Below are 261346 nucleotides of genomic sequence, written 5' to 3' on the forward strand. Positions count from 1 at the left end.
AGTTTATGTTAATGCTCTTCATATTCTTCATTTCCTGCAATTCCATCTTCCCCCTTAGTGTGTCTGTTGTCAGCATGTGCCAGAGCCTCTGCTCACTGCTCGCTCCTGGAGAAGCTTAGAAACAATCCCGAAGCAGCACTTTTGTAGGGCCTGTAGTGTCGTGGGCTGTGCTGCCAGAGAGGCAGCAGCTTAGCTAGCGTACGCTCACAGATGCCGGTCCCACACTGGCTCTCTCATAGTCGTGGACTATGGAACTAAAGGGAGCAGAGACACGTTGGCTTGTGCTCCACAAACAGAGCAGGAAAAAGATCAATGTCTGTCAAGTGGGAAAGGATGAGAGCAAGAGAGAGAAAAAGGATGGGTTCAGGCTCCTAGGAGACAGTTCCCTTATACTATGACTCAATTAAAGAAGCCTCTGAAAAGGTCTGTGGGTGCCTCTCCTTTAATTAGTGGTGTCTTAAACCACAGAATTTTTGGCTTGCTAATTTGTGCTCTGGAGGCCAGCAGCAGTGGGAGTCTGAGTGGGTGAACAGGCCGGGTGTATGTAGAGGTGTAAGCTAGCCAGGTGAGAACAGAAGCTCTCCGGCGCCTTCTGTAGGTGAAATGAGAGAACTGAAGGGTGCGTCCTACCTGCTGCCAGGTATAATTTGCCTGCACTTCAGAGGAGTCTCATGAAGTGCCCAGCGGCACCGTCTGGAATTTCCCTGTGTCCCACTAACCGGGCTGTGTAGCTGCAGATGTGTGCGAGGGTGAGAATTCCTGGCGCTTGTTCAGAGGGAAGCTGAACCACTCTGAGCTGGAAGCTGGGCCCAACAAGGCAAGTAGGAAGAGTGGTGATTTCTTGTGGAGTCCGAGTTTGCCTCTGGCAAACGACGCTCTGATTAAGCACCTTGGACTTCATCGGCCAACCGGACGGGACCTGGCAGTGGGAGCTGAGCTGAGGAGGGAAGTGGTAGCAGCAAACTGGAGGGGAACGGTCCACGGGTTGCTGCGGGCCAGAGAAGACCAGATGGAGCCAGTATCAGCAGGCTGGAGCCCATCCCCCTCTGCTCCTGGGGATACTTGCCCGAGGTGGGATTGGATGGAGTGGTGGGGGAGGGCTCCCGCTGGCAGTCAGCGCATTGGCGGGGCCCAGCCAGCTGGCTGGGTTGTTTCTTTCTTTTTCCCAAACCAAACTGGCGGTGTCCAGAGTCCTTTGGCCCCAGGAGCACTCTCCCCCAGCGCAGCAGGGTGCTTCAAAGTTAATTCCTAGAGCGGCAGTGTGAATGGGGTTCCAGATGGGGCCAAAGGCCTCACTGCAGCAGGGACCCCAGACATCCTGTTGAACCTGTCCCTTGCTGCTATTGAAGGTCACTTAGCACGACCTGAGCAGTGAGGAGGAAGCTGCAGAAAGGGGTCCTGGAGGCAGCCAAACACCTTACTTTGTTTCTATTTTAAACGCATTAAAGCAGCCAGCATGTTCTCTGGCTGCTGAACAATTAAATTACACACCCGACTGGGCGGCCACTCAGCACGGCTTTGACACAGTCAAGGTCCAGCGAGCCGAGGAAGCAGCGCTGGCGATGCAGGCTGAGCAGAACTAGAGATGGGGTCTCTCCCCTGAGGAGGGCCAGGGACATGGCGAGGTTGGTTAGAGATTAAAACATATTTTCCAGAAGTCATTTCCTACTGGCATTAGACAAGCAGCCCTTGCCTGTGCTGATCAGGCCGGCATCTGGGCTGAAGGGTGAGCCTGGGAGTCATTTTTAAATGGATATTTTTGACGCCTCTGTAAGAATTCCTTACCATTCTGAGTGCCACTGGGACACAAGCAAACGACGTTGCAGCACATGACAATACCAAGTAAAGTCACTTGTAGCTTGACTGACTGGCCTTAGCATCAACATATTCTCTAGGAATTAAGTCAGGGCAGTTCTCTGGCCCGTGTCCTAGGGGAGGGCAGATTAGCTGGTCACAGTGGTCCCTTCTGGCTAATCTGAGACTCTCTGAACACGCCTGGTAGGACTTGCTCTGCCCTGGCAAAGTGGAGATTTGGGTCTGTGTGTGTCTGACTGGGGAAGCTCATGATTTTATAGACCTGCTTGTAGTGATCTGGCTCGAGTCACTGCTGCTTTTGACTGGCTTTGGGCGGTGGAACCCAGGCATAGGACCTCTGGCAGCAGCAGGTCTGTGTGGAGGAGGATACAGTGGCACTGCCAGTTGTTTGGTGGGGCCCATTGGTGCCTCCCAGGCCATGAGTCAAATCTACCCTCCCCGGGTAGAGGCCTCTGTGAAGACAGCAGTCCAAGCATTCCCTGCCCTCTGCAGAGGGAAAGCCCCCAGAGATGCAGCTGCCCCCATTGGCACAGGGAATGCCAGGTGCAAGATACCAATAGAGGCAGACTATGGGAAGCATGGAGGTGCTTAGCAGGTAGGATCTCAGCTGGGTTAGATGTGCACAAGGAGGAAGGATGGAGAACTGTGGCATTGAGGAACACCAAGAGGAGCTGGAAAAACCAAAGTGAAATGTGTGTGGAGCCTAGACGCCTGCTGTCGGGCCCCTCCCTTGACAAGATGAGCGGGGATCAGGCTAAGAAACAGCCAATGATTCTGATCAGTGGCTCCATAATGGAGAACCAGGCAGGAAATATGAGGAGGAGGAGGAGGAGGAAGCTTATCTTGGAGGATGCTGGGAAATTCATGCTTATTATAGATCATGTGGAAACAACTCATTCCCCGCCCCCAATGAAGGGAGTTTTAGTACAATCAATAATAGCTGCAGGGGAAGTAAAGACAGGATTGGCAAGTGCCAAAGGATGGCTGATACTGGAGAACAATCGGTGGCTGTAGTGATGGTACAGACATGTAGGTGCTCTGGATTCACGGAGTGAAGTGTGTCTGCTGTTCAGAGTGGACAGTCACTGTTTATGCAGAAGGGTTATGCTCAGAGCCTGCAGGGCTAACTGGGTGGGCTGTAAACCAGACAGGAAAAGGGCATTAAAGATCATAGAATATCAAGGTTGGAAGGGACCTCAGGAGGTCATCTAGTCCAACCCCCTGCTCAGAGCAAGACCAATCCCCAGACAGATTTTTACCCCAGTTCCCTAAATGGCCCCCTTGAGGGCTGAACTCACAACCCTGGGTTTAGCAGGCCAATGCACAAACCATTGAGCTATCCCTCCCCGCTCTGATCATGTTTAGATCAGATAATCCAGCATACTAAACATACCAACATACCAGCTGAGACTCAAGATGACATCACTCTGCAACAAATTCAATAAATAATAAGAACAGGTGTGTCAGTGGATTTAGGCGCATGTACACAAATGACAGGAGTGTGGGAAGCAAACAAGAGCTAGAAGTGGATCTAAAGGACAGCGACCCTCCCTCTGGGCATGAAACCTGGGTGTGGGGAGAGCAGGGGCATGGAAACAGAGGCAGAGGAGTGAGACTTTCCTTCCAAAGTATCTGCTAAGCCAGCGGATGGTAATGAAATGCTTTTGATAATGATACAAGGGATTCGGCACCGAGGAGGAATTCCAGACAGCATCTGCACCAGGTCTGACAGAGTAAGAGAACCACAGGAGACGTGTTCTCCTGGGGGACTAGCTGTGCTAACAGTTGGGCATGTGCCATCAAGAGGTTCTTAGGATCCATGGAGGGCTGCATTCTGATCCAGAAAGAGGAAGAAGCCACCTTGCCCTTTCCTCCTCACAGTGAGAAGGGGAGAGGACAGAAGACGGTTCCCACCACTCACTCACCGATACTGTAAAAGCAGCAAAGAATCCTGTGGCACCTTATAGACTAACAGACGTTTTGCAGCATGAGCTTTCGTGGGTGAATCCCCACTTCGTCGGATGCAAGTCAATACCGCAATACCGATACTGGTGCTCAATGCAGTAAGGAATTATTACACAGAATGCCACCGTACATGGATGTTGGGTTTCAGGAGGGAAAATTGGGGGGAATTAAAAAAATCCCATTAAGAAGGAAAAAATCAGGACAGATAGGAGACCAGCGCACCTCGGCCTGTGTGTCGCTGTGTCTGAATGCCACTTCCTGTGACTGGTTCAGACTGGGAGCTTGTTGGAGTGGGAACATATTTTCTTCCATGTTTGTGCAGTGCCACTCGGACAGCGCTGGTCTATGAATTCACCAACCCCCCAAGGAGGGCTTGGGTATGAGCACAGCTGAGTACAATGAAAACTGCCCCAAAGACCCCAAACAAAAGCAGTGTATGGAGTTCCCATACAGAGGAGAGGTGCCTCAGGGTCACAGCAGCTCTGGCTTAATGCTTTCCTTAGTCATCAGGAAGAGGGAGTAGGATGCACAAGAATTAATCTTGCAGATGATGCTAACCTGGGAGTAGTGCACACCAGTGAGGATGGAGAGAGAATAGGAAAAATGAGGGAATGAGAATCCAGAGCATGTGGGGAAGGGTGGTTTGGGAAACAAGCCCTAACTGCTGCCTTGTTTAGGACCCAAGACTGCAGTCCCCAAGTGCAGGAGTGCCTTACATCAAGGGCTGGATTCTGGGCTCTGCTAAAGCCACCTTGACTCACATAAAGGAGTTTACACCAGCGCTGACCCTGCACAGCTCTAGCTTTCTCCAAGGGTGGGCAGGGAGCCCTGACTGGCTCACTTGGATGCCGTGGAGAAGTGGAACCTTTGGATTAGGGTGCTGCATAGCTATAGAAGGTAACATTCATGGTGGGCAGTCACCGCTCTCCAATAGGAGTGTCCATGCTGCAGGGTCAGCTCACCTACAGCCTGTGTGAACATCAAACCAGGCTCTTGACTCTCTCATAGTGCTGGGAACGGGCCCACGGTAATACTCACTTCCGTGTACGCATTCCACATGCTCCTGCCCGTAGTATCCGAGCGCCTCACAAACACCCAGGGGCTTCCCAAGGGCTGCTGAGAACTGGGGGTCTTGGGCCATTGACGTGGCCTGAGGTCACTCACCCAACTGCTGTGGCATGTGAGTTTGTTTTCAAGTGCTGCTAGCAAGCCAGGGTGTAAAGCTGTCACAGCTCCCTATACCCCCGCCAGGCTGGTGCCCGTTCAGGTATTAGCAGGTTTGCCTTTTCAGCACTTTCTTGGCTCGGGGATGAACATCCATTCTGTGCAAGTTTCACCCATTGCTGGATATTTCATTATTTGCTCAAAACCTGCGGAGAATGTTGTACTACAAAGGGCCATTTCCATCTCAGTCTCTTTCAGTCTGCCTCCGAGACAGCGGCTTTGCTGCAGCAGGATCTCTTAGGCAGGGCTGGCAGCAGAGGAGGAATGAATGAACTGTCTGCTCTCCTGTGCTGATGAATGTCACCATCATCTCTATAGTCGAGCCAGGCAGCATTGCAACAGATTTCATCTTTGCCTCCCTCTCTTCGCTTCCTCTCCATCACTCTTGCCCTTCATTTTAGGGTGAGAGGCTCCCGGAAAACGTTCTCCTTATCGCTGTGAGAACCTGCCATTAGTACGTCTCCTTGCTCGGCGATCTGTCGCTGCCCTCTTGCCACTGAAGGGTGCATCAAAGGCCAATCCATCACTTGGCAGAGCCAGAGCGCGGGGCGGCTCCTCCCCAGGGCCAAAGGGCACAGGAGCTGCGGTGACACGTTTAAAAAGTGATCGCGCTGGTTCGGAGCGGATTAATCAAGGCCAGGACCCTCCCGGCTGGAGCTGCTGTCCGCCCCGGTGCCAGGCTCGCTTGGCACAGACTGCGGCTAAAGCGCACGTGGGGAGATCAGCTGGGGAGCCTGGCATGGGGCTGGGCCAAAGAGGAAGCAGCGGCTCTGCAGGGCAGGGGGTTCCCGTGTGTGCACAGGGAACGGGGCTGCCGCCCTGGCCTCGCTCATTGAGATGCAAATGCCCGTGTGCCCGGGAGGCTCCTCGCCTCGTGCGCAAAGCAGGCGCGGTCTCCAAGCGTGCCCGGGGCGCCAAGCCCCTAGTGCACCCCCGGGGTGTGTGGGATACCCCGGCCCCAGGGGGGGGCAGAGGCAGAACCGCCCCTACCCTGCAGCTCACGCCCCCTGCCCGGCTCCCGAGGCTCCTGCCTTGCCCCTGCGCGCTGGGGGGCTGGTCACACCACCCCGGAGCAGGCTCCGGGGTTGGTGCGCGGTCCTGCGGCGAGGAGAACAGCCCCCCCCTCCCCGCCCCGGCCCTGCAGGCGGAGCCCCCGCCCCTCCCCGCGCGCCGCTCCTGCCCGGCAGGTCGGTGTCTCTTTAAGGCGGCGGGGGAGGGCTCAGCCTGACAATGGGCCGGGGCAGCCGAGTTGGAGCAAGTTCCCGGCGCGGGCTGAGCGGCTGCGCCTCTGCGGTGGATTATCGCTGGGAGCCCCCGGGAGCAGCGGATCCTGGTGCGGGAACGGGGCTGGCAGCGAAAGAATGAAATACTCCCCGGCCCCCACCCCCTCCCCCCGGAGTCCCCCCCCCCTCCAGTGCGCACCGCCCCCTCCCGCTCGACCCCTGGGACCGATCAGCAGCCCCCGGGCTCCAGGTCCTTTCCCCCCCCGCCAGTGCGCCCCCCCCCACGCGCGCCCCGCTGCTGGGTCTCCCGTGCGCCCTTCTTGCCGCCCGGCTCCCGGCGCTGTCTGCGCCCCGCCCGGATCAACGGGGCTGAGGATTTCCCGGCTCGGCTCGGCTCGGCTCGCCCTGCCCCTCGGGCTGTGGCCCTGGAAGGACGGGGCCATGCGGCGGCGGCTGCTCTTGCTGCGGAGCCTCCTGTGCCTGGTGCCGGCCCTGGTGGGACCAACTTTCGGTAAGACCCCGCCGGAGCGGCTCGTGCGCCCTGGGTCTGGGGAGGGGCCCGCCGGGTGCAGCTCCCCGGCCCGGGCTGAGCACCCCTCAGGCCGCCCTGGGGCTGGGCACCTCTCCCGCACCCTGAACGCCGCACCCAAAGGTGCCCTGAGTCGGGCTGGTGTCGGCTCCCGGCTGCGCCTCCGGTCTGCGGGCTCCGGGCCCGGCGGGAGGGAAGCCGAGAGCTGCCGCCAGCCTAGTCCCTCTGCTCCGGGCAGCGGCTGCAGCGAGTGGGACCCCCCACCTCGTGTGCGAGCTGAGTGGGCACAAGCCCTGTGCAGCTGCTCGGTTCCCTGCGGACCGAACCTGGTTCTTGCCTGGCGCCCATCACCGTCTTCTCTGAGCCTGGGCCAGGCTGGATGGGGCCCTGTGCGCAGCACCCGGTGAGCCTGTCAATGCTCAGCTTGTGCAGGTGGGGAAACTGAGTCATGGGGCAATGAAGTGACTTGTCTCAGGTCACGCTGTGGGTCAGTGGCAGTAGAACCAGCTCCCCCCAAGTCCCACCTGCGAGGCCGCCCGTCTGCCCCCGGGGAGCTGGCTGTTGTGGCTCTGTCCCTCCCTTGGCCATTGGTACTGAGCACCTTTCCTCCGCTTGGGCTGCTGGCTGTAAAATCACCAAGAGGCGGGAGGGTTTGGCTGGTGCGGTGCCATGGGCAATGTGCCCTGCCCCCAGGCAGTCCTGTGCTTCTTTGCTGGCAAGGAGGGAGGGTTGCCAGCACAGGGCACCATTCTGCCAGCACTGCCCTAGGGCTGGGTCCTGGTGTGATAAAGGCTCATGTAGGGTGTGGGTCATGGGAGGAGGCCTGGAGTGGTGGAGTCAAGGGAACTCTCTTCTCCTGCTCCCCCACCCCCCGAAATCCGAGCCATTGACATTGAAATGTCCCCACACCAAGCCCTTGATTTGTTGCCTTTTTTACTGACTTTACCATCACTGGATCATAACCAACCTATTTCCAGTGTCAGCGGCTGCGCTGGCCTTGTCAGTTCTCAGGCTGGAAAAGACTCTGGCTGCCCTCAGCAGTACAGAGGACAGTAGTTCTCCCACTGGCTGCATCTTACCAACAGTGTCACTGCAGCTTGAGTGGCAGCAGCAGCGGGGCTCTGCGGCATTTCTAGGGGGATGTGTGAACTCAGGAGCCAGGAGGTCCCCTTTACACTGTATCTGCAAGTCCCTCAAGGGGAGCGTGTCTCCTTTTAAAAGAGATGGTACTGAGAGCAAAAGTGACTGAATCCATCCACTAGAGGAAGTAACAAGATCAGTGCCTCCTAGAGCTCATCAGCCAGAAAAGCCCAATTAGTCAAAACGAAAACGTCTGGGTTTTGCCAAAGCTTCCTCAGGTCCGGGATGGAGTTTCGGACAGATAGGTAGACGGACCCGCACCCCAGAATAGCCAGGAGTCCAGCCGTTGTGACACTCGCCTGAGCTGAGTTTGCCCAGTTCAGAGCAGGGACTTGATCCTGAGTCTCCTACAGCCGAGCTGAGTGTCCTGACCATTGGGCTAGAGTCTGTCTCTCTGGCTCAATGAATATTTCATTATTTATACCGAGTCGGGGGAAGGGGAGAAATACAAGTTCAGCTTCCTGCTCTGACATGGCCTGTTTTTTGTTCCAACGAAGAAGGAAAACAAATGCTGAAACCTCAACATTTTTTGCAAAACATAATTATTGTTTTCTGGCCAGCCCTAGCTCCAACCCTGTCATTTCCGGGAGCTAGTGCTCCACCAGCATCAGAGGCAAGTCTGAAATGTAGTGCTTGAAACAAAGCTGGAAACCAGGTCATTATTCCAACCAGGGCCAGTCGTTTACCATAAATAGAGGAACATGCAAGGGAGAGGGGATCTGGGGGGATGATGACATTGAGTGACATGTAGTCTAGGCAGGATTCCTCTGCCACCATCCTCCCCATCCCCCACTCCCCACAAGACCCTCAACAATTAAAATGATTTCAGCACGGAGTTAGTTTACGCTCCAGATGTTGCTCTCACTAGTATCAGTGCTTCTATTCTGTGTATGACGAGCCCGAGAGGAGCACTGTTAATCTTGAAGGATAACTTTCTCTCTATCAAAAAGACCTGATGAATTCGCTCTAGCAGCACTGGCATTCAGAGAACAAGCAGTGACTCTCTGGTACAGCTGTATGTATGTGAGCAAACATTCAGGAGTTTGCAGTAGTTCATTAATGTTTGTGTGCAGGAAGCGATCCAAATAGATGGTGCAATGACCAGCGCAGAGTCTGTAGGCAAACCTGTTAGAATGAGCTAGCATGCATGTTTATAAAGTCACATCTTAATGTGATGGAACTGGTACATCTTCCTCTGCAACTTCTAGGCTGCTGTATTGTTTGTAAGAGTTTTTGCATGTTTTTTAGATAAGATATAGGGGAAGATGGGGCTCTCACAACAACAAACATCATGCAGGGAGGTTGTTTGTGAGCATCAGGACACAAGAGTGTCATTCATTATAAATGCTGCCAGTTCTCAATAATCGTTTCTTTCCAAACCAGTCTCCTTTGGAAATCACAGTCCATCCCTTGGCCTCCGAGGTTATTCACTGAGTTACATCTCTGGGTTTGATTGTCCTTGCAGCTCGTTGTATTTATGTATTGATGTCTTCAAAAATACCCCAAGGGAATCTGGTGCTGATGAAAGTGCAGCCTGCAAGCTCTGCCCCAGGTAATTTGTGTAGGCAAGTGCTGTGCAGATCCCCTTATGCATTGCCAGTGCACCTCAGTCCTGACCTGTAGCACCCCCCATTGATCTAGACATAGACAACTCTTGCCATGGGCTAGCTGGGCTGGATTATGCAATAGATTTGGGATGTGGATTATAGGAGTCTTGGATGAGATGATCAAACTTCTGCTCCTAACCACCTCCAGGATCTGATCTTGAGCTTTCTAGCAGTGAACCATTGGGGCCAGATTCTTTCAGAGGAGCTCAGTGCATTGGGGGCAGGTTGGGGGCTGAGCTCTGAAAATCTGACCCTGTGGGCACTAACCCTTGCTGTCCTGCCCAGTACACCCCTCCTAGAGGAGCTGGTTTCTTGTTGTTTGTAAATATGACTGCATTGGGATTGGGATAGCCCTGTAACGTTGCAGCTGTTGGTTGAAGAGACTGTCTTCTGTTGGATGCTGGTAGGTTTGGGTGAGGCCACCTACCATACCAGGGAAAGAGAGCAGATACAGTTGGTGCTGAGTTAGTTCATTATGTACTTATTCCATGGAATATCAGGGTTGGAAGGGACCTCAGGAGGTCATCTAGTCCCACCCTCTGCTCAAAGCAGGACCAATCCCCAGACAGATTTTTGTCCTAGATTCCTAAGTGGCCCCCTCAAGGATTGAACTCATAACTTTGGGTTTAGCAGGCCAATGCTCAAACCACTGAGCTATCCCTTCCCAGTCAAGACAGGTGCTGTGTTAATGAAACTCAGTCATTCTAAGGTCCCAGGTTGCTTTGCAAACTACGTAGGAATCTCTTCACTCCCTCAGAAATGCAGCCATCTGCTGCGCTTTCAAGTCGCCAAGCCACGCTCCGGGACTTTCCTCACACTGGAGCAGTGTCCACACAGGACATTACTGCACAGCAAGCTGATGCGCTGTAGATTCACACACCTGACTTGCCATGTAGACAAGCCCGAAGCACCCTGGCCAAATTCTAACTTGGGTAGTTACAGTCCTCTTTAAACTAGAACAGGAAATGAAGGAGAATCCTGTAGCCAGGGGAAATTTAAGGTGGCAGATTTGGCTGGGATGCCAAGGTTAATGCTGCTACTCTTATGGCATGGCCTAGCTAAGACCACATCATTTTGATGTCTGGCTTACGTCTAAATCAGACTACTCCCCACCCCAGGAGCACAGGGTCTCCGAGTCCCGGGCTCGGCACCGAGCAGGGCTTTCACCATAGCAAAGACCACATCTTAAGAGAGCTCACCACACCTCTCCCATATCAGCCCTTTGTCACCTAGATCAAATCGCTTATGGGGAAGGTCATATCGGGAAAGCGACTGTGTCTTGTGCTGACTTTAAAGCGCTGAGTGTTTTGTCCTTTTTGGAGTGAAAACATTCTTTTTGCTCTTCATTTCTTCTCCTTTAATCTGCAGCAGAAGCCCATGCTAAGGGCAGTGGGGCTGGCTCGTCCGTGTTTTCAGTTGCTTTCACAGGCCTTTTAATTGCAGTGAAAAGCTTGGACAGCTGTAGAAGTCAAAGAGCCAGGACCATGTTACCAGCCAGCTTCCCAGGGACCATCAACAATTACTCCATGGATCGATGTGGTCTGTGAATAACAATTGAGGCGTTGCTTGTATAAAGCAATAATAGAAACCCCTGATTCTTTCGCTTCAAATCTACAAAGATCCACACACACACACACTCCCATCCCGTTTGGAAGATCCAGAGAGAAACCTGGGGTGTATCTGGATGTTTTACATCTCAGCGGTGCTGGGTTGTCCTGGCTCTGCAGTTTACGATGGTGGCAGATTAACCTTGGTGAGATGACGGGGAGGAATGATGTGGCAGCCCTGAATTTCTCTTTAATCACTCGCCAATACTTTTGGGTCGCTTTCCGAGGCTGACGGGGGGGACTCCAGGATGGCTGCTGGCTGGGAGACAGGAAGATCCCCCCTGTATGTGGTTTATTGGGGTGGTGCCCAAGGCAGTAGAGGCTGAGACCTAGTCACTGATGTTCTTGGCACCCTTTTTTTTCTGGATAGTGCTCACACTCTGCGCTCGTTCTCCTCTGCTCTGACAGCTGGAGTCCAGGCTCTGTCGGGGGATTGATTGGTACCAAACAAGAAATGACAGTCGGCAGAGGCTGCAAGTTGTCTGGTCTTTTTTTTTAATGTCGCCCTTAATTAATTTAAAATCTTTTAGAGGCTGAACCCTGATTTCTAGAGTGTTGACGTCCGATCCCTAAGTGTTTGAGAGTCATTTGTAATGTGCCTTGTGACTCTTCAGGAAGAAAAGCTGGTAAGAAGCACCAGCTGTGGGAGACTGCTCATGTGACAGCAGGAGCCAAACAGTGGCTTTGATGTCGCTCCAGAAGGAAGAAATACGCACTGCTCAGGACAACAGCTTTTCGCTGGGCTCGGGCCTGTCTGATGGGGACACACGTGGGGTGTGCTCGGTGAGGAAGCTGATTGCATGAATGGCTGGTTCTTTTTGTGCATCATCGCGCCGTTCAGCGCAGCCCACGCGGCAGCGCTCTTTGTGTCTGACCCCTTCGGGCACGTCCACGTGGAGCTGTGTCTGTGCTGCTGCATGCTGGGACTCCCGTGCATCACCCATAGTGCTCAGCCCCGCTGCATGCTGGGATGCGGCCGTACTGAATCCATAGGAGCCAGCTATGTTGCCGGGAGTGTGGAGGCTTTGGAGAGATTTCAGACTGCCAGGCCCTGTACTCTGGGACGGAGCTGGGGCTGGTTTGCGGCGCTCTCTGCAGCTGGGCAGTAATGGGGCGTCCCAGTGGCCTGTGGTGGCTGGCATGGGTAGGAAAGCGCTCAGCATGGCTCTCGGCTTCTGAGGGCAGGTGAGGCCGGCTAGGGCCTCAGGCCCCGGCTCCTGGAATCAGGATCCCAGTGGAGTCGCTGCTTAAAAACAAAGTTTCCAGCCTTCAGGGCTGTGACGAAAGGCTTGAGAAGGAGCCCTGTGTTACCGAGGTAGTTTGTCCGTGAAGCCTGTGAGGATAGCTCTGAGTGGTAAAGAGTCCTGTGGCACCTTATAGACTAACAGATGTATTGAATACCCACTTCGTCGGATGCATGACGTGGTGTGACCTGCCTCATTCCTCTCTGAGGGTGCTGGCTCTGAGCCCTGAACCCCTGATGGCCCAGCCAACCCCCAGCAGAGGGCTCCCCGGTCCTGTCTTCGGGTGACTTTAGGCTGGGTTTAGATAACTCAACCCCTTCTCCTAGTCAGGGCAAACCCTGGTGTGGCAGGAGGGGAAGGGTGCAGCCCCTCCCAGCAGAGCCCTCCCAGCAGCTGGGATGTAAGTATTGGGGATACACCTCCTGCCTCTCTGTGCAGGGGAGGAGGCGTCTGCTGCCACTCCTGGGGAATAAGTAGGCTCTGTGCAGCTGCCCTTGCTTCTGTGGGAGGCGACCCCCCCCACCACACACTGCTGCTTCTGGTGGGGCCAGCGTGGTGTCCCCACAGTTATTGTCTACAGCCCCACTTCGGGGGGACCCACGCCCGCCATGCTGCCAGCGGCTCCAGCAAGCAGCACAGCTGGGTCGGAGCAGAGCACTGGTTCCCTAACACTTGACACTATCAAAACTCTCTCACTCAGCCACACCTACTGTCCTGCCCCAGTCCAGCCGCAGCTGGTGTGAGTCGGCCCAGCAGGAGCTTCAGGATGGCACTTCGGTGCCTACGGAGGGTCACTGAGCCTGGCCTGGGAGCACAGGCTCAGGGGTTTGGGGCATTCCCACAGACCCAAGGGAATATTTCTGCAGTGTCCTGAAGGGGGAACTGAGGAGGATCGGGCAAAGCAGGTATCTAGGCTGTGTCTGAGCTGAAGCATTGCAGAGGACAGCTCTCCCCGCTGTGGAATGTCCCACCACAGAGTCCATTAAACCTTCTCCTCGGTTCTAGAGGCTGGGAGCTGCCAGAGCCTTGTCTGCACTGGGGCTCTCACTGCCCCCATCACCGCTGGGGGACCCCTGTAGAGGCACTGCCTTGGGCCTCGCCTGTGCCGGTCACTGACAGTGCCTCGGCACCCTGTGCCACTGAGCTCATGTTGAGCCCCATTTGCCCTGGCTAACGCTCTCAGTTGGACTGTGGTGCTGGGCACCAATTCAGCTGTGCCCCTCACTGGCGACCGCAGCTGGGAATGGGCAGCTCCCTTCCCCCAAGAACACTCCTCCCCTCCTGGGGCAGGGCTAGGAAAGTGCTTTTAAAATAAAGGGACTGTTCCTTTGGCCAGAGGTGCTGGGTGACCTGGAGCTGTAACCGGGTCCGGGCGTGGCTCTGGTCTGAGGGACACCACTAGGCAGAGCAGAGAAGTTACCTAGTGCCAGTTCCCCCTGCCTGGCGCCTGCGCCTGCTCCCACAGTTCAGGATTGGGCCCCACCCTTAAGCTGCTTTCTAAACCGCCAGCTTCCCTTGTGGTGTAAAAACTGCGGAGGGGATAACCCAGCCCTCCTATTGAGAGTGGCCTTATCTGTGTTCTCCAGGGAGTAGGGCCCAGATCCCCTCAGCAGCGAGTTGCCTTCTTCCCATGCTAAGAGTTTGCTCTGCTGCCTGTACGACGCCTGCGCGGCTGACAGCAAAGGTGCAGGGGCGGTGTTAGAAATAAATTGAATTGGTCATAAACCCAGGGTTGCGAGTTCAATCCTTGAGGGGGCCATTTAGGGATCTGGGGCAAAAATCTGTCTGGGGATTGGTCCTGCTTTGAGCAGGGGGTTGGACTAGATGACCTCCTGAGGTCCCTTCCAACCCTGACATTCTGGGATAAATCACCCAGTCTGTCCACACTATGTCATGCCAGTCCCAAAACAACTGCAAGTGGAGCCCGGTCAGCTCCCTCCTCTGCTGAGCAGGGGATGCTGGGGGTGGGGGAGCTGGGTAGGGCCATCTCCTCCTTGTTCTCTGGGAACACCCGTTTTGTCTGCCCTTAGTTGTTGGGGGAGGGGGGTGCTCTATTGTGAAGCCCATTCTATTTCCGCTGCCCTAATCAGGGAGGGTGAATTTGCAACTGAATTCCCAGGCTCTGTTAGGGACAGTAAAAGGGGCGGGGGGAGGGGGGTGTAAGGGGGTAGGTTGACTTTTTTTCAAGAGGAAAGCAGCATTGTTGTGGGGTCGCGCATTCTTTGGCCGTTGGGATCAAGACAGATTAGCTGGTTTAGGGGCTTTTTTGAGACATGGCTATAGCAACAGCTGCAGTCAGGATCAGAATGTGCGAGGGCTCCAGGACCCTGAATGCCGAAGCACCAAACAAGTTGAAATTTACATGGGGAGCAACAATGGGGGTCAGCTAATGAGTAACCAAGGGCGTCCCTCTCAGATGCGACTGTTTCCTTCGAGGACTCCACGGGGAGAGCTGGGGCTGCAGAGGTGGCGAGGGCCAGGGTGGAGTTTGTTAGCTTTAAAGTCAATGCAGGTGCTCTCGGGGATGCAGGCACAAGCTGGCTGGGATCTGAGCTCTGTGTTGCAAAGTCCTTCCCGGGCCTGAAGGGTTAATACGCTGGAGTCCTCTTGATTTCATTTTCATAAACATCTGCTAAAAGTAGGCGATTTAGCTTTCCCGTTCCTAGGGGATTTACGGGGCAGGAGTCAGATCTCTGGGGAGGTTTATTCTCATCCCGGGATTAACCATCTCCAGAGTTCTGATAGCTTTGCCCATGTGACGTACTTAGCAACCAGCTGTGGTTAACGGGCTGGGCAGAGGTTCTTTAATCCAAAGCGTTTCATCCCAAAGGGCTGTGGGTGTTGCTGGGGGAGTGTGCAGGAGTAGAGCCCCTGGGATGCGCCATCCTGCCTGAAATCCCCGGGTGCTGCTGGGTGGGGATTGCAGGGCTCCGGCAGGAGCCATGCTTGTTCCACAAGGCCAGCGTGGGCGCTCGCCAGCATGGGCTCACTCTTAGAAGAGCTCTCCGTGCCAGAGTGCCACTCGCTGCCAAGCTGGCCCGTGGGCAGGCCCTCTGGGAACCTGCAGCCAGACCCCCTGAGGCTGGCACGACACAGGCTCAGCTGGTGTGGGGATCCCCACAGAAAACCCAGGTGTGCAAATTGCCCGGAGCTGCATCAAGTGCCCTTGCTGAGACCTTCTCCTCAGTCACTGCTCTACCCAGGAGCAGCAGGCGTGTTGGGTAGAACAGCAGCGCCCCCGCCCCACATGCTCCACAAGTACCAGGAGCCTGATTCTACCTCTCCCAGTCTGGCGGCCGGCCGGCCGGTGGGTGGGTGTCCCTAGGGCAGGCACTCCCATTAGGAGGTGAAGACCCTGCTGGTCGCAGTGCTGGCCTGGAGGATGAGAGGGGCTGAGCAATATTCTCTCTGTCCCCTCGGCCCTCTGGGCGTGTGCTGCAAGCAGTTTGTATTTCTCTCCTCCTCTGTCCAGCACTGACCTTCCCCTCCCAAGCTCTGGCTCTTCCTGTGGGGTGGCCTTTCCCCTTCCACTGGCGGCTGTGGGGCTGAGCTGGTGCTGAGGACACTGTCCCATGCTCTCCTGAGTCTGGGTTCCTTCCCACGCGGGGCTGCCTGGAGACCACCTCAGCCCTGTCAGGCCTGCCTTAGCACCATTTCTGCAGCTACGCCCTCGCCTCCCACAATCCCCTCCCCTTGCGTCAGCTCAGGGATGGGCCCTGGCTGCTCCTGCCGAAGATCCCTTCCCTCTGAGCTGGCACTGGTCCCAATGCCGCTTTGTGGTGGTACAATGACACCGTCAGCCATTCAATGCCCCCTAAATTCAGATGTAAATCCTAGGCCCTAACCACCTGTGGCCACTGGAGTGCACCTATCACTTTTCATCAGCTGGGGCTGCTAACTCTGGTGCCCAGCTAATTCCACTGTGCCTCCTTCAGTTCCTCTTGTGCTTTCCCTTGGACGCAGGGGTGCTCAGTGCCTGCCCTAAAATGGTTTCCAAATCTAAAATAAATGCTAGCTGCACATTGTCAGAGGGCTGCAGCAGAAGGCTGGACACACCCTACAAAGGAGAGGAGGACAGTAAGTCTGTCAGCACTGTTGAAGGGAAGGCATACTGTGTGCGTGGCCAAGTGGATTGCATGGTTCCTGAAAGGTGCTGACTTCGAATGTTTGTGACATCAAGTTACTCAACCAGTTTCCTTCAAACTTGGCTTCTTTTGTAGATTCGTTGAGGCCATCAAGCCAATGAAGTTAAGAGCTTTTTTTTTTCTTTTCTTTTTTTAACCCTGTTAATGGTTTAAGCAGGCCTCGGGGCTCGTGGTATGCACAGTAAACTCAGATGAGTAGAAGACTTTCCCTGGCGAGTGGGGACCTAAACCATTGCCTTCTTCAAGACTTCATTCGCTCTTCAATGAAAGCTCAGGTTTCTGTCGCTGGGGATTGGGGTGAGAGCTGATGCAGTGCCGCCTTCCAAGTCTGCAGACAGATCGCGCCGCTGCTGCTGCTTGCTGATCTGGCAAATGGCAGCTGGGTGAGATTAGCAAGACTCGAGTCAGTTCTGCTGCTCCTGTGTTGGACCCTGTGGGCAGCCAGGAAGCTGGATAAGGCCATGAGCAGCAGCAGAGAGGCAGATGTTGAGCTCTCAATGGAGGAGAAGGGCACAAATAGGGGGATTAGAATGGCGGAGCCCCTCCCTCCTGTTCCATTTCCAGAGTGGCAGCAGCTGGAAGGCCCCAGGGGAAAGGCTGTCCATTGCAGGAGCCCGAGGGAAGGTGGGCATTGGATTTCGGAGATCCACCCGCCGGAGAGTGCAATGGAAATGTTGGATAGTCCGTGCGCAGGGCTCAGAGACCGCACCTGGCAGGAGCCCCAGCACCTCCCTCCCAACAGCTGGGCTTTCGTCCTTGAGCATTGCCTTGGCCCTTGCTGTTGGGAGGGCATGTCCGGTGAGCCCTTCAAGCCTTGGAAGTCCACAGGACTTGGACCATATTCCGCCTCTGCCTCCGGCTGATGAGCGCCGAGGGGTACGGCCATGCTGCAGCTGGAGTGAGCCTCCCACAATCCCCTCCCCTTGCTTCAGCTCAGGGATGGGCCCTGGCTGCTCCTGCCGAAGATCCCTTCCCTCTGAGCTGGCACTGGTCCCAATGCCGCTTTGTGGTGGTACAATGGCGCCGTCAGCCACCCAGTGCCCCCTAAATTCAGATGTAAATCCTAGGCCCTAACCACCTGTAGCCACTGGAGTGCACATGTCACTTTTCATCAGCCGGGGCTGCTAACTCTGGTGCCCAGCTAATTCCACTGTGCCTCCCTCAGTTCCTCTTGTGCTTTCCCTTGGACGCAGGGGTGCTCGGTGCCTGCCCTAAAATGGTTTCCGAATCTAAAATAAATGCTAGCTGCACATTGTCAGAGGGCTGCAGCAGAAGGCTGGACGCACCCTACAAAGGAGAGGAGGACAGTAAGTCTGTCAGCACTGTTTTGAACTAGCTGGGCTGAGCTAGTGGCTGCACCGGTGGAGGCTTGGGCTGGCTTGGGTGGCCACACTCTCTTTATAGCCCAGCTGGAGCGAGTCTGTCCACCCCGGCTGGGAGGCTTGCTCCAGCTGCAGTGTGGACGTTCCCTGTGTGGCCTGCAAGCCCAGAGATCACCGGGGCTGCTGATGGGCACCGGCTGGAAACTAGGCCTTGTTGGTTGTAGAACTGGGGACTCTGGGTTCCCCACCTTTCTAAAACAACCCCGGTTACAGTAGCAGTGGGAGACCTGGGAGTTCAGGGCAGGGTTTTGTGCCAAGCCTGCTCCCCAGTTTACATTCATCCCCGTGTGCTGCAGCTCAGCGCTCTCAGCTTCCCTACATGTGCATTTAAGGCTGGAGAAGGAACAGAGCTCTCCATGGAACGTGTGCTCACGTATCGTCGTTTGTGTCTGCGCTAATACGGATGCGGTGAGATGATGGCGTTAAAGGCTGGATATGCTCCACAGTCTCCTCTCCCGCTGCTGGGCAGAACCACTGAACCTAGTGTCTATGTCTTTGGATCCCATGTGGAGGAGAATGGGGGTCTGAAGGGATGATGCTGCAGACCTTGCAGTCTGGTAGAACAACTAGTATGTGGCCCTGCCAGGGTGAAGGGTTGGCTGCATCTTGGGTTCAGGATAATAATCCATTGATCAAGTCACCAGAGATTCGTTTGTGTCCTTCGGGGCAGCTCTCAGATAGAGAAGGCCCAGGAAATGGATAAATCAGCTCGTTCGCTGGGGTATGCGGAAGCCTGGGAAGCTAGTGGGGCCTCGCTGTAACCTGGGGCTGTTACTAAAACCCTGATTCCTGCAGCAGTCCGGCCCCCAGTGCTTGTTCTCTTCTGGCTCTGTTCACCCAGTCGGATGCAAAGACTCCAGGTGACGCAGGAGGATGCGTGCTCTGGTGTCAGCTGGTTCTGCTGTCGGAGTAGCCCAGGCGAATCCCGTAACTCGGCAGAGCTGACATTCCTTGCCGTTGCTTTGAGATGACGACGTCTGAGAGTTCACGCAGATGCTGCCAAAGGGAAAACCTCCAGACAGGCTGTTTTTGTGCTAGTGATTCTGAGCTGCTGGCAGAGTTCATTAGCGGAGCGAAAGGTTGGCTGGAGGAGGGGCACTGTGATAGCCTCCTACTTGGGATGCTAATTGGACAGTCACAGAGTGCAAGCCGCTGGCTCCAGCAGCAAGCCCTGCTTGGAGCAGGCCTGCCTCCCTTGCTGTAGCTGCGTGTGTTTGAAACTGCGTCGTTCCGTTAATGAGAACTTTGCTTCTGTGTGGCTCTCTGTTCCCAGCAACGGCAGCAGTTTAATCACTATCAAACTTTGCAAACTATGGCAGGTACGTTTATAGCCTTCTGGGATCCTAACGGCTCCCACATGTGGCTAATTAGAAACCTGTTCTGCTCCCCCACTTTGACACTGCTTGTGTAGGACCGTGCGGTGTCTACGTGGCTGCTTTGCAAATGTGCCCTCAGCTTCCTGTCTCCAGGTGAGACTCACTAAGAGACGGCAGCGTGGAGCCCAGGTGCTACATGAGGGAGCATGGCCTTTCTGGTAAGGTGTCGGACTGGGACCCAGAATACCTGGTATCAATGCCTGGCTCTGCCACAGACTCTCTGTGGGACCCTGGTCAAGTCACCAAGTCTCTGTGTCTTAGCACCCGTCCGGCTGGGAAGAGCCAGCCTTCCTTTCTCCCACCCTTTGTCTTGTCTATTTAGATCACCAGCAAGTTGGAGCAGGGCTCGGCTCTTGCTCTGTCTGTGCAGTGCCAGGCCCAATGATCCCCTGCTGGCAGCTGGAGCCTAGATGCTGCTGTAATATGGTGTCTGGTCTGAGGGAAGAGTGCTGCTAGCAGAGCGTCACTGGCCCCTGCGCTCAGCAGCTGCAGTTGCTGCCCCGAGTCGGGGGTTTCCGGGGTGATGTTCACGCTGGCTGTAGGTGTGTGAAAGGGGGAACGTCACTTCTTCCGCCCGGTGATGGACCCTCCTCCCTGGCATTCCGTGAACTCTAAGGCAAAGTAAAGGATCCAGGTGATCCTGAACTCCTGGGGGGCACGAGATTATAAACAGCTGCCAAGACGGCGATGCCCCTGCTGGAACATGGCTTCTCTTTGCAAACGTAGTAACCACTGAAAGGGCTGGAGCAGCGAAATAGCCAATTACATCCTCACCAAAGCTCCAGAGAAGCACGTTGGAGTCTCCATCCTGGGTTCTCTGCTGTCCCAGCCACCCAGCTGCTGGCGCCTTTCGTAGCTGGGGCGTCCCGAGTCTGTCGGACAGGAGCAGGAGTGCTGGGGCTGGGCCTTGAAATGGCACCCTGGAGAGTCCTGACTCCTCTTTGTAATTGAAGGGTCTCTAACCTTCACCCGGGCAGTCCTCTGGGCATAGGAGGAGGGTGTATCATACAGAGACCCCCACAAAAAGGGGTCAGAGGGCTGGGATTAGAAACCCCGAGCTCCCTGGGAGGACTCCAGGACACATGGGGGCATCCCTTCAACTCCTTAGCACTTGTGGGCAATTCATCAGCTGTCTGCAGAGCTCACACATGGCTGTTAAGTTCTGGGCCCGCCATGGGACAGGGTATGCAAATGACTTAGTTTGAGCTAACTGGGCTATTTGGATAGCCACAGCCCTCCCTCAGCCTGCGGGGGGTGGGGGGCGAAGGAGTATGGCTGGGGGGTGCCCGTCTGACAGCCCTCTGGGCACCCCACAGACCCAGCCCTGCCAGCCGGCTTCACCCCTATTGGGGGATACTGGGGTAACGGGTGACTCTCTCTCCATGGTTCAGGCAGCTCTTGGCCTCTGCTTGCTAACTGGCCCACTCAGCAAAGCGTGATGAGGAGTTTGTGACATGGGAGCTGGGCCTCATCTCATCTCAGGGCCACCCAGCATTGGTCAGATGGGAACAGGGCGGATTTGATTTAAATCAAGTCAGGAAGACTCGATGTAATCATGGCTTTCTACATAAAAGTGCATTCTTGTTGGTTGTTATATCCCTTAATACATATTCTTCACAACTCAGAGACAGATGTAGGTTTCATTTTTAGAAGGTACACACTATACATTTTTTAAGTGATGTATTTTGAAAACTTTTCAGATGAGTTTTACAGCGATCTCAGAAAATGACTGATTGTCTGGTTATTTCACTTACCAAAGGTAATTGAAGCAGATAGTTCACCTCCCAATGACTTCATAAATATCTCCAATTCAACAGGTTAATCATTAATATGTGGAGGATTTTCTTGCCAGGCTGTATTAGGAGGAGAACATCACCAGACAGACACTTAAATTGTGTATTTAACTAAAACAGCAACGTTATGTATTCTGGATTTTTTTCTTCAACAGCAAACATATAATATTTTAACAAAACAAGCACCTGAGTTTTTGAATTTAGTAAAACATTCAAGTTTTTTTTTAAATCGGGTTTGTTTTTGTTAAAATTATTTTTAACTAAAATAGTTAAATGAAATAGTAAAAAAAAAAATTAAATTGACTATGTCAGCCAGGTCAACATGAGAAACTTAAAATATTGGCTTCTGCAGCTAACTTAGTCACCTTCACCTTCATTTTCCGGTTTGTTCATAATCTGGAAAAGAAAAACAAGCTTTCCTGCTTTTTCAGGTCCCAAACGATTTTGTCAGTTTGGAATGAATTAGTCCAAAGGAAGAAAATATTCTTTCTACACCGGCAGAAGCAGCTACTGCTGTTAAAAGTGAGATTATCACTTCAACAGTCTCTGAATCCAAGTGCTTAAGTGACTTCCACCAGTTCACTAGTGTGACTTGCTTTAAAACATCAGCTGCAAACCTATATTTCTTGAATGGTTCTTATTCCCAAACTGGGTCTCTCTTATGGCCTGCTGCCATTATAGATTTTCCCTTCCAGTGAGAGAATGGAATGGTAGATCTCAAATCAATGAAGGCTGCACTCAGAAAGACCTCAAGACTTCTGGAATATGCTGCCCAAACAGTTTCAATTTTGTTTCTACTGCCTGTCCCTCCCTTCTCACATTTATCTCCAGACTTCTTCTCCTTGTCCAGATCTATTCTGTCCCCAACGATCTTCTGTTCATTGAACTTTTTGAAACTTTGCACTTTGAGAGAGGTAAGGGATTGACTCTGTGTACACAAATTTGCAGCAGGACAATAGGGTTGAGGTCTGTTATTTCTCACCTCTGTTTATTTATTTATTTATTTATTTATTTAAAACATTTTTGCTGTTTACAAGCATGTTATTTCTGGAGACACAAATCCACAGTTGGAGAACTGCAAAACTAAACATCTCTGATGGTATCTTCTAGACTGAGCACTGAGTCCCATTGGGTAGATAGAAAGATTAACCTAAATAATCTATACAGAAGCCCCTGGAACCCCATAAAATTGGGTCCCTAATCCATGAACTATTGGAACTCATTTACAAAACTTTTCTTAAACATGACATGACTATATTGTCTCATACTATAGAATTAGAATTTATAATCCCTATTCCATGATGAGATATCTTTGAGCTATAATGTATCTTAATTAAAACTATCTTAAGATAGATTTTTCCCTCAAAAAGCATTTTATCAAAAAAAATCTGATTTAAATATTATGTTTTTTAAAAGAAAATTGTTGATTTTTATCCATCCTGGATGGGAACAGTGTCTAATCCTGGCTGGGCTGGATTCAAACTGGTGACCTGCAGGGTCCCTCCATAGCACATTAGCAGGGCCCCGAGGCAGCCGGTGTGTACGGGAAGCCCCAGTGGGAGAGCTGGGGTGGGGACACAGTTGTATTCGGGGGCAGGAGCCGTGCCCTCAAGGCTTTGTCCTGGGCACCCCGGGGTCACAAGTCAGCTGGCCCATTCCTGGCACACTGCCGCTCCATGGCCCAGCTGTGCTTATTGATGCTGGCAGTGAGGGGTTTTTTTTGGCCCACTGCGTCTGCCTGTTAACCGCGCTCAGCTCCCAGCGGTGGTGGTGCCACCACGAAGCCCTAATCCGGCTGCGTCTCTTTGGACGCAGCTGCTGAGCCTCTAATCACTCTTGGGGAGGAAAGGGAGGTGCTCTGTAATTCTCCCTCTCGCCAACGGGTTGAGCCCGGATTTGCTGGGGGTTTCCAGCAGCACTCGGTCGCCCCATGAAGCAGGGAGGTTGCTCTTTGGGCTGCTGTTCCAGTATCAGTGGCAGCGTGAAGATGTCTCTGGGAGCCCTGCAGAGGGGGTTCGTGATAACCGCATAGCCCGCGCCGTGCAGTGCCTCCTGCAGGCAGACGGGGGCACTGGGTTCGCAGGAGGGCTTTGCGGGGGGGTTACGGGAAATCCAAACTAGAAGCCAGAAGGAAATTCCCTTTCCGAGCAGGACAGGCTGAACTGCAGCTCCCAGGAGTGAATGACCCTCCCAGCCAGCCTCGGAGCTGCCGGTCCGGGATTGCCAGGGCGCAGGAGAGGAGCAGGCTGTGATCCGGGGCCCAGGAGGATCCAGAGCGGGGTCGGGTGCGAGGGCTGTGGGGCGGGGCATGGGAGCGGCTGTGATTGCTCTAGCTGGCAGCCTGGTCTCTCTGCTGCTGATGGGAACGGCCCAGGGGGGAGCCGGGCACTGGCCTGCATGTGTCGGTGGGCAGGTGATGCCCCCTTGCTGTGTACAGTCTGGGCTGGGACCGAGTATGTTGCTGCCCTTGGATCATTCCACTCCCCCAAACACACTTTCAGGGGGAGGGGACAGTGGCTGGGCTGGAGCCGCACTCATAGTGGGGGGAGGGCATCATTCAAGGGGCAGACTTCCCCCGAAGCTGCATGGCCAGGCCAGGGCTGTGCTGCTGCAGCAGGTCCTGGGGGAGAGGGGAGCTGCTTGGGGGGCGAGGACACTGCCAGGCTGGTGCGTCTCAGAGGCATTCCTCCAGAATGAGCGCTCAAGGCCTGACGCCAGCCTGTCTGGAGTGTGGTCTCACCCCCAAGTGAGCAATAAACAAACCAAGCTAAGCTCAGCCCTTCTCCCCATGCTCCTCCCTCAGGTCTGCTCAGCCCACACCCTAGGTCCCCTCTCCACAGGGATCTAACACCACCTCTGCGATATCTGGGAGGGGTATTGAGTCAACAGAACTCACGGGCTGGGGTGCTGCGGGCAAATACTGCTGACTTGTTAGAGTCTGGCTGGGGGAGGGAATGGCACCCTGAATTTAATTAGCCAAACCTTCTGTCTTGCTCACGAGAAGTGTCGTCCAGTTGAGCATAACACAGGGATGGGCAAACTACAGCCCATGGGACCATCCTGCCCGGCCCCTGAGCTCCTGGTCTGGGAGGCTTGCCCCCGGCCCCTCCCTTGCTGTCCCCCCTCCCCCGCAGCCTCAGCTTGCTCGCTCCGCCGCTGGCGCAATGCCGGGGCTGTGAGCTCCTGGGGCAGCGCAGCTGCAGAGCCCAGCCTGACCTGGTGCTCTGTGCTGCATGGTGGCATGGCTGGCTCCAGCCGGGCAGTGCAGCTGTAGCGCCGCCAGCCACCGGTGCTCCAGGCAGCGCAGTAAGGGGGCAGGGAGCGGGGGGGTTGGATAGAGGGCAGGGGAGTTTGGGGTGGTGGTTGGGGTGTGGATGATGGTTGGGGGGGAAGAATGGGTTGAATGGGGGCAGGGGTTCTGGGGGGCAGTCAGGAAGGAGGGGGATTGGATGGGGTGGCAGGGGGCAGTCAGGGTCAGGGGTTCCAGGGGCCATCAGAGGACAGGGAGAAGGGGTGTTTTGATGAGGCAGGGGTCCTGGGGGGGCCGTCAGGAATGAGAGGAGGCATTGGATGGGGCAGTAAGGGTCCGGGGGCAGTCAGGGAACAGAGGTCCCAGAGGGGCCGTCAGGGAACGGGGGGGGTTAGATGGGGCAGGAGTCCTGGGGCCGGGGAGGGCATATAGGAGGTGGGGGCCAGACCACGACTCCCTCCCCTAACTGGCCCTTCATACAATTTACGAAACCTGATGCGGCCCTCAGGTCAAAAAGTTTGCCCGCCCCTGGTGTAACAGCTCACCCCTGGTGTAACAGCTCGGGAGCTCGGCCAGTTGAGGAAAAAGCTTTTCTGCACAACGGAATCTGGAAGCGCTCACTTCGGGAAACACCTCCCTACCAGCGCAGGCTCCTGTAAAGGCCTCCGAAAACACAGCTGCTCACTGCAATCCGTGCCGCTGGGACACGGTACCGCTTGCTGTTCCCCCCGATTCGGCGTGTATTTAAGGAAGCTGCTCCCTTTAACGCTGTGAAATTTGAGGCAGCATGCTGTTGAGATGATTTTGGTGGGCTACAGTAAGCTTAGGCCTTAATGTGGGTTGTCGTCATTTCAAGTTGGAATCAGTTTATTTTTCAGCTCCCTGCCCGCCGGGTTGGTATGACTCGGGAGCTCTGCTAGCAGCCTCCAGCGGTCACTGGTGCTTGGCACTGTGCGTCTGGCCCCTCGGTGCCCAGGGCCTTGCTGTGCTGGAGAAGGAAGGGTCCCAGTGCATGGCGGGTGGGAGAGCCCGGACAGGGTGGGGCGAGGCTGAGCGTGGGAGCAGGCAGAGGAGAGGTTCTGGAGGAAGGTGCTGCGTGAGTTGTGGAGCCCGGCGGCTGCAGTATTGGGCGGGACGGCTGTTCCAAGCAGGCAGCGGTGAAGGTAGGCTCAGTGCACGAGTGGGGCTGTGCCTGGCGGGAGGCACCCGCCCTTCTGGCCTGGCCCAGAGCAGGGACAAGCCGGCCCCATGACCTCACGGAGAAAAAATGCTTTAAGTAAATATTTAGCCTTGGCCCTGCCGTGGTGCAGGGGGATGGGGATGGGGATGGGGGGGGATTGTTTCCTGTATTCCCAGCTGGAGGGCCACGTCCGGCATCTGACCCACTGAGGGAGGCGGGAGCAGCGGGGAGCATCTGCTCTCGGCAGCTGGGAGCCCTCTCTGACGCTGTCAGCCTGGCCCCACAGTGCAGAGCTTGGCGAGGGGCTGGGGACTGGCTCACGTGCCGAGGAGATTGGGCCGGCTGAAGCCAGGTGCGGTGTGTCTGAGAGAGGGAGCAGGAAGGGAGGGGCCCAGGTGTTCTCATGGAGACTGGCTCGTTTGTCCCCCCGGCCAAACCTCTGTGCCTGGCACTGCAGGAGGATTCACAGCATCTGGCGAACGTGGGCCGCTGGAAGCAGACAGGCTACGGAAGAGGCTAGTGCAGCATTCCGAGCCAGCCCTGATGGCATGGGCCAGCCCCGCACAGCTGCTGTGGGAGCTGGCAGTGCCTGGGGCGGTCTGGTCCGTGCTCAGTGGGGACTGTGAGATCTGACAGTCCTGCAGGGCTGATGCGGTGTTATGTGCTCTTGCTTCTGAACACGCCAAGCTCTGGGGCTCTGACCGCCTTCTCCTGGAGGGGATGCTGCAGCCTGATGCATCTCGCTTTCAGGGCGTTTTTTCCAGTGTCTTAGCGCAAACTGTGTTACCCCCAACTCTTACCCAGCTGATCCTTCTGCCTTTGGGATTAGCACTGCTCCAATCCTGTGGGTTCCCACCGTGTGCCCGCGATGCCCTAGCTGTCTGTCTGCTATGCTGGCTTCCCATTGTACCTGCTTCTCCTGCCCACTGACTGCGGGTCCGATTCGTTCCCCAGAGGCATTGGTTGCACTGGTTTCTAATCTCTCCCGTCCCTGTGCTACTTCATCCATCTCGCAAGTTTCCACCGCTCCTCCCACTTCAACTCTTGTCTTTTGCTCATTCCACAACTAATAGACTACGAAGAACCCACCTAGGCGCTGGGCTGTGGGGGGGAGGTGTGCCACGTCAAAGGAGCTACTGCCTCCAGCTGGGATCAGACCGATGTTTGCTCCCCTCCCTGTCTGTGAAACACAGTGCGCCCGACCGCTGCTCCCCGCAGGACCCCGTAGGCCCTCCCTGCAGTTTTCACTCCATGTCCCAGTCCAGGCCTGCTTGAATTAATTTGTCCAGGGTGATGTGCACTGCAACAGCACATGCTTGGCTAATGTATCCCACATGCAGCCGCTTCACGGCAGAATTGTGACGTTCCCGACTCCGTCTGGCAGAAGCTGTTCTTCTCAAAGGCCTCAGATCCGCATCTGCTTCCTATTTCCTGGCCCTCCTGTCTCTCTCCCCGGGTTTGCTCTGGTCTGTTATTAGTAGCAGAAGTTAGAGGCAATTGTCAGGATTGTGCTGCTCCAGGGTTTGAAAACTGGACCACCCTACTGAGCCACGCACCTCCCGGCTGTCTGATGTTTCCGCAGGGGCCGTGTGTCTGGGAGCTTGTGAACAGGCTCCTTGTCGGGCAGGAGAAGTGGCAACAAAGACGCTTGAGCTTGAAGCAGAAAATCCGTATTAAAGTCTGAGGCTTTGGGCTGGAAGGCTGGTTCTCGGCTATTTCCAAAGCTGGGCTGGGGCCAGTGCAGAAGCAGCCTGCGGGGCTCCGAATCTGCACCCCAGGGCTCCACATCGGCTGTACTCAGTGAAACCGAAAGCTGCCTTGTGTAGCTGCTGGCCCTGCAGTCTCTGCCAGGCTCGGAGAGTCACGCTGGGTGCTCTCGTCCTCGCGTGTTCTCCCCACCGCTATGAGGCTTTGCAGGCTGGATGCTGCCCTAGGGGATCTCCGTGCCTCCAGCCATCATAGCAGAGGGCATAATTCTGAGCCCATGGGCCCCACCGGGATGGAGCGTAATTCATCCTGCGGCTCCCTTCCTGCTGGCGAGGATGCTGGAGAAGGAAAAAGCCCAGCGTGACTCTCGGATGCCCGGCTGAGTCTGCAGGGCTGGTGGCTAGAAACATGCCTGTTTCCCTGCTCCCAGATCCAATGTGTGAAGCCAAAAACCTTAGGAGCCAGCAGTGCTATTGCTAGAGAAAGTTCCTGAGTGAATACGTCACTAGGGAAACCCCACTGCTTTCCCGGCTTGTTCCACTCGCCTCCGAACATTCCCTCCTTCTGGGATGTCCCGTGAAGGGGGTTAGCGCCCACACTGTATTAGGGCTCTGTTTATAAAGGGTTAATGCGTGGCTGAGAGATCTTTCCAAGCACAGAGGTGAGCGGTAGGATGTGCTCTAGGTATAAGCAGCCTGTTGGAGTCTCACAATTGATGAACCGTTTATTAAAACATCCATAAATAGTTTATTAACCTGGGGTATCTGGGCCCTCCGCTGGCAGCGTGCCCTCGTCAATTACAGCATTAATGTACAGCACCAGCTCTGCCCTTCCCCAGGGGCCCAGCTCACTAGCCCGGGGCCTGGCTTTAAGGCTGGATCTTGCCCAGCACCGAGCACGTTGGCACTCAATCGACGTGGTGTATTTTGTGTGTTGTGAGAGGCGGGTACCGTGCTCCTGGGGGAGCCGCGTGACGCGCAGGTGGAGGGACACACTACCCGTGGATGGGCTGGTTGAGTAAACATATGGTGAACTGGTGTGGATGATGGCTTGGCACAGATGCAGACGCCAGCTTCTCCTTCCAGCCCGGGACTGTAGGAAAGCTATTTGCCATGAGAGACGCAGAGCCCAGTCCCACCCCGTGGGCGTCCCTGGGGCTGGGTGGTTGGCAAGCTCCTTGGCTGCCGTTCGCCGGTGAGACGCCAGCGCAGCTGGGAGGCGCTGGCAGGCCCCCAGGGGCGAGGCAGTCAGTGGCTGTGGGTTTCTCAGCCTTTTTGTTTCCAAGCAGATCCTGGGGATGCTTTTCAGGCTGGTGTGGGTCCTGGTGGAAGGATGTGAGATTTGGGAGGGGGAGGGGCTGCAGGAGCAGAGGAAATAAAACGGGGGGTGGGGAGAGGAGCAGGAAGGAAGGGGACGTCACAGGCGCGGGGGTGGGGAGCAGAGGGGAGAGTGAGGAACTGGTGACTGAGCTGGCTCGTGGGAGGCCTGGATTTCATTTTCTTCTCTGCCACTGACCTGCTGTGACCTTGGGCAAGTCCCTTCCCGGCCCTCCAACTTTGTCTGACTTGTCTAGTTAGGGTGGGATTTTCCGAAGTCCCTGAGTCACTTGGAGCCTGTGGATCAATGGGACCTGTTCTGAGGAGCCTGGGAGCTCCTGGAACTCTGACCTTGGACCAGAAGGGACTGTCTGTCATTGTCTGTGCAGCCCCCAGCACCGGGGGGCCCGCTGGACATTCCCGTAGTGCGCAGAATTAGCAATAAAAACGAGGGGGGGCAGGTTCTCTGGCGTTAACGCCGAGTTGAGTGTTGGAATTTGGGCAGGTCAGCAGAACGCGGATTGCTGGGTTTAAGGTGATTGAATGCCTCACCCCTGCCCTGATCTCCCAGGCAGAGGGTCTAAGACTTCCCTGGCGTGAGGTGGCCAGTCTGTAGCCAAGATGGGAACTGACAGCTCACTGCTGGGTGAGTCCAGGTCAGACGTGCTCCATCCATGGGTCATTACCACAAACTGGGCTGGGGCTCTGGCTCTGAGTTCCTCTGGATTCTGTCCTCCCGGTGCATCCTCACCAGGGGCAGGCTCTGCTCTCAATTACATCTCGGCTATCTCCCTGTCTTCAGTGGGGCTCGGGGGGGTGGGGGGCTGAGGGCAGAACTGGGCTCAGCAACGGGAGCTGAGTTAACAGCTCACCTAAGGGTTCTCAGGGCTGAACGGATCCAGCTTGCGATGGTGTGTCCCCGGGAGGTCCGCGCCGGAGTGCGACCCCTCGTGCTGAGCTCTGTGCAGCTGCTGGGGATGACGCAGGCCTTGCCAAGGAGCTGGCAGTCTGGGCTGCGCACGCCCACCTAGCAAGGGGCAGGGTAAGGGCTAGATCTAAAACATGCCCATGGTGTGTGTGTGTGTGTGTGTGAAGACAGACACGTACGTTTGCCGTGCCCTACCATGCTTTAGCCAGCTGATGATTGGGTGGGCTCGAGGAGGACTCTGCAGGGCTACCAGGAGGAAGAATCAGAGCGGTGCCCCTGTGGCCGCAGAAGCAGCTCTGAGACACAAGCAGCAGGCTGGCTGGGCTGGGCTGGTGTCCCAGGGAGAGCAGCATGCACTTTCGGGCCAAAGGAAGGAACAGACTGAACCATCTCACCACAAGGGGCCCATGAGTGGGGAGGGAGCAGGGCTTGGTGTGAATGGATCAGGGGTGGGGGGATGCTGAAGAGGGGACGAGCCAGAGATCCTCAGCTGACATCTCTGGCAGGGACCCAGTGGGGCTCCAGGTGGCGGCTGTTCCTACAGCCCGACTGGGGACCAGGCTGCCTACGGACTCTGGCGACGTCTCCAGCCAGCCAATTGTTTCTGAGCTGGGGCCCTGCCGTGGGAGTCCCTGAGTGGGAGCCTGGTGTCGACAGGGCCGGGGGCCCTCGGATGTTGTGAGGCTTTTAAACGGACTCATTTACCAACAAACTTTCTGAGAGAGCCCCTTTAAACAGCCCATCCCAGATCGTGTCCACAGAACTCCTTCACTGCTCAGCAGGGATCTTGGCTCCTAGTGAGGGGTGATTAGATGAGGCAGAAACTGGCTAGACAGGGCAGACAGTGCCCCAGTTCCACGCCCGCCGCTTCCTAATGCCCAGCGCGAGCAAAGCAGATGAGTCGAGAGGTGTCGATCTCTCACCAGTACAGCCCTGTGACCCATGGCTGGGGTTCCTGGGCATTACCCCAATGCAAGAAGAGCAGGTGCAGGCTTTGCAGACAGCAACGTGGCTGGTTGTGTTAGGTGGTTGATGTCCCTTTAAAAACACCCTGGCTAGGGATGTAGCTTGTTTAGGGTCAGCGAAGCCCTTCTGGCGCTGGCGCTGGAATCCCTGGGTCAGGCCAGGGATGCAGGCAGGCCGTTGGTGATGCTTGTGATGAGCAGGAGGGAGGTGGAGGGAATGGGGTGTTAAAAGGTGTCTGCCCTAAGTCCTCCCCCTCAGTGAATCTCCACGCGCTCCTTGCTAGCGCTGCACTTCCGGTGGGTGCGGGGACCAGAGCTGTTCACTATGTCAGCCTCGGGTGGCTGGGAAGGAAGGAAGTGGCCGCAGAATCAGCTGGTGATGCTGTGCTGTGCAATGCTCTGTCTAAGGTGCTGAAAATGTCTTGGCGTAGGCTCATAACCACCGACTAACAGGGTTAGTACAGTCTGGAGTGCCCCTCGGACTCTCCTACTCCAGTCGCACAGCTGTCTGGTGAACGGGGCACACCCCACACAGCGAGACACCAGCGTGTTACATGCCATGTCACATGGCGCCACGTGTCACAAAGGGGACCCAACAGACATCCTGTCGCTTACGTGCGTGGGCAGCACTCCGCACAGGGAGGGATCCCGGAGAACCGCACCGATCCGCCCCCTGCGGTGCCTTAGCCAGCTGCCCTGATACCTCACACGGCAAACGGCTTCAGTGCCTTTGTACCAGCTCCTGCGAGTGGGTATGTTTGGCCGACAACGTCTCAGCAGGAAGGCCTGGCTAGTGGTATAGATACCAGAAGTAAGGGCCAGCCTGAGGCAGGGGGAGGGGCACCGAGATCTCCGGCGAGGTGGGCAGAAAAGGTTTTGTAAAATTATGGTTTTGTTTGAAAAGGCATTTTCTTGTGGGGGTTTGGTTGATCATTACCGCAGGCCTGCTAGGTTTTCCCGTGTGCTGAGCTGTACTGCCTGTCACACACTGTCATCAGCCCGGCAGCGCTGAGCTTGCTGGGTAATTATGCCTTGATAGTAATCAGAGGTTAACTTTCAATAAGAACAATCATTTCTCCTTTGTGGGGACATGAGGAGACCACGTGGGGCCAGCAGGAGCGGCCGAAGCATCCTAAAAGTGGGGGGAGCATAGCTCCCTGCCCCCCCCCTTCCAGCACCCCCTGGATCCCAGCATCTCTCATCACTCTGCAGATGTCCCCTAAGGGACCTTTCAGGTGGTGAGGGGCAGCTCACTCGCCGTGAGTCTGACATCCGCTAGCTGCCCCAGTGCAGACTTGTAGCAAGACTGGTGGCGTGTGAACTCCCCTCCCCTACTGCCTCCCCGCCCACCCCACCGCACTCTCCATGGGCCATTTGCTTCTTGCTTATTTGCTGATTTCATGATACAGACACTTGCCCCAAAGAAGCTGGACTGAGACCTCAATTCATTGAGATTGGTCCACTGATCAGCTTAGACGTGACAACGGAGTTCCCTCTCCCCTGAGCTGGCTGTGATGTTCTCAGTGCTCCGACTGCAATGGCCAGGTGCAGGGAGCAGTAGGGATGCCCCATCCTAACCGGCGTCCGGACTTTGCTGGCACTGACGTGCCACAGGCTGAGGGTGCAGTCTCCAGGGCAGGTTGCAGGCATGAGCCGGAGACTGGAAGCAGCCTGGAGCGGTCGAGAGCTTTCCCCATGAATCCTATCAGGGAAGCGAATAAAATCCTCCTGTCTGAGCATGTCCGAACCAGCCAGCTTGCTAGGCTCTTCCTGGGAGCTCGGGCAGTGTGGTTCTCCGCTGCCATGGAGCAAGCGGGGCAAGATGGCTGAGCAGGCTGTGAACCTTGAGGGGCCACTCGCTTGGCCTAGCCCGGTGTGTTGGGCCCATAAGAGTCAGCCGTTGCCCTGCGGGCTGGGGGAGCCTGTATTCCAGCCTGGCTGAGCTGGGGTGTCGGAGGAGTACGATGCAGTGAGAGCTGGAGCTGTCGAATGAAGTGCTCATCTGCAAGCTGCTTGTGCGTGCGACTTCCCGGACCCTCTCTTGTAATGCCCCCGGGGGGTTGCCCGGAGCTCAGCAGATGACTGGTGTGACGATTGCCGTGCTAAGAAAGGCCTCCTGGTGTAAAGGGTTTGAGGCTCCCGCTCTGCCCTCAACAGGGCAGGACGCTGTAGGGCAGCCAGCTCAGTGACGGTATTTGGGACACTGAGTTCCTGGGGTGACTCCTCCGGGCACACCTGTGCTGTGGTGCTGTTTCCCATGCTGGGTGCAAGACAGGGCTAAATATAGATCCAGAGCCACCAGCTGCAGAGAGCCTACTTCCACCAGGGCTCCAGGTAGCCACCCAAGGACTTATCAATACTGGTCAGCTCTTCCAGCCCCTTCCCAGAATCCCTGTGCACTGGCCCCGCCTGCCTTGGGGTTCCCCTTCTGCCCCCCCTCCCCAAGCTGAGAACTTGGCTTCAGTGAGACTGTAGGTCAGAAAGTGAAACGAACGATAAAAGGAACAAAGAGCTCCCCAGGTCCTGGGCCCCAGGATTCCAGCGTGCAGAGAGGCCATCGGGAAATGGTCCAGAACCCCTGGGAACCTGAGCCTCTCTCTCAGGTGTTTAGTGTTCTTGGCACGGCCTGGGTAGACTCCTGGAGTCCCAGCCCCTTGTGATGGGATCCCCCGGGATACAGCCTGAAACTGGGATACTGCTGTGCCCCCTTAACTCTCCAGCCTGGGCTGGCTCTCACGATGCTTTGCTAGTGACAAGCAGCGAACCCCTCCAGGCGCTGTTATCACTCAGTACAGCAGCATGGGGAGCCCCACACCCAGCTAGCTCGCATGAATGCTCCCAGAGCCACCCATGAATCACGCACAGAAAGGCACCAGCCAAATCCCCCCCAGCTCCACAGCCTTACACCCCAGAGCGGTACTACCGTCTTGCCCTGGTCAGAAGCCTGACCAGTGTAAGTTTATTACCCAGTCCGCCCCTCCCTCAATGTGGAGAGGACAATGCACCAGCCTTTGTAAACTGAGCTGAGATTACCCAAGATCTTCAACCAAAACACACTGTTTTAGGTAAAATAGAAACCAAATTTTTAACCACAGAAAGATCGATTTAAGTGATTATAAGTGGTAGGTATGAAAGGTTAGAGAGCGTTACCAAAGAAAATAAAAGGTAAGCACACAGTCTAAATCTTAACCCTTATTACACTACGCAGCATTTGGATCAAGCAGTTTTCTCTCCCACTGGATGTTACAGTTCTTAATACTCAGGCTTCTCCCGTAAGCCTGGGACCAGTCCCCTCAGCTGAAGTCTTTGTCTTCCCAGCATTCTTGTTGCTTCCAGCATTGGTGGGGGGAGGAGAAAGGGCCAGTGGCATCATGCCACGGCCTTATTTTATACCCTCAGTCCATGTGCCTGGAAAATACTAGCCCAGACGTGTGCTGGTGGGCTTTGCAGAGTCACAGGTTGGAGCTATCCCCCGGCTTGGTCTGCAACTGAGTCCGAGTTGAGCAGTTCCCATTGCCTGATGCTTATGCCACTGTCATTGAATTGTAAATCCCTTGATTATGACTCCACTGCTGATTAATTATCATTGAACACCCTCCTGGGAGTGGTTCATCTCCTTTGTACGGCACTAGCAAATTACCACATATTTCAGTAACACTGGCAACATACATACTTGGGCAGAGCAATGGGTGTCAGCAGATCCTGACTTTTCATAAGATATTTTACATGGTATGCTTTGTATGAAATAAACATAATTGTCTGACAGGGTGAATATTGGTGTTCCAGGGGGCTGCTTTGAGGTACAGAGTGCCACATCCCCTACTCCAGCCATGTGGCCGCACAGCCCTGTGCGCTCAGAACTGCGGAGGGCCATTGTCTCCATTCCCAACGGCGTGGCTGTTAATCCCCTTGGGAGCTCTGCCCTTCCCAGCTGGAGCCCTCGCCCTGATCTCTGCTCTCTCTTCTGCCTCTCAGGCTCCCGCCCTCGGCTCGAAGACTTTTCTCCAAGGATAGTCGAGCACCCCTCCGACCTCATCGTTTCCAAGGGGGAGCCGGCGACGCTGAACTGCAAGGCGGAGGGGCGCCCCACCCCGATAATCGAATGGTACAAGGATGGGGAGCGGGTGGAGACGGACAAGGAGGACCCACGATCCCATCGCATGCTGCTGCCTAGTGGCTCCCTCTTCTTCCTGCGCATCGTCCACGGCAGGAGGAGCAAGCCCGACGAGGGCGTGTACGTGTGCGTGGCCAGGAACTACCTGGGCGAGGCTGTGAGCCGGAACGCGTCGCTGGAGGTGGCCAGTGAGTGGGGTTCTGGGCACACTCTCAGGGGGTTAACACATGTGATGCTTTGCTGGGTCTGCACCGTGCAGAGGGCCCGGGCTGTGGAAAGTCGTGTTCTGGGCTCCAGGGCAGAAATCATTTGTTTCGCGGTGCAAGCGCTGGGAGCTAGGGGGAAAAAGCGGGCATGCAGCGTGCTCAGGGGAGGAGGCAGAGCAGAGGTGGAGGTGAGTTGGGCGGGGGAGTAGGGATCTGCCGGTGGGTGCTGAGCACCCACCAATTTTTCCCCATGACCCGGAGCTCCCACGGAGTCGGCACCTATGACTTATGCAACAGACCAAAACAATAAAAGAATCAGACAGAGACCACACAGATAAACAATAGAAAAGTAGGGACCACAAAGGCCAAACAATAGAAGTAGATTTCACAAATACAACTGTTGATAAGTGGTTCCTTGCCAGGCAGAATGCTGTCAAACAAAGTTTTCTTTAAATGCCTTAAGATCTGTTTCTTTATCGTGACGGTGGGTACTCTTAGGACAGGAGTGCCTTCCTAAAAGCCCGATAATACACTGGTTTGGTGCAATTTAGATGGAACGTGAGGATGTGACTCTCTGCACCTTAGCTCACGGCTGCTGTTTTCACTGCAGAAAAAGGCCTCAGACCTGATGTGGGGGTGAGCATCCTGCAGGAACCTGCCTATCTCACATGCACAGCTCCCTCCCTGCCCTACTCTCTGCCTCTGGAAAGCAGAGGATGCTTCCTCCCTGGGCATCCTGAGTGCAGATATCCAAGGGGCTCTTCTCCACTACAGTCCTGCAGCCTCATCAGTCCTTGTGCCTGCTTGGGACAAAGCTTAACCCCATCCCTGCCACAACCCAAGTGGGGCCCCTTCGCCATGTCACCTCATTACCCCGTTCCCGAGATCTGCACTGGTGCTAGTTCAGGGGTGGCTCCAGGCACCAGTATGCCAAGCGCGTGCCTGGGGCAGCAAGCCATGGGGGGCGCTCTGCCGGTCGCTGCGAGGGCGGCAGGCAGGCTGACTTTGGCGGCTTGCCTGCGGAGGGTCCGCTGGTCCCACGGCTTCGGCGGACCTCCCACAGGCGTGCCGACGAATCCGCGGGACCGGGGACCTCCCACAGGCAAGCTGCCGAAGGCAGCCTGCCTGCCGTGCTTGGGGCAGCAAAATACCTAGAGCCGCCCCTGTGCTAGGTAGAGCCCTCTGTGTTCCATGGGATAGGCTGCAGAATCCATTCCTCGCCAAGGGGCCAGGTTCCATTTTGCATTATAAAAACATCTGTTCCTAGCCTTTGTGGCTGTTCACACTTGATTCCAGACAGGATGTGAACTGATGCAGTGCTGTCTGCCTGAGTCTGCAGCCAGCCTGAAACAATAGCTTTCAGAGAGCTGTGACTGCCCTATTCATTTCAGTGGGACGTTAACGCTGAAACCTGAAGGGAGTCGTTTCAGTGTCGTTCAGCTCCAGTATTTCTCCTACTGTCTCAAGATGTCCTCTCCCCAGCGGCCTGACCCTCCACGGCTCCCTGCCGCTGGCGCCTGCCGTGCCTCTGTGTGTTGCGCACACCAGCTCTGCCGCGTGTTACAAACTGACCGTGGGGGTGGGGGCTGCATAAAGCAAACAGAACGAGGTATCAAAGCAATAACAGCGGCTGCTAAGCTGACTGATTCGCGTTCCGTTCTGTAGAACCCGCCAGTTCAAACTTCAACGAAGCAGGTACAGACTCTCCCGCCAGAGCAGAGCCCAGGGGCCTTGCCCTGGGAACTGTGGGATAAGCAGGGCTTTGGTGAGCGCGAACTATAAGATAGGCAATGGCAGCTGACAGCACCTGGAAGCTAAAAGGACCTTGCCGGCTTGAAAAGTCGTCAGTTTCAAGAAGTGAGCTGAATGTGGTTTCAGAGCTGCGCCTGCCCTGAGACCCCCACACTCCTCTGGCTTTAACAGTCCCATTGACTGTGTTGATCTCGCTCACACATGGGGGTAACTGACAATTAACCACACACAGGGGCGAGGCCTGTGCCTCCTCTGACAGGTCTAGTGTGCTGGTGCTGGCACGGCCGACCTGCTTTGTGGGTCCCGCTCGAAGCTGGGCGCGCTGCACAACTGGAACACGGTCACAGATCACACTGGAGTCTGTCGGTCTCTTGGCCGCTGGGGTGCTGGTGCTGCTTGGTGACCTGAGAGCTGCTGGGGTGGGTTACTGATCTGCTTGCTCTTCCCTCATCGCTCTAAGAGCTGCAGATCTGACATGCTGCTCCTAATTGGCAGAGGCAGCCTCTGCTCTTTAGCCTCGGTTAGGGGAAGGGTTTATCCTGGTTAGATTCCTTTGTGCTCCTGAGCTGTCAGCGTATGACCAGCCCAGTCCATCAGTCACCCGCTCCTGATGTGGGGTCTTTGCACATGCCTTCAGGATTAGCCTCCGAGAATTCCCCCAGCCCGATAATGGGCCAGAGCCTTGGGAATATCTCTGTCCCCAGGCACCCAGGTATGCGCTCCCCTTTGGCTGGAAGCACCAACCCTACAGAGAGAGGGACTCCTATCTGCGATCAGATTCTTTACTCTGGCCTATCTGCAGCTGTTCCTTTGTGCTCCTGACTCCGAGGTGAACAAACACTCCTGATTAGTCAGCTTTGTCCACAGCCGTCAATGGCAGACTGCATTCCAGGCAGGCTGGGATGTGTCTTTTCTAGCTCTCTGAGGGGATTCTGGGCTCCTCCAGCCAAAGAGACCCTGGCTGTATTTATCTGCCCTGACCTCCCACCCAGTCTCCTCTGTGCTGTTCCTTGGTGCCCTGACCCCATTGTCTTCCCTAATGGCTCGACAGAGACAAAGATCTGCAAATAAACAGTGCAAACCCCAGCCCGGGACGGTGGCACAAGATGAATGGCCGTGTTACCTGTGACAAGGCCTTGTAAAGTCACCCGCCGCATAGGAAATGAAATGTCATTTCTGCTAAGCCCTTGAGTCGCTGACATTACAGGCTGGGACCCGGCATTAGCAGAGCTCAGGAGCAGACAGGGCTGATAGGAACCCAGGTGATTTGTGGCTGGGCTGATAAATCGCCGTCTAAATAAAGCTATCAAAGGAGCGTGCTGCAGCCAGGGTCATTGTTCAAAATGCAGCCATCAGATAAGGGAGATCTATAAAAGGCTCTCGAGAAGCAAGCGCACTGGGTTGAGTTAGTACAAGGCGAGCAAGGACTTGCGTGCAGCAGCTTTGGCGCCTTGGAGGTGCTTGGGTTTGCTCCCAGCAGTAGAACCCGAATCCTTTGGAACGTGGAAGCGTCCAATAAATAAACGAAACGGACACTGAGGCAGATGAGGCTGCGATTCCTCCAGCTGCCCCTCAGAGCGGGGCACATGCCCCAGCCCTGAGCCCGTTAGAGCTTTACAAACCAGCTAATAAGATAATAAGAGAGAAAATCTAATGCCACTATATAAATCCCCGGTACGCCCATAGCTTGAATACCGGGTGCCGTTCTCGTCACCCCGTCTCAAAAAGGATATATTAGAATTGGAAAAGGTGCAGAGAAGGGCAACAAAAATGATTAGGGATATGGAACAGCTTCCATATGGGGAGAGATTAAAAAGACTGAGACTGTTCATCTTGGAAAAGAGGCGACTAAGGAGGGATATGATCCAGGGCTGTAAAATCCTGGCTGGTGTGACGAAAGTAAATAAGGAAGTTTTGTTTATCCCTTCCCATAACACAAGAACTAGGGGGCACCAACTGAGGTTTAAAACAAACACAAGGAAGTATTTCTTCACACAATGCCCAGGCAACCTGTGGAACTCATTGCCAGGGGACGTTCTGAAGGCCAGAAGTATAACAGGATTCAAAGAAGAATTTGATGAGTTCATGGGTGATAGGTCCATTAATGGCTATTAGCCAGGATAGTCAGGGACACAGCCCCATGCTCTGGGTGTCCCTACGCCTCTGACTGGCAGGAGCTGGGACTGGATGACTGGGGATGGATCCGTTGGAAGCACCTGGCACTGGGCTAGGTGGATTCTAATGTTCTTAATATGGGCATGATGCAGCATTGCTCCGCCACTCCCCACCCCCTCCAAGGCAGCGGTGCCTCTCTCTCCTGGCTGGCTGCCTGCAGGGCAGGGCATGCTCTCTCCTGGCTGTGTGGGCCTGAGCTGTTCTCTTTGCAGGATACAGGTGGGGGGGTTCCCGATGTCCCTCATCTACCACATGCTCCTCTGGGGAGCTGAGCCGAGAACCATGGACCTTCTGCTCCAAAAGCAAGGCCCCTGCTGCCCGCGTGAGCTGTGGGAGAGTCCCTGTTTTCACTAGTGCATGTTGACTGGTCTCCTGGAGTGCAGCGAACGCAGCAGCCCCGGAGTTACAAAGTGCTGGATCGAACAGTCCTGCCCGAAGGCTGGAGAGGCCTGGCTTTCATGTTCAGGGGAGTCCTGCCATGCCCTGAGCCTGCTGCAGCTGCTCCTGGCAGGGAAGGGGGAATAGACCGGCCCTCTCGAGGTAATTGGCTCCAAGCGCGTTAGGCCAGTAAAAGCGAAGAGGAAAGGAGCTGCTGGGGGTGTTGTGGGGGGGAGGGGAGGGGAGGGGAGGAGCGTGTGGGTGGCCAGATGAAGAGAGAGCTGGAAATCTGGGCCCGGCTAGTATCCCAAATGAGCAGTTGGGACTAGGGTGGGGGTTCTTAGCTCAGGCCTTCAGTGCACCGGCCCCTGGCTTCCCAGGCAGTGCTAGCCCCCACCTGCCAGTACTGATGCAGCCAGGTGGGGCAAGCTCAGCGAGCACCTCTGACCTTACGGCCTTTGTCTGGTGCCAGAAGCTCACCGGGTTAGATTTGGGGCTGGGGGGAAGGGAAGCCGGGAAGGGCTGTGTGTGACTGAGGACACGCTGACAGCTCCAGGCAGAGCTGCCCAGGCAGCGGCTCGGAACAGCAGCCGGCCATCTCCAAACGGGAATTATTTATTGATTTTTGTGTCACGTCTCAGTCCATTACCCAGACAGGAGGCGTTTATGTAATTTGGAGAGGGGGCAGCTGCGGGGCAAACAGAATAGCAGCAGCTCCCCCCCCCCGCCCCCGGCCGGGGCTGCCCCGGGAGAGGAGGGAGCTGGGGGACAGGAGCAGTCTCGGGGGGGGCTGGGGGGAGCCGTGACTCGGTGCCGACAGCCCGTCAGGGCGTTGGCGCTGGCGCTGGAAGCAGCGGCTGGAACCTTGCACGGACAGGCTAATTTTAGAAATCCCTAATGGATTTCAGATGTTCCGACCTTGTGATTTTGAAATTGGGGGCTGTGGAGCTGGCTGAAGATAACAACAAACCAGTGCTGCAAACGCCCCGGAGCGCTCTGTCTGCCCCTGGCGCAGTCACAGACAGGGCTCTGGCAGGAATTACTGTCTAGCGCGGCCACTTACCAAGCCTTGTAATCAGGCGGCCGCCTCGCTGACAAGCTATTCTCCCACTTGGCCAGCAGTTTCGCTTCCCAGTGCTTACAGGACCTCCCAGTGGTAAAGTGCAGCCGCTCCAGGAGGGGCGAGTGGAGGAGAGCATGTTATTAGAGCTCTTCCTTGAAGGGCTTTCAAACCAGGGGGAATGGGAAGAGAGCGGCTTAGCTGGGGCCTGCGCTAGGAAATGAGCGCTGGCTACCAGGGGGAAGGAATTAAGTCATTTCCTAAGTAACGGGAGCCCTTTGGGTGACCCTCTTAGCCTCCCGTCCGCAGGCAGAATGTGCTTGGGCAGATTAGACGCTTTGTGTTTGAAACGTGAAAGGGTCACTTGGGTTCCGAGTTAGAAACTCGGAAAAACTCCTTTCCCTCGTGGCCACAGATCGTGGTTGTTACTGAGAGAGGGGCAGCCGTGGCTTGCTGATTTTCGCCTGTTACATTTGGGCCAGAGAGGTCCGGTCTCACTCTTCTCTTGCACGTTCCAGCCGAGGATGAGAAATGGTGGGGCTGTTATTTGCATTACAAATTTCCACTGCTTGATAAATCCACCCTCTCCCCTGGCTCCGAACCACCAAAGTTGTTGTGTGCGCGCTCCGGTTTGGGGTGGTGCCGCTCCTGCTAGCCAACGGGAAAATCATTTGCATAGAGTTAATCAGCGTTTCCAATGGTGGGTGAAATTGATTGTGCTGCAGCCATGCAGTCCCATTCTCCTCTAAAGAGGCTCAAAGATGTGTTGATCTGGTGCCTGCATTGATTGCCACAAAGGCTTGATCCCATGTGAACTCTTCCGGCACAGGTCCGCACAATGGCTGGGCTCCCAAAGGCTGCTTTCTAGCTGAAATCTTTTCAGGGTCAGTGTAATGTGCCCCAGAGGTTGCAGACGCTCCTGTTAGCTCAGAGGCACCCACCTGGAGACGTAAGCCGTTCCCAGTGCCCGGTGGATTTGATGCACCGAGCTATAAGTGATTTGGTGGTGGGCATTTGCAGCCATTGATTATAAAGTAAATCTGAGTAGAAGACCAGGTCCTCTCTACCCTGGAAGACTCTCTGGCTGAGCAGAGAGCTGGTGGGGTTAGAACATTGGAACCTGCAGGAGAGGGGAAGGAATTTATTCAGGTTGTGTGCAACTCTTCTTGTTCTTAACGCCTCTGCAATGCTTGTCTTAGCTCAGGGCTAAGCACGCCCCCTCTGCACCTGCACTGAGCTGCACCGGGTGAGCGCGACTCATATTTCGTTCAATCTGTTTAAAGTTGCCCCGTTAGTTAAACTGGTGCAACTGTCTCCTGTCGGCGAGGCCTGAGCAAGCCCGGAGTTTCGCCAGCACCCGCGGGGAGAGCAGGCATCGTGTTCTGAGAGTTTCTAAGGCAGTAAGACGAGCAAAATGAATGTAAAGGAGGAATCAGGAGTAGAACTGGCCATTGTGATGGATCTCAGGGTACCCAGAACTCTGAGTCGCCTTGTTATCCCCCTGCCTCCAGCGTGAGGGAGTTTTGTCTGTGGTGACTGGGTGTCCGCTCCCTGGTAGCGCCAGCCTTTCAGCACTCCTGAGGGTTCAAAAAAGAACTAGAGAAGTTCATAGAGGATAGGTCTATCAATGGCTATTAGACAGGATGGGCAGGGATGGTGTCCCTAGCCTCTGTTTGCCAGAAGCTGGGAATGGGCGGCAGGGGATGGATCACTTGATGATTACCTGCTCTGTTCATTCCCTCTGGGGCATCTGGCATTGGCCACTGTCGGAAGACAGGATACTGGGCTGGATGGACCTTTGGTCTGACCTAGTCTGGCCGTTCTTATGTTCTCCTCTGGGCTGTGCCAGTCCTGACTTCACCTTGCAGTTAGCAATAGGTGCACCCCAGTCGCCAACTCCCCTTGAAGCACGCCCCTGTGATATCCAGCCCCTGACACTGACTACTCAGAGAAATCCCAGAGCCTCTGCCCCCAAAGGTGCAGGGACCTCAGTTAAACCACAGCTCCTGTATAACGCATGGCACTGGTACTGAAACAAACAAAGGGTTAGTTAAGGAAGGACAGAGATTCTACTAGAAACAAGAGCGTGATGGAAGCAAATGGCTGCAATACAAAACAAAATAATAAAACACGAACTAGGGCCGACGCTTATTAATGATTCCCTCTTCTAGCTGATAGAATGGGTTCCCCGCACCCCCAAAGCTCAGTCTGTTGCAGAGCTGGCTGGCTTCATGGGAACCAGGATCTGGTCTTCCATGAAACATGCCCCGCTCCACAAGCTGTCTCCTCAGCGAATGGACCCACTCGATGTTACGCTGAAACAGTCTTTTTCTGTGTCCACAGTCAGGCGACCCCCATCTGGTACCATGTCCCTTCTTCACCTCCAAGTGGTTTTGGTTGTTTGCAGTTGTCTGTGATGGTTTTCCATTGACTGTCCTGGAATGGGGCAGCGGTGGAGAACTGAGCCTAGCATACCATCACCAGCTGACAGGGAGGGGTGGCAGCTCCTGCCTGCATACAGGCCGTCCCCTAGTGATATCACTGCCTGCTGATGCCCCTTAGCTTTAAGCCCATAAGAGTATAAACCTCGATATAGATACATTATTCCTTAAGGGTCACCCATGCACACATCCTGCCATGGTTATGAACATCCGAAAGTTCAATAACCTCAACTTTCGGTAGAGATCTTCCATGTTGTCCTTTATGGACGAATCCCCTGCAAGCCATGTATTTGATGTAGTGAATTTGTCAGGTCTGAGACAAGAGTTGTTTGCAAAGACCAGGGAACCCTTTGTCAAGGGGCCTGTTTGTCACAGTTGGAAACTTGGTTTAGTCAGAAAATGCTGGTTCACGGGAGCAAAATGTTTTGCTGATTCTGTGGCAGATTCAGCAAAACTTTCACTGAAACGCCTGCCCAGGATCCAGCAAAGAGCATCCACCAGTGCCCTGCCATGGAGTGGGGAGCGTAGGAGTGATAGGCCCAGCTCCCAGTGGCCTCAGTGAGGCTGTCCTGGGGCCATGCAGACTTCCCTAGCTGAGGGACCCCAGGCTTCCAGACTCCCAGGCCAGCTGTCTGCCTGCTTGGGCTGCCCCGGAACAGCAGGCCCTGGAGCCAGTCTCAGGACTTCCAAGCTGGCCGGGACCCCAGGCGCCCCGAGAGCCCAGGCTGTGGGCGCTGACAGGCTCCCTTCACAGCTGCTGAGTGCCACAGACATTCTTGTCAGTTTCACAGCTCCTGTTCAGACAAGAATGTGGGTTTCACACACTTCCTTTTGGGAATACTGTATTTCCCTGTTTCCAGAACAAAACACGGACACTTCTCCTAACTGAATCCCCCCCGGTGTTGGCCAGCTATAGATACAACTTCCAGGCTTTTGTTCTCCAGCATACAGAAGCCTAAAACAGTACACACCCATTTCTCCACTTTGCAGGGCGCATCACGGTCCCAGGAAACGGCCGCTGCAGACATGCCTCAGACCTCGCTTTTAGGGATCTGAGCACTTCTCATCTGGGCTCAGCTTCTTAGAAATGCCTTTGAAGAGCTTGGGAGTTTGGTGTCACACCAGAGATGCAGCAGCACCATGGTGCTGGCCTCTGGCCACCTGGCAGCAGGCTGAGATGCTGTCTTGGGGGGTGCTCTCTGTTCCGGCAGTGAAGGAGAGCAGTAGCTGGTACTGAAAGCCACATGTGCGTGTGGGGACTGCATGCTGAGCACCCCTATATGCAGTGCTAGGTGATTTCCAGTAAGTAAACAGATAAAGGACAAGAAAAGGCCATGGGGGCAGGGGCCTGGGGATTGTGGGGAGGCTTTGGCAGACTAGCAGTCCCTGATTGTTCTTGCAGCGCTAGCCTGTCTCAGCGCTAACGATTGCCTCTCAAGGGGAAGCTTGCTCAGGTTCTGCCCAACACCCCCAATCCTGCCAGCCTGTTCACATGGCTGCCCCCACCCGAGGTGTGGACGGGGTTTGAATTAAAGGAGCATTTCACTATCTTGCACGTGTGTGTGTGGGGGGGGAGAGACGAGGGGGGGAGGGGAATGAAGAGAACTGACTCAAGCCATTTCTCCTTTTGAATCACACAAATGGGAAGCACATTCTGCTTTTCTCACTTCAAATATTTCTCTAGCGGTGCTTTTTTTTTTTTTTTGGTTCCCTAAAAAACATCCTTAGGCTGCTGAATGTTAAAACGTGCAGCCAGGTTTGCAGCAAAAAGGCGGCGAAGGGCAGTCGTTGTGAGGGGGAAATGAAAAGCAGCGGAGACAAAGCAGTTTGATTTTGCTTGTATGCACATTAGGAAACATCTTCGCTGAGTTGGGATTTGGGCAGCCGCTGCTGGCACAGTGGAATTGTCTGTGAGAATGACCCACTCAGCAGTGAGTGGTGGTGGACTATGGGGGAGGAGTGTATTTTTAAAAAAATAAAATCTGGATTTTTTTTTTTTTTTTGGGCATACTGTTGACCTTACAATGTGGCCTTTGTTCCTGGTGTTGTGCTGTGCTTGGTTTTGGAAAACAAACAAAAATCTGTTGTGTGGAAGCAAACTGGAGCTGGCCAAATTTTTTCAAATGAAAAGGGGTTTTTTTTTGTTTTTGTTTTTAAATTTCAAAAATGAAATTTTTCACCAAAAAAACCATTTGTGAACATGTTTTGTGCCTTTCACAATTAAAAAAACACATTAGCGAACAGACAATTGAAAAGTTTTGTTCACCAAAAATCTGGTTTTAGGTCAACCAAAACATTAATAGTCATTTTGAATGAAAAATATCAGCGGTAAACCTGCCTGAACCCCAGCAATTGGGTCTGTTTTGACCCTTTCTGAACAAAAATAACGTAGGAACAGGGCCGGCTTTAGCAAGTGCGGGGCCCAATTCGAACAGTTTCGACGGGGCCCCGGCAGGGATGACTTAAAAAAACCAACCAAACAAAAAACCAAATACCACACACACGTAAAAAAACACGTGAGGCTTGTACTCACCGGGCGGTGCTCCGAGTCTTCGGCGGCACTTCAGCGGTGGGTCCTTCACTCGCTCCAGGTCTTTGGCGGCACTGAAGGACCCGCTGCTGAAGTTCCGCTGAAGACCCGGAGAGAGTGAAGGACCCGCCGCCGAAGACCCGAAGCGCCGCCAGGTGAGTAAAAATTAAAAAGGCGCCTCCAGCCAGGGAAGGGATTCTCACTGGGCGCGGGGCCCTCTTAGGTGTGGGGCCCTATTTGAGGGAATTGGTAGAATAGGCCTAAAGCCGGCCCTGCGTAGGAAACTTTTGCAAAACTAGTTTTTCGGGCTGGCTCTCTTGGGAAGAGATTGTTGTATTCTCACTTAGCCCTTGGCAGCAGGCTCTGGGACATTTTCAGAACTGTTTGTTTCTCTGCAAGTTCTGTCTGGCTATTTCTAAGCTGCTGGCAGGAATGTTGAGTGCTCTGGACTAAAAGTTTATGGGGTGGGAAGAAAACCACCTTTTTTTGAGAGCAGAGAGGGGAGCATCCCTCGCCCTCCTGCCAGAAAAAAAAAGCAAGGAGCAGCAGGAGAGCAATGGCACTGCACAAGCTCCCAGAGTCGGTGAGCAGGAAATTCTTGCCTCATCCAGGGTATCTTACACCATTGCCCAGAGGCATCAGCTATCCGATCATGTGTGAGGATTTCCATCAGAGAACTACAGCTCTCTGCACAAATACATGAAATCTGCATGTGCGTGACATGTCCTTCCTGTGAGGAGAATCAAAGGGGAGCGAATCTTGGAGGCAGCTACCACACAGTATCTTTCCTATCTCTGTGCCTATGGCTGATGTCTGTTAATTCACTGGGGCGACTGCTGCTGGAATCTGTGCCTGGTTCTGCTGCCCGGTTCTGCTACCCACAGTTCAAGAAGGATGTTGATAAATGGGAGGAGGTCAGAGAAAAGCGACAAGAATGGTTAAAGGGTTAGAATACCTGCCTTAGAGTGATATGCTCAAAGACCTTGATAGGTTTAAATTAACAAAGAGAAGGTTTGACTTTAGATCTTGACTTTAGCAAAGCTTTTGATACGGTCTCCCACAGTATTCTTGCCAGCAAGTTAAAGTAGTATGGGCTGGATGAATGGACTAGAAGGTGGATAAAAAGCTGGCTAGATTGTCAGGCTCAACAGGTAGTGATCAATGGCTCCATGTCTAGTTGGCAGCCGGTATCAAGTGGAGTGCCCCAAGGGTCGGTCCTGGGGCCGGTTTTGTTGAATATCTTTATTAATGATCTGGATGATGGGATGGATTGTACCCTCAGCAAGTTCGTGGATGACACTAAGCTGGGGGGAGAGAGGGTAGGGATAGGATACAGAGGGACCTAGACAAATTAGAGGATTGGACCAAAAGAAATCTGATGAGGTTCAACAAGGACAAGTGCAGAGTCCTGCATTTAGGATGGAATAATCCCATGCACCGCTACAAACTGGGGACCGACCGGCTAAGCAGCAATTCTGCAGAAAAGGACCTGGGGATTACAGTGGATGAGAAGCAGGATATGACTTAGCAGTGTGCCCTTTTTGCCAAGAAGACCAATGGCATATTGGCCTGCATTTGTAGGACCATTGCCAGCAGATCAAGGGAAGTGATTATTTCTTTCTATTCGGCACTGGTGAGGCCACACCTGGAGTATTGCGTCCAGTTTTGGTCCCCCCACTACAGAAGGGACGTGGACAAATTGGAGACTCCAGCGGAGGGCAGCGAAAACGGTTAGGGGTCTGGAGCAGATGACTTACAAGGAGACGCTGAGGAAACGGAGGTTGTTTAGTCTGCAGAAGAGAAGAGTGAGGAGTGATTTGAGAGCAGCCTTCAGCTACCTGAATGTGGGTTCCAAAGAAGATGGAGCTTGGCTGTTCCCAGTGGTGGCGGATGACAGAACAAGAAGCAATGCTCTCAAGTTGCAGTGGGGGAGGTCTAGGTTGGATATTAGGAAACACTATTTCACTAGGAGGATGGTGAAGCATTGGAATGGGTTACCTAGGGAGGTGGTGGAATCTCCATCTGTAGAGCTTTTTAAGGCCCGGCTTGACAAAACCCTGGGTGGGATAATTTAGTTGGTGTTGGTCCTGCTTTGAGCAGGGGGTGGACTAGATGACCTCCTGAGGTCTCTTCCAACCCTGAGATTCTATGATTCTATGACTTGATCACAGCCTATAGAAGGGGTGAGCAAACTTTTTGGCCTGGGGGCCACATCTGGGTATGGAACTTGTATGGCGGGCCATGAATGCTCACGCAATTGGGGGTTGGGGTGCAGCTGGGGTGTGTGTGTGCAGGCTCTGGGGTGGGGCCAGAAATGAGGAGTTCAGGGTGTGGGAAGGGGCTGGGGCAGGGGGTTGGAGTAGGCTCTGGGCTGAGGGGTTTGGGGTGCGGGAGGGGTATCAGGGCTGGAGCAGGGGGTTGGCCCGCAAGAGGAGGTCTGGGGTGCAGGCTCCGGGCGGCGCTTCCCTTAAGCAGCTCCCAGAAGCAGTGGCATGTCCCCTCCTCGGCTCCTATGTGGAGGTGCGGCCAGGTGGCTTGGCATGCTGCCCCGTCTGCAGGCACCACTTCTGCAGCTCCCATTGGCCACAGTTCCTGACCAATGGGAGCTGCAGAGCTGGTGCTTGGGGCAGGGATAGCGTAAGGAGCCCCCTGGCTGCCCCTACGCATAGGAGCCGGAGTGAGGACATGCCACTGCTTCTGGGAGCCACACAGAGTCATGGCATGGACCCTGCTCCCCGGCCAGAGCTCAAGGTCTGAATTAAAAGGACTGATGGGCCGGATGCAGCCCATAGTTTGCTCACCCCTGGGCTAAATGAACACAATGATCCCTTCTGGCCTTGGAATCTGACTTTATGAGTGTGACTGGCTCTTACGAAAGCCACACTACAGTAAGGAGGAGAGACAGTCCCTGCGGGAGCCAGGCTGCAGAACCTGCGGGGAAAGTTATCCCTGTCTGAGAGTGGTGGTTGTCAGTGCAAAGGAAGGAGGGCGAAGCAACAGAACAGTGAATGGTCAGCCGTGAGAGTGAGCAGTGGGGACAGACTGAGCCCAGGGGCTGGGGAGATGCACCAGGAACATCTGTTTCCTTTTTAAAAGGAGCTTAAAATAGCAGCTATCAAAGCCCATGTCTCATGCTCCAGTGGGGGTTACACAGAGATGCCAGGGAGGAGCATTGAGTGATGCCCAGGCGCTGGAAAACCCAGGCATCCCACCTGGAACAGCAGCCCCTGCTCTCCTGGCAGATCCCTGGCCACAGGAAAATGCCCAGTGAAAGGCGGCCCGCGAAGGGAATACAAGGCTGGCGCCTTTTTCTGCTCCTCTCCGATGTCGGCGACGGCCTGCTTTTCTTAGGAGCGGTTTGGAATTTGGGAACCTTGGGCAGAGCACCAGCCGGTAACGAGCCACGCTGAGCCTAGGAGATCCTGGCCGGGATTCTAGCTCCACAGACACCGGTAGCACCCGGGCGAGATGTTAAACATCCCTGCGTAGCAACAGCCGCAGCCTCACTGAGTGCAGAGCACCCCAGGGCACCCTGCAGCTGCGCTGCTTGGAATGGGTGCCGTTCTCCTGGCTCCCAGCGCCCCGGCTGACGAGGTGTGTCCAGCCATGCCCTTGCTGGAGCAAACCTCTAGCCATCCTGCCGCTAGAGTGCGGTATATGCCATGCCCAGGGCTGGCTCCAGGCACCAGCTGAGGAAGCAGGTGCTTGGGGCAGCCAATACAAAGGGACGGCACATCCGGGTCTTCAGCGGGAATTCGGCGGCGGGTCCCTCAGTCCCTCTCTTCTTCTTTGAGCTGCCGCCAAAGTGCTGCCGAAGAGGAAGAGAGGGAGTGAAGGACCCGCCGCCGAACTGCTACTGAAGAACGGAGCTGCGCGCTTGAGCTGCTGCTGAAGTGCCACCGATTGGCTTTTTTTTTGCCGCTTGGGGCGGCAGAAAACCTGCAGCCGGCCCTGGCCATGCCCAGCAACTGCTTCTCCACATGCACTAACGCCACCTCTCCCCGTGTGCGTGCAGCAGGCTCTGCTCACCCTGCACATGCTGCCATTTGGTGCAGGCCCCGGGCATGGCCCGTTTCTCTTCTTTACATTTTCCTGTTTTGTGTTTTTTAAATAAAAGAATCCCCCTTCCCCTGTCATGTTGAGGGGCACTGTTAAGCATGGAAGCATAGAATATCAGGGTTGGAAGGGACCTCAGGAGGTCATCTAGTCCAACCCCCTGCTCAAAGCAGGACTAATCCCCAAACATAATCTTACTCCCGTTCCCTAAATGGCCTCCTCAAGGATTGAACTCACAACCCTGGGTTTAGTAGGCCAATGCTCAAACAAACAAACAAACAAACAAACAAACAAACGCACGCCCAAGGAGACACTGCAGCTAAGGTCCAATGTTCAGCACGAAGCCAGATCTCTGATGTGCCTTCCTGGCCTGTCAGGCTGGGCGGGGCACTGCACCCTGGCACTGGGGGAGATTAGGATCTGCTAAAACCTTAACAGGTGCCTACTTTACCCACTGAGTGCCTTTAACTGGCTGCCTTCACGGCTTGCCCAGGGCCTGTGAGCAACCAGCCTTCCAGGGCTCCACACCCAGTTCGCTTTCCATGAACTCCACGAAGGCTGCAGGGATTTTCCTCAGGCTTCCCACCAGAGCTGGGCCCCGGGCCTGGAGCCAGCAGCAGAAGCTCTAGAGCCAAGGTGCAGAGTGAGCCAGAGCCATGAGCATGTGGAGACAGGTTCGAATGGGAGGCCCAGCACATGGGTGGGAAAAGCCTGGCGTGGCCCATCTGTTCTGCAGGGCCTACACCACGTTCTGCTGCCTGGCTGGTGCTTTGCTCAAGGCTGCTAAGTGTCCTGGGGCTTGGGAAGTAACTTGGGAGGTTACTTCCGAGCCCGCTACGCCTTGCCGTGTGGGATCACCCCACAAGGCCCAGCATAAACAGTCCCTTCCCTGGCTACACATCTGGGCACTGCCCGCAATATCTCAGCCCTCCAGGTCCCTGTCCTGCACAAGCTAGACACAAATTTAGCTCTTCCTCCTAAACCAGCCCTTCCAGGACCTGCTGCTGCTTTCCTGTGGTTCTCACTCTGCTCTGCACTCCCCCCGGTTGGTCAGTATTCCCCGTGCAGTCATGCCAGGGCCACCTGCACCAGGTGTCCCCTCCCTGCCAGTCATCTGCTACCCAAGAGCACCTTGGTCTTTAATGCACTTGTGCAAACTCCCCAAACCTGCTTTTGCACTCGGTCTCTCTGTTGGCCATTCCCGTTCCCTCTGCCATAGGATCAGCTCTCTTCCCCCCGCCAACCCCATTCACACCTGGGAGGTGCCTGACTCATAGAACTACATGTAAATGCAAGCCTTTTTCCTGCTGTTTTCCACACTGGGAGCCTTGGTTCATGGTGATGGAATCCTGCCCGGTCAGGTAGGACAAGGATCTGCTGAAGGGGGAAGGTGGAGCCTGGCAGCTTGGTGGGCCATGAGGGTTTATTACAGGGTTCTTGGCAGCTGCCTCTTCCGTCCCCCCCCGCCCCCACTGCAGCAGGGCTCCAGGCTGCACTTGCGTTAAAGGGAATGGCAGATTGGCTCGGAAGTGAGGCTCTGGTCCATGTGGGCTCAGGAAATGCAACCATGCATTGCAGTCACGGTGGATGCCTGGTGGAAAGAAAGCAGGTGCAATGCAGACGCCTGCCTTTAGGGGGCTGCTCTGTGCCCGGCTGTGTGGGTGTGAGGCTGCAGCTGGCTCTGCCCCTCCCTGCCTAGACCTGATGCCCATTCATGGCTGGCCTGGAGTGGGCAGGGCAGGGGTGCAGGCAGCCATTCTCCTCCCTTTAGAGGTGACAGTGGGGCTCTGGGGGGGTGTGGGCAGGTCACTGCGTGGCTTAGTGGGCAGCTGTTGGAATGAGACTCCTGTGCCCCACTCCTGGATTTCCCCGTCTGGGGCTGGCAAAGGCTGTGGGGGAAGTTTCCTTTACTAGTCTCACCTGCTCACCACTCTCCATCTCACCTGTCTGGCTGAAATACACCAGGTCTGTCTGCTCTCCGGCCACATGGAGGGGTTTTATTGGCAAGTTTGGAGAAGCCTCCTGGGCCGTCGCTGAGCTTGGGGAGGGTGGGAAAATGACCCTTCCCCGTGTCAAAATGATTCAAGCTGTTGCATTGTATTGTGCTTGGCGTGACTCAACAGTGGCTCAAGTGTGAGGCATGAAACTTGGCAGGGGACAAGTTCCCGGGGCCGCTTAGGGCACTGCCGTGTTCTCAGCCGGGGCTGTAAATCAAGTGAGGAGTGTCTGAATGGAGCAGGGTGGCAGGCCCTGCACTCTGTGCCTGAGCTGGGGGCTTAACTCCATGCACCCAGCCCAGCAGCTACTCAAGTGCCTCCTCCCCGAGCCCCTCTTGATCTGCCACAACTCCTGGTTATAGAATCTGGCCTCTGCCTGATTGAAACCATCCTCCCCCAGCAATCGCTGCTGCTCTCACTAAGGAGAGATGCTACCTCTCCTACTGCTCTGAAACAGTGGCCCCCGTCCTGCCCCATCTACTCCACTGAGTACAATGTGACGCAGTTATTGACATGTTCCAGACCGAGGGCCAACACCTCTCCAGTTCCTTCTTACTGCCCTGTGGCCTGAGTCGGACTCCCTGTGTCCAAAGATTTCTCCAGCTTTCATCTTTGGCCTCTAAATACGTTTGTAAATAGTCACATTACCGTAGTGAGTTTTTACTGTAGTTAGTATAAGTCATTTTTCTCCCCATGCAGGGACTCCATCCCTGCAGTCTGGGACTATGCCCGGAGTCCTGGGTTTCAGGAGCTGTCTCCTGCTCTCACTCCTTTTCCGCAAGGGCCGAGCATCAACGCTGTCACTACTGTTTGGGTGAGACGCATGTTGCTGCAAAGTGCAGTGTCTGTCGCTCTTTTCGGCTGCAAACTTGCAGTGCTTATGAGCTTAGATTAAGAAAAGAACTTATGGAGCATGCTCTGAGGCCTCTCTCTGATTTGGGCCAAGGAGACCCCCGGCACGTCAGCCCCATCAGACGAGCAGCTCTCCGCCAAGCACAAGCCCCTCACTCTGATCTGCCAGGAGAGGGTTAAAGACAGGACAGAGCTCCCAGCTGGCCCAGACCATTTTGGTTCACGGAGCTCCTGAGGATGTCAATCCGTTCTATCAGGATTCGCCCCATCCCGGGTCTCCTTACTGTGGAAGGCAGCAGAGTCAGATGCCCAAGTCCAGAGCCACTCCAGCTCATGGCCTGGTGTTTGGATGAGCATCAGAACTAGAACACTCATACTCAGCACCTGTCTGAGCTATTCTTACTCGGAGTAGGAAAGACTCAGCTAGAATCTGCTACCCAGCTAAGGGGAGATGCTTCTCAGCCAGGGCTAGGATAAGCTGCTGTCTCCACATTCTGCAGATATCCCAGTCATTTTAGAGCCCCTCCTGTTTATACAGAACTCGGGAGTTTCCATTAGCTCACTGCAGGTCCATCGTGCAGCGATCGGTGCCTTCCTTCCTCCAGTAGATGGACGTTCCATCTTTCCTCACCTTACAACAGCGAGGTTTAGGAAAGGCCTGGTTAGGGCCTTTCCACCAGTCGTCAAACCTACAGCGCAATGGGACCTCAGTCTCATCCTATCACCACTCACTGGGCCACCATTTGAACCCTTGGCAACAGACTCCAGGTCCCACCTGTCTAGGGAGGTCAGGTTCTTAGTGGCTATTACCTCAGCCGGAAAGGTGGGCGAGATGGGAGCCCTCATGACACTCACCATGTACTTCACAAGGGAAAGCTCTTTTCATTTGCCTTCTGAATTCCTCCCCCATGCCAGCCAAGCTATCCACTTTCCTGTTCTCCTCCCCAAGCCTCTGCCTCTGGTGAGGAGAGGAAGCGTCCTTCCTTGGATGTCAGGCGTGCCTGGGCGTTCTACCTGCAGAGAACCAAATCTCTCCAAGGCTATTTCTTGCCACAGCTGAGAGGTCGTGGGACGAGCTATCCGCTCAGGGGATCTCTGAATGGATTGCTGGGCATATCACCCATGCCACCAGTTAGTGCGTATCCCTCCCACTAACGGGGTAAGGGCACCCTCCACTAGAGGACCCCTGAAGGACCATCGCTGGACATATGCAGGGCGGTGGCCTCGCGTCCCAGTCACACACTCATCAAACACTACCTGCTAGTCAAGCCTCCGCTGCGGACGCAGCACTGGGAACTGCCATATTTCCAGCATCATCCTTGCCAGCATCTTCACCGCCCTCCAGTCTGAACACTGCGTGTCCGTCACCCATGGGTGGAATACACACCCAGAGAGGAAACAGAGTAACTGGAGATTCTCTGTGGTGCGCGGTTCCTATCTGTGTTCCTCTACCTACTTTCTATTTCTCTGTTTCACATCCGGTTGGATTGCAGTGAGGAGGAACTGGAGAGGCGTTGGCCTGCATGGCCTCTCACGCCCGCGGTCTGGAGTGCGAGGTGAAGTACTGTGCATGTGCGAGCCAGCAGACACCACTGGAGCCTCCGCACTCGGGTGCGTGGAGCACAGATAGGGCCCACACCCCTCGAAGCACTTCCAGGTACACAGCCCCCCAGGAGTTGTTGGCCTGCTATCAAAGGGGCTGAGCAACTGTGCTTCTTACTGGCTTCCCTGGAGTTTACAAGGGTTCAGCCAAAATGGTGTGACAGGCTGGAACTGTGTTTGCTTTTTTTAAACTTGGGGGTCGCCCACTTTCTCATTCCAGTTCATTGAACAGCCCGGGGGCTTCTTGCCCCCTCCATGGCTCCCTGCGTGCCACCCTCCCCTCTCCCCCCAACCCTGCCATACCAGCTGTGACAGACTGGTAATGTCCTGACTGAATGTACTGGCTGGAGTTAGGGTTAACACCTTTGGGGTGCGTTGTATTGGAAATGCAAATGTTTATGTGCTAGTGTGTGGAACTTCTTTAGCAGTTAGACAAGATCACTGGAATCTCTGGAAGTTAGGGTCTTTTTGGAGCAGTGTGTGGGAGGTGGATTTCCTTGGAAATACCTTGAGGTGAGAGGAATGCAAAAGGATGCCCTCCAAAGCAACCTTTGGAAGAGACGCCCTGGGGAGAGAGACCCTTTGTGTATGAACTCCCGGCAACTCCAGGTCAAAGACCCCGGATCAGTGTAAAAGGGTGGACTGCCTGTGTCATGGGTGTGCTTGTTCTGAGCTGAAGCGGTGGTGAACTGGTCGCCCCAAGGGCTTGCCTAGGGTGCGGGTCTGTGTGGGTGAGAAGGGTTTATCCTGCAAGAATCCAGGTTGGGGTTGGGGTGAGCGCTGGTAAGCTGATCAGCATGCCTGCAGGTTCCTTTAGTGCTGGTAATATGTTTTCTCTGTAATGCTGTTATCCTAAGAATAAGTAGGCCTGCCGAGAAAGAGCTGTGCAGTGACTTATATCCGTAGCCTCTGTTATCAGTCTCTGCAGGGAAGTCAAGCGGGTCTGTGCCGGGAAGCAGGCAGGGAACTGTACAGCCTGGGGATTTCCCAGTCGGAAGGGAGAGACGCGCGTCTGCCCCCGGAAAGGCGCTGGCTGGGGAGCTGAGAGTGGGTGCCCTTGCTGTACATGGAGAGGCAATATAAGTGCCTTGCTTTGCTCAGACCATAAGTCGCCATGGGTGTGACCATTAGGTTGCTGGAAGGGAAGGGTGGCCTTGTGGTTAAGGCAGGGGCTGGGAGTCAGGAGATTGGGGGTCTCCATCCAGTTCTGCCCAACTCCTGGGCACGCTTCCTCTGTGAAATGCCGGTTCCCTCCCAGCGGGGTGCGATGGAAATCAGCTCCACAGTCTGGAAACACCCCCTTGAGCACACCTGCGTTTCCCTTTCGAGGGTCGCATGGTATTCCTCAAATGATGCAGGGAGCAGTTTGCTTTGGCCGCAAGTGCAGCGTCGTGTAGCGCATTTGTCATACCCTGCTGTGCACGCGTGCAGGAATCTTCTGTACGCTGCAGGAACCTGACTTAAATGAGTGTGTCGCCTCTACTGTTGTGTGACCACGGTGACTTTCCATGCTGTGCACAGAGAGACCCCTCATTCATTAGATTGCTCTCCACACGTTCGTTAGAGAAATACCCCCGGAGCTTGGCAGCTCGTGTGGTTTCCCTAGGAATATTCTGCCATTGGTCATCCTTTAGTTACCTCCGGGGTCTAACCCCAGAATCTCTCCCAAAGGCTGAGCTTTAACGTCCCCGAGGACTGGATGCTCTTTCTTTAGAGCCTGGAAAATCATTTCTTTTACTTTCCATTTCAAAACCTGTCTCAGGTCCAACTGCTAGGGAGGCGACGCTGGACCTCTGCTCTGGGCATGCCTCGAAAAAGGAACCAAAATCCTGTGTGTAGGTACCTAAAGAAAAGTGGCCTGCATTTCTGAGCTCCTGAGCTCCCCCAGCTGCACTCTGGCTTGGGGAAGGAGTGCCGGAGCTCGGTCAGTCGCGCCAGTAATAGTGACACTGGGTTAGCTGAACAGTAGTTAGTTGAAATTGGCGAGCACGCCGTGCATAGGCGCCTACTCCATGGGTGCTCCGGGGCTGGAGCACCCACGGGGAAAAATTCGTGGGTGCTCTGCACCCACTGGCAGCTCCCAGCCCTGCTCCCCAACCCAGTTCACCTCTGCCTCCGTTCCCTCTCTGCCTCCTTCTCCTCCCCTGAGCGAGCTGCTGCGTCCTGCTTCTCCCCCTCCCTCCCAGTGCTTGCGCCGTGAAACAGCTGTTTTGCACAGCAAGCCTGGGAGGGAGAGGGGAGGCGGGGGAACATGGCATGCTTGGGAGGAGGCGGGGCTGGGGTGGGGATTTGGGGAAGGGTCCAATAGGAACAGGGAGGGGTGGAGTTAGGGCAGGGACTTTAGGGCAGGGGTGGAGTCGGGGCAGAGGCGCGATCACTCACCGGCGCAGAAAAGAGTTGGCGTCTGTGATGCTGTGAGCCCTGATGCTGCCAGGCCTGAGGGCTGGGTGTTTGCTATTCCAGCCCAACCTGGCGACTCAGGTTGCTGTTTGCATGGCTGGAAATCACTCAGGGATGGAAAAGACTCACCGCTACCATGAGGCAGGCCCTTTGCTGGAGCAGGTTTGTTCCATACTCTCTGTGTTTCAGGATTTAATTCCGGCTCCTTCTAACTGGCCAAGGCCCAGGGGTTCCACCTTTCCCTCTGAGATGCTGCTGAGCACCTCAGAACTCCCGCCCTGTGCAACTCATTCCTGACATTTGCCCAAATGCAGGGTCCCTTGATTTAATCTCATTTTCCATCATGTGGAGCCCCCTTTTCCAATTTAACTGTTTGCCGTGGGTAAGGGTCACACCCTCCCTGTCTTCCGAATGGCTAGGCAGCAGTTCTGCAGAAAAGGACCTAGGGGTTACAGTGGACGAGAAGCTGGATATGAGTCAACAGTGTGCCCTTGTTGCCAAGAAGGCTAACGGCATTTTGGGCTGTATAAGTAGGGGGCACTGCCAGCAGATCAAGGGACGTGATCATTCCTCTCTATTCGACATTGGTGAGGCCTCATCTGGAGTACACAACACAACAAGAAGGATGTGGAAAAATTAGAAAAAGTCCAGCAGAGGGCAACAAAAATGCTTAGGGGGCTGGAGCACATGACTTATGAGGAGAGGCTGAAGGAACTGGGCTTGTTTAGTCTGCAGAAGAGACGAATGAGGGGGGATTTGATAGCTGCTTTCAACTATCTGAAGGGGGGTTCCAAAGAGGATGGATCTAGACTGTTCTCAATGGTACCAGATGACAGAACAAGATGTAATCGTCTCAAGTCGCAGTGAGGGAGGTTTAGGTTGGATATTAGGAAAAAACTTTTTCACTAGAAGGGTGATGAAGCACTGGAATGGGTTCCCTAGGGAGGTGGTGGAATCTCCATCCTTAGAGGTTTTTAAGGCCGAACTTGACAAAGCCCTGGCTGGGATGATTTAGTTGGGGATTGGTCCTGCTTTGAGCAGGGGGTTGGACTAGATGACCTCCTGAGGTCCCTTCCCACCCTGAGATTCTATGATTCCTGGGTGTTTCCCCCAGTACACGCGGCCTGGGGCCCTTGTGTAGCCAAGCAGCACATACTTAACTCTGCTAATTTCTCCTCTTGGACCAATCCCTCCAGCCCTTTGATGAGTTGTGTGAAACCTACCCGGGAACATCTCCATCTCCTTCCCTCCTCAGGAGGAGCCGAGAGTGGACACCACTGTGCTGTGCTGGTTGGAGCTCTGGTTCAGTGCAGGTCTGCCCTGGGCACGCTGGAAAGGCAGCACTGCTGTTGGGGGGGGGGGGAGGGAACATGCTTTGTTAGCAGGTGCTGCTGGAGGCAGGGACGGGGTTAATGAATAGCTTCCAGCTGGGCTTTTGCTCATCCCAGATTAGCGCCATGCAGAGGGCAGGGCTCGCTGGCTGCCATGGTACAGCTGCTGCTGGAGCTGAGCTGCCAGCCCCAGGGAGCTAAGGAATGTGCCCCTCCTCTTTCGCTAGGCACCCCTGGCTGCAGCATCTGCCTTGGGATGCTTCCGGTGCCGCCATGTGCAGCACTGCATGAGGCAGCCTGGCTATGCTCTTGGCAGGGACACACACCATGCAGATGCCTCCCCAGGGGCCTGGCCCATGCGCCCGGGCAGCAAGGGGCCTGACTCTGCTCTCCCCACTTCTCACACGCAAACTGAGGCTTTTGCTCCTGGCTCCCCGTCAGCCTGCCCAGGTGTGGGCTAGGAGTGGCTGTTCCACGGAGCCCCGGCCTCCTGCGCTACCACCCACTGGGAGCCGCTGGGGAGCCAGTGCTCACCACCAGGCAGTGCTGCCTGCGGGAACAGCCCCCGGGTCGGGCTGCCCTGCAGCTCTGGTGTAGTCGGCTGGGAGGAAACAAGCCCCTGCTAATGCCCACAAGAGCTGCAGGTTTTAAGCCTCCCTCTTTTCTTTGCAGTGTCTATAAATGCAGTGGCGAAGCCCATGGGCTTACCATGCCCGTCTGCTTTGCTGCTGGGATCTTCCTGGATGAGATTAGCTGCAGAGCTCGGCACTGTTAACTAACTCCCTAAGGAGTAATTAGAAGTGTCTCCCCCTCCCCCCAGCTGGGATCCCACCAAGCTCTCCTGCTGGAGGGCTCCTCTCTCCAGGAGGGGCACGGGGAGCTGGGGAGGGTGGGGCCGTGCTGCCAACACAGGGCAGTAACGTGACTGGCCGGTGCTTCGAAGCATGGCTGAAGTCCAGTATTGGTGTGATTAACTATAAGCCAGCGCTGGGAGCAGCCGCAATCACTACAGCTAAGAGGAGACTGGTGGGTAAAAGCCTCTGAGCCGTGGAGCAATCCTGAGCCAGAAGGGCAGTGCCGCCAAAGCCCAGCCACGCAGCGCTTGGATCCGGCTCCCACACCCTGGCCAGCCACGGGTGCCTCTGCAGGCAGCTGGGATGTAAGAATGGGAGAGGGAGGGAGAATGGCCTGATCCTAGGAAGGGGGAAGAGGGGGAATGAGCCCCAGGGACTGATTGAGCGGGTCTGTTTTAGCCTCTGCTGCGCAGCTGGGTTCTGAGCCTGCCATGGCTTTGCTGGGCCGGGCCAGCCCTCTGCCTCGTGCCTGGGATTCGAGATGCTGGCTGCCATGGTAACTGATCATTCCCCGAGCCAGTGTGATGTCAGGAGGCCGTGAAACGCATCCTGCACCAGGGGATAAGCTGAGCTGTAAGGAAGGGGCTAAGGAGACCTTCCTCTGAAGCGTCGGTGCTACCACTGTCGGCAGGAGCATGGGCTAGACAGACGGGGGGTCTGGTCTGTCTGGCAGGCCGAGGGAGGCTCTGGTCTGGCACTTCCTAGGTTCTGTCCTGAAGGATCCAAAGCTTAAATCGATACCGAATGTAGCCGCTGTCTGAGCGCGACTCAGGACATAGTGTGTTCTGAGAATTTCCTTAGTTCTCCTTCTAAACATCTCTTTGCTGAGCCAGTTCTCTGCTCCACCCACCAGGGCTTTGATCTTGACACCGGGAAACTCCAGTGAAAGGGAAGATCTACCCAACCCAGCCAAGGAATCCACCCTATTCCTTTGCAGTCTCTAAACCAATTCTTTCCTTGGATTTCAGTGCCTGCCGGGTGACTGAGCTAAGCACTGCCTGCCGGACTCCTTGCTGGCTGGAGCATTTAAGTGTTTACAGTCCAGCCAGCCAGGGAATTGTGGTGTCCTCTGTCTCCTTCCTTCTCAGAGGGCCTGGGCCCCTTTCTCCTGCTCTCCCAATCTCCTTGTGCCAGGGCTGCAGCTGGCAGTGAAATGGCAGTGTCTGTGCAGTGCTGACGCTGGAAGGCCTGCCCCCGGCCCTGCGTGTCTGGAGCCTGGGGCCTTCTGGTGTTGCCTGGAACTTTCTGAGGCGCCAAAAAAACAATTGAAAAATTAGCCCTTGTCCTCTCCCACCGGCCCTGCGGTGACTAGTCCTCACTGAGACCAGCGCGATAAACCTGGCTGGGAAACAGGAATTCCTGCAAAGCATATATTGGAGCACAAAGAGGGAAGAGTCAGTTAGAGCACTGGAGTTAGAAGAGGGAAAATTCTTACCTGGCCCAGCAACCTAGGGGTTACCTAGGGAGGTGATGGAATCTCCTTCCTTACAGGTTTTAAGGTCAGGCTTGATAAAGTCCTGACTGGGATGGTTTAGTTGGGGATTGGTCCTGCTTTGAGCAGGGGGTTGGACTAGATGACTCCTGAGGTCCCTTCCAACCCTGAGATTCTATGATTCTAACCCTCAAATGTCCCTTAAAATCTCTGCTCTAGCAGGGGAGCTCTGGGATTTCTCTCTAGTGAAGGGACACGGAGTGGGGCAGAAAGCGAGAGCTGGCTGGTTCCCTCACTTCTCTGGTTCTATGCTGCTGTAACTCTTTGCCTCCATGGAGCTGTGTGGCACAGCAGTGGAGTAACGGGGCCTCAGGCCTCATCATCACTTAACGATTGTGTCCCCGTGCCATGGTGTGAGGAACGTTTGCTGCATGAGCGCTAGGCGTTGAGTGGGATGGAGGGGCTCATGAGCCTGTCTCCCTGCACCTGCCTTTATTGCTCTCTATGGGAGGGGCAGGGTGGCAGCGGTCACACCAGCCCCTCAGGCTCCCCAGCCACAAGCCTCTCCCACTGCCAGCCAGCTGGAACGAACAGAAGGACCATTTGCTTGGCTTGGAAAGTGAGCTCTGGGGGTTGTTTCTGTTGGGGGTGACGGGCAGTTCCCACTGCAAGCAGGGGAAGCTGTCATCTCACATCTGCGGGGCGGGAGGGCTGGGGACCCTTCTCCCCCGAACCACTCATTCAGCTGCAGGGCACGTTCCAGCAAGGCCCCAAGGTGGGAGTTGAGAGAGATGCAGCGCAGTGATTAAGCCCAGGGATGTCTGAAGGGTTGGGACAGGAGCCAGGGCGGTGGGGCCGCTGGAGGGTGTGCCTGGCTCTCAGGAGGGAGAGCTGGCCTGCAGGTCTCACACTGAGCATGTGCCTACGGACCCCAGCATTGGGGCAGTGGCTGGATTTCTCCTAGGATCCCGGCTGGGCATTCCCCAGCTCACAGCAGGAAGGCTGGGGTGTGTGGAAAGGCATCCCGTGGCATCGGGCAGCCCTTCCAGCATGTGAAGGGAGCCGGGAACACACAGCATGCAGTGCTGCTCTCCTCAGCTCCTGCTGCCTCCAGGCAGGAACGTACTGGCCAGCAGAGCATTTCCAGGCTGCTTTCTTTCTGGGTTGGGTTTCTGCCCCCCGCTGAGCAGCACTTAAGCCTGTGGTGCCAGGAAGCGACACGTGTCAGACAGCAGGCATGCTGCTGCCAACCTGGGCAGGGCATGGTGCCAGATGGCAGCGCCGGCTGCATTCCTAGCCAGGCCCGAGAACATCCATCACTGCAAATGGCATCTGTCCTGCGGGTAGTGCGCTCCCTCCCCAAATCAAACCTCGCCACCCCCACCGCCCTTCCTTTGCGCTCTTCCCTCGGGGCACAGCAGGCGCTGCTGGGCTGAAGGGGAGCAGCTGGCCTGGGTGGCATGCTGCAGAGCAGATCATGTGATCCCCTGGAGTCCTGCTTGCCAGCTCTCATGCACCAAGTCGCGGTGCATAGGAAGATACAAATCCCGGCTTCGAGGGGCTGTCAGCCCCTGCCAGGCTGCTGGGATGCGGCAAAGGAGGCCTGCTGCTCTCCCTCTGCTCCCCCCATGGAAGGAGCTCTTAGCAGATCAGGGTGGAACTTATCCTTTTCTCTCCACCACTGACGTTGTTAGTACCCAAACCACCGGGCCGACCCCAGGAGATTGCTGGGCAGCCAGCAGGATGGTCCCGGAGACGAGCACACAATGCTGCGGAGCAGGGCAGGGCCCGGCCAGGGACGTTCCTATTCAGAGGTCAGGCCATTCACATAACTGTGGGGTTTGTCAATGGCTAGCGGAGAAGAAAGCACATTCCACAGCCTGGCTCCTGCTGGGAGCAGCCCTGCCACAAGGAGCTGGCTCCTTTTCACAGCCGCCTGCCTGGGCCCTTGTCCTTTTGAACAAACTAAGGGAGCCCAAGGGCTGGCATGTCTTCGCAGCACCCCTGCCACTGGCAGGGGGATGTTTTCATCCAGGGCCGCGCAGAAAGGGCTCTGTAATGTTTAAAACCCTCGTGTGCCAGGGCCGCTGGAGTCTCTGGCTGCCCATCGTGAGCTGCTCCCAGTCCAGGGGTGTGTGTGTGTAGGGGGAGGGGGGAATACAGTCCCATCGGTGCCTGCTGCATGCCCGACACTCTGCAACTCTCTCCTTCCAGAGATGGTTCACACCCCAATTCCCGTCCTTGCGCGTCCAAACCGGCGGAACCCCTCCCTTCAGCATTAGCCAGCCAGATTGGATCCTGCCCTTTTAACCTCTCCAGGGGGGTCGCAGGGTCATTTTGTAGAAGCTGAATTCCCCTGACTGCTCCTGGGGTGCAGCCTGGCCCGCTGGCTCCAGCTCTCACATTCCTGAGCTAGGCGCGCTGGGGAGAGTCGCCCGGCTGGCTCTGCAGGAGGGGCAGCAGCTTGCTTCATCCTTCTCCAAGCCCCCATCTATTAACAGGGCTATGCAGGTGCCTGCGACATGAGGGGGGGTTTCCCTGGGCTTCGGGATGCAGCTCCCCTGGCCTCCTGCATAGCTGTGAGTTCTCCCACAAAGCAGGTCCCCACCTCTCCCCTCCAGCCACTCTCCCTCTGGCTGCAAACTCTGCTTCTTAAACTGCAAAAAGTGACTCACACTTCCCCTTTCATTGCCACTAACCGAAACTGAAGCACTGCAGGCAGGGCGAGCTCCACGCGATGTGCGTAGCTGCTCCATAAAATCAGGGGTCACTCTGCCTAGCGAGTGAGTGGTGGAACGGGCTAACGTGCACTCTGCAGCTTCCCGCACAGACCTGCCGCCCACTGCTCCGCTTGGCTAGCCATCGCCCCTCACTCCTGACCCGCTGCACTCGCTGCTCCCAGCCCTGAGCCCTCACCCACCTCCCTGCCGATTCTGCCTGCAGCCCTGGGCTCCCCACTGTGTCTCCGTCCCTCTCTGCTGCTCTGCTCCTGGGCTGGTAGGGAGCAGTGCCACGGGGCTCGGCTAGCTTTGTGTGAGCTGGACTCATGGCTGTTGCATGGTGTAAATCCCAGCCCTGCAGATGGGCCACCCTGGCTAGGCCAAATACGCTGTACCCACTCGGCCTCCCCTTTGCAGATCAAGGACACGAACAGCCAGCACGTTTCCACTGAACGGGAAGTGCTGTCTGTGTGGCATGTGCTCTGCAGCCCGGGCCTGGGCCGAGGGGCCAGTGTTTGCTGATCCAGGTATTGCATCTGCTCCGCGGCTCAGGCGCTTGGGAACCTGTTCCCTGCACCCCTCCACTGAGCGGCGATGGCGTAAAGGGGCTTGTGTCGGCTCTGCAGGCGGAGGGGAAGGGCTCTGCGCCCATGCAACCCTTTGCCTCAAGGAGACCAGCTGCTAGTGCAGCAGGCTCCTCTCCTCCCGCCTCTCGCTGGAGCCCTTGGCAGGAGGGAGGCGTGAGGGGCACAGTGGGGGCGTGGAGGGAGCAGGGGGAGCTGGAGACAGACAAACGAGTCGGCTCTCCCCCTCCCCGCACGCCCAGCCCCGCCCCATCCCTGCTCCGTCGGCTCAGCCCATCTCCTGCTCTGGATCCCCTCCATTTGCTCCCTCACTCTGCAGTCTGGAGCCCTCTCGGCCGCAGGTGCAAGGCGCTGCTGGGGGCCCTGCAGGCCGGGACAAGCACCGGGCAGGTCTCATCGCCTTGTGCCCAGCGCGGGGGCGGCCAGCGTCGTGCGGCCTTCTCCTCCCGTGTTCCCGGCAGTCCCAACGGTCTGGCTTTGGTTTGTCGGTGACATTGCGGAAATGGGGCCTGCAGCCGGGACAGCTTCTGGCTCAGCTGTGTGTCTGGGGGCCCCAGGGAGGAGGAGGTGTGTGGGGGGGACCAGCTCAGAGTCCACACCTGCAATGCTGTTGTTCTGGCAGCAGGCAGTGGGCATTCTCATCCCCCCTGGCTAAGGGGGGCACAGGGCAGGTGACAGAGCCAGACCAGAGCCCACGAGTGCTCAGCCTCCCTCGGCCTGCCAGACAGACCAGACCCACCATCAGTCTCCGGGGCATCATGTGCTCTGGCCAGGGAGCAATTCAGAGCTGGTTGGGCTGCCAGGGGATCAGGCTGGCATGGGAGGGCAGGGTCAGGGAAGTGCCACCCCTCGCTGCCCACCTGCTTAGTGCTTGGAAAGGGAATGGCCCCTCCAATCAGCCCTGACTTCCGTGGGTCGCTGCCCTGTGCTGTGCCAAGCACAGGCATCCACCCTCCCACCGCACAGCACAACCTCGTAGTTGTGGGGCTCTGGCTGTAGTCGCTGAGGAGCTGCAGGGAGGCAGGTATTTGGGATGCAGGCCCCAGTCCCTCTGCAGGGCCTGGCAGGGGAAGCCATGGGTTCCATGGGACCGTAACAGGCTGGGCCCCACAGCTGTCTCCAGCTCCCAGCATGTCCCCTCCTTCAACTGTGCAGCCTGGCAGGAGCCTGGGAGCTGAGGGGCCCCGCATGGAGGGCGGGGAGAGCAGGTTCTGCCCCTGGAGCAGAGAGCGCTCCCAGCAGGGCATGAGTCACCACCAGCTGAGAGCATGGACCTGGGCACGGCCCGCCCGGACCCTGCAGTGCGATGGGCCAGGGCTCATCGTTTCAGAGGCAGTGGAAGGGTGAGGGACCGAGAGAAACTTGCACACGGGGATGTGCCACACCACGGGGACCCGCGCAAGCACCCAGCAGTCTCCCTAGCTGGTGGGGACCGTCCCGTCCCGTCCCCCTCCAGGTGAGGCCTCTCTATTGTTGGAGCCGCTGTGGTTTTTGGCAGTGGGCACGGCCCAGTCGTGCTCAGCCCCGTTGGCTCGCCAGGAAGCGCCGCTAGCGCAGACACAGGATGTGAGCGGAGCTGCTGCTCACTCGCGCTCCCCGCCCCCGGGGCCAGCCCGTCCGCTTGTCCTCCGGTGTGTCAGCTCTGAAGGAATGCCACTGTTTGTGTGCGACTCCTTGATGGCTGGGCTGCTAATTAAAGGGCTACTTCCCTCAAGGAAGTGAGCTGAGTGGCTGTCTTGGCCTGAGCGCGCCCGGGGTCCCCGGGGGCGTGGGGCCATCTGCTGCCGCTCGCGCTAACGAAGGCCTGTTCCTGTAACAGTGGGACGTATTGATTGGAATGTAATAGTCACACATCAGCCGACCTTTGTCTGACAGGCCACCTTCTGCCTGCCCCGAGCAGAAACCCAACTGCAACGTGGGCCGGGCCGTTGTGGGGCCAGGGCTGCAGGCTCTGCAGTGGGGCCCGTGTCGCTGTGCTGAGGGAGCACTGCCCTTCTAGGGGGCTGGGCTGGCCTGGGACAGGCCCGTGCTGCGGCCGGTGCCCTGCAGGGAGAGCTCAGAGGCGGCATACAGTGCCCTGTTCTATCCAGAGGAGCTGCCTGCATCGCCTGTGTCACAGCGGGCGGGAGCCCAAGTCCTGGATTAGGGCCATGTTATGCTACAGCCTCCTGGCCTGAGGGCAAGACAGGGAAAGTCCCTGATCCTGCTGTGCTGTTAAAATGGCTAGAAAGTTACAACTTGGAGCCGGCCAGAGTTCTGCGCCCCAGGCCCTCTAGCCGCAGCCCCGGCTGCTGGCTCTGCAGACCCCGTGTGAGGAAGTGGGAATGTTCTTGCTGTGTTATGTGAATGCTGAGTGGGGAGCATTGACCTGGGAAGGTTGCAGGGGAGTTGGGCTGGGATGACCTGCCTTGGGGAAGGGAGCACACCTGAGCCTGTAACCTGAGAACCCAGGAGGGGGGTTGGAGGCCAGGTGACACCTCTGCCCCTAAACTGGACAAAGGATGCAAAGACTGGGGGAGGAGCCGGGGGGAGGCTGAGTGAGAGGCTGGGGGGAGTTTTCAGTTTTGAAGCTGGCTGGGAAATGGAGAGGGACGCCCCCACGGGGCTTGGGCTTCCCAACGGAGCTGTGGCTTCCGTGGGACCCCCAGGCGGACCTAACTAAAGGTGATCCTGTTTGTACCGTCAAGCTCTGTTTTAGAGCGTGTTCCTGTCTAAATAAACCTCTGTTTTACTGGCTGGCTGAGAGTCACGTCTGACTGCAAAGTGGCGGGGGGGCAGGACCCTCTGGCTTCCCCAGGACCCTGCCTGGGCGGATTCACTGTGGGAAACGCACGGAGGGGCAAAGGATGCCGAATGCTCCAAGGAGAGACCCAGGAGGTGAAGCCATGGGAGCTTCTTGCCCTGAAGACAGTCTGCTCCAAGGGAGAGGAGGCTCCCCAAAGTCCTGCCTGGCTTTGTGGGGAGCAGTTCCAGAGCATCGCCCGGGGACTCCGTGACACCCCTCCCCACAGACTCACTGCTCTCTGGCCAGTTGGGAGCTGCAGCTCCTAGCACCAGCCAGCTGGCATGCTGCTTGCAGTCTGCTGGCAGCCTGCAGCACCCTCACTCCCCCAAGCTTCCCCATCTGATCAGCTGAGGGCACAGCCGGGACCCCAGCCTGGATGGCAGGGCTGATGCCTCCAGTGCTCCCGGCACCCTGTTGGGTTCCCGGCCAACCTGAGCTGCAGCCCGGCTCCTCCCATCCTAGGAAGCTGCCAGCATGGCTCCTAGCCCCTTTAATGATCCAGCTGCACGTCAGCAGATCGTGGGGAGGACACATGGCCATGGACAGATAAGAGGGGTGCAAGCCCACGCGCTGGGGAGTCAGCAGCACTAGGCCTAGGGGAGAGCTCAGGGGAGGGGTGTCAGAAAGAACAAGGAACAGTCCAGGGGAGGGGAGCAGTGACAGGCCACATGGCCATTTCCCTTGGGTCCCAGGTCCTGCCTGTATCGGGAGCCACTAGCACTCAGTAGAGTTAGTGTGATGAGTTGAGCAGGGCTTTGCTGGGCAGGGCAGCAGCTGTGCTCCCAGACTGCACTGCGCTTTGGGAACGTGGTGACCTGCAGTCGTGTCCCGAGAGCCGCACAGCAGATCCAGTGGGTGGATGCACAGGGTGTGGGAGAATACAGGAGGAATGTAATGGGGGAGGCGCTGTCTGGGGTGGATCCCCCGAATCCAGGAGGGGGCAGTCTGGGAGGGGAATGTTGGAGGGCACATTGTGATTTGGGAGGTGCCCGCAGAGTATGGCCGGGCCCACGATCCAGGAGGTGCATGTGGAGTGCAATAGGGGGTGCTGCTGTCTGGAAGGCAGGTGAAAACAGGGAGAGCAGTGGGAGGGGCCACTTGGTTGTAGGGCTTGGCTGCGTGGCAAGTTACACCGGCATAATTACCCAGCTCGTTGAACTGCTCTAGTTCCGCCTGTCTAACCCCCGGCTGGGTGCTCTGATCAGCTTGTTCCAGTTCATCCCCAGATTCCAAGACCAGAAGGGACCTTTGTGATCCAGAGCAGATAATTCCCGGAGCAGAGCTTTTAGAAAAAACAGCCAGTCTTGATTTAAATATTTCCCATGGCGGAGAATCCATCACAATCCTCGGGAAATTGTTCCAGTGGTTAATGACTCTCACTGTCAAAAAGGCGCAGCTTATTTCGTGTCTGAATGTGTCCAGCCATTGGATCACGTTAGACCTTTCTCTGCTAGACTGAAGAGCCCATTAGTAAATATTTGTTCTCCATGCAGGTACCTATAGACTGTGATCACATCAGCCCTTCACCTTCTCTTTGTTAAGCTAAACAGACTGAGCTCTTTGAATCTCTCACTATTAGGCAGGTTTTCTAATCCTTTGTCATTCTGGTGGCTTTTCTCTGACCCCTCTCCAATTTATCAATATCCTTCTTAAACTGTGGACACAGGATTCCAGCAGTGGTTGCACCAATGCCAAATACAGAGGTAAAATAACCTCTCTATTCCTACTCAAGATTATGCATCCCAGGATCGCATTCGGCCTTTTGGCCACATTGGGAGCTCACATTGGGCTGATTATCCACCACAACCCCCAATCTTTTTCAGAGTCACTGACAGCTTAAACAACGTCCAAAGTGCCACAAATAAACCAAAGGAAGGCCTCTTTGACTGCACTGGTTGCTCTTGCAGCTGCAGATAGGGTGATCTTACACCCTGGCCCCCTCCCTGCTGTCCTGTATCAATCTCTTCCAGCCCAGAGCCCCTGGCTGCAGTCAGGGATGTGCTGCAGCTGGATAGATGTCTGCGTTCTCCCCTGGCCAGGCACTGCACAGCTGGAGCTAATGCAGCGCTTTCTGCATTTGGATTGGCCGCTCCTTACAGGAGCCTTTGGGGAAGCGGGTCTCTGCAAACCATGGAGATGCAGAGAGGAGTAGGAGCAGGATGGAATGAGCAGGAGATCTGGGGGTGAATAAGCAGTGGCGCGGTGCCTTCTGCTGCCGAGCAGGGAGGAGGTGCCCCAAGCCTGGGATATTTAACACCAAGCTGACCCAGCTGGGCTCCTTAACCCTGCAGGCCTGAGACTTGCCAGTGGGCAGATGCGGAGGCAGATTTGTCCCAGGGCGTTGATAGGAATTTGAACACTGTTTTTCATTGGTTTATCCATACTGGGCTCGGTGCTGCTAGCGGGGTGACTGAATGAGCATTCAGGATGAGTCTTGTCCAGGGAGCCTGCTCCGTCCCCTCCATCCTTTCCAAGCCCGGATTGGGGCCTGGGGATGGGATCTTGGAAAGATTTAGTCCACCCATCGGAAGGCAGCTGGTTGTTTTAATCAATTCTAATTGGCCATTCTGGAGAGGGATTAAACCACATTTTTTTGTATTTAGCAGGGAAAGCCCAGGGGAGAGGGGGCCAGAGGTCAGACTCATAACCCACCAGGGTCTGCAAGGCATTGTGGGTAATGGCAGAGCCCATAAGGACTGTGCCTAATACATTTTGGATGAGGAGAGCTGAGCCGGGAATGGAGCTGTACCACGTGCGGTGCTGTACCAGGCATGACAGTGCCATGGTGCTGCTCAGCACTCGCTCGCCTGTAGCTCTTCCTGTGTGTCTGAGTAACCCCCGTGCCCTGGGCCCTGCGGTACACAGCACCTCTGTGTAAGCGCTTGTCTGTACCCTGCGGGAGCGGGCAGGCATGCCAAGGACTCAGCTGGAGCTGCCAGCCTTGGGTGACCCGAACAAGGGAAAGGAAAAGACCCAAGGGCCTCACACTCCCACTGTCAACACAGTCCCACTTTCCACCATGCCGGGGCAGGTGGGAGATCCATGCTAAGGTGGCAGGGTCCTGGCTCTCCAGGGGGCCGTGTCTGAAGGTGCCAAAGGGCCCTCACCAGTGACTGCTGCCTTTGCAGTGGGAATCTAAGGGCATGTTCAGTGCAGGGGTTTCAACAGGGTCCCTGGCCATTGCTACGCCAGGTTAGCCTGGGTGGTAGGACTGAGGAAGGTTGCTGGTGATGAGGAGATTCTGCTCAGCACGGGTTCAGCTGGCCGCCTGGGCACTGAGGGGGAAGAGGGCTCCACTCCCTAGGAGCTGGTGCCTGTTGTTTTGCCATCTGGGCGTGCAGGGAGGTTAGAGCTACACCGGGGGGTGAGGAAAGAATTCGGACCTGTTGTGTTGGTGATTCACAGCCAACCCTTATATCCCTACGGCCTGTCCTGGGGCTGGAGCCTGGCCTCGGGAATTCACAGCCCGTCGCCTCCTGTCCGGCCCAAAACCTCACAGTCTATGGGGCCGCAAAGGGACCCGCAGCCAGTGCAGAACACAGGCCCTGCCCAGCCACGCCGAGCCCTGACCCCTGCCCTCCGCTCACCCGCAGGGACTCTGAAAAGCCAGCCTGAAGGCAAAATTTCAGCCTTTGTCTTCCAGGCCCTCAGCAACCCCAGGCTTTGGCGCCTACAAGGTGCCTGAGGCGCCGGGCCTTTGGCCACTTCTCAGGCTGAAAGGAATGACCCTGAAGCTCATCTGGGTCAGGGACGGGACAAACTCGAGCCAGTCCAAAGGTGGATTGTATGATCCAGGACCGCAGGGACATCAACCCTGCTGCTTTTCGGTCAGAGTCCTGGGGCCCGTTCACCCGGCCTGCGCTAAGCAGAGCACTGGCATAGCCTTTAAAGAGAAGCCCCTTGAGAAGAGAATGGCAGTTATTAGCCACGTGGCTTTGTGCATGGCTGGAAGGCGCTCGCACCCCCGGTGGCGGGACCAGGATAGACAGAGAACACTACAGCTCAGTCCACAGACCGCGGCAGGCGGGTTTGTAACCCACCAGAGCCCATGCTGTGTGCGTCCAGCAGCAGCCCTGGTCTGCGGAGCAGCAGCGCTCAGCACAGGCCTGCGCATGCTGCCAAGAGAAACCCTCCCCTCGTTAGCAGAGCCTGTTTCACCGGGAGGTTAATTTGTAACCAGCAGGAGCCAGACCCTCCATTGTTACTAACTCTATCTGTGAGGCCTGCATCCAAGAATGCGTGTCCCTGGTGCCTTTTGCATGGATCCGTCCCCTTTTCTAACCAGGTCTTTGCACCTGCTCATGTGAAGGCTTGTTTGTCACTCTGTCCCCAAGGAAGTGCTACGGTTGGGTGGTTTAATAACCCCCAGGTGACTGCTGGAGCCCAGTGGCATTTGCCAACAATACTGGGTGCACAGGAGCGCCGGTCCGACCCTCTTGTTCCTGGCTGTGTCTGGGAAGACAGCGCAGCTCACCTTATTTTACATATACTTTACTCCAGTGCGGGACATGTGCTGGGATGATGCTACATTGGCGTCTCTGCCGCTGAGTGTCGGAAGGGCTCTGGGGGCCCTGGCTGCTCTTTGAGGCAGAGAGGTCCAAGGCGCAGCAGGCAGCTTTACAAGCCTCGCTCTACATGAGGAGAATGGGCGTCTCTCCCCTAGCCCCAGAGCGAGGGCAGAAGGGCTGGCTGGGGGCACCCCGCTGCCCTGGCGATAGGCTCAGAACAACCCATCCCAGGCAGGGTTTATCCAGCAGTGAATGGGGTGGCAGCTGGTGCTTTGATGACTCTCTCTGGGCATGGTGGCATCTGGGCCTGTGCTACATACCAAAGACAAGCAAGGCATCCCAATGGCCCAGGGCCGCCCAGAGGATTCAGGGGGCCTGGGGTCCCTGCCGCCGAATTGCCGCTGAAGACCCACCCCGGGACCTGCTGCTGAAGTGCCGGAAGGACCCCCCGCCACAGGTCTTCGGGGCACTTCGGCGGCGGGTCCCAGAGCAGAAGGACCCCCCACCACCAAATTGCCGATGACGACTCGGAGCGGAAGAAGCTCCGGGGGCCCGGGCCCCGCGAGAGTTTTCCAGGGCCCCCGGAGTGACTGAAGGACCCCACTCCAGGGGCCCCAAAAATTCTTGTGGGGGCCCCTGCAGGGCCCGGGGCCGGGGGCAAATTGCCCTTTTTGCCCCCCCCCCTGGGCAGCCCTGCAAAGGCTGCCCAGGTCAGTGCAGCCTGCCCCCTACCCCTCCCTGCCCCAAGCACAGATCTCTGGGTGCCTATCTGCATGCCTGGTAGGCTGGTAAGTTCACTCTCTGGCTAGCACCTTCTGTGCTTAGGGGCACACACCAGGGGCTGTCAGCAGAAGCCCCTCGTCTGGGCTGAGCTGAGTCCATAGTGCCTGAGGGGGGAGGGAAGGGGGAGCTCCTGAAGGCAGGTGGGCTCCCAACACAGAAAGCTTCAGACCTGCCCCTTGAATGGCTGGCATGAAGCTGGTGCCATGCAAGGAATCCCCAGGCTGCTGCAGTCCCTGCTGGAGCCGCCTTCCAGGGCAGCCCATGGGAGCCCCCGCTGAGTGCTGCACTAGGCCAGTCTGCAGGGCAGATGGAACGAGCCCCACCAGCCCTCACTGCTGCCTGGGAATCCAACAGCTGGAACCTCCTTGGCACGGGCATGGCACACCCGACTGACAGACGGAGCAGTCACAACCGCTGCCAGTCTGCCAAATTGCTTCCCCACCCACCCCCATGATCACCCGTCCTGTGCGGAGCAGCCTCCCGCCAGACCCTTCCCTAGGCCTCGGCTAAGTGACTGGGACAGCAAGGCCGTAGGAGCAGCCCCCAGCACCTTGGAGGGACAGCTCTGCTCAGCCGCCCTGTGCTGCACAGTCACCTCTGCTTGGCTGGGCCAGGGCAAAAACTGCCAGTGACAGCTGCTGAGGGCTGTGTGTTTCGGGGCGATTGGCCTCGTGCGTGTCTGCAGGGAGAGCAAAGTGCAGTGGACACCAGGGCCGCCCAGAGGATTCAGGGGACCCGGGGCAAAGCAGGGCAGCTGCGGCGCTTGTACTCACCCGGAGACGGTACGGGTCTTTGACGGCATTTCGGCAGCGGGGGGCCCTTCAGTTGCTCTGTGTCTTCGGCAGCACTGAAGGGCCCCCCACCGCCGAAATGCTGCCAAAGACCTGGAGCGACTGAAGGGCCCCCTGCCGCCGAAGACCCAGACCCCTGCCGGGCCAGGGCTCGCAGGGGCCCTGCGGGGCCTGGGGAAAATTGCTCTACTTTCGCCTCCCTCTGGGTGGCCCTGGTGGACACGGTGACCAGCGCAGAGGCCTTGGGGAGTGGGTTCTGGTCTGGCCTCTGGGTGGGAGCAGGCAAGGCAGCCCCTGAGAACGCACAGCAGCCCCTCGTGTCGAAGGGTGAAATCCCAGCACGTTTGGCTGGGGGCCTGGGGAAAAGTGCGTCCTTGAAAAGTCCCATAGCAGAAACAGCCATTCCCATCAGCCCTGTTGAGCACTCATGGGACAGGGTGTGATCCCTGCCTGGAGCTGGGGCCGTGCTCTCCCTAGCAAACTGGAGCCCAGCCTACTCAGGGCCTGGATAGCTCTGCTCACTCCATCCATGTTGACCAGCTGCCACATCGTGCGGAGAGGCATTGTGCTAGGGGGTCATAACCCCCCCAGAGCACTTTCATAGGAAAACACCCATCACCACTGGCGTCCTGGCTGCCTCTGTTGTGTGCTTCATTTCTGCCTCTGTGTAATCCCCCCTGTGCTTTCTGCCGGATATAGTGCTCCTAGCTCTCTGCTGTGTAGCGATGCTGTGCGCTGGTAAACAGCTGCTGCGTGGCACCCTAGAGGTGGCTGCATTTCAGGCTGCTGCGTGGCACCCTAGAGGTGGCTGATGTGCTAGCCCTGGCAATGAAAGGTGTAAGACTCTGGCAAACGTGGATTGCTACCAATCCCTGCCCGTGGTGGAAAGCTGATTGGAGCCCAGGGATTCAGAGTTCCCATTCCTCACTCCTTTCCCTGGAGTTCACGCCAGCCCTCCCCGCCCCCATTAATCTCAGGGTCCCTTTCGCTCCGCAGCGGTTGTGCCGTCTGCGGGCGAGCGATGCTGCTGAGCGTGTGTGATTGGAATAATTCCGGGCAGTAGGCGCCCCCCTCCCCCCGCTCCGACGTGGGACAGAAGGAATTATTGACTGAAAGGTCAAGTGGCCGCTCCGTCAGGATCTCACAATTCAATTACACAAGGGCAGATTGAACCCAACGAGCGACCCGGCCATGCTGCGCTGAGCCGGCCTCCCCTCTCCTGGGGGATGCTCAGGGAAGCTCCCTGCCCAAGCAGCACAGGACACGCAGCTGCCTGCACCTGCCCACGAACGCTGTCCCCTTCTCTCCAGTGGCAAGATGCCTTCAATTTGCACAGCCAATTAAGCAACTCATGCTAATGACACCCGGACCTCATTAAGAAAGATGATTAGCATGTTGCATAATGATCCCCATTACGGAGGGAGCCTTCCTCCCAGCACCCTGCAATTATGGAGAAAAACAGGATTGTGTAGCGTTTAGTTCTGCTAATCAGGGAAAATTGAACTCTGAACAAAGGCCAGCCCTGGCCTGGCCCCTCCTATCTGAGCAGCCCCCCCGCCTAGCCCCCTGGCAGGCGCTCTGCGGTGATACTGAAGGACTTCACAGGCAAACAGGTTTGGGCTGGCTCCGTTTCTGCCTGGGGAGGCTCCAAGGAGCAGGGAGGGAGTGGAGTTGGTGACAGGGCCGCCCAGAGGATTCCGGGGGCCCGGGGTCTTCGGCGGCGGGGGGCCCCGCTTCAGCGGTAAGTCAGTGGCAGGGGGTCATAGAATCATAGAATCTCAGGGTTGGAAAGGACCTCAGGAGGTCAACCCCCTGCTCAAAGCAGGACCAAACCCAACTAAATCATCCCAGCCAGGGCTTTGTCAAGCCTGACCTTAAAAACCTCTAAGGAAGGAGATTCCACCACCACCCTAGGTAACCCATTCCAGTTCTTCACCACCCTACTAGTGAAAAAGTTTTTCCTAATGTCCAACCTAAACCTCCCCCTCTGCAACTTGAGACCATTACTCCTTGTTCTGTCATCTTCTACCACTGAGAACAGTCTAGATCCATCCTCTTTGGAACCCCCTTTCAGGTAGTTGAAAGCAGCTATCAAATCCCCCCTCATTCTTCTCTTCTGCAGGCTAAACAATCCCAGTTCCCTCAGCCTCTCCTCATAAGTCATGTGCTCCAGCCCCCTAATCATTTTTGTTGCCCTCCGCTGGACTCTCTCCAATGTATCCACATCCTTCTTGTAGTGTGGGGTCCAAAACTGGACACAGTACTCCAGATGAGGCCTCACCAGTGCTGAATAGAGGGGAATGATCACATCCCTCGATCTGCTGGAAATGCCTCTACTTATACAACCCAAAATGCCATTAGCCTTCTTGGCAACAAGGGCACACTGTTGACTCATATTCAGCTTTTCGTCCACCGTAACCCCTAGGTCCTTCCGTTCCGGGATCCGCCGCCAAAGTGCCCCAAAGACCCACGGCGGGGACCGTGGGAATTACCGCCAAAGCGGGACCCGCTGCCGAAGTGCAGCCCCCACCGCGGGTCTTCCGGGCACTTCGGCGGCAGGTCCGGGAATGGAAGGACCACCCCCCCCCCCGCCGCCGAATTACCGCCGAAGACCCGGCTGCACTCCGGCGGCGGGTCCCGCTTCGGCTGTAATTCAGTGGCGGGGGGGGGGGGTCCTTCTATCCCGGAGAGGAAGGACCCCCCGCCAGCGAAGACCAGGAGCGAAGAAACTCCGGGGGCCCGGGCCCTGCGAGAGTTTTCCGGGGCACCCAGAGCGAGTGAAAGACCCCGCTCCAGGGGCCCCAAAAAACTCTCATGGGGGCCCCTGCAGGGCCCGGGGCCTGGGGCAAATTGCCCCACTTGCCCCCCCCTCTGGGTGGCCCTGGTTGGTGATGTAGCAGGTGACATCTTCCCTCGCCAGGGCTGCCCTGGTGCTTTATGAGGTCTATGCTGCCCAGCGCGTTTACAATGAGGGCCCTGACAAAGGTGACATCTACACTTCCAGCAGGAGGGGCCGTTCCCAGCTCGCCACCACACACCTGTCATCACTGTGCTGGAGCTGGCATGCTAAACAGAGCATGTGGCCATGGCAGCGAGTGGCCGGAGGGGCCAGCCGCCCCACATGCTTACCTGTTGCTATGCTCTGCTTTTAGCACACTAGCTCCCTCCAAGTGAGTGCAAGTGTCTCCTTGAGCTGGGAATTACACCCCCAGCTCACAGTGGGGACTGTCCCCAAAACGTGTCCCTGAAAGCTCCCGGGGGGCTGTCTGCAGAGCCCAGGTGTTACTGCCAGGGACCTGGCTGCATTGGAACGCAGGGATCCGGGTTCTGCCCCTCCCTGAGGGGGTTGGGAAGCTCCCGTGTTGCTCCTGCTGTCATTTGACCTGTGCATGGGATGTGTGTGGTGGCCATGTGGACCTCATCTATCCTGGGAAGATGCCTGGTGCTAGGTCATAGAATATGAGGGTTGGAAGGGACCTCAGGAGGTCATCTAGTCCAACCCCCTGCTCAAAGCAGGACCAATCCCCAACTAAATCATCCCAGCCTGGGCTTTGTCAAGCTGGGCCTTAAAAACCTCTAAGGAAGGAGATTCCACCAGCTCCCTAGGTAACCTAGGTCCTGTCCATGTCCCTCGCTCACTTCTCCTCCTCGACAGTGGCCTTTGCCTTTGCAAGCCCAGATCTTCTCCTCTCCCAACAGACCATCTCCTCTCGCTGCCTCCTGTGCTGAGCCTGAGCTGGGTGCCTCCCGGCCGGTGGCTGGGGGAGCCCGACAGTCCTGCTTCTCTGTCATGTTCTGCAAATTCTGCCGCAGTCTTTGATGCATTAAGCACAGGGAGCGTTGGCATTAATCATCTCTGAGGGGCTCTCTCCCTCGCTGACAGCGTGGTGACACAGCCCTGGAGAGGGGCTGGAATTCGGTGTAATGAACAATTAGAAGCTGACTGGGAAGGCTGAACTGTCATAAAGCAACTGTGTTTATTGCTTTGAAGCTGAATAATTCAGCTGGCGCTCACTGCGGCACAAATGGCAGCAGAGCTCTCAGGGAGGCAGCTTGTGAGGACACGGCACGCAGAACAAGTGCTCTAACATGTTCCTGAGGCTCGCGGTGCCTGGCAGTGCCCTACATGGTGAGAGGCAGCCACAGGCTGGCTGGGAGTTTGATCCGAGACAATGCAGGGAGTGGGAGGGTGAAGGTGGAGAATGTGCCGCTGCTTTTCCTTGCCCTGGCACTGGGATGAGAAGCAAAAGAGGAGGAGGAGTCAGTGTGTATCCACACCCTTCGTGCATGCACGTGCCCACGGGAATGTCACACTAACCCATCCCCATCCAGAACTTGCTTATCTACATGAGGCCATCCAGCCCTGAGTGATTCCTGCTGTTAGTAGGAGACTGGGGATTTCTTCCAGTTTGATTAAAATAAGCGGATTTCCTCCCAATTATCCCTTGAATTTTTCAGTTACTAAGTGGGCTTGCTGGAGATGATGGACCCAGCTGTGCACATGTCTGGAGCTGTGTGTGGGGAGGCAATGGGCCAGGTTTTGCGTGTTTGGCGCTGCATGTGAACATAAGAACGTCTATACTGGGTCAGACCAAAGGTCAGATACTAGCCCAGTATCCTGTCTTCTGACAGTAGCCAATGCCGGGTGCCCCAGAGGGAATGAACAGAACAGGTAATCATCAAGAGATTCATCCTCTGTCACCCATTCCCAGCTTCTGGCAAACAGAGGCTAGGGACACCATCCCCGTCCATCTTGGCTAATGGCCATTGATGGTCCTATCCTCCATGAATTTATCTAGCTCTTTTTTGAACCCTGTTATACCCTTGGCCTTCACAGCATCTTCTGGCAAGGAGTTCCACAGGTTGACTGTGTGTGGTGTGAAGAAATACTTCCTTTTGTTTATTTTAAATCTGCCGCCTATCAATTTCATTTGGTGACCCCTAGTTCTTGTGTTAGAAGGAGTCAATAACACTTCCTTATTTACTTTCTCCACACCAGTCATGATTTTATAGACTTTGATCATATGCCCCCTTAGTTGTCTCTTGTCCAAGCTGAAAAGTCCCAGTCTTATTAATCTCTCCTCATATGGCAGCTGTTCCATACCCCTAATCATTTTTGTTGCCCTTTTCTGAACCTTTTCCAATTCCAATATATCTTTCTTGAGACGAGGCGACCACGTTTGCACGCAGTATTCAAGATGTGGATGTACCGTGGATTTACATAGAAGCAATATGATATTTTCTGTTTTATTATCCATCCATTTCTTAAATGATGCCCAACATTCTGTTCGCTTTTTTTGCGCAGCACACTGAGTGGATGATTTCAGAGAACTGTCCACAATAACTCCAAGATCTCTTTCTTGAGTGGTAACAGCTAATTTAGACCCCCTCATTGTGTATGTACAGTTGGGATTATGTTTTCCAATGTGCATTACTTTGCATTTCTCAACATTGAATTTCATCTGCCATTTTGTTGCCCAGTCACCCAGTTTTGAGAGATCCTTTTGTAGCTCTTCGCAGTCTGCCTGGGACTTAACTATCTTGAGTAGTTTTGTATCATCTGCAAATTTTGCCACCTCACTGTTTACCCCCTTTTTCCAGATCATTTATGAATATGTTGAATAGGACGGGGCCCAGTACGGACCCTTAGGGGACACCACTAGTTACCTCTCTCCAGTCTGAAAAACTGACCATTTATTCTTACCCTTTGTTTTCGATCTTTCTGATGGGGAAGCAAAGGGAAGCCACAACAGTGGTCATGTGACCCTCCCCAGCAGTACGTTTCAGGTGCCCAGAATAGCCGGCAGAGAGGTAAATCACTGTGAGGCAGGACTAGGGAAGACCCGGCTGGTAGCCCCCACCCTGTGCCGAGTTCAGCTGTTAGTCCAGGCTGGACTGGGGAGGATGGGACTTCCTCTTTCCCTGCACGGCATCCTGGGCCAGGTCAGACCCACCCCCAGATTTCTCCCCCAGCTGCAGGAAGCTCTTCAAACTCCTCCCCCCGCGCTTCCTGCACTCATCAATCCTCAGCTGCAGGGGGAGGGATCCCTGTGCAGAGAGCTGCTCCCCCATCCATCCAACCCACCACCTCATACCCAGGACGTTCCACTGAGCCTCACTCCTCTGCACTCAGAAGCCCCGTCCAATGAGCCCCACTTCCCCCACACCTGGACCATCCTGACAAGGCGCCTGCACCCAGATCCCCACCCCACCAAACCCCAACCAGTTGCACCTGGATACCCACCCCACTAAGCCCCACTCCCCCAGCATCTGGACCCCCCCACCGAGCCCCCCACACCCAGACCCCGCTGCTTTGAGCTCTGTCCCCCCACACTGAGCCCCAACCACTTTCACCTGGACCCCCCTGCAGAGACGCATTACCATTGCACCCAGAACCCCCCATCAAGCTCCTGTGCATCCAGATCCCCTCCGCACCCGGATCCCCCGCTGAGCTCCCTATGTAACTCCCACACCTCCTGGGTGTGGTGTTCTGGCCCATGGGGGTGGGGGGGGGGGAGAGAGAGAGAGAGATGACTGGGGTCTGTCAGCGTTACACCCACACACAGAACCCTCTCAACCCACACCTGGATCCCCCATACTAAGCCCCTCCACACTTGGATCCTGCCTTACTGAGCCTTCCTCCCACACCTGGCACGGAGGGGTAGGACCCTGGGGTGTTTCTGGGGCAGGCCTTGTCCTTGCGCTGTGTCAGGGTTGGGTGCAGCCTTATCGCTGAGTCCATGTCTCAGTGTGGGGAGCTGCACAGTGATCTTCCACCTGTGTGTGGCCTGTGCTCCCCACTGCCATGCTGGAGCCTCCACATTTATTTGACAAATAAAATTTGCAGAATTTTAAAATATTGTGTGCAGAATTTTATTTTTTTTTGGCACAGAATGCCCTCAGGAGTAACAGTTTCAGACCATTATCTCTTACTCCAGGGGGTCCCATAGGCAGAGACGTGTCTTGGGGCCTTCTTTTGTTTGTGTAAATCCTCCCGCCTGCACCTGGTCCTGACAGTAAAAGTAGATGTCTCCACAGATGTCCCCTTTTCTTAGTGTTGATGGAGTGAGCCCGGAGACCTGCCTCACCTCAGGCGACAAGTTTCACTTCCACAGTTTTGAAACCCAATTTTTGACATTTTACATCGCTGACGCTATTTCCCGTACAAACATCTTGCAGTAATCATGACCCTCAGCTAGTTCTTTGCCTTCAGTGAGACATTGAGAAGCTGGTCGGATTCAGGGGTAATATCATAGACCCATAGGGTTAAAAGGGACCGCAAGGGTCATCTAGTCTAACCCCCTGCCAAGCTGCAGGATTTGTCGTGTCTAACCTATCCAAGCAGACGGTCATCCAGCCTCCTTTTGACAACCTCCAGTGAAGGAGCTTCCATGACCCCCTAGGTGTCTGTTCCATTGTCCTACTCTGCTTACAGTTAGGGAGTTTTTCCTGAGACGTTATAGTTTGGATATACCTGCCTTGGCATGTCTGGGGGTAACTCCGAGGGCAGTGACTGTGTGGGGACTGTGGGGTCTCTGGCTTTTGGGAAGGGCAGTCAGATGGAGACTGGCAGGGACAATACCCAGCCTCGCTCTCCCTCCTAGCCCTGCCAATATCTCCTGCCACCCCCACTGTTGAGCTGTGCCCCATCTCGGGCTGGGAAGAGGGCAGTCCGGCGTGTGCAGATTCGGGGCCCTCAGCCCAGTGGGAGACAGCGAAAAGCACCATTTTGCTCTGGGCTTGGTCCTGTAGCCCCAGGGGATGTGTGGAGCTGGTGGGTGGGTAGCTGCAGAGCTGGGAGTACAGCTGAAGGCTTCCTGCCCCCCGCTGCACTCCCACAGCTCTTGTCCACAGGAGGTTAGAGAGCAGCATGCCCCCATGAGAGGGGCTTGTAGAAGTCCCATATCAGAGGGCTCTGTGTAGCTGGCATGAGGTGTGCAGTGTCCGAAACAGATCCCCTCCTTGGGAGCAGGAAACATGGGCGGTGGGTGAGCACGGCGCAGGGCCACAAAGGCGATTAATGGATCCACGGGACGAGGCCCCAGAAGACACTGACAACGCTGGTAGTCTCTGGCCTCCAGAGAAGCTGCTGAGAGGCAGCCTGGTTGGAGTGTCTGCACTAGAGGAGGGTGTTGGGTAATGAAGCGTGAAGCTGTTTGAGGTCAGTGGAGCTGGGAGGGGGTGTCTCTCAGAGGAGTTGGGGGAGGGAGTGGGGCTGGCTCCAGGTAGCATTAACGTGGGTTTCACAGGTTCAAGGGTTCTCAGACAGAAGGTGACTCCCTGGCAGGACAGAGGGATGAGGATGGGTGGGGATGTTGGAACGTGTGCCTGAGGGTGCCTCTGTTTTGGCACAAGAACTATAAAAGCCTATAGGGCGGTGATGGCAGGGCTGGCATCGGACAGTGGCCAGCTCTTGGCTGGGTGTAGCTGTGATGTGGCAAGGAGTCACCCAGATGGGCCGTTTCTCTTTCCTCAGCGCTAGCCAGGGCTCATGACTCTCCGTGACTGATCTGAGCCCAGCCAGGGGAAGCCACAAATCCATCACTGAAGCAGCCTGCGGGGGAGTCAGGGGGTAAGGAGACAGACTCAATTTAACACTTCATTAAGGACACAGCAGCCATTGATCTAGATTATCAGGGTTACTGCCAGCTAATTGCATCTTTCTGTATTTATTCATTATAGTAGGAGAAAGGAGAGCAGGGCTCAGCCCTTCTGCTATATTTAGAAAAGCTCCAGCAGAGAAATAATTACTGAGGAGAACCTCCACTGGAGCTGGGCGAGCCATTGCCACTTTCCTCTGAGCAAGGGGCCTCCCCTCCCGGGCAGGGACTCCGCCCTTGCTCCCCTGCCTACCGCGGCCCGTGAGGTTAGACCCCGTGCAGCTGGGGATGTGCTAGTTGCAGTTAGGGTTAGTGGAGAATGCTCAGTCGTCCGAAGAGCAGATGGACCCTTTGTTTTGCGCCCTTGCTGTGTTCCTGGGTGTGAGACTCTTGGAAAGCAGCCAGCCTGGAAACGCTCCTGGATTAGGTACATAAATACTTAATAAGCAATATACCCATGTTTTATTGCTCATTACTGGCAGGATTATTTGAGTGTATTACCCTTGAATACAAATATTTATGGTGTATTACTCCCACGAAGTTAAATGGCTTATTGAGAAGCTGTTCACATCTGGAAAGTGCTGCGTCTCCATTCAGCCACCAGGAGCTTCAAGGAACCTGGCAACATTGCATTCCCTTGGCACCCTGGGGCTCACCTCAGCAAGTTTGCAGATGATATTAAGCTGGGGGAGTGGTAGATACGCTGGAGAGTAAGGATAGGGTTCAGAGGGACCTAGACAAATTGGAGAATTGGGCCAAAAGACATCTGATGAGGTTCAACAAGGACAAGTGCAGAGTCCTGCACTTAGGATGGAAGAATCCCATGCACCGCTACAGGCTGGGGACTGACTGACTGGCTAAGCAGCAGTTCTGCAGAAAAGGACCTGGGGATTACAGTGGACAAGAAGCTGGATATGAGTCAGCAGTGTGCCCTTGTTGCCAAGAAGGCTAACGCCATATTGGGCTGCATTAGTAGGAGCATTGCCAGCAGATTGAGGGAAGTGATTATTCCCCTCTATTTGGCGCTGGTGAGGCCACACCTGGAGTATTGCATCCAGTTTTGGTCCCCCCACTACAGAAGGGATGTGGACAAATTGGAGAGAGTCCAGCAAATGGCAACAAAAATGATTAGGGGGCTGGGGCACATGACTTATGAGGAGAGGCTGAGGGAACTGGGGTTATTTGTCTGCAGAAGAGAAGAGTGAGAGAGGATTTAATAGCAGCCTTCAGCTACCTGAAGGGGGGTTCCAAAGAGGATGGAGCTTGGCTGTTCTCAGTGGTACCAGGTGGCAGAGTAATGGTCTCAAGTTGCAGTGGGGGAGGTCTAGGTTGGATATTAGGAAACACTATTTCACTAGGAGGGTGGTGAAGCACTGCAATGGGTTACCTAGGGAGGTGGTGGAATCTCCATCCTGAGAGGTTTTTAAGGCCCAGCTTGACAAAGCTCTGACTGGGATGATTTAGTGGGGGTTGGTCCTGCTTTGAGCAGGGGGTTGGACTAGATGACCTCCTGAGGTCCCTTCCAACCCTGAGATTCTATGATCCATCAGAGGGGATGCAGAGAGGAATTCTGCATGGCTTGGACAATCGCCCTGGCCCTGGCAGAAACTGACCTCGCCTCTGTGCTTGGCTGGGTTTGCCCTGAGAGCCGGGGTTGGACATGCCTATCCTTTGCCTATCAGCACCACACCCATCTGACTGGCACGGAGAATCCCTTAGAAAACCAAAGAGCCTGGCGCTTGAGGGAACCCACATCTGGATGTAGCTCATGAGCATTCGGGTTCCACAGCTGCAGTGAGACCCTGGGAATGCCACTGTCAGACATGCCCAGGCCTCCCCGTTTACAGGGGAGTTACACAGGGTGGGAAGGGACCTGCTGCATCCTCGAGTCCACACCCTGCTACCACAGGCAGCCCTGACATCCAATCCTGGTCATGAACTGACCCAGCTCCAGCTGAAGCCCAGCCACCTTTTTCGCCGCCGCTGCTCCTTTTGGGAGGCAGTTCCAGAACCTCTCTCCTCTGGCGGCGAGAAACCAGCTTCTAATTTCCAGCCTAGATTATTCCTGGCCAGTTTATCCCCATTAGTTCTTGTGCCCTTTCACGTCCATTAGCTCTTCTCCGTCTCTGGTGTGTCCCCGCCTGCCCCATGTCTTCACCCAGAGCAATCCGATCCCTTTGCAGCCTGCATTTGCTAAGCTAACCCAGCCCCACTCTTTCAGTCTCCTCGTGCAGGATCGGTTCCCCATTCACAGAGCACCCAAAGAGCCTTCCCTGCTATGCTCCCTTTGGATTCCAGCTGGGTCTGCAGGGCCCCTTTGCACACCCGAGTAGTTACCAGGGCTTTTTCTGGGCCCTTTATAAGTTGGCTCCCACTGCCTGAAATGTCAGGGTTTGATGACACCCAGGGCCTGTCCTGCTTGGGTCAGAGGCCCTGATACCGATGGATGGCCTTGTGCTTTATACATCACACACTCATCATGTCAAGGAGAGTCTCAGCCTCCCAGTCAGTATTCCACTGTCCAGGAGGCCAGTTTGCATTGTCCCAGGCAGGGGGAGCTAAGGGCAGTGCCCCGTTCTGCCCTGCTTTGCTGGGAAAGCCCCATTGCTCCCCTGCCCTGGGGGGAACTCTGAAAGGGTGTGACCATGCCACACCTCTGCAAATGGCCAGGACTTGTTGTGGGCTCCTCTCCCACCCCGTGCAGCCGACAGGCATCCAGTTCTCCTGTGAATTCCCCCCGCCCCCATCCTCATGTGCCCCAAGGTAGCATCCCACGCCACAGAGCTGTGATGCTGCATCCCCGGGGGGCATTGGCCCCAGAGTCACAGCCTGGTGACAGGCCAATGAGGGCTGCTGGCGTCTGGGAGTCACGCGTCCTGGTGCGGAGCCCCTGGTTGGCCCAGGGCATACAAGACCCCTGTGCGTGCGCATTCATCTGCCGTCTGGTCTGTGTGGTAGCTGCTGGGCACCCTCGCAGAGTCTACCCCCGGGCTGTGCAGGCCCAGCACATCCATGCAGGTCAGGGTCTCCCCATCCCACAGATGTCCTGTACCCAGGGGACACGGTGTCAGGGAGTGGAGGAGGAGCCAAGGCCACCTTCGCTTCATTCAGAAAAAACAGCCATGGTACGCTCAAGCCTTGCCGGGGGCTTGGGGGAGGCCTGAGAACCCTTCACCCCAGGCCAATGAACCTGGCTAGTGGGCTGGCTGCAGGGACCTCCGCTCTGCTCCCCCGAGCTCTGGTTCTCCCTGTACAGAGCAGCTGGTCTGTGGGCTCCGGGTCCCGCTCTAGCCATGGCGCAGGGCCCAGACTCTCAGCTCGGGGAGCACGGGGCCAGCCTGAGTCTGGGGGTGTCACCACGGGAGACGCAGCCCCTTGGCCACAGCGGAAGCTCAGGAGGTGCCAGGGCCTGCCCCAGCAGCCACCAGTACAAAGAAAGCTGAAGTGGCTTCAGACACCCACCGTCCATTGGACCCACCGCGAATGGAGCTCCGGGGCATTGGCCTACCCAGACTAGCCCCCTCGTTGGTCGAGCTTTGTATGAAAATCCCAACGGTGCCCCCAGCTGAGTCTCCGGGGGCCAATGGCTGGATGCGCTGGGGTGATGCTTTGTCCCCCAGCTCCCTGGGGCCTCCCCTCTGGCTGTGGCCTCCCTGTGGTGTCCTTTGTGCCTCCTGCTGCTCTGAGTGCTAACCGGCTACTGCACGAGTCCCCAGGGTGAGCGGCCGGCTTGTAAATGCAGCGAATGAATTGTTGTTCTTGCTGCAGTGGCAGCGCAGGTGCGTTTGACAAGCAAAGGAGCAGTAAACGGCCCCACAGCCAGTTGTGCATTAAAGGCCTGACACTTTTCCGTAACGGTTATAAAACGCTGGGTTATTCTGGCCAGCGCTGGGTGATTGGAGAGCTGCCTGGAGCAGGAGAACGAGTGCTGCTGCAGCACAGTAATTGGTGGATTCTCTGTAACTGGGAGTCTTTAAATCATGATTTGAGGATGTCAGTAACTCAGCCAGAGGTGAGGGGTCTATTCCAGCAGTGGGCGGGCGAGGCTCTGTGGCCTGCGATGTGCAGGAGGTCAGAGATAATTCAGAGATGCTGGGGGGTGGGCAGGAGGCAGGGCAGCAGCAGGAGGGCTGGGGCACATGGAGGACTCTCCTGCCTTGTCTGCAATGGCAAGTTCTGTGTGTTGAGCAGGAGCAGTGACCTGGGGGAGCTCTGAGTCACTGGAGCTCTGGCTGGAGCCTCTGGTCGGGGGCACAGCGGGGACGAGCTGGGGTTTCTGACGGCTTTGGAGTGAGTGAGAGTCCTGGAGAATAGCCACTGCACTGCACTGCACTCCTTCCCACCCCCTAGCAGCCTTCAACTACCTGAAGGGGGGGGGGGTCCAAAGAGGATGGAGCTCGGCTGTTCTCAGTGGTGGCAGATGACAGAACAAGGAGAATGGTCTCAAGCTGCAGTGGGGGAGGTCTAGGTTGGATATTAGGAAACACTATTTCACTAGGAGGGTGGTGAAGCACTGGAATGGGTTCCCTAGGGAGGTGGTGGAATCTCCTTCCTTAGAGGTTTTTAAGGTCAGGCTTGACAAAGCCCTGGCTGGGATGATTTAGTTGGGGTTGGTCCTGCTTTGAGCAGGGGGATGGACTAGATGACCTCCTGAGGTCTCTTCCAACCCTAATATTCTATGATTTTATGATTCTAACAGCCCCCATCCCAAAGTGTACCTGAGGCTTCAGGCAGGCAGAGCGTCCCCAGCTTGCTCTGGGCACTTGTGTGGGGGGGTGCTTCCCTCCAGACCCGGTGGGGATCAGCCCTCACTCACAACAGGACATTTCCTGCCCCTCCTGACTCCTGTGGAAGGCTCCAGTCCTGGGAACCTAGCCGTGGGATTTGATTCCCCCTCTTGTGGCGTTCGCTGCCCGGCTGGCTCTGCCTTGTATGAGGAGACTGCCCCTGCTTGCCGCAGGTCACACACGCAGATTTGGGCATGCTGGCAAAGCGAGCCAGGCCGCGCCTCCTGCTGGGATTGGGCTTGGGGTTGGACACACCGGCCACGGGGACATGGCTCCCTGCAGGGCTGTCTTCACACTGGGCTCTCTGCTCCCACGGGCACTGGCTGGTGACAGGACAGCGAGGCAGGTGGAGAGGAGGGTGGGGGAGGCAGAGCATCCATGGCCATGGTTGTTTCTGGAGGGTACCTGCAGCTTTCTGCCTCTTTGCTGCCCGTGTGGCACCTTGCCCGGGAGCCTTGGCTCACGTGCTTGCCGTTCCATTTGCAGTTCTGCGCGATGACTTCCGGCAGGCCCCCAGTGACGTGGTGGTGGCGGCAGGCGAGCCGGCCGTGATGGAGTGCATACCGCCCCGGGGGCACCCCGAGCCCACCATCTCCTGGAAGAAGAACAGCATCCGCATCAGCGATAAAGACGAGCGCATCACGGTGAGGCCTCGCCCATCCCACGGGGCCGGGCGGGGAGGGGGCGAGCAGCGGGATTGGGTGTTTGCGGGGAGGGATAGCTCAGTGGTTTGAGTATTGGCCTGCTAAACCCATGGTTGTGAGTTCAATCCTTGAGGGGGCCTCTTAGGGATCTGGGGTAAAAAACTGTCTGGAGATTAGTCCTGCTTTGAGCAGGGGATTGGACTAGATGACCTCCTGAGGTCCCTTCCAACCCAGGTATTCTATGATTCTATGATCTGTCCCAAGGTGTAGACGGCGTAGGGCATGCTGGGGGAATATGTCCTGGAGGGTGTTGGGGTAGCGTGCAGCGAGGGGGCTATGGGAACATCTGTCCTGTGGGGTGGGGGAACTAATGGTGGTGTCTGTCCCATGGGAGCAGGGTGGAATGCAGGGAAGGGGCCGTGGGAACGTCTGTCCTGCAGGGTGCAGGAGCTAATGTAGGTGTGTCTGTGCCACGGGGGCGGGGGTGGCATGCAGGGAGGGGTCCGTGGGAGCATCTGTCCTGCGGGGTGACATGGGGACAGCGTGTGACTCAGCTACTCTGAGCTCCTCCTCTTTGGTGCAGATCCGGGGGGGGAAGCTGATGATGTCCAACACCAGGAAGAGCGACGCTGGCATGTACGTCTGTGTGGCTACCAACATGGTGGGGGAGCGGGACAGCGAGCCGGCCGAGCTGGTGGTGTTTGGTGCGTAGTACCTGGGGCCGGGGTGGGGCGGGGCTGGCCAGGGTGGGTGGCTGGGTGTCACGGAGCTCGGCTCCATGGCTGTTCCCCTGCACAGCACCAAGCCTGGCTGCTGAGCTAAGCGCTTCGAGACGTGCCCCGTAACCAAGGCACCGGAGCTGAGTGGCCAGGCATCAGGCTGGGAATACCCAGACTACATCTCAGCAGCCTTTCCCCCTAGGTGCAAGCCGGTCTGGCTGGGTCTGGCCCAGTGTGCGGCCCCCAATGGCAGCTTCCCTGCTGCTGCAAGCTGGGACTGAAGGCTGCGCTCCGCCCCAGAAGTGGCTGCATGGCGGCCATGCTGTCTGTACGTGGTTAGGGCCACCCGGGGTGCCAGACGTTATTAATCAAACACCCTAAACTCACAAACAGGATCTATGTGGGAACATTTGCAAGCTGCCCCCAGGAATCTCCAGCCCAGAGCAGCACCACTGAGTCACTCCCTCTCCATCGTCAGTCACGCCAAGGAGCCTTCTGTGTTTCCATTGCTGGAGGGGACTGAATGGCCATTAACGACCATCCCCTTCTCCAGGCCCTGATTGCCTCCTGCAGATCCCAGCCAGAACCCACCAGCCAGCTAGATCCAGGGACTTGGCTTCTGCAAATAGCAGCCCTGGCCCCAGCAGCCTGATGTAGCTCAGAGCTCGGGACTATTCGAGATCCCATCCCTGCTTGGCCCTTTCCTAGCCCTGCCATTCTCTGCTACTCGCCTAGTCCCAAACAGGCTCCTGGTCCCAGATCCGCAAAGGTACTTAGGTGCCTAACTCCCATGGATTTCAGGGGAGCCCAGGAGAGCAGCCCTGCCTGGGAACCCTGTGCCTCGGGAGGCAGAGGTGCCGTGCTGGGAGCTGGAAATGGTTTACTGCTCTGGCCAAAGAAGCCATAAATGAGGCAAGGTGTTTTTCTGAGCAGCCCTGGCTGGAGCCCGAGTGGGAAACCAGTTCCTGCCTATGTTGTTGCCAGTCTTGGGTGCTGAGATGTTTCTCCCTCTTCCTTCCATTGCTCCATCCCATCCGCTGGGTGGAAGGCGGTGGGACCTCTCTGTGTCGGCCGGGCTGGCCAGGCCACAGCCCTGCACATTGCTAGCACAGCAGCATCCCACGCGATTTCCACGCGCTGATTTCTGCAGCTCTAGAGCTGCTGGTTGGCAGCTGTGAACTGGACAGGCAGCTGCATAATGGGGACTAATAACCCTGCGGCCCCAGCCAGTTCCTACAGGGCAAGTGGGTGGGGCTACAGAGGCCAAACTCCGTGGGCAGGGCTGGACCACGCCGGCTGGGTACGTACTGGGAGACGTGGGCACCAACTTCTCCTGGTGCCAGTGGGTGCTCGACCCCCTCTCTGCCCCCGGCCTTGCCCCAGCTCCGCCCCTGACCCGCCCCCATTCCAACTCCTTCCCCAAATCCCCGCCCCAACTCCGCCCCTGACCCGCCCCCATTCCAACTCCTTCCCCAAAGTCCCCGCCCCAACTCCGCCCTCTCCCTGCCCCTATTGGACTCCTTCCCCAAATCCCCGCCCTAGCCCCTCCTCTTCCCCATCTCCTCTCCTGAGCGCTCCGCATTCCCGCTCCTCTCCCCTCCCTCCCACAGCTTGTTATGCTGCGAAACAGCTGTTTCATGGTGGCAAGCTCTGGGAGGAGAAGCAGGGACGTGGCGTGCTCAGGGGAGGAGGCGGAGGTGAGCTGGGGCGGGGCGGAGAGCTTGGCTGCCGGTGGATAGAGCACCCACCAATTTTTCCCTGTGGGTGCTCCAGCCCCGGAGCACTCACGGAGTCGGCGCCTATGCCGGGAGGCAGAGCCTGATGGAGGAGGCGCTTGTCCTCTCATTGCTAGACCCACTGTGTGACTAGAGCCCTCTGAGCTCCAGGCCCATCAGCCTTCCAGCAGCCACTGGGGGGGCAGAGCCCCCAGGAGCAGGGGGTGAGGCTGCATGAGCCCCCAGGAGGAGGGAGTGAGGCTGCGTGAGCCCCCAGGGAGCAGGGGGTGAGGCTGCGTGAGCCCCCAGGGAGCAGGAGGTGAGGCTGCGTGTGCCCCCAGGGAGCAGGGGGTGAGGCTGCGTGTGCCCCCAGGGGGCAGGGGGTGAGGCTGCGTGTGCCCCCAGGGAGCAGGGGGTGAGGCTGCGTGAGCCCCCAGGGAGCAGGGGGTGAGGCTGCGGGTGCCCCAGGGGCAGGGGTGAGGCTGCGTGTGCCCCCAGGAGCAGGGGTGAGGCTGCGTGAGCCCCCAGGGGGCAGGGGGTGAGGCTGCGTGAGCCCCCAGGGAGCAGGGGGTGAGGCTGCGTGCGCCCCCAGGGAGCAGGGGGTGAGGCTGCGTGTGCCCCCAGGGAGCAGGGGGTGAGGCTGCGTGAGCCCCCAGGGAGCAGGGGGTGAGGCTGCGTGAGCCCCCAGGGAGCAGGGGGTGAGGCTGCGTGAGCCCCCAGGGAGCAGGGGGTGAGGCTGCGTGCGCCCCCAGGGAGCAGGGGGTGAGGCTGCGTGTGCCCCAGGGAGCAGGAGTGAGGTTGCGTGTGCCCCCAGGAAGCAGGAGTGAGGTTGCGTGAGCCCCCAGGGAGCAGGGGGTGAGGCTGCGTGAGCCCCCAGGGAGCAGGGGGTGAGGCTGCATGAGCCCCCAGGGAGCAGGAGTGAGGCTGCGTGTGCCCGTCTGACCAGCAGAAGGAGGCTCCGATCCCATGGGGCCGGCTTCTCCGACATTTTCTGTGTGCATCCTCTGAGTCTGGCACCACTGCCCGTGCAGGGGTCGGAGGCTGCGGGGCGGCAGCTCTGTGGGGTCTCTGCGCTTGGTGTGGGCCGTATGGCTCCTGCGTTCAGTCCTGACGCTGCCTTGCTGGCCTGTCTTGGCAGAGCGCCCCACGTTCATCCGCAGGCCCATCAACCAGGTGGTGCTCGCTGACGACAGTGTGGATTTCCACTGTGAGGTGCAGGGGGACCCAGTGCCGACATCCCGCTGGCGCAAGGAGGAAGGGGAGCTGCCGCGGGGCAGGTAAGAGATGAGAGGCGAGGCCCTTTCCTGGGATGGGGTGCAGCAGGAATGTTCCAGGCCAGGCAGGGCTGGGCTGCCTGTGCGCTCCCGGCTTGCTCCACGCACACAGCTGCACAGGAGAGCTAGGGCTGAGATGCTAAACGACGTAGCTAAACCAGTTCTGCGTTGTGTGTGGACACCCCAGGGCTGCTCTGCATGAGACATGCACCAGGTGAACACAAGGGTGACTTTAACCCGGGTGGATACGTGGGTTCCGGTCTGAGCAGCTTATTCTAGTTTAGTGAACCCTGTTCCTACCCAGAATCAGAGCGTCCACGCAGGGTCTGACAGCTTTCTCACCAGACAAGCCTGGACTGCCTGGCTCATGAGGGGTTCGCTTGCCCCGTTAGAGCCGTTCAGTCTGACTCCTGGAGTGAATGTGGTCCCAGGACAGGACTCATAGTGGAAATCCCCACCTACCCAGAGAGGATTGCTAGCCCCCAACACCCTCCCGCTTACCTAGATGGGTCTGGAGGCATGAAGCTGGGCCCTGACCAAGGAAATGCCAGGCAGCATTTCTCCCCCAGGGTGGGCCGGGTGGGAATGGTCTCCGGGTGCAACACTGGCACCAACGTGGCACTGGCACCCTGGGCACCGGTGCTGGCGCCAGGCCGGGCTCTCACAGCATTTGTTTCTGTCAATCCCAGGGCAGAGATCCAGAATGACAACACCTTGCGGATCAGCCGGGTCAGCGCTGAGGACGAGGGCACCTACACTTGCGTGGCAGAGAACAGCGTGGGCAAGTCGGAGGCCTCCGGCTCGCTCAGCGTCCATGGTAAGGGGTCGCTCAGGGGGCCAGGCAGTGATGGGGGCTGCTGGTGGTGGGACATACGGAGTCGAGGAGGAGATGAGCAGCCCCGTTTTCTCAGCACCCAGGAATGGGGAGATCCCAGCCCAGGGCCCGAGTGCTCCTCAGAGGCGGCTGACACTAGTCGGGCACTTAGCGCGGCCGGGGTGTTAGATGTGAATCATTTCCAGTGCTAGGGGCTGGCGGGATGGAGGGAGATGGGCCAGGGTCCCTTGCTGAGCCAGACCAGTCTCGGTCGATCCCCTCTGGTTACAATTCAGCACCAGCAACTGGGCCCAGCTAGCCACAGCCTTGGTACCGACTGGCTGGGCCGAGGTTAGTCCCTGGGAAGGCGATTCAGCCTGGCCATGTAGGCAGGCCCCCTCCTCGCACGATCCGTCTGTTCCATGCTGCTGGCACACAGCAGGCTCAGTCACTGGGAGGCCGAGTGGGCCCGGCACTCGGCAGAGCCGAACGCGGTGGCACAGATTCACTCTGCTTCTCGGCCCCTCGTGCGTACTGTCACCGTAACGCTCCCCCGGCTTCGCTGGACCCTGCTCATCTCACGCCTGTTTCTCTGTGTTCTCTGTTCCAGTGAGCCCATTCCGTGAGTATCCATTTCATCTCATACCCTGGGGCATGCGGGGCGGGGCGGGGCCGGGCTGTGCATGTGACATTCCTGTGGGCTCATGAGGCCATAGTGGGAGACGATCTATGCAGGAGGCTCTGTGCCCGCTCTCCACAGGCTGCGGCGCTCTGCCAGCTGCCTGTGTTCGAGCATCGGCGAGCACGCTAAAACCTCCCGGCGGGGACACCCAACCCTGGCTCCCAGCAATGGGCCTGGCTGGCCTACAAGGGCTTTTCCAGCTCTCCTTTCTGGGAGAAGAGGGAATTCAGAGCAGCCTGCAGTGGGAACCCAGCTGGCCTTCAACTGGCTGCAGAGCATTTGGCTAGTGAATCTGATCAGGTCTCTCCCACCATGGACACCTCCCTCCCTCCCTCTCTCTCTCTCTCTCAGCTGAAAAGCCACTGGGTTCCAGCATGGAGCTTGGGAGTTAATTAACACTAGCCCACTCTGTGGCCCTGTGATTGCCCTCTGGCCACAGAACCGCTGTGCAGTGTTCGAATCCGCAGTGTCCCTCCCCCGTCTCCAGCATGTGGACGAGCCACGTGTCAGCCCCATGGAATAGCGACTATCTGGAGTGCATTAAGTCAGAGCCACAGGACACCCCCCCGCCCCCATCGCTCACATTACAGCAGTAACTAGGCCTGGCCCTGCGGCTGATGCAGCCAGAGGGTGCTGGGAGCAGGCTCTGGGCAGGGTGCGGTTGGCTTCAGCCCGTCAGGTGTGTATTGGGGCAGCCCTTGACAAAATGGCTTTCCTTGTAGTGGCGAAAATGAGGGCACGACGGTGAGCTAGTGATGGGGCCAATGCAGAGCCTGGCTCCCTTTGCTCAGCCCGCTGGGCAGCCCCCAACTCCAGTCAGTTTCCTGCCTCTGATCTGCCCCCTCCGATCTGCCCGTGCCCATTATCAGCAGCGCCCGTTCAGGGCTTCCTGGGGCACCCACGTCATTCGGCCTCGTTTCCTCCTGGCCTTTGAAGTGGAGCAGGAGCAGAACATGGGGGTGGATTTCCTGAATCAGTCTCCACCGGCCCTGCTCCAGGCGGGCGCCTGGCCCCTTTGAAGCCCGGGGGGGAGGGGTACTTTGTGAAGAGGCTTCTCCGGCACCGCTGCTGCTGCCCCCTCCCTTCCAGCCACGGCCATTGAGATGTGATTGTGGAGCAGGTGGTTGCACAGACACAGGCTGTTGCTGGGAGAGGTCACAGGTCGCAGGATTTGAATCCAAGCACTGGGCAGAGCCAGCTGAGCTCCCTTTCCAATGAGCCTCCCACAAGAGCATACAAGGTGCATCCCACTGCTCTGGACCAGGGGCAGCCTGCCCTCCAGGCAAAGGGGAGGGGGCAGCATTGGCTTCCTCAGGGCTTGGTTACGCCTCCAGCTGCAGATCTGCTTCCCAAGCCAAGCCGGGCCTGCGGGTTCCTGGCACGTGCCACCTCCCTGTCCTGTGTGGGGATGGCTCTGGGAACTCGGCTCTGGGGACTTACTGCACTAAACAGACTTTGTGATGGGAGCCAGAGCCTCAGCTGGTGTAAGTGAGCAGAGCCATTGGTGCAGAGCACTGGGCCCTGCTCTGGATTTGCCCCGGTCTGGGCCGCACAACCCCTGGTCCGTCCCACATGCAGATCAATAACAATTAAACAGCCCCAGGTTTTTCTTTTCCTGCCATGGAAATTCAGCTGGGGAGAGCTAGCAGCTTTGTGGGGGGGGGTCGCATTAGCATGGGGGTACCTAGCAATCCATAACTTCATCAAAGCGGTGCCTGCAGGGATCAGCCTGACAATGGCACACCTGAAGCTCTATGTGATAGCGCCCGGTGCCCCATAAAGACTTTACAGCTCTGCATTGTCTCCCTGCTCCTGGAGGGAGGGGGAAGGGGCGGGCAGAGGGGAGATAAGACGGGCAATTAGCATTTGTAAAACCTGATGTCATTTGTCTTCCATTGAGAGGAAAGAAAAGGCTTTGAACAGCCAGCGGTGGATGGGGGAGGGTTAGTTATTTATGGGACGGGGGCTGATTTAGGAGACTTTGCTCCTTTTCTTCTCTGTCCCTCCTCCCTCTTCCTCCTTCCATCTCCAAATCCTGCTCTGAGAGCCCGGAGGTTATCAGGAGGCACATCAATGCACCTTCCCCTGAGCGTTATGGCTCTATTCAGGAGAGTCCCACCACCAGCCTTGCCTGGCTCCCTCTTATCTCTCCCCTTGTAAATACCTCGCTGGGGGCGGCTGGTTTAGAATTGTCCCCTCTAGGAAGCAGGTGTGCCAGCCAGAGAAGAGTATAAGTCCCCTGTGCTACTGCAGGCCACATGCACCACACCGAGTCACACCGCTTCCTTCACGGGACACAGGCGGGCACCCAGGGCTCCGCGCTAGTCTGCTCAGGGAGATCCCCGGCTCCTGTAGTCCTGCAGACCGCTGCAAGCCCGGAAAAACCCAAGCACTGCCACTCACAGCTGTGGTTTCACTTCCACCGCCCACCGGTCGGTCTCTCCCCCGCCCGCACGGCGCACCCCACTCGGCTGCTGAGGCGCTGGGTCCTGACTGCCGGGAAGGCCAAGCGGGTGCTGGACGCTGCGCATTTGGAGTGGACAGTTGTGTTAAGGGGGCTGTGGTGGATGGTTGCTAACAAAGGGAATGGCTCAGTATCCAGCTGGAGCCAGCTAGTGAGTATCTATTGCTTCTCACGGGTGCCAGGAGCTGGGACAATATTTTATTTGGGGAGCGGGCTAGGTTGTAGAGTAGCTACTTTCTCAAACAGATTCCTTTGGGGCTGGTGTTTTCCATGCTCAGTCTCAGCCAATGTCCCCCTAATTTTTTACATCCAGGTGCAGAATGTATTTTTTTATGCACACCAATATGGAGGTGATGTGTGGTGGGGGTGGGGCCGAGGGTTCGGGTACAGGAGGGGCTCAGGGGTTGGTGGGGGTGGGGTTAGGGCTCTGGCTGGGGCTGAGGGCTCTGGGGTTGGGCCCGGGATGAGGGGGTTGGTGTGTGGGACGGGGCTCAGAGCTGGGGCAGAGGGTTGGAGTGCAGGAGGTGAGGGCTCCAGCTAGGGGTGAAGGCTCTGGGGTTGGGCCGGGGATGAGGGGGTTGGGGTGTGGGAGGGGGCTCAGAGCTGGGGCAGAGGGTTGGAGTGCAGGAGGTGAGGGCTCCAGCTAGGGGTGAAGGCTCTGGGGTAGGGGCAGGGATAAGGGGTTTGGGGTGCAGGCTGCCCTGGGGCTGCGACAGAGAGAGAGGACTCCCCCCAGCCCTCTATCACTGCAGCAGCCCAGGGCCGGGGGAGAGGCGCCTCACCCTGTCTGCGTGGCCCTTGATAGCCTGCTGCATTGCTGTGCGGCTTTGAGGGAACTTATGTCTCAGCCCAAGGCGGGAGAGGGGTGTCTCTGTCTCTCTGTCTGTCTGTGTGTGCACTAGAAATGTCAGAGGGCCAGATTCTGATCCTCTGCTCATCAGTAGAGGTACTATGGAGATGAGGCTGCTACAAAAACCTCCATTGAGTAGCACCTTATTCCACAACTGACCTTGCTGATCTCACACCCGGGAGGTCGCTTTGGGGCAAGGTGCCACTCAGCTGAGCGAGGGTGTCAGAATCTGGCTGAGTGTAGAGTCCAAATACTGGGCTGATCTTGGCCAAGGCTCTGGCGGTTCAAATGGGGCAGCTTTGCCCGTGGGTTGGGGTATTCTGCATCCCCCCAGTGTTTTTAACCTCGAGTTAGTCAGATTATTGACCAGGATGCTCAGCGAGATGTTCAAGGATTTAAATCCAGAATGTCCCACTAGCCAGGCTGGGGGCTCCCAGCACAGACATAAGCTTTCACGGACCTGGGACCTACGAGGAGGATTTCACAACAGGAAAAAAGAATTGTTCCCAGTGTTAGCGACGTTCTTCCTGTGCAGAACGTGGCTCGCAGAGCCAGAGCTGGGATTAGTGCAGGGTGCCCTGGGCTGGGCTGTTTCCCTTTAGGGGACGGGTCTAGTCGCAGGCCTGTTCTTGCTTCTTCCTGATGGAAGACATGGAGTTCTGGGTTTTTTCCCCTACAAATATGAGAAAAGTCAAGTCTGCCCTGGCTGGAGAGGTCTGTCTAGAGAATGTTTACTGGGAGCTCTTGCAGCTGAATGGAAGGGGAAATGATGTGGAACCATTAGCACAGGCTTCCTTTATCCAGACTGTTAATTAGACATTGGAGTTAAATGTGTTACCGTAAAAACCCTACATCCAAAGGGTTTTACAGTCTGAGTAGGAAACCAGCCCCTCTGTTCCGCTTCCACTCTCTTGATTAACGTGCTGCTGCCTTTCATAGCGTCTGCCTTTTGTGCAGCTCTGTGTGTGATGTTTCTTATGGATGAAAGTGTTGCCAGTTCTCCCACTCTGCCCCAAGCAGCAGCAGGGGGCGGGACACGGAGCTATTGAACACGTGGAAGCTATGGTTGGGGTTGGTGAGGCCTGGGGGGGTTGGTGGTTCGCTAAGTGAGTGGATGGGTGCTGGGGACGTAGGAGGATGAGTGGATGCTGAAGGGAGTCACTGGGTGTCTGGGGTCAATGGGTACTGGGGTATCTTGGGGGCAGCTCGGGGCTGGCTGTTCTGGAGACTTGGCAGGAGGTAACTGGGAAAGCTGGTTGGCACCAGTACTAGCCTCCCTCCCTCTTCTGCTGCCCTCTCTCCTTCCTGCTCCTTCCCTACTGGGACCCAGCCTCGGGAACAGGAGTAGAGGCAAAGGAGCTGCCTGGCTGCCTCCAGAACAGGGCCACGGCAGCCGGCAGGTGCTATCACCGGCGTCCCCTGCAGCCTGGGCACTGTGAGGTCCCAGCAGGGCTGCAGGGAGGCGTGGCAGGGCTGCCCGTGCACAAGGGCCGAGCAAGATGCCACACTCGGCAACGCTGCCCGTTTAGCCTGTTCTCTGGGCCCAGGCAGACAGTGCTAGTGTCAGAGAAAAGAAGGAAGAAAATGCGGCCCCTTCTGGCCTTCGCTGTGGGTGACAGAGAAAGAATGAGCTCCCAGTCCCACTGGGCAGCCTCTGCCAATGCACCCTGCAGCTCTGGGCCTCTCTCCAGGGACCCGGCAGCACTCCTGCTCTGTCAGAGGAACGGAAGGCGGGGGGCTGCGGTATCTTTGTGGCTGTTCTCCTCTGTAAACAGCCCATCGGACGCCCCGGCACCTGGGAGAAGGCCCAGGGCTTCCCAGCTGTGCTGGATTCCCCAAGCTCAGGCTGCCATGTTACCACAGAATCATAGAAACGTCAGGACCCTTGAGAGGTCATCGAGTCCCACCCCCTTTGCTGAGGTAGGACCAAGTAACCCTAGACCATCCCTGATGGGAGTTTGCCAACCTGATCTTAAAAACTTCCAGTGCTGGGGATTCCACACCCTCCCTTGGAAGCCTGTTCCAGAGCTTAACTACCCTGAGAGTTAGAAAGTTTTTCCTGATATCTAACCTAAATCTGCCTTGCTGCAGACTAAGCCCATTGCTTCTTGTCCTGCCTTCAGTGGCCATGGAGAACAATTGATCACTGTCCTCTTATAACAGCCTTAACCGCTACGAAGGCTCTCAGTCTTCTTTTCTCAAGACTAAACACACCCAGTTTTTTTAACTCCTAGGTCAGGTTTTCCTCCTAGGTCAGATTTTTTAAACCTTTGATAATTTTTGTTGCTCTCCTCTGGACTCTCTCCAGTTTGTCCACATCTTTCCAAAGTGTGGCACCCAGAACTGGACACAGTGCTCCAGCCGAGGCCTCACCAGTGCCAAGTAGAACAGGACAATTACCTCTTGGGTCTTACATGCAACGCTCCTGCTAATACACCCCAGAGTATTGCCTTTTTCACAACTGCATCTCGTTGTCTCACATTCAATTTGTGATCCACTATAACCCCCAGATCCTCTCCAGCAGCACTGCCACCTAGCCAGTTATTCCCCATTATGTAGCTGTGTGTTTGATTTTCCTTCCTAGGTGATGTACTTTGCTCTTCTCTTTATTGAATTTCATCTTGTTGAATTCAGACCAGTTTTCCAATTTGGCCAGGTCGTTTTGAATTCAAATCCTGTGCCCCCAAGTGCTGGCACCCCCTCTCAGTGTAGTGTCATCTGAGAGAGTCCCCCTCTCTGTTAGCCAAGTCATGAACGAGAACATTGACTAGTACCGGACCCAGGACTGATCCCTGTGGGACTTCATTAGAAATCCTCCCAGTTTGGGAGCGGACCATGGATAACTACTGTTTGAGGGCGGTTTCTCAACCTGATGTGCCCCCACCTTGCAGTAAATTCCTCTAGAGCACTGCCCTAGTTTGCTGATGAGACTGTCACGCGGGACTGTGTCAAAAGCTTTACTAAAATCACGCTCTATCTCATCTCTGGCTCCCCCGCAGCCCCCAGGCCAGTGACCCTGCCACAGAAGGGAATGAGGTTGGTTTGGCATGGTTTGCTGCGCCTCCCTTGTGCTTGCTGCCCCGGCGTTAGCTTAGGCCTGACATGCAGCATGGCAGAGCCCCAGTCTCCAGGAAGGGCACTGGCTCCGGTGTCACTACCCCTGCATAGATGCTGTGTCCTGATACGGTACCATAGGCACCAACTCCGTGGGTGCTCCGGGGCTGGAGCACCCACAGGGAAAAATTAGTGGATGCTCAGCACCCGCCAGCAGCCAAGCTCCCCTCACCCCCCGCCCCATCTCACCTCCTTCCTGCCCCGTGCGCTGTGTCTCTGCTCCTCCGTCTACCTCCTAGTGCTTCCCGCCCAGCTGCCGCCAAACAGCTGTTTGGCAGCGTTAGCATGCTCCGGGAGGGAGGGGGAGGAGGTGGGGAGGAGGCGGAGACCGGGCAGGGATTTTGGTAAGCAGTTGGAATAGGGGTAGGGAGGGGGTGGAATCGGGGTGGGGACTTTGGGGAAGGGGTTGGAATGGGAGTGGGGCAGACATGGGAAGGGGCAGGCCAGGGGCGGGGCCTCATGAAAGGAGTGGGTTGGAGGCGGGACTGGGGGCAGAGGTGGGGTCGAGCACCCATGGGGAAGTTGGCACCTATGTCTGGTACCCCATTAGGCTGCGCCCTGCAAGCCCAGCTCTGTCCCAGTGCAGCATGTCAGCATTAGGGGTTTGTTCTGCGGTCCCTGTAGCCACACAGCTGTGTGCTGTGAGCTCCCTTGCTGCAGACAGGCCCAGCGCGCCAGTTCCTGGTCAGCTGCCTGGAGGCTCAGAGAAATGTACAGACCTCTGGGCTATGGAAATATGTTCTGCTAGCCAATGCAGCGTCCCCTCCCCACCTCCTGGGGGAGCATTTCTGCAAAAAAGCCCCAGGCGCCCCGAGCCCCAGCGCCTGGCGACCCCCTGCTGTTGGGCAAAACCCCTTCTAAAGTTTTGCAACCCGTGTCTATTTGTTTCTCTTTCTTTTCACCCGTTCTCAGTTCCGCCCCAATTAGTGACGCGCCCTCGGGACCAGATTGTAGCTCAGGGCCGCACCGTGACCTTTCACTGTGAGACCAAAGGAAACCCGCCACCGGCTGTGTTCTGGCAGAAGGAGGGCAGCCAGGTAGGTTCTGCATGCCCCCCTCCCCTGAGCGTGTACCAATGCCTACCCATGCCCGTGTCCCACGCCCCTGCCTGGGGTGCTCTGTTCTCCCAAAGCCAGATTGCGAAGCTCTGGCTGCCTAGCCCAGGACTCGGAGCCCATCGGGAGGCTGTGACCTGCCCTCCAGCCTCAGCGGGTGTATTCACATCCGGGGTCCCTGGCCAGTGTGATCACAGTCCCCAGCAGTGCTCCCAGGGCACAAACCTGGTCCCGTCCCACCCGGAGCCAGGAGGGACCCAGTCCCTGGGGTTGAGACAGCATCTAGGCCTCTCTGGACAAGCAGCTGGCTGATTCTGCACTTGTGAGCTGGGCGGCTAGGGCCCGTGGGGACGTCTAGGCTGCAGCGGGGAGGCGTCAGCCCCAGGGAGGGTAGACTCATGTCAGCTCAACGCCCAGCTAGCGCTAAGAAGAGCCGCCCGATGCCTTGGTGTGAGCTCAGCAGCTCACCTGAGCCACTGCGGGTACAACAACATTCACGCTGCTGGAGCTGAGTGAGCGCGAGCTGGGAATCCCGCTGTCCTTGGCGAGCGAGTGTCTGCGTGGCAGGGAGCAGGGCACCCTGCGCTGTGGCGAAGTCAGCAGGAAGCCAGGGAAGGAACATCCTCTGCTGGGCACTACACGTGCGAGGCCTGGCTGAGTCAGTCAGGCAGTGACTCCCCTCCGTTGCCTCCCCTGAGGCTCCTCTGCCCGCCAGCCTGCTGCCTGTCCCCTGCGGGCTGCCCTGGGATCCAGCCCTTGGGCTGTGTCAAGCCCAGTTCATTCTGGCTTGGATTCGGGGAGCTCTCCCAGGCATGGTCCTGCTGCCCAGTTCCAACCAGGTCATCCTCACTGCTGAGACGCCTCCGTGCCCAGCCCCGCTCCTAGGCCCTGGCTTTGGGTGGCTCCCAGCACGGGCCCACTTGGTCCATCCCTGGAGCTTTGCTCAGCTGTTTAAGTGGCCCTGGCAGTGGGGCTCACCCCGCAGCGAATCACCCCCAGCTGCCCTGCTGCCTGGAGCGGTGCCGTGGCCGTGCCAGGGCTATGCTGGGGGTGGCTGAGGCTCCTGCAGGCGGGCGAGGCACTGGCGAGACCCACTGCAGGAGTCAAGAGGCCAGCGGTATTGCCCCGAGAGGGTGAGGCATGAGGAAGGCAGCCCCTGGGGTGAGGGGGGGAGGCAGCACTTTGCCTATGGAGGGGGAGGGGTGATGGGTGGGGAAGGGAGGTCAGTGAGTACAAGGCGGGGGGTACAGCAGGGCCAAGGGGGCCCAGCCCAACAGTGTATCTAGCTCTCCTCCTCTGCCAGACGCTGCCCCCTCATGCCATGGGCCTCTGGCCTCAGCCTGGGGGCCAGCTGTTTTCTGCTGCCCCCTCAGGGTGCTGTGTCTTCCTCCGAGTCAGGTCTTCTCCACCCGACTCAGCTTCCCTGCACCCACCCGGGCTCCCAGGCTCCAGCTTGTCCCCACTGCCCCCCACACCCACCCGGGCTCCCAGGCCCCAGCTTGTCCCCACTGCTCCCCACACCGCCCTGGGCTCCCAGGCCCCAGCTTGTCCCCACTGCCCCCCACACCCACCCGGGCTCCCAGGCTCCAGCTTGTCCCCACTACCCCCACACCCACCCGGGCTCCCAGGCCCCAGCTTGTCCCCACTGCCCCCACACCCCTGGACTCCCAGGCCCCAGCTTGTCCCCACTGCCCCCCCCCCCCACCCGGGCTCCCAGGCCCCAGCTTGTCCCCCACTGCCCCCACACCCACCCGGGCTCCCAGGCTCCAGCTTGTCCCCACTGCCCCCCACACCCCCCTGGGCTCCCAGGCCCCAGCTTGTCCCCACTGCCCCCCACACCCACCCGGGCTCCCAGGCCCCAGCTTGTCCCATTACCCCCACACCCACCCGGGCTCCCAGGCCCCAGCTTGTCCCCACTGCCCCCACACCCCCTGGGCTCCCAGGCCCCAGCTTGTCCCCACTGCCCCCACACACCCGGGCTCCCAGGCCCCAGCTTGTCCCCACTGCCCCCACACCCCTGGGCTCCCAGGCCCCAGCTTGTCCCCACTGCCCCCACACCCCTGGGCTCCCAGGCTCCAGCTTGTCCCCACTGCCCCCCACACCCACCCAGGCTCCTAGGCCCCAGCGTGTCCCCACTGCCCCCCACACCCACCCAGGCTCCTAGGCCCCAGCTTGTCCCCACTGCCCCCCACACCACCCTGGGCTCCCAGGCTCCAGCTTGTCCCCACTGCCCCCCACACCCACCCAGGCTCCTAGGCCCCAGCTTGTCCCCACTGCCCCCCACACCCACCCAGGCTCCCAGGCCCCAGCTTGTCCCCACTGCCCCCCACACTCCCCTGGGCTCCCAGGCCCCAGCTTGTCCCCCACTGCCCCCACACCCACCCGGGCTCCCAGGCACCAGCTTGTCCCCACTGCCCCCACACCCACCCGGGCTCCCAGGCTCCAGCTTGTCCCCACTGCCCCCCACACCCCCCTGGGCTCCCAGGCCCCAGCTCAGCTCCCAGCTTGACTCTGTCCTGGCTCCCTCCCCCAGACCCTGGCTCAGTTGAACACTGACCCACCCCCACTCCCTGCCTGGGCCCTGGCTCAGTTCAGCCCCCTGGGTTCCCCTCCCCAGGCTCCCCCAGCTAAGGAACTTGCTGCCCTGCAGTGCACGTTTCTACAGTGACTGTGCTCTGCTGCCCTGCCGGGGCCCTTGCCTGCGAGTGCAGGGCTCCCCCCTTGCCCGCTGGCCATGCAGAGCCGAGGGAACCGTACCGCATGCGTGAGAGCAGTCTCGGCTGGAGCGCGCCGGGAGGGGCTCGGTGTGCAGGGACCCAGGAACCTGACACCAGGGCCAGTGAGCACCGAACCCCGCTGGGAACAACCATAGGAATGAACCAAGCCCCGGAGACAGGGCAGTGCCTTGGCCCGGGAGTATCGGAGCCCAGGCTGGAGAGGCAAAGAGATCGGAGCTCAGGGACTGAAACAGGGGAATGCTCTGCTCCCTGGGGTCCCGCAACAGCTTCTGGCCAGTGGAGCAGGACGACTCCGTTCTGCTCGGCAGGGCCTTGCCGGGGTCTGCAAGCAGATTCCAGTGTGTGCTCGGCTTTCCTCGGTCAGAACCGCCGGGTGAGCTGCGTGCATGCCTGCCACGTGCTGTCTGCCAGCCTGGCACCCAGGGGCCTGCATGACACCACAGGCTACACGGCTCAGACGGGCAAGGCAGTGTGTTTGCTTTTCTGTGCCTAGCGCACCAGCTGCCAGATCTCCAAAGAGCCGCACCTGCCTGGCAGCTGCTCTTTCCATCTCATCCCTTCTGTTTTGCTCCATCGTCTGTTGTCCATTTCCTTTGGCTCCTCTGGCATGTTTGCAGCAGAGGCCCAGAACTGCCCCCAGGGCCTGGCGAGGCCAGGAGTGCTGCGCTGTGACGTAGCCTCTCTCTGCCCACATGCTCGGTAGGAGGAGAGGAGGCGTCAGACAGGGATTGTGGCACACCAGGGCCTTCTGCTGTACACAGCTCCCTCCTCACCCAGGAACAGAAACCCTGAGGGAGGGTGGGGTGCAGGCATCCCCATCCTCCAGCAGCCATTCTCCTTGGGGAATGCTTCCCTTGTTAAGGGGGAAGCACCACAAACGCGAGCTCCAGGTGCTTTCCAGATGGAGTGGGCCTGGCTGTACGCTCTGACAGCTAGCGGGAGAGGCCTGGCCGCGCGCTCCGAGGGCTGGCGGGAGAGGCCTGGCCGTGCGCTCCGAGGGCTGGCGGGAGAGGCCTGGCCGTGCGCTCCGAGGGCTGGCGGGAGAGGCCTGGCCGTGCGCTCCGAGGGCTGGCGGGAGAGGCCTGGCTCCGCGCTCGGAGAGCTGGCGGGAGAGGCCTGGCCGCGCGCTCCGAGGGCTGGCGGGAGAGGCCTGGCTGCGCGCTCCGAGGGCTGGCGGGAGAGGCCTGGCCGCGCGCTCCGAGGGCTGGCGGGAGAGGCCTGGCCGCGCGCTCCGAGGGCTGGCGGGAGAGGCCTGGCTCGCGCCGAGAGCTGGCGGGAGAGGCCTGGCCGCGCGCTCCGAGGGCTGGCGGGAGAGGCCTGGCCGTGCGCTCCGAGGGCTGGCGGGAGAGGCCTGGCCGCGCGCTCCGAGGGCTGGCGGGAGAGGCCTGGCCGCGCGCTCCGAGGGCTGGCGGGAGAGGCCTGGCCGCGCGCTCCTAGGGTTGGCAGTGGCTTTGTAGGACTGTTATTCATGTTCAGTGAGATTGAAGGTGAATCTGGGAGCCTGAAACTCCCCTGAAAAGCTCCCATAGCCCAGGCTGGCCCCTTGCTGCCCTTTTCAGGGCATGAGACTGTGCCGGGTCCTCTGTCTGTCTATGCACTGGTGCAGGGGGCTCTGCCTGATGTCATGAACAGCCCCTCCACCTGCCCTGCATAGCGTCTGGGGAGGGCTGGCCTCAGTGGTGTTTCCTGAATTTGGCTGGCCCTAGGTGGGGCACTACCAAAATCAGCCCAGCCGCTCCCTGCAGAGGCCCTGTACACCCCATGCCTCTGGGCCGCCCTCGGCTCTCACTAAGTGTAGAGTCTGGGGCTCTCCCCTTGTGTCTGCCCTGCAGATCCTGCTGTTCCCCAGCCAGCCCCCTCAGCCCATGGGCCGCTTCTCCGTGTCCCCGAGTGGCGAGATGACCATCACGGAGGTGCAGACAGCAGATTCCGGGTACTACATGTGCCAGGCCATCAGCGTGGCGGGGAGCATCCTGGCCAAAGCCCTGCTGGAGGTGGAGGATGGTGAGTACTTGTGAGTGTAAAGGCTCCAGTAAGGCCCTTCATGGTCAGGGAGAGCCCTTGGTGTGGTCCCCAGGCCAAGCACTGCGGAGTGGGGCCGGGGGCACAACCCCCTGTAATGCACAGGCCCCGCAGCAGGCTAAGTGCCCTGTAGGAGCTTGGAGTCGTGTGGTCAGCGTATTGCAGAGCTGAGGGGCTCTGGGCCTCGGAGCTCAGGGTGGAGCTGGCTCTAGGGGAGAAGTGGGGGGAGCTTGACATCTCCGTCCATGAGCGCTGGAACGTTTGCTGAGTTCCCAGGGTGCTGGAGAGGGAACGGCAGAGCGCAGGGGTGAGCCTGGCAAGGGGGCTCTGCCAGGGGGCACCAGTGGGCTTTGTTCATTCAGGCTGTCAGCTGGTTAGGTCCGGTAGTGCTCCCTCTGAGTCTGGGCGAGGTGCCATTCGAACCCCGCCCCTCTGTCCGGGCGGCAGGTTCTGGACCGTTGGAGCTGAATCCCCTCCGCCTTGCTGAGCTGGGGGCAGGGGCCAGCCTGATTGCTGAGCCCCTTGGAGCATGCCCCCTTACCCGCAGCACGCTCCCGTCGTGGCCCCTTGCTTGGGGTCGCAGGGCTGTGTTTCAGCAGCTGGTTAGTTTAGCCTGCAGGTTGCATTTTCAGAGGCTCAAGGCTTTGAGGTGTTTCCCACCAGGGAGGAGAGCTCTAAACCTCCCAGCTGCCCAGGTACACACAGGGACTGTGCCAGCAGGGCCCTGGGGTGTGAACCACAGATACCCAGAACAGTGGAGTGCCCAGGATCCTAACCAGCTATGGCCGTTGGGACAGCAGCCTGCCTGGCGCCCTGAGCAGGGAATGAGCGAGGGGCGGTGAAGGGGTAGGTTGGGGGAGGAAGGGTCTGGTGCAGGGCACAGGAAAAAGGCAGGGGAAGATCTGTGGGGGCAATATGGGGAGGGGTGAGAGAGGAGCATGGAAGAAGTGGCTTATTGCTGGATTTCGGGTGGCTGCAGCTCTTTCGGCCGGAGACGAACATGGCTGCTCCGCTCCCGGCATGGCCAGAGCCGACCGCACCCCCGCTACACCAACAGAAGAATGCTTCTGTCATTCAGGGAGGTGGTGTTCCTACACCAACGGGAAAACCCCTTCCATTGGCGTGGGCTGCATCTGTACGACGGGCTTCTGCCGGCAGAGCTCCGGCACCCCAGCCACAGTGGTATGGTGCCTGTAGCTCTACCCTTGGAGAGGGAGCTCCTGCAGCGGCTGGGTCAGCGGTTCAGGCTCCCCAGGTTTGCAGTGGTCACCCCTCACTCCGCCCATCTCCAGTGGGAACACAGCTGTCAGCTCACGAAGGCTTGCTGGGGCCCTGACACCACACCCCAGCTGGGTGTGCAGCAAGGTTTGGCGGCTCTGCCCTGGTTGCTTGCAATGGGGTTTGGTAGGGCGCAGACCAGCCCTGCTCAGGCCCCCAGCTGGTTCCCTTGTGGAACTGCAAAGAGCCCGGGAATGTGTGAGCAGCGAGGACGGGAGCGGAGCTGCTGCCCCTGCCTGGGAGCTGCAGCCCGGTCTTTGCCAGTGGAATTTGTTCCTCTGAAGTTTTCTGGCATTGTCTCTGAACTCTCCTGCTGTGAATTTCATTTGTCTGAGTTTCCTTGGCATTAGCCAGGACCCGGGAGGTGTAATAGGAACCACGGCTTCGAGCAAATCCTTAGCGGAGAGGCTCTCCTCTTACTGCAAATAAAATCCTTGCCTCTCTCTAAGGGGTTTCTTGTTAAAAGGCAGCTGAACAGGCAGGCTTCCTTCCCACCTTTGTGGAGCCTGTCTCCCCACTGCTGCCCCTTCCTGCAGGCATCCTGCACTTTGTCCAAACAAACTGTTCTCCCGTGAAACGCTGTCAGGTGCCAAGGCCCGTGTTAAAGGGCTGGGCCCTGCCAGTGTGTGCAATAATGCCTTGGACTGAGAGCGCTGAAAGGATGGGGCCATATCATAGAATCATAGAATCTCAGGGTTGGAAGGGGCCTCAGGAGGTCATCTAGTCCAACCCCCTGCTCAAAGCAGGACCAAACCCAACTAAATCATCCCAGCCAGGGCTTTGTCAAGCCTGACCTTAAAAACCTCTAAGGAAGGAGATTCCACCACCTCCCTGGGTAACCCATTCCAGTTCTTCACCACCCTACTAGTGAAAAAGTTTTTCCTAATGTCCAACCTAAACCTCCCCCTCTGCAACTTGAGACCATTGCTTCTTGTTCTGTCATCTTCTACCACTGAGAACAGTCTAGATCCATCCTCTTTGGAACCCCCTTTCAGGTAGTCGAAAGCAGCTATCAAATCCCCCCTCATTCTTCTCTTCTGCAGACTAAACAATCCCAGTTCCCTCAGCTCTTTGCCTTCCTCTCTGCGCAGCCCAGACGGCGTCCTGCTTTGTCAGTTCCTGTGTGAGTTCCCTTGGCAATCCGCAGGCGTTAGCACCGCGCTGCGTCGGTTGTTACAGACGGCGCAGGGGCCGGGTTACAGGCGGGGACTGAAAAGAATTCTGTTAGTGCTGTTCGCTCGTTTGGTTTGTTTAGTTAAACCTGCATTGGGGGACCAATCCGTGAAGGGCAGCGAGTGTCACTTTGAAACCTCATTGGCGGGAGCCCAGCTTGGAAATGCCGACGGAGGGCTGTGCTCTCCAAAGGCCATGCTGACAGCACAGCATGCCAAGGTGCGAGCAGTGCTGCGCTCAATGCCGGCTGCCTCAGGGCTTCACCTCACCGTGTGCACAAGGTATTGCTCGGTATGGATCTGAAAACTCATCCTTTGCAGGAGATGGGGTGGGGGGATGCAGTTATACCAGCACAATTGTGCTTGCCACCAGCCAGGAGGGAGACAGACAGCCCAGCACCATTTCCTGAACCCAGCTCTGCACTGTGGCGGCATGGGCCCAGCGTGTGCAGAGACCATGCACCAGCCCACAGCCAGGCCTCAACCCTGAGCTGGAGCAGCCATCTGTAGATATGAGAGGGCAGCCACCCCCATGGCACGTTACGCCTCTGGCGTCTGCTGGGGCTGCCAGCGTGGAAACCAGCTTCTCCCCTTTGTGCTTCCCACCAGACTCCTTGCACGCAGGCCAGTGAGCGCCCAGCAGATGGTACCTACTAGAGGAAAAGCCTTTGTGTTCCCTTATTTCTCCCCTGATCTGGGCAGCACGGGAGTTCCATCCCTGCACTCCCTGGTGATTTGGGTTTTCTGGTAACACCTGATCCATCAGCCCAGCTGACAAGGGCGAGGTGATTAATGGCAACTGTTGGACAAAGAGAGTTGTAACCTAGAATCCTAATTCCGCAGCACAGATGGCTTCCTGCAGCGAGAGGGTGGCTAGACAGCACAGCACTCCACAGTGGCAGATGAGCCGGCCCTGGCCTTTATGTGACACTTCATGTGTCTGTATCTTGCGGAGCGCCTGGTCCGACCAGGGGCCTGTTAACAAGAGTCACAATCCAGAACCGGGAGCCAGGCCTCTGCCAGATGAGAACACAATGCCAGGGCAGGAGGCAGCTGTGGCCTGTAGCATCCTGCTTGTTGTGCCCACGTCACCAGTGATGCTGTCAGGCACTTTGCCTGCTGCGCGGGAGGCCAGGGAAACACCTGGCCGCCCCCCTTGCGGTGAGCCGCCCCCTTTGCGAGTGCTGAGTGTGGCGCCTGCCTGCTGCCAGCTGATTTCTGTCTGAGCCAGCTCCTTTACCTTGGCTGGGGTTTGTTCTCCTTCTCCCTTGCTGATTGTTACGGGCAACTTCAATTCTGTGTGAACTCTCCGGGGCTCTTTGTCCAGCCACTGCTTCCCAGTCAATGGAGAGTAATTAGGGTCATAAATAATAGGCGGATCCTGCAGTCTCCTGGGCTGCTGAGCTGAACGTCTTTAGGGTGCTGGCTCAGGTGGAAGCTTGTCTGTACATGGTTGGGGTAGTTAGGGTGGGGCTGGGTCAACGTTAATGCTGTGGAGGGTGCCCCTTATGGGCGTCACCATGGTGACACTCGCAGCAGAGTGAGGGGAGAATAGGCCTGACTGTACTCTGCACCCACCCAGCCCACTTCAAAGTCAGCCACTGAGGAACCCCAGGGGATCATAGGAGAAGGTTGCAGTTCATCTCTGACTCTGACAGCACCTGGTCCTCCTTGCCCTGTTCTCACCGTGATGCTTATAGTGACTGTGGCCCTACACGGGCTTCCCACTGCCCCAAGGGACCTACCTCGCTCACGCCCAAACCACCTCCCTCTCCCATGTTTGCAGCGTGTGCTCCGATAGCGGTGATTCGTGCAGAGAGAGGGGCAGGGACACAGCTGGCAGGGTAGCATCAGTGTCGCAGCACCGTGAGTTCTTGGAACAATAATAGAGGGGAAAGGTGGCTCAGTAGCTAGCCTGGGCCATGCGAGAGCTGGGGCTAGTTCCCTGCCCTGCCACTGATTTGCTGCGTTACCTTGGGCAAGTGCCTTAGTCTCTCTGTGTCAATGGTCCTCTGCAAAACGGGGGGATAGCGCTTCCCTGCCTCCCAGGGGTGATGTGAGCTCACCGACTGTGAGTGCCCAGGTACAACAGGGATGGGGGTAGTTAAGGACCAGGTGTACAATCCCTGTCACAGGTTGGGTACCTGAAATTTGAAGCAGGGCCGCCCAGAGGCTTCCGGGGGCCTGGGGTCTTCGGCGGTGGGGGGCCCTTCCGTTCGGGACCGCTGCGAAGTGCCCAGCCAGCGGCAGGGGCCGCGCCACGCCGAGCGGGACCCGGCCAAAGTGCAGCCGGTCTTCAGTGCGGGTCTTCGGGGCACTTCGGCAGCGGGTCCCGGAATGGAAGGGCCCCCCGCCGCCGAATTACCGCCAAAGACCCAGCTGCACTTCAGCAGCAGGTCCCGCTTGGGCGGTAATTCACCGGCGGGGGGTCCTTCCGCCCCAGAGCGGAAGGAACCTCCACCGGTGAAGACCGGGAGCGGAAGAAGCTCTGGGGGCCCGGGACCCACGAGTTTTCCGGGGCCCCTGGAGTGAGTGAAGGACCCCGCTCCAAGGGCCCCAAAAAACTCTCATGGCGGTCCCTGCGGGGCCCGGGGCCTGGGGCACATTGCTCCTCTGCCCCCCCCCCCGGGCGGCCCTGATTTGAAGCATCTGTAATGGCTAGTCATGCCTAAAACCACATCCGTGTGGGTGTGGGGCGGTGGGTGCTGGGGACCCTTTGAGAATGAGGGGCGCAGTGTTCTGCGGGCTGTGGCACAAAGCATGGCGTTGGGAAGGTCGCTACACACACAGCATGCCTGACACTGACCCACAAAGGCAAAGACGTGGGGAGCTGAGCCCCTCTCAGTGCATCCCCCGTCCCCCATACACCACAACCCACAACCTTGGCTCTGCCCCGAAGGGATGGCACCCACCAAGCACTGCACTGCCTCATCCCCACGGCCAGACAAGCCCCACCCCCTTCCCCACACTGCCCCTCCCTGCTCTATCCAGGGTGGAGGCTGGGTGTGTTTCGAGCCACCCCCCAACCTGCACGAGATCCTTCCAGGCTCACAATCCTACCTTATCTACACAAACAGGGGCCTCCCCCACCCCATCCGCTGGGCTGGGGAATACCAGGCTACCTGCCCTCCCCTATCAAACCCAGCCTCCCCCACCCAGTCTTCAGCCCCCTCCCATCTGCCCTCCCATTCTCCCCACTGTCTCCTTGCCCTTCCGTTTATCTCAGTCTCCCTCTGCTTCTCGTACTCACCTGCCCCCTCTGTCTCCCTTTACCACCACCCCCGATACCTGTAGTGTCCCTCCCTGGTCCCCACTTTCCCCCAGCGCCCCGGTGACTTGGATCCCCCTCCCCTCCCAGTGTGCCCAGCATCAGGGCTGCCATCAGCACTCAGGGCAGCTTGGCTGTAGAGCAGGGCTCTTCTGTGTGGCCCGCCAAGCTCCCCGCGCCGCCCCGCTGCCGACCTCCAGGCCAGGGGTGGGCAAACTGCAGCCCGCGGGATTGCCCCCCCCCCCCATGATGCCGCGAGCCCCGCCCCGCGCCCGGAGGCCGCTGGCAGCACGTCCTTCGCCAGAGGGGCGGGAGGAGGCAGAGGGCTCCTGCGCCTCGCTACCGCCGCCCCCCACAGCTCCCATTGGCCGGGAACAGGGAACTGCGGCCAATGGGAGCTTTGTGGGCGGTACCTGGAGGAGCAGCGGCAGAGCCCCGTGCCCACCCCTGCTCCCCCAGGGGCTGTGGTTCCAGCTGCTTCCTGGAGTGGCGCGGTGCAGGACCAGGAGCTTGCCCTGGCCCCGATGGGCACCGCTGCCACCCCGGAGCTGCTCTAGGTAAGCGGCGCTGGGCTGGAGCTCACACCCTGCACCCTCCTGCACCCCAACTCCCTGCCGTGAGCCCCCTGCTGCACCCCACATCCATCCTGCACCCTCACTCCCTGCCCTGAGCCCCCTGCCGCATCCCTTCTGCACCCAACTCCCTGCCCTGAGCCCCCTGCCGCATCCCTTCTGCACCCAACTCCCTGCCCTGAGCCCCCTGCCACACCCCACATCCATCCTGCACCCCGACTCCCTGCCCTGAGCCCCCTGCTGCATCCCTTCTGCACCCAACTCCCTGCCCTGAGCCCCTTGCTGCGTCCCGCACCCCTCCTGCACTCCCTGCCCTGAGCCCCTTGCTGCGCCCTGCACCGCAACTCCCTGCCGAACCCTTCACCCCTCTTGTACCCCACACATCAACTCCCTGCCCTGAGCCCCCTGCCACACCCTGCACACCTGCACCTCAACTCCCTGCCCTGAGCCCCTGCCACACCCTGCACCCCTTCTGCACCCCCTGGTGACAGGGAAGGGGCAGCGTTGGGGTGGGGACTTTGGGGAAGGGGGTGGAAAGGGGCAGGGAAGAGGTGGGGCAGGGGCGGGGCCTCATGGAAGGGGTGGAGTGGGGGCAGGACCGGGGGCAGTGAGGGTGGGGGTGTCAGTGATGCAGCCCTTGGGCCAATGCACTAGACCTCATGTGGCCCTTGTGGTCATTTGAGTATGAGACCCTGCTTTAGAGGCAGTGGCCAGTTTTACTAGGGGCTGCCTGAATAGCATCCTGCCCATGCTGTAAGGAAATGTGTGACATTGCCCAGGGTACAATCTGGACAGATGGACAGTTGTCTCCCCTGAAATCTCCAACCTGGGGTGCCTTTAACAGTGCTTCGCTGTAAGAGCTACCACTCCTGGCCTGCTCACACACAGCCTCTAGCATGTAAATCACTCCCAGCTGAATTGTACGAGTGTTACAGCTAATCACGCATGAATTACATTACAGGGCGACCCCAGCAAAGTCCCACCCCCAGCAAAGTGCCCCCTGAAACGTGTCTTGTACTGCCCAGCTCTTTCCGTTACTCGTCTGGAGGGTCCCAAACACTTCAATCCAAGCACACACTGGTTTAGATAAAACAATAAAACAAGTTTATTAACTGCAGGAAGATTTTAAGTGATCACAAGTAATGAGGCATGAAAATCAGAGTTGGCAGGTAAAACACAAACTAAAACTAAAACACAAAAAGATAAAACACAAACTAATACCTAATTTAGCGAGCTAAATGAATTCAAAGCAAAGGCTTTTCTCGCCACCTGCTCTTTACAGTCTTTACTGGCTGAAAGCCTCCTGGCCAGGACCTGTCCCCAGTTCAGTGTTTCCTTAGGCATTGATACTGCCAGGAGCAGAAAGGAATGGAGGAGAAAGGTAGTTTGTGTAGTGTGTCCTCTATTCTTATACCTTTCTCTCCTCTTTGAGGATTATCTCCAGCAGGGGTATAGGCGACAGCTAGTCTGTCACACGGGAACCCCCGACCCAAAATGTAAATGTCTCGTTCACACCCTTCTTCTTGCCAAACAATGGCCATTTACACAGCTTGATTTTGTTGGCACCTGGCTGAGATGTTGACTAGTCTTTTGTTTTTGAGGAACTGGTCTGAGGCTGTTTTTCTAAACTTGGGACGTGTCTCAGCAATGTCATACAGTAGAATTTTATAATTTTACATACAATGTCGCCACACGTATTTTACCTAGACAATAATGCTCAGCAGATTATGAGTTTCCAAATGATACCTCACAAGGCATACTTTGCACAAAATGTATCAGAGTTTTGTAAAAAGGCTGAGCATAGGCGTACGAACTGTCACAAAATGTCCCATTGTGATTGAGGGCAGCCTGTGGTCTTAATCTCACTGAGAACAATGGGTGATGATCACCATTCTGCAAAAGGGCCGTTCCTTGTGAGCGTCTGCCAAGGAGATGATTCTCCAGCCCTGGCTGTAGGAGCACGGCATAAAAACCTTCACGGGAGAGAAGAGAAGAAATGTTATGACGCATAATAGTAAACTGGCCCTTAGTCCTACGTGACTTTTTTCTAACACTGTCCCTTGCCCCAGATTACTCCACGTTCACCTCTCTGCCAACTCCATGGAGCTGAACAACGGCTTGTAAAAGATGATCTGTTGACAAAACCTGTTCTGGGCCATCAACCTCAGACCAATTTCAGACCCTTCCTATTAAACATTTATGGAAAGAAACCGAGCACGACTCGTACGGAGACTCCAAAGGGCGACAAGTACCATGGGAGGCGTTTCACGCCCAAAGGCCACCCCAGGTCCTTGTGCTCCAGTTCCCAACTCAGCCTTGTCACTAGACTACGAGATTAGGGCAGAATGGTGTTAATTTTCCTCTCATCCCCTATCTCTTTGGCCCCGTTACCCACTGAGAGGCCTGTGGACTCCCCAGCACCCGTCCTCCCTCTTCCGTGTGGATTGCCAAGTTGTTCGGTGGATGATAACGTGCCAGCTTACAGGAACAGTGACGCTTTATAAGGCAGACAGAGCACAGAGGGGGAAGCAGCTGTGTTCCATCACTGCCTCTTTTGTCCTATTCTGGGATATGATTTTCTGGTGCATGTCTGTGCAGTTGATGTGAAATGAGCTGGCATGTCTGCCAGCAGAGGCTCTGGCAGTCACCATCGTGGCCCAGAACACTGATTTATGCCCCCAAAGCCACGTTTCCCAAATTAGGATTAACACTCTCAAAACCCCCAGAGTTTAGAAAGTGGCCCCATGTGGCTGGCCGCCATTTTAGCTGAGCTGTTTGCTGATGTCCTTGTAATGCCAGCCAGGCCAGTGGCTGAGGCGCTGAATACTGGTTGCCAGCCAGTATGCAAATTGGAGGCCGTCAGCCAGCCGCTGAGCGACGATGACATGTGAGCCACCCGCCTCAGTCTTGTTTAAAAATTAGCATAGATCCTGATTAGAACAACAACAGCCGCATTTCTGGTGCAGCTGGCGCCTGCCAGACAGAACTGGAGTCGAGTTGTTTAGCTCCTGGGGGGCGTTGTCAGCTTCTGCATAAAACAAGCCACGTCACAGAAAACCTCCCAGCATTAGGGCTGCAAAAGCAAATTCCCTGTTTTGCCCCAGCCCCAGCAGTTGCTGTTTCATTGTTGCAATGAGCATTCTCACCCACTCCTAACAGCAACTCAGAGCCATGGGGTGCAAGCCCTGTTCACATCTGTCATGTCCCTGTACCAGATGTGGACAGGTCACAGAGCTCGCTTCTACACCTCAGCTGTGTTCAGCATCTAGGGTGACCAGATGTCCCAATTTTATAGGGACAGTCCCGATTTTGGGGTCTTTTTCTTATATAGGCTCCTATTACCCCCCACCCCCTGTCCTGATTTTTCACATTTGCTGTCTGGTCACCCTATCAGCATCAGATCCTTTAATGCTGTGCCAGGATTACTGTATAATACAGTGTAGCATTCCACTACATCTCCCCCTTTAAGTTCTTCTCCGTGCCTACCATTTACAATATTTACATGATCATGCTGTCTCTGAAGCTCAGTATGTTTCAGTTTGTTAAGGATCTCTGAATCGTACTGGGTTTTTTAATTACAGGAGCCAAACACGTAACAACTTGGTCAGCTGGCTGTCCGGTAGTTACAACAGCTGGCTGTGGTCAGTTTGGAATTCTTGAGTCATCTTCTTGTTTTGTGTCCGCCAGCTGTAGAGTTTGCTCTGTGGATTGTTCTGTCTGAGGAACAAACTGTAGATGTCAGCAGTTTCTGTTGAACTCTCCACTGTCGGTCTCAATCACTTATGATCTGGGCAATGAATTATTTTTCTTCATGACAGCTGGGTGTCCTTTTTCTCCATCTGGTTTGACATAAACACGGTCACCAGGTTCTAGACCTGGCAGTTCGCTGAGTGATGACTGTTGTAAAAGTGTTCATGGGCTTTTTGCTTTTTATCCAATTTGGCTTCATGCCTGGCCACTGTGGAAACAGATTATTTTCCAAAGTTGGAACAGTACTTCTGAGTTGTCTTCCCATCAGGAGTTGTGCTGGACTATATCCAGTAGATGCTATTGGAAGAAGAAGAGCAAGGAGTGGATCTTTCTGCTGTGGATCTTTCTGCTGTGGGATTTTCTTGGTTGCCTGTACAGCTCTCCATTCACTACTAGTAATATGATCTATATCGTATTTCCTTCTGAATGACATAAATTCTGCTGCAGTGAATCGTGATCCATTGTCCATCAGTTGTTCTCTAATACAGAAGTGAGCAAAAGTGCACTTCAGTTTCTCAATAACACGGTGACATGTTATGACTTTCAAGTACATTATTTCTATATAACTGAAAAGTCCACAACGACCAGGTAATGATGTCCCCTGAATCTGCATAAATCTGCCGCTAGTCTCTTCAAAGATCTGGCTGGTACCGGTGTTCGTATACTGTATGGTCCAGCATTGTCTCTCAAACTGATTTTTACTGGATCTCCATTCAAAAGGCCAATATCATCAAATTCTCAATCAAGTTCTTCCACCTTTCTTGCTAGGCCCATCATGGCTGCCACACTGCGGCCGAAAAGGTTGTTGGTCTGTCGTCCGATCGTCACATACACTCTGAATGAAAGCTTTTGTCTTTGTAAGTTGTTTCTGTGGTGAACTGGCCCATGCAGTTCAGAATACCTCCAGGGCTAGTCAAAGCAGTGTCAGGTGACTTGAGTTCCCTTCTGAGATGACTGTGATGTCTGCTCCTGAGTCAATTTTAAAGTCAATAGTCTTGCTGTCAATATTTAGTTTCACTCTCCAGACAGGATTTGTGTCATCACAAGTGAGAGATCCCAGAAACAAAGGCTCTGAATTGTGTGTAATATGAGTCAACTCCCTGACTGCTTTGGTGCGGCAAACAGCTCCAAAATGTCCATATTTTATACATTTATTACACTGCACACCTCTGGCTGCACATGCATCGTCTCTTGGGATATGACTTTTTCCACATCTTATGCACGTAGTTTGTCCCTACACCCAGCCTGGGAGTTCTCTACGTGACTTTGAACACTCAGGTGTCTTGTTTACAGCTTCTAAGCTAGTTTTAGGTTTTTATGTTAATGAAATGGTTGCCTCAGGTCTCACCAAACAGGCCTCCCTTTGCCCCTCATGCTGGCCTGCCCCACAAGATACGGTGCCCACAGGCCTCTCTGCGCCCTGGCTACTGGCAGCCACGTTGTGGGGCAGCACTGCCAGCCCAAAGCCAGCCCGTTCTGACAGCTTGACAAGAGTCCTGCAAGGGCTGGCGACTAATAACCTCCCTCTCTGCTGCCCGTGCTGCCCCTTGGGCCTTCCCGTTACCGACAACAGATGTGCTCTGGTGTGGAGGACATCACACCAGATGTCCACCACACCAGAAACAGGCCACAAATGCCTGTTTCTAACTGACCCACAGCCTGCTGAGTGAGCGGTGACCCTGCCCTCCAGCCAACTCTTGCACTCCTGGGCTGCCTTGGGCCCACAGGCACGGGGTATGTCCTGCGTCTCGCGCATGGTGTGTGAGTGTAAATGACGACACTGGAACCAGGTGCTGGGTTCCCGTCTCTGTCTGTGCCAGCTCTTCCTGTCCTGCATGCTCCAGGCCAGATGGGGCCTGCCACTCCGCCCCAGATCCCCTGTTAGCTGTGGTTCCCCACTGGTCACTTTCCCAGCATAGGAGGGGCCAAGGAGATGAATCCGCCTCCCACTCTGTTCCCCAATCTCTGCACTCTGGGTCTCCATGGCCTGGCACTCACCATCTAGCTATCTGCGTTGTGTGCTTGCTCTCTGGCTCCCAGCAGTGACTGCTGGCACAACATGCTCCCCCATCTCCTGGGGCTGGCACATTGCTGGCACGGCTCTCCAACCTTAGCTGCCCCATGCCCTCCCCTGCAGCCCAGTCAGCACAGCCTGAGCTCCAAGGCCTGTACGTCCACCACAAATGCCTGTTTCTAATTGGCCCCCTGATTTATGGGTCACAGACAGGCCAGCAAAGGAAGGTGAGCACGGAGCTGTCAGCAGGGTGCAGCACTGGGGGTGCATGCGGAGCGATGCTCAGAGCTGCCCACAGTCTGTGGAGCAGTAGCACAGGGAGATGGGGCACCAGGGGTCAGCTGTGCCCAATGCCCTGTTCAGAGGAAGCCTGGTGTTCCAGAGAGCGGAGCGTCAGGTGCCTAGTGCCATCTAAGGAGAGCCCTTGGGAGGGGCCGGGGGGGAGGAGGTGTCGCTGTGCTGCCCATGGGGTGGGCCTCGGGGGAGAGGATGTCACAGTGCTGCCCACGGGAGGGGCCTCAGTGGGAGGGGGTGTTGCAGTGCTGCCAACGGGAGGGGCCTCAGTGGAAGCTCCCTTGTGCTGGGAGGGGCAGGTCTGTGTGGGACGAGTTTGGGGCTGCTTGGGGAGTCTCCCATTGCCATCCCAGAGGCAGGGTCTCTGGGGGGCTGGGCTGGGTGGGCTTCTTATTGCAGCAACCCTGCCACCAAACGGACACTCCTGGGCCCATGGGGGAGCCGCAGCAGACAGCGCAAGGATCAAATGGGCCTGAATCTCAGCCCTCTCCCAGCGGGCCAGGCTGGCTCCTCGGGGCCAGGTGGGCACCATGACCGGGTGAGGGGCATGGAGCTTGCTCACTGCTGCCTATGTGGCACCTGCTGAGGAGCTGCCCAGAGGCCTCTGCGCTGTCATGGTGGGGCCGGCTAACCTGGGGGGCGGGGCGTGGTACTGGACGTGGTCCCTCAATATCAGGACTGGGTATTTTTTGCCCTCGACGCAGGCCAGGAGAGCCGCTAACACCTACTCTGGGCTGTTTCCTTAAGTGACATCCGACCGCATCCCACCAATCATCCGCCGAGGCCCCGCCAATCAGACGCTGGCCGTGGATGCTACAGCCCAGCTGCAATGTCACGTGACCGGGAACCCGCTGCCGAGCATCCAGTGGCTGAAAGACGGGCAGCAGGTTGTGGGCAGGGACCCCAGGGTCAGCCTGTTAGACAACGGGACTCTGCAGGTCACCAACGTGCAGGTAAGCTGCTGCCGCCCCCCCACACCCCCCAGAACTGCGCCTGAAGCCCCGCAGCATGCACCAACTGGGCAAGGGCTGCGGGAGTCTCGGAGGGGCCCTCCTGTGAGTCAGCCTTTGCCGAGCCCCAGCTTTGTTACCTGGGGTTGAGTCCATAGCTGGGGTAGAAATCACAGAGCCCCTAAAGCTATCGCTGCTGTTCTGACTCTGCTCGCGCGGCGTCTCTTTGGCAAGTTTGAGACCCATTGGCACACATGCATTTGCAATCTGCCACTTTACTGGGCCTTTCAGTGTTGTCCTGTTGATGCTCCAGTTGGAACTGAGGCATGTTGCAAGTACTCTGGCTTATTTAATTTGCTGCGTGCATTGGTCCACCTGGCACAGTACAGCTTTCCTGGCTGCGTTCTGCGTTAAATTGACTCCCCCTTCTTGGTAATACCGCCGTGCACTTATTCATAGAGGTGCCCTATCAGGTCTCACGGGGCATGTCCCTGAATCCCTGCGTGGCCACAAAGTGCTTTATCCTCATAGCCCGCATGGCAGCTGAAGCACAGAGGTGGAGGGCCAGATTTGTAAAGGTATTCAGGGACCAGGCGAGGCAGATTGAAATCAGTGGGAGTTAGGCGCTTTTGAAAATCCCACTAGGCACCTAAATACCTTTACAAATCCGGCCCTAAGTGCTTGAGGCCATGCAGTCTCTAGAGTAGAGCAGGGACTTGGGTGCAGGTCTCCTAAGTCGTGCGCGAGCACCCAAACCGCTGGCCCAGCCGGCCTCGCCAATGCAAGCCACCAGGAGAGAAAGGAACGAGTGTAACGGACAGGAGCTGGGGGCTGGGCCGGTACAAAGAGCCCTGACACCAAGGGCCAGGGGCTTCCCGTGTGGGGATGCCAAGGGGGGTGAGCGGAGGACATATTACCAGGTGCTTGGCTGGAAGGGAAGGGGCTGCAGGAATCAAGGCAGCAGCAGCACAGGCAGTGTTAGCAGCAGGAGCCGGAGCATGGGTTAGCATGTCCCCCACCCAGATGCTGCGCCAGGGGAGCCAAGCATCTCCCCGGACTCTCCCCATTGCCCTGACAGCCTGGCTCCGACACAGACAGGGGAGCGGGGGGATAATGGTGACAGGCTGGGGCTGGGGGCTGGGCAATGAGCCCATCCAGTCTTCTCCCCACACCTCCAAAAGCCCCTGGGATCCCCTCCCAAATTGACCCTGACGGCCACTGCATCCCACTGGCTTTTCCAGGCTCCCCTGGTCCCACCGGGCCCCGCTTGTGTGAGGTGCGAGGGACGGGTGTGGAGCTGGAGTGGGCAAGGGCTCTGGATGGGCAGGGAAATCCTGCCGCAGTGCCAGTGCCGCTGCCCCGGGCAGAGGATGCTCTGGGAGGGAGGAGCCCCAGGGCTGAGCTGGGCCAGGGAGAGTCGTTAGCAAAGCAGAGGGCAGGGTTGGAGCTGAGCCTAGTGCAGGAAGCCAGCGTGATGCCAGGACTCAGGAGGCTGCTGACTGTGGCTGGGGGCCAGCCAGGCTCTCGCTCCCTGCAGGGATGGGTTTGCTAGGTTGGTCTCTCGTGGTATGGGCTTATGGGACCCGATTCCCGATTGCCCTGCCCTTGTGCTCCGCGGGCGTGAAATGCTGCTGCTCCCGTTGGGCAGCATTTCACACCCGTGCGCTAGTGTCCATGGCTGCCCAAGGGCAGGCACGGGGAAAGCAGGCCCTTTGCTCACCACCGCTATGGAGGGTCACGTTTATGGCTAGGGACTGAGTACCTTGGCATGCTGTGAGCTTACTCCTGGCTTGTTAGTTACACTCAGCCTCGGCGTCACTGTTTGAACTGAATCAGGGTCGCGACCCGTCACTGCACTGGCCCATAGCGGGCGGGAGGAGATGGAAGCTGCTTTACTGGAAGAGGAAGACACATTGATTTCCTCACCTGTCTTGCCAGACTGCCACGCTCCTCAGTCAGGTGGATCGGCCAGGGCTCTGTTGTTCACAGCACTGGTTCCACCTGTGAAATACCCCAGGAGAGAGTCAGGTGGAGGCGGAGGGGTCCCCAAACTGGCTAAGCTGGCAGGAGCAGGCAGAGCAACACAGGGCATGCACCTTCAGCAGATCCAGGGAGCAGGATCCCTGAGCCCGCCCTGCGCAGGAAAGTCCAGCCAGTGTCTGGGGCCAGCGGCACTGGGCTGACCCCTGGGAGCACACTCATTCTGCTAGAGGAGTGACTTCTACTGCTCCTCGAGCAAGAGAAACTAACCCCCGAGCCCTGTTCTGCCGGGCTGGCCAGTGTAACTACAGTCATCCCAGAAACATCACAGTAAAGGGGTCTTCTTCCAGGATCGCTGATTCTCCTCCCTGTGCTGGAACAGCAGCAATGGGACGGAGCACCCTTCTCCCCTGAGAACTGTACACACCTGGGGATGGAGGAGAGGCTGCTACCACCTTTGCTCTCCCAGTACAGTTACGCAGGTGCGGTATTTGTGTGCAAAGGCCTACGTTTGGGAAGGTGTTTTGGTGTTGCTTAGCACTGCAAAGTGCTATAAGAGCCCAAATCCCATTGACTTTCAATGAGACTTACAATCCGAAATGGGCTGCGCTCTGAAATTAGGTCAGTATAAACCCACCCCCCTGAGCAACCCAGTTAAACCATCCTGGGCCCTGGAGTCAACCCAGCTAGGGCCTCTCTGCTGCCGCGTTTGATGTGCACACAAGCCCTAAGTCATTTTGAAAATGAGACTACACCTAAAACTTTGGTCGACCCAGCTACAAGAGTTTTGTTCCCTGAGCACCACAAGTAGGTAGCCCTCACCTCAGTGCTTCCATTGATTTACCTGCATCGATAGAACAACCTCTTCCATCGATGTAGGAAGGATCTACAGCCCAGCGCTGCAGCGCATCCCTGTTAAGTGCAGAGCCACAGCATGTAGCGCAGACATGCCCTCAGGCTCCTAAGTCACTTAGGCCTTGTAACGCGAAGCTGAGCAATGCTTAACCACGTCTCAAAATCTGGCCCCCAGGCCTAACTCAGTCCTAGTTGATTTAAACGAACCCAGGGATAGACGTCCACCTAACCTTGCACCAGGGCAGGGCCTGGAGTCGGTGCAGTGCCTGGTACCCTGGGGCCCTGCTCACCTGACGGTAATGGGGCATTCGGCCATGATAACAGCCGTGCGCAGGACTGCATACGCTGGAAATCACATCGGCACTGAAGGTGGTGCTGCTCTCCTGTGGAGACAAGGCCTCACTCAGCTGTGGGGGTTTGGCCCTAGGGATGGCACTTCCTCTGAGTGGCAGTGGGCTGGGCGGGGGGAAAGGGAGAGCGGTGCTTTTTTTCCATGTGTGTGTGCGAATTCCGCAGCAGTAGAGGCTTAAAGTGTGTGTGCACCTGTGGGGGTGGGGGGTGCACAGAAGCACACGTGTGTGAGCGTGTACACCTGTGTGTCCATGCATGCACCCATGGTTTCTTTTTAAAGAGCAGATTTGGTGGGGGGGGGTGTGGAGGAGAACGAAGAGCCCCGAGCTCCCTTGGGAACAGCAGCTCTCTGCAGGGAGTGCAGGCTGGCTGGTTCCAGGCACTAAATGCCATTTGGGACTGGGCCTCATCCCAAAGAACGCCCTGCTCCCCATGGGCGCTGAGTCCCCCGGCTGTGCACCACCTCCTGATGTAGCCACAATGTGCTGCCACGCCCTCCCTCCCCCACCCCCACCTGTCTGTTAACCACACCTGTTGCAGCCTTCCCTACATTCAGATGGGGGAGGGCAGGGCCTGGAGTCGGTGCAGTGCCTGGTACCATGGGGCCCTGCTCACCTGTCGGTAATGGGGCATTCGGCCATGATAACAGCAGTGAGCAGGCCGGCTCCTGTCTCTGGGAGGCGGGTGTCAGGCGCTGGGCGGGCACGGCTGGGTGCAGTAGGAGCTGCGTTCCACCCCCTGGCTTGGAGGCAGACTAGGCGCGTCTGCAGCCTGGCGCGGCAGAGTCAGACGCGGCGCCGGGGTAAAGTGGAGGTTATTCATAAATTACTTATCAAAACACACAGCTCACGCTAAACAGTGCTTTAAAAATTGATGGCAGGCGTCAGCGGGGAGCGAACTATTTCACATTCGCTTTGGGCCGCCGTCGTGTGCGAGTCAGGAGGTTAATGCATCTGCCGGCTCCCGGCACACCTAATAGCATCGGTGGATAGCAGTTGTGGCTCTGTGCCCAGGAAGCAATGAGAGCTGTCAGGCGGCTAGCAGGGCTAGCATGAGTTAATGGTCCCCGGGGACGGCCACCTCCTCAGGCCATGCTGCTTCGTGGGGAAAAGTGGGGCAGCTCGTGCCACACGGACAGCCCCACCTGACGGGCGTGTTAAAGTGTTCCCTCCGTTCCCCTCTCTGCATGCTGCCCTCCTGTCCCCCAGGCCTGCTGCCTCCCTGGCCAGGGCTCCCCCGACCCTCTCTGCACAGCCTGTCTGCAGCGCTGCCCCAGCCAGGGACATCCCACCCTCTGCCCTGCTCAGAGGACATTGCCCCAGGCCTTGCTCTGCCAGTGGAGCTCCCCATACCCTGCAGCCCTCACCTCCCAGCTCCAGCAATGTGGAGTGTGCATGGCAGCACCATGCGGTGGCATCCCGGTGAGCGCGGTGCCAGGGGATCACTGCGGATAGCAGGCTGGGCTGTGGAGCTCTCTCGTGCCAGGCCCTGGCACCTCCGGCAGGCAGGCATTCCCTGAAGCTCAGGCTGAGAAGTCCCTGGACACTGATGGGCCATTTCTTGTCACTGGGATCTCGGAATGGCACAGCACTGTGGGAAGGGCCGTGGGGGCGGCTCAGAGACAGGCTCACTCCATCACTGCGCTCAGCCCCGTGCCATCCCAGGGAGCCTGCGGCTCTGACTTTCCCTGCCCAGCTCTCAGCCATGATCCATGAGCTGAACGCACAGGCATCGCTCCCCAGACCCCTCTCGCTGACCCCCTGCGTTATACACCCTGGCAGCCCTCTGCCCCTCCCATTCCAGACTGCCCCTTGCGGAGCAGTGCAGGAGGGGCAGCAATGCCCAGACACGCAGGCCAGCTGCCATCCTGGAGCTGCTCCCATCTGAGCAGAAACCCGGCCAGGACCAGGCTCTGTTACATAGCTTGGGGTGGCTGTTGCAGTTTCGTCTCTCCCAAGGAAACATCCAGCCAGCTGCCGATCCAGCCTGTGGAAACTCAGCTCCTCTCATGGAGAGCCAGATGTGTTCCCCAGAGAACTCCTCCCCAGGCCGCAGCCTGGCTGGTCCCGAGGGCATGGCGGGGGGAGCAATCCCGGCGCTACAAAGGGATCCCCAGAACAGAGCCTCGTGCACAGCACCCTCTGGGTGTGCAGACAGTGTCCCATTCCCCCCAGCTCATCCCCCCAGGGACTCACCCATGGCAGCTGCACGACTCACTGGCTCCCCTTGGTGTGCGCAGGTGACGGACTCCGGACTGTACGTCTGTGTCGCTACCAGCTCGACGGGGGAGACAACATGGAGTGGGGCCCTGGCAGTGCAAGGTCAGTAACGGACCGGTTCAGCTGGGCCCTGCAATGTAGGGGCAGGTCGGGGGGCTGGGAGCAGGGAGTGGGTGCAAGTGGCCCAGACACACACAGTAGCTGTGCACCAACCAATTTTTCCCCATGGGTGCTCCAGCCTCAGAGCACCCATGGAGTCAGCGCCTATGGTTCAGATGGCTGTAAAGTCCCCTCCACTGCAGGAAGCTCCTCGCTGCATGGGGATGGAGTGCTGGTGAGCCACGCTGCACTGGCAGGCCTGGAATCTGACATCCCTCGCCCGCAAAATGGGCACAGCACAAGCAGTGGCCCTGTGTCTCTCCCCTGCCGTGCCCTCCTTGGCCTCATCTGCCAGAGGTAGCAGTTGTGGCAGCCCAGCTCAGCTCGCGGGTGGTGGAGTTGGCAGTGCCAACACGGGCCGAGTTTGCAGCAGGGCCCGTGCACGGAAGGGCTCTGAATTTGCCGGCCGGAACCAAGTCTGGGAGCTGGAGTCAGGTCTGGAAGCACACGCCCCTGGGCTGGAATCGGTGCCTCCCCGGAGCTCACTGTCAGTCTGTCAAACTGTCCTTCTCTAGAGACTGGGGCTGACCTCCAGGTGCAGCTCTCCGAGCCAGGCCACCTCCCCGGGCCCCCCTCAGTGCCGCTGGTCACCGATGTCACCAAGAACAGCGTGACCCTGGTCTGGAAGCCGAGCCCCCAGAGAGGGGGCGCTGCAGCCACCACGTACATCATCGAAGCATTCAGGTAACGCCTCACGCGCTGCTGCCCAGGGCGCCCACCAGAGAGGCCCCAAAAAACAAAAACCTGGGGGGCCCAGAGAGGGCCTGCTTTGGGATGGGGGAGGGGGGCCAGGCTGGGAACACAAACCCAGCCCGAGTGCTCCTGGGCTCCCCGCCCGATCCTATCCCACCCCCCATCTCTCGCTGGCCTGCTGGACTCTGGAATCGCCCTCACATGGCGAGCCCTGGCTCTGCTGCTGGCCCCCTGTGCCGGGCCAGGCCCGGGCACTGCCCAGCCCTGCCCGGTGCTCAGGGAGGTGGCAGATGACCTGGCTGTGGCTCACCCCTCTCCCCATGCCCCATTGCAGCCAGTCCGCAGGCAGCACCTGGCAGACCGTGGCCGATAACGTGCGGGTGGAGAAGCACACGGTGAGCGGCCTGAACCCCAACACCATCTACCTCTTCCTCATCCGCGCCGCCAACGCCTATGGGCTGAGCGACCCCAGCCCCGTCTCGGAGCCGGTGCGCACGCAAGGTGAGGCAGCCCGGGCACAGGGCAGAGCACGGGCCGGGGGTGGCTCAGCAGAAGGCAGGCATGGGCAGAGCCAAGGGGTTCTCCTGGGGGGATGGGCAGGGCCCAGGGGTCTCAGTCGGGGGGTGGGCGAGGTCAGAGAGGAGGGCAATGGACGGGGTTGGGCTGGGAGTGCTCAGCAGCAGGGGGCTGGGCTCAGTTGGGGTCTCGCAGGCCTAGCCATGGAGCAGGGCAGGGGCTGGATGGCAGGACACCCGACGGCTGCCGAGTGTCATGGCCTGTCCTGATGCCCCCGCCTACCCCATCAACACCTGCACTGGGCTTTGGGGCCAGATGTCTCCCCTAGGCCCGCCCTGCGGGCTCTGCTCCAGCAGCACAGGGCAATGGGGTGTGTCCAGGCAGCCGAGAGGTGGGAGCTGGCTCTTGCCATTGGTACAGCGGCCCCCGCAGAGGGCAGGGGCTCCTGGCCGTCCCTGCAGGCTCCCTGGGCAGTCGAGCTTAGTGGGCACCTGGAGACAGTTATGTTCCCAGCCCAGTGGCTAGCTTGTGGGGCACCTGTGCCCGATCCTGGGTCTCTGTCCTGTGCCCTGACCAGTGGGGTGACACCGCGCCCACGCTGGGTTTGTTGGCAGACGTCAGCCCCACCAGGCAGGGTGTGGATCACCGGCAGGTGCAGCGCGAGCTCGGCCAGGTCGTGGTGCAGCTGCAGGAGCCCGTCATCCTCACCTCGACCACCATCCAGGTGTCCTGGACGGTGAGTACCGGCTCCGGCTTGGCCCGGGGGTGGGGAGGTGGAGGCGGGCATGGAAGTGTAGAGAGAGCCGGGTGGGCGTGCCAGGGCATTGTGGATGGTGCGTTGCTGGGGGTGGCATAGAGGGGCAGGGGGCAGGGGCAGCAGGGGGCCTGGAGGGGCAGGGGCGGTGCAGCGGGCATGGGGAGGCTAGTGGGGGGCATGGGTGGAGGTGTGTCAGTAGGGAGGGAGGGGGGCAGTGCAGTAGGTGGGGTGGGGGCTGCACAGCATGCGGAGCAGCCTGGTTCCAGCTCTCCAGAGGCTGGGGGCCATGTTGGAGCCACGGGCGAGCGCTCCCCAATGCTGTCCCGTGGCTTGGCCCCCTCCTCCCCAGGTGAATCGCCAGGCCCAGTTCATCCAGGGCTACCGGGTGCTGTACCGCCCGCGGGGCGGCGCCTGGCTGGTGCAGGACGTGCCGGCGCCGGCCCAGCGCAGCGCCGTGCTGCTGGAGCTGCACAAGGGCCAGGAGTACGAGCTCAAGCTCCGCCCCTACTTCGACGAGTTCCAGGGCATGGACAGCGAGGTGCTGGTGGTGCGCACGCCTGAGGAAGGTCAGTGCGGGGGGTGGCAGCCCCAGCGCAGGGCCGGCATCTCCCCAGGCAGCTGCCGTGCCGTGGGCCAGCGCCGGAGCCGTCTGCAGGGCCTCGGGCTCCCTGGTGTCCTCGGGCAGAGGAGCCCGGCGCTGAGCAGAGGGGGAGGGCAGGCTGGGGGGTCCGGCGCTGCTGAGGGGAGGAGTGTGACGCGCATCTGGGCAGAACGCCGACCTGCCTGCCCCATGGACGGGCTGTCCCATAATGCCGACCTCGGCTGACCTGACAGCTCCCCAGGCCGTGGGCTGTGGCTGCCTACTGCCCGTCATGGAGCCAGCGGCCATGCTCCGGGACGGGCTCCCTCCCCGGCCTCTGCCGACAGGGTGTTGGCTTATCAGAGCCGTGGCCGAGCAGCTACCGCCTGGGCTGGGAGCAGGGCTTGCTGTCCCCCCTGGTGTGCTGGCTCCCTGGGGCTGGGCCAGGTCCAGGGGCCCCAGGAGGCTCTCGGGGCCAGGCCTGGTGCTCACGGTTGGCCGGTCCCCTTGGCGCCAGTGCCCAGCTCAGCGCACAGGGGGCAGCCCCCCCTCAGTGCTTAGCACTAAACCCTCTTTCCTCCCTCCCAGCCCCCAGTGCCCCCCCTCAGGCGGTTTCCGTGGTAACAGTGGGCAACAGCACCAGCATCAGCGTGTCGTGGGAGCCGCCCCCCGCCGGCGAGCAGAACGGCATCATCCAGGATTACCGGGTAAGGTGGTAATGCAGGGGGCAGGCACCAAGTGAATCCAATGTGCCGGTCACAGGTGCTGCCGGGAGGGTTCGCCCCCGCTGGCACGAGTCACCAAGTCCCCGCACTGCCTGCAGGCTCTGGCAGGGCCGATGCCAGGCACCTGGGGGTGGGGGCCGCTGCTCCGTGTCGTCCCCGAAGCCCCGGGTAACCAGAGTCTTCTCCCTGGCAGATCTGGTGCCTGGGGAACGAGAGCCGCTTCCACATCAACAGGAGCGTGGAGGGCACGGTGCACTCAACAGTGCTGCAGGGGCTGGTGCCCGGGGTGCTGTACCGCACCGAGGTGGCCGCTGTCACCAGTGCCGGCATCGGAGTGAGGAGCGCGCCCGTCACCATCCAGATCAGTGAGTGCGCCCGGCAGAGCGGGCACGTGGCGGCTCTCGCCCCAGGGCCTCCCTTTGCCCCCCTCCCTGCCCAGGCTTTGCACGTCTCTCACCCGTGGAGTCGCTGCAGCGCTGTGCTGAGCTGGGCACTGCCCGTGCGCGGTGAGGGGCAGCGAGGCACTGGAGTGAGGGTGAGACGACTCCGTCTGGACACGCTGCCGGGGCGCTGGGTTGCTTGCAGCTCAGCAGACTGCAGGCAGGGCAGGCAGGGAGGGGAAGTCTCTGCCGTGGGTGTCAGGGCTCAGTGCCTGCTAGGGTCAGAGGGATGCTGACTGCCGGGATGCTGGGGTGTGTGTGACATGGCACCGGTGGCGTTCACGGGGTTGCAGCAGAGTGGCATGAAGGGGTACATGTGCCAGCTGCCCTCCTCTGCCCTACAGGCAGATGAGTCCTGCAGCCCCAGCGGGCCATGCAGACGCCCTCTGACTGCCTTGCCTTTGCCACCTGTACCCACCGCAGAGCCTGCCCTGGACCAGGGCTCGGTGCCCATCAGCAGTGGGGAGAACGTGAGCCTGGCCGAGCAGATCACAGATGTGGTGAAACAGCCGGCCTTCATCGCGGGCATTGGCGGGGCCTGCTGGGTCATCCTGATGTGCTTCAGCCTCTGGATCTACTGGCGCCGCAAGAAGAGGAAGGAGCTGAGCCATTACACGGGTGAGGGGCCAGCTCCCCTCCACCCCCACCCCAACCCCCATCGACATGCACCAGGGACCACCCTCACCCCAGTGCGTCAGGGACCAACCCCATCCCAACCCCCACCCCAGTGCACCAGGGACCGCCCCCATCCCAGCCCACACCACCATGTACCAGGGACCGCCCCACCCCAGTGCACCAGGGACCACCCCCACCCCAGTGCACCAGGGACCACCCCCATCCCAACCCACACCATCATGCACCACGGTCTGCCCCGACCCCAACCCACACTACCACGCACCAGGGACCGCCCACACCGTCACGCACCAGGTTCTGCCCCCACCCCAGTGCACCAGGGACCACCCCTACCACAACCCTCCACCACCACGCACCAGGGACCAATCCCGCTCCAGTGTGCCGGGGACAGCCCCCACCCAATCCCTACTCCACTGGCCCCAGGCTACGCAGGCTCTGCCCTCTGGGCCTCGTACGCCCCGCACTCTCTGCAGGACAGCAAGTAGCACCTTGCAACCCCTGAGCCCTCCTGCGCCTCCCTGGAGCATCCAGCCCCTGTCCCCGGCTCTCTCAGTGTGCCCAATCCACTGCTCCCAAAGGTACAGTGCACCCAGCTCACCTGTTCCCCTCCACTCACCGCCCTGCTTCACGCTCACCCGGTTACATAGCAAATGAAGTCCGAGCACGTACTCGAGAGCCTCGGCACTCTCCCGTCTCATGCAGCAGTGGTTCTCAGCCTGTACTCTACGGGGCCTGGGGGGCCTGCACACTGTCTGTGGGGGCCGCGAAAGACAGACTGAAAAGTGATGGAACAGAATTCAATTATATACAGACAATTGGCTTCCAAAGGGGTCTGCAAAGGAGAACCACAGTCATACAGTACTGCTCGGCCGTGCTTCCCAGCCAGGCCGGCTGCGCCCCTCGGCCAGGAGAGCACGGCGGTCAGTGAAGGATCCAGGGGCCTCTTGGTACCCTGAGTACATCAGACCAACCTGTTGGCCCGGTGCTGACTGTCCATTTTTGGAGTGGAACGCCCGGTCGGAAAGGGACCTGGTGGCTCCGGTCGGCACCACTGACAAGGCTGTTAAAAGTCCAGTCAGCGGTGAAGTGGGGGCCCAGGGCTAAGGCAGCTCTGCATGGCTCCCAGAAGCGGCCACCAGGACCCTGCATCCCCCACATCCCAACCCCCAGCCCTGAGCCCCCTCCTGCCCCCTGAATCCCTCATTTCTGGCCCCACCCAGAGCCTGCACCCCCAGCCCAGAGCCCGTACCCCCCCACCCCTGCACTCCAAACTGGAGCCCTCTCCCACACCCCAAACCACTCAGCCCCACCCCAGAGCCCTCCTGCACCCCAACCCCCTGCCCCACCCTGGTGAAAATGAGTCAGGGTGGGGGAGAGCGAGTGACAGAGGGAGGGGGGATGGAGTGAGTGGGGGCAGGGCCTCGGAGAAACGGCGGGGCCGGGACGGGGCCTCAGGGAAGGGGTGTTTGGTTTTATGCCATTAGAAAGTTGGCAACCCTAAGTATGGAACTGAGGGGGGCAGTACCCAGCGACCGGGCGGAGACAAGCATCTGCTACCACCCCCTGAACGAGCTGCCCCCTCCTGGTGACCGGCCTTAACTCCCCGTCCTAGGAGCAGGCTTCTCCCTAGATATATGACTTCTGCAGCGTTCTCTGTGGGTCCATCTCGCAGAGCTTGTGGCGACCCAGGGGGCTAGTGGCCCTCGGCTGAGACCTCACAAGCCACCCTTTGGTGAACCCTTACGCAGATATCTGCCATGGGGATCCCTGTGCCCGCTGCCCGTTGGCTCCCAGGGGTCCCGGGGTCACAATGGTGGTGGGGGAGGGCGGAGTAGGGCTCCCCAGCGTGGCTGCTAGCACCAGACAGCTGGGATGGAGGCAGCTCCAGGGGAACAAGGCTGGGACCCAATGAGTCACCCACCCCCTGTCAATACAATGTCCCAGGCTGTGGGCTGGGGTCTGACGGGGCTGAGGTGTGCCATGCTCCCGTGAATGCCCCTGTGCTGCCCTGTGCCTGGCCCCAGCTCCCACCCCCTGCCCTGCCGCTCGCTCCCCGGCTGTGCCCTGGCATTCTGCTGCGACTGATCGTCTCCCCTCCTCTCTTGCAGCCTCCTTTGCCTACACGCCAGCAGGTAAGGCCCTTCCCTCGCCCCAGCCACGGGGCTCCCCGGGAACGTGTCGGGGCCCCTTGACCCAGCTGGAGTTACAGAGATTATCTAGAGTCCCATTTCCCTGAACGCAGGAGGCGGCGAGCAGCAGGAGCCGAGCCTGCTGTCACCTGCACCCAAAGAGCTTTCCTCTGCTCGGCTTTCTCGCTGCTGCCGTCTCTGCCATGTCTCTCACCCCCTTCACCCAGTGGTGCCCGGCCGAGCCCTGTCCACATAGGTCAGAGCCCGGCCCGGCCTTGGAGCTGTCTTGGTCCTGGCCTGTGACATGGGCCTGTGTTTGGGGGGGGCGGGGTTCGGGCTGCTGGACTGCGGGAGCTGCCTGCTTACCACAGCCTTGTCACCGTGCTCTGCAAAGACAGCTGGGCCCGACCACCCGACCCCCAGCAGCCGGGTCTCACCCGACCCCCAGCAGCCGGATCCCACCCGACCCCCAGCAGCCTGGTCCCACCCGACCCCCAGCAGCCTGGTCCCACCCGACCCCCAGCAGCCGGATCCCACCTGACTCCCAGCAGCCAGATCCCACCCGACCCCCAGCAGCCAGGTCCCACCCGACCCCCAGCAGCCTGGTCCCACCCGACCCCCAGCCAGATCCCACCCGACCCCCAGCAGCCGGGTCCCACCCCACCCCAGCAGCGGATCCCACCTGACCCCCAGCAGCCTGGTCCCACCCGACCCCAGCAGCCAGATCCCACCCGACCCCAGCAGCCTGGTCCCACCGACCCCAGCAGCCAGATCCCACCCGACCCCCACGAGCCGGGTCCCACGCGTCCCCCAGCAGCCTGCTCCCACCCGACCCCCAGCAGCCAGGTCCCACCCGACCCCCAGCAGCCTGGTCCCACCCGACCCCCAGCAGCCGGGTCCCACCCGACCCCCAGCAGCCGAGTCTCACTGCAGCGTCTCTGTCTCTTTCAGTCTCATTCCCGCATGCAGAGGGGCCGGCCCGCGGCAACAGCAGGTGAGTGCAGAGACCCCCCCCCACCCCACACTCCGCAGCTGCTGGGGAAACCCTCCAGCGGTGCTACCCAGCATGCAGTGCACCTAGCCCCAGCCCTTCCCTCTCTCCCTGCAGACCGGGCATGCTGGCCATGGCCACCAGCGCCTCCAACTACCCCTGGCTGGCGGACTCGTGGCCCGCCCCCAACCTGCTGCGCAATGGGAATGCCAAGGAGCCTGGCACGGGCTGCTGCACGGGGATCCACGATGCCACGGAGAGATATTACAATGGTACTGGTGGGGCATGGGGAGCTGCGGGTGGCCAGGCCCTGGCAGGGGGCTGGGCTTAGAGCAGTCAGGAGAGAGGCCAGGACTGTGGGAGCTGGGCGGGTGAAGGAGCCGACCTGAGTCCCTCTCTGGGGGCCCAAGCCGGCTTCGCTGTCGCTGGCTCTGGGGAGCAGCTGGGCCGAGCCCCTGGAGAGGGGCAGGAGAAGCAGCCCAAGGCAGCTGGGCCAATGCTGGCCACTCTGGGCCAGCAATAGCTCGGAGCCCACGTGGCGGGCGGGGTAGGAGCCAAATGGCCCCAAAGGCGGCTGAGCTGTCCCCATCGCGAGGTGTCCTGTGTCTGTGACTTGCCCCGCAGAGGCCGGGATTTCCAACTACCTCGCCCAGACGGAGAAGTTTGGGGCGGGCGCGTCGGACGGGCCCATTTACAGCACCATTGACCCTGCCAGCGACGAGCTGAGGACCTTCAACGGGGCCTTCTCGCAGCACACCACGCCTTACGCCAGCACGCCCCTGGTGCCGTACGGGGTGCCCAGCCTGCCCTCCCCTGACGCGGAGGAGAGCCCGCGGAGCCCCCAGCCTGGCCCCTCCGGCAGCCAGTACGCGCTGCCGGAGCGCAGCAGGGCTGAGCAGGGTAGGGACGCCGGGTGGGAACCGCTGGGGATGGCAGCTGGGCAGGCAGTGGGCCCCGGGGACGTGGGGTGGGGCCCCGTGACCTGGTGCCAGGCACAGAGTTCTCTTCCGGCAGCTGGGCCCAGTCGCCCTCAGGGCATGGGAGCCACATTCCGCTGCCAGGAGCGCCCCAAGGACAGCGCAGAGTGTCTCCAAAGGGGATCGGCTGGACCCTGGGCCCAGCCCATGGCCTCAGCAGCCGCTGTGGAGCCCCCTCCCTGCAGGTGAGCCCCTGTGACGCAGGAGACAGGGGGCTCGCTGTGGGGCTGCCCCACTCCCTGTGTCAGAAACGCCTGTCTGGCTCCGGTCTCTCTAGTGGCGAAAATCGGCAAAGCAAAGTCGATGGGGAAGCCGGTGAAAACGCCCTCTCTGAACTGGATGGAGCTGCTGCCCCCTCCGCCTCCGGCCAGCGAGCTGAGCCAGTACACCGAGGAGGAGGAGGAGGACGAAGAGGAGGAGGAGGAGGAGCTGGCTGCCAGGTGAGCACAGTTACCACTCTCTCTGTCCTAGCAGGGACGGTGCCAGCAATGCCATGGGCAGGATCTCGATGCCCTTGGCAACACAGAGTCTGCACCAGTGGCTGCCAGGGCCAGGCAAACATCGCCACCGGCACCAGGCTGCCCCAGCCCTGCTAGAGACGCCGCAGGGAGCTGGGAGGGTCCAGGCAGACCTTTGGCATTGCCAGCCTGCCCTGGACTCGCCCAGGCCCGCCTGGGTCAGGTCAGAGGCTCGGTCAGGAGAGTCTGTGGCAAAGGCTGATTACAGCTGTAGCCGTGGGGCACCTACCACTTCAGCCTGGCTTTGCCCCAGCCCAGGATGGCAACGTGTACTACTGGGGGGCTCAGGGCGCCCTCACATCAGCCCTATCAGAGCCTCAGCCATGGGCTCCGGGCAGCACAGTGGGTGTCACCCCTGCCGCGGCCTCTCCAGAGCGAGGCTTGAGCCATGGCCTACACACGGGAGCTGGGCCAGGTGGCCGTGTAGAGCTGGGTAGGGTGGGAGGCGCGGCGGGCGGGGCGGGGCAGGGCAGGGAGATGTGGGAGGCATGTGGGGCAGGGAGGCACATGGGGAGGCATGTAGGGCTGAGCAGGGAGCTGCATGGGGCTGGGCAGGGCGAGGGAGGCACCTGGGGCCGGGCAGGGAGGAGCGTGGGATGGGTGGGGAGGCGCAGGGGACAGGCGTGGCGTATGCAGCTGGCTGGGGTGAGAGAGGCACATGGGATCGGGCAGAGAGACCTGTGGGGTCGGGCGGGGAGACACATGGAGCCAGACGGGGAGGTGCGTGGGATGGGTGAGGAGGCCTGTGGAGCTGGGAGGGGAGGCGGGTGGGCCGGGTGGGGAGACACGTGGAGCCGGACAGGGAGGAATGGGGGCCGGGCGGGGAGGCCTGTGGAGCTAGGCAGGATGAGGGAGGCCCGCGGGGCTGGGGGGGTGGCTGTGAGAGCCAGAGGCGCCATCCAGGCCTGTGGTGCCCAGCAGGGTCTAACATCCCCCCGCTTGCAGCATGGACGCAGAGGAATGGTGCCCCCCGCTGCCCGAACGCACCTACCTGATGGAGAACGTCCAGGAGGAACAGTGCCCCCTGCCCCCGCCCCGCGGCGACATCGCCTCACCTGCCCACTCCTACGGGCAGCAGTCCACGGCCACGCTGACGCCCTCACCGCGCGATGAGATGAGAGCTGCCGAGGACATCCCCAGGCTGCATCACTTCGAGATCCCCCACCTGCCCCGGTAGGAGGCATCCCCGCCCCTGGGGCTCAGGCTCCGGGAACTTCCCCGAATCCTTCGCGGGAGAGAGAAGCTGTGCGGATGGAGTGCCAGCCTGGGTCGCGCCAGCTTCCCCGCTCAGCGCTGCCTGTGCCCCTCAGTCCCGACCTGCCGCCCCCTGATAGCCCAGCCCTGGGCTCCCCCCACACACGGCAGAACAGAAGAATGGCCAGACTGGGTCAGACCAATGGTCCGTCCAGCCCAGTGTCCTGTCTCCTGACAGCAGCCAGGGACAGGTGCTTCAGAGGGCAATTATAGTCCAGTCCCAGCTCCACAGGCAGAGTTAGGGACACCCAGAGCATGGGGTTACTGCCCTGACCAGAGGCGCCAACTTCCCCTCTACCCGCTGGGTGCTTGACTCCCACCCGCCCTTGGCCCACCTCTTCCCGCCCCTGCACCGCCCTCACCCCACCCCCATTCCACCCCTTCCCCAAAGTCCCCGCCCCACCCTGCCTCCTTCCCGCCCCCATTCCACCCCTTCGCCAATGCCCCCACCCCTTCTCCGCCTCCTCCCCTGAATGTGCCGCATCCCCACTCCTCCTTCTCCCTCCCGGACATTCCTAAGCGCCGCCAAACAGCTGTTAGGCGGCGGTGGGGTTGCGGGAAGTGCTAGGAGGGAGGGATAGGAGCGGGGAGGCAGCGCACTTGGGAGGGGGGGAGGAGGCGAGGCAGGGGCGGGGGGTGAGGAGAGCTTGGCTGCCGGTGGGTGCCGAGCACCCACTAATTTTTCCATGTGGGTGCTCCAACCCCAGAGCACCCACGGTGTCAGGGCCTATGGCTCTGACCCTCTTGGCTAACAGCCATAGTCAGACCTATCCTCCATAAACTTAGCTCATTCTTTTTGGAACCCCATTATAATTTGGCCCTCACAACATCCCCCGTGGGCAGCAGGTGGAGCCACCCTTTGGGGAGGCTAGCCCCAGCTCAGCCCCTTCTGCCCACGCCCCCCCCGCAGCCAGAGCCCCAAGAACCCCGCTCCTGCCCAGAGGAGGCCTGTGCACCCACCCCTCAGCCAGATCAGTTCCAGGCCACCTGGCGCCCCGAGGGACCCCCCCACACACACACACACCTGCTCGGAGGTGCCCCAAGACTCCCCCGCCACCCCCCATGGCCTGAGGAGTCCCAGGCCAGCTCCACCCCCCGGTCCCAAGCTGCATCTCTGTGGTCCATCTCTCTGCTATGCCCCATGCAGGTTCCGGGGCGGCTGAGGAGGCAGCATTTGTTACTCAGCTTCCTGGGTTCCTCCGTAATCTCCCTTGACTCCCCAGGCCTATTATACCCGCCGCCCATGACATCCCCTGGCAAGGAGTTCCACAGGTTGACAGTGCGTTGTATGAAGAAGGGCTTCATTGTGTTTGTTTTAAACCTGCTGCCTATCAATTGCATTGGGTGACACCTGGTGCTTGTGTTCTGTGAAGGGGTAAATAACACTTCCTTAGTCACTTTCTCAATCCCGACCCGCAGCCCCCTGCTACCCCAGCCCCTGCTCCCCCAGCTCCACTGTATCCTGACCTGCAGTGTCCACACTTACCCTCGCCTGGGACAGGGCTGTGCTATGCTGTGCTGTGGCTTTAGACTGGGGAGCAGAGCTGAAGCTGAAGGGGCTCAGAGCGGTCCTGCGGCATGGCCCTTGTGCAGCCAGTGGAGATGGGTTGCTGGCTCTTGGTCCAGAGCAGAGTTGTGTGCACCCCTGAGGGGGCCGAGAGGCTGGGTTCTCCTCTCAGCAGGCCCCATTGGCAGGGGGCAGCTGTAGCAATGGCTGGTGTTTGCAGGTCTGCCCGGGTGCGGTGGGTGGGTGCCAGGAGCCCTGCCCCTGGCTCCTGGAGCCGCCCGCTCCCAGGCAGTGGGTGGGTTAACTGGGCTGTCCTTGCTGTTTTCCAGGCGATTACCGAATGGCTCGGGGGCCTTGCCCAGGGCCCCGAGCCCGCCCCTGACTCAGTCCGACCCAAATCTCAATGCCCTCGCGGACGGGGCCGATGGCCACACACCCAGACACGGGCACAGGCGCAACCTGAGTCAGACCCCAGCGCACAGTGCTGAGAACGTCAGTTCCCCGAGCCCAGGTGAGTGCAGCCCAGCCCCCGACGCTCCCGCAGCAGCACCTGTGCCCGGCCGGAGGGACCGATACCCCCTCTCCCGCCATGGTCAGCCCCTGCCAGGCCTGGTGCCTCTGCGGGTGCCAGGGTGGGATCGGGCGCTCCGGCTGCGGAGAGCCTGCCCAGAGCTGGGGGAGCAGCGAGCTGGGCGCTACGGGCACATGCTGTGGGGTGCGGGCGAGGCCCGAGCGCTCAGCCAGCAGCGCCCGTGGGAGGAGATGGGCGATGGAGGCATGTCGGGGACTCACGCTGCCTTTGCCGACAGGTAACGCCCATCCCGCCCCCGGTGACGGGTCCCTGCCCCCGGCACAGAAAACGAGAACGAAGAAAAAGGCCAAGTCCAGCCACTACCGCCGGGAGAAGAAACAGGGAGGTGAGTGTGGGCGCGGCATGTGGCAGCGCCAGCGGCTCCTTCTTCTGGCAGCGAACGCCCCGGCAGCCCAGCCAGTGAGGGAGCTGCTAGCTGTGACGCCCGCGGCAATGGCAGCCGGGCAGCACCGCTCCTGGCTCTTCTGTCTGCCGGGGAGCCGATGGCCCCATTGGTGTAACCCCCGTGTCAGGGCCCGCTCCCAAGTCACACCAACCCCCCATCAGGGGCTCTGCTGGGAGGGGCACAGCCTGATTGGCCCACTGACACAATTCCCTCTGCTTCTCACACAGATCTGCCACCGCCCCCACTGCCACCGCCCAGCGAGGACCCCGGGGCCTCTGCTCAGCCCCCGGCGCCACCACCGGCCTGCGGCGCCTCCTCTCTGGAGAGGGACGTGAGCAGTGCCGGCGCCGCAGAGCGGAGAGCCGGCCATCGGACCGCGCTGGGCCAGCACCAGCACCGAGACGGTAACGCCAGCCACCGCCCGACCTCACCGGGGGCGTCCCAGCTCGCTCTCGCTGGGCTGGGGGCTGGTTCCCAGAGTGCTCTGGGTCCCCCTGTGCAGCACCCACCCGAAACCAGCCACCCTCGGGCACGGACAGGCATGTGCCTGGTGTGATTCCATTGCACAGCACCCTGCTAGCCATACACGGAGCCCGACCCTCCCGATGTCTAGCCCCACAGCTGGCTCCTGGGAGGGCCCACGTGGCCCCGGGGCCGGGCTGCGGGGTGGGGCGCACGTGGTGGCAATGCAGTTCCATGGCAGGGCACTGCGGGTCTCCGAGGTGCCCTGCAGCCAGACTCCAGAGGAGGCCGTGGGCATCCTGGCCCCTGCCCAGGAGCTGTGGGCACTGGGTACATTAAAGATCAAACGCCAAGGGGAGGCAGGGCTTAGCCACGAGTGCCTGAGCTGCATCTGAGCCTGAGCGGCTCCGTGGGCCCATCCCCTGCCATGTGCTGCAGGGGGCTCCCTGCAGGGCCCCGTCCCGACAGGCGCATCCGCTGCGCGTGTTGGGCAGGGGGTGCGGGAGGCAGCGCCAGCCCTACCCACGCGCCTGCCCCTTCCCTTGCAGCGGAGGAGATCGCCCCGTACAGCAGGCCCAACTTCCTCTCCAGAGGCCAGGTGTCAAGCAACTGCTCCACGACCGGCAGCTCCTCCTCCAGGGGCTCGACGGGGTCCCGGGGCCACGGCTCCGGCCGCAGCAGGACAGCCGGGGACCGGAGTGAGGTGAGCCAAGGCGCGTGACTTGGGGGGCCTGCCACGCACTGGGGAACAGGATGAGGTGGCACCGGGCAGCGAGCTGCAGGGACAGTGTCTTGCAGCGTGGCAGAGGCAGGGCAGGACACGGGGCCCCCCTGGGGTGGGGCTGCTCTGTGGGGTGCCAAGCGTGGGCTGGATGGGGCTGGCTCCCTTTCCCTGCACTGCAAACTGCACCGGGGCTGGTCTGCTGTCCTGGAGCTCCCGCCGGTGCGGGAGGGCGTTTGCTAAGAGGGGCAGGGAGGGCTCAGAACAGGCTGCCTTGGCACCCAGGGGCCTGGCCTGGCCAGGGGAGTCTCCTGGCAAGCCAGACCCGTTTGGGGGCTTTAACCTTGCCCTGGGGGAGGGAGAAGCCCCATCCACATGGGCCCTGCTATGCTGCGGGGAGCCCCGGGAGGGGCCCGCTGGCTCGGAGACGGCTGGGTGGTGCTGTGGTGGGCTGGGCATGGCGGGGGGCATTCCCAATGGATCCCACCTCAGGGCAGCAGCCCCAAAGGAGTCCTGGGGAGGGGAATGCCACGCCGGGGCAGGGGAGGATGGCCCCACAGAAAGAGCCAGCTTGGATCCCCCCCGGCCATGACTGCCAGCGACAGGCGGGGCTGCTGTGGCATTTCCCCATGGCCAGTGGGCATCGCCCCAGGAGCTAGCGAGCTCTGGGGCTGGGGCCCGTGCTCTCTGCAGCCAGGGGCGGGGCAGAGGGGCCCGGCCAAGCCGTGCTGCAGCTGGCCCGTGCCCACGATGGCCTTAGCCCCTCCCAGGTCCAGGTCCGGTCCCGGGTCCCAGCCCTGCTGACCATTTTCTCTCTTTGCAGGAGAAGAGATGAAGCCAGCGCCCCTGGCTGAGTGAGCGGAGGCAGGCTGAGAGCAGGGCTCTGCCCTGAGATCTGGGCTTTGGTTTGGTTTAATTGACGACACTGTGACTGGAGCCGGGCGGCCCAGTCCCTTGTAAATAGGTGGGGTTGGGAGCGGCAGGCCAGGGCCCAGGCAGGCGGCGGGTGAGGCCTGCATGGGCCCGGTCAGTACCAAGCCGGCAGTTGTGCCAAGGAAGGTTTGCGCCCAGCAGGGCAGGGGCAGGCAGCTGGGGCAGGAGCGCCCCCCAGCCTGGCGCAGAGAGCAGCCCACCCGCACGGCACGCGTTGCCCGTGGGGCACTGCCAGCCCAGCCAGCCCCTCGGGTGGGCAGGGCTGTTTTTTGGTAGCTAATGAACCCTTTTGTAAAACCACCAATAAAGCTGTTTGTTACCCTGGATGGAGCGACGGGCTTTGCTTATGTGGGGGGGGCAGGGGAGGGCTGGGCCCTGGGTGATGGGTGGCAGCAGGGGCTGCCCTGGGGAGGGGGAGGGCATGTCTTCGGCCTCAGAATATTCCCTAAACGTGCTCAATGCCACACTGCCCGGCTGGCACCCGCTGCTGTGCGGGGCGGGCTCCTCGCCTGCACCGTTAGCCAAAGCTCAGATTATCGCAAGTGAAAACGTAGCAACCATCTCGCCTGTTCCCCACCTGGTGCCATTTACCCGCTGGCCCCTGCCCAGGGTGGCCCCGGGTTCGTTCTGTGTCTCGTCCGTGGCACTGCCGGGCTCCGGCCCCCGCCCCAGCTGAGCGAGGGGTCACTTCAAACCCGCGTCACCAGCAGGCAGGGACAGCGATCAATGGGGCTGGCAAAAGCTTTTTATAAACCCTAAACTGGGGCTTGGCCTGGGGGCCGGATGCAGTACTCAGCGAAGGGGGGAGGGACAGCCCAGCATGGCACTCAGCACCATGGCAGCGCACTAAGGGCTGGGCCTGCTGTGCGGGCATGGGGGGCGGGAGGACTTGGAGCTGAGCAGGCGGGGCACTTGGGGCACTGTGAGATGCCATGTCTGCCAACACGCTGCCTGTGCCCGCCTGTGCCTGTGCCCAAGCCTGACCTCCCACACATCTATGCCCAGCCCACTGTGAATCTGGGCACAAGCTCACCGGAGCAGGAGACGTGCTACTGCTCTGGGACGGGCCTTGTTCCCCTCTCCCCAGCCCGTGCGCGTATCCGCTGCACCGTGCTGAGCGCAGCCCTGGCCGTGTCAGCTGAGCCTGCTCGGGGCACGACTAGGGCGCATGGGGGTCAGAGTGCTAGTGTCCCGGCTACACGTGTGTCTGGCGAGTGCAGCTGCCCCAGGAGGTGGCAGCAGGTCACAGCTTGGCAAGTGCTGAGCCGAGGGGTCTCTGTGTCTCCCTTCACTGCTGGGACAGCTGTACCTCTGCCCATGGGGCCAGCATGCCATCCACTGGCAGTGCCGGGCCGTAGGGCCAGTGCAGGGGGGAGCTGCAGATGCAGTGTTTGCAGGCACCAGAACATGTCACTTCACTGCTGGGACAGCTGTACCTCTGCCCGTGGGGCCAGCAAGCCATCCGCTGGCAGTGCCGGGCCGTAGGGCCAGTGCAGGGGGGAGCTGCAGATGCAGTGTTTGCAGGCACCAGAACATGTCCTGGAGTCCTGGCAAGCCACTTACAGCTGCGCCGGGGACGTTCAGTGCAGGGGGGGAGCTGCAGGCGCAGTGTTTGCAGGCACCAGAACATGTCCTGGAGTCCTGGCAAGCCACTTACAGCTGCGCCGGGGACGTTCAGTGCAGGGGGGGAGCTGCAGGCGCAGTGTTTGCAGGCACCAGAACACGTCCTGGAGTCCTGGCAAGCCACTTACAGCTGCGCCGGGGACGTTCAGTGCAGGTGGGAGCTGCAGACGCAGTGTTTGCAGGCACCAGAACATGTCCTGGAGTCCTGGCAAGCCACTAAAGCTGCGCCGGGGACGTTCAGTGCAGGGGGGAGCTGCAGGCGCAGTGTTTGCAGGCACCAGAACACGTCCTGGAGTCCTGGCAAGCCGGGGATGTTGGGAAGCTGAGGTGGCTGGTGCTGAGCTCCTGCAGCGCTCCCTCCCTCAGCGGCCCGTGAGCGGGGAGAGCGGGGCTGACGGTGTAGAAGTCCCCAGCGCTCCCAGCAGCATCTGGGCGAAGGTCCCAGGCTAGGGGGCACCGCTGCACTCAGCTCTCGGCTGCTGGTGCTGCTGTGCTCAGACTCAGATCCCTGGCTGGGAGTTGTGCCCAGGCCTCCTAGGAGCAGCAGGGCTGTGGGTCACCTCCCATCACACCCCCTCCCCCCGGTTACCTCCCTCCCTGCCCCCCCCCAGGAATGGGGGGGGCAGCAGCAGAGTGAACGTCACCTCCCAAGTCCCACATGCAGCCCGGCCTGTGTGCAAATCCATCCTGCTGCTCTGGGGGGTGAGGGGCATAAACAGGAATCGCAAATAGGAGCCGAGAGGGTAGCTTACCTCTGTATTTGGCATTGGTGGGACTGTGCTGTGTCCAGTTCTGGAGGATGTGGATAAATTAGAAGGGTCAGGGAAGAGCCACTAGAATGATTAAAGGATGAGAAAACTCGCCTGGGGGCATTCTGCATGAAAAAATCCTGTGCCCAAACATTACAAATTCTGTGCACGGTATTTTAAAATTCTGCAAAATTCTACAAATTTTATTTGTCAAAACAACACTACATAATCCCACCGGTTTCATTTATTTTCATAATTTATTTCAAAGTACCTGTCAGCAAGTATGTAACAATACAGCCACACGCAAAATTTCCCCCAGAAGTAGAGAGTTAAAGAAACCCCCATGACAACCCAGTGCCTGTTTCTCTGCCCCCTTCCCCACTTCCCCAGAGCCCAGCTGGGGGGGGGGCAGAAACCCACAATCCCCCCCCCAGTCCAGCCATTGCCCCCCCCCAGCCAAGCACCCAAACCCCCTCTTCCCCAGAACCCAGCCGGGACCCTCCAGCCCAGATACCTGCACCTGCACCCTCACTCCCCGAGCCCAGCTGTGCCCCCCAGCCCAGACACCCCCTGACCCCCCAAGCCCAGGGATTCAAAGGGAGAGGCTTGCAATTGCATGGAGTTTCCTGCATACCTCCCTCAGGGCATGCTGGGAACTGCAGCTGGCAGGAGCCCTCTAGCCCCCCCCAGTATCTTCTATGTGCGAGCTGGGTTCTGCTGGGTCCAGTGGCCCCTAGTGGTGGCCAGCAGCACTGCAGCCCATTTCTGTGGGAGGGGGGGCGGAAAGGAAATTCTGCACGCACGGTGATTTCTGCAAAATTCTGCATTGCGCAGTGGTGCAGAATTCCCCCAGAAGTAAGTGATGGACTCAAAGTTATGACCCTGTTAAGCTAATTAGTGATGACCATCCCGATGTGCAGAAAGAATAGCAAATATGGCAGGCGACCAGCTTGGCTTAACAGAGAAATCTTTGGTGAGCTTAAATACAAAAAGGAAGCTTACAAGAAGTGGAAACTTGGACAGATGACATGGGAGGAGTATAAAAATATTGCTTGAGTATGCAGGGGTGTAATCAGGAAGGCCAAAGCACAATTGGAATTGCCGCTAGCAAGGGATGTGAAGGGTAACAAGAAGGGTTTCTACAGGTATGTTAGCAACAAGGTGGTCAGGGAAAGTGTGAGACCCTTACTGAATGAGGGAGGCAACCTAGTGACAGAGGATGTGGAAAAAGCTGAAGTACTCAATGCTTTTTTTGCCTCAATCTTCACAGACAAGGTCAACTCCCAGACTGTATGGGGCGGAGGTGAGCAGCCCTCAGTGGTGAAAGAACAGGTTAAGGACTATTTAGAAAAGCTGGACGTGCACAAGTCCATGGGGCCAGATGCGCTGCATCCGAGGGTACTGAGGGAGTTGGCTGATGTGATTGCAGAGCCATTGACCTTTATCTTTGAAAACTATGGTGATTGGGGGAGGTCCCGGATGACTGGAAAAAGGCTAATGTAGTGCCCATCTTTAAAAAAGGGAAGGAGGAGAATCTGGGGAACTGCAGCCCAGTCAGCCTCTCCTCAGTCCCTGGAAAAATCAAGGAATCAATTTTGAAGCATTTGGAGGAGAGGAAGGTGATCAGAACCAGTCAACATGGATTCACCAAGGGCAAGTCATGCCTGACCAGCCTGATTGCCTTCTATGATGAGAAAACTGGCTCTGTGGATATGGGGAAAGCAGTGGATGTGATATATCATGACTTTAGCAAAGCTTTTGATATGGTTTCCCACAGTATTCTTGCCAGCAAGAAAGCTGGCTAGATCATCAGGCTCAATGGGTAGTGATCAATGGCTCGATGTCTAGTTGGCAGCCGGTATCAAGCGGGAGTGCCCCAAGGGTCGGTCCTGGGGCTGGTTTCGTTCAACATCTTCATTAATGATCTGGATGATAGGATGGACTGCACCATCAGCAAGTTCATGGATGAGATTAAGCTGGGGGGAGAGGTAAATACACTGGAGGGTAGGGATAAGGTCCAGAGTGACCTAGATGGATTGGGCCAAAAGAAATCTGATGAGGTTCAACAAGGGCAAGTGCAGAGTCCTGCACTTAGGATGGAAGAATCCCATGTACTGCTACAGACTAGGGACCGACTGGCTAAGCAGCAGTTCTGCAAAAAAGGACCTGGGGATTTGTGACGATGCGGTTCTGGTGGGACCCAACTGAGAGTGCCAAATCAGGACCAATTGCTTAAACAGGGCAGTCACAGCCCTAGGCTGGGGTTTTTCCACCTCTAAGGCAAACCAAACCAGCCAGACAAAAGGGACTTCGGTCTCACCCCACTGGCTAACCACAAGTCACACAAGCAATTTCCTTAGACACTCCAGTCTTCCAGTATCACCACCAGTGCACTCGTCCTGGGGATGAATGGTTATGAAAACCAACACCCCAATAAAAGAAAAAGGTTCTCTCGATCCCAAAGGACCAAGCCCCAGACCCAGGTCAATATACACATCAGATCTTACCCACAAATCACGCTGTTGCCAATCCTTTAGAATCTAAAATCTAAAGGTTTATTTACAAAGGGAAAAAGGTAGAGATGAGAGGTAGAATTGGTTGAATGGAATCAATTACATACAGTAATGGCAAAGTTCTTAGTTCAGGCTTGCAGCGGTGATGGAGTAAACTGCAGGTTCAAATCAAGTCTCTGGAGTACATCCCCCGCTGGGATGGGTGCTCAGTCCTTTGTGCAGAGCTTCAGCTTGTAGCAAAGTCCCTCCAGAGGTAAGAAGCAGGGTTGAAGACCAGATGGAGATGATGCATCAGCCTTATATAGGCTTTTCCAGGTGTAAGAAGCTCTTTGTTCTTACTGTGGAAAATCACAGCAAAATGGAGTCTGCAGTCACATGGACAAGTCTCTGCATACCTTGCTGAGTCACAAGACGTGTCTGCCTTCTCTCCATGGGTCAATTGTGTAGCTGATGGTCCTTAATGGGCCATCAAGCAGGCTAAGCAGAGCTAACACCAGCTTGTCTGGGATGCTTCCCTCAGAAGCACAGCACCAACTTGAAATACAGACAGCATAGAGCCAACATTCATAACTTCAACTAAAATGATACAAACATACAGACAGCATAATTATAACCAGCAACCCATAATCTGGTCTTAGACACCTTAGATGACCCCCTTTATCTAAGATTTGGTGCCACTACAGGACCTTGGTTGCAACCCATGTTCTATATGGTCCCCATTTATATCAATAACGTCACAGGATTACAGTGGACGAGAAGCTGGATATGAATCAGCAGTGGGCCCTTGTTGCCAAGAAGGCTAACGGCATATTGGACTGCATTAGTAGGAGCGTTGCCAGCAGACCATGGGAAGTGATTATTTCCCTCTATTCAGCACTGGTGAGGCCACATCTGGAGTATTGCGTGCAGTTTTGGGCCGCCCACTACAGAAAGTACCTGGCGACGCGACCTTCAGGTTGATAAAAAAAAATGGGGACCCCTGGAACCAGCTAGGAGGGCCCAGGATGATGAAGAGACTATGGATCTGTGGTTGCATACCATACCCCGGGGGGTGGGGCATGATGAAAATGATGACTACAGAAAGTATGTGGACAAATTGAAGAGAGGCCAGCGGAGGGCAACTAAAATGATTAGGGGGCTGGGGCACATGACTTATGAGTAGAGGCTGAGGGAACTGGACTTATTTAATCTGCAAAAGAGAAGAGTGAGAGGGGATTTGATAGCAGCCTTCAACTACCTGAAGGGAGGTTCCAAAGAGGATGGAGCTTGGCTGTTCTCAGTGGTGGCAGATGACAGAACAAGGAGCAATGGTCTCAAGTTGCCATGGGGGAGGTCTAGGTTGGATATTAGGAGACACTATTTCACTAGGAGGGCGGTGAAGCACTGGAATGGGTCACCCAGGGAGGTGGTGGAATCTCCATCCTTAGAAGTTTTTAAGGTCAGGCTTGACAAAGCCCTGGCTGGGATGATTTAGTTGGGGATTGGTCCTGCTTTGAGCAGGGGGTGGGACTAGATGACCTCCTGAGGTCTCTTCCAACCCTGATATTATATGATTCTATGATTTGATCACAGCCTATAAGTACCTATATGGGGAACAAATATTGACTAAGAGGCTCTTCAATGTAGCCGGGAAAGGTCTAACTTGGTCCATGGCTGGAAGTTGAAGCTAGACTAAGTCAGACTAGAAATAAGGGGTACATTTTTGACAGTGAGTAATTTCCCAAGGGTCGTGGTAGATTCTCCATCACAGGCAATGTTTAAAGCCACATTGGCTGTTAATCCAACAGCTCTGCTCTAGGCATTATTATGGGGCAGGTCTTTGACCTGTGCTATGCAGGAGGCCAGACTAGATGGTCACAATGGTCCATTCTGGCCTTGGACTCTATGACGTTCTGCCTGGCTGCCCCGTGCCAGGTAGTGAGTCTGGCTCTGCAGTCCAAGAAGGGGAATTGTAAACTCACAGGACTAGTGCAGTCCCCTGCACTCGTGACAGGACTAAGTATTATCTAGACCATCCCTGACAGGTGTTTGTCTAACCTGCTCTTAAAACTCTCCAATGATGGAGATTCCACAACCTCCCTAGGCAATTTATTCCAGTGCTTAACCACGCTGACAGAAAGTTTTTCCTAATGTCCTAAACCTCCCTTGCTGCAACTGAAGCCCATTGCTTCTTGTCCTGTCCTCAGAGGTTAAAGAGAACAATTTTTCTCTGTCCTCCTTGTAACAACCTTGTATGTACTTGGAAACTGTTATCATGTCCCCTCTCAGTCTTCTCTTCTCCAGACTAAACAAACCCACTTCTTTCAATCGTCCCTCACAGGTCATGTTTTCTAGACCTTTCATCATTTTTGTTGCTCTTCTCTGGACTTTCTCCAATTTGTCCACATCCTTCCTGAAATGTGGCACCCAGAACTGGACACAATACTCCAGCTGAGGCCTAATCTGCACAGAATAGAGCAGAAGAATGACTTCTCGTGTCTTGCTTACAACACTCCTGTTAATACATCCCGGAATGATGTTCAGTTTTTTTGCAACGTCGTTACACTGTTGACTCATATTTCGCTTGAGTTCCACTATGACCCCCAGATCCCTTTCTGCAGTAACCCTTCCTAGGCAATTTCCCATTTTGTATGTGTGCAACTGATTGTTCCTTCCTAAGTGAAGTACTTTGCATTTGTCCTTATTGAATTTCATCTGATTTACTTCAGACCATTTCTCCAGTTTGTCCAGATCATATTGAATTTTAATCTTATCCCCTAAGGCACTTGCACCCCCTCCCAGCGTGGTATTGTCCGCAGATGTTGTCAGTGTGCTCGCTGATGCACCGGTGCCCTCCTCACTGAGGCATCACCGCTCCCGGAGGATGTGCTCGCACTCCAGCGCCCAGCCCATCGATCGCCCCGGAGCAGCACGATTGAGTCTCACACGGGCAGGGCTGTTCGAGTGACTCGGGAGGTGAAGTGAAGTTCACTGAGCGCTGGCACACCCAGCGGGGCAGGCGGTGGGGGCTGGGCGAGGGGCCGCGGCTCAGGCCAGGCCTGCCAGTGGTCTGGCTGTGCTGGAACCACAGAGTGAGCACCGACAGGCCAGGCCGGCCTCACGCCTGAGCTCCCACCCTGAGCAGCAGCCTCCTTGCAATGAACGGTGCCCACGAGTGCTGGGGCTCAGCTCCGCTCCATGTCCTGCACCGAGGGGGGGCCCAGCCGCCTCCCTCCCCGGTTCCTTCTCCTTCTGCATCAGTTCTAACCATCTGGGCTGGACAGCACAACTGGCACCGCCAGCCCTTCTGCCCTGCAGCCCCCGGCCCCACAGGGGCTCAAAGCACAGCCGGCGGCAGACACGGTCTCCCCGCTCAGCCCCCTGCTGCTCCTCACCAGCTGCCCAGACCTGAGCCGGGCCCAGCTCCGTGACAGTCCCGGGGCTTGTGCTCCCTACGCCGTACAGCACCCGGCACGTGAGAGGCCAGAGCACAGAGACCCCAACAACCACCCCACCTGCATGGCCCCTCGCCCCCCATCCGCCCAGCAGCCGGCCTTGGGGGGCCAGCTGTGTCCAGGCAAGAAGGCATGTCAGCCTGTGTCTCCCTCACAGAGCCTCCATCCCCTGCTTGCCTCCTCGCCTGGCCAGCCCCTGGAGGTTGTGTCCCCCATGTTGCCGCCTGTGTGGCTCTTTGGGTGGCAGTTTATATATATCCTCCCCCCCATGCAACAGCTGCGGTTCTCTGTCTGTTTGGGACCTTGCCCCACACCCACCCACCCACCCACCCACACACACACCCACACACACACACGGCTCAGTCACTGGGTTTCCCCTTGAACACAGTCACCCTTCAGCATAGCGGCTGTGGAGAAAGCGTTGGCATTACTGCTGTCTGCTGCCCCAGCGTCTGCAGGCCAGGCAGGGCTCCACAATAGCAACCCAACTGTGGCCAGACACGTTCCCAGTCGTCACAGCAGGGCCAGGCTGGGCACCGCATGCTCAGCGTGGGAGAGCCGGGTGGGGTTAAGATTTGGGGTTACGACGGCTAAGTGCCGGTGGGTGCCGACATGGCGGGAGGCAGTAGACTATGTTTATTGTGGCCAGCGGGTGGGTTTAAAGGTGCCCTGCAAAGAACCCAGCTGGGGCTGGTTCTGCCTCACCACTGCCGGCTAAAGTCTGGTTTGTGTTTTCAGAACAGTTTGGTTTTTTTCTGGAGGAGTGTCCGGGTGCCAGGGCCAGTCCTGCCTTGCTCAGGCTGTGGCCTGCGCAGTTACTGGTATGTGAGTTAACGAAGTCCAGTGTCTTTGGAGCAGAGTGACAATCCCCCAGCCACTCGCAGACCATCAGGAATAACAAGGGAGAGGAGACCTAATGGGCAAACTAGGAGAAGTCCCTCTTTTCTCCCCCACCCATGGGTGCTTTGTGCCCAGCACAGCAGCCAGCGGCCTGGATGCCACCCACCTGATCTACCAGATGGGTGAGTTCTGTCCTGGCATGGCAGGGAAATGCCACCCACCTGATCTACCATCTGCCTTCTGCATTGGGGCTTTACCACTCAGAAAGACGCCGGTTGGGGCTTTGCGTGCAAGTGAGCATACCATGCTACCATGTTGGTGTTCGCACCCCAGCGCGCGCCCATGAATAGCCATGTCTGACTGGCGCTGGGGATGGATGGGTGGCATTTCCCTGCCATGGCAGGGCAGAACTCACCCATCTGGGCATGGCTAACCCAGCCCTGCCAGTTGCACTGCACTGAAGGGAAGATTTCCCAGCCCAGCGAGACTCCTCAGCCCATCAGTAAGTGCCCACCAGACTCCCCACTATTTTCTCTCTAGGACATAAAATAAACCAGCACAAAATTCCCTGCCCAGCTGTGTCGTCTCCAGAGGGGCATTGCCAACACTTGGCAGCAGACTCCACGGGCCCACTGGCTCTGGAGAAGCCCTGCAGTCCCAGGAGGAGCTGCTGGCTCCTGAATGGAGTTGACGTGTTTTCCTGCCTGGCCTGCAGACGCTAAACTCAGCATCCCCAGCCCCACCCACCCCAGGTGCAGGGAGATGTTTGCGGCCTAGAGGGAAAGGGTCTGAATGATTGAGCACAAAGGCTGATGATTAGGTGCCCTGTTGAGAGCCCTGTTCACAGCCCAGCCGGAAGCCTGCCAGGAGCGCCGATAACCCCGCCAGCCCTGGCTCTCCGCCCGCCCACTGCACGCACATGGCAAAGGCAGAGGCTGTCACTCACGGGGCGGCTGGGCTGGCCCTGCATGGAGCCTGCCTGACCTCCGCAGGACCTGGTTACCCTGAGGTGACGTGTATGGGTTCCTGTACGGCAGTGCGTGGATTTCCCCAGGCAGCCAGGCTGGGGCGGGTAGTCAGGTCCCTGGAGATGCTGCCGGGCTTGGGACCGTGCGTGCGACTCTCCCAGCAGCAGGGCAGATGTGCAGAGGCCTGGCTGTGGCTGCAGGTCCCCTGGCTCCAGGTCTCTCTGCTCACCCAATGCCGATCTCTGCTCATCCCAGCCCAGGGCGTCGGGGAGGCAGAGCCAGGAGGCCCCCAGCACCGGTGCTGTGAGCCAGGCTGCCTGCACCGGACCTGGGGAGCCGGCCGAGCTGTGCTCCAGAGACCTGCACACACAGGTGATGGCCACGCTGGGGCCTCATCTGCCCTGCACAGGGGCAAGCCCCCAGCCCAGCGCTTTGACGTGCGGCTCAGGTTGCAGCTCAGCCTCTTGGCCCCCCCTCCCCCCCCACCCAAGCCACCCCATCCAGGTGCTGGCCACAGCTGTTTAGAGTGCTAGCCCGAGGCTCTTGAGCTGGGCTGGGAGGTGTGCTCCAAAATGCTGTGTAGACATCACCCTAGAGCCCCAGCTCCATGCCCAACCCCCTGATGCAGGGTCCAGGCCCCCTGGCCCAGACACCCATTGCCCAGCCCCCAGGAGCAGAGCACTCGCTAGGGCAATGCCGAGGGGAACGTGCCTCGCGGCCCGACCTGGAGCCGTGCTGCTGCAGAGCGGGGATGAGCCGCACGGCCCCAGTCGTGGGGAGGTGTTGGCAGAGGCCTGGCCCACAGCCCAGCTCCTGGGGCAGTTACATGTGCCTGGTTTCAGGGTCACAGCAACTCGTGCTCAAGGCTGAGGCATGTGGGACAATGTGCGCTGTAACCCGTCCTGCAGGGCTGCCCTGGGGGGAGGGGGGGGCAAGTGGGGCAATTGGCCCCAGACCCCGCAGGGGCCCCCACGAGAATACAGTATTCTATAGTATTGCAACTATTTTTATGGAAGGGGCCCCCAAAATTGCTTTGCCCCAGGCCCCCTGAAGCCTCTGGGTGGCCCTGCCATCCTGAGCATGGCTGCTAGGCAGTGACAAGGCCAGGGGACTGGAGACGCCAGAGCAATGCCCCACCTGCCCTGGGTGGTGTGCCTCGGGGAGGTGGGGACACGGGCCGCAGGCTGCCCTTGGGCACTCCAGCCCCCTATCCAGGGTAGGTGGATGGTCTGGGGCTCCCCACAGCAGCCTGGGTGCAGGAGGGCAGCAGGCAGCTGCAGCCGGGCGGGGTGGCCGCCTTTCCAAACACCTCCACTGCATGCTGGCCTGCTGGACCAAGGCGATTTAACTACTAGAGGGGACTCTCACAGCACTGAGCACCCGCAGCCGGGGGTGCTGGGCTGGGACACCCCCAGAGCCCCTGCTTTAGTGCACGTTGCAGTGACTGCGGCGGAGGGGCCCACCACACGCAGAGCCCCATGGAGTACAGGCTCCCTGCACGCTGGCCAGACAGGAGCCGAGGGCAGCCATGCCAGCGGGCGTGAACTGATTGCCAGAGACGCGAGTGCTGAGGCAAATGAAGCCCCCCGCAGGCTCTTCGATAGCACTCGCAGCTGTCAGGCGTTTGTTTCCAGCCGCCTTTCATTGCAGCGCGAGGCCCAGGCAGTGGAGGGCTCCTGGGGCACTAACACACACGCCCCGTGGGTGCGGCCCCCATGGCTCGCCGGGCCCTGTGCAGCAGGTGATTCAGTGGCCAGCAGCTCGCTGGAGAAGCTCTCTTTATTTACAGGAATAAGGCCCCAGCACTGGGCAATCAGGCAGGTTAGGAAAACGCCTCACAACAGCCATGAGAGGAAATATTAAACGCTCCCAGGCTAGCGCCCCGCAGAGCTGAGCAAACCCGAACAGGCAATTGCCAAACAACCCCCAGCTTCGAGTGTGGTGATCCCAGCTGGGTGGCCAGGGCCGCCGGGCTCCCAGCTCCATCCTGGGCAGCAAATGCAGCTGCAGGGGACTCTAAACTCAGGGGTTCCCTGTATGCCCCAGGAAAAGCCCACGATGGCGGGTGCCCCAGACAGCGTCAGAGCAGAGATCGGCCCTGAAGCCAATAGCAGGAATCCTGGCTTGGCCCCCTACATGGAGCGCCAGCCTGTGAGTGGGGCAGTGGGTGGCGTCCTGCCAGGGACCGGGCACTCGAGAGAAAAGGAGGCAACGTTTGCTGGAAAGAGACGCCTGTGCCAAGCCCCATGGCCAGGCCATGTTGGGGGGGGGGGGGCTCCTCTTCTGCACGCAGCTGGTGTGGAGCCCGGTGAGGCCTCTGTGCTGCCCCATCTGCCTGGCCCTTCCCATCTCACGTGCTGAATGTTCCCCCTCAGCGTGTGGGGCAGCCTGGGGAATCCCTTTCCCACGGGATCGCAGCCCATTTGGGGGAAGCGTCAAAGGCCTTTCATCAGGGATTCTGTTGCCGGGCGTGTCTAGCGGGCACTGGGGGCGGGCACAGTAATAGCCAAGCGCTCGCCCCCAGGCCCATGGTGCCCGGAGAGTCTCTCTGGGCTTTGGGCATTACAGACGTTGCGCCCGCCTGGCATAGAACGTGCTCGGCTTTCTACGCCTGGACTCCTGTCGCCCCCACGTCCACGGGCTGCAGCACGACCCTGGTCTTCTCGCCTCTCCTGGGAATGGCAGAGCTGTTTGGCATGGGACTGTGGGCAGCGGGGCAGGGGGTCTGGCACTCGCCCATCGTCCCTGCAGTGGGGCTGCTGGACTCTGACATGCAGGCACCTGGAAAGGAATCACCTTTTACTAACAGCAGCAGCTGAGCAGGCTCAGAGCGTGACTCTGCTGTCCATGGACAGGACAGGCCTGGCATGGTTTGATCCAGCGTGGCTACTTCTGAGGCCAGGCCGGCACGAGAAGGGACAAGGTGCCAGTGAGCACTCAGAGGAAGAGACTGGCTTCTTCCCTGCAGCTGCCCTCACAGCCATCCCCCAGCGAGGCTGCGGCGGGGGAAGCCGGCTGCCCTGCAGCCGGCGCCCGTCTCTAGCCGAGCGTCTCACCTGCTCACCGAGGCATGCGGGTGTGCGAGGCTGGACAGGCCTGAGATGGCCAGCTAGCGCATTGGCACTCAATGGGGAACCTGGAGGCGCTGGGCAGTGAGGGCTGCACATGCTGGCCCAGCTCCCTGAGCCCCTCCCTGCTCGCAGATGCCCAGTGGGACCCAGGCGGCGATGCCGCACACACCGCAGCTACAGGGAGGCCAGCAGCATGCTCGTTGGGTGGCAGGAGAGCTGGCTCGAACTGTGATGGCCCTGGGGTAGGAGGGGCAGTGCCATGCTGTGGGGAGGCTGGAGCTTAGCCCAGGATCTGGGCAGGGCTGCATGGGATGGCAGTGCTGTTGTAATAATAGAGAGAGACCCACCACCTGAAAGAAGGAGGGGGGGGCGGTGTGCAGCCCAGGTGCCAGGGTGCCAGTTCATGCCAAGGTCCCCATGGCTCTACTAGACACTGACAGACCCAGGGCTGGAATCGCTGTAGCCCACAGGGGGGTTAATACTGGTCAAATAGGTATGAGGATGATAAGGACGTGTTTAGTGGTTGGCCTCTAGTGAATGCCTGGGAGATGCCACCTGCATTGATCTGTGTTCCATACTATTGCAGTGGCTGGAGGGTGAGCCTCTCTGAATCGCCACTAATTAGTGTGAGGAGCTGCTCTTCTGCAGAAATTGTTACACCCTCTCTTGAAGGAGGAGACCCAGCAATACCTCTGGTGGGCTCCTGCAACTGGAAACTCCTATATCCAGAGTGAGAAACTAAACGCTCTCCTGTCCTGCTCTCCTCCCTGTGAAGATGAGTCACGCGAGTGGACTCCTCCATCAGCTGAGTTTGCAGCTGAGACCACATGGTCGGAGGGGAATAAAACCCCCAGACAAAAGGAACTAGGTATCTGTGCTGCTTGGATTTGGGCGTGGGGGAGAGGAAGGAGTTTCCTAGGCATAAGCAAGGGATCCCCAGTGCTCAGCCTGGGTTAGCCCTAAAGGACAATAGAGCTCGCTGATTATAGCCACCTCTGTTACCCTTTGAAAGCTAAGACTGTACCTCATTGGTGTGTGTCTCTATTCACTTGCTTTACCCTTGTAAATAACTCTAGTTTTCTTCTCCTAGGTGTGACGTTATTGATATAAATGGGGACCATATAGAACATGGGTTGCAACCAAGGTCCTGTAGTGGCACCAAATCCTAAGTAAACTAAGACCAGGTTCTGGGTTGCTGGTTATGATTATGCTGTCTGTATGTCTGTGTATCATTTAGTAGTTGAAGTTATAAGTATTGGCTCTGTACTGTCTGTATTTTGTATTATGCGGCCCATTAAGGGCCATCAGCTACAATTGACCCATGGAGAGAAGGCAGACACGCCTAGACTCAGCAAAGTATGAGACAAAGAGATTCTTACACCTGGAAAAGTCTATATAAGGCTGATGCATCATCTCCATCTTGTCTTCAATCCTGCTTCTGACCTCTGGAGGACTTTGCTACAAACTGAAGCTTTACAGGGGGGACTGACGACCATCCGGTGGGGATGTATTCCAGAGACTCAATTTGAACCTGCAGTTTACTCCATCACTGCTGCAAGCCTGAACTAAGAACTTTGCCATTACTGTATGTAATTGATTCCATTTAACCAATTCTACCTCTCATCTCTACCTTTTCCCTTTGTAAATAAAACCTTTAGATTTTAGATTCTAAAGGATTGGCAACGTGATTTGTGGGTAAGATCTGATGTGTATATTGACCTGGGTCTGGGGCTTGGTCCTTTGGGATCGAGAGAACCTTTTCCTTTTATTGGGGTGTTGGTTTTCATAACCATTTATCCCCAGGACGAGTGCACTGGTGGTGATGCTGGGAGACTGGAGTGTCTAAGGAAATTGCTTGTGTGACTTGTGGTTAGCCAGTGGGGTGAGACCAAAGTCCTTTTTTTTTTTGGGCTGGGGTTTGGTTTGAGGTGGGTGGAAACTCCAGCCTAATTGGTCCTGATTTGGCACTCTCAGTTGGGTCCCGCCAGAATCGCTCTGTCACACTAGGTAATAAAGCTTCATGTAGTTTATTAGAGGATTGGCCACAAGCGTTGTCCTTGGTGAGACCTAACATGCAACTGACCTGGGGCAAGTGACTGGTCCCTGGGGACTGGGGGTACCTGACTACTGCTGTGATTCTTGGTCTTAAGGGTCACCTGTCAGGGAGATATGCGCCCGTGGGTGGCAAGCCGGCGCAGAGCACCCTGGGGCTGGCAGGGCTCCGTGTTCAGGCTGTCAGAGTGCCGGTGCAGTTTGCACTAGGGGCAGTTGGTTGGGTCAGGGGTTTGTGCCCAGGTTTTTATCACGCTGCCCTGAGGGTGGCACTCGCACTTGGGAGCGCTATGGAGCAGAGGGTGTTTGGCAGCAGGAAGGGGCTGGGGCACTTATCCAAGGAGTTGCCAGAGGGGGCTGTTTGGGGATTTTGCCTGCTCCCGGTCCCGGGCTGGGTGGGGAACTCTCCTCCCTTTCCTAGCCGCTGGGTAGGAGCGGGCTCCAGGACTCTCCCTTTGATTGTTCTGCCTCCCCTCCTGGGGCGTCTCCCAGTGGGTTTTTCTCGGTGCTCCCTAGGAGCCTTGGCGGTTCCCAGGCCCTGCTCTAGGGGTGAGCGGAGGCTGCTCCTGTGTCTGGCCTGGCTGGCACCTCGCCTAGGCACCGTGTGTCACAGGGAACGCCACAGAGGACAGGATTCTGTTCCAGCCCCAGCGTGGCAGCAAGGCCTGGAGCCAGGGCTCTGGGACCCTGCCAGGAGGGAGGGGCCCAGAGCTCAGGCTGCAGCCCACACCTGAACCTCTACACCCCAATGAAACAGCCCCACAGCCCGAGTCAGCTGGCAGGGGCCAGCCGCAGGGTCTAGGGGTAGACGTGCCCTGAAGGTCCCGGGGATGCTGAGGGCTCTGGCTGATCTCCTAGCGGGGGAGGAGGCAGTGCTGCGATGCCAGAGCAGGCCGGCCCGCCAGCGTCCCAGTCACCGTGTGCCAGGCAGCACCAGCACTAACACTTGCCGTTTGGCCCAGCGAGGGGCCGGGTCCCATTCAGTGCTGCCTTCCCCTCCGGCTTCTCAGCGGCAGGTGTCCCCTCGGGCCTCTGGGAGTACTTGGCCTCCATGTCCTCCAGCCAGCCGGTGCTCCACTCCCAGGTGGGAAGGGGAAGGGGCTCTGCTCCAGCCCACGCCGCGCCCTCCCAGCGCTCGGGACGGGGAAGGAACCTATCCAGCGGGGAGGCGGGCGGCGAGAAGTCTGTGGGAAAGAGCAACCCCGAGTTACGCTGCGAGGCTCACGGAGGGGCTGGGTGAGAGTCAGGGACCCCCGGGCTGGCCTGATGGTAAGGCAGCCCTGCGGCAGGAGCAGCAGAAGGGCAGTGTGGCTGCCGCAGCACAGGGCAAAGGGCCAGGCCATTCCCATGCCAGTGTTCGGCAGGTGGAGCAGAGCTCGGAGCCCACTCCAGGGGCTGCCAGGGCACGTGCGTCTCAGAGCAGGGGTGGGCGTGACCCTGACGTCCGGCCACTGAATGGGGACAGGCCTGACCTCGGTGCTCAGGTGGCTCCCCCCAGCCCAGGGCAGGTGGCCTCTCGCCGCTAGTTGAGAAGTGGTGCTAGGATGCTGGAATCATTGCCACATCGCTGGCACCGCACAGGGCCGGTGTCCTATCCACGGCGCTGGAACCACCAGCTGGCACCTCAGGCAGCCAGGCCCCTCTGCAGACACAGGCCTCTCCTCAGAGCCTGCTCCCTTTGCAGCTTCCTGCAGGGCTCCTGGGCTGCAGCAGCCTCCTGCCCCCTGGCTCCCATCCTGGGGCCAGCTCTGGCCCTTCCCCTCACAGGCACAGTGTAGGTGCGTGCCGGGCACACCGCGGAGCTAGGCTGGGAGTGACGCATAGGGCTGGCACTGCAGCGGGCGCTGGCGGGAGGAGGAGCTGCGCCTTGGGCCAATGAAGCTGTTTCAGCTGGACAAGGTCCAAGCAGCCCGGAGAGGAGCTAACCCAGCTGGGTCCCGCTGGGCCCTTCAGGAAAGGCAGCGCCTGGAGCACTGTTGCCTGCGGACGGGGTGTGAGTTGTGTAAACGTGGGCGCCATAGGGCATGGCTGAGCTCAGCGCATCAAATACCCTGCATAGCTCCAGGGCCTCAGTGAGGGGCACGTGGGTCCCCGAGAGCCCCCTGCCCTGGGTGAGGGGCACGCGGGTCCCCGAGAGCCCCCCGCCCTGGGTGAGGGGCTGGACATAGCTGGGAGCAGTTCTGGGCCCAGTAACTAACAGACTCATGTGGCTCCCCAAAGAGCTAAGGGGGCCACAGGCCCGTCTGGCTCTCTAGCCGGCTCTGCCCAGGCGGTTCGTCAGCGATTCTGGGCAGGATGCACCCAGACCGCGCGGCTCGTTTCCTGTTGGTCTCTCGCCTGCTCCCAGTGCTGTCAGTTTGGGTTAACGGTGGCTCTGGGGGACTTGGAGTGACAGCGGATTTACTGAAGCCCAGACCCCGAGCAGCAGGCGCAATGCCTGAGGCTGCAGTGTGCAGAGAGTGGGGCTCTGGCCTGGCCTGATCCCCCCATCCGGGGCCCCTCTGCGGGGCCGGCGGGCAGCGCATGGGCACAGCTGGGTTCTGCTAGTGTAACGCCGACAGACCCTGGTCGTCAGCGGGCAGGAGTGAACTGGGCACCCCTGGAGCTTAGTGCATGAGCCTCTGCTGCATGAACTAAAAGCCAACTGGCTGTGAGCTACGGCTGTAGAACACTCATTTCTCTCTCTCTCTAAGTGGTCTTGGTGCCACTAGATGAGACAGAGCCGCCCCCCAGGAGGTGTGTGGGTTACACTAGCAGTGGGTTCCTACATGAGCAGCTCTTCGGCTGGCTGGGCAGAGCCGGGGGCATGTCCTGCCCATGCCTCTGGGAGGTGAGTCAATGCCGCTTGGGGCACCGCAACCAGAATTCCCAACCCCTGAGAACCGACGTCCCCCTGGCGCCCGCCCAGGCTGGGCAGACAGAAACCTGCCTGTGCCGGTCGCACAGAGGCAGGGCACAGGCTGTAACATGCCCCTAATCTGCTAACCCGGGCGAACACCTCCCCGCCGGGCCCCGGACTCCAGGGACCATCAGCTGGAGAAGGAAGGCTGCACACCGCATATCGACCCCCAGGAGGCACAGGGCCCCTGAGTGCAAGGCCTCTGGATGCTCTCCCTGGGGGTGCACCTCCGCCCTGCTCCTCCCCCTGGGGGCAGCCAACTGCTGCCCTACTCTGTGCAGGTCCCTGCTTCTGCCGCTGCAACACAAGCTGCTCTTTCCACATCTGGATGAGATGTCTCCTGCCTCAGGGAGAGAGATCTGTGGGGAGAGTGTGTCTGAGCAACTCCCCGGACCCAGCCCCGCAGGGCAATGCCCCAAGCATGTGGGCAAGCAGGGATCTCCACGGTGCAGCTACCAGGACGCTGATTTGCAGCGTAGGGCCAGACAAGTGCAATAGCCACGCGGGCGTCTCCCCTGCCCAGGGGAGAGCGAATCCTAGACCAGACCAGCCCAACCTGCCCTGGCCAGCCTGGGGGTGGAAAATCAGGCCCCCGTGTCCTCTCTAAATTCAGCTTCTCCTCAACCAGGAGGGGCTGTGCCGAGCGTGCCCCGAGGCTGGGCGCTGGCACACGCAGCTGCACTGCTGGATCCGTGTGCACGAGGCCCCAGCGTGCAGGCAGGGGCCGCGGGGGCGGCAGCACAGGCCCGCGCGGCCTGGAGGAGTATGAGCCCCTAGCTCTGTCAGCTCCAGGGTACGGCTTCCATGCCAGACCTTGCTCTACTCCGCCGGCCGGCACAGAGCCTGGTCCTAAGAGAAACAGAAAACTAACCTGCCCCCATCTGCCCCTGCCCCCCTCCCACTGCACCCGAGGCCTGGCGCAGAGAGCAGGGCCCAGTGCCAGCGCTGTGAGCGTCTATCCCCAGGGCTGTGGGCACGGGAGGGATCCATGTACCTGGGTAGGCCGGCTCGGCCTCGCTCGGGCTCAGCCCAAAGCAGAAGCTGTCCACGGCCACGGCCAGGGCCTGCGCGAAGTTGGCGTCCACGAGGAAGGAGCCGTCGGAGGAGCTGACCAGGCTGCAGCGGGTGCTAGTGAAGTTCTCCTCGGAGACCGAGCCCCAGCCGTTGAGCAGGGAGCCGCCCAGCGAGCTGGACGAGGGCGTCCGGCAGTACCGGCGCAGGAAGGGCATGGACTGGCAGCCGCCCCCGGCCACGTCGGGGTCGTCGTCCTCTCCGGGGGCAGGCCCCGCCCCCAGCTCGGAGCGCAGCGGCCCGCAGATGTACCCGTAGGTGTGCGGGGGGGAGAAGGAGCTCTCCTGCCGGGGCCTTTGGAGAGAGAACGTGGAGCTGGCATTAACGTGGGCGGTAGCCTTAGTCGGGAACGCGCTGCCTCGGTGCAGAGAAGGCTGGGCCTGGGCTCCCTGGGGGGCTCCGATCCCTGCCGCGGCAAAGCCTCGCTCCTGGGGGGTTCACGGGCAGCCCTGCACTTCCCAGTGACACCCGGTCCAGGGGCCCACCCACGCTCCCCGGGGCCCATTCAGGGGCCAGGTTCCAGCCCGAGCTTATTGACATGTTCTCAGGCACCAAGCCTGCAGGGTGTGAGCCCAGCTCGTGGAGCGTAGCCGTGCCTGAAATGGGGTTCACCTGCCTGATGCACTAGAGCTGATGGGGCGTGAAGCCAGCTGTAGCTCGATGCAATGGGGCTGTGTGCGGGGGGTCTGACGGGGCAGGGGTCGAGACTTGGCTGACACCCCCTCAGAGCCGTATGGCTGCAGGTACCAGCCGGTAGGTTTTGTTTTTCAATCACTGACAGGTTTAAATCCGGCCGGGCTGGTTTGCTAGCAAATCTACGCTAAGAATTGTCTGTGCAGAGGGCCAGGTGAGATGATCACAGTGGTCCCTTCTGGCCCTGGCGCCTATGAAATTAACCCATTAAAAACACCCTGTTGCTCCTTAAAACGCTAAGGCCGCCCTGACCCCTCACAGGCAAGTGAGGGTGAAGATATCTGTGTGTGCAGGCAGGTGTGTATGAATGTGCAGGCAGATGCGTGTGTTTGTATGGGTGAGTGTGCAGACAGGTGAGTACACGTGTGCAGGTGCATGGGGGTGAGTGTGCAGGCGGGTGTGGTGCATGTGCAGGTGGTTGTGCAGGTAAGTATGCAGGTGTGTGTGTGAGAGAGAGAGAGTGTGTGTGTGTGCAGGTGTGTGTGCAAGTGGTTGTGTGTAAGTGTGCAGGTGTTTTGTGCAGGGGTGTGCAAAGGTGTGTGTGTGTGCAGGTGGTTGTGTTTGTATGTAGGCAGCTGTGTATGAGTGTACAGGTGGGTGGTTGTGAGTGTCCAGGTGTCTGGGTGTGTGCAGGTGTGGGTGGGTGGGTGTGTAGGCAGATGTATGTGTGTTTACAGGTGTGTGTTCAGGTATGTGTGAGTGTAGGGGTGTGTGTGAGTGTGCAAATAGCTGTGATTCTGCAGATGTGTGTATGTGCAAGTGTGTTTGTGTGCAGGTGGGTGTGGGTGCAGGCAGCTGTGTGTGTGTGTGTGAAGGCAGGTGTGTGTGGCTGCAGGTGGCTATGTGGGTGCAAAGTTGTGTGTATGTGTGTGAGAGAGAGTGTGTGTGCAGGTGTGCATGTGTAAGTGCAGGTGCCTTTGTGTGTACAGGTTTGTGTGTAAGTGTGAAGGTGTGTTTGTGTGCATGCAGGTGTGTGTGTGTGTGTGTGTGTGTGCAGGTATGTGTACTCAACTGTGTGTGAGTATGCAGGTGGGTGGGTGTGAGTGTCCAGGTGTGTGTGTGTGGTGTGTGCAGGCAGCTGTATGTGTGTGTTCAGTTATGTGTGAGTGTGCAGATGGCTGTGCATGTGAATGTGCAGGTGGCTGTGTGTGCACAGAGGTGTGTGTGCAGGCAGGTGTGTGGCGGTGACTGTGTGTGTGCAGGTGTGTGTTTGGGTGTGCATGCAGGTGGCTTGGTGTGTATAGCAGTGTATACAAGTGTGCAGGCAGGCAGGTGTAAGACTGCAGGTGAGTGTGTGTGTGTGCAGGTGAGTGAGTGTGCATGTGCAGGGGTCCGTGTGACTGTGCGGGTGTGTATGAGTGTGCAGGGGTCTGTGTGAGTGTGCAGGCGGGTGTGCAGCCTGCTTGGTGGAGCAGAGGGAGGGTGTGATACGAGGGACGGTGCAGCGAGAGGTTGTGCCCGGCCTTTGGGCCTTGCAGCAGGCTGGGGAGGGGATTCCAAGCTTGGCCGGAGCCTTTACCTCTGGCACTCGGCCTCCGCACTGAGCTCCAGGTACGCAGCCACCTGGTCCGGCGTCAGCACGGCCTCCCCGTCGTCGCCGAGCGAGGGTGCAGGAGAGGCAGCGGCAAGGCGGCTGTAGGGCAGCGAGGGTGAGGGCAGCACACTCCGAAGGGCGTTCTCTGTGCTTGGCTGCAACTCTCCAGCCGGGAAAGGCCTGGCTGCCTCCCCACCGTCTCTGCTCCTGTAGGCACAGACACCATCACCGTGGGGAGCCTGCCATGCTGGGCCCTGGCACATCCCCCTCACGCCCTCACCTGCCCTGCCTCCCCCAGTCCTGCTCAGTTCCGGAGCCCCCCAGCCCTCCTTCAGACCCATGGGCTCCCCTGGTGGGGAGAGGCTCCTTCCCCACAGCGTGAAGCCCAGGACTTGGGGCAAACATCCAGGGGCCGCTGTCAGCTGGATGTTGGACAAACCCCTCCATCCTCCTAACACAGAAAACACAGTACCCGTTCTTCCGTCCCCAAGGCCGGCAAGCTCATGGCGCCTGTGGGCCCATTAGCCTGGCCTGTCAGCGCCTCCCGCCCCCCTACAGAGGGCACTCACCCCATGCCTGGAGGGCCGGGGAGGAGGGACCAGGAGGTTCCTAACCGCATTTGACAAGTAGCTAAATGAATCCTCATGGGAAATGAAAACCAACCTATAGACAGCGAGGGGCGATTCCCGCCCCGCTCCGGAACCAACCTATAGACAGCGAGAGGGGATTCCCGCCCCGCTCTGGAACCGACCTATCAACAGCAACGGGGGATTCCCGTCCTGCTCCGGAACCAACCTATAGATAGCGAGGGAGGATTCCTGTCCTGCTCCGGAACCAACCTATCAACATCGAGGGGGGATTCCTGCCTTGCTCTGGAACCAACATATCGACAGCAAGGGGGGATTCCCATCCTGCTCCAGAACCAACCTATAGACAGCAAGTGGGGATTCCCACCCTGCTCTGGAACCAACCTATCGACAGCAAGGGGGGATTCCCGTCCTGCTCCGGAACCGACCTATAGATAGCAAGTGGGGATTTGTGCCCCGCTCTAGAAATGACCTATGGACAGCGAGTGGGGATTCCCTCCCCACTCCAGAACCAACCTATAGACAGCAAGGGGGGATTCCTACCTGGTTCCAGAACCAATCTATAGACAGCGAGTGGGTGATTCCCACCCCACCCTGGAACCGACCTTTATGTCATTTTAAGCACAAAGAAGGTAGACGGTAGGGCCTAGCTTTACTCCCCCATGGCCCCTACACACACTGCCTGTGCCAGCTTCAGGGCCGTGGGGGCAGCAGGGGACAAGTTCTAGGTGCTGCTGGAGGAATGGGCATGGGGGGTGCTAGGCACAAGACTGGCTGTGCTCTCCCCATCAGAGATTTGTGCTCGGTGCTCGGTGGGGTGAGGTAACGCTCAAGCACCAGAAAGGACTCCCTGAGCCAGCCACCGCCACCACTGGCTCCGAGTCCAGCACGGGCCCCATCCCCGTGGGAATCCAGATGTCAGGACCTGAGCCAGTATGAGGAGAGGGCTGGCTGGGGCAACAGAGTCTGTCTAGCACGGTCTGGCACTTGCCTGCTGTCCAGACCCAGACGACCAGCTGTGAGAGGGGGCAGGAAACACCCCTTTGAACTTCCCTGTGCCAGCGTCTCCTGGACCCCCCGCCCGGTATGACGCCCCCACCACACCCCGCCCGACAGCCTAACCTGGAGCCCCCGGGCAGCAGCAGGACGTGGAGCTGGTTACAAACTGGTGGGCTGGATTCAGTGACGTGCAAAAAGTGTCGCAGCCTGTAAACCAGACTGCCAGCACTGCTCGGGAAAAGCGTCTCTCCAAAGCAGGTCAGGCGAACCCACTGGAGATGTGCATCCCTCCTCCTCGGATTGCTTCGCCTTTACCGTCCCTCTGGCTACAGCCTCAGCCTCAGGAACGTTGTTAGGAACAAACCCCCGAGTGCAGACAAACAACTGGCTGCCCTTTTCGGCAACGCCAGGCCCAGCGTGGCGGGTCACAGGGTTCTGCCCTTCAGAGGGGGTCGGGGGTGCACTCCAGAGAGGCTGAAGCACAGTTCATCTGGCAGGCAAAGCAGGGTAAACAGGCACTTAACATAAATCAGAAGGCCCTTACTCTGGCTGCATGCCCTGGCCCTGGGGGCCATGCGGCGTGGGAGGAGCTGGAGGGGGAGGCAATGGGCCAGTTCTGTGCAGTGAGCCTCTGGACTGCAGCAGCTTGGGGGAGCTGAAGGTTTTCAGCACTTTGGTATCCTCTCCTAGGGAAAAAAAAACATGAGAAAATGATCAGCCAGCTGTCCAGCCCGCTGCCATCCCCCGACCTGACCCACCTGCCAATCACCCACCTGGCCCCAGCCCCCTGCCACCCCTCCCAGCCCACCAACAATTCCCCACCAACCCAACAGGCCCCAGATAATCAGACCCAACCCCGCCACCCCAACAAGATACAATGGCTGGAAGCTGATGCTAGACAAATTCAAAAGAGCAAATTAAAAGTGAAGGGTGATTAACCAGTGGAACAATTTACCAGGAGTCATGGTGGATTCTCCACCACGGGCAATTTTTAAATCAAGGCTGGATGTTTTTCTAAAAGATCTGCTCTAGTTTAAGCAAGAGAATCCAGGGAAGTCCTATGGCCTGGGCTGTACAGCTCAGATTAATTGATCACAGTGGCCCCAACCAACTCTCCAGCTGCCCAAACCTGCCATCCAGCACCAACCAACGCCCCAGTGCCTCAACCCTTCCATCAACTCCCAACTAACCAACCCCCAGCCCCATACTGAATGACTGACCCCCAGCGCTTCATCAAGGCCTCTATCCCCTACTGACCAACTGATCCTCACCCAGCCCTTCACCACATCCCCTGGCCCCAAGAAACCAACTGACCCATCAGCCACGCCCCAGCAACTTCACCAACTCCCCATCCAATGTCCCAAGCCCTCACCCAACATGTCCACTTACCTGCAACCAACTCTCCAGTCTCCCAAGAGACTGACCTACCTACAGTCACCAAGCAACCAATTCCCACTCCACAAACCACTAACCTACCCACCAGCCCCAGCCCACTTCCTATGCCCCTGCTCCCCGCAACCCACTAACCCACCCACCAGCCCCCACGTAACCCCTTTATCCCCCAGTCAACCCACCCCTGACCAAGTTCCAGGAGCTCAGCTCCCCAGTGCCCCAGTGCGAAATCCCAATGAGCATCCAGGTAAGCAGCCCAGCCAACGGACCCTCAGACACCGCCCACAGCTGATCCTGAGGCTGTTCGGAGGCCTGGTGACAGGCAGACTATATGTGCACAAACTCCTAATCTTTTCATTCAGTGCAATGGGAAGGCCAGGTCTGGCCCTGGCAGATGGGAACCGTTATCCTGTTGGTTGGGGGCCAGCTTGCCGTGGGTCTCGCCCATCTGCCCCCTCTACAGGCTTATGGCTGGCGAGCTGTGCTAGGCCTCCTCCGGCCTAGTACGGGCCTTTCCCCATGCCGATTTCCCGCTGGGACCTTCTCCTCTCACACAGCACAGGATCTGCCCCACGTGCTGGCAGCCTGCTCCCAGCACAGATACATGCAGAGGATGGACGCAATAGAAGGGTGAATAACGTGGTCTGTGGCCCAGGCTCTGTGGCACCAGGGGAGCTAGAGACATGGACCCTGGCCCGAGGCTGCCATTCCCTCCTCTAGCAGCAGGGACCTGAGGGCACATTGCTGACGTCCCTTCCTTGTCTATCTGTGCTTTCAGACTCAGGGCCGGCTCCAGGATTTTTGCCGCCCCAAGTAGCAAAAAGAAAAAAAATTTAAAAAATTAAAAAAAAAGCTGCCATCGTGATCTGCGGCACTACCGCCTCCAGTTCAGTCTTTGGCAGCAATTCGGCAGCTGGTCCTTCGCTCCAAACGGGAGTGAGGGACCGGCCACCGAATTGCCGCCGAAGAGCCGGATGTGCCGCCCCTCTCTGTTGGCCGCGCCCACGTGCTTGCTGGGCTGGTGCCTGGAGCTGGCCCTGTTTAGACTGCACTCAGCCCCCCTCCTGCCCGGACCCCGCCAGCCCCTCACCGAGGCAGGAGGATCATGGGCAGAGGCTGCCCCTTGCCCACGAGCCGCCTCCTGAGCTCCGAGGCCGGCTCGCCTCACTCGGCCAGCAGACACTGTCTCTTCCACCACCCCAGGGATGCCCTGTCTCATTTCCAATGCAGCTGAAAAGAATTGTCTTTGATGGCTACACACACCCGCCATGGACGGACCATAACTAGGGTGATCAGATGTCCCGATTTTATAGGGACAGTCCTGATACTTGGGGCTTTTTCTTATATAGGCTCCTATTATCCCCCACCCCCTGTCCTGATTATTCACACTTGCTATCTGGTTAGTCTAGAATCATAGAATCATAGAATATTAGGGTTGGAAGGGACCTCAGGAGGTATCTAGTCCAACCCCCTGCTCAAAGCAGGACCAATCCCCAACTAAATCAGCCTAACTTTAACTACTGTCCTTTTTACGCCTCGTGTTATTCTGCACAGATGCTGGAAGGCTGTCACTTGGGAAGCAGTGTGGCCAGCCCCCGTAGCCATTCCTATTTGCTCCTAAGCCAGCTGCCAGGTGTTATCTGTCTCCTGTCACTGCCCCCCCACCCCAGGTCCGATCCAATTCCAACAGGGGAAACCACATGGGCCCAGAAGAGAGAACAAAGGCACATTAACCACTCGACACATCAGCTGTGGGGTGTGGGGAAGGAGCGACAAGCAATGTGATCCCCACAAGGCATGAGCCCTTCTCTCAACCTCAGCTGCTCTTAGCCGATCAAAGCACCTAGGCGATGCTTCTTCACGGTCCCCTGCACCGCAGGCCGGCCGGCCCCTTTGGTCTGTAGGTGTTCCCTGCACTCCTCGGCTTTGCTGAGTGCTCCCCGTCCGCGTGGCTGAGCACCCCACTCTTCGGCAGAGAGCTGCCTGGTCTCACAGCTCCGGCTCACTGCCGGCTCACCCTTCAAAGCAGACCTGGGGAACCGCAGTGCGGCTGCAAGTGCTCCCAGTGTCTCAGAGCTACCTCCCACTCTTTACAGGCTCCCTGCAAACGTGGGCTCCGGGCTCTTCTGTCGGATGATGGAAGGGCTGGGAGTCTCGGGGGCTCAAGGGCTTTTTCTGCTTGCTGGTTACATGGGACGATGAGCTGTGCCTAGGCCCGGCGGCTCGCTGGGCCGCGCTGTGAGCGCAGCGACGAGGTGAAGCCGGGTTGGTAGGCAGTGGAGGGATTCATATCAGACTCTGTTTGGTTTGGTGCTGGGAACCGGCATCCCTAGGCCTCTGGTGAGCTGACAGCCCCCAGCCTCACCTCGGCGCCATCCAGGAAAGACCAGCAACCCAGGGATGGCCAGCCTGGCTAGCCCTGATGTCTCTACTGCAGAGAAACCCAGGCAGAAACCCTCCCCTCCCCAGGAAACAGCCCTCTGCCCGTCCCTGAGCGCCACAGCGATGCACCAAGGGCTCTGGGCCGGGGAGTCTCCTGCAGCCACCTTTACATCTGGCCGGGCCTCCTTCCCGTACGAAAAGCCCGTTTCCTCGGCATCCCAGCAGCACCTCGCCAGGCTCCAGTTAACATGGCAGCGTCCCTGTCTGGGAGCGCCGATGGCACTGATCCCCTCGGACCAGGTGTGCCACGGGGGCTGAGAGGGGGAAGGGCGCTGGGGCCAATGGTGGATTAGCCAACTGGGCGGGCGCCTGGAAAAAATCCACCATGCAGTGAAAGCCACCAATCGGCTGTTTTGTGGAGGGCAGGTGGCACTTGGGAGAGGGCGGACAGCAGCGAGCAATGGGCTGGCAGGGGGCTTCGAGGGCAAAGCTGGGGCAGGCAGAGGCGGGTCACGGGCAGGGCGATGGGAGAGGGACAGGAAGAGGCAGAGTGAGGGAGGGGGCTCAGGGGCAGAGTGGGGACGGGAACTCAGAGTGGAGCGGGGATGGAGCACCCACGGGGAAAAAGATGTCAGTGTGGGTGCAAGTGACTGCACAGGGGTGGGTTACCAGGCCCCCCAACCTCCTCCCTGTGATGCACAGCTGCTCACGCCTCCCCTCCGAGAGCTGGCTGCAAAGCCCTCAGCGAGGTGGGGCTCCTAACAGCTCCACGTGCCCAGCGATTCGGAGGTTCTCAAAGAATATAGAGACAAGACAGCTGAGCTGTGCCCAGAGCGGAGCCAACGGGCGTCGGGGGCAGAGAGTCTGAACCGCTGCTTGGGGGAGCCTCCTCCCTCTGAGGATTTGTACTCCCCTCGGAGAGGCAGCATGGCCCAGTGGGTAGGGCGCTAGCCTGGCTCTTGGCTGCCCTGGGGTCAGCTCCCAGCTCTGCCACAGAGTGTCTCAAGCCCGCAGTTCACCGGCTGGGACAGAATGTAGCCGACAGCTGTGACACCGGGCGAGGTCGGCGCAAGGGTTACATAAAAGCTGTGGATGAGCTTGAGACAGGCTCAACCCACCAGCTAAACACCCTCTCTGTCGGGGATCGCTATGGCAGGAGGCCAGGGCTGAGCCCCACCCCACGTTTCTCCTGGGGGCCGGGGTGCCAGTGCCGGAGCAGCACTACACTGGCAGGGGTCTCCTGGTGATCCGCAGAACTGCGGCCGTCACTTGATTGCTGGACGCAAAGGAAGGGAGCCGGGCACAACAGCCACGGCGGAAGGGGCACTGAACTGCAAACCATGTGCCAGCGGCTACTGTTACTATTTCTGTGCCCTTCACTGCCCTGATTCTGCCCAAGGTTCCACCTCTCACCAGTTTTACAGAGACGCTAAGGGGCAGCTTGTCCCCGGTCTCCGCAGGGCAGGCAGAGCTGGGAGGAGAAGCCGAGTCTTTAAGTCTGAAAGAGCCAACGCCCAGCTGCTCTGCCACACAGCATCCCCCTTTGCACAACAGCTGGGGCAAGGCCCTGCTTTACTGCTGGAGGGGTTTTACATCACAGCAGTGTGAGCTGATGGGACCTGGGATGTTGCCCGAATGTTGGGTTTCCTGTTGCATGTTTAGTGGTTGTAGCCTGGTTCCTGGGGCTGTGCCTTGAAAAGCAGGGGTGGGGGCAGACTGAAGGCACCCGGGTGGGTGGGGGACATACAGGGAGGGCCAGCCCCTACCCGGTTAGCCCCAGGAAGAACAGAAGTGGGTTTAATACATGCAGTGCTTCCCCAGTGGACTGGTTGTGTCTGCAAGGGATGGGTTGCTTAAGGGCATTGCTGCCGGGCTGTGAGCCGTTCCAGGGCACGGCATTGAATCCAGCCCAGCTCAGCAGGGGGCCGACTGTTCCCAGCCCGGGGGGCCAGCCCCCCACCACAGGATTTCTCTTTTTCAAAAATATCATGATGTGGGGGTCAGGGTCTGATATCTAGGGCCCGACTTGGGGTTTGGACCTTGTGGGGCTGAAACCAAGCCAGACCCATTAGTCAGTCCCAGCACCCCCTTGTTTGAGCAGCCTGCCCTGCCCAGCCACGGGGTGTGCCGCATGGGGGAGCGGCCCTGGTGAGTGGCTGGAGGGGCAGCGCCCAGCATAGTGCCCTCCACCCCACCCCTCCTGCAGCCACTCTGCGTCCCCACGGCTGGGGGGCAGAGCTAGGGGTGCCGCAGGATGAGCACTGGCCAGGGCCGGGCTGGGGGATGCTTAGAGCCCCGGCTGGCGGCTGTGTGGGGTGCTGGTGCCCCCTGCTGCCGGCTCTCTAGTAGTGCAAGCCCTGGCAGAACTCAGACCCACTCCGGCTGGCCCCTCCGCTGGGCAGTGATGCCCTACGTGGCTGGGCAGTGAGATCTAGACACGGCCGCCCTGGCTGGCTCAGCGCCGCACGGAGAGCAGGAGAGGCAATGGATTCCCAAGCTGTTCACAGCAGCCCAGGCATGGGGACGGTCAGGAAGGGGGTAACAGACTCCAGCCCTGCCCCCAGGCGCTTGCTGTCCCCCGGATGGGCCTGGAGCCCCAGGGAGGTGGCTTACAGAATCACCTCGTTTTCTCCTGCCCATCTCCTCATCTTGCCCAGGCCTGGATGCTGCCAGCTCTGCCCTAGACCAGCCCAGGCTGCCAGCTCAGAGGTGCCTCTGGGTAGGGTGGCTCTGCTCAGCGTGGTCCCTGGCGTTGGAGGAAGGTGTCTGCAGCGAGGGCAAGAGATGCTCCAAGGAAGGAATCCACCTCACTCAGTGGCCAGGGCCAGCAGCAAGAGGCCAGGGACATGCCCCCAGTTGCAGGCCAGATGTCCCGCTGTCCCTCGCTGGGGCCCGGCCTGTGGATGGCAGCACCTGGCCACGGTTCCCAGTGCAGCTCCCCAGGCCATGCAGACCCCACAAGGCTCCCACACCTTCCCCTTGCTTGCCCCCAGCCTCTGGGAGAGCGGGACCAGGGCGGCAGAGGGGGACCAGCCCTGGGGGACAAGGTGGAGCAGGAGCATGTGGACAGGGAGGGGGCAAGTGCCGAAGGATCAGGGAAGCTGGGGGAGCCCGAGCGTCTGGCAGTGTGAGGGGGTGAGGGTGGGGTGTACAGAGGAGCAGGAGAGGGACCTGGGGGTACCTGAGGGGAGAGATGGGGGGCCTGTGAGAGTCCCTAGGGAGCAGCAGAGGAGGCTGAGTCTCCAGGCCCCAGACAAGACCAGCCTTTGAGTTCTCTGGCCAGGCATGAGCCCCAATAGGGGCCAAGTAGGCTGGCTCCCGGGCATCTCCACCAGCTGGCAGGGAAGCAACGCCAGCAAAAGGCTCCAGGCAACTGCGGTGTGTGGAGGGGGAAGGCCTTAGCTTCATGGCCAGAGGTTCATGGAAGACCAGGGAATATTACATCCCCTGCCCCCCACCGGAGAGTTCCACAGGGTAACACAGACCCCCAGAGACTCCCCAGCCCAAGAGCTCCAGAGGGTAAGACAGACCCCCAGAGACACGCCTGCTAACACAGCCCGCCAGACCTCCCACTAACAAAGTGCCCAGAGACTCCTGCCACTAATGCAGCCGTCCAGCACCACCTCCTCCGCTAACACAGCCTCACCCCCCAGAGAGCCTTGGAGGCTAACAGCTCCCCGTGCACCTCCCAGACTACGACAGGGCCCCATGGGCGAACCCAATCTCCCCCAAACTTCCTGCAGTGTCCCACAAGGTCCCATAGCACTCACAGGCCTGCAGAGCACCCATGAAATTCTTCTGCACCCCACTGTTGTCTTGCAGAGCTGGAGTTCCAGGTGTCCTGACCTTCTCCAGCGCCCCTTCCGTCCAGCCCCCAGGCAACTGGCCTGGTGCTGCAGCCCCAGCGCCCTGGGACCAGAGCTGGAGGAGGGTCCGTGGGGCAGGCCATGGCTTTGCTCACCTTTTCCTGCGTGGCGCTTTCCTGGGCTGCTGATGCTGGGCACACTGCTAGGGCTGGTGGGGTATGCTGGGAGGCTGGGTGACAGCACAGGGGTGCTGTGCACCTGCTGCAGCTCTGGGGGAAAAGGAGAGGAGGGGTGAGCAGTGGGACAGTGGTGGGGGATAACCAGAGCTACACCTCTCCTCGGGGCCCCTCTCAGGCCACACCTGCTCTCAGCTGGAGCTGTGAAGACGGGGGTGAGCCCACTGAGGCCAGTGGTGGTGCCTGGGAATCTGGCCCGCGACAGTGGCTGCTGTATTGGACGTGTCACCAAGTGTGGAGGAGCCTGTGAGGAGGTTTGGGGCCCAGTCCTCACTCGCATGTGGGCCCCTGACACAACTGTGACTGAGCCTGGGAATCCCACTGCGCAGCGCCTCCGGCCTGCCCTGCTCTGCCCCCAGCACCACTGGGACGGGGGGGTGCACACTGCGCCACAGCTATTCGCTTCCCAGGGCACCCAGGCTGCCCCGGCTTGGGGTACAACTCCACTGCAGAGACTACACCAGCACAGCTGTGTGCCAGAGCTATCCGGGGGAGGGATAGCTCAGTGGTTTGAGCATTGGCCTGCTAAACCCAGGGTTGTGAGTTCAATCCTTGAGGGGGCCACTTAGGGATCTGGGGCAAAAATTGGTCCTGCTAGTGAAGGCAGGGAGCTGGACTCAATGACCTTTCAAGGTCCCTTCCAGTTCTAGGAGATTGGTATATCTCCAATTATTACCTTAGCTGTGTCCCGTAGATGCAGCCAACGTTGGCAGAAGAGAACATTAGCTATGTCTGTGACACTGCCAGGCAGGTGCCAGCTCATGCCAAGGCCCCCCGGCCTCCCTGACAAATGCCCAGCTGGAAACCCGCCTGGCTCACCAGTGTGTTACAACAGATGTTAGAGTTATAATGTGTTCAGTGTTGGGACTTTATGACATGCTTGTGAGTTGCTGCATGCGTTAAATCTCACATATAACATGTATCCCATGTTATAGGGCAACATTTATGTATTTTCTCTGTAACTAGAGAAGCGTTTGCTATGAACCTGCAAAGCCCCGAGTCATAAGGAAGCACGGCCAGGTGTGAAATACTCATTCACCACAAGAGGTGTCATTTCCTGCCCAGGGCTGGTGCAACCATTTAGATGCTAGGATTTGGGGCTGCACATTTAGGTGGAGGAGCTGGGGCAGGGAGTGCGCGCCACAAGGGTGAGCTGGAGTGGAGGGTGTGCCTCAGGCCAGAGGGTGGGGAGCTGCCACAGGGGGGCGCCTCAGGGCGGGGGCGCAGGGATGGGGGAGAGCACAAGGTGGATGTTTCGCCTAGGGCACGAAACATCCTTGCACCGGCCCTGTTCCTGCCCACACGAAAGGTCTACAGACACCAGACAAGCCATTGTGGGACATCAGTGCACAAAAGACTTCGCTGATTTCTCCCCTCATATCCCTGAAGAGTAGATGAGCTCATCGCATCCCTTCGAACTCTGGGGGAAGGGAATCAAAATGCCTGGCCAGAAGGAACTTTATCTCTGTGCTGCTTTAACTGTGCGGGGCAAAGACTTCTAAGGGTACGCAAGAGAGAGGCCATACAGAGCTTGCTGATTATAGGAACGTCTGTTACCTTTTAGAACCTAAGACTGTAACTCATTTGTGTGTGTGTGTTTACTGCTTTAACCCTGTCAATATCTCTCATTTCTTTTTCTTACCCAATAAATCTTTAGTTAGTTTACTATAGGATTGGCTACAGGCGTTGTCTTGGGTTTGAGAGCTGAGGTGTCATTGACCTGGGGTCAGTGATTTGTCCTTTGGGACTGGCGATAACCTGAGTGTTGTGCTTTTTGGTGTAAGGGACCATCTATCACAAAAGCAAGATAGACTGGAGTGCCCAAGGGGACTGTCTGTGACTCCATGGTTAGGCTGTTACAGGGTTGGAGGAGTTCACACTTGTCACTGGGTTGGGGAATTCTAACTGTGGAACACACCCCCAGTTTGGGGTTTGTGCCAGTCTGCCCTGAGTCGGCACTCACGGTTGTGAGCCACTCCAGACAGCTTGACAACGTCAATGGAAGCCCTCTTCTGTCAGCACAGCTGTGTCTACTCCGTGGGCAGAGCTACCCCGGTCAGGGTGTTGTTGGTTCACATCCCTGACGGCCGATATAACTTTCAAGCCTATGAGTCTGTCTACACTGCAGCTGCAGGTGTGTTTGCAGAAAGGGCAGATCTAGCTAGATCAAAGCAAACTCGGGTAACAGCAGCAGTGAAGCCATGGCAGCATGGGGGTGGTACAGGGCTAGCCCTGCCCACCCAGGATCCTGGGTACGTTCTCAAGCAGCCACTGCCGGTGCTGCCGCAACGTCGCTGCTGCGGTCCCCCAGGTAGCTTTGATCTAGCTAGATCTACCTGTACTGCAATCGCAGACATCCCTTACACCAGTGCTGAGCAGGGCCCTGACTGGCCCCAGAGTACAGGGAGTGGCCATGCGGATTCCTAGAGTCATGGATTCGAAGACCAGAAGGGATCATTGTGATTGTCTAGTAGCCTGGCCACCATAGAGATCACTGAACGTGTTTGCAACTCCATGATGAGGCAAATCTGGCGCATGACAGGGCAGGATGCCAGTGTGGGACAGGTGTCTGTCGACAGCATCCAGCCATCGTATTGTAGGTCCTCCAGGGTGTCCTTTCCATCTAGCTCCAAATCGAAGGGAGGGAAGCTGATAGGCATTCAGAGCAGATGACTGTGTCCCCTTACAGCGCTGAGCGACTGTTTGAGAGAGCGGGACCTGTGTAACTAGAAAATGGGTCTCTTCATTCAACTTGAGTTTGAACCATTTGATATTTTTGATCATTCAGAGATGCTTCATCTGACTGGTGTCCAGCTCCTTTTCAGGCTTGTTTCAGTCCTTGTTTCGTGCATTGCTTGATTACGAATGTTATTTAGCTTACAACACGTGACCATATCACCTCCCAAATGAGCCATACAACACTGTTCAAACACGGCTAAGGTGTTAATGGAGATCCAGGGCTTCTTAGCCATTTTGGGGGCCAAGGACAGTCATAGCAATATGACCGCAAAGCTCTTATGGGAGTCAATGCTGTCGCCCTCGAGGAATCTTCTGCCAATTCTGCAAACACTTGTGGAGCTCACCCCCAAGAAAGATCTTTCATTTGGTGTGGTCGACTCCAGTTCTGATCAGCTACTCAGTGCAGAGGTGGAGTGTGTGGCACGCTGGAGGAACCATGTCAGCCAGCTGGTAAATCCACTCTCAGCTTTGCGGGACCCTGACATTAAGGCTGCTGCTGAGTTGACCCATTCCATGCAAAACGACCCTGGCGAATCCACCAAAATCCACAGAGATGTAAAGACACATAAGGGAAACCAGGCAGCAGGAATCTGTGGCATTCCTGTGGAACTGTTATCTGGGATCTGAAGCCCATCCAGGTGGAGGGAGAATCAGCATACTTTGGCAGTCTCAAACCTGTTTGAGATTTCAATTGCACAGCAGTTTCGAATGCTATTGAATTTTAGGTTGGATCATTTGAATTCTGGTAACCCAATCGTCGCTTTGCCTATGCTCGTTAATCTAAGACAGAAACGTGCAGAGACTAATTAGTGGTCGCTGTTGCCAGGCTTGGCAGACCGATAAGTTCTGCAGTTGCTGATGGATGATTCCCAGCTATGAGAGATTATGAACTCAATCATCTTCTTTGTTCAACCGTCCTTCCTTGACCAAGGAAATTGGTGAATTCGCTTCCTATGAAACCAGGTGTCAGTGGTGCTGAAGCAGTGGGGGTGTTGAAGGTGGAAACCATGTGTTTGAGTTGTTATTACTACCTCAAGCTGCAGCACCCCCAGCACCCCTAGTTCCAGCACCTGGACCAGGTGTTCGTAGAGGCCTGGGTCCGAAAGAGCTAGGCTCAGCGCCCAGTCAAACACCAGTTACTGGGCTAGATGACAGGGCACCTGGATGAGGGTCTCTGTGAAGTCAGAGCAGGTGATCCTGATGGATTTTAAATTCTCTGGAACTCTATAGGGCTGGAGGGATGGGGTGTGACACTGCACCCCATATTCTTCACAGCAATATTATTATGATATGATTATGGCATACTTATGGTGCATTTTGTACCAGATGGGTCATGTGACGTGAAGTGTGTGGGGGCGGAGCTCCCTTTGATAGACAGCCAGCCAGCCAGTTTGCTGTAAAATCCCTCTTGGTAGCTGTTCGCTGCTTGCTTTACCTGTAAAGGGTTAAAAAGTCCCCCAGGTAAAGAAAAAGAAAAAGTGGGCACCTGACCAAAAGAGCCAATGGGAGGCTAGAACTTTTTAAATTTGGGAAAGAAACTTTCCTTTTGTCTGTTGTTCTCCGGAGAAGGCGACCCGGAGCAGCAATGCCGTGTAAGGCTTGAACCAGGTATAAAAATTCATCTTCCATACCTAGAAGAAATCATTGGACGGGGCATGTTTAAATAGACCCATTTAGGGTTATTTCTTTACTTTGGCTTGTGGAGCTCCTCAGTGCTAACCCCAGATGCTTTTGTTTTGCTTGTAACCTTTAAGCTGAACCTCAAGAGAGCTATCTTGATGCTTAATTTTTGTAATTATTTCTTTTACGATTTAGCAAAATGCCCAAGTTCCAGATGTATTTTCTTCCTTTTTGTTTTTAATAAAATTTACCCTTTTTAAGAGCAGGGTTGGATTTTTGGTGTCCTAAGAGGTTTGTGAATGTTGTTTGATTAGCTGGTCGCACAGCTAATTTCCATTGTTTTCTTTCTCAGCTCCTCCCCAGAGGGGGTGTGAAAGGGCTTAAGGGTACCCCACAGGGAGGAATTCCCAAGTGCTCCTTCCTGGATCCAAGGGGTTTTTTTTGCATTTGGGTGGTGGCAGCATTTACCAAGCCAAGGTCAGAGAAAAGCTGTAACCTTGGGAGTTTAATACAAGCCTGGAATGGCCAGTATTAATTTTCAAAATCCTTGCGGGCCCCCACCTTCTGTACTCAAAGTGACAGAGTGAGGATTCAGCCTTGACATGAGGTGTCAGTGGAAAAGTTATGATTTGCTGAATATGATTATCCTATTTGTATGCATGTATCATTTTTGTATCTGAAGTTATGAATATTGACTGTGTATCTATATTTCAAGCGTGCTTACTCTGGGTGACACCCACAGCTAGCCTTTCTGGTACAACAAGGAAGAAGCCAGACAGTGCTGATGGCCCATCAGCAAAGACAATGGGCCCTGGAAGAACTTAACCTTCCTGTGAACATTGCAGACAGGCTGTAAGTAATGGCTGCTATGACTCAGCAAGGTATGCAAGGGCATGTAACCAGACCACATGACTCTGGACTCCATCTTGGGATGTACCGGTTTTTCCACAAACTGAGTTTGGGACAAAGGGTTCCTGCCATATGTTAAAGCTCTATAAGGCAGTGAACAGCACAGCATCGGGGGGAAGTGACTAGCCCTCTGTGGAGAAAGAAGTGGTTCGGGACTATTTAGAAAAGCTGGATGAGCACAAGACCCTGGGGCCGGATGCGCTGCATCCGAGGGCGCTAAAGGAGTTGGCGAATGTGATTGCAGAGCCATTGGCCATTATCTTTGAAAACTCATGGCGATCGGGGGAGGTCCTGGATGACTGGAAAAAGGCTAATGTAGTGCCCATCTTTAAAAAAGGGAAGAAGGAGGATCCGGGGAACTACAGGCCAGTCAGCCTCACCTCAGTCCCTGGAAAAATCTTGGAGCAGGTCCTCAAGGAATCAGTTCTGAAGCACTTAGAGGAGAGGAAAGTGATCAGGAACAGTCAGCATGGATTCACCAAGGGCAAGTCATGCCTGACTAACCTAATTGCCTTCTATGAGGAAATAACTGGCTCTGTGGATGAGGGGAAAGCAGTGGACATGTTATTCCTTGACTTTAGCAAAGCTTTTGATACAATCTCCCACAGTATTCTTGCTGGCAAGTTAAAGAAGTATGGGCTAGATGAATGGACTATAAGGTGGACAGAAAGATGGCTAGATCATTGGGCTCAATGGGTAGTGATCAATGGCTCCATGTCTAGTTGGCAGCCGGTATCAAGCGGAGTGCCCCAGGGGTCGGTCGTGGGGATGGTTTCGTTCAACATCTTCATTAATGATCTGGAGGATGGCATGGACTGCACCCTCAGCAAGTTTGCAGATGACACTAAACTGGGAGGAGTGGTAGATACACTGGAGGGTACGGATAGGATACAGAGGGACCTAGACAAATTAGAGGATTGGGCCAAAAGAAATCTGATGAGGTTCAACAAGGACAAGTGCAGCGTCCTGCACTTAGGACGGAAGAATCCCATGCACTGCTACAGACTAGGGACCGAATGGCTAGGCAGCAGTTCTGCTGAGGTCCCTTCCAGCCCTGATATTCTATGACTCTATGATTCTGTGAAGACAGGGAGTGACATAATCTGTTGTTCTTCATGCCCCACACAGGGGGAGTCTGGAAAACACCTGCGTATTAAAGACTGAACTGGGGAAGTGCTGGACTCAGGCAAAGTGGTTTCTAGCCTGTGTATGAAAACCCTGGGGATTCCAAGCTGCAAAAGAAGTGTAGCTTGTGCCTTAAAAATCTGCCAACCTGCTTGTATCATCAGCCAGGGTGAGAATTGGCTAATTCATATCCTCTCTTTCTAGTGCTTAGTTTGCGTTTTTGTTTATTTGCTAGGTGATCTGCTTTGATCTGTTGGCTATCACTTATAAATCTATCTTTTTGTAGGTAATACACTTGCTTTATGTTTTAATCTAAACTAGTAAGTTTGGAAATAAGTGCTTGGGAATCTTAGCTCAAGGGGCAGTGGCTGTTGCATTTCCTCTCCACACTGAAGGGGGAACTCTATGAGCTTGCACTGTACAGTCCCCTGTGCAGCGCAAGATGGCCTAATTTTGGGTTTATACTCCGGAGTGGGGGGGGGGAGGCTGGTGGTTATTTTGGCTGTAGCCTCTCTATTGTTGGTGCATGCAGTGGCTGGTCAGAGAGCCTGCATATAACTCCAGCTGGGTGTGTCCCTACCTGTGTGAATGCTGGTGGAAGTGTAGGACCGGGAGCAGCACAGCGGCAAAGGGATCCCAGGCTCATGAGTCAGAGGGCTCGTTGGTACCCCAGTCCCAGGTGGCACCCTGGGGGGCTCCCATCACATGGGGATCTGACTCCACCAGTGAATCCTGCACTAGATTGGTCAGGCCAGCTGTCCTGGGGTGAAGTGTTGGCTCCCCACAGCGTGTAGTGTCCCTGCTGCCCACTCAAGTGCACGTGTCTGGGGCGGGGACCAAAGTCACTCCCCGGTGCTGCCTCCCCCCACTGGACTCTGGATGCACTCGGCTTGGCTGAAATCCCCAGAGGCAGAGCAGCTGGGGCCCAGGCTGCAGACAGTGTCTGGGACGGTTCAGGCAGGAAGCGCTCACCACACAGCTCGTGGCAAGTAACCAGGGTCCACTGACTTTCGCTAACCTCCCTGGTGCCGGCTTGTCCCTGAACTCTGGAGATAATTAAATTCCAGCCTCCCTCAGCAGCCCTTCCACAGCAGCCTCCCTCTCCCACATTGGCAGCCCCTCCGACGGCGGCGAGGCTGCTGGGATCAGCACGTGTTTCCCGCCCTGGGGTTTGCCAGGAGCTGGGGACTGGAGGCTGGATGCAAGGACAGGATGCAGCTGGCATGTGGGACAGTGGTGGTGGGCGGCACAGGCCGAGGGGATGCTGTTGCTGAGGGCATGGGGGGTGTACGATGCCAGCAATACTTTGCATTGCCCGAGGGCTGTTCAGCCATTGGACTCAGAGCACAGAGGTGCAGGGAGAGGGGGAGGAGGGGCGAGGGCTCTGGTCCCCACTGCTCAGCGTCGGACAGGCCCAGACAGTGGCACACACAGAACCCAGCAGCCCTGGCTTCCGTGTCTGTCCCCTGCTCTGTGCTGCTGCTGGACTGGGCTCCTGACCCCCTGCTGTCAGTGTGATCCTGGCCCCGTTCCCAGGGCACACACCCAGCCCCGTGCTCCCACAGCTAGTGCCGCAAGAAGCCAGGCAGCACTTGCCAGCACTCCCACTGCTCCCCTCCTCCAGCACCCTCCTGTGCCGTGGGGCCTGGGGAAGGGACTGGCTGGGCCAGGGCGCTGCCCCTCCCTCGACACCCTGCTGGGAGCCATGCTGGAGCTCACAGGCCTCGTCCCGGGTGCAGACCCAGACCCTGGTGTGAAGCCAGGACAAGGGCAAAGAAGAAGAAAGGCCCTGGCCAACTGCCCAGGCTAAGGTCCCCTCCATGGGCAGGCCCAGCCGGGCTGTGATGCCAGCAGAACAGCCACAGGGTTGCTCTGGGGTCGGGGAGCAGGCCCATGCCCAGGCCTTGGAGTGGGGGTGGGGGAATGCCAGGGGCACGGCCCTGGGCTGTGGCCGGGCTGTTTGGCGGGGCTTACGCCCAGTGGGATGGCCACACTAGGGAAAGGCTGAGCTCGCTGGGCTCTGCGGCAGGCTAAGGTCGATGGCGGTCCCGCCGTCTGGGCTGGTGTCAGCACGCGCAAGGTGTAGTGTGGCAGGGCAGCGCGTTGCCACAGTCTCAGCGGATCAGGAGGGAAACGCCAACCCTTCCCGCTGGGCCTGCGTGGCACCCTGCAGCCCCTGAATGCAGGCCCAGCCACCCTGAGGTCAGAGCCCCTAGCTCCCAGCTGGGACTTCCCACGGCCCTTACCTCTCTTGCTGCTACTCTCCCAGGGTCCCTGCAGGGTGAGGCTGGGGGGCCCGGGGCCCGCTGGCTTCCACAGCCCTCTCCTTTCGGCTCCCCCCGCACAGCCGCTCTCCATGCCGAGGCTCTGCCTGTAATGGGGCCCGAGCCTGGGGTCGGTGGGTCCCCCGGGCTCCGTGGCTCTGCGGTGAGGGCCAGGGGTGCTGGGCAGCGGGGGGCGGTGGAAGGTTTGCATGTCCTTGGCAGGAAGGTCGACATAGAGCACCCTGTACAGGCTGCTGCTGTCGGGCCCCCGGGGGACGCCTGGGATCTGGGAGCTTCGGCTCGGCCTGTCAAAGGACACGGCTGCAGAGAGAAAGGGAGAGACATGGTGTGTTAGGCTCCAGGGGCTCCATGAGCCTCACCCAGCCAGCAGAGCTCCCCCCTGCCCCACAGACACACCCAGCCCACAGCTCTCTCCCCGCCCCCGGCCCCACAGATACACCCAGCCCACAGTTCTCCCTCCCACCCGCTGTCCCACAGACACACCCAGCCCGCAGCTCTCTGCCCGCCCCCGGCCCCACAGACACACCCAGCCCGCAGCTCTCTGCCCGCCCCCGGCCCCACAGACACACCCAGCCCGCAGCTCTCTCCCGGCCCCACAGATACACCCAGCCCTCAGCTCTCGCCCCGCCCCACAGATACACCCAGCCCACAGCTCTCCCTCCCACCCCCTGCCCCATAGACACACCCAGCCCGCAGCTCTCCCCCCACCCCACAGATACACCCAGCCCACAGCTCTCCCTCCCACCCCCTGCCCCATACACACCCAGCCCGCAGCTCTCCGCCCTCCCCACAGATACACCCAGCCCGCAGCTCTCCCCCCTCCCCCGGCCCCACAGACACACCCAGCCCGCAGCTCTCTCCCCGCCCCCGGCCCCACAAACACACCCAGCCCGCAGCTCTCCCCCTGCCCCACAGCTCTCCCGCCCCGGCCCCACAGACACACCCAGCCCTCAGCTCTCCCCACAAACACACCCAGCCCGCAGCTCTCCCCGCCCCACAGATACACCCAGCCCACAGCTCTCCTCCCACCCCTGCCCCATATACACACCCAGTTCACAGCTCTCCCCCGCCCCTGCCCCACAGATACACCCAGCCCACAGCTCTCCTCCCACCCTCTGCCCCAGACACACCCAGCCCGCAGCTCTCTCCCGCCCCTGCCCCACAGACACACCCAGCCCGCAGCTCTCTCCCTGCCCCAGATACACCCAGCCCACAGCTCTCCCTCCCACCTCCTGCCCCATATACACACCCAGCCCACAGCTCTCCTCTCCTCCCACCCCTGCCCCATATACACCCGGCCCGCAGCTCTCCCCGCCCCTGGCCCCACAGACACACCCAGCCCGCAGCTCTCCTCCCACCCCTGCCCCACAGGCACACCCAGCCCGCAGCTCTCGATACACCCAGCCCACAGCTCTCCTCCCACCCCTGCCCCCCCACACCCACCCACCTGGCCCCACAGACACACCCAGCCCTCTCCCCGCCCCACAGATACACCCAGCCCACAGCTCTCCCCCCTGCCCCATATACACACCCAGCCGACAGTCTCCCCCCCCGCCCCACAGACAACACCCAGCCCACAGTCTCTCCCACCGCCCCCCAGACACACCCAGCCTGCAGCTCCACCCCACCCCAATCCCCTGCCCCAACCCAGAGCCCCCTCCTGTGCCCTAAACCCCTCATCCCACCCCAGAGCCCGCACCCCCAGCCAGAGCCTTCATTCCCTCCCACACCCCAACCCCCTGCCCCAGCCCTGAGCCCCCTCCCACACCCAAACTCCTTCCTGGAGCCCACACCCCACCACTCATGCCAACCCCCTGTCTCAGGCCAGAGCCCCCTCCTGCACCCCAAACCCGTCATCCCTGGCCCCACCCCAGAGCCCGCACCCCCAGCCAGAGTCCTCACCCTTCCCCACACCTCAACCCTCTGAGCCAGCCCAGTGAAAGTGAGTGATGGTGAGGGAGAGCGAGCAACGGAGGGAGGGGGGATGGAGCGAGTCGGGGACGGGGCCTCGGAGAAGGGCCAGGGCTGGGGTGTCCGGTTTTGGAAAGTTGGCCAGCCTACTGACAGCCCCCCGCCCCCGGAGGTGTGGGGCTCAGTTAAAGCCCCTAAGTGCCAGCTGCCCCCCAGACTGCAGGTAGCACAGGCCTGGGGCTGACGTGTTTGGAGCCAGACGCTGCCGCGACATTCAAGTGCAAGCTGAACGGCCCCAGTCATTCCATCGCCTCCCCTGCAATGAACCAGGTCCCACCGCGTTGTGATGCCAGAATCCTGCTGACTCCCCAGTCCTCCGGGGAGCCTTCGGGGGAACACCAGGGAGACAAGCCCTGAATTTCTCACAGCAAAACCCAGCAGAAAATCACCCTCTGCCTATTCAGAGAACCCGCCTGGCCTCCTGGGATCCCACACATGGAGCTCAGCCGGCCTGCGACCGGGCTCCTGGGATCCCGCACAGGGAGCGTCATCTTCTCTGCGGAACGTCCTGACTTCACCCTGAAGGTGCAGCGAGAGGTGTGGGCTGGTCCGTGCAGGAGCCTCTTAGGGTGACCAGACAGCAAGTGTGAAAAACTGGGACGGGGCACAGGGGTGGGGGGTAATAGGCACCTATATAAGAAAAAGATCCAAAAATCGGGACTGTCCCTATAAAGTCGGGACACCTGGTCACCCTAGAGCCTCTGTCCGGGCAGGGAATGGCTGGGAGCAGAGCGGCACGGCCGGGACTCACTGGAGCGGTGGAAGTCCAGGCTGTCTTTGGTCTCGGCCCACAGGAGCTGGCTGCTGGACCTGCTGCTGCTGCTGAAGGTCTTGGAGCAGGAGGTGGCTTTCCAGCTGTCAGCCAGCCACGGGGAGTCACTCACGTCCATCCTGGGGTTGGGGAGGGGAGGAGACGGACAGGTGAAGGCATCAGGTGGCGAGCCCCGGCACATCGGGCTGGGGGAGTCTGTGGCACCTTCCTCCTGTGTCCGTGTGGAAGGGGCTAGCACAGGGCTAGTGCCTCACTCCAGCCCTGGCCATGTGCTGTTACTGGGCCAGGCTCGCAGGCCAGTGCCGCTCCCTTTGCGCTCTCAGGCAGTGCAGGGGGAGTGGGAAGATCCTCTGTGTTCCCAGCCTGGGGAGCCCTAGCAGGTACGGCCTGCTTCCCCCGGCAGGGGTGTGTCAGGGTGGGCAGCGGGCAGGTTCTGGCTCCCTCCTGCTGGCAGGTGCTGCACAGCACCCACACGAGCGGGGAATCTGGTCATCGGTTGTAGGGAAAAGCCCCAGAGCGCTGCGTAACTCACAGCACCCTGGGCACCTGCCTTTCTCTGCACCAGGACGCCACAGGGGTGCTAGCTTGGCAGCCTCTCATCACAAAGCCATCACATGCCCCCCAGCAGAGACCAGACGAATCTGCTCCCCCTCCAGCCTGCCCTCATCCCCTTGTGCCTGCAGGACCATCACAGGGCACAGGTGGGGCTGGCAGGGGCTGCTGCAGACTGTAAGCTGTTTGGTGTCTTACAGAGGGTCAGATGTGGGGCCCAGGGCTGGGATAGAAAGTGGATGCAGGTTGCGATTGAGGGGCTGTGTGTGGGGCCCAGGGCTGGGGTAGCAGAGGGCTGCGGGTTGCGATCGAGGGGCACTGGCAGAGCTGTGTGTGGGGAGCCCAGGGCTGGGGTAGCAGGGGGCTGCGGGTTGCGATCGAGGGGCACTGGCAGAGCTGTGTGGGGCCCAGGGCTGGGATAGCAGGGGGCTGCGGGTTGTGATCGAGGGGCACTGGCAGAGCTGTGTGGGGAGCCCAGGGCTGGGGTAGCAGGGGGCTGCGGGTTGCGATCGAGGGGCACTGGCAGAGCTGTGTGGGGAGCCCAGGGCTGGGATATCAGGGGCTGCGGGTTGCGATCGAGGGCAATGGCAGAGCTGTGTGGGAGCCCAGGGCTGGGGTAGCAGGGGCTGCGGGTTGCGATCGAGGGCACTGGCAGAGCTGGGGCTGTGGGTTGTGATCGAGGCACTGGCAGAGCTGTGTGGGGAGCCCAGGGCTGGGATAGCAGGGGCTGCGGGTTGCGATCTCGGGGCTCTGGCAGTGCTGTGTGTGGGGCGCCGAGGGGTGGGATAGCTGGGGGCGGCGGGGTGCGACCGTGGGGCAATGGCAGCGCTGTGTGGGGAGCCCAGGGCTGGGGTAGCAGGGGGCTGCGGGTTGCGATTGAGGGGCACTGGCAGAGCTGTGTTAGGATAGCAGGGGCTGCGGGTCAGGATTGAGGGCACTGGGGGGCACGGGCAGAGCTGTGTGGGGAGCCCAGGGCTGGGATAGCAGGGGGCTGCGGGTTGCGATCGAGGGGCACTGGCAGAGCTGTGTGGGGGCCCAGGGCTGGGATAGCAGGGGGCTGTGGGTTGCAATAGAGGGGCACTGGCAGAGCTGTGTGGGGAGCCCAGGGCTGGGGTAGCAGGGGCTGTGGGTTGCGATCGAGGGGCACTGGCAGAGCTGTGTGGGAGCCCAGGGCTGGGGTAGCAGGGGCTGCGGGTTGCGATCGAGGGCACTGGCAGAGCTGTGTGGGAGCCCAGGGCTGGGATAGCAGGGGCTGCGGGTTGCGCTCGCGGGGCCCTGGCAGCGCTGTGTGGGGAGCCCAGGGCTGGGGTAGCAGGGGGCTGGGGGTTGTGATCGAGGGGCACTGGCAGAGCTGTGTGGGGAGCCCAGGGCTGGGGTAGCAGGGGGCTGCGGGTTGTGATCGAGGGGCACTGGCAGAGCTGTGTGGGGAGCCCAGGGCTGGGGTAGCAGGGGGCTGCGGGTTGTGATCGAGGGGCACTGGCAGAGCTGTGTGGGGCCCAGGGCTGGGAAAGCAGGGGCTGCGGGTTGCGATTGAGGGCACTGGCAGAGCTGTGTGGGGAGCCCAGGGCTGGGATAGCAGGGGGCTGTGGGTTGCGATCGAGGGGCACTGGCAGAGCTGTGTGGGAGCCCAGGGCTGGGGTAGCAGGGGCTGCGGGTTGTGATCGAGGGGCACCGGCAGAGCTGTGTGGGGGCCCAGGGCTGGGGTAGCAGACTGGCAGAGCTGTGTGGGGGCCCCCTGGGGCTGTGGGTTGTGATCGAGCGGCACTGGCAGAGCTGTGTGGGGAGCCCAGGGCTGGGATAGCAGGGGGCTGCGGGTTGCGATCGAGGGGCACTGGCAGAGCTTTGTGGGGAGCCCAGGGCTGGGGTAGCAGGGGGCTGCGGGTTGCGATCGAGGGCACTGGCAGAGCTGTGTGGGAGCCCAGGGCTGGGATAGCAGGGGCTGTGGGTTGCGATCGAGGGCACTGGCAGAGCTGTGTGGGAGCCCAGGGCTGGGATAGCAGGGGCTGCGGGTTGCGATCGAGGGGCACTGGCAGAGCGGTGACTGGGAGCCCAGGGCTGGGGTAGCAGGGGCTGCGGGTTGCGATCGAGGGCACTGGCAGAGCTGTGGGAGCCCAGGGCTGGGATAGCAGGGGCTGCGGGTTGCGATCGAGGAGCACTTGCAGAGCTGTGTGGGAGCCCAGGGCTGGGGTAGCAGGGGCTGTGTGTTGCGATCGAGGGCACTGGCAGAGCTGTGTGGGAGCCCAGGGCTGGGATAGCAGGGGGCTGCGGGTTGCGATCGAGGCACTGGCAGAGCTGTGTGGGAGCCCAGGGCTGGGATAGCAGGGAGCTGCGGGTTGCGATCGAGGGGCACTGGCAGAGCTGTGTGGGGGCCCAGGGCTAGGATAGCAGGGGGCTGCGGGTTGCGATCGAGGGGCACTGGCAGAGCTGTGTGGGGAGCCCAGGGCTGGGATAGCAGGGGGCTGTGGGTTGCGATCGAGGGGCACTGGCAGAGCTGTGTGGGGAGCCCAGGGCTGGGCTAGCATCGTGCTGCGGGTTGCGATCGAGGGGCACTGGCAGAGCTGTGTGGGGAGCCCAGGGCTGGGATAGCAGGGGGCTGCGGGTTGCGATCGAGGGGCACTGGCAGAGCTGTGTGGGGAGCCCAGGGCTGGGATAGCAGGGGGCTGCGGGTTGCGATCGAGGGGCACTGGCAGAGCTGTGTGGGGAGCCCAGGGCTGGGATAGCAGGGGGCTGCGGGTTGCGATCGAGGGGCACTGGCAGAGCTGTGTGGGGAGCCCAGGGCTGGGGTAGCAGGGGGCTGCGGGTTGCGATCGAGGGGCACTGGCAGAGCTGTGTGGGGGGCCCAGGGCTGGGGTAGCAGGGGGCTGCGGGTTGCAGTCGAGGGGCACTGGCAGAGCGGTGACTGGGGAGCCCAGGGCTGGGATAGCAGGGGGCTGCGGGTTGCGATCGAGGGGCACTGGCAGAGCTGTGTGGGGAGCCCAGGGCTGGGGTAGCAGGGGGCTGCGGGTTGCGATCGAGGGGCACTGGCAGAGCTGTGTGGGGAGCCCAGGGCTGGGGTAGCAGGGGGCTGCGGGTTGCGATCGAGGGGCACTGGCAGAGCTGTGTGGGGAGCCCAGGGCTGGGATAGCAGGGGGCTGCGGGTTGCGATTGAGGGGCACTGGCAGAGCTGTGTGGGGAGCCCAGGGCTGGGTCAGCAGGGGCTGCGGGTTGCGATCGAGGGGCACTGGCAGAGCTGTGTGGGGGCCCAGGGCTGGGGAAGCAGGGGCCACTGGCAGAGCTGTGTGGGCCCAGGGCTGGGGGGGCAGGGGCTGGGCACTGGCAGAGGGGAGCCCAGGGCTGGGATAGCAGGGGCGGCGGGTTGCGATCGAGGGGCACTGGCAGAGCTGTGTGGGGAGCCCAGGGCTGGGGTAGCAGGGGGCTGCGGGTTGCGATCGAGGGGCACTGGCAGAGCTGTGTGGGGAGCCCAGGGCTGGGGTAGCAGGGGGCTGCGGGTTGCGATCGAGGGGCACTGGCAGAGCTGTGTGGGGAGCCCAGGGCTGGGAGAGCAGGGGGCTGCAGGTCAGGATGAGGCACCGGGGGCCCAGGGCTGGGGAAGCAGGGGGCTGCGGGTTGTGATCGAGGGGCACCGGCAGAGCTGTGTGGGGAGCCCAGGCCTGGGATAGCAGGGGGCTGTGGGTCAGGATTGAGGGGCACTGGCAGAGCTGTGTGGGGAGCCCAGGGCTGGGATAGCAGGGGGCTGCGGGTTGCGATCGAGGGGCACTGGCAGAGCTGTGTGGGGAGCCCAGGGCTGGGATAGCAGGAGGCTGCAGGTTGCGATCGAGGGGCACTGGCAGAGCTGTGTTGGGAGCCCAGGGCTGGGATAGCAGGGGGCTGCAGGTCAGAAATAAAGCAGGCATCTTCCCTGTCCGTGGGCCACCCCTGGGCTCGCTGAGTGGGGATACAGGCCAGCCCATGCCGTAGGGTTCAAAACCATTTTCTCCAGGCAGGTTACTGCCCGTGGTAGGGCCGAGCCGTCACTCACTTGCGCTGGACGATGGTGTCTTCACTGGCATATCGGCACAGACCTGGGAGAGAGGCAGGGAGGTTGTTAGCTGCACAGCGATGGCTCCTTGCAATGACCGGGGTGCTCGCGTACCAGCAGACCGTCCTGAGCTGCATGGCTCCCATTTGCCGCCCCTCTTGGCCACCTCTCTCAGCAGGCCCCTGTCTTCCCCTGCCTGAGTTGCATCTCGCCCCCACGGCTGATTGCAACCCGGTCTCGCCATGCTGGGGACTCGGCCAGCTCCTCACCAGTCCCAGCGCCAGTTTCTGGATAACCCCTGGGCATGCTCCCACAGCACTGAGATAGGGAACCCCTGGGGTTCACCCCAGACCACGCAGGGCAGGGGCCCTGCTGATCTCCTGCAATGACAGGCCCGTTTCTGGGGACATCTCCCAGGGTAGCGCTTGGGCAGAACTCAGAGCCGGCTAAGACCAAGCCCCAGTGTAATGTCCAGGGCTGTGTGGGGCTGCAGGGCCCAGCGAGCAGGGGTGAGGTTGGGGAGCCCTGCATAATGTGTCTTTCCAGGGCCCCTGCTGCCCCCCACCCCCATGCTAGTGACTGCTGGGAGACAGCTGGGCTCGGAGTTCTATAGCTCCGGATTCACGCTCACCTTTGCCCACGGCATGCTGCTGTTCTCGGCTGTAATGCCTGGCGTGGTGCTGGCACAGGTAGACAGCCAGCGCCATCAGCACGAGCCAGAGCAGCGAGCCCACACTAGCGATGAAGACAGGCTGGCGAATCACAGCCAGGATGTGGCTGACCGAGAGCACAGCCGGGGTCCTGGCCATCTTTCCCACCAAGGGCTCTGGGAAGGAAGGGGCGGATCAGAGGTTGAGGTGACAGGCTGAGTGGCTGCAGCAGAGAGCTCGTCCCGTGCAGAATGACGGCCCGGGAATAGCCGAGCTGCTCACCCGCCTGCCCACAGGACACCGAAAGGGTAAAAGCAAAGGTGCAGCCGCAGCAGGAGATTGGGTCAGGCTCCAGTCTCTCTTTGCTACCCCCCAGCAACACCTGGGCTGCTGCTCTGAGGGGCACAAGAGCCCCCTGCCTGCACAGCTCCAGGGCTGGGGTCCCCCTCTATGTGGGTGTTGCTGGGGAGCCAGGCTCAGAGCTGGGATAATGCCGGGGACAGGTGTCAGCTGGGATGAGGAGAGACTGGCCCAGCTGGCAGAGGGAGCCAGCCTGCCAGGCAGGGTAGGTCCCACCACTCCTGGCACACCCCTAGGGCCTGTGGGCTGGAGCCCCGTGAGTGGCACGCCTGGCAGAAAGGGAGGGGGATGGGCCATGGCCAAGGTGACCCAACGAGAGGCAGGCAGAGCTGGGAACAGAACCGGATTCCAGCCAGCCAGCTCCCGGCTCGAACCATCAGCCAACATTCCCTAGTCCCAGGTGCCAGCCAAGCCCCCACAGAAAGCCAGCACTGTCTGGGGGCTCACGTGAAATGAGTCAAATGCAGAGAAGAAAAACATCCCTCCCAAGTGCTGCCTGAGCCAATGGTCCACAGGGCAGGCGTCAGAGAAGGGAAACAGACCGAGGAGCATGACCTCCATGCTGCCCCCAAGAGGGTCCCTGCAGACTTCCCTAAAACTTCAGTCTGGCCAGCTGGCGGTGGTGCCAAGGGTCCAGGTGACTGAACCAGGGTTTCTAAGGGAAGCAAGTGAGCGCAGCCAGCAGGCCAGTGTGCCAGCCTGGGGAGCCAGAACGTCAAAGGGACGGCAAGTGAGTGAGCGATCTGTCTGTCCCACCATCCCCAGCCGGCTCTCTGATCACAGGGCCCATCACGGGGCGCCTGGGGGTTTCCAGCTGGACAAAGAGCTCTACGAACAAAACATCATTTCTGACCTACGCTGCTGCATGTGGCATTGCTGGGCACGCCGAGCCCAGCTCCATTGAAGGCTGCCACCTGGATACAGTATTTAACCCCAGCCGGCAGCATGACCGTTTCCAGACTGTGTGTCCCTCCATCCACGGTTCTGTTCAAGCGATGGTGAGTTTCATTGCCCAGGTACCAGACCTGTAACACACCCAGACAGAGCTAGTATGGCTGTGACACACCCAGACCAAGAGACAGGATGCCTGTCATACACCCAGACACAGATACAACCAGATACACCCCCACCACCCCAGACCCCATGGAAAGCTGTGACACCCCCACACACACTGCCCCAGGCCCCACAGACAGATATGACCTCCACTGCCTCAGGCCCCATGGAAAGCTGTGACCCCCTCAATGCCCCAGGCCCCACAGACAACTGTGACCTGCAGTGCCCTGGACCCCCTGGATAGCTGTGACCCCCACTGTCCCAGGCCCCACAGCAGCTGTGACCCGCACTGCTCCAGGACCTATGGACAGCTGTGACGCCACCATCCCAGGCCCCATGGATAGCTGTGACCCCCATTGCCCCAGACCCCATAGGCCAACTGTGACCTGCACCACCTAGGCCCCACAGACAGCTGTGATCTGCTCCACCTGGGCCCCCTGGATAGCTGTGATCCCCAAAGCCCCTGACCCCATAGATAGCTGTGACCCCCACTGCCCCGGGCCCCACAGATAGCTGTGACCTGCTCCACCTCAAGCCCCATGGATAACTGTGACCCCCACCACCCCAGGCCCAACAAGCAGCCCCAGGAACTCCAACAAAAGCTGCTCCAAAGGCAGGACTGCACAGGCACTGAGGGGGTCTCAGCTGGTGCGGCTCCTCTGTCAGGCCCCCCAAGGTCCCCGAGCAGAGCAGCCCCCGAGATCCCTGCATGAACAATCACTGACTGCTGTGAATGCTCCTGAAAGTGACTGAGAGGGCGTGTCACTCTGGCAGGGTGCAGCCCAGCCCGGCAGCACCCGCAGGGCACACGGCCCTGCCTCCTGGCACCCTCCCGGTTACCTCCCCACCTTCGGGTGAGATCCCTCCACAAGCCAGAGCTCCCTCCAGGTTCCTACTAGCTGCAGCCTGGCCAAGCCAGGCCGATTTAGCTCTTTAACCTCCGTCCCCACTGCAAGCACCGAGCACATGTGTGTCATGCTGGGCCTGAGCCGTCGCCCCAGCACATCCTCACCTTGTAGCCCCGGATGATGCCGTTGTGTGCGTGGTGGGGAGGGGGGTCCCAGCTGATGAGCACGGTGCCATTCCCATCCTCCACTGCCGTGATGGTGACATGCTGAGGAGCTGCGCTAGGCACTGAGGACAAGAGAGAGCCACTGAAAACCTCCTTGGGCAGTGTGGGGCCGGGCTGCTCTCCAGACACAGAGCCTGTGGTCCCTGGAACTTTGACCTCCCCATCCCCGCCCCTTCCACCCAAGGCCCCGCCCCTTCCAGGGGCCAGACCCAGTCCCATCCCAGCCCCATACCGTTAAGTCCCTATTTCTACTTTCACCCTTGGGTGGAGGGCAGCAGAGCTGTGGTCCCTGAGGTCTCCCACCAGCACCAAGATGCCCGTCTAGGCTTCAGGCAGGTATCGCTAGAGAGGCAGGTCAGGTCATGGGGCCATGCAGAGAGGGGGTGACTGCAGATGAAGGTACCGACCTGGCCTCCTGGTGCCCAGGGGTCCTTTGAGATTGTGCATGGTGCTGCTCCTGCTCCTCATCCTCTTCCTTGTCCCTCCCTGTTCCCTCTAGCAGGACAGTGACAGACCCCAGCCTTGGCACTTCCCCGCACAAGATCCCTGGATGGTGCAGCCTTGGGGTGCCGGGGCAGACTGGGGCACCCGCCGTGCCGTTCACCCAGGGGATGCACAGCAGCTGAATGGGCAGGTTCCTGTGTGCTCCAGCAGGACCCCCTGCCCGTGCTCTCCTGGCGAGGCATTGGCCTTGTAAGGAGCAGCACCATGGAGAAGGACCTGTAGGCAGCCATGCACCAAGCCCTCAAACCCGCCCAGCATGTCACTCATGGACTCCCTGCCAGGCCAGCAGCCTCTCTAGGTCCCCATGTGACCTTGCTCTGCAGAGCAAGCTGAGTCAGGGCCCGGAGCTGGAGGGACTGGGGGCGCCTTGGGCTGTACCTTCCTCCGGGATCCAGAGGTGCCTGACGTTGCTGTCCAGGCCATGGACCTTCCCGGCATAGGGCCGAACCTTGAACTCATACTTGTAGCCTCTCTTGAGGGCTGGGATGATGACGCTGTGCTCCCTGGGCACCTTCCGTTCAACCCAGTCCGTGCTGACCGGCAGCAGGGAGCGGTACAGCACAGCATGACCCTCAGTGTGCTGGGACGGGCGGATCACCTGAAAGGCAACCATGGTCAGTGGGGGCACAGACCAGGCCAGCAGAGATCTGCTCAACCTCCCAGCCTGCCCATATCCGAGTCTCCTCTTGTCCTCCTGCCCAGGATGGTGCTTGCCTTGGGCAAGGGGCTTGGGGACAGGCTGCCAGAGCTGCATCAGCAGGACTATGTGCTGGAAGAAGCCAACTCAGAGTGTGGTTGCTATGACAGAAAGTGCTGTAGAAATGTTGATAGATGGGAGGGCAGGAGGATGGGCAAGTGGATGGATGAGTTGGTAGATGGGTGGCTGGGGGGTGGCAGGGTCAGAGGGTGGATGGCTGGTTGGGTTCAGTGGATGGGATGAAAAGATGGGTGAGAGTTGGTGGGTGGGTCAGTAGTTGGGGGTGGGTTGGATACTGCCTGCAGATGTGGTTGCCCCATCTCAAAAAAGATATATTGGAATTGGAAAAGGTTCAGAAAAGGGCAACAAAAATGTTTAGGGGTATGGAACGGTTTCCGTACGAGGAGAGATTACTAAAACTGGGACTTTTCAGTTTGGAAAAGAGGAGACTAAGGGCGGATATGAGAGAGGTCTATAAAATCGTGAGTGGTATAGAGAAAGTAAATAAGTAAGTGTTATTTATGTCCTCTCATAATACGAGAACAAGGGGCCACCAAATGAAATTAATAGGTAGCAGGTTTAAAACAAACACAAGAAAGTATTTTTTCATGCAATGAACTGTCAACCTCTGGAACTCCTTGCCAGAGGGTGTTGTGAAGGCCAATACTATAATGGGGTTCAAAAGAGAGCTAGATAGATCCACCAATGGCTATTAGTCAGGATAGAGTCCCTAGCCTTTGTTTGCCAGAAGCTGGGATTGGGTGACAGGGCATAGAATATCAGGGTTAGAAGGGACCTCAGGAAGTCATCTAGTCCAACCCCCTGCTCAAAGCAGGACTAATCCCCAGACAGATTTTTGCCCTGATCCCTAAATGGCCCCCTTGAGGATTGAACTCATAGCCAAGGATTGAACTCACAGCCCTGGATTTAGCAGGCCAATGCACAAACCACTGAGCTATCCCTCCCCACTCACTCGATGAGCACCTGTCTGTTCATTCCCTTTAGGGCCCCTGCCATTGGCTACTGCCAGAGGACAGGATACTGGGCTTGATGGACCTTTGGTCTGACCCAATATGGGCATTCTTATGTTCTTAAGTAGCTGGGAGTCAGTTGGATGGGTGGTTAGATGGATGGGTGGGTAGGAGTCGATGGGTGGGTAAGTAGCTGGAAGTGGGATGGATGGGTGGGAGAGTTGGTGGGTGGGTAAGTAGCTGGGGGATGGGATGGATGGGTGGTTAGATGGATAGGTGGGTAGGAGAATCGGTGGGTGAGTAAGTAGCTGGAAGTGGGATGGATGGGTGGAAGAGTTGGAGGGTGGGTAAGTAGCTGGGGGATGGGATTCATGGGTGGGAGAGATGGTGGGATGAGATGGATGAGTGATTAGATGGATCGATGTGAGTGTTGGTGGGTGGGTAAGTAGTTGGGGGTGGGATGAATGGGCTTGTCTATCGGAGACTCCTGGCTTATGGGCCTCAATACCCATTGCTAGATGTGGATTTCAAACAATGGACGTGACATGAAAGAAACTGACCACATCGTCATCATAAATCGCTCTGCAGCAAAAACTCATGGCTCTTCAGAGCACAGGAACACCAGCAAACTCCAGACTAGCTGTCACTCAGCTCTCACTCGTCCAGCTCCCCACCAGCCAGATGTCCACCAAAAGCTACGGAATGGATGTGCTGCTGGACCTGGTGGCATCCACCCAAGCTGCTCAAAGGTGCCTTGGAACAAGCAAGCACTGGCCATCATCAGGCCAAGTACCAGCAGACTGGACAGACGGCATCATAGTGCCCCTATGCCAGGGTAACGAATCTCACACTGAGTGTAGCAGCTACAGGCTGATTTCATTGCTTTCAGCCCCTGAAAGATCTTCACTCATGTCCTGCTTGGTAGGCTGCAGCCCATGCCTTAACAGACACTGCTGTTCACAGACATCAGGTTTCGCTGATGGGCAGTCGATAATGGACGCTCTCTGTACCCTCTGGCTCCTGGCTGAGCTGCACCAAGAATTCATCCGCCCGCCTCACCTGGCACACACGGACATCAAAGCAGCTTTGAATTCCATTGGCAGGTCAGCACTTTGGCTCACACTGAAAGGATTTGGTGTCCCAGATGTTCTGCTACATCTGGTGTGTGATCTTCACACTGGTCCTGGTGCGAGAGTGTCCTTTGGTTCACAGCTTTCAGTGCATTTCTATACAGCCCCAGGTGTGTGGCAGGGACGTGTTATCACAAATGCTCCATTGACATGCAAAGGGGTGTATGCCTTGACCCTCCCTGGCGCTGCCTGTAGAGCCAGCCTAAAGATTTGTGGATTCCCAGGATTGACCCAGATCTGGGAACTTCCCTCTATAATGCCTGGTAGAATGTCATCAGTCATGGCCACTCTGGCTGGAGGTTGAGCAATGGTCCTCAGTAGCCTATGAGCACCCGATGATGTGGGTAGCTAAGAGGGTAGTTAGCTGGGTGGGTGGGTGAGTGGATGGATGAGAGAGGTGGATGGTGGGTGGGTGGATGGACAGATGGATGAGTGGGAGGGTGAGTAGATAAATATACGAGGGGTGGATGGATGAATACAGGAGGGTGGGTATGTGGGTGGGTGCTGCCCACTGGGCCGGATGCTGAACTGAGCTGACAATTCAGGACACAGTTTGAGCACCTAGCCGATGGAGTGTGCAGGGGAAGCTCTCTACCTTGCGGTATCTGCACACGGACTGAGCATTTGCAATGGCGCCGGACTCAGTTCCCAGGTGCTTTCTACCCCGGGCAGCGCTGCTGCCAGACGTTGCAGAGCACAGGCCCGACTGCATGGGGGAACATGCCAGTGATGAGCCCAGGGGTCTGCCTGGCCCTGCTGGGGAGGCCTTGCAGCGCTTGGCTACTATCTTTCAGGCCTCGCAGCCTATTGCTGGGGGGTCCTGTCCTTGTGACCCTTTCACAGGCAGGTGTGTCACAGCAGAGCCAAAGCCCCACAGTCCCGCCGGCAACCTGCCCAGTGTCCCGGACGGCATTTTTGCGTTACCCACGATCGCCTCCATGAGGGAGGATGGCTTTCAAGGCTGCTGTCCCCATGCCGCTCTGCCGTTGGAGCTGGGGAATCCCCCCCGCCACTGGTCTCCAGCCAGCCCTCCACTCTCCTCGCTGGGCCTGTCCGTGCACGCTGGGAATGGTGGGGCTCCGAGCAGCACTGGGGCAGGGCAAGGCCTAGCCAGGCCAGGCTGCCCAGGGGGACAGGGCTCAGCAGGGCCCTGCTGGAAGAGGCTGGGTGTGGCCGGCACTTTCCCATTCACAGGCTGGGAGTGCAGGGGCAGCTCCCCATTCCCTCCTGCTCCTTCAGGACACGGTGCCGCTGGCTGTAATTCCTGGTGCCTGAGTGGGGTGCTGGGGCTTGTCCTGGGCGACACATTCCCTGGACTTCTCCACTTTTGAACTCTGGGGCCATTTGCAGGCCAGGGAGCACCGTGCTGCACCCACCCCTGAGAGGGGGGCTGTCACACGGGCAGAAGCAGACCATGTCACCCGCGACTCTCTCTGCTCCCTGCCCTGTGCAAATGCACTGCAGCATGGTGAGGCGCTCGCCCTTCCAGCAGGGGGTTGGCTCAGACAGGCCCTGAGCTGCTTCGGGACCTGCACAAGGCCAGGCAGGGCCTGGGGTGAGAACAGGCAACGGGAACTCGAAGGGTGTATGTTCCCCTGGCTGCCTCAGTTCCCACGTACATTAAGCACTGGGGGCCGACAAAATGGAAGCCCCGTTTCCACAGGAAGGCAACATGAGGATGTGAAAACAACATGAAGTCAGCACACCAGGGATAGACCCTGGGGGCCATCCAGACTCTGGAGACCAGCAATGGATTTGGGGGGATATAAGGAGAAGGCAGAAGGCCGCTCGTTACCCTGCGCCGGGAAGCAAAAAGGACAGAGCTCTTTACATCCTGGCCAGGTTGGCTGGAGACACTGGGAGATTGCCTTGGAGAGAAAAACTACTTCAGACAAGGGTTTGGCCAGGTACAGTTCAGTGGAGACTCTACGAAGCAGGTTCTCTCTTCTGGTTTCTATTGCACCATTTTGACTCTATGACCCTTACTTATTAGTAAGCCTAAGTTTTTGTCATAGTTATTTTTAGTAAAAGTCAGGGACAGATCATGGGCAATAAACCAAAAATTAATGGAGCATGAGACCTGTTTGTGACTTTGCTAAAAATAACTAGGGGGCAGGGCTAGATAGGGGGCAGGACTGGAGTCCTGGGGGGTTGGGGGGAAGGAGGGATGATTGACAGGCCAAGCTCAGCTCCGGAGGCCGCAATGGGGGAGGCACAACCAAGAGGGGCACAGAGCCCATGCTCCAGAGCTGGCCCCAGCTGTGGGACAGGGGTGTGGGCCCGGCTGCAGCCCCTGCCAAGCCCAGGATGCTATGGGGGTAGGGCATGGCCCCGGTGGAAGCCACCGCACAGGGGCACATTGCCCTGGCTGCAGCCTCCAGTGGAAGCCATGAGGCTGGGGCTGCAGGGTCCTGGTTCCAGCCAGCCCCAGTGGCAGGGCAGGAGCGCACAGTCCCACCTCCTCCTCCTGAAGCGTAGAAGTCACAGAGGTCCGGTAAAGTCACAGGATCCGGGACTGCCGTGACCTCTGTGACCAAATCGTAGCCTTACTTATTAGCTCTTAAATTTGAGCTTTTGATGCTAAACTCATGACTGAGTCACTATGCTGTGATGTTCCAAAGGCCCTGGCCATGAGCTACAACACTCCACCTGTGTGTACACCGCTCCCTGGAGACAGCAGGCCAGTCATTTCTGTGAGTGTCCAGTGGGCATGGGCTGGGCACCACAGGGGCTGCTCTGAGGACTCACGGGTTGGTGCCTACTGCTAACCCGCACCAAGAGGGTGAGGTCTGGGAAGGCCTGTCAGACAGGGCTTGTGTGGCCAGAGGCTGCTGGCTTCAAGGAGCTGAGCTGAAGCAGGCACAGACAAGCCCACTTCACACTAAGGGCCTCCCAACCCTGGGTGCCCTTGGGGAGCGCCACCCTCACGACGCCCTCCCCTTCACCCCACCCGTCCCCGAGCCAGGCAGAGGGGCCACCCAGGGCTCGCTGCCAGGCACTCCAGGCCGGGGTACCAGTGCACTTAGCACTAGCGGAGACTCCTCACTGACCTTCCAGTGCAGGTAGACGGCAGATGAGGAGGGGAGCGTGGTGCTGTTGTCCAGGTACAGCTGGACGTCCATCATCTCTCGCGGGACGTCCTTCGGCCACTCCCTCTGCCCGGTGTCCAGGGGGTCTACGGGCAAGAAAGGGGCAAGCGTGGGGTTGGGGGCATGGGCAACAGGAGCTCCCCGGGGAAATACCACCCCCAGTGAGCACCTTTAGAAGTTGCTCCCTCTCCCCTCTGACAACCGCAGCCTACGGGCTGTTACCATGTGCTGGCAGCCCAGCTAGTGGGGAGACCACAGGCCCCAGGAATCGAACTGGATGCTGGGAAGGGTGAACAGAGCCAAGCCGGGGGAGGCTCTGCTGTAGCTTCAACCCCCTTCGTGAAGCAAACCCAGGGTTGTGAGTTTAGTCCTTGAGGGGGCCATTTAGGGATCTGGGGCAAAAATCCATCTGGGGATTGGTCCTGCTTTGAGCAGGGGGTGGACTAGATGACCTCCTGAGGTCCCTTCCAACCCGGATATTCCATGATTCTATGAGAGGCAGAGCTGGAGGGGGCAGGGGCTGGGCCAGCCATGAAGTGATGGGCCCAACCCTGCACACACGCAAGCAGCGGAGTCCCTCGGGCCATGCGAGGCGCACTGCCCAGGTGTGTCTGGAGATCGGGCCCTGCCAAGCTAGAGACAGGAGTTCCCAGCAGCCAGGGGCATTGTCTCCTGATGGAACATCCAGGTGCTACTGCGCCCCGGTCCCTGGGCCTGTGGTTCCGCAGGGGTGAGGACCACAGAAAGGGGCTTTCTTGGAGCTCATGTGGGGCTGTTTCAGGCAGTTCAGGGCATTGGCCTGCCTCTGTCCAGATGCTGGGACCCCAGCCTGTCAAGTCTTGGGGAGCAGAGGAGAGAATCGCGCCGGGGCTGCTCAGAGAGGGCCAGAGCTGATGGGGCTGGTGGATGGGTAGGGCAGGGATGTTACGTGTGCCCAGTCGCTGGTGACAGCTTTCTGCCTCCCCCAGTTCCCGGGACATGCTGGAAGCAGGGTGTGCTGGGCACTAAGGTCTCTCTGCTGCCCGCGGGCACGGCCCGGCCCTGCCATGCTGCATGGAGCTGCTTACCCTGCACAGTGAGCGAGGCCTTGGCCGAGGCGGTGCCCACCTGGTTCTGGGCCGTGCAGATGTACCTGCCGGAGTCAAGCGTTGTCACGTAATGAATCCGCAAGGTGTTCTCCTCGTCCACCTCGTGCCTGGGCGTGTGAGACAGAACAGCTGCTGGGAGCTGCGTGGAACAGGGACTGGCTGTTTGTGCCAAGCCCTGTCCTGGCTGGCCCGTAGGCCTCATCGGTATGCACATGACTCATAATAACACCACAAACTTTGGGTGAGCGGGACATGGGCAGCAGGGCTCTGGGTCCCAAACACAGGGGGCTCCCAGCTGCCGGAGCCTGGGATCTTGCATTTGCAGCAACCACTGGTTCCCTCTGCCCCATCAGAGCCAGTGGAGCCGCTATTTCAAGGGGTGGGAATTGCTCATGCTTATGACCAGTAACAATACCAGGCAGCACCCCACTCTGCCCACCTCCAGGAGAACGGGAACAGGTACAGGCTGGGTTTGCCTCCATTGATCCCTCCGGGTGCCATATCGAACAGGCACAGTTCCCCCTCTCCCCCGCGGCCTGGGCAGTGTTGCTAAGTGAGCCTGGCATCCTCCACCTACTTTGCAGCAACGGGCTACGAGAATTACTCAGTGCTTGCAGTGCTGTGTATTCGGATACCCACCCTGCAGGTAACATGCTAGCTGGGGGGTCAGCGCCAAAGCGCAGAAGCCTCCGAATATACATCACATACCTGCCCCAGGGCAGCTCTCCGTGCTCCTTGTGCCACCATACTTTGGGTAGTGGGTCCCCCTCAACACCACACCCCAGCTGGACGGTGCTGCCAAATTTGGCCACAGTATCACTGGGTCTGCGAGTGAACGTTGGCTTTTCTGGGGAGGGAGAAGCAGAGATCGCAGTGAGACATCCCCGCTCTGCTGGGAGATGGAGTTCTGGGCTGCGAGAATGAGAGTCAGTGCCACATGTTACAGGATCCAAGCCCCACAACCTCCTGTGCCCCCAGGAGGTCTCCACCCCCTACCACAGGGGTCCTCAAACTTTTGAGGGTCATGCCCCCCCTTACCCCAGATGGTGCCCCCCCACCAGAGCTGGGGCTGGGAGTGGCTCGGGGGGGGAGGGAGGGGAGGAGGGACGTGGACAGGGGTAAGGGGGCCGAGGCTGGAGCTGCAGCTAGGGCTGGGTGGGGCTGGGAGCGGGGCTGGAATGGAGCCGCAGCCAGGGGCTGAGGCAGAGGGTGGGGTCAGGGCAGGGCTGGGAGCAGAGGAGCAGCTAGGCCATGATGGGGGCAGGCAACCAGGCTCCTGGCCAAGTTCTGAGCCGTGCCAAGGCCGGGGATGGGACCAGGTGTGGGACCGGGAGCCGAGGCTATGGCTGGGGATGGGGCCGGAGCAGAGCTGCGGGGGTGGGCTCTCCCTCCTCACCCCCTGTGGGGACTGGCCCAGGCCTGCCATGCCCCCCCACCATGTTCCTCCATGCCACCCTAGGGGGGAGTGCCCCACAGTTTGGAGACCTCTGCCCTACCAGCATGTGCAGCCCTCAGGGAATAAGGACAGTCAGAAAGGGGAAGGACCAGCCATTGCCTGCATTGGGGGTGTCACGATAACCGGGTCTACAATGTATCCTTACTGTGAGCAACTGTGAAAAGCAGTGGAAGTTCACAGACGCTCCAGTAACCTGTGACGACAAATGTTGGCGGGAAAAGCTGCCAAGGGAGACCGAGACTGAATGTGTCAAACAAAAAGGCCCCTGATATAATGCTAGCGCCCACTGTCCACAGAACCCACCTCTCTAACATGACAACCCCAACCTCAGCCACACGGCTCTCCACACTATCTATGTACCCCTGGCAGCCTACCTCTAACCACTACCTCACAAGCCCCTCTCAGAGCCAGGATTCCTGAGCTCCACTGTTCTATTGCTGTCTAACAAATGGTTGTGTAACCCACTGAGATAGTGTGTGTCAAGCCCCCCTCTAGCAGCAGGTCCACAGGGCATTTGGCAATTGCTGCTGTCGCTCCTAGGTTGGGGTCAGTCCCTGCTGGCGACCCATGGCTGGGGTGTGTGTACTGGCCTTTTGGCCTTCGTAAGGTCACCGGAAGAGGAAGATAAAAAAATTAAAATGGTTTAAAACACAGCCTGTCAATTACGGCGTGCCAGAATGCAGGCCTTCCCCATTTCAATCATTTCTCTCCCATTCGACTGCCCGTTGCCAGGGCAGAAGGTGTGTGCGTGTGTGTGTGCGGGCACTGGGAGAGGCTGGCTTGGCTCAAGCCCTGTCCGCACTGCTGTTTGTAAGCCTGGAAATGGTTTCCCATGTGGCTGAACTGGGAGGAAGTGACACAGCAACTCCGAAAGCCTGGAGAGGTTGGAGTTCAAACGGAGTCATTTCCTGGAAATCTGTAGCTAAGGCAGGGACTTGTCTCCAGGGAAAGCAACGTGGGAGAGAAGCCAGTCCAGTGAGTCTCTAAACCATGCACTGGCTTGCGGTTCAACGTGGTTGTCACAAGAGTGCTGAAGCTTGAATCAGGCCCAGGGACTGTTTTTGGAAGCCTCTGATATTCTCCAGGACTCGGGGTGCAGGCTCCAAACCAGGAGCCATGGAGTGAAGCTGCAAATGGAGCAAGCTCCCAGGGAGAGACCCGTGCGTTCAGAGGGGCCAGGATGGGGACCTTCCAGGTAAAGGAGGCTGAGCACCAAGGAGGGGCCTCAGGGCTGCCTGCCTGCTGCTCTCCCAGCACATCCTGGCCATTATGGCAGAGCAGCTCCAGGGATCACCTGGCTAGGAATATCCTCCCTCAAGGGGAACGTCCCTTTCCATGCAGGGAGCCAGTGTAGCCAGGGATTCCCTGCAGCCAGCAGCACTCCTAGGCGCTTGGCTTCACAAGCTCCAGGGAGCGTCGCCTGAGTCCCAGCCAGCCTGAACTGGTCCTCTCGCCCTGGGGAGCAGGATTCCTTGGGTGCTGTCACCAAACCTCCTGCCGCCCTGCGAGGGGGAGCTGCTGTTATGGTCTAGGAGAACCAGCCCCTCTCATGGGTGCCGGCCTGCTATTAATGCCCCTCAGATGGTGACCGCACTGGGCATCCTGGGCACAGGCCATGTGGGTCCTACCGGTGGTATCATTGGTCAGAAATATGTCACCTGGCCAGTTTTCTCACACCCCATGTGTGACAAAGTGGGGATTTTTCATAATGTTTTGTATGAATACTGTGTGTGCCTCAGTTTCCCCTATGTGCTGCATGGTTAACTAGGTGGGGAGGAAAGGTTGTTTACTCTTTGCAGAGGTCCAGGTGAGACTGACCCTGGCTGTCTGGGGCCTGGGCCCAGGGGATATCCCTGAAGACAGTGACCACTCAAATTCCCTGGACATTTGGCACCTAGCAACTAACTACCATGGATGGCCCAACCTCCTGAGGAAGCCAGTCAGGTGTGACCAGCTGGAGAACAAAAGGCTAAGGGGACGGCCAGATGACTGTGTTTGCCTGGGAACAAGGACAAAGGACTGAGAAGGGGCCAGGTGGGGTTGTTAAGTGTGGGTTGCTGGGCTTCTGGACTGGACTACAGAGCCTCAGAGGGGCTCTGGACTCTGCACTGACCCAGCTGAACTTTGCTGTAACTTCCCATTCACTGTGTTAACTAAGGACATCCTGCACTCTGTTCCTGCTGTCACACTGGCTGGGAATCACTCAAGTCAGGAAGCTGGGGGTGCATTGCTTCCCTTGGGTGTGCAAGTCCTACTCAGGTGAACTGGCTGCAGGGAGCTCATGGAGTGAAGCCGGGGGGCTGAAGGCTCTGAGGTTCGGTCCCAGAAGGTGGGGAAGCCAAGGGGCTTGCCCCAGTGATATAGTGACCCAAAGGGGGCTGACACACTGAAGGCGTCCTCTCAGGGACTGTCCCAGAGCTGTGGGTCTGTGACCCATGGCAGCTGCTTGGATATCAGCTGAGCGCCAGGCCCAGTGGGCAAGGCCCAAGGAGGGGACTGTCTCCTCACCCAGGACAGACACCAGGGCAGCTTTGCTCTCTCGTTGGCCTGCCTGGTTGGAAGCCATGCACACATACAGCCCCGCATCACTCCTCTGGGCGTGCACCATCAGGAGCTTCCCGCTGGAGACCTGCAAGGAGGGAGAGAGGGAGTCAGGGGCCCACGTAGGGTGACCAGGTAGCAAGTGTGAAAAATCAGGATGGGGGGGTGTAATAGGCACCTATATAAGACAAAACCCCCCAAAATCAGGACTGTCCCTATAAAATCGGGACATCTGGTCACCCTAGGCCCACATGTTGCCCCAGCCAGAGCCAGCCCTAGTGCAGGAACTCGGCATCTGGGGGAAGCTTAGCTTGTGCCCCCACGTACTGGGCCAGCAGCAGGAACGGCAGCACCCCACCAAGTCCAGTACAACAGAGAGACGGCTGAAAGAGCGAGAGTGAGCGAGCGCGTATTTGGGCTAGAGCGTGACAGGCCTGACTACCCACGCTGGGCGGAGGTAGCGCCGTCCCAGCCCTGGGAAGAGGGGGCCAAAGCAGCTCTGTTCGAACTCTGGGACGGACGCTGGGGGCTGAGGCAGCTCCACCCGTCTGCAGGCAGCAAACACCATGAGGCTTGGTGCTCTAGCATGCAACCATGCCCCCTGCACGATGCTGCAGGTGGGAAAAGCCAGGGCAGGGGAGTGTGTGAGGAGCGGGGCGAGGACCGAGCTTACCTCGTAATGGCCAGCCGTCTGGCTTATGGGGACCCCGTCCTTCTTCCAGGAGATGGTGGGCTCGGGATGCCCCCTCGGGGGCACACACTCTAACAGCACCTGCTCCCCCACCGTCACCAGCAGGTCGCTGGGCTGCAGCCGGAAATCTTCCCGCAGCGCTGCAAGGAGACCAAACATAAGCCAAACCACAGGGCAAAGCCTCCAGCCCTCCTGCTGCCCCGGCCCGAGAGGCAGAATCTGGCCCAGCGACTCCCCGGCATTGAGCCCCGTTTCTCTTTTGGCACATCCACCTGCTCCTGCCAGTGGGTAGGGCCTGTGGGGGCAGGGGCACACGGACTCTTCCTTGGACCCAGGCCGGTGGGTGCCCTCACCCACCTGGGATGGCTTCTGCTCCTTGCTAGGATTTGCCCAGGGTTTTGGGAGCATCTGGCTGAAAATCCAGGAGGCAGATATAGCAGAGCAGCGAATGGAATGTAGCCCTGTCCATCATGTCTATTCAGCCAGCTGCCCCATAGCCACGCTGGGCACCCTCCAGCCTCCTGCTCTTCCCTGAGCTCCTGCGGTCCCGGTCCTGTACCAGGTATGGACGGGCTACGGAGCTTCCTGTGGAGTGAGCCCCCCAACTGTGTTCAGCATCAGGCCCTCTGATGCTCCCCCACCACCCATGGCTCAGGGGAGCTGACATAAGGTATGTTACACACAGCGCCGCCATGTGACTGAACAGTATAATACAGTTTAGCATGCCATTCCATCTCCACCTCTGAGTTCTACTTTCCTACCGTTTACACTAAACTCACGATCAGCACCAATCAGTCTGTTAAATGTCTCTGAATCACACTGGTTTTCTAATTACACAACCCAAACCCGTAACTACGTGGTCATCTGGCTGTACAGTCCGTCTAGAATCCTTGAGTCTTCCTTTCCTTGTTTTGCATCTGCCAGCTGTAGAGTTTGCTCTGTGGTTGATTGTTCTTTCAGAGGAACAAATTGTAGATGTCAATGGTTTCTGTTGAACTCTCCACTATTGGCCTTGATCACATATGTTCTGGGCGACGAATTCTTTTTCTTTACAACAGCTTTCCAACAGAGGCTTGGGCAGTGCAGACCCTGTGCCGAACACCTGCAGGGAGTGGCCGGTGCAGCCATCAGCACTGATACGCAATCAGATCTTCCACATAGGCTGTGTTTGCCCGTTCGGGTGAGGCTGGGTAGATCCGTGGCGCCCTCCCGTGAACAGAAGGAGTAAAAGACGAGCTTCCCCTTCCTTCTCTTTTCCTATGGCTGGATTTTCGTTCCGGGCTCAGAGTCCAGCAGTGCCTGGCTAAGCTGCAGGGCATTTCAGGGGCTCTGTTGCTCACCACAAATAAACAAGGAGAGCGCTGAGTCCCCATCTGAATTCGACTCTCCTTTTCCCACACAAGGTCCACCAGGCAGCCTGGTTTGATACCATCTGGCAGTTCCTATGTGGAAGCCTGGTTCAGATCCCCTCATCCACGACAGGTTCAGATCCCCTCATCCATGCAGGACCATGCAGTCTTAGCCAAGGGCACCAGAACCTTTGTAGAAGTGGGGAGCCACCAGCACTGGAACCAGGGGGGGTTCAGAGGGCCATGCACCCCACTTTTTAACATGGGCATAGTTTGGGGAGAAGAAGGGATGGCATTGCCTCCCCAAACTACACCCATATGGTGATGGCCCCTGGCTCCCCAACAAGTTCTGGCAGTGTTGGCTTAGCCACACCAGCCCCAGCTCCAGCAAAGGATCTGAGATCCCCTCTCATGCCTGTGCCTGCCGAGGAGGAGAAAGTGGATGGCGCCTCATCAGGCCAGCACGTCATGCAACAAGCCAGGACTTTACCCAGGGCTTCATTAGTGTTGCTAATAAAAGCATCTCCCAAACCAGGTTTGCCCGTATGAATATTTATAATCCACCGACACCAGGACAAGGCCCTGGTCTGAGCTGTTGGACTTCAAATGGAGCCTGATCGGTAACAAAGTGTTAATTGGAAAGGCTCTGGACCTGCCCAGCAGAGGGGATTGCATTGCATCACTAATGAAATGTGGGTTATTGTGCTGAGCAACCCTTGCAAAAGGAAATAGTGTGGGGGGGGCAGAGGGGGCACTAGACTGTTCTCAGTGGTAGAAGATGACAGAACAAGGAGTAATGGTCTCAAGTTGCAGAAGGGGAGGTTTAGGTTGGACATTAGGAAAAACTTTTTCACTAGTAGGGTGGTGAAGAACTGGAATGCGTTACCTAGGGAGGTGGTGGAATCTCTTTCCTTAGAGATTTTTAAGGTCAGGCTTGACAAAGCCCTGGCTGGGATGATTTAGTTGGGTTTGGTCCTGCTTTGAGCAGGGGGTTGGACTAGATGACCTCCTGAGGTCCCTTCCAACCCTGAGATTCTATGATTCTATGACTGGCTGCGACAATCCAGAGCTGCAACTGCCAAAAATGCAGCCAGCCCCCTTACAGGGGGGTGCGAGCAGCAGACATGCAGTGAGCGTGGCAGAGGAGCAGTGAACATGTGCAGCTCTTCTGGCCCAGAGCAGGGACTGTCCTCCAGGATCACTTTACCCCATTGCAGGAAGCCTGGAGCCAGCGGATCTTCAACACATGACAGACAATGACCAACATGATGCTGGAATTGGGGCCGGGGGGCACCGGGTGTGATAAATGAAGGGGGTGGGGAGCGCCCTTTTATGGACACCCAGCCGGCCAGTAGCTATAAAATCCCTGTTAGTAGCTGTTCTCTACTTGCTTCACCTGTAAAGGGTTAAAAAAACCCCAAAACCACATAAGTAAAAGGAAGGGAGCGGGCAGGGAGAGCCAATGGGAAGGCTAGAACTTTTTAAATTTGGTGGAAAAAGTGCCCCCACCTTCTGCACTCCAAGTGCCAGAGCAAGGAATCAGCCCTGACACAGGGTTTCAGCAAATCCCTGACTGTGGGTGTGAGATGGAAGAGAGGTCACCCGCTGCTGCAGGCAGACACAGCACCCTGCCCCGCAGGCCCAGGAAGACGGGGCCCCCGGCTAGCTACATTTTCGGTGTGACTGAATTGGGGCTGGAAATCCCTTGACCCTTTCAGAGGGATTGTTTATTCACCACAAACTAGCTTCAGGCTGACTGATACCATTCCTAGATTGGCACTGAGCTCGTCGAATCGTTTCTACTGACCTGAGGAGGCTGGACCGTTTCGATAATGTGTGTGTGTGTGTGGGGGGGGGACCTTTTGATAGCTTTCAACCCAAACAGGATCGCTTTGGTTTTCAGGCATTTGCGAAAAGCCAGCGACCGGCTTCACAAACCAGCCGGCGGACAAGTCACCACCCTCCTTGGCACGAGGCTGGTGGTTAGTGAGCTCCCTGGACAGCTGATTTCCTTTGTTTTCTTTCTCAGCTCTTCCCTGGAAGTGGGGTGGGGGTGAAAGGGCTTGAGGGTACCCCACAGCGAGAAATTCCCAAGTGCACCTTCCTGGATCCAAAGGGGTTTTTTTGCACTTGGGTAGTGGCAGCATCTTCCCATTTAAGGTCCCAACAAATCCCAAACTTGGGAGTTTAATACAAGCCTGGAGTGGCCAGTATAAATTTTTAGAATCCTTCTGCACTCAAAGTGCCAGAGTGTGGAATCCGCCATGACAGCCCCTAGACCAAAAAATTCATTAGTCACTCCGCTCTACTTCCTACTAATCTGCAAAGTGTCTCCCACTCTGCGGGCACTGAGTGAATAACCATCATCCCCATGGCAGGGAGGCCTTGGAAAGTTACCTTATAAATAGAAGGAGAGTTGCCTGTGGAGTTTCAGCACATTCTTCCCAGTCCAGTTGCAATGAGCATCTCCCTGTGTTTTACTCAGGTTCTGGACAGAGAGACAACGTACCAGATGGCAGTGTCTGGGCCAGAGCTCCAGATACTGTAGGAAATTGGCTCATTTGCCTTCCCAGCCAAGCACAGACCAAAGAGAAATACCCTCCATTCGATACATTCCTCTTCTCCAACCAAAGCCCAGTGCAAGGCCATACTTGGAAGGCCGTGTAGGGAGCTGGCACGCAGGAGGCTGCCCTGGTGTCTCATAGCGGTTACATGGGGACCTCTCAACGTATCTGTGCGACTCGGCCTGAGCAGGGGCTAAGAGGCTGCATTGGAGTGACCTACAACCCAGAACTCTCAATTTCCAGCTTTTGCTTCATTTCAAAAAAGCAAACAGGATGTTAGGAATCATTAAAAAGGGGATAGAGAATAAGACTGAGAATATATTATTGCCCTTATATAAATCCATGGTACGCCCACATCTCGAATACTGTGTACAGATGTGGTCTCCTCACCTCAAAAAAGATATTCTAGCACTAGAAAAGGTTCAGAAAAGGGCAACTAAAATGATTAGGGGTTTAGAGAGGGTCCCATATGAGGAAAGATTAAAGAGGCTAGGACTCTTCAGCTTGGAAAAGAGAAGACTAAGGGGGGACATGATAGAGGTATATAAAATCATGAGTGATGTTGAGAAAGTGGATAAGGAAAAGTTATTTACTTATTCCCATAATACAAGAACTAGGGGTCACCAAATGAAATTAATAGGCAGCAGGTTTAAAACAAATAAAAGGAAGTTCTTCTTCACGCAGCGCACAGTCAACTTGTGGAACTCCTTACCTGAGGAGGTTGTGAAGGCTAGGACTATAACAATGTTTAAAAGGGGACTAGATAAATTCATGGTGGCTAAGTCCATAAATGGCTATTAGCCAGAATGGGTAAGAATGGTGTCCCTAGCCTCTGTTCGTCAGAGGATGGAGATGGATGGCAGGAGAGAGATCACTTGATCATTGCCTGTTAGATTCACTCCCTCAGGGGCACCTGGCATTGGCCACTGTCGGTAGACAGATACTGGACTAGATGGACCTTTGGTCTGACCCGGTACGGCCTTTCTTATGTTCTTATGTTATGTTCCTATGTGGAAAACTCTTGATGGGCCCAACCCTGCTTCAGTAGAAGTTGAGGGTGCTCAGCGCCATTCAGATTAGGCCCCCTGTGGCTACCCCTGAGCGGGACATGGGAAATTGCTGCTGGCATTATTTATCCTCTTTCACTGATGCATCCTGGGTTAATATTGTTTGTTCCCCAGCTGATTTGTTTGGTTAAATCAAAGAACTGGGGGAAAGCTGTGGTTATTGTTAGCAGGCTCAGCAAAGCACTGAAAGCAAAGTCAAATCTCTCGGCTGCCCGGTAAGCACGGCCATTTCCAGGCACTCAATCCAGTGAGCAGCTCCCAACGCCTTACCGGCAATGTAGAGGGACGCGTTCTTGCTGCTGGCTGTGCCCAGGTGGTTCGTGGCTACGCAGGTGTACACCCCTTCATCGGACTGGCCCTTCTGCTGATTGAGGCGGAGGAAGAAGAGCGACCCATCAGGCAGAAGGGTGCGCTGGGAATAAACGTTGTCTTTGCTCGTTTCCACATACTCCCCATTACGGTACCACTCAATAGTGGGTGCCGGGCTCCCTGCCACGCGGCAGTTCAGGGTGGCCGGCTGGTCCCAACGCACCACCAAGTCTGTTGGGTGATCAATGATGTAGGGCGGGAACTCCTCAGAATGGGACTTTGACCCTAGGGATAAAATGGCAGAACATGACATCATCCAACTTCTCTTTCGCTGCACCCTCCCCCATCACACTGCCACCCCACATCACATGGCAGCCTCAGTATCACCAGTGGGAAGCCCTGGCCAGTCATTCTCTCACACCCTTTCTAAAGCCGCTCTTTGAGGTGTTTCCAGGGGCTAGACTGAGTGGCTCAGTTGGGTTTAGACTCTGAGATCCTAGCAACCAAACATCCCCCAACCCTCCCCCAGCCCAGATCCAGCATTTCTATGGAAGATGGCTGCTGCCTGAGCTAATCTCTCGTGACAAACTGTCATTTCCAGGTGGGCCTCTGGAGGAGAGCAATTCCCACCATCTTACCCCCAAGCCCCTTCAGTCCTGCAGAAGCAGGATATTAATTATTAACAGTATTATCGTTTGCATTGTCATAGACCTAGGCCTAGGTGCTGACTTTCTTCTTTCCTGCTCCACTCCAAGGCCCCGCCTCCATTCCGGCCCTTCCCCCAAGGCCCCACCCTCACTCTGCCTCTTCCTGTCCCACGCCCGCTGCCGAAGAGCTGATAGGTGGGCCCACCAAAAAGCTGATGGCCAGGGGGCTGGTGGGTCCTGAGCACCCACTATTTTTTTTTCTCTGGGTGCTCCAGCCCAAGACCAACCATGCAGTTGGCACCTATGGACCTAGGAGCCATGGGCCTGAGCCCCATCATGCTAGGGGCTGTAGAAACAGAACAAAAAGACAGTCCCTACCCCCAAGAATTTCCAAGCTCAGTAAAGCGCAGGAAACCCCATCTGATGCTGGGCGTCGCCACTCCACTTGCTGAGGGTGCAATTAATCCCACCATCCAGATCATAATAAAGATGATGAACAAAAACTGGACACAGTAATCTAAGACAATCTAAGACAATCGGAGAGTTGGTGCTCTGGCTGGGGGAACAAGCCCAAGAAGCAGCCTGAGCTCTTGGTCCGGTGAGCCCACCATGCTGCACAGAGGGCTCAGCCACAGCTCCAGGGGAAGGAGATGCCAGGCCAGTCAGCCTCACCTCAGTCCCTGAAAAAATCATGGAGCAGGTCCTCAAGGAATCCATTTTGAAGCACTTTGAGGAGAGGAAAGTGATCAGGAACGGTCAGCATGGATTCACCAAGGGCAAGTCATGCCTGACTAACCTAATTGCCTTCTATGAGGAGATAACTGGCTCTGTGGATGAGGGGAAAGCAGTGGACATGTTATTCCTTGACTTCAGCAAAGCTTTTGATATGGTCTCCCACAGTATTCTTGCCAGCAAGTTAAAGACGTATGGGCTGGATGAATGGACTATAAGGTGGATAGAAAGCTGGCTAGATCATCGGGCTCAATGGATAGTGATCAATGGCTCCATGTCTAGCTGGCAGCAAGTATCAAACGGTGTGCCCCAAGGGTCGGTCCTGGGGCCGGTTTTGTTTAATATCTTCATTAATGATCTTGCACCCTCAGCAAGTTTGCAGATGACACTAAACTGGGAGGAATGGTAGATATGCTGGGGGGTAGGGATAGGATACAGAGGGACCTAGACAAATTAGAGGATTGGGCCAAAAGAAATCTGATGATGTCCAACAAGGACAAATGCAGAGTCCTGCACTTAGGACGGAAGAATCCCATGCACTGCTACAGACTAGAGACCGAGCGGCTAGGCAGCAGTTCTGCAGAAAAGGACCTAGGGGTTACAGTGGATGAGAAGCTGGATATGAGTCAACAGTGTGCCCTTGTTGACAAGAAGGCTAACGGCGTTTTGGGCTGTATAAGTAGGAGCATTGCCAGCAGATTGAGGGACGTGATCATTCCCCTCTATTCAGCATTGGTGAGGCCTCATCTGGAGTAGTGTGTCCAGTTTTGGGCCCCACGCTACAAGAAGGATGTGGAAAAATTGGAAAGAGTCCAGCGGAGGGCAACAAAAATGATTAGCGGTTTGGAGCACATGATTTATGAGGAGAGGCTGAGGGAACTGGGATTATTTAGTCTAGAGAAGAGAAGAATGAGAGGGGATTCAGGGTACAAAATATATCGGAAGGACAGAACAGGTCGTGCTGGTGGGGGAGTGGCACTATATGTGAAAGAAAGCGTAGAATCAAATGAAGTAAAAATCTTAAATGAACTAAATTGTACTATAGAATCTCTATGGATAGTAATTCCATGCTTGAAAAATAAGAATATAGCAGTAGGGCTATATTACAGACCACCTGACCAGGGAGATTAGAAATAAAATAAAAATAAAAAAAGTCAATAATAATAATGGGGGATTTCAACTATCCCCATATTGACTGGGTACAAGTCATCTCAGGAAGAGATGCTGAGATAAAGTTTCTTGACACCTTAAATGACTGCTTCTTGGAGCAGCTAGTCCTGGAACCCACAAGGGAAGAGGCAATTCTTGATTTAGTCCTAAGTGGAGCGCAGGATCAGGTCCAAGAGGTGACTATAGCTGGACCCCTTGGTAATAGTGACCATAATATAATTAAATTTAACATCCCTTTGGCGGGGAAAACTCCACAGCGGCCCAAATGCTGTAGCGTTTAATTTCAGAAAGGGGAACTACACAAAAATGAGGAGGTTAGTGAAACAGAAATTAAAAGATACAGCGCCAAAAGTGAAATCCCTGCAAGTTGCGTGGAAACTTTTGAAAGACACTATAACAGAGGCTCAACTTAAATGTATACCCCAATTTTAAAAACATAGAAAGAGAACCAAAAAAGTGCCACCGTGGTTAAACAACAAAGTAGAAGAAGCAGTGAGAGGCCAAAAGGCATCCTTTCAAAAGTGGAAGATAAATCCTAATGAGGAAAATAGAAAAAAGCATAAACTCTGGCAAATGAAGTATAATAATATAATTAGAAAGACCAAAAAGGAATTTGAAGAACAGCTAGCCAAAGACTCCAAAAGTAATAGCAACATTTTTTTTTAAATGCATCAGAAGAAGGAAGCCTGCTCAACAACCAGTGGAGCCACTGGACAATAGAGGTGCTAAAGGAGCACTCAAAGACGATAAGGCCATTGCGGAGAAACTAAATGAATTCTTTGCATCGGTCTTCACTGTTGAGGATGTGAAGGAAATTCTCAAACCTGAGCCATTCTTTTTGGCTGACAGATCTGAGGAACTGTCCCAAATTGAGGTGTCATTAGAGGCGGTTTTGGAACAAATTGATAAACTAAACAGTAATAAGTCTCCAGGACCTGATGGTATTCACCCAAGAGTTCTGAAGGAACTCAAATGTGAAATTGCAGAACTACTAACTGTCATCTGTAACCTATCATTTAAATCAGCTTCTGTACCAAATGACTGGAGAATAGCTAATGTGGCGCCAATTTTTAAAAAGGGCTCCAGAGGTGACTCCGGCAACTACAGGCCAGTAAGCCTCACTTCAGTACCAGGCAAATTGGTTGAAATTATCGTAAAGAACAAAAAACTGTCAGACACATAGATGAACATAATATGTTGGGAAATAGTCAACATGGTTTTAAGTAAAGGGAAATCATGTCTCACCAATTTATTAGAATTCTTTGAGGGGGTCAACAGGCATGTGGACAAAGGAGATCCAGTGGATATAGTGTATTTAGATTTTCAGAAAGCCTTTGACGAGGTCCCTCACCAAATGCTCTTACGGAAAATAAGCAGTCATGGGATAAGAGGAAAGGTTCTCTCATGGTTAAAAGATAGGAAACAAAGGGTAAGAATAAATGGTCAGTTTTCAGACTGGAGAGAGGTAAATAGTGGTGTCCCCCAGGGGTCTGTACTGGGCCCAGTCCTACTTAACATATTCATAAACAATCAGGAAAAAGGGGTAAACAGCGAGGTGGCAAAATTTGCAGATGATACAAAACTACTCAAGACCATTAAGTTCCAGGCAGACTGCGAAGAGCTACAAAAGGATCTCACAAAACTGGGCGACTCAAGAAACAGATCTTGGAGTCATTGTGGATAGTTCTCTGAAATCATCCACTCAATATGCAGCGGGAATCAAAAAAGCAAACTGAATGTTGGGAGTCATCAAGAAAGGGATAGATAATAAGACAGAAAATATCATATTGCCTCTATATAAATCCATGGTACGCCCACACCTTGAATACTGCCTGCAGATGTGGTCGCCCCATCTCAAAAAAGATATATTGGAATTGGAAAAGGTTCAGAAAAGGGCAACAAAAATTATTAGGAGTATAGAACAGCTTCCGTATGTGGAGAGATTAATAAGACTGGGACTTTTCAGCTTGAAAAAGAGGCGACTAAGGGGGGATATGATAGGGATCTATAAAATCATGAGTGGTATAGAGAAAGTAAATAAGTAAGTGTTATTTACTCCTTCTCATAATACAAGAACAAGGGGCCACCAAACGAAATTGATAGGTAGCAGGTTTAAAACAAACACAAGAAAGTATTTTTTCATGCAAAGCACTGTCAACCTCTGGAACTCCTTGACAGAGCGTGTTGTGAAGGCCAATACTTTAACAGGGTTCAAAAGGGAGCTAGATAGATTCATGGAGGATAGGTCCATCAATGGCTATTAGCCAGGATGGGCAGGAATGGTGTCCCTAGCCTCTGTTTGCCAGATGCTGGGATTGGGTGACAGGCCATGGATCACTTGATGGTAACCCTGTCTGTTCATTCCCTTTGGGGCACCTGCCATTGGCCACTGTCAGAGGACAGGATACTGGGCTTGATGGACCTTTGGTCTGACCCAGTATGGCTGTTCTTATGTTCTTATGGTTTGATAGCTGCTTTCAACTACCTGAAGGGGGGTTCCAAAGAGGATGGATCTAGACTGTTCTCAGTGGTAGAAGATGACAGAACAAGGAGTAATGGTCTCAAGTTGCAGTGCGGGAGGTTTAGGTTGGATATTAGGAAAAACTTTTTCACTGAGAGAGTGGTGAAGAACTGGAATGGGTTACCTAGGGAGGTGGTGGAATCTCCTTCCTTAGAGGTTTTTAAGGTCAGGCTTGACAAAGCCCTGGCTGGGATGATTTAGTTGGGGTGGTCCTGCTTTGAGCAGGGGGTTGGACTAGATGACCTCCTGAGGTCTCTTCCAACCCTGAGATTCTATGATTCTGTGCCTGAACGGTGGCTGGGGGCACTGAGGTTGTGTATGGCTGACCAAGGTGACTGCTGCTGATACAGCTGAGAATGGTGTTGGAGCAAGTCCTGGGTGGGAGTTAAAACCCACCATTAGCATGGGGGGTCCCCCCCTGACAGTGCTGTCCGTGGCCATCTCTAACACCTCCCCAGCTTCCCTCTGGCTGGTTTCCCTTTGCACGGAGGAGCCAGGCAGCAAAGCTTCTGTCTCCGCTCTCATTAGCACTAGGCCCACAGCTACAGCCATGCAAGTCATACACACCAATTCCTGGGCTGCCAGCAGCTCGCTAGCCCCAATGCTGAGTCACACCAGCTGGGAGACCAGCCGCCCCAGTGCTGTTCAGACACGACCCCACGGGCAGTGAGGCCAGGCCCCTAGTCTCGCTGTAACCCTGCCCTGGCTGGGCTGACACCAGGGGGTGGATCCAGTGTATGTGTTGGCGGATGGCAGTAGGACATGGTGATGCTGGACAGTGGGTCACTCCCCTGGGGCTGCAGCTCTCACCCTGGGGACAGACAGCACTGCTGCTGCCTTCCTACTGCTCTATAGTCTCTGCCCTCTCTCGCACTGATCCAGGTGTGGCTTTGTTGTACATCGCAGAGAGGCGCTGGCCTGGGAGGGGGCTGAGGCTGGGGGGGATATTTTCTGTCCTTTGCCCATTGCTGCTGGCCTCCTCTCTGCCTCTGGGCAAGAAGCATCTCCTCTCCCCAACTGCTGGCTGGGCAGCTGGAGCGCAGCCCAGCATCCCAGGACATGGGCTCTCCGGTGAGTAGCAGTATGCGAGGTGAGTGCAGTGGATGAGGGTGTTTAGCCAGCAGGTGGCGCTGTTCACATCCATGGTCACAGCCCCACCCCTAAAGCTGAGCAGGTTTTGGCTAGTTCATTTAATGAGGTTTTGATTTTCTGCAGAATGGGGAGGTTGAAAAGCATTCACAGTGGGTGGGAACAAACCCACGTGCACTGCCACTCAGGGCTGCCCAGAGGATTCTGGGGGCCTGGGGCAGAGCAATTTCGGGGGCCCCTTTTCTAAAAAAAAGTTGCAATACTATAGAATACTATATTCTCGTGGGGGCCCCTGCAGGACCTGTGGCAAATTGCCCCATTTGTCCCCCCCCCTCTGGGTAGCCCTGCTGCCACTGCCCAGTGCTAGTGGCCTGGGGGCAGCATGGTCTAGTGGACAGGGGCCAGCAATGGGCTTCATTCCTGCCACGGACACCGACTGCCCTTAACAACCCTCTGCTAAGTACAGGCAGCCCTGGAGGCGCTGCATGTCAATCCCCTTCCCCTGCGACGGTCGGGAAACTAGCACTCAGAAAGGCTGACCGAGTCACTCGGCCAGCCCCAGGAGTAGCCCTTAGCGCCCGAAGCCAATGCTTGAGCTCCTGGAGCACCAGTCCCTTCCTTCGCTCAGCACCCCACGGCCTCTCAGCCCCTCTCCTCCAGCCGACAGCGTCTGGTTCGCATGCAGTGGATGCGCCTTGCCGTGGGCTCCCTGGCCAGTGTGGCTGTCCCGGGGCCTGGGCTGGTGTCGGGGAGCCGCGTGGTACGGCCGGGCCAACGCTGCGCTGTGCCTGGGACAGTCAGTGGCCCCACTGCCGTCATGTGCTACATATGCCCCAAAAGCTATTGCAGAAGGAGAACAGACAGGGGCTTCGCGGCAAGCTGGGCCGGAGGGGGAGCCCAAGGCATGGGGCTTGTGTAGTTCACTGGACAGGCCCACGCCCTCCCCGCTGGGCTGGCCTGGGGCTGCCATCCTCTCTCTGCTGGGCCCAAGCTCCATGGAAGCAAAACTGCTCTGAAAATGGCAAGTGAAGTGTCAGAGAGTGGCCAGGACGGGGTTTGTGAACAGCGAGTCCTGGTCTCCAAATGGGAGCTGCACTCCTCAGTGGCTGTGCGGAGTCCCTGGCTGAGGGTGCTCTCCTCTTGGGGGCTGGTGTCCATCCCCCACAAACACACACACACCCCTCCAGCTTTTCTCTCCTTCCCTCTTTGTCCGGGAACTTCTCCATGTGAATGTGTCTGCAGAAAGTGACCCGCCCTGGGAGCAGGGCTGCACAATCGCAGCATTGTCCTGCCTGGAGAACAGCCCTGACAGGCAGTGAATGGCGCATGGCCCCACAGAACCACAGCACAGGGAGAGGCTCCAGAAAACAAACCAGGGGCCATTGAGCCCTGGGCGAGATCCCTCCCCAGGAGCACAGGCCCCTCCTGGCACAACGCAAGGACCCGCCTGCTGGCATCAGCCCAGCCAGGGCACGGTTACAGCGAGGCTGGGGCCTGGCCTCACTGCCCGCAGGGTCGTGTCTGAACAGCACTTGGGTGACTGATGTCAGCAGGTCACCAGAGAGCTCGTTTCATGATGTACGTGTACCCCTCACCAGAACCCATGCGGCTGGGGTATCACAAACAATTACAACCCATCTCGGGACCAACACGGCTACATCTAGTCTGACCTCCTAGGGGCGGCTCTAGGTATTTTGCCGCCCCAAGCACGGCAGGCAGGCTGCCTTCGGCGGCTTGCCTGCGGGATGTCCCCGGTCCCGCGGGTTCAGCGGCATGCCTGCGGGAGGTCAGCCGAAGCCGCGGGATCAGCAGGCCCTCCGCAGGCAAGCCGCCGAAGGCAACCTGCCTGCCGCCCTCGCGGCGACCGGCAGAGTGCCCCCCGTGGCTTGCCGCTCCAGGCACGCGCTTGGCGTGCTGGTGCCTGGATCCACCCCTGTGACCTCCTGTATAGCACAGGCCAGAGACCTGCCCCAAATAATCCCTAGAGCAGAGCTTTCAGAAAAACAGCCCGTCTTGATTTCAACATTGTCACTTGTCAGTGAGAGAGAATCCACCACGATCCTTGGTAAATTGTTCCAGTGATTAGTGACTCTCACCGTTAAAAACTCACGTCTTATTTCCAATTTGAATTTGCCTAGTTTTAACTGCCAGCCATTGGATCACATTAGACCTTTCTCTGCTAGACTGAAGAGCCCATTAGTAAATGTTTGTTCCCCATGTAAGTACCTATAGACTGTGAGCAAGTCACCCCTTAACCTTCTTTGTTAAGCTAAATAGATTGAGCTCTTTGAGTCTCTCACTATAAGGCAGGTTTCTAATCCTTTAATCGTGCTGGTGGCTCCTCTCCAGTTTATCACCATCCTTCTTGAATTGTGAGCACAGAACTGGACACAGGACTCTAGCAGCAGTAGCACCAGTGCCAAATTCAGAGGTCAAACAACTTCTCTATTCCTGCTTGAGACTCCTGTTTATGCATCCCAGGATCGCATTAGCTCTTTGGCCACAGCATTGCACTGGGAGCTCAGATTCTGCTGATTATCCACCATGACCCCAAATAGGTTTCAGAGTCACTGCTTCCCAGGATAGAGTCCCCCATCCTGTAAGTATGGCCTACCGTCTTGATTCCTAAATACACACATTTACATTTAGTTGTATTACAATGTATATTGTGTGCATGCACCTAGCTTACCAAGTGATCAGATCACACTGAATCAGTGACCTGTCCTTTTCATTATTTATCACTCCCCCAATTTCTGTGCCATCTGCAAACTTTATCAGTGATGATTTTATATTTTCTTCCAGGTCATTGATAAAAATGTTAAATAGTGTTGGGCCAAGAACCAAACCCTGTGGGACCCCACTAGAAACACACCCAACTGATGATGATTCCCTGTTTACTTACTTACTTGAGACTTATCAGATAGCCAACTTTTAATCCATTTAATGTGTGACATGTTAATTGTTTTAGTTTTCTAATCAAAATGTTGTGTGGTGCCAAGTGAAATGCGTTACAGAAGTCTAAGTAAATCCCATGACCACTGTTACCTTTATCAGCAAAACTTGCAGTCTCATCAAAAAAAAGATAGTTAGTTTGACAGGATCTATTTTCTGTAAGCCTTAACTCTGCTGGCCATAGATTTTTCCTTGTGTCCCTTTGCTTCCCTTATCAATTTACTACAGTTCTTAACTTCTGATTTATATTACTATCAACTAACTTCCAACTATCCACTGACATATCCCACTATCCAGAAAGCCCCTCGTTGGGATGTGTCATTCCATATCCCACCCTTTGGCCTGCACAAGGCACCGAGGCCGCTGCAGAATTCAGTAAACCAGGGGACGGGTCTCCCCAGTCACAGCAGCACAGAGCAGCAGAGGTCAGATGGTGTGCAGCAGTGAGCCCAGGGCTGGAAGCCAGAACTTGTTGACTCTAGCCCAACCCCCAGACTGCCAACTGCCTTTTCTAATAATACTGCACATCCACTACACTTTGCAGGCCACTTAGCCTGGCTGCCCAACCCCTGCGAGGTCTGGAGAGTCGTTAACACCCTGCCTAGCCAGCAGACAGGTTAGGTGATGTGCCCAGTGTCCTGTGGTGACTCAGGCTCAGAACCAGGTATTCATGCCAGGCCGAGTGCAGTGGTACCACCCTCCCAGCCAAGTCACTCTGGGCCTGATTCTCAGCCACGGCAAGGCCCCATGCTTACAGGAAAAGGGGTCTTCGTGTGGGAGCAGGTCACATTTCCTGATGCTGCTGGAGCGCTGCGACAGAGCCCCAATCCACTTTTCCTGTGGTGGTGGAGAAGGCTTCTCCATTGAGCCGCATTGGCATCCTCTGACTGTCCCTCCCCTCCCCCACATTTCTGGGTGTGGGGCCTTGGACTGTGATGTGCTGGGCCATTGCCTCCCTGCACCAGGGCCCTGACGGTGAGGGAATCATGGGATTTGTTCTTCACCATGGAATCTGAATGTATATATAAAAATGGGCAGGTCCTTACCGGTGAAGGGGATGAGAAGTTGTGTCTGCAGCTGCCGGAGATGCACACAAGGGCCATAATATTAGAACAGAACATAAGAACGGCCATACTGGGACACACCAATGGTCCATCTAGCCCAGTGTCCAGTCTCCTAACAATGGTCAGTGCCAGGTGCTTTACAGCGAATAAACAGAACAGGGCAATTTATCGAGTGATCCATCCCCTGTCATATAGTCCCAGCTTCTGGCAGTCAGAGGTTTAGGGTCACCCAGAGCATAGGGTTGCATACCTGCCCATCTTGATTAATAACCATTGATGGACCTATCCTCCATGAACGTATCTCATTCCTTTTTAACTCAGTTATTCTTTGGGCTTTTGCAATGTCCCCTGGCAATGAGTTCCACAGGTTAACTATGTGTTGTGTGAAGAAATACTTCCTTATGTTTGTTTTAAACTTGCTGTCTACTAATTTCATTGGGGGTCCTGATTCTTGTGTTATGTGATGGGGTAAATAGCACTCCCTTATTCACTTTCTCCACACCAGTCATGATTTTATAGACTGCTATCATATCCCCCTTAGTCGTCTCTTTTCCAAGCTGAACATTTCCAGCCTTTTTAATCTTTCCTCATAAGGAAGCTGGCTCCATACACCTAATCATTTCTGTTGCCCTTCTCTGCACCTTTTCCAAATCTAATATATATTTTTTGAGATGGGGCGACCACATCTTCATGCAGTAGTATTCAAAAGTACCATGGATGTATATAGTGGCATTATGAAATGTTTCTGTATTATTGTCTATCCGATTCCTAATGGTTCCTAACATTGTTAGCTTTTTTGACTGCCACTGCACATTGAGTGGATGTTTTCAGAGAACTATCCACAACAACTCCAAGATCTCTTTCTTGAGTGGTAATAGCTAATTTAGACCATCATTGTATATGTATAGTTGGGATTATGTTTTCCAATGTGCATTACTTTGCATTTATCAACATTGAATGTCCTCTGCCATTTTGTTGCCCAGTCACCCGGTTTTGTGAGATCCCTTTGTAACTCTTCGCAGTCTGCTTTGGACTTAACTATCTTGAGTAGTTTTGTATCTGCAAACTTTGCCACCTCACTGTTTACCCGTTTTCCCAGATCACTTATGAATATGCTGAACAGCACTGGTCCCAGTACAGACCCCTGGGGGACACCACTATTTATCTATCTTCATTGTGAAAACTGCCCATTTATTCCTACCCTTTGTTTCCAGTCTTTTAACCAGTTACCAATCCATGAGAGGACCTGCCCTCTTATCCAACGACAGCTGAGTTTTCTTAAGAGCCTTAGGTGAGGGACCTTATCAAAGGCTTTCTGAAAGTCCAACTACACACATCAGTCACTAAAAGCCCATAGTGCCAAAGAGCAGGACAGGGATATGAGGACCTGGGGGCCATACAGCTCCGTGAGGACCCAACGGGGGCCACACAACCTGCAGACCCCGGGGTGAGATTGAGCCCTGAGGGTGATGGGGTGGAGGTGACACTGGAGCTGGCAGAAGCAGGGCTCCAAGGTGCACAGACCAGAGCAGTAGCTCTCCTGCACTTTGTAGAGTGCCGTGTGCTCTCAGCCAGCTCTGGCAGCCATCCGCCTTCAGCCTGACCCCACTGCCTGGCCTGGAACTGCGGCAGTTTCTGTGGAGGCCTGATGGAGGAGAGGGGGGGGCTTTCGTACCCACCGGCACAGTGGACAGCAAGAATCTGGCACCGGGGTCCATTCTGCTCCCGGAGTAGGGTGACCAAATAGCAAGTGTGAAAAATCGGGACAGAAGATGGGGGTAATAGGCGCCTATGTAAGGAAAAGCCCCAAATATCGGGACTGTCCCTATAAAATCAGGACATCTGGTCACCCTATCCCGGCGACACTGTTGAGGCTTCTTACCTAGCATCAGGTAGCGCTGCAAAACCCCAGAGGCCTCAGCCCAGGCGAGAAGGGTTGATGCCATGGTGCTGGGTGATGCCAAGAGAGCAGGGAACTGCTGGGGATCAAAGAAACTGAAGCGTGCCCCACAGTTAGAGGAGAAGAAGGCTGGGCCAGTGCTTTGGGCACTAGCCTGCCACAGAGACAACTGGAGTCAAGTCCCTGCTCCCCCCAGGCTTCCTGTGTGACTCTAGGCCCTCCTCTTCCTCAGCCCAAACAGACAGAAACTTCTGTCCCAAGCAGAGCTCTGCTCTGGCCCTATAAAGAAAGAAATGCCAGAGCCTCCATGGAGTCAGAGACATGGGATCTGATCCTGCCGCTAACATGTGAGCATTCCTTCCTTACAGGACTAGGGTTGTTACCACCTTTCCAATTGCTGGTAACTGGCCCCCGAAGTCCCCCCCACCTCTTCCCCACCAGATCCCACCCTTGCATCACCTCTTCCCCCAGGCCCCACCCTTTCTCTGCCTCTTCCCCAAGGTCCCACCCCGTCGCTCACTCCTCTCCCCCGCCCCTCATCGCTTGGCTCCCTCTGCTCTGGGGCTTGGACAGGAGCTGCTGCAGCCCGACAAAGAGCCTGCCTGCAGGTAGGAGGTGGCCCTGGCTGAGCAAGGAGTGGCACAGGTTAACGACCTGGCGCCTGCCCCCGTCCTGCGGTAACTGGGCTTTTGGTGTCCGGTCAGTACATCTGACTGGACATTGCCAGGTCCCCTTTTCAACTGGCCTTTCTGGTCGAAACCCGGCAACCCTAAACGGCACCTGGACACAGAAGCCAAAAACCAAACTGTCCGGGTAAAACTCAGATGGGTGACAACACTACAAGGCCTGGTGTCCCAGGGACTGTCTTAAGAGTAGGGAGCTTGGCATGAACAAGGGTGGCAGGAGTAGAACCAGGAGCATGAGACAAACGGCTGACCTGGCAGAAGGTGAAATGTTATGTTTGTTATTGCGTTCTGCTGCAGAACAGGAGCAGGCTGCTATATGCACCAGGGCTGGTCTGGGTGTGTTCACCGCACGGCGTGGGATTCAGTAGAGCCCCGCCACACTGGCAAGGGGTGACGAGGAGGCCGCCAGAATTAAAAGATTGGGAAGCACTTGCCTTATACGAAGTGCTGGCACTACAAGGGCAGAGTTAAGGGTATCAGACTCAGCATTTCCACATTGTTGTAGGTTTGCGTGTGTGCATGTCTGTGTCTGTGTAACATTAACTCTGAATTTCCTCCTTTTCAGCTGTTTACGTTATTTTAAAACACACCAATGCTGCATTCTGCTTTCTTTCCCTTCTCGCTCCTGATTCCTGTTTACAGCCCTAACTGCAGGAAACGAAGGCGCTTTTGTCTGGGAATTACTCTCTGTTCTGTAGAGTAGCTGCAGGGTCCGACCCCTGGAGCGAATGCTCAGGGACACCAGCGGGAGCTTGGCCGTTGGGAACGTTTCGAGCCCGTGTGAAAGAGGATAATTTGCAGTGACTCAAAGCTGCATTGTCCCTATTCAGAGTTCCAGAACCGCTCTAAGTGTTTCCAATGCTTCCTTCCCCCGCCTGTGAAGGGACAAAAAGCAGCTTTGCCACCTCTGTGAGCAGAGACTGAGCCGGCTGGTGGGTCTGTGCCGACCCCAGGCAGACACGGCTGCACCCCAGCTCAGCGCTCAGAGCACTGCGCTGCCAGCACTGGCACCTGAGCTGAACACAGAGCAATGCAGGTAGAGAAAAGCAGCCTCTGACCTCGAGGCACTCGCAGTTTGAGATGCGCAAAAGAAAAGGAAAGACAACAGCTCCGTCCCAAAGAATCAGCGTTTCCCTGGTTGGTCTGCTCTGGTGTGCGGAGCTGGTGCTTTGGTGTTCGACTGATGGGCCAGATCAAAGAAAGAACCGCCAATAAAATGGGTTCAAGACAACCCCAGGCTGGCAGCCTGGCCTCCCACGGCCACACCTGGTGGCCACTGCACATTGCCTGGCTCTCTTGTGCCGATCTCAGGCGAAAGGCAATTCCAAGCAGTAGGAAATAGCTCGCCAAAAGCAGTGTGAGCACTCGCTCCTCCAAGGATACCAGCAGACGTTCTAAGGCAGGGGGTTCCCATCTTACCCACAGTCAGTGCGGAGAAGGAAAGTAACAGGCCTGCCCCGGTCAGCCCTGCTGGCTATAACCCACCACAAGGACAGTGCCAGGGGCCTGGCCCTGGGAACGAACTCACCTTCCAGCTGCAGCCAGGCTGCACCCAGCAGTAGCCCCTGCAGTGCAATCCACGCTGCTGCCATGCTCTCCCAGTCGCTGGGACGGTCGGTGCAGATGGACTCGAGGCAAAGGGTGAACCTATTCACCCGCCGCGCTGCGCCTGGGGCGCTGTAGCTCCCACCAGTTTGTCTCCCACACGCCTCAGAAGGCTCCTCTCCCTGCCGGGTGCACGCTGGTGCCTGTTTGCTGAGCGGAGGGGAGTGTGTGTGAACTCCAGCTTTGTTGCCTGCAACTTCAGTTTGAAAATAGGGCTGCTTAATGAGCCCTCCTCAGAGCGCAGGCAGGAGGGGGCGAGCACAAACCTTCCTGTTTCCTGCTGCATGGCAGGAGAGCTGGGATCCGCCCCTGCCAAGCCAGCATCGTAGACAAATAAGCCCCTTGCCGTAGGAATTTGCTTTTTCTAATTCCTTGACCGATAACTAGCTGCCCACCTCCAGCCCCCCAGGCCCAGGCCCGGTTGTATTTACAGCCCATGTCCTGCGCTGTGTCCCTGTCTAAACAAGCGGGTGCAAAATGAGAGTAGGTTTCTTCTCTGCTCTCCGCTTCCCCGGATCCCTGCTTTGCCAGACTAAACAAGCAGGAGCATTTGCTGCACTCCAGACAGACAGAGAGACAGAGAGACATTTACCAGGGTGCCAGTCCCAGGCTGGGACCGCTTTTTACCGTAGCATTGAGCTTTACGCATAGGCAGTTCTGTAGCATCCCATCCCCTGATACAGGGTATAGTGGTGCCCAGCAGTTAGATCACAGACTCACACCTTAGGAGGTGTAGGCTGTTGTCTCGGCTCTGTCACACGTGTGCTGCTCCAGGCTGTTGTCTCGGCTCTGTCACACGTGTGCTGCTCCAGGCTGGTAGCACTGACCTACCACCCTGGGAGGGCTTCTTCATTAATGCTGGTGACGTGCTTTGAGATCCTCGGCTGGAAAGTGCTACAGAAGGCAGGGCCGAAGTGCAAATCAGTGCTAGAAGGAGGCAAAGGGCTGGGTGGGCCAATGGTGCTGGTGCTGTGCCAATGTCGGCGCATGCCTCATTGTGGCTAGCCCTGGGCTGCCCCAGGTCCCAGTCCCATGGCGTGTCCAGGGACCATTCCCTGTCCAGAGAGCCATGGCCATCCTGCTGTGCAGAGAGTGGTCTCGGAGCACGCACAGACCTTGGAGCACTGCTGCTCTCTGGCAGTTTTGACACATCAGACACAGGGATCCCGTTGGGTTGAACCAAACCCGAATTATGATTTTTTAAATGTCGACAAATTGGAAGCACCATTGTTTTGTTTTGGGCATTTTTACCAAAAGCAAAGGAACTAAGGGCTAGAGTCACAGACCTGGAGGGGGGCAAGGAGGTGGTGGTCCTGAGCCCCCCTGACACCCTTGAGTCCAGTGGTCAGAGAACTCACCACGCTGGTGTCCCCACTCTAGACAGGGACTCGAGCCCAGCTCTGCCCCCTGCTGGGTGAGCAGCCTCCCACCTTCGCTTGTTGACGCTGTTCCACATGGCATCAAATCCTTGCCCGGACACTGAGAATGACTCTGTAGCCCAGTGGACGGGGCACTCAGCTGGGGGTGAGGGAGCCAAGCCTGGGCTTCAGTTCCTGCTCCCCTGAATACTGAATGATTATCCAATGTGAAGCAGCTTCAACAGGAGAGCCTGAGAGTGACCACCCGCCAGTACTCCATAGCTGGTGCTCAGCACTGCTCCAGAGCGGGGTCTGAACACGGGTGTGTTAATCACTGGCTCAGGGTCACGGAAGGGAATGGGACCAGAATCCCCTTGGGAATCCAGTCCAAAGCCCCAAGACACTTCACGTGGGAACAACTGAAACCCCACACATCCCAAAACCAGGAGTCCAGCCCCCAAAGCGTGAGACTGGCTTCCAATCAGGAGATGCTGAAAAATAATACACTGCGGGGTGGGGGTGGAGCGTTGCTTTCTGGGGTCCAAGCATGGAGGTTGCACTCGGACCACATTTTTCCACATCTCTCCAGTCCCAGAGGCTGGAACCAGGCTCCTTTTTTCTATGAAAGCCGAGATTTAGTCTCCTGGGTCCAAGCGAGGGGACTTCGAGGAAAAGCCCAATTATCGCGAGACTTGAGATAAAATTGCAAGAGTTGGTGACGCCTTGAATTGACTAGAAGTTGCTTGGCTCTTGCCCCAGCCAGGACGGCGCATCGAAGCCCCGCGCTGTAATGTGGCCCCACCCACCCTAGCTCCACAGGTGTTTAGTGCAGGGCAGAGGCCGGTAGACGCTGTGGTGCCCGCAGGTGGTGTCTGCACTTGATTTTGCACCATTTCCACTTGGAGGCAGGCTGACCCCAGACCTGCAGACAAGGCCCTGAGTGCACAGAGCGGCACTGGGATGTTTGGCAAAGGGAAACACCCCACTCAGAGCACACGCAGCACTCCTGCTGCAGAACCAGACTGCGCAGAGAGCCCCTGCGCCGAGCGCACTGGAGACTGGGTTACAACACGGGGGCAGGAAGGACGGGAGGAGTTTGCACCATCCCATTTTAAATGGTTACTACCGAGGTTCGATCCCAAGGACTATTTCTATCGTTCACCCCCCCGGCAGGACTTGGCAGGGAGCAGGGGCTCACAATAGCAGGACATTCCAGAGCAGACAGGAAGTGCTGCAATGAACGTAAACAGAACATGCTTAAGGAGTACACGGCTGCCTAGCAGGAGAGGTGCTGAGGCAGCTCCAGCCAGCCCTGGTTTGGTTCTCAGACGCTCTCTCACTCCCTAGCACCCAGCTCTCAGCTCTAGCAGGTGGCAACTCTCGAACAGTCAGGAGGTCCCTCGCATGGCTTCAGAAATCCACCCCTCCCTCCTGGCCAGGGCATGAGCTTGTGATGCAGGATCCTGCAGGGAGGGACCAGAGGGGAGGGACTGGGTGAGTGTGTGCATCAGCGAGGTACATGTTGGGGAGACAGTGAACCCTTGTCCTTTGTCACCTGCCCCTAGCAGGGTCTGAGCCATCATTGGCAGCTCTGGGGAGGGCAATTGGAGACTGCTGTGCAGTGTGCACCTGCTCTGAGCATGACGCTTAATACACCCCCCTCTGCACTAGCTTCCCACCTGGGGCAGAGGCGGGCGACATTTTTGGCAGCAAAGCTCGTTGTAACTGCAGCCTGAGAGACGCTGGTTGCTGGTGAATGACAACAGCATTGTCAGCGGTGTGTTCACTGGCCATCAGACAAGCCAGAGCGGTGCAGAGAAACATGGCCCTGATTACAAGGAGTTTGTTTAGAAGCAAGAGAATCCTTTATAGAAGTGATCCACCCCAGCACACGGCAGCAGCCGCAGTCAGACGGGGGCAATTCGAAAGAGGGTAATGGGCTTTGGGGAGATGCTCCCCTAACACCTGCTCTCAATTTGGTCCATAAGAGGCAGGGGTCAGTGCAAGAAGGCTGCATTTGCAGCATGGTGCAGTTGCAAACGAATGGAAATCAGCAGCCGGTGCAATTGGAAAGAAGGAGTTTTCATACAAAAGTGGAGCCCTAGTCTGAGAATGACACCCAAGTCTGCCACGTGCGTGGGCAGGTGCCACACACCCTGTAGCAGGGGGAGGGGGACTGTGCTTGCATCTCTTTGCTCACGAACACAGACCTCCTGTCCTGCCTGGGCCGCTGGGTGTGTAACGTCTGTGCCTCTCACAGCTCCTGCTCCCCTCCACGTCTGCACCCGCCGAAAGAACCTCCGAGCTTCGCCGAGATGCTCTGTGGTCTGGGTGGGGTGAGTCTGGTGCACGTTCCTCTTGCTCTGTAGGAACTCGACCTTCTGCCATGTCATTGGCAGGCGATTTACCTGGGCTGGGCAATGTATTCTGTGGCCTCTCTGCATTGACCATGACATCAGATGTGCAGAACTTCCAGCCTCCACGAGGAAGATTCTGTGATCTGGGTGGGGCCTGACCTCAGTCAAACTTGAACTCTTGACTCTGGAAGGCTGAGCTGCCACCCCCAGACATGCCATTTCCTCCAGCTGCTCCCTGGCACTCAGTGCCATGCTTGAGCCGTGCTGAGCCCTTTAACCTGAACACACCCAGCAGGTAGGTGCAGCTGGGTGCTCCTCACCCCCCTGTTCTGTAGCGTGGGGTTTGTACAACCCCCATCGCACAGCTCACTCCTCTAACAGGCCTTATCCAGCATGAGAATGACCCTCCCAGCTCTGACACCCCCTCACACCTCCAAACCCCAACATCCCCCGCAACAACCTACGCTGGCACCCTCTTCAACCCCCAAACCCTGACACTAACCCACCCCCCATTCTACCCCCCAACCCTGACACCAAAACCCCTTCTGCCCCCAGACGCCGACCAACCAAACCACAAACCCAAACAAACCCTGAAAATCCATTAATAATGGTGAACTAACAATATTTAACCTCCTCCCCGCCCCGCAGCAGAGATTTCACCCCAAAAAGGGAGAAGTGCCACAAACTCCATGAAGTTCACTAGGAACTTTGCTGTTGTTCTTGATTTGACATGGAAGCTGGCAGAATAAAGCCCTGCGATAGACCTGTCGATGAGCTCTGCATGGCTCAAAAACTTGTCTCTCTCACCAATAAAAGCTATTCCCTCACCCACCTCGTCTCTCGAATATCCTGGGGCCCAGACGGCTACAACGGCAATGCATACGACAGGCCGCCAGACGGCCAGATCAGACAAAGGCAGAACACGAGCCAATGCCTGGAAGCTGGAGTCAGCCAAGTTCAAACGGGAAATAAGACGCAGTGGCTACCAGTGATGGGAATTCCCAGATTGCAAGGGATGTGAGGGCTTCCCTCGCCGAGGAATGCTCTGCTCTGACCAGTCCGAGCCATGAGTTTGGTGCAGGGATCTCGGGGTGAAGTTCTTGTGACGCAGTAGGGACGGTCTGCATGGGGGATGGGAGAGCAGGGGATGACTTTAGGTGAGGGACAGGACCTGAGCCTGTAACCTGAGCCAGGAAGCGGGGTGGGGGGAGTCAACACCTTTGCCCGGGAAGCTGGACAAAGGAAGAGAGCCTGCTGGAGGGGTTTTTAGTTTCAGTTTTGGGCAGGCTGGGAAGAGGCAGGGAATCCCAAGTCTGGGGTCTAAGATCCTTGCCCCCCAGAGGGACCTGGCTGAGGGATCCTGGTTGGACCTACAAGCCCTGCTTGGGACTCTGTTCCTGTCGTCTAATAAACCTTCTGTTTTACCAGCCGGCTGAGAGTCATGGTGAATTGCAGGAAGTGGGGGGTGCAGGGCCCTGACTCCCCCACTCTCCGTGACAGTTCTGGGCTGGCAGGTCAGCCTGGGTGATCAGCCGAGAGCTCGCCGCATCTCCACGATCTGCCTGCGGAGGTCCTTGGGGGGGGGATGGGCAGGAGGCGGCACTAATTGCTATAAAAGGCAAAAGGATTTTTTTTCACCCTCTCAAGATCCCGGACTGGCTGAGAGGATTGGGGGGAAAACCCCAAAGCTCAGCTGTGGGCGGAAAGATGCCGGCTTCCCTGGGACTCAAGCAGAGACTTGGGCACTGCTGGGCTGGGGTCACGGGGCAGCAGGGACTTGCCCAGGGGCAGGTGGGGATCGGTGGCAGCGTTTGTCTATTTGGGGTTTCTGCATTGATCAAAGTGTGGCCCAGGGCTCCCAGCGCCCTGAGAGAAACCTGCTCACCCCACGGTGTTCCGCCCCCCACAGAAAGGAGCTGCCCATTGGCACCACAGCGATGGGACCACTACAAGAGTCCCTCAAGGCTCTGCAATGGCTGGCGGGCTGTGCAGCCGAGGGCTGGGGGTGCTCCACAGGCAGGGGCCACTGTCACTGTGAATGGGGCACAGGGCAGGGGAGGAGAGACGAGCTTTGCTCTGGTCTTATTCTCCTGTTTTCTGGCGTGTTCAGGACCCCCCACTCCCCCGCCCTACACGACAGGTGCTCCTCCTTGGAGCGCCCTTTGAGGGAGGGCGGATCGTCGCACTGCAGAGTTCTGCTCGGCTTCAGGTCAGGGGCCGAGCCTGGGGCCTCAGGCGTGGGAGCTGCTGGCTCTTCCTGGGGAGGGGGAGGACGGGTGCGATGGGAAAGGCCAGGATTGCCAGATGACTCAACGTTTCCAGCTCCCATTGTGTCTGATCCGGCCCACTGTTGCCGTTAGGTGATCCGCTGAGTGTGGCTCAGCAGATCAAGGCTGGGACAGGAAGTGTCCCTGTCGCCTCTCCATCCTGGGGTCGCAGGGGAGCAGCGGCGGGACCGGCAGCTGCAGGCAGGATTTTTATATCTGGTACAGGCTGGGGGGAGGGAGGAACCCCCCACCTGGACCTGTCACAGAACTGAAGCTGCAGGGGGACCCCCCACTGGATACAGAACAGAGGCTGTTGGGGGGAGCCCCCACCCAGCACAGTAGGGTCCAATCCGGCACAGAACCCCCCAATCCACTGCCCCCCACACATCCAGCACCCTGACTCCCCAACCTCTGTTGCTCCCTCACCCAAATACGAGTAACCCTGTACTCAAACCCATACTGGGTCTCTCTCCCCTGCTCCCAGCCATATTGTGTCCCTCCCCAGAGCCATTGTGTGCCCCCTACTACTAAGCCAAGAAGGGCCAGGGCTGAGCGGTGTTGGGCCTATGAGGGTGTGTGGGGGGGATGTCAGGGCCTGAAAATCATGAGATTAGCTTACAAATCACGAGCCTACACACCCCGAACAACACTGGCTCTCGTCCTTCGCCTTCTGGGGCCTGCGCTGTTGGGGGATGTGGCAGGTTCAGGACCGACTTATTCTTTGCAAAGGACACAGAGATTCTCGTGCCCCTTGGAGCTGGGGGTCCTGGGCTGCGAAGTTACAGCAGCAGCTGCTCAGTGGGCTCCCAGCTAGGCCAGCCCGTGGGCACACCTGGCTTGCCTGCCCGCTGCGCTGTACAGTGCCACACGTCCTGGGCAGGGCCACACGCGCTGCTGACTCCCTCCGGGAAAGGAGCCGGAGCAGAGCCCAGAGCCTGCAGCAGCAGGACGGGGTCAGGTCACTTCTCATGGTCAGCTAGAGGACGCGGGCAGATGGGCCAGCCCCACCCCACATGCCCTGAGCGGTCAGGGGGAGGGCACAGAGGGCAGCTGGGTCTTGCCCGGAGCTGCCAGCCTGCTCCCCAGCTGAGGAGGGGCATGGCACAGTGGGAGCTCAACCCTGCCCGCATGGGGACAGGGATGGACTGCTGGCCGCCTGGTCAGCTCTGGGGGAAGGGCAGGGCTGGCAGAGGGCCACGTGGCTTGAGCCGAGAGCCCAGCCTGCTGCTGCAGGGAGCAAGCCCAAATGCAGCCTGGTCCTGGGGCTGGGCGCGGGGGGGGGATGAGCCCAGGGAGCATGACCACAACCAGACTGGGAGAGCAGCCCAGCCCTCAGGAGGGAGCCCTGGCCAGCTTGGCCATGCAGGGACAGACCCTGGCATTGCAGCAGGGCCTCTGGATTTGCACTGCACCCAAGCCCCAGTGACACTGCATGGGCCAGGAGGTGCCTCTGTGAGGACTAAGGGCAGAGGCTGGGCTGGGTGAGTGGAGGTTGGGCTGATGGTGGCTGTCAGGTGAGACACGGCTGCTCTGCATCCTCAACAGGGCCTGGTGGGAGGCTAGTGGAGGCCAAGCTCCCCCACCGTCCAAGCATAGAACCTCCCTGAGTCTGCACTGAAATACCCTGGCTCCTGTCCCAGCCACTCAAAGTCTGCCTCCTCCCCCTGCCTTCCAGGGAAAGAGCCACAACTCAACTCACTAGGCTCCGGGGGGCACTGTCTGGGATGGGACTGCTCTGCTAAACTGGCACTGCTAGCAGTAAGGGCGCTGGCTCCACTCCCAGCTCTCTCTCTCTCTCTCTCTCACACACACACACACACACACACACACACCCCACACACACACACACCCCTCCCTCCATGCTCCCCAGCCAGATCACACCTTGTTTGTCATGTCAGCAGGGTCTGAATAAATGCTTCCCTGACAGCTAGTTGGGTGTGTTTATGTAAATACATAACTGCTCCTGCTCTGAGTATATATTCAAGAGGTGCAAGAGTGTCAACGTGATCAACTTTGGTTGGTGTTGGGTACAAATCACCTTGGTACTGAATGCAGGGGTAGTGAAATATGTTGTAATTATTGTAGGAATACAGGAAAGCCGGACTGTGCTTATCCTGTCCCAAATGAGGGGGCCACCCTCAGTTGAAAGCACCCTGTTAAGCTAGGGGCTCGATTGTCAGAGCCCTGTGAAAAGAAAAAGGGTGGGGACAGATATCCCCACTCAGAAGACTGTACATTCTCAAGGGTCCTCCCCGTTGTTCAAAGAATAAAACTAAATAGGCTTTATTAAAAGTCTCTTTATTATGTTAAATGCCCCAGCAGAGCTGAAGTCAGTTGTGGTAGGACCGTGCTTCTACCCTACCTGCTAAGAACTAAAAATCAGTGAGAGCTGAAATCACTTGAGATGGGGCAGTGTTCCTGCCCAGACTGCGAAGAGCTGAAAATTACTGAGGGCTTGGCTACACTTACAAATTTGCAGCGCTGCAGCAGGGTGTGAAAACAAATTGCTGCAGCAAATTACGCGCTACAGCGCCAAGCCAGTAGTCAGCCAGCGCTGGGGCTGCTGTGCCAGCTGCTCCCCGTGCTATTCCCCAGGAGGTGGACAGGGACGGAGAGCGCTGAGCTCTCCCAGCGCTGGGCGCTGCTTGACGCTTTGGCTTAGCCGCGGCCGCCAGCGCTTGCTTTTTAGATGTAGCATAGCCTGAGAGACTAACGTGCAGAGGGGTAGGTGGCAGCAGAAGGTGGCTGACAGTCAGCTGATGAATGAGTGGCTGGTGCGATAGAGAGGTGTGATGAGCGAGCGGTGCAGGGTGGCTGGCAGAGAGGCGTGGCGAGCGAGTGCCCAAGCAGCGGAGCGAGTAAGGTACGTCTTTACCCCACCCAGAATCACAGAATGGTTTTAACACAGTTACGCACAGATGCCACAAAAGGCACAGAATTAAGCTAGCCAAGCGCTCCAAAATCAGGAACTGCCAGAAGGAAAGTCACCTGAACAACCTGACTCAGACCCTTGTGCTTATGCATCCAATCTTTAGTGACATCAGCACATGCCAGCTTTCCAGAGGACCCCTCCCCATCAGCGCCCAGGCTGGGCAATGCTCGCTGAACCAGGCAGCTGGTCACCTTCCTTATTTACTGCCCATTGTTCAGTCCCTGCTCTGAAGGCAGGGGAATCCTTTGCTCCTGGGTCTCACTAGGGCACTCATCACTGGAGCATCGGAGTACGTCTCAAACATTAATTTACTCCTCTTCCCAACTGTAAGGATAAGGCCTTCGTCTGCAGCCGGATTAAAAGAGCAGCCGAGCAGCAGCCATTAGCTGAGAAGCAGGAAGTCACACCCTCACATTCCATCTAAATTACATTAAAACAATGTAATATCAGGCTGTTAAGAAGGAGACCCTGTCCTAATGGCACCCACTATTAACAGATAAAGAAACAGATCTGAGGATGGTTAAAGAAAACTTAGTGTGGTAGCATCCTGTCTGTCAAGAAATCACTTATCAATAGTTGTGGTTGTGAAATCCTCATTTCTTTATTGTCTTGTCATTGTGGTCCCCACTTTCCTATTGTTTATCTGTATGGTCTCTGTCGGGTTCTTTGATTGTTCAATGCCCTGTCCCACTGCCATGCATCAGAGTATGCAAACATGGTCACTGTGAGATATGAGCTCCTTAGGGAGGGACTGGCTTCATTCGTGTCTTCCCCAGGGCTGAGCACGTAGTCAGAGGAAAGAACTCCCACCTGACCAATAGTCATAGGAATAAATAGTAAAGAACCTAGTTCCTCAGTGTGGGTGTCAGATGGCATTCGGAGCCCAAGTCCCATTGAGAGTCATGGGACTTAGGAGCACAGGTCCCCACAACCCCTTTTGAGGATCCTGTTGTGAAGGACTCTGTCCTCTTGCATAGACGATGAGTCAATAAATTCTCCCCTCTGAAACTCCACTCTGTGTTGAGTGTCACACCGAGATGCCCTAGAAGCCTAGTCGCTAAAGTCTCTCTAATGCACGCACAGTCAGAAAATCCTGCTGGAGGAATATCCCATAAGGACGTGTTCTCAGCACACCCAGCCCCAAACAACCACGTACCGCTACAGCTGCAAGCCAAGAAGTCACAAAAGAAAAGCTGACAGCGCTTCACACACACAGCAGAGTCTTTCCTTTTGTTGTCAGCCAGCCAGGCTCCCCATACCTTTACATACAGACAGAGAGGATTATTCCAGTGGTGGTAGGCGCTCACTGCATGAACAGACCCGACTCGGCGCAGCCCTCCTTAGTTACAAAAATCAGCCACAAGTATAAAACACGTCTCCCAGCTACTGGTGATAACAATAAAGATGCTATTTAATCTCAGCCAGTTACACTGATGCATAATATAGCAAATAAGGCAGGTGAAACTTAAATTCTTAGGGATTTCTTATCTAGGAAATATGGGACTGTTGAGAAGAAGTCAGTGTGAGGGGTTCCTCCTGGGGTGCCACCTGGAATTGGGGTACCACTGAGCCCCAGGGGCGGCTCTAGGAATTGCGCCGCCCCAAGGAGGGCGGCACACTGCGGGGGGGCACTCTGGCGGTCGCCGGTCCCGCGGCTCCGATGGACCTCCTGCAGACATGCATGCGGAGGGTCCGCAGGTCCCGTGGCTCCAGTGGACCTCCCGCAGGCATGCCTGCGGATGCTCCACCGCGGGACCAGCGGACCCTCTGCAGGCACGCCTGCGGGAGGTCCACCGAAGCCGCGGGACCAGCGGACCCTCTGCAGCCACATCTGCGGGAGGTCCATCGGAGCCATCTGCCGCCCTCCCGTGGCACGCCGCCCCAAGCGCGCGCTTGGCGCGCTGGGGTCTGGAGCCGGCCCTGCTGAGCCCACTGACTCACCAGCCTGGGCTCCCTAACAGCACCGTACTGCTGACATAATCTGCAGACCACTCTAGGTCCTACACTCCCACCAGCGTTCACACAGGCAAGGACACACCTAGCTGCAGTTACATGCAGGTTCTGACCAGCCAGTGCATGAACCAAACAATAGAGAGGATACTGCCAAGATACCGCCGGCTTCCCGGCCTTGTACCCCAGAGCTCTACCATCCTCCTCTGGTCAAAAACCCAACCAGTATGAATTTATTACTCAGTTTGCCCCTCCCTCAATGTGGAGAGGAATATGCGCACGTGTGTTAACCAAGCTGAGATTTTTCCCCAGACACTTCACTCAGAGGCACACTGGTTTAGATAAAGCAAAAAATCCCCAAGTTTATTAACTACAAAAAGATAGATTTTAAGTGATTATAAGGGACAGCAAACAGATCAAAGCAGATACCTAGCAAATAAACAAAACTACAAACTAAGCCTAAAATACTAGAAAGATTGGATACGAATTAGCAAATTCTCACCCTGGCTGATGATACAAGCAATCCAACAGGTTTCCATACACAGGCTAGACATCCTTTTAGCCTGAGGCCATCACTTCCCCCAGTTCAGTCTTTGTTTCTCAAATGTTTCCAGGGGTGTCCTTGTGTGGGGAGTGAGGCCCCCAGATGACGTCACACCCCACCTAATATAGCTTTACTATATGCCGGGGACCCTTTGTTCCAAAGTCAGTTCACAGCTCAGTTTGTGGAAAATACAGGTACCCAAAATGGAGTTCAGTATCATGTGGTCTGATCACATGCCCTTGCTGAGTCATAGCAGCCATTACTTACAGGCTGGCTGAAACATTTACAGGAAGGCTAAGTCCTTTCATAGTCCATTGTCTTTGCTGATGGGCCATCAGCACTGTCTAGCTTCTTCATTGTTTACCTGAAAGGCTACCTGTGGGTGTTACTCAGAGTAAGCATATTTGGAATACAGATACATAGTAAATATTTATAACTTCAGATACAAAAAGGATACATGCATACAAATAGGATAATCATATTTAGCAAATCATAACTTTTTCAATGACACCTCACATGACCCATCGGGTACAAAATGCATCATAATTATGTCATAATTACATCATAATCATACAACTATGAAGAATATGGGCTGCAGTGTCACAGTCAGTATCTATAAACACAGTAAGTTCATTAACTTTCTTATACAACCAGAATGATGTAGGGATTCTATAATCCTGGACTCACATGAGTTGTCCTTCCTCCCATGCGTAGGGCTTGGAAAGGGTTTCATTTCAGGATTCATCCACAATCAGGTGCAAAGTGTTACAAGAGCTGTAAGCTTTAAGCCACCCTCTGTGACCACATTCCTACTGCAAGGGGCTGTCTCTTTGCATGCAGGACATGACAAACACCCCATTGCCTTTGGTCTACCCGGATCCTTCCGGGCGGGGCAGCAGGCTCCAGGAATGGGGAGCAAGAGAATAGCTGGCTGTGATCCAGCTTCAGACTAATGAGATGGAGCTGCTGGAGTCAGAGCAGCCCATGCTGCCTTTAAGACTCTTGATTTTCATGCATAATGGACCAAAGTGATTCTGGAGGAGGCAGCTGCCATTACTAGCAGAATGCTAGACGGTATTACGCTGTTCAGCCACTAGGTGGTGCAGTGTGTAAAATACTTATTAAGCGAATCTCTGGTGCGCACCTCTCTGGGAAGGGAGCTCTGTAGTCAGTCTGTATTTGCTACTCCTGCAATACTGCATCTGCTACTGTAGCCCTGCAACCTACTAGGTACAAGGTGTACACGACAGGTCCCAGATCTCAAACCAAACACGCACAGTCTCTGGGTTTAAACCTGGTGCTAGGAATGTCCATGAGCAGAGCTGGTGACTCCAAAGCACCAGCGTGGGTGGCCAGGTCACCTCCTGGGGCGGGACGAGTTCCTTTCCTTTGCCAAACCCTATCCCTAAAGGAAGGAAGCCCACTACCACAATGGACAAGAACTGGTGCCCCCTGCTCTCCTGTCTGCATAGCGCAGGCATCTGTGATTGGCCTTTGATGTCACATACCAGGCAATGCAGGGCAAGGAGGGCCATGCAGCTGCAGCCTGGAGTATTGATATTTAGAGGCCACAGGAACAGGTGTCTGAGAAATGGTCTAAGGAGTACCTCAGACATGCAGCAAGGCAAACAGTGCTGTGCTGTTGTATTACACCTGCAGTGTGACTCAGACACAGGCTTTGGGGTGGCAGAAGTCGGCTTTTCCAGTCTGCAGAAACAAGATATTACACCAGAGTGCTCGAGTGGTTGGCTGATTCACCCTGCTGGGTGCACACTGTGTGCGCACAGTGCACAACATCTGTGCGAAAGCCAGGCTGGGTGGCAGCATTTGTGCACACGTCCCAGAGGAAAATGTTCCTGCGTTTTGTCCAACACCAGTGTTTTCTCCTGCTGTTAGTTTCTGAGGGCGTAAAGCAGTGGTCTCAAACTTCTGTATTGGTGACCCCTTTTGCACAGCAAGCCTCTGAGCATGACCCCTCCTTATAAAATAAAAACACATTTTTTATATTTACCACTATTATAAATGCTGGAGGTGAAGCGGGGATTGGGATGGAGGCTGACAGCTCGTGTCCCCCATGTAATAACCTCGCAACCCCCTGAGGGGTCATGACCCCTGTCTTGAGAACCCCTCATGTAAAGGATCAGTGTGAGCCCCCTGGAAGTTCTTGGGGCTTGGGTCACAAGTACAGCTCTGAAATCAGGTGATCTGAGCTTTGGGGATCAGTTTTGAAAGCCACGAAGAATAAAGAGAAGGCCCTGGCTGGTCACTTCGGCTGCTTGCCTGCGGAGGGTCCGCTGGTCCCGTGGCTTCGGCGGACCTCCCGCAGGCAAGCCGCTGAAAGCAGCATGCCTGCCGCCCTCACAGCGACCGGCAGAGCGCCCCCAGTGGCTTGCCATCCCAAGCACGTGCTTGGCGTGCTGGTGCCTGGAGCCGCCCCTGGTCACTGACTTTCAAAACAGAGATTGACCTAGGCAATGGGTTAGTGACTGGTCAGTACAAACAGAAAGCACTTCCTTCTCTCTGACTGCCTCGTTCTCTTCTAACGTGGCCTGGTAATTACACCTCTCTTCTCCAGATGTCCCCCAGACCCCGGTCATTAGTTTGATCACCTATTTACTGGGAAGTGTCAGGCTCTTGAAACTTTGCTGAGAAAGTGCATTGATTCACCTACCTGGCTTTTATCTGAAGAGCTACTTGGAAACAATGGAAAGAGACACAGTATCTGTGAGGATTGGAGGGGGCTCTGTGGGAACACCAACGGGGTCAACATAGCCTCAAGGACAAATATGATCAAATCCCCCTAAAAACACCTCTGTGGTGTCCACCAGTTCTGAGTTCCTCCCCCTCCGAGTTATTCCTTCCCCTGGATTTCCCAGTACGTCCTATCTCCTAGCTTGTAAGTTCTTTGGGGCAAGGACTGTCTGTTTGCCATGAATGGCTCTGAGCACTGGTATCTAACCAAGAATAAATAACAAGCAGCTTTTCTCCCTGTGCTTGGAGAATCCAGCGCTGCCACACCAGTTCTCCCAGTGCAGTCACTACTCCTACCCCCATCACCAGTCCTCACCCCCAATCATTGCTCCGACCCACCCCGATCACCCAGACCTCCCTCTCTGTCACTTCAGCCATGGCTTGTGCATATAGGCTGAGACAAGCTTTTACAAGGAGGTAAATATTTGGAGTCTCTTTCACCAGCCTCTAAATCCCTGGGGTGCCGCATCCTCTCAGCCGAACAATTCCCCAGAGGTGAGAAGAAGTAAAAGAAACCATCCCGCAGCCTGGCGGCTCTTCCCACACGCGCTGCAGTGACAACAGCCACTTGGGGCAGCCAGGTGTCCGTGGGGCATGCTGCTCCACGGGCTGCCTGCCTCTAGCCAGTGGGACTAGGAGTCTGGTGAAAGGTGCTTACCTCGCAGCCGGTGCCGGTGCCTGCGCTGGTGGTGCTGGAGCTGCCTCGTCTGCCTGTTGGGCCCCTGCAGGCCCCTCCTGCCCTGTCCCTCTGGCCAGGTGCAGCGACACTGGCACACCTGGGAGCCCCAGCTCCAGGGCAGGGAAGCCAAGCCCAGCAGGAGGAGTGCCGAGAGCATCTCGAGGAGAAACCCTCCCAGCCAGATCCTGGCTCCGAGAAGCAACTTCCCACAAGAAGTTCTTTCCAGTCAAAGGATCCAAAGGCGAGGCTCCTGCCCCCGCCCTGCCTGCGCGGCTCTCCCCTCTGCCTGGCTCCAGCCCCTCCGCTGGGGAAGGTATTGGGAATTTGTTATGAAGCATGTTTTTCAGCTGCTTTTGTACTTTTTTTCCTCCTTTTTTTTTTTTCCCCCTTCTTCTTTTTGAAGTTGTGGACAATGGGGGAGGAAGGCATGTAGGCCCCATGCTGTGAGGGGGCTGCGTGGCGCCACAGGGGCTGCTTTCTCTGCACCATCTGTGACATCAGAACAGCGAGGGGGGGGCAGCACCACCAGGAGTTGGGCGCAATATTGTGCCGAACTAAATTAACTGATCAGTGGAGAAAAAGGGCAAAGAGCGTCTTTGTGGTTCCTTCTCAGCACCAGCCATCTCTGCCTTTAACCCCTTTCTCTGCCGTGTCTGCGCTCTGAGCCGGCCCAGCGAGACTGGCTCCATAAAGGAATGCCCCCCGCTTTAGAAAAGGCTGTTTTCAAACAAAATTGACCGTCCCCTGATAGATTTAACCGCTTGTCGGCTGCTCCTTTGTCAAACTGGTGTGAGACGGTGCAGCTCAGGGGGTGGGGGCTGCGACGTGTTCATTTGTCACAAGGAGACAGGCACTTTAAATGGTTACAATTACAGTTATTGCACTGGCTCCAATTATTTCATCATTCCACTGCTGAAAATCATGGGGGCTTCTTTTGTTCTTATGGTTCAATCCAGTTTTCCTCCAGCCCAGTTTCCCTTTCCCCTTGTTTTCTGGGACTTTTTATTCACTCAGACAGATTTAGCAAACATAATTAAATGAAAGATTTGTACCCAGTTAGCTCCTGTGCAAAGGCATCTATCTTCCCAGCTCCGCCTAGCTCCTCCCCACCCAGCCATCCGCCCACCCAGAATGCAGACGCCCAACAAGGAAAGCTGTCTCCTCCGGGCGCCCGCCTGCCCCCAGTGAGCAGAGCCATCAGCACCCCGCCTCAGCTCCAGAGGCAGAGCCGCGTCACCTCGTCTCTGTGGCTTAGTGCCTTGAGGGCTGACCCCAAACTTGGAAGTGCCCAAAGCGTGGGGCTGCTGGACAGCACAACTCCGGCGTGGCCCATGCACAGACAAGGGCCTGTCAGAAGCTTCCTTCCTCATCACCCAGGGCTGCCCAGTTGTGGGTTTGGTTTGGGCCCATCGTGACACAACTGGAGCTGGCCCAACAACGCACAGAAGGAGTCACAGCCTGGTTGACAAATGTCTGCTGTGAGTTCAGTGCACTCCTGTAGATTCATAGCTGACAAGGCCAGAAGGGCCCATCCTGACCATCCAGTCTGACCCCCTGCATAGCCCAGGCCAGAGACATCTTCTCCCTGCTGCGCCCCAGTGACTCCTGCCTCCAGCCCAGTACTTGTGGGTAGGACACCTCATCGCGAGCTAAAGATTTCTGGAGATGGAACCTTAGCCACATTGCTGGGTAAGCTGTTCCACTGGCTAATTCCCCTCGCTGTGAAACACTGATTTCCAGTTTGAATTTGTCTAGCATCAGCATCCAGCTCTTGGCTCACGTTCTGCCTTTGCTGGGAGATTAGAGAGTCATCTGCTCTCAGAAATCTCCTCCCCACATAGGCACTTATAGACCCCGACCAAGGCACATCTTAGTCTGCGGTTGTTAAGCTAAGTAGACTGAGCCCCTTCAATCTCTCTCACTATCAGGCATTCATTCCTGTGGTTCTTCTGTGAACCCTCTCCAATTGATCAATATCCTTTGGCTGGGTGGATGCCATTTCAGTAATGGCCTCACTAGTGCCCAATACAGAGCTAAGCCCCAGCTCCCTGCTGCTGCTTGATTTCCCTTTTATACATCCCTTGGTCATGCCAGCGCCTTTTGTCACAATGCTGCACTGGGAGCTTGTGCTCGGCTGATTCTCAGCAATGACCTCAAGGTCCTTTTCAGTCATTGTCTTTGGTACTCACCAAAAGTCAGAGTCTCACGAACTTTAGCCCCAGTGTGAGTGGGACGGTGTTGCTAATTCCTCTCCTGCTTAAGAAGTGTCTGTAGTCCAGTCAGAGAGCAGACACAGTACTAAGTGACCAGCCACATGCTACAAATAATGAAGAGGAACTTGCTGGAGTGAATGGGGGCTACAGTTGTCCACAGGAATGACTTGGTGAATACTTAGGAGTAACGAAGAGGCTCCTAGAGATTAGGATCAGGACATGAACAGACAAAAATGATTTATACAAATGGAATAATTCTACCGGATCTAATTACAGCAATGCCTGTGGGGTGTGTGAGACCGTGCAATGCAAAGCCTTCCTGTGAGGTGTGGGGGAGGGCTGAGTTGTGGTTGCTTCTGGAACATCACCGCCTGACCTTACAGCAGACTTACAGCCTGAAAAGAGATGCTAGGGGTCTCCACACCCGTCACAAGGCTGCTTTTCGAACTGCCTGCCCTGCAGACTCAAAGCTGAAGCTGGAGCTGAAAGTCAAACTGTGTTCTTTCTGAGGCTTAGTCTAACTAGAAAGGCTTTGCCAGTTTAGCTACACAGGTCCATCCACACTGGCAAACCCCCACTTATAATAATAGGAGATGTACCCATCTCCTAGAACTGGAAGGGACCTTGAAAGGTCATTGAGTCCAGCCCCCTGCCTTCACTAGCAGGACCAATTTTTGCCCCAGATCCCTCACAACCCTGGGTTTAGCAGGCCAATGCTCAAACCACTGAGCTATCCCTCCCCACTTCCATACCACTTCCATGGCTATCAGTGCTGGCTAACATTGCGCTGGCAAATATCCGACAAGACGCTGTGACAGTTAGGGAGTACACAAAGATCATGGCAAATCCCATACTACTGCCCCACCCTGGCTGAGAACGGCCCTCTTGCCATCAAGAAAACCCATCTGGTCTCGTGCCCCAGCCCTCCTTGCAGAAGAGAAGGACGTTCACAGAAGATGGTCTGAAGCCTGGACAGCTGCCAATGCACCAAACAAAAATCTAATCAATGACCCAGCTGTGCAAGTGCCAGGCTTTCCGCCCCACAGCGCATATGGACAGCTCTAACCCACGCATGCTTACTCTGTAGAGGGAAGGTGAAGGAATTGCTGAATGGTGACTGTGGTGCAAACTATTGGACACATTACAGATGACTGCCCAATCCATGTTCATCCTGGAGGTGTTGCAGCCATTCACATGGCTACCCTCCGCTCTTGATAAGAGACCTTAAGATCTAACTGGAGCTGCTCTGTTGCTTTTACTGTTCCACTATTGCATATGAAAGAAGATGATAGGCAAATTCTTCTAATACAGGCAGAGCTTAATTATAGAACACCAGTGTTAGAAGGGACCCCCTGCTCAAAGCAGGACCAATCCCCAGACAGATTTTTGCCCCAGATCCCTAAATGGCCCCCTCAAGGATTGAACTCTCAACGCTGGGTTTAGCAGGCCAATGGGCAAACCACTGAGCTATCCCTTGCCCCCAAAGCTTATACTGATAAGACCACTTGTGCTGGTATAGCTTATACCACTTCCCCAAAGGGATACACTGTACCAATGTCACACAGCCACAGGATTGGTGCCATGCCCCAGCTTTTCAATAGTGTCTTGGAGAAACCACCGCCATGGGGCAGCCCCCCTAAGGAGCCCAACTCATCCTTCAGGGCAGGCCACACTGCCTCATCACCTCCTAGGCTCCAGCACTCCGTCTTCACACTGCGAGCTCTACCCAACACATCCAATGGAGACAGGCTCCTGGCAGAGACTCGTATACACTTCAGGGACTAGTGCACCTCAGCCAGTATTTGCAGTGGCACCCGAGCAGCGTTTTCCAGACACAGTTGGGTTTAGTAGCCGACTGGAACACAGCATAGTCCAGTTTGGTCACACCAGAGCAAGTCACCAGCCAAGCTGTAGTGAACTCCATGTCGATTGTAGAAGGCCTTGGCCTTTGCATGGCTCTTCCTTCTTGTCTGTTGCACGTTCCACCCCTGCCCGTTGTAGTAATGCTGGGGCTTTCAGCACTAAGGGTGTGACAGCTCGGCAACGGGAGAGACTCCCCACCCTTCGCCCCGTTTGCAGAGGTAATCCGCCAGCCGACTCACCACCTCCATAGAAGTCATCCCCTTGTTCTTCTGAATGCCCTGAAACCTTGTCCTATAAGCTCTGGAGTCAGTTCAGATTTAAGCAGCAATGCCACTTTAAATTGCTCATAATCCCTGAGCCATCCATTTCGCTGTAGGCCTCACAGCTTTGCCCCAATAAGGGGATGAGAAAATGGAGGGAACCCGATTCAAGTCACAAGGCTTTTCAAAGGCGGGGAGACAGACAGCAATATCTCCCCCTCCTTAAACTGGGCAACAGCTTAGCATCTCTGCCGCCTGCAGAGTTAGCGTGCCATGTCCTGCCCCTGCTCACTGGTTCCCCAGATCTCTGACTCCTCATATGCTCAAGGGCCAGCTCCTGCTTTGTCTGTCAGTCTTGCTCTGGTGCTGTGCCGCCTTGGGCTGGCGTTCTCTAGCACAGCCAGCAAGCAGCTTCTCCTCGTGCTGCCGGGGCCAATCCCGCTCTGCGCTCTCCCACTCACGGTCAGTCAGCCTCTGTCACTCCAACCTTGCTCTTTAGCTGCAGCTTTTCCCACTGCAGACATGGGGAGCTGTGACTGGATGGGGCCTGGTCACTGCATATGCTGCTGACATCCTCCTGCACACCTCCCTCTGGCACCTCATTGCAGCCTTGCCATCCCTGCTGGTCCATTCTGGCCTGTGTCTCCTGGGGCACCCTGTAACACGGCGGAGCAATCACGGGCACAGCGCCTCCTGCTGGTGGGTCTGGGAATTAGCTCTTCCAGCTTCTGAGCGCCTCCTGCTGGCCAGTGTCTCCCTTGCTGCCGCCTGCTTCTCCCTTTTCTCCACCACACTTTAGTTCAGGCCTCGCGTTCCTCCCGGCTCACGGTGCCCCTGTGCACAGGCACTGCCCCCAGCAGTAACCCATACTCAGGGATCCTCCCCTCCCCGAGGAACCCCAATTCCCTAAAGCCCACCTTGCCTCAGTGACCAATTGCCAGTCTTCATCTAGCCCCTTCTCTCAGGGCAAACTGCAGTTTGAAGTGGCCACTCATCATTGGCAAGGGGGGGTTTGGACCTGCTGCCTCTGCCTGGCCTGGCTACACCGCTGCAGCCTCAGTACCACCACAGGCCCTTTCAGTACGGCCTCAGCCTGGGGACTTGCCTGGCCAGAGTTCCCCAACTCTGCCTGTCCTTCCCCAGCACTGCTCTGTTTGAGAGACCCTTCTCTAGCCAGCAGCCAGGTCCTTCCCACTCCACCACTGGAGTGAGACTCCCCCTGCCTAGCTTCCAGCCCTTTTATCAGGGCCAGCTGGACCCTAATTGGGTGTGGCCACACCTGTGGCTGCCTACCCAATCAGCTTCCCTCGGCTGCTTTCAGCCCCAGCCCTCTCCAGGGGCTGGCTTTTAACCCTTTCCGAGCCAGAGCGGGGTGACCACCCTGCTACACACCCGCATGTCCTGCATGAGAGCCGAAACCCTCTCCCAGCTCCTGGTCCACTCTGCCTTTGGACAGCTTCATGCAGCAAAGCTCTGTCCTCTTCAGCTCTGCAGAGTTTAGCTTCCTTTCCCTGGACAGCTCCTCTTCCCTGAGGTGTTCACAACTCACCATCTCTGTCGGCTCCTGTTCTCTTCCCCCAAAGAGCCCAGGACATTTTTCTCTTGTATTTCTTTCTACAATACTTCTTTCTACTGCTGTCATCACTTGCTGGAACTTCACCACTTCCCTGTTCCACACGCACTGCCACCGAGATGTCACCGTTACTGGACTTGCTGCACCTCTGGCTGAGCGCATCCCCGCGGTGTCGGGCGTCCTGCCCTCACCTCTCCCAGGACAGAATGCTGCAGCTCTCTCACCCTTAGCACGGGCCCTGAGCTACTGCATCCTCGGTATCTACCAGGCTTCCCCAGCAGGGCTGACGGGGGTACCAGGGGCGCTGGAACAAGGGGGCCAGGCCCCATCACTATTGAAGTGGGAGGGCTGTGCCCTTCCACTTGTTACCAGCTGTAAGGGTGAGTGACAGAGAGGGGGGCAGAGAGAAGTGAATCGGGGCACCGGGTCTTGGGAGGAAGAGATGGAATGAGGGCAGGGCCTAGGGGAGAAGGGGCTGTGTGAGGATGAGGCCTGAGGGAGAAGGAGCAGCGGGGGCACGGGGCCATGGTTTGGGCACCGGTGCCCCACCTACACACTTTTAGGGAGCTTCCATCACCCCATGTCGGCACTGCGGTGCTTTCCTCCAGGAGTCTGTGACCGGTGGTGAGTACAGTGACCAGGCAGCCGTCTCACACCAAAGCTGTGTGTAGATTATGGCTCGGAACAAAGCATTCAGAAGAAAGGCTTGTCAAAGCACCCAGTCCACACACAGCTCTCGTCCCTAGAGTTCTGCTGCTCCCTGGCAGTGACCTTGGAAGGCCCAGCGAGTGCCTGTCTCAGTCTGGACAGCTCCCCTGCAACTGCCTCTTCCCTGACGAGAGTCTCTTTCATCCAGCCACAGTGATTTGCAATTGGATTTCCAGGCTTTGGGCCCTGCTTGTCAAAAACCAGCTTGGTACTGAGCCAGACTCCTCTGAGCCAGTGGCTCTGCCATCGTCCCATAACAACCCCCAAGTGTTTGCTGAGGGGCGGCTTATCTTGAGCTATTCGACTTCCTTTCTGCTGGTTTTCCTTACATCCACTACTGAACTAAACCAAGGTGTCCCCATGGTAACATCCTGGTTACCAGGCAACACACAAAACTCTCAAATTATTTCAGAGCAGCAACATTCCCCCCCCCAGCCCAAATCCATCACACTATTCACACACTATGTATTACAAGTAATACAGATGTAGGGGCCTGGCAGAGCCGGTATGGCTGGTCACTAAGGGGTTAAAGGAAGGTGTCAATCAGCAAAGTCATGATTAATATGGAGTCTCTTGGAGTCACACACACACGGGAGGCTGCCTTGGTTGTTGATTCCCAGGAAGGAGCCAACTTTCCAGAGGCCCCCCTCTTGTGTTGCTTCAGTTTCCCATAGTTAGCATGTCCCATTGCCTGGCCATCCAGGGCTGGGCTAGGTTCCTCAAGGGGACGGCCGGTACATTGGGCAGCTCCCAGGAGCTGAGAGCTCCAGTTCCCCCCTTTGACACTGTACACCCATAAATCACCATGGGATGGAGTGACACTAACGCTGGTTGGCAAATTTCAACAAAACCCGTTTCTTGTTCATTTTTGTCTAAAAGTTCATTTCCCTCTGAAGCTACCCACTGAAAATCGCCAGCTGTGAGCAGGCACTTCCCCCACAAATCTTCACTTCACCAGAAACCCCATTTGCTACTGAGAAATGCCAATGGCAACATTTTGACCAGCCCTAACTGACACCATGTGATTCAGCCTGAGTGCGGGGCCGTGCAGCTCCGCATTGGCCCAGGAGCAGAGCTGGGGCATCACAGGGCCTTGGAGCATCTGACATTGGGCCCAGCTTTCCCTCTGCTCCATGGGGCAAATACACTGCACTAGCCTTTCTCCTGGCCAAGCTCCCTTCCACCTCCACGCCTGCTGCGCTGTGCTGCCCTGGCCAGCGCAGGGACTAGGCAGAGAGGCCTTAGCCTGCTTCACCACACATCCCGCCCGCACAGGCCGCTGTTCCTCCTGCACACAACCTGCGATGCAGGTGGCCAGTACAGGGCAGGAAGGTGGCGCCTGAGTGAATGCTCTAAACTCAGTGAAAAACTGTTCTGAGCTGAGAACATTTTACACTCAATTTGCACTGGTGTAAATGCACAAGGTGCAGGGCAACGGAGAATCACGCCCTGTGTGTCAGCAGCTTGTACAGGGAAGTTGCTGTGCAAAGGGCTTTGTGCACATTAAAGTTTCTAGGTTAGACAGCTGTGAAAGAGAACACGGCAGTAATGGAACATTCTGTAAGTCAGGGGGCCCTGCTGTCTTCCATCAGCGTGACACACAACTGCAGATGAACAGCACATGCAAGTATGCACACAACTCAGTATGTGCAACACACATCCAGCACGTGCAGGTATGCAGTCCGTCTGCCTGTCCTGGCTCATCTCTGTGCATTGCTGTCTGTCCCGGGGTTAACACTGTGCTATAGTCCCTTCCAGCAGAGGATCTCCCAACACTCACAAACCCTGGTCATTCTCATGAGCCCTGGAGAGGCTGAGTGACATGCCCAAGTTCTCACAGGGAGTAAGCAGCTGAGCCAGGAATTGAACCTGAGGCCTGATTGCCAGCTCTGCCCACTAGGCACACCCTCATTCCTCCCTCCGCGACTGACACAAAGGACTGTGCATTGATCTGTTACCCATAACCCCCAATGAGGGCTGGAGGCTGTGCAGGCCTTTGTGCCCCGCCCCTGTCTGGGGCTGGCAGCGGAAGGGGCTCCCTCCCCATCTGATCACTTCTCAGCCCAGCTGCCGCGTGCCTGGGAGCACGTCCGCCCCTGCTTTCACCTGTGAACCAGCGCAGTGGGGGCTGTGTAGACACACTCCTGCCTGGCAGGCAGGTAGCCCCGCACAGTTCCGAGCAGCAGGGGCCTTTATAATCTGAGGTTGACCTTTAAATTGGTCCCTAATCATCCCACTGGGAGGACGGGGCTTTCGGATGCCTCCCAAGGAGAGGCCATTTGCCCGGAGCCACAGGCCTTTGTTGGCCTGGTGTGCACGCTGACAGCTCGCAAGGGAAGGGGAGCGCAGCAAGGGCAGCTGGCTGGGAAAGCCCCCCCACCCGCTCCCTCCCTGCAGGTGAGCGCATTGGGGGACGCCTTTCTTCCCCACGGAGCTTATTGTTTCCCTTGGCGAAGGCGATGCGCTGTTCCCATGGCAACCGGCGGGCCAGCCCCAGCCTCCGGCCCATTCCCCTCCCCGCTGCCAAGCCTGCGCCCTGAAAGGAAGGATGGAGTCTGGGGATGTTTCCCCGAGTTAGTTAACACAGAACATCCACCTCATTCGTAGGCTGCCCAGTCCAGGGGGGCATGTCGGGGAGGGGGCGAGCCGCCGGGTGTGTGTGTGTGTGGGGGGGGGGGGTTGTGCTTCAACAAAGAGCAAAGCAATGTGCTGAGGCTACGGCCGACTTCTGCTTGACTGCAGCTCAATGGAGGTGGCCCAGGCTGCCGGGAAGGGGCTTCTCTTTGTGCCTCGTTGCCAGCTGGCATCTGACAAAGGGGGCTGCTCCGAGCCCCCAGTGAAATACCGCTCCAGCCCCGCTTTGTTCCACCGATTTTCCCACTAGTCTGGGGGAGTGGCGGGGGGAGGGGGTGTGTGTGAACAAGGCAGGGCGCTGCAGAGCCGGGGGAGCCGCCACGCTGGAGATGGGCTGTGGTGGAGCTCCCACAGCGCTGGCTAGTGAACCTGGAGCCAGGGGAATGGCTGTGTGGGCCTGCAGCTGCCTGGCCAATTACTGCGCTGCCTCTGAGATCGCTCCAGGGCCCAACCCCCCCAGGCTGCCTCTGCAGTGACCCAGGCTGCCCCCGGGGCATTTAACCTCCTAGCATTCCCCATGCCAGGGCCCAGGCAAAGCCCCATGTGCTGCAGGCTCTCTGTACAGCTGAGGCCTGTTCTCCTGGGGCACGTGGCAGGGACTGGCTCCAGACCAGCTCTCTGGATTCTGGGTTTCTTCTCACTTCCCCCCGGGGCAGAGGGCAAGGCTGGGGCTGATGTGGGTGCTAATCCTGCAGGGGTAGATGCCATAGACTAGAAATCAGTTTAGATGCCTCAGCTGAGTCACGTTCCTTGGAGCTTTTCCACCTCCTGATGTCCAAGGATCCCAACCCAATAATGGTTTAAGCAAAAGGCCCTTCTGTGGCCACGGGGACATCAACGCAGGCCACAGAGTCCTGGTGCCATGGCAGCACTCAGGGCCTGAGTCTCTGCACCTGCAGCAGGAACAGAATGGAGGTGGCTTTAAGCCAGCTTAGGGCTTCCCCTATTCTGGAGGCAGTGGGGGTTGACCCTGGCACAAATTAGAGCAGCTGCAGCCCAGATGCCTGTATCCCCAAAGGGCTCTTCCAGCAACTGGGACTAGCTGGAGCTCAGCAGCGCTGCAGCCATGCTGCCCTGGTTCCTGCCAAGCCCCTACAGAGCCCCAGCCCAGGCTGCGGGGAAGGAGCGGCTGGTGAGCAGAGGCCTCTGTGTAGGGCTAAGCACAGAGAGCGCATCCCAGCACAGGCAGTGGCAATACCTGTGTAACCCTTCTGCCCGTCTGAGTTGGCAGCAACAAGGGCCGGGTTCAGTATCTAGGCGTTCCATTTCAATAACGCAGTGCAAAACCAGCTTGAGCCCCCACCCAGTGACCTGGGACAATTACATACCACCCCCCGGGCACCTCTAAGAGGCAATACTTCCCCTCTCGCAAGCACAGAGTCTGAGTGTAGCAAAATCCTTTCAATAAAGGAAAGAAACAATGTGGCATTATGTAGGGGAAACACCACAAACAGGATTCATAACACAAACCATGAGCAAAAGACCCACCTCCAAGTAAGTTTGGCAATGTCCTTTTCCTCTCAGGGTCTTAAGTCCAGCAACCCAAAAATCACCCAAAAGTCCAACACTGCAAAAGTCTCTGTCCCTGGTTTAGAAGTTTATCTGCAGAGTTTTACCTCCCGGCCTGGGGGGAGGAGGGGCACACAGGGGTGTTAAGAGGCACCTTACGTGGTCCAAGGCCGACTGCCCTGCCTCTCCATGGGGCTCTGCTACAGCCTTCACCATGAGCCGCTCCAGCCATTCCATGAATTGCTCCACTCCACCAGCTGTCCCCCAACCATCCCACAAACTGCTTGACTCCACCAGCTGTCCCACAAACTGCTCTGCGAGCCACTCAGCAACATATCTTCAGGCCCCCCCACAGCACTCAGTGATTTCAGCTTGCAGTAGGGGAGCCTCAATACTAGTGCACCCTTAGCTCAAGGTGAATTCAGCTCAACAACCTGTAACTAGACTTCTAATAAAATTAATATTAGCTCTGATACTCCTCAGCAGAGAGACCATACAATTGGTGTTTCAGCCCCTCAAAGACACCAACATCTATCCCCAACCTCTTCCTATTCACTGGATTTTGGAACCCATGTCCCTTGTCTAGTGAGTGCTACTTATTTGATGGCGAGTCACTCCGTCATAAAATAGTTCCACTGTCCTTGATTCACATAATCAGGGTAACAACACTTTATTCTTCCTGCCCCAATAACAGAGAAACTGGGGATCCCACAGCAGCCAAAGTGACCATTTGGGTAGCTGTGGGTTCATGCTAGGCAGGGTGGGTGTACCTATGCAAACAAGATCAGCCCCTGAAGTTCTTTTCCACAACTCACCACTATTCACCACCAGATGTCAGGCTAGAGCTCATCCTCACTCTGCTTACACCCGCACCGGCTCCTGCTCCCCCTCGGCCCTGACTGCATGGAGGAGGGGCCAGGCCCTGTTCGCCAGTTCTTGGCCTCTCTGCTGGGCCTGTCACCAGGGGCCACCTGGGGAGGTAGAGCTGGGGATACGGACAACTGTCCGCTAGGAGCTGGACTGAGAGGCACACACAGGCCCCCAACAGCTAGCTCCAGGCCCCCAGTCACTGCCAGCTGAAGCCATATTTGAACCAGTGACCTTGTGGTGGAGGCCTCCATACCCTGTTACCTCACACAGAGCTTGGTAATCAGGTGAAGCTAGGAAACAGCACTGGCTGTGAGCAGCTGGCTCCTGGGCTGAGCCCTGGGCAATGGAGAGCCAGGAAAGGCACCTTTTTCATCCACTGAAAATGGCCGGCAGGCCCCCCCGACCCCTGCCAGCTGGAGATGGTGCCACATGCACTCTGCTCTAGGGTCCTGCAGAGAGGCAATGAGAGTGGGGAGCTCAGGGGACTGGGCCAGGTGAGCAGTGGAGTAAGGCAATTATCTCAGAGGTGTGTTCTTTCCACAGGGCCCTGGAGGGGAGGGCATGAGCATCCTGGCTCTGGCAATGGGGGGAGACACTAGGGAGCATTTGTTCCTGGGGGAAGTTTGCTCTGGATGCTTGTGGCCCAGTGACTGTGCTGAGCACAAGTGAATCAGTCCAACTCACTTTTCCTGCTGTCCTGCCCCGTGGCCTTTGCTCCTCTCTCCTCTCCACTCCGCTCCCACAGAGCCCAGGGAGTGGAGTAGATGGAGGAGCAGTTTGGAATCCACAGGAGCACGGGGCTGTGAATGCCATCCCCGCCTCCCTGATTGTCCAGCCCAGGCCTCTGACCCATCCATGGTGTTTTGAGGCATCTGCCCATTCTGAAGACCCTGCAGGAGCTGAGGAAAACCACGAGAGGGCTGCCTGGACTAGAGGAGTGATCTCTACAGCAGGGAGGCCAGCCTGTTAGCCCAGAAAAGGCAAAAGGAGGTGGAAGTACCCTGGTCTCCATGCACAGAGCCTTCCAGCTGCTCCTCACAGTCACTCCAAACACCTACAGGTGCAAGAGAAATGTGAGAGTCAATGAAGGCACCAAGGGACATAGGAAAGCTATAAAGGGCTACGGGTAGAATTCATAGGGTGCTACAAGAGAGTAAAACCCCATTTATTAATAGGTTAGATGAGGCTTTTGATCAACATAGTCTCCACTCTCCCAACCCCCACATGAGGCTAGAATTAGGAGAAGCCCCAAGCCAGAGGCAAACCCACAGCTGTGCTTTGCCTCTATTCTTCAGCAGCACTTGCTAATCTTTGTGCTAGCAGATGTGAAGGGCTTTAACTGGCTACAATAAATCAAGCTCCTGCAGCAGAGCCAGGTGTCTTAGCCACCTGCCTGCATGCCTCTCATTAGCTACCTAAGACACTCTGTACAGCTGCAGAAAAAGTGTTTCACCACATATAGTGGCATTCTTTATTGCTGATCACAGAGAAGTTTGATTCTGGGGCAATTTTTTTCAGCAGATCACAAACCTCCATGTGACCCAAACGCCCTACCTCACACCAAATAGGCTTGGGTCCTGTAGGTTTAGCTGGGAAGAGGCAGCACCACCCCTTACTCCATTGCTATTGGTTATGGTGGTGGCACCTCTGGCAGCTGCAAAATGGCAAGGAACGGTATTGGGGTTAATAGAGCCCGGAATAGGGGTCACTTGATGTTGGTGACCTTCTAGTCTCCATTCCCAATACAACCAACCCTCAAATTGCTTCAACAGAGACAAGTCTCAGGGATATAAAATGAACCTCTCAGAATCAGCCACTCCTCTTATGTGGGAGCTCCGCTTCTTCCAGGGGGAATCCATTTTGAATTGCCTGGGGAGCCATAAAGCATTTAGTTATATGGGCCCAGCCAACCTTAAAGTGTTTGATTTCAAGGTAAAAGCTTCAGTGAGCCAGAGCAGCAGGAGAGGCAGGCAGATGAAGGGATCAGCCATTAACCTTCGGGGGCAGACATGCGGTGTGCTTGCTCCAAATGTGTTGTATACAGCATGTGTGTAATTAACCCTGCAGGGCAGCTCTCCTCTGCACAACCTATTTCACTGCAGGGAAGAGGGCAGCAGGTAATGCCACTAAGGAGAGAGGGAGAGAGATGGGTAGGAAAATGATGTCTGGAACGGACCCGGAGCACTGTGATGCCACATGCTAGCAGACCAAGTAGGGACTGGGAGCAAGTCCCATAAAAATCCGATCCCTGACTCTGCCATTAACTCCTGATGTGACCTTGATGTGCCCCATGCCTCAGTTTCTCCACCATGATGGGGGGATACTGATACCCACCCATGTAGAGCACTGGGAAATTCTCCGACGATGCACATGATTTTTTCCATTCATTTATCACTTCTGAGCCCCTCATTTTGAAATGATCCCATCATGCTTCTGTAAAGGCCCTGCTCCCGTGGCACTGTCCAGAGCCAGGACTCAGCAAAGGGAAGAAGCCTCCTGGCCTCCAGTCACCAAGAACAATGCAGGAAGCTGGGGAGACTGTGGCCAATGAGAACAGCTGGAGCAGGCCCCAAGGAGTGAGGCCCCCTGGCCACAGTCACCTGAGAAGGGGCCAGCTGTGTGTGTGCTGGGCACTGAGGCTGGGCACTAGCTCTGCATACCTGGGCCCATGCAGAGAGCGCAATCAGGCAGCAGGCTGGGGAGGAACTGCTTACAGTGGTTCAGAGGGCATACAGGAACCTCAGCACCCCCGAGCCAGGCAGGGGGATGTCTCCGAGGAGAGGGGGCTGCTGGGCTGGGGAAGCAGGCTGAGGTGTCCTCTTGGGTTTGTGCTTTGGTTTAGCTCTTCTGCACTTTAGAAACCACAAAACCAACCAACCTTGTTTGTTACTGAGGCACCTGACGGACTCCACCCACTCACGGGGAGCCAAAGCTGCGGGTTTGGGAGACTGTGAGGGGAATCTGAAGGGCAAGGAAAACAGCAGGAAGAGTAACCCCAAAGCACCCACAACTCCTGTGCTGTGCACCGTGCAGGGGAGGGTCTCTGTGTGCGACAGGGAGGGAGTGATCCTTGTTCCTTCCCTTCCAGGGACTCAGTGCTGTCTGCCGCCTCTGTAGGACATGGATCACTGCAGACAGAGAGGAGGAGTTTGAGCTCTCCTGTTCTAGAGGCCAGTTGTTGCATCACAGACCTCTACCCTGTTGGTCTATGCTCACTAAGGCCTGACCCTCCACTGCTAAAGTCAATAGGAGCGCGGCCATTGACTCCAGTGGCTGCCATATCTACCCCAAAGAGCTGCCAAGCCTACTGCTCGCTGAGTACCCCGTGGAAGATGTCGACCAGACACAGGCACTGCTAGAGGGGGAGGTCGGAAGTAGCCTGGGGCCAGCCGACCCTAGTCTGGCTGTGGCACACCCAGAGCCGATGTCAGTGTGTTGAGGCCAGGATCCCCACTGACACAGCAGCGGGCCGCTTGCCGCTGTTAGGGCCCCGGGCTGGGACGCAGTGGAGTGGGCGGGCTGCATCCCCTCTGCCCAGCGGTGTATTATTGCCTAGGCCAACAAAGTCTAGGCCTAGGGCTGCAAATTTGCAGGGGCAGCAAATTTGCTCATGACCCCTCCCCAACTCCACCCCTTCTCCAAATCCCTGGCCCGCCTCCTCCCCCAGGCTCACCATGCTTCCCTCCTTCCACCTCCCTCCCAGACTTACCACGGGGGAGCAGAGGTGAGCTGGTGGGGAGCAGGGGGGGCGGCAATTTTTTGAGGGCCTAGGGGCGCCAAATTTGTTAATCTGCCACTGCCCCTGCCCCCCCCTTCACGGGTGGCAGCCTCCCCCTCGCCCCAATGCTCAGGACCAGGAGCCTGGGTTTTGGTCTTGAACTATTTGCTCAGCCCCTGCCTCAGGGCCTGAGCCTTTGACTGTTTCCTGCCCACCAGGCCAACTCCCTGACTCACCGGACCCAAGGAGTGAGGTGGCCTGGCTCCCAGTCGCCCCAGAGAGGGGCGACCCCCAACCGAAACCTTCTACAGTCAGGTGCACTAGCAGGGGTATGTGTCAGGTGCACTAGCCAGGAGAGGGGAGGAGGTGTCACCATTAGCCCACGAGCACTGGCACAGGTTTACTGACAAGCAATGGGGAAAAGAATCTATCACCCCCACAGGGCCGGGAGCCATCGCCTTCATTTTGCATCTGAAGCTCTTGACCACAACACAGCTAAACTCCCTTAAAAATCCTCCTGAATCCCCCAAGGTTGGACCTAAACAAGGAAGTGGTTCATTTTGTTACAGTTCAGTTTTTCCCACTCTTCGGCTTATAGTCATGGTGAGAGCCTTCCTTTCTCCCCCCTCCTGCCCCGTCCTCTACCTCAAAGCCATCTAGGCCGGAACTAATAGGATTGACTCTGTTTCATTAATTCCCTTTTCTGTAGCCTGGTTGGATTTCCACCACACGTAGCCCTATCTTTCCCAACATTTATCAAGGCTTAAGGAATGCAGGGAGCCACCGTGAATAGCAATAGCAATTGGTCTGCAAGTCGAGGTGACTCATGTTTGCAAAGAGATTCTTACAGGGGACAATTCAGTGCTGTGTTTTGCTGCTATCCCTTCACACGCAGACTTTCAGAACACTCTTGTTGGCCTGGCTCCTCGCAGTGAAACGTTTTGTGGGGCAGGCGGGAAATTCTAATGAGCTGGAAAACAGGTGAGGTGTCCCCGCTAGAACTGGGTGTTCCATAGCACCCTGTGTCTGGATAGCACAGGAGTTTGCTGGAGCGGAGCCCAGGAATAGTGGCACCAATAGTGGCTCTTCTGGCTTTCGGGGCCTTGCGTTTCTGGGAGCAGATGGCGGCAGGTGACTTGGATGTGACACAGAGCTGGGCTAGGGCACATCTTTGTTAATTCCAGCCTGCTTACTGCCTGGAAGCAAGAGTGACTAACAAGGTGCTGGCTTAAGAGGCACTGAACCAGCCCCTGTTAGCTCAGAACCGGCTAGCATAGCTCCCATGAAGGGGAACTGGCAGGGTGTGGCTCATTAAAGGCGCCTGAGAGCAATCACCTGGGAGCCTGGCGAGAGGAAGGCCTATAAAGCTAGTAGGAGGGAGGAACAGGAAAGTGAGGAGTGAGGGCCTGTTGCTCCCAGCTGCTGTAAGAGCAAGCTGTTCCCTAAGGGGCTACCTGACTGGTATTGAATTGTATATACGTGGTGGTGGGAAAAGACTGCAAAATAAAAGGGCACTGGTGTGTGAAAGAATGGTTACCAGCGAATTTGTACAGCGAGCGACAAAGTGCTCGTCTACACAGGGCAATAAATACCCTATGGGACAGACACCCAGGAGAGGATCCTCAGGCAAACAGTTTTAAGTCTTAGCTCATGCTGCAAAACGTCTGTTAGTCTATAAGGTGCCACAGGATTCTTTGCTACTTCTACAGTTTTAAGTACCTCGGTCTCCAGCCACCCCGTCTCTGGCCCACCCACACTCAGGCCCAGAACTCTTGAACTCACCCGGCCTCTCCTTGTATAACCTGGCTGGCCTCCACTGTGGACTTCCCTCCGAAGGAAGACACAGCCCCAGTGCAAGGAGCAGCCAGAAGGGGTGTGTGTTGAACAAAAGGAAGAGAACGGAGCTAGAGGGAAAGAAGCAAGGCTGGAGGACAGCTGACCTACAGCAGCAGCTGCATTGCCAGAGACGTCAGCGCTGGAGAGCTCACTGCCTGTTGTGCTGCTTTGCTGCAGAAGCTGGGAGTCTGTTATGTGGCCTGCTCACCAATGAAGGCCCCTAAGGAGTGGTCTAGTCTCTGGGACAGGACACAGGGTCAGACATCTGAGCCCTGGGACGTCTGTGTGAAATGTGCCAGAACCAGCAAACCCCAGCTCTGCAGTGAGACTGACTCCAGCCCCCTGGGAGCTCTTGCTGATAGGGTCCTGCCATTACCATCACGGTAGAGATTTATCCAAACAGCTCGTTGCTCTGAGCGAGATGCAGCCCTGGGGGCGTCTCCCCACTGGCCTCAGCAATACGGTTTGAGCCAGTCAGGGGGAGAAATGAAATATGGTGCAGAAAGGCCAGCAAGATGGAGGCAGAAGGCGGTGCCCTCACTGCGACTGCCCAGGGGAAAAGGGCCCAGGACAAGGCTAAGATGAAGGGAGGGCAGCTACCTGGGTCCTGCTGAGGAGCCCTGCCATCCCAAAATGGGGAGGGGTTGCCAGAGGCCAACCCCTTCCTCCACGTTCAGTTACACAGAGAGGCCACCCTGCATGTGTCTTCATGCCACCGCTGGAGGTAGCTAGTGAGATAGAGAGACGGCGGTGGGTGCAGCGCTCGCCGTCACATCCCACCAATCACATGCTAGCCGAGCAGAGTCAGACTAGGGCAAGGCATCTCCAGTTTACCCCCGCCCCCCAGAAGGGAAAGCTGCCTAGGGAACGGTAATGCACAGACCACACACTGGGGAAGACAAGCCAGAGAGTGCGATTGTGCACCAGGTACCGGTGCAGAACCTGCTGGGAGGAGGGGCGGCCTGTGACAGGGGCCTTGCACCTGGTGCCGAGGAAGTGCATCTAGATGCCCATGGGGATACTGGCCGTTGCACAGTAAATGGGAGCCAATGGAAACTGAAACTTGTTCCCGCCAGCACTGCTGAGCCAGAAGGCACCCTGGCAAGTGGAGAAAGAAATGACGAGAATGAGGATCTGGGCATCTCCAAGGAAGCTGGCGAGTCAGCGACAGGAGGGTCTCTGCAGCAGGAGCCCAGGAGGGCTTTTAGTGACAGAATGAGACAAAAAGGCTGACGCCTCCTGCCTCGGGTGAGATCCTTCCTACAGGGCCGAAGCCCCTGTCTGCTTCAGGAGGGTTTGGGCCAATACGTTGCCCTGAGAGCTGCTCACCAGCCCTGTCTGAAGAGCTGCCTTGGGTAGATTCTGTTTGGGGTCAGTTCCTCACTAGAAACATTTCAGTGGAAAGGTCTGTGCTCCGGGGGGTGGCGGGGGGTAGGATGCAGGACGATAATGGGTGGAGTTCTCCTGCACGGGAGGCAGGAGCAGGCTGGCTGACATGCTTGCCCCGATGAGGGAGTCAGGCTGAAAATGACTCAAAGACGGGAGACACGGTGGGTGAGGGAATATCTCCTATTGGACCACGCTCTGTTGGTGAGAGAGATAAGCTTTCGAGCCGCACAGAGCTCTTCTTCAGGCCAGACGCTCCAGCACCACTGCCTGCATCAGAGAAGAGTGTCAGATTCAGAAAAGGGACCTGCATTTTAGTCAGGTGATTAGTCAAGCTGGACCAAAGCCACGAAAGAGCTCTCAGCCCAGTGAATGCCAACGTGATATTAAATTGTCCCCTGTGACCCCCAGTGCAGCACCATCCCTCTGCCCAGGACGGCCCCGTGTCTGCCCCCATGGAGGTGTAGTTTTGGGGCAGGGAACACGCTGAGGGATGGGCTGTCTGCTGTGGAGAGGGCAGATGCAAGCAGCTCTGTTATATGATAGGGCAGAGGCCCCATCTCACTTGATGGCAAAGGGCAGATTCCATGTCCAGTTCTGGTCCCTCGGCCAGGGTATCAGTCCAGGACTCTGTACACACTTCAGTCCAGAGCAGAGCTCCCACGCATGCCCTGGGGAAGGCTGCACAAAGACCAACGGTGGGACACGGCCCATAAAAAGTAAATGAACATGAGTCATCATTGTGTGTTGTTCAGTGTCACTCAGCGGGAGAATCTGCCCTTTCTCAGGCCAGCATCATTCCTGCCCCACCCTCCTTTCCTTGTCCCTGTCCCTGGGCCTCTGTCCTCACCTCGCGTTTCCTTTCCAATCCCCCTGTGGGACCCACCCACACCAGTAAGGGCTTCTGCCAGTGCCCGCCCAGTAACCTGGGCAGCTCGAGGTCTATTCCCTGGCTCCAGCAGCCTGCCCACAAGCACAAGGTCTCACCCTGGCTTCCACCTAGTTACTCCTTGCAGAATGACCTCACTTTGGCACCCACACAGTTTGCGCACCAGAGATCTGCTTGGGATAAAACTAAATGAAATGTTTATTTAACAGAGAACCCATCGATTCAGAGATGAACTAGTGAGGGGAAAGTAACAGAGATGAGTTACACTGAAAACCAAACAGAAACCTGCAACCTCAGGCCATACCCTTCCGTATTAGATGCAATCTTTTCTAATCAGAGCTGCCTATTGCCTTTAAACAGTTTCCCCATGTCCCGCTGTGTGGAGTGGCTCACAGGTGTGAGTGCCTACCTCAGGGCAGACTGTCAGGAACAGGGCCGACACCCCAAGCCGGCGGTGTGTTCTGTAATTAGATTTCACCAAACCAACAACAAATGTGAACGCCTGGATCGCTATACCAGCCTTACCATGGAGTCACAGACAGTCCCCTTAGACTCTCCAGACTATCCTGCCACCCAGACAACCTGGACTTTGTGATTAAAAGGCCACAAACCAAAAATCACAGCACATCCGGTTGCTCCCAGTCCCAAGAGACCAGTCACTTACCCCGATCTATTGATACTCTGGATGTTACACCAAAGACAATGCTGGCAGCCAGTGCTATAGTAAATGAACTGAAGGTTTATCAGCTAAGAAAAGGAAGTGAGTTATTGCGAGGTTCAAGCAGGTAAAATGTATGCACTGGCGAGTTACAGTTTGTAATTCCCAATGGTGGCAGTGATGTAATAAACTGCCACTTTTCCAAAAGGCTTGTCGGGGACCCAGCTTGTCTCTGGGGATCTTCACTTTGCATCCGGTGCACTTCCCTGTAAGAGTCCAAACAGTGCAGAGATGAAGGATCTTTCCTAGAATGCTGCATATAGCTTCTTCTGACAGAAAGCAAGCTGCCAGCGCCTCCACCCCTGGGGGCTTTCCCTCTGGTGAGGGTGAGTGAGGAACGCACTGTGAGTCTCTGACCTCTGGTCATTACACACAAGGGCCACTTTGAACTTAGCACTTTTCTGTTAAAGTCCTTCACTAGCATTCACAAGGCTTCATTGATGTGTTGTTTGGTTACAGGGGTGCACACAATGTAAATGGGGGCTGGTACACTCTAATAGGATACAGCTGAGTGAAAACAAGGCAAGTAATGTTCTATTAGCTTTATGAAGTCTAAAAGCCAAATGCACTCTTCTCCCTTCAACAGTCACTTAACAGCTATACACAAGTGAATTGGCCTGAATACACTCTGGCATGACCTGCTCTGCCAGCGTCCCACCCAGCTATCGAAGGGATCCAGCATTCCCAGACAGCACAGCCTTGTGTCTCAAGACTGACCCACAAGTTCTCCGTGATCTTCAGTTCAAAGCCCTTCCATGTTAAAAGGGTTTGTGGTTCTTTTTCTTCAGCGTAGGGAAAACGCCCTCCTTTCCTAGCTTCCGAAGACTGGGCTTGTCTAAGCACTTTCAAGCTGTTCCCATTTGCTTTCATGGTTCCTCATTGTTTTTCCCTGGGCTGGACAATGGGTAGGTGCTTGAAGCCAGGCTGGGTGGTTCGTAGAATATCAGGGTTGGAAGGGACCTCAGGAAGTTGGGGGGAGTAGCCCCTCCCTGCCTGATTGCTTCATTCCCTGTTTTGAGGTGATGCCAATGTCTCTCACTCTCTCTCTCACACACACACACCATAACCTGTGTACATATCTCATCATGACTATTAAGGTCTCTGCATTACAAGCTTGCATAAAAGATCCTACCTGATATATTATTACAGTAATTTAACATAGCCTGAAATCAGTTGGTTTAACTGCTAATTTTTCTGGATTTACACCTTCTGTTCTCCCCTTGGTATGTCTGGACTCTGACTGTCACATACCCGCCTACATGGGCTTCACTCTTACCCCTTTCCCCGCTCCTGCTGCTAACATGATCAGCAATTAAATAGTTATTGCTTACATTAAAGTGTCATCAGTGGTCTTAAGAGTTAACACCCCAGTGAGATCAATGGACAGAAGAGATGGTCACACCTCTCACAGCTATTGTTTCAGGCTGTTTGTAGACTCAAGCAGACGTTGCAGCATCAAAGGCCTTGTCTACATGGGAATATTTGTTTGATGTGCTTCTCTGCTATAACTCTACTGGTGTAACTATACTGTGCATCCCCACGGCTTTGTTAATACACAGGAAGGACCTTAAGTTGCATTGTGGTCACACAGCTCTGTGCCTTTTCATTCTGTGCAGATATCCCATGGTGCAATGTTTCATTGTTAGGCTCAATAAATTCTGGGATTTCCCTTGGGGTGCATTGTGGGATACCTACTGGAGCCTGCTGGAACTCTAGGTATAATTAACAAACTCTGATTTCTTTCATGGTATCCCATGATTCGTCTGGTTTCAGCGATCCAGCAACATTTTCAAACTGTTGTCAGGTAGCATGGAGAAAACACTGCTGAGTGCCACGATCCAGCCAGGCATTGATGTGAACAGGCTGCTCCAGTCGATGTACTGGTAGCCAGGCTGCTGGAGGGTTTGAATGAGTTGAGTGCAATCACCAGCATAACCACTTTAATGCTGTGCGGATCCTGCTACAGGAGAAAGAGAATGACATTGAGCAGGTATTTCTGCAGGGCATTTTCCTGGAGCAGCTGCACTCAGTGGAGTGTAAGGCTTGGCCACCCACTGCCAACCAGTCAGACAGGCCAGTGCTGCAGAACTGGCATGCCCAGCAGTGGCAGCAGATCTTCTGGATGCAGAAGGCTACTTTCCTGCAGATCTGTGCAGAGCTCACGCCAGAGCGGCAGTGACAGAACACCGCCATGAGCGCCCCCCTCAGCATAGGGATACCATATTTCAAGTTCCCAAATAGAGGACACTGCTGGGGAATGGAGAGTTGGAGGAGTGGGGTACAGTTTCTACTGTACAGTTTATTTCTATTTTGAATGTCTAACATATTTATAAATAACAAGCGTAATGGCCTCAAAAATAAATGTAAAACAAATTTCAATGTATATGCAGTCAGTCCTTTCCTACTGCGCGTCTTCTTGTGCCCATGCATATTTCTCTGTAGAGTGTATATCTTTCTCAGCAACGGCTGATGGCTCATCAAATAGCCATGAAAGCCTTTGCAAGATACGTGCCTGAAGTTGTACTGTACAAGAAGGATCCCTTTCAGCGACTCAGACAAGTTGTTCTTTTCCTTTGTCCGCAGACTTTGCAACAGCGGGAAAAAAAAACTCACTGTACATTTGCATCGTGAGACGAAACAGCAAAGAACTGTGCAATCTTTAACACGGCTGAGAGACATTCAATGTTTTTGGACGTCTCAAAATATTTGGTCCATTTTTGGTGTGCTAGCAAATTATCGAACTCTCCATCCCTTTTGCAACCTCCCATAAATTTCCTGAGATTGCTGAACTGATCAAATCACTTAACGTCATCAGTTTCCACCCTCTTCTCTGTCAGGTATTTGACACAAGATTCCACATCATTCCAGTTTGGTGTCTCACTCAGGGCAATCCACATGGAACAAGAGAAGTCTTCCAGAGGTGCCATCCACACCTCCCAATATTCTAAGCCTGTGCTGAACAGACATCCGACTTTAGCACAGAATATGTTACACTCTTTGTCAGGTCCCTCCTTGCGCTTTTGTGCCAGTTGTCCCTTAACTGTCAGCAACATGAAGTTCCAGGTCTTGTGTTCAAGAAGGACAGTGTACATTGAGTTCAAGCTTTTCATCACTTGCACGATGGAGTTGTTTTCCTTTTCTATTGCCTGAATGTGTGACTGGAATGCACTCATGAGTGAGTGCATGTGCCACAGGTAAATCTCCCTGAACTCATCTTTGAAAAATTTCTTAACCACAGTCCGTGGTTTGTCCTGTGACAGGAAGAAAGACTTCAAGGCCGGAAACATCTGAAGCAGCCTTGTAATACCTGGAAATAAGGACAGCCATTGTGTCTTGCTGTGATAAAGCAACTTTCTGTATTCAACGTCAACAAACTCACAGTATTCCTTCAGAAGCTCAGTGTTGATATGAAAATAATTTTAAAGTTTTAAAATAAATGCTCTCAATGTCAACATCAAGTGTGTCTGACCTATGATGGGCACAACTGTTCAAAAGGTGTGCTGGGCAACCCATTCTGATTAAAGTCCCCTGCTGCAACAGCTTCTTTAAATTTGCAAACATGTTCTTGCTTTCTTCATCACACCGGAGTGCTCTGAACATTGTATTGCAGTTGTCACTCACAAATGCAACACCACTTCTCACACAAACCTTTCTTTTCCTTGAAGTGTTGTGCAATTGTACCTGCAGTCTCATTAGGTGTGCTTTGGACCTCAATTAGCTTTGACTGCAACCCACCGTTCCTCTGAATTATTACTGGAAATATTTTCACAGCACCATGCTTCCATCCATCTGTAGCAACTCCACAGTAAGGTATGTTGTTGTCCTCAAGCACTTTCAGAGCAGTGTCAACAGAATGCGGTGCAAGCACAGAATTAACAATTGCTTCTGGCTTGATTCGAGCAGTTGAATATTTTCAGGCTCTCTCAGAATCAGTGAATGTCTTTTTCAGCAGACAGATATGAAATCCATTGATTTGAAACTGTTACGATGCACGACAGTGTGAAACACTAGAACACCTTCTACTGCAGTAACAGCATCCTCCGATTTGCTGCCTAGGTTTAACAAAATAATCAGTTGATTTTGCTGATGAGCCCAAAGCTCGGCACCAGCCTATGCCCTGGGCACAGGAACAGCAGACTGTGCAGCTGCCCAGCTCTGAAGGCAGCACAGAAGTAAGTGTGTGGGAGCAGGGGATGTTGCAAGGGGCTCCTGCCTTGTGGTCATGGTTCACTAGGGCAGCTATCACGCCTAGTAATCCAAGATAGATAATCCAAGGTGGCGACAGTCCTGCCTAATGTCTGTCACCTGGGCAGGAGCAGGGGAACCTGGGCCCTCCCTACTTCACTGGGTTCTGACCAGGGCCCTGTGAAGCTGACTCCGCTGCTCACCTGACTTCATGTGGTTTTCAACTTCCCATCAGCTTCCCTGGGTCACTTCCTGCTCCAGTCCGGCTCCCATCTGGCCGCTGCACGACTCTGGGGAATGTTGCTGTGATGGGGTTGGGACTCACCACTGCTGGCGACTCCTGCTGGTCACTCCAGGGATTAGCTCAATCCATGTGGAGCACCCTCTCTTGGTGGTTTCCCGTCCGTTTCTCACCCTTGCTTGGCACCTGGATCGGTGTTGCTCCCTTCTGCTCACGGTGTCCCCTTCAGGACACTGTCCTCCAGCAGTGCTCCCTAGTCTGTTCTCACCCCCTTCTGGGGGAGGGGGTAAGAGCAGTCCTGCACCTGCCACAGTGGCCAGCCGCTCCCAAAGTCTAATCCCTTCCCTCAGGGGTATGGTGCAGTCCAATATGGCCACTTCCCACAGCCAGTTGCAATATAAGGGGGAAAGTGGGGGGGACCCAGGCCCACCTGCTACTCTGGATCCCGACCCAGGGACCCTCTAGCGGCAGCCTCCCTGCCCTCCTTCTCTCCCCTCGCTTGCTGTCCACTCTCCCTGGGTCATTTCCCCTCTGCACCCTTTAGGCCCTTCCCTCAGGGCCTGCAGTCTGGCAGGTAGCAGGCTGGAGTTCCCTTCGGCTCCCCCCCAAGCCTGCCCTGCGCTGCTGGGTCAGGAGACAGACCTTCCCTGTTGGAGGTCTGGGAGAGACTGACTGCTCCTCTCATGGGCAGCCTTTATATAGGGCTGAGCCCGGCCCTGACTGGCCACCTCCTGTCCAGCCCTGACTGGCTCTCTAACAGGCCCTCCCTGATTGGCTGTCACTTTGCGCAGTCTCTCCGGTGTGTCTTAGCCCACCTTCACAGGAGGGTGGGGCACGTGCCCCACCACAGTTGCCTTCAGGCTTCTGTCTCCTGTCTCCTCTGTTGGCTGCTGCAGCTCCCTTCACTCACCAGCTCGATACTGGCTCCATTCCAGTCCTACTGGGGAGCTCCCAGGGCGCATCCTGGTCCCTGGCTCACCAGCCCTAGACTGAGCTGCTGGCTGGCTTTTAAACCTGTCCTCCAGTCTGAGCATGCCTCTTTAGTTCATAAGTGTTCCTTAACCCTATGGTTGGGGTGGGCGTTTCAGGGGGCTCCTGCCTAGTAAGGGGTTCACAAGGTGGCAATGCCATACCTTGCCACCCTTACTTCTGCACTGATGATGGCGGTGGCACTGCCTTCGCAGCTGGGCACTCGGCCAGAAGCGGCTGCTCTCCAGCCGCCCAGCTCAAAATTACAGACATGTGTTCAGATTTCAAAAACCCACCTGGACGGAGATTGGAGGATCATAGAAGAGGTCATGTCTGGGAAAACCCGGACATGTGGGAACCCTACTTCAGCATGGAGAAACATGTGGCCATCGCCATCTGGATGTTTGTCACCCCCCCTAGTGCTGCAAGACCTGGCTGATTGGTGCTTCAGGTTCACCAGCATTGATGTGGGTTGGGCTCCATACTACCATGATCTTTAGAAACTCAGCCCTGTTTTATGCAAGGAAAAGTGGAACTTTTACTTCCCAAGCCACTATGGACATTAATGGTAAAGTGATTCCTCCTGTCAGAAGGGGGCCCCAGTTTCCCCTCTGCTTCTCTGCCTTATCAAACCATTTACTAGTCACTTGGACAGGAGAAAAGAGCTATCTGACTGTCCCCCATGTGGCTGCAGACAGAAGGGAAGGTGGAGGTTTCTCAGGGCAAGGATGGAGGGTTCTGAGCAGTCTCTGTCTCCCTGGTTAGTTGCGTGCAGTGCTTTGTGCAACAGCTGTGAGAGCAAGAAAGCCAGTCTCCCCGAGGGCTGGGAGCCGGAGAGCTGGGCTTGCAGAGAGGCTGCCTCGCGGCTGGTCAGGGAAGCGTTGTGCTGTACTCTCAGGCCAGGGTGGGGTGCGGAGAGCCAATGAAATGAAAAGAATAGATCTGCTTTGTACAACGATGCTATTAGGAATGGCCATTGCTCAGGGGAGCTGAGCCTCAGTGCCGTTTCCCAGCAGAGCTGAAAATACAAACCCTCTGCTGACCCACCCGAGAACACAGGTCACAGTGAAAACCGATGGAACTGGCCAGGAGTGTGAGCCACTCATTGTTGGGGGGGTGGCAGGTGCTAGAGGGCAGAGCAAACACGTCATTATTATCCCAGGCCCAGGCTCCAGGCCGGCAATGATAAAGCGTTGTTTTTTTCTCCGTTTTGGAATTATTTCCCCTTCTGCTCTCCCAGGCTGTGGTGCCTTGGAGATGGTCAGCAGTTTCTGTCTTATTTCTCTCTTACGCAGGCCCCCTGTACCAGTACTGGGCAGCTGGGCTTGGGAGGGAGGGGGCCACCCAGGGACAGTTAGTAATTGCATGTGCACCTCTAGAGGCCAGAGGGTGTCGCAGAAGCCTCGTTTCCCCCCAAGGGGTCAGCACCAGCTCCAGCCCCTGACCGAGCTCATACGCTAAGGGTAGAAGTGTAGCTGTGGAGGCGGGAAGGGACTCGTTGTGTACAATCCCATCCAAGGCCACAGCTATGTATGGGGGCAGCTAGACCCCCCAGCACTCTCACCCCCATGGCACCACTGCTATTTCCCATTTGGACGGACATTCCCACGCTAACTCGATTGGCGCTGGCAATGACAGCTCCCGCTCCAGCACAGCCGGACCCTCAGGAGGTAACTCCCTAGCGCCAGCCAAGGCAGAGCTGCAGGCCAGGCTCCGCAGGGGAAGTCTGGGAGCCATCTGTCCATTATCTGCAAGGATGCGAATGTTGCCACTGCTAGCTGCAATCCCAGGGCGACGGTGGCTAATTGGTGAATTAGTCACTGTTAAATCCCACAGGATTTTCCTACTGGGGACCCCTGCACAGAGCTGACAACCAGCTGCGACAATTGCAAGTAAACCCTATGAGGCCCATGGAAAGAGCAGCCATGCACCAAACCTCGCCAGCCCCTCGCATGCTCCCGTCCCCTCTGCCTCCCCATGGATCCAGCCCACCTCTCTCTGGGGCAGAGACCACATCCCATCCTCCTGTCTGGAAAGCACCTTGCACTGGTGTAGCAGAGCCCTCTCTCAGAGGGGCGCTGGCTTCTCTGGGGATTTCCTGTAAGTGCACCTGGATTTAAGCATTGCCAGTGAAGGAGAACCCACCACAACCTTTGGTTAAGCCCAGCCGCTGAGGAGCAGACCTCTAGCCATAGCTCCATTCCCAGCCATGCAGTAACTTTCCCCATTGTGTTTTGCC

General features: G+C 57.2%; 2 protein-coding genes across 5 annotated transcripts; one reads left to right on the forward strand and one right to left on the reverse strand.

Annotated features, from left to right (window-relative positions):
- Positions 1-6554: 6554 nt before the first annotated feature.
- Positions 6555-137219, forward strand: LOC120375836 (roundabout homolog 3-like). Of its 3 annotated transcripts, XM_039496794.1 has the most exons (29): positions 6556-6738; positions 34372-34698; positions 85621-85778; positions 86362-86482; positions 89351-89489; positions 90176-90303; positions 90911-90922; positions 98323-98447; positions 103036-103207; positions 116321-116526; positions 121949-122030; positions 122603-122771; positions 123115-123281; positions 123911-124032; positions 124403-124619; positions 125222-125340; positions 125552-125723; positions 126222-126416; positions 128540-128563; positions 129512-129554; positions 129669-129823; positions 130176-130451; positions 130806-130968; positions 131992-132219; positions 134137-134318; positions 134617-134724; positions 135012-135188; positions 135795-135949; positions 136791-137219. In XM_039496794.1, the coding sequence occupies exons 1-29, from the start codon at positions 6669-6671 to the stop codon at positions 136800-136802; spliced, it is 4224 nt and encodes a 1407-aa protein (XP_039352728.1). In that variant the 5' UTR covers positions 6556-6668; the 3' UTR covers positions 136803-137219. The 3 variants fall into 3 exon arrangements, with proteins under 3 accessions (XP_039352730.1, XP_039352728.1, XP_039352729.1); XM_039496796.1 differs by lacking the exon at positions 128540-128563 and having other exon boundaries at positions 6555-6738; XM_039496795.1 differs by lacking the exon at positions 90911-90922.
- An 11655-nt stretch (positions 137220-148874) lies between these two features.
- ROBO4 (roundabout guidance receptor 4) lies at positions 148875-218916 on the reverse strand. Of its 2 annotated transcripts, XM_039496120.1 has the most exons (20): positions 218621-218916; positions 204293-204616; positions 199025-199182; positions 198319-198439; positions 195063-195201; positions 194334-194461; positions 193228-193352; positions 187758-187977; positions 186816-186937; positions 185604-185775; positions 184372-184566; positions 183741-183783; positions 179150-179289; positions 176389-176727; positions 167669-167782; positions 160478-160619; positions 158333-158554; positions 156044-156414; positions 153101-153334; positions 148875-149808 (listed from the first exon to the last, which is right to left on the reverse strand). In XM_039496120.1, exons 1-20 carry the CDS (start codon positions 218682-218684, stop codon positions 149633-149635), a joined length of 3549 nt encoding a protein of 1182 aa, XP_039352054.1. In that variant the 5' UTR covers positions 218685-218916; the 3' UTR covers positions 148875-149632. The 2 variants fall into 2 exon arrangements, with proteins under 2 accessions (XP_039352054.1, XP_039352056.1); XM_039496122.1 differs by lacking the exon at positions 153101-153334.
- Between the last annotated feature and the right edge of the window lie 42430 nt (positions 218917-261346).

The sequence above is a fragment of the Mauremys reevesii genome, linkage group 12 (assembly GCF_016161935.1).
Source record: "Mauremys reevesii isolate NIE-2019 linkage group 12, ASM1616193v1, whole genome shotgun sequence".
Lineage (NCBI taxonomy): Eukaryota > Metazoa > Chordata > Testudines > Geoemydidae > Mauremys > Mauremys reevesii.

Excerpts from the sequence above, each read along its gene's own strand:
- LOC120375836 (XM_039496794.1), top strand. The coding sequence starts at position 6,669 with ATGCGGCGGCGGCTGCTCTTGCTGCGGAGCCTCCTGTGCCTGGTGCCG. Across the intron at positions 125,724-126,221 it reads GCCCGTCACCATCCAGATCA|AGCCTGCCCTGGACCAGGGC; the intron begins GTGAGTGCGCCC and ends TACCCACCGCAG. Across the intron at positions 135,189-135,794 it reads CCAGCACCAGCACCGAGACG|CGGAGGAGATCGCCCCGTAC; the intron begins GTAACGCCAGCC and ends CTTCCCTTGCAG.
- ROBO4 (XM_039496120.1), bottom strand. The coding sequence starts at position 218,684 with ATGGCAGCAGCGTGGATTGCACTGCAGGGGCTACTGCTGGGTGCAGCC. Across the intron at positions 160,620-167,668 it reads AAAGCGCCACGCAGGAAAAG|GAGAGGATACCAAAGTGCTG; the intron begins GTGAGCAAAGCC and ends TTTTTTCCCTAG. Across the intron at positions 158,555-160,477 it reads GGCCAGGGCATGCAGCCAGA|GAGCAGAGACGGTGGGGAGG; the intron begins GTAAGGGCCTTC and ends CTGTGCCTACAG.